Here is a 268,924-nt window from a genome sequence, read left to right on the forward strand (position 1 = left end):
TAATGGTACATATTGGTTGTATCCATTCAGAATGTTTATTTACTATAAAAAGTAACAAAATCTCCGAGTGGCCAGATATATTGCACCACGAGAACCACGTGCGGCTTGCTATAATAATGGTTTGGTTCGGTTTATTTGGGTACGGCAACACGACACCTGGGCGATCTGCCGGGATGCCACCCACGAGGACTTTCCATGGGAAACTGACCCCTATTTAGGTTGTTACAAACTTGAATAGCCCGTACTTAGTGCCACCTACCAGTGGCCGAGTGGATAAAATCATAGTAGATTGATTCACTCTTAAGACGGTGTTAAGACACGTGAAATTGTCCACGTTTCTTCACACGTTTACACACCTGAATGCTAGGTGGTCCTCCTAAACGGCAGATTGCCCTCGTGCGTGTTTCGTTGCCTTGTTCTATCATTCTATAATACTTTTACTTGTACAAACGAATAATGTACAAAATCCAAAGTACAAAGAGAGATTCGTCTCGCATCTGTCGCAAAATCTCTCGAATTTTCGAGTGTCTTTAACTGTCAAATGTATTAATTCCCAAAGTCTGGAATATCGATTGTTTCGGAAATAATCTCGTATTGCATTTTATGATTATGGTGTTGTGTGAAAGCAATTAAGATCGGTGCAGCTTCAAGTTGTTCTTTTATCAACCAATCCATTGTATTTTCGTCCAAGGCATTATTCATTTCTACGGTTTCGTATTTGTCGTTTTCGGAAACATCCGAGGAGGGAAGTTTAGCGTAATTCCGTAACGTAAACGTTACGTAAATCACTCGTAATACACGAGTGATTTACGTAAAGTTGCCTAAGTCCATCAATTCAATCTTCTTAAATAAAATTACCATAGATATAGTTTTCGACGTTATAAACTCGTATTCTTCGCCTTTCCTTTCAATGCTGTTAACTATTGCAGGTGTCAGTGTAATAATAACCTAGTTACGAAACTGAAGAGCCACGATTCTTGGATTTTTTGGTGGTTATTCTAAATCTTCTTGAAGACGACAGTGAAAAAGAAAAGTAACACACAAAAACACCTAACAGACGTAAAGAAAACCCGGAAATCTTCACGTGACCATCCCATTGGCGAGGTGCAAACCCACCATCAATTACAAGTGTCAGTGGTTTCACCGATTTGTCCTCTCTTCGTAGTTTTTCATCTGGGTAAACCTATTTTTAGGTTATTTAACTATATAGTGATCTCACCAGTCCGTCGTAAAGCGAGTCGTTATTTTACCCATAAGCTCTGTCATACATTGGGACTACGTTTCTAAAAAATGCGCAATATTTTGCCAATAAACGTGCCACCTCGTTGTCATTATAGGAAATTTATATGATCGTATAGCGAAGATAATCATTTTTTTTTTTAGAAGAGTTGACGTATTTTTAATACGAGTCGATCAATATTGTTAACGTATATAGCACGCGGAGTGTTCCAAATACACTGACCCTGTCCTTATCACGTTTATTATTGATTATTAGTGATGTAACGAATATTCGGTTACTACCTGGTATTCGGCCTATTTTTCACTATTCGGCCGAATACCTAAAAACAGGAGTAAGAAATAACAAAAACACAGTAAATTAATCATTTTGTTAACTTTTATTAATGCTGAACATTAAACTATAATTATTAAAGTTAATAAGAAATAGCATCTAACTCTAGTATTAAATTATTTCATAATTAAATAATATTATAGCCTTTATCTAGCCCGATATCTTACGGCATAGATGGCGCGTAGGTTAGAATGTATCGGGCATTAATGTTATTGTTTAGTTAATTATGTTATATTCGTATTCGCGTATATTTTTATATTTATACGATATATTTGAACTGTTCCACAACTGGGGAGAAACTACAGACCATAAATGTCCCCACTAAAGTATATCCTTAGGGTACTATTCAGTCTACAAATACGTAGTAAAAACAAAATTTTAGTGTTTAATTAAGGAGTTAAAATGATCGATTGCAAATAAAATAACTTATAACTTACATCTAAATACCAACAACTGCCGAATCGTAGCGGGCTATTTACGGCTATTACATAAATTATAAACCAATTTGGCACTAGAGGTAGACGTTAGGCTCCATTTGATATTAAGTTTAATAATTATAATTTAATTAATTAATTTAAATAATTTAGACCTAATGGAAGAAAAAATCGTAGTGACAGCGGGCCATAGAGAGCACGGTGCGCGATCTTTGCCATAATGCGGTTTGCGCGCCAATTTTCGTACGTGCGTTAATCGAGCCGAATAGTTTGGCCGAATATACTATTCGTTACATCACTATTGATTATATAAGATTCGAAGAACATTTATAGCATAATTTACCCGAATTTTTAGAGCATCCGTCCAATTTAAAAACGATTTTCCTATTGGAGAAAGTTTACTATGTCGCGTGCTTCATTATAAAACAAAAAATGATGAGAGCTTTTTGGGAATCCGAAAATAACCTTTTAAATTAAATTACATAAAATACACTCAATACCGGATGATCGTAATTAACATACCCCGATTTAACGCTGTGTACAAAGATTTAAAACTTCCAAATGAAACCTAATTTGGCATGTGGACATACTGAAGACATTTCCGAAAATGTACTAAAACTCGCCACTATAGTACTTTTGGGTGTTGCAACCCTACCGTGCATATCAAGAATACAGTACATCAACACCAACAATATAGTAGATGGGTGGTGAGGAACAGGGTCAGTCAGTATAACCGGGAAAAAATTATGGTGGTTTCAATTATAATTGTGCATCTCCACTTAATGTATTGGTAGGAGAGTTGCACATTGTACACTATATAAATGGCTGCAATTATGCTCGTTATAGATTGATCAGCACAAGGGCTGGAAAATGATGTCCTAAATTGTACTATCCACCAATTATGAGGGTTTAAATCGAGTTAAAGCCCTCTTTCGTTATACTTTTACTAGTTTGTCAGCAGCAGGCCACTGTTTTACAATTCGTTTTTTATAGTATTTCAACGAGGTTTATTCAGAGTATAGTAAAAGACTTGCTTTTATAGAACAGTATTGTATAAATTTTTGTAAACTTATATGAATTTATTAGGATACTCAACCCATATAAATCCATATTATAAATCCTCAAGCCAGTATCAGGCACACTAAAAACCTAATAAAGGGATGAAAAATAGGTTGAAAAAACAACGGTAAAGTTTTTTGGACATTTCCATCTCTTATGGTGAAATTTGGACTAATACAGGGATTACAAGTGATTTAGTCTAATCCAGCAACTTCAACCTTTAAATTTCCGGTACAAACGACGAAAATTAACAGAAAAAACTAACGTTTTCGAATCTCCATCGAGATCTTCCTCAGGTTCGTTAATGGAATGTCATGAGAATAGAACTCTTTTGAAGTTCAAAAAATCGAACATCTCCAGCGTGCGATGACGATGCAAAACATAAGATTGATATAATAGACCTGAGTCTACTAACGTAACGTCGCAAAATATCAATGCAGGAAATAAAACCATGTCTACCATCGTGGATTGACCTCCGAGATGTATCGCCACGCGTACGATAAAACGTTGCTGTCTTTGTAATTAATGCATTTCCCCGATTTGGTAGCTCTGTAAATCTCCAGGGTCTCCAATGCCCTAATGTGGTCCGTTTTGAACGACTTCTTAATGAGGGTGGCGTTATCGAAGTCCGCTTTTACATCGGGGTCCGTGGCATACGTCGATAACGCCACCCTCATTAAGAAGTCGTTCAAAACGGACCACATTAGGGCATTGGAGACCCTGGAGATTTACAGAGCTACCAAATCGGGGAAATGCATTAATTACAAAGACAGCAACGTTTTATCGTACGCGTGGCGATACATCTCGGAGGTCAATCCACGATGGTAGACATGGTTTTATTTCCTGCATTGATATTTTGCGACGTTACGTTAGTAGACTCAGGTCTATTATATCAATCTTATGTTTTGCATCGTCATCGCACGCTGGAGATGTTCGATTTTTTGAACTTCAAAAGAGTTCTATTCTCATGACATTCCATTAACGAACCTGAGGAAGATCTCGATGGAGATTCGAAAACGTTAGTTTTTTCTGTTAATTTTCGTCGTTTGTACCGGAAATTTAAAGGTTGAAGTTGCTGGATTAGACTTTATATGTACCGGTAGTCACGGGTGAAGTTTGTTTACAAGTGATTATATACTGTAATCATACATAATTTCAGGAACCTTTTAATCTTTTACAATAATCTATTTGATTTATACATAAGTGTCATAGGAGCATCTTATAACTTAACTGTTGGATCCTTGATTGTAATTAGAAATTAATTTTAAGTTTTATGGAGAGTTTTAAGTGATTTAACGATCCTCATCCACTATAATGGAGCAAATCAATCCACAAAGACCAAAATTGAAGCCAGTTATACAGCTTTTATGTTTGTACCTTACAAAAAGAAAAAAAAGAAAATATATTTACTTAAGTCATTTATTAGAGATTTCTACTGTTAAGTCATTCATTTCAAGCATTATGATTCTTAATTTTGTGTTTTATAAAAATCATTTTATATCTACAAAATGCATAAAATTAGAGTAATTTAAAATACTTTAGAATTTCAGACAACTGAATACAATACATATATTAACTCATATATAAAAAGGGTTCTAAAATTTGATTATTATAAATACTAACATAATAATTATAATTATGTTAATACAAAATATTAATGTAGTGAATAAAGACAATACATTTTTTTTTACAATTGAGCAGAAGTCACTATACTACCCAATGCAATCATTATTTGATGGCATTCCTGTAGTTTCTTTTTGTCTCCCAAACATTCGAGTATGCGGGCCGCTTCCGCCAGCATGCTCTCTTTTTCTCCCGGGGTTGACAGGACTAGATCCGGCAAGTGTCGACAGGCCAGTAACAGTGCTTCTGCTTGATCTCTTTCTTGCAGTACCTGATCCTCGATATTTGCACCTTAAGAGAGAATTATGATATTAATAAGAAGTTTGTAGTTTGTAATTTGAATACGTGGGAAGACTGTGCATCGAAGACGCATACGGCTTGCGCTGTATGTTGCTAAATAGGGACGACGGTATGTAACGTGCCCATAAAAAAGGTTTTGACGTATGTTTTCGGACTTTATAGCCATACTGTATATTTAGCAGAGTAAAAACATTATTTTGATGTATATAATGAATGAATATCTTGAGTCTAAGTTTAGATATTGACAAATTAAATCAGGTTTATATTTTATTTGACCTTTTATAAAATAGGAAGTAATTTTAGTCATTTAATTTCTCTTATTTCACTAATTCTCTTTAAGAAACCAGTAAGATCTACAATAAATTTAAACAGTGATGTCTGTTATTGGTGCTTATGTATGTCAAAAGTAATGCATTATCTAAATTATTAAAGAACTAGCTGACGCACTCAGCAATGCTCAATGTTTTTGTAAAAAAAAAAATTTTATCCATGCTTTTAAATTGCATTTGTTCAATAATTATTGCATTGAAGTACTTTGTTCCTTTTAAATATTGGAAGATTTTGGTAAAACTGTGTAAGATTTTTAAAATACTAAATGCATTATTACATTTTACATTGGAAGCAATAAAGTAAATTACTGGTATTTGGGCAAAGACACCAATTCAATGGTAACCACCACCAAAGCCAATTTTAGCCAGTTATGCACCATTAGATCATGTTCTTACAGTAAATTTATAAAACTATTTTATTTCCAGAATGGAAGTAACTGAACATGATATGTTATTGTGTTCTGGTGGAGTATTGATCTCTAGGAAGGAAACTCACAGATTCACTTTAGCATTTGAAAGAAATTTGTGGGCTTTTGTAAGTTTTTTACAAAATGTAGCTGGAACAAGTACATGTACATAGGAAAACATACAAATGGAAAGGATAAGAAAAATTTTTAATGAAAGTAATTTGTCAAAACTAATGTGTGACATATGACTGATTAAATTTTCAAATTAAATTGGTAAACTACAAAAAAATGTTCATAGATTGTCAAAATCAGTTGCACACTATTTCTGTTTTAAAAAAACAATTTCTAAAATTTCCTTTACTGAATTAAGTTTGGTGAGATTTTATTATACAGCAATCTAATCTTAGCAAGCAATTATTTATTGTGACATTAAAAATTGCAGTCCAACAATGTGACCATGTATTTTAAATTAAATAAATTTTAAAAAATATGACTCTCTTCACCTCAAACTAGTACTGTAGTGTCTTGCCCCTGTACATGCTTTCCTTGTTAGCAATAGGAGTCATGCCAATCATCTAACTCCTTTCTGGGGAAAATTTTTGAATTGAAATAATGTGACTTCCAATTTGCATTGGAAGTTTGGATATAGTTAATTGGAGCCTCTTTCTTCCTAATCTTTCAATATCTGATCTTGCTTTTCATCTATCTAACTCTGTTCTCGAGATTAAGGAAGGACAGACAACCGACAGTGAAAATTGAATTGAAAATAATTAACAAAACAGAACATTATACATATTTATGCATGTGATCTACTTTTGATTTTAAGCAATTAATATTTATTGTTTTTGGTTAATGAATTTTATTTTATAAACAAGTATATTATTATTTAATAATGTAGATAAAATCTTATGATTAAGTTTAGTGCCTTTAAAAAACTAAGTAATATGATACTTTATTAATTAACCAAGTATGTAGTTTTTTTTTTTAAACTAAAAACTTACTTTTAGCACAAATTAAGGAAACATTATTATTATTTCTTCTTCTGAAAGTTTTCTCTAACATCATTTGTGTTTTTGTAGGATTAACACCAGCTATTAATCGAATAGTTGCTTCGTACAGGTAGAGCTGAAATTGAAATAAAATCTATAAGTTAATAGTTTTTTTAATGTAAGCAAGTATATAATTCTAATAATTACTTATCTGCTTATCTTAATAAATATATAAAAGCAGTTAAAACATTATTTTCTGAATAATATTACTTTTCATTAATTAAACTTTGTTTCATTTTTATAATTAGTAAATTTAGAGGTTCACATAAAATACTGTAAAATAGTAACAATGTGCATTGACATTTTGTATTTGATTCTTAATCAAAAACCAATGTATTAAAAATGTTCAACAGATAATACATACACATTGCCAAAACGTACAATATATATCAAGATTCTTTAGACTAACTTTTGTAAAATTATAATAATTAAACTTACTATATTTGCCAATGAAGAGAAGTAACTACTAAACAAACGATTACTTAACAAAACAGATGATACTTATCTTCAAAGACATATTTTAGTGACATGGTTACACACACACACACACACTTCTTTACAAAATGCATGGATTAAATTGTTTTCATTTTTACTTTTCTAGAGAGTAGTGGAGTCTTAAAGACTACAGTTACATTCATTAAAAAGTACTTTTAAAAATAAAATTATTATTGTGAAGTCATTACATGTTGGGTTACAATTTTTAATCATATTTTAATTTTTAAAAATCACGTGGCTTCCAGTCCACACCAGATATTCATTACATAGTTAATCGAGACATCCAGCCCATTTACTTTCCTTGTCTGGTCTTGCTTTTCATCTAACTCTGTTCAAGATTAACGAACAGTGAAACACGTTACCTCAGATAATCTGAGTTTATCATATAAATAAAAATACAATGTACAAGATGCATTAAAATGTTAAATTCATTATTAATACCCTGTATGTGCTTTTAGAACAATTTCATTTAATAGACTTTCTCCAATCATTCCATTAAATTGAAGGCTTACTGTATCTGTACTGTGTAAAAGAAGTATATAATTGTATCATTAAGACATTTCTTTGTAATTAAATCTAGTTCAACAAAAATAGTATCACAGGTTGTTCCTAATGTAATCAATTAAATATTTTCATATCTTTCCCTTTAACAAGAAGTAGTCAATTTATCATTTGTACTGTGTGCACAAGCTAATTATTACAGTTCTCTCAATATAAAATATTTAGTTAGAAAGTAGTAAAAGTTCCTTTTGATGTACAAATAATAATTACTAATCAATTATTAAAGATGATTCAGAAGTTTTAATTGAATAAGTTAGTGAATTGTAATTATTAAGTTAATAATTAGATACAAAGTAATTTGTTTAGATGTTGGCAGTTAAGCTGCAATCTTATAATGATGATAAATTAAAAATTAATTCAGAATTTCTGGAAGAAAATCAGTTCAGTGGGACTTGAATGTGGGACGTGGGAAAATCAACTCAGTGGGACGTGATTTTCTTCCAGAATATCAGCCGAGCTGATTTTTTTTCTTCCAGATTTTCTTCAGACAGAGCATAGCTGGCCATGCAAAACAGTTGCATTGCCAGCTATGCTCTGTCCTATATATATAACATATATATGTGTACACAAACACTTGAATGCAAATTTAAACTAATTGGTGAATCTTCTGTCCGTGACTTCTCCTAAGGGAGGTTGGCAGCCAGCAAATACCACTGTTCTTTTTTGTGACTTTTATGAATAATTTCTTCCATATCTAGTCCCGTCCATTCCTTGAGGTCATCCATCCAGCCCTGTCTTTTTCTTCCCCTTGATCTTTTTCCATCAATTTTACCTTCTGATGTGAGTTTGGGATTTCATATTTCCCCCCTCAATGTGTGTCCACATTATGCTAAATAGTGAATACAGTATACAAAAAAAGAAAGTTACTTATATTTCAAATCAATATAAAAACTTCTTACTCTTGAATATGCTGCAGACATATGGTATGTCAATCTTCTTAAGCAATGCAAATCTTGTTGAAATCCACTTAAAATATGAAAATCGATTTCTCCGGTACGATTCATCTTCTGTTTTTCTTCCCATATTGCAGTCCGAGTAGAAAGTAACCAGTCGACAGCTAACAGTTGAAAGAGCTAAAATAAAAACTTTTATATTAATAATTTTCAATTTTATTTTAATATTAAGATAGAATAAGTAAGATGTTTTCTAATCTTTTAATTCCATCTTTCTCCATAAGTGATTATATTATATTACATATATATACACACATGAAGGGTTTGGATGTAAAACGTACTAACGGAGGTGGCACTTACGACACATACTAACAGCTAAACAGCAATGCATTTCAATTTAAATATTATATTATATATGTACTTTTGCTTTTTTTACTTTAATCAGAATAGAAAACTTCTGAGGACATTCAAAATTTTCCATTTTCTCTAAGTAAAGTACTTACCTATCTTTCACACCCAAACCATTCATATAATTACTCTTTCATCAGAAACAGAATTAAATAAATTCAATTTCATATTAAATAGATAATGCATAGGAAGCAATTTTAACTTAATAAATCAGTCATTTTTAATCATTAAAGAATTTATCTAGCCCTGGATTCTTGATCTTTTTTTGTTCCGTAGACCTTTTTCTGGTCAGGTGAAGGTCATAGACTAACTCCTTATCGGAATAATGCCTTTAAATGCATAAAATTAAATTACATAAGAAACCAATTATATAATAATATATGTGCTTCAGTTTTTTTCACATCTTAAATTTTGTGTTAAGTTGATTTTTACCTGGAAGGGTAAAAATCAACTTAAGCCCAGAGACCCCCCAGTTAAGAACTACTGATCAAGCCAAATTACATACTAGTTGACTTTTTATAAATTGTAATTGCTAACATAGTATGCAAATTCTGTTACGAAGACATGTTATTTACCAAAACACTACAATATTTCTTTTCTGAAATGTATTTTTCCTAATCCAAACTAATTATTGCAAGAGATTGTTTGGATTAATAAAATTATATACCAGGGGTGGGCAAGCAAGAGTTCAGTGGGAGCCAAAATGTAGGTTTTGCAAAATGCATGGGAGCCGCAGTTCTGTACTGTCATGGTGAATAGTATGGTAAGGCGCGCGATTTTTATTATATAATATAAAACAAATATTGAATTTTTTTAATAAACATATTTTCACAAAATTATAAATATAAAATTGTAAAAATAATAATAAAAAACAGAAATTAACACTTTCAGCAAGAGCCACATTTGCCCATGTCTATTATATACAGTATATAAAAGAAAAGTTAAGAATGATTACAGACAGTATAAGTAAAAAAGAAATATATGTGCATACATATATTTCTTTTTTACTTATACTAAGTAAAAAAGAAATATATGTATGCACATATATTTCTTTTTAAAATATAAGAAAACATTTGATACATGTGTGCTATACATTTTAACAAAATATAATTTATATTTTTTGAAAACATGACAAACTTATCTGCAATTTTTTTTCGTATTTGCTAGGATGTTTTGAACCAATTTTATTTATAATTAGCGAAAGTTCACAGTTTATCAATAATGCCTTCGATTGTTATGTGCAGAAATATATAAGCAAGCCGGACAAAAAATTAGCCACCAGTCAGAACATACCTAGTAATGGGAGATGCGCCATCTCCCACCTTTGACGATTTTCAATTGACCAAATCACACAACCATTTGTAGATCTTCTGGACAATACACTTCAAAACAACAACAAATTGGGCAGCTTCATTCACTTTGTATCTGTGGGCATAGCCAAACACGATGGCTTCTTTTTTCCAATTGGTAATGTGTTGTACAACCCATATTGCAGACTCAATTCGACACTTATCACTTCGCCAGTTTGCGAGACAGAAATGACCTTGTAGATAACATCTGTACAGTTTATCTCCCAACAACTCTATCATGGCACACACTGTGCAACCAGTAACTACCTATTGTCCTTTATGCTATGGGTGACTAATTTTTAGTCTGGTATGCTTATAACTTTTTATTATGTATAAATTTAAATACTGGCTTTTAAACTAAAATCAGGCAGCATATATTGGTAGAAAATTACAGGTATGATTAAAAACAATATATGCTGCCTGATTTTAGTTTAAAAGCCAGTATTTAAATTATTTTGATAATTGAATTTGTATATAAATTTATAAGCTAAAATAATTGGCTCATGTCATAAATATCAAATTTAACATATAGCAAAAAGAAATCTGTATTTGTACATAATTGAAAGTAAAATATACACAAATAAGTTAAGTTAGGAATTGTACTATGCAATATTTTAAATACATTTAAATAAAGTTGCAAGCATAAACTCTCTCATCAAAAAATAAATGCTTTAAAAACTGACAACAATGGGAATAGTTGCAATGTTCTAAAAGAAAAATCCATAGCACTCATTATCAGAGATGATTACTGTACTATTGTTAATCTGCATAACATTTGTCATCTGTTCTTATGTTTATGCTTCCTGTGATTTGTGAAACAGCACTCAACATGTAATTATTTTGTACCAATTTTAATCTGTATACTGTATATACGTCATTACCTGTACATATGATAGTGCTATCTGCAATTTGTAACATAGCACTCCCAACATGTATTCCTCTGTAAAATTCTTATTATATTTTCTACTGAATTTTCTAAAAAAGCACTGGACACCCATGGATCCCAACCATTTCTTCATCCCTTTTCCATTCTCACCCCCATCCCATCTTCCCCCTTTTAATAACACAGCTAGTACCTAAGAGCAATACCTGTCTTACTACTACCACCACCACCAGAAATGAATCAAAAATCTTTGAATAGACTAGAGATTAATATATTAATAATTCTACTTATAATACTAGAAGAAATCTTGTTTATTATTATTCTAAATGTAATCATTTGATTGAACATTTTTGATCATAAACCAATATCTACCAATGTATTTCGTATGTATGTAATACACCAACAACTACTGAATTATATTGGACTACTATAATGCAATTATTTTTAAATTAATTACTAAATTTTAAATTTGGTAATTAATTTAAAAATAATCATGATATAATCAGGTAACTGTTGGCATATTTGTGGGTGCACCCCAGCTGCTGCCACAACACTTTCCAATTAGAACTTCATCTGCGTAATTCATACTAACATTTGAATAATGAATGGAATTGACCCCACTAATTTATAGTTTAAATATGAATAAAATATTTAATCTTCTACTGTGTTCTTTGTAATCATGTTCAATACACAAACTGACAATGTATAAAAGATCATTTTTGAACTGACATAGAGAGATGGTCTTTGCTTCAACAATTCTACACTGAGCAGCAGAGTTCTAAGTGCTCAATTGAATAATTTGATGCTGATTAGAGAAAAGGACCCAGAAGAAGAAAAATCTTTAATCAGATTAATTGTAATTTTATAAATTTATTATTAGTGCAAATTTTATTGTTGTAGAATTATCATTTTTGTTTTGTAGCCAAAGCCCAGTACTGGCATTTCTAGTTTAATAGTTTTTTGTTTTGGACCTTGCAAAATTTATTGAACATAAGGATTCAACCATTTCGAGTAACAAATGAAGTACAAAACCCTTTAAATCAAGCTATTAAGGGCTAAATAATTGCTACATAATTTGCAGGAGATAACAAGAGATAGTGATTTAACTGTCTAACTTTAATAATTATAAATAAATTTAATTTAGCAAGATATGGCAACCTAGCCACCTAACTCTTGCCAAATTACTTAGTAATTATTTAGCCTTAATAGCCTGATAAATTGGCCATGTTTCTGTCATCACATTCATGAAATTTCACATTATTAAAGATTAACTGTTAATAAATATTTTATTATTAAAATACAGATAAAACTATAGTTTCTTACCATTACAAATTTTTTCCATAATTTTTGTTTTGTTTTAACAGACATATATTCGATAAAAAGTTCCAAAACGTAGAATTATTTGGTGCCGACCCGTATAAAAAACATTATAAACAAAAACCAATAGGAATAATTACCAACTGCACTGTTCAGTCCACCATTGCATAAGCTGCTTTTCGTCATGAAGCAGCACCTCTAACATAACTATGTCATATCTAGGTAGGTTCATTTTATTCATTCTAAACTTCATTTCTCATGCTTTATCTTACTAAGTCAATTTCTCTGTGATGTTATCTGGTGCTTTCATATTATTAAAGTACCAAAATTATTTGTATATTATTTAATGATAGTGGAGACAGTGTTAACACCTTTACATTAGTTTAACTACTCATTGACAAATGATTTTAACAGACTACAGACACTAACAAATGTAACACAGACATCAAAAAATAAATAAATTTTAAAGGAAATTTCCAAACAGAAAAGTCTGTGTATTAAATATATACAATATACTGTATATAGTGTTGTTATATAACTTCAGTTCAAATTTTTAAATAAAACAGTTAATTATATATAACATGTATATTTGTAAATTCAGATAATAATTCTAAATACATAATTAGATTTGTTATCATTTAATCTGAATTCTAAAGTAATTTGATAATTTATTTATTCTGGTTTTTATGGAGTTAATCCTGAAAGATAAATTGTCATCATCAAATTTTAAGTCAATGAGTTTTGTTACAGGATGTTATGATATTACTAGAACATAACAGATCAAACTATGGTCCTCACTCTGAAAAGTTCTCCGGAAATACATCAGATGTTACGTGCTGATGTTTCTAGGTAGTCATGTGACCGAGCGATGTCGAAGTTGGGTCATGTGATACATTAAGTACGTGTCCACCATCCACAGTACTGCTCCACAACGAAAACAAGCTTAAGCAATGGCAAGCGGAATAATGCACAGTTGGTAAGTAGTCCTATCAGTTTTTGTTTGTAGTGTTTTTTTATATGGATTGGCACCAAATAATTCTGTGTTTTGGAAATTATCAAGTATGTGTCTGTTAAAACAAAAATTATTACCATTATGGATTATCATCATAAACTATAGTTTTACCAAAATAAGTGAATAAATATATATACACACCATATATAGTACTATACTATATACTACTATATAATAAATGTATATGTATATATATATATATATATATACACAGTAGTGATATTCAGTGAATTCGCACAGGTTCGGCCGAACCCGTTGGTAAAATTTTCAGTTCCCCTAACCTTGTTAAACACACGTAACATTTCTCGGTGGTTTTGTTTCTTTTAAAAAATATATTAAAATATACGTATTATACTCTGTAACACTACTAAACTAGAGCCTTATACCCTGTTCGCACCGAGCATTTCAATCTAGATTGTGAGCAAGGTCGAGGACTATGCCTTGGTGCGATCTCTCTTGACCGTTTCAATCTCGATCAAAATGAGGTTTAATCGCGATTGATTCAAGAGAGAGTTCTTGAAACTAGATCCAGTCATATGAAAGATCCCACAATCTCACGCGCACGAGATAATACAAGATGGCTGTGGAACACGTGTCAGGCTATAGACAGCGAAATAAAAAGGATATTGTATTTCGAGAGACGATGACATCTGTCTATTATCAGCAGTGCCATTTGGGGTAAAATTTCTCTGCCTAAAAGAAAAAGAAGAAAAAAAAAAGGTCGACAGCACTAATATACTATTGTTATGCGGTCTTCGCCCAGGGCCTCTTACGTTCCAAATATACTGATCATTAGATATACCACAAGAAAAGGTATTGTATTTATTTCTAGCCGAAACTTCCATTGTTTGTTTGTTGGTGATTGTTAGGGAAAAATTTTCTGCTAGTGAACCCTTTGTTAAATATTTCAAATATCACCACTGTATATATATATATATATACACACACTTATATATACACACACACACACCATTATATTATTTAGTTGTGAATTATGTCAAACAATAGATGATGATAATTTTGTATGTATATAATCATCATCTATTGTTTGTGGCATAATTCACAACTAAAAGACATCCTCTGGTGATGATGCCTTATCCATTTTACGTTTTTTTGCACAGGTGCAGTCGTTTCCACAAATAAAAACTGTTTTGTTTTTGGATTGCTGCTGGTGATTGCAAGTGACAGATAAAACAATTTTTGTATCCTCAATATACATATTTTATATTTTAAAAGTAAAAATTAGCTTATGGTATTAAGTTAATATATTTTTTACTAAAGAGTTTAGTTTACATAGATATATATTTAGGATTAGATTGATTTCCTTCACAAGATACCAGACTGCATCATTAGCAAGCCTGACTTGTTTTCTTTAATGCATTAGAATGATGTTACAACATTTAAACAAACCATGAGAATCATGAATCCTGATGAACCTTATTAATATTTAAAAATAAAATTAGTGATAAACCATAGTTTACTGTTTTGCATCTTTACATTTTTTTTTTTAATTCTTGAGTATAAAAATTTTAATTTAAAAAAAGTATATTTCTAACATACAACTGAAATTTATAGTACTTACTATATTTTCACAAATATTAAACTATTTTAATGCATCGATAAATGAAAATTATAATAAATAAAAACAAATGCTGATGCCAGTTTAAAATATCTGCAGATAAATAATGATGCCATGATTGCACTGGAGAAGCACTGCACTTATTAAATGCAGATGCAATGCAACTACAATGCACCATGACAACAATAATTTTCTTAAGAAAAGCAAATAAAATCCATGAAACTACCATAATCCAAGGTGTTAAAAGATTCAATTGTATTAATACTTATTACCATTAATTTCAATACAGACAATTGATGTGTGAATTATGACATTGTCAGCATTTTATTCACAACCAGTTCCCTTTCGAAAATGTATTTCAAGCAAAATTCAAATCTATGTTTAGCAATGGGTAATTACCCAATAAAGATGCTTTAGTTAAGTTGATGGGGGTTGTTTTCAAGATTACTTTCATTTTGAATGACACAGTTCTACTGCCATTTTTATATAAACCAAAATCTTAAATGACGTGGGACTATAGATTGATATTATAGTAAATTATGTCAGAGGCAACCAATAACATCTATTTTTCAGGCTAATACTTTTTCATTCACAGCAACCATTTTAAACTTTATCTTCAGCACATCCAAATTTTGTTGTATTAGTGATCCAGTAACTAAGTTAAAACACAAAGCCACAAAGTTTATCTTTTCAAGAAGTAGATTTACCAAGAAACATATCATCCATCATTATATATTGGGTAACAGGAAAGTGAATGCATAAAAAAAATTAAATAATTGCAATTATAATCAATACTTTTTGTTATAGTAACTGTCACATCATAGTTATTCAACCAAGTACATCTCAAAAAATATTTGATCTGTTTTGCATATAACAGAGATAGACATTAGGTATCATCTCTATCACATCATCCAAGACAATGATGTAGATCAGGGGTGGCCAACAAGTCGATTGCGATCGACCCGGTCGATCGCCAAGCCAATTTTGGTCGATTGCTAGCGATGTCTTGACTTAATGTATTATATTTGTAACCGAACGCAACTGTATGCATGCAGTTATGACTCGACTTATAAGCAGTGAGTGCACTTCATACTGAAACACAGTGTATAAACATAGTATGTATTTCACACTCCCCCTCCCCACTTAGACTATGCCTATGACAACAAGTCGATCGCGACACATTTTTACGATAAAAAGTAGATCTTATGTGCACAAAAGTTGGCCACCCCTGATGTAGATCATCTGTGTTCCCAAGCTTTATGACATTGCAAACTTTTTTTTTTGAGCTAAATTTTTTGAATCAAAAAATTTAGCTCAAAAATATGGTTTGCAATGACAATGATTGGGAAACACTGATGCAGATCAACTTTTGTCTTGGGAGATGTGATAGAAATTGTGCCAAACACCTAGCTCTGGGGTAAATTACTTGACTTTTAATTAATAATTAGCAGCATTATTATAGCCTGAAACCATTTGGCATTCTCACTTATAATTGCAAACCAAAAACCAATTAATAAAAATGTTTGGATAATAAAACTGAAGTAACAACTTAGGAATGAAAATAAAATTAAACTTAAACAACTAAAGTGAGAGCCCTTTCAGTTTGACTTTTTCAGCACCTCATTGAAATTAGTAAGATTGCACATTTGTATTTTCCATTATAAGATTCTCCATTATAACAGCAAAAGATTTTATCTATAGTATTGGTTTATTTGCTTTAGATAATAGAAAATATAAACTATTGTTTCTCAAACACAATGCAGTGCAACTCGACGATCACTTGGCTTCCCTTCATCTTTATTCTAGTTGATACACATGATAGATGGGGCATATTAAGCCCGAAACACGAGATGTATACACTATCAACTAGAATAAAGATGAAGGGAAGCCAAGTGATTGTTGAGTTGCACTGCATTGTGTTTGAGAAACAATAGAAATAGAATATGACATGGTTTCAAGTTATCAAAAATAATAAAAAAATATATAAACTATTTGATTTTATATATATATTAACCATATTCATTAGTTATAATCAACTATGATAAAACTTAATTATAACAAAAACAAAAAGCTTCACATAAAATAGATAATATGTACAAATAATAATGTTAAAAATGTATCATTATGTAGACATTTTAAATCTAAAAATAATTTGGTATAAAATATTTGAAACTTCACCTGTATAATTGTTGGAGGAGTCTGATGTAAAGAGTAATTCATACTGTCTCTTAACAATCCACCAGCCTTATCACAAGCAATTACGCATTCATTTAAAGTCATGGCTTGATGAAGAAAAGCCGATCGTGCTTTATAAGCTGCAGTGAGAGCTTTCGGCAATGGATGCCTACATAAAAAAAAATCCATTTTTAATATAAAATTTTTAGATTAAAAATATAATACAGAATAAATAAAAAAGTCAAAATAAATTTTATATACCGAACACCATTAAGCGAAGAAGGAATATTCTCAACAATTGTGTAGAACTTTTCTGACTTATTCTCTTCATCGAGTAGCCAATTTGTGGCAATGCCAATTAAAGCAGCCCACCACTGAATTACAGAATCTTCACTGTGGAGTCTGATTGTACTAGAACCGATAGCTACTACAATAGTTCGAGGCGTACCTGCTGCTTTACTCGCTTCCATCAAAAGATCTACATAACTTAAAATTTCTGCCCCAAATGAATGTCTCCTAAAATATTTACATTATAATAATTAGAAAACTAAATACCATTTTACATAAATTAATTGTTTTAAGCAATAATTTATACAAATCATTATGCATTTTCTTTTTATACCTTTTATGAATGTTTGCAGATAGAGAATCTTCCACTCCTGGAGTCATTAGTATTGTAGCTGTTTTTTCCAAAAGGTATTCACGAAAACTTCGAGAGACAAAAGAAATAGGATCCACTAAAAGTAACAGAGAAATTACATTTTGTTACTATAAAAATGTATGAAAAAATAATATAAATTTTAAACTATCTTGTAGATATCTGACAGACTTTATTCAATATTAATATACTTACAATAGTATGAAAATTCTAAGTGAATAAGGAATCAATATTTCATTCAATATCCTCAATCATACTGAATATAAATAGTGACTGCCAATATGAAATCTCTCTATATTGATGTATTGTAGCTGTTCTGATGACTACATACTCTATTATATTTATACGAGTCATGTTTTTTAAGTAAGTACCTGCAATTTTTTAAATAATTTTACTGTCACATGATAGCCTGTACCTTAATCTACTTTTCAACATTATTTCCTCAAATATAAAGGCACTTTTCATATTGTACAACCAGCTTCTGAATTCCATCCTCATAGAAACCTGCCACTGGGTTCTTCAAGCCACATGTGGACAGGCATTGTCATGAAGCAAAACAATCCCCTTACTGAGCTTACCATGCTTTTTGTTTTGGATGACAAAATCGTAAAGTGTCTGTTTTCTCAAACTTTTGCAACAACTTTCTGCACCAAGTGAGTGATGAGAGATGGTTGAGCACTACGCTCCTTGTCATGGACATTGGTACGGCTATCTTTAAGTGCTCTAACCCATTTTCTTACCAATCCATCACTCATGTTTTTTCCACACATCTCACTAATCTGCTGATAAATGTCAGCCGCTTTTACATCTTTTGCATTAAAAAAAAACAAATTAACGTGCATACTTCACAATCGGGATTTACAATTGTCTGAGGCATTTTAAACACACACAAACAAACGTAAAACAAATGAATGCTTCTGTAATTGCGTCTATGGCTAGCCAACAAATGTAGGTACTCAGCACACATTCACAGAACACCAAACCGTAGCACTGCAGCAATCCTATTTTTAAATGGTACTTACTTAAAGAACACGCCTCATATATATTCCCACTGGCATCTGGCTGCCTGTCCATCCATCTTGAAAACGATGAAAGTCGAGACCAGATACAGAGAGTTTAGGGGCAGGAAGCCCCGACCGACTATATATGACCTTCTGATTTGGACCGAAAGTCACGTTCTTTCAATTCAATAATTTTCTCCAGAACAAAGTTAATAGATGACTGTATGACTATCATTAACAGGAAAAGTATGATGTGCAGGGGCAAGACACTACTGAAATTAAAGCCTATATTTTAAATTAAATAAATTACAAGTATCATTGAAATGTCCAGCCTGGGATTGTGACAATGTCATAAATAGTTGCATGTTACATATTATATATATTTCATAATACTGGTTAGGATAGATTGAAAGGTATAAACAAATAAATCTTGTGTAAAGATAACTTAATACTTTATACCTGAAAAATGCTTATAAGTTCATATAAAATATTCAGAATTGTTTAAATTTCTAACGAGTTAAATTTTTTTGGTCATTATTATGTTTCTATAATATAAAACTTACAATATTAATCAAGAATCTTCATAAAAACATGAATATGCCATCAAAAACTAAACATTGCAATATTCAAATATAGTTTATTGCAATAAACTTAAATTTTACTACATTACATTAAAACTAAAAAAATGTATAAACATTTTTCCCAATACTGAAAAAAATTTAAATTTTTAAAATGGGAATAATCCCAAACCACTAGACCTTAGGTTACAATAAGTAAAAAAGAAAAAACAAAACAAATTGACTTTTTTAAAAGTGAAAGTTTTGCAATTCATTTAACAAAGCCAATTGAACAGAGTTGCATAAATTAATTTAAAAATTACAGTACAGGTACTCCTCACTTTACGACGAAGTTCCGTTCCGATGACTATGTCATTAAGCAAATTGGTCAATAAGCGAGGTGCTTGTGCCGGGAATATAGGATTGTTGTAAAATTATGCAAATTATGCAACAAACTTCAAATTTATTCATAAAAAGACTATTATAGTACGCTTAGTGCTCATGTCACCATTCGCCACTGACCGACACTCAAGCTGAGAAAGGGGATTCCCTGAATTGCAGGTCAAAACTCATGTGTGAGTGGTCGTTAAGCAGATAGGTCTTAAAGTGAGGAGTACCTATAATAAAGCTATAGTACTTTTAAAGTTTAAATCTTAGATGTTAAAAATGAATCCAAATAAAAAGTTCTGCATCCAACTCTAAGAATTAGCAAGAGGAATATATTTATAAAACATTTTCAATTAATTACATTAAAAATAAAACAGTAAAGTGACAGTTACTTTGCCTCATTTGTTGTTAGTTAACTTACCAAGTTTCATCTAAACTGGCATTGAAAAAGAATAGTTTTCATATACAAAAAAACTTAAACAAACACCTTAATGTTCGCTGAGAAATTTATTAATTTAACTAACGTTTTCGGCTTATTCAATAAGCCATCTTCAGGTTTTTAACTTTCGAACAAAAAACAATATCGTTCTATTAAAAGAATACCATAGTTTGAAAAAATTCAAATCATTAGTAACGGTCAAAAAATAAAACAAAGAGGATGAACATGGTAATAAAAATAAATAAATATACATAAATAAATAAAAATGGTAATATAAATAAATAAGTATACAAAAATATATAAAAACAAAAAAAGAAAAAAAGGAAGAACGTGGTAATATAAATAAATATACAATAAAATCGTAAAAGATACAACAAATGTAAGGTAAAAACGTTTTACTCGTGCCCATATATACTACTATCTATCCTAACCAGAAATACTTCCCCATAGAACTCACGTGTCTCTTATAAATTTTTAACTGCATATTTCCAAGCTGAAGGAAGACCTTCTGCGTCCCTTGCGTTAATACATTTATCTCTTAGTTTGCTTCTGTAAATTTCTATCTTTTCAGCCGCTCTTGCCAAAGTTGGGGAGTGTACCTGCTTTATGATTTTCGCCTCATTCCAATGTACTAAGGATCCCTCCGTCTGCCCCATCTGGGCTAATACCGTCGTGTTGGAACCTTTTCTAATATCATATTTATGTTCCTTGATCCTTATTCCTAGGTTTCTAGTAGTAACCCCTACATAATCTTTATTAATACCTAATAGCTGGTTCTCGTAGGGAATCTTATACACACCCGCCTTATCTTGTTTTTTAACTAACCCTTTATCGTTTCTAAGTATTTTATACAAATTCGGAGCTCTTTTCAAGATCACCCTTGTATCCTTAGTTCTTGCTATTTCTTTCATAATCCCTCCCAGATACTTATTGTATGTAAATTTCGTGTATCTGTAAGGCCCGTGCCTGGTGTTCTTATCATTACTGGCCTCAAATTTTCTAATAATTCCCTCAATGACTTTCCTCCTATAACCTAATGTTCCTGCTATCTGTATAATTCTTTCTATCTCTGTATCCCGGTCTATCACATTTTCACAGTATATAAAGGCCCTTCTAACCAATGCTCTAAATGCTGCTAACTTATATTTATAAGGGTCATTAGAGCTTGCAGGGATATATAGTGGGCTATGTGTAGGTTTAATGAAAACGCCGGTGGATATATGCCCTTTGTTAAATATAACATTAATGTAACGAAGAGGGCCTTAACCTGAAGCTAGAGCAGAAAAGCTCCAGGATAGTACATTTCTTAGACATTAATGTTATATTTAACAAAGGGCATATATCCACCGGCGTTTTCATTAAACCTACACATAGCCCACTATATATCCCTGCAAGCTCTAATGACCCTTATAAATATAAGTTAGCAGCATTTAGAGCATTGGTTAGAAGGGCCTTTATATACTGTGAAAATGTGATAGACCGGGATACAGAGATAGAAAGAATTATACAGATAGCAGGAACATTAGGTTATAGGAGGAAAGTCATTGAGGGAATTATTAGAAAATTTGAGGCCAGTAATGATAAGAACACCAGGCACGGGCCTTACAGATACACGAAATTTACATACAATAAGTATCTGGGAGGGATTATGAAAGAAATAGCAAGAACTAAGGATACAAGGGTGATCTTGAAAAGAGCTCCGAATTTGTATAAAATACTTAGAAACGATAAAGGGTTAGTTAAAAAACAAGATAAGGCGGGTGTGTATAAGATTCCCTACGAGAACCAGCTATTAGGTATTAATAAAGATTATGTAGGGGTTACTACTAGAAACCTAGGAATAAGGATCAAGGAACATAAATATGATATTAGAAAAGGTTCCAACACGACGGTATTAGCCCAGATGGGGCAGACGGAGGGATCCTTAGTACATTGGAATGAGGCGAAAATCATAAAGCAGGTACACTCCCCAACTTTGGCAAGAGCGGCTGAAAAGATAGAAATTTACAGAAGCAAACTAAGAGATAAATGTATTAACGCAAGGGACGCAGAAGGTCTTCCTTCAGCTTGGAAATATGCAGTTAAAAATTTATAAGAGACACGTGAGTTCTATGGGGAAGTATTTCTGGTTAGGATAGATAGTAGTATATATGGGCACGAGTAAAACGTTTTTACCTTACATTTGTTGTATCTTTTACGATTTTATTGTATATTTATTTATATTACCACGTTCTTCCTTTTTTTCTTTTTTTGTTTTTATATATTTTTGTATACTTATTTATTTATATTACCATTTTTATTTATTTATGTATATTTATTTATTTTTATTACCATGTTCATCCTCTTTGTTTTATTTTTTGACCGTTACTAATGATTTGAATTTTTTCAAACTATGGTATTCTTTTAATAGAACGATATTGTTTTTTGTTCGAAAGTTAAAAACCTGAAGATGGCTTATTGAATAAGCCGAAAACGTTAGTTAAATTAATAAATTTCTCAGCGAACATTAAGGTGTTTGTTTAAGTTTTTTGTATATTGAATTCTGCTGGGTACGAGTGTGGTTTAATAGTTTTCATATTTTCAATATCTGTAACCTATTTTTAGTAGTATTAATAACTGATTTAATGTCTGAAATGTAGCATTATTTCAACAAAAAAATTTCTTTTTTAATTCAAGTTTCAATTTCTCTTTATTGTAACATTTGCAAACACGGCTTAAAAATACTTCTAATATTGTTCCATTAAAAAAAAATAATACATTAAACAGATATCTACTAAAATAAAGAGAGATTACAATCAAATAAAAATTCTTACTTGAATTTTCTAAACAGCTGAACAAAGTTTCCTCTTCTTCAAAGTTCCAATTATGTGAGAGAAAAAAGTTCTGACCGATCGGATGAAACAACCACTGAAAACAGGGCGGCGGTTGCTGACCATTAGCAGAGCACGTCTTTTTTGCCAGTCTTAAGAAATACCACTAAAAATAACATGAATTTAAAAAAATTATATATTTATAAAAAAAATAAATCTTAAATCATCAATTATATATATATATATATATATTTTACTTACTGCTAGAAAATGGAATCTTTGAGAAAGATTCTCTTTAATTCTTAATGACATCATGATATAGATTTCTGCTAAAGTATCTTTTGGAATGGCATGCTGTACAGCTTCCGTCAAATTAAGAGCACTTAAGGAAAGCATAAGCCCCTCCATTCCACTATTTGAAACATATCCTTAAAAATAAAAAAAATAGAAAAAATATTTAATTACATCAAATATTACAAATTTTTGTTTGTTGTAAAATATTATTTCAATCTAATTTTAACATTTAGAAATTTTCATTTAATACAAATTAGTAATAAAAATGATGTTAGTAATACAGTAGAGAGTCGTTAATTGGAACCCCGGTAATCAGAATCGCTGGTAATCTGAACGATTTTCAGTCAGACTGTGTCGTGCTGAATCGAACGTTTTTGATACTAGATTTACTTCTAAAGTATAATTTTCATGTTTTTATATTCTTCAATATATTTATTTTGTTTGTACAAAATGAAGAAATAATTTTTAATGATACGATAGCCTCGATTATTATTATAAAAATTTTCGTTAGGCTTAAAATCGACGAAAATTCAACACGAAGTGACATGCAACAGAGAAAAATTTGAACATCAGACCGGTTAATATATTTTTTCGTACATAATCGGTAATCGGAACAAATCACTAATCTGAACAACCCCAGTTCCCAATTGATTCCGATTTTCGACTCTCTACTGTATAACCATGGAGATGGCCATGTTGCTTTGTCAGAGTTAACCATATCCACAACCCAACAAGTGCAACATGCATCAATCACTGCACTAATGACATTGGCAAATATGGAATGCATTTTAGTTCACTGACGTTGGCAAATATGGAATGCATTCTAGTTCACTGACATATTGTTTGATGCAAAATGGAATGTACCTTTTCATTACAGTTTGCTTGTTTATTAATGGAAGAAAAGTGCTTCAGTTTCATTATTTTTTGTTTTTTATTGATAAAAATGTTCTTTTATCAATATACATATCTATTTTTTTTTTGAATAGGTTCATTATATATTCATAATTCAAGAGTAATCAACTTTAATGTTTTTTCAGATAAAATCAAAATATGTAATAAATTTAATATGTTTTTGCAAATAAATATACACAGATACAAAAACTTTGTCAAATAGATTTCATAATGATGATATATTATCATCATTTTAAATCACAATCTCTCTGAATCTATTTAATCTTAAATTGTCCTCAAACTTTTCCATCATAAAATTAATCTGAAATGTGAAAAGTTTTGTGACAATGTTCATTAAATTATAGAATTAACAATACATTTTACATTAATACAATAATAACTGCACATAGTAAATACCTTACATTTAAAAAATTTATTCTCATCTAACTTATTGTTTTATAAAGTTTTGTATTATCCTAACAACTTCATAAATCAAGAAAGCTAATTTATAATACAGATATAAAGCAAACTCATATATCTAGTTTGAATGAAAATTGAATACAGTAGAGCATCAATTATCCAACCCCCAATTAACTGTCACATCGGTTAACCGACCACATTCTAGTCCGCAAATTCAAATGTCCGCTAGTGATGTGGAACTACAATATTTGGCTATATCTTGGCTACATTATTATTATTTTTGTTAAATTTTTGCGTGTTTTAGCTGGTAACATTGCCTCAACCATGAAAGAGAGGCCAGTATTTAAACCAGGCTTAATTTTCTATTTTTTGCTTTATTTTAATATTTATTTTGTGCAAAATAAAGAAATAATTTTTAACGATACAATAGTGATGATTATTATTTTTTTTAAAATTTTGTTATGCTTAACATCGACGAAAATCCAACGTGAAGTAGGTTAATAGCGATATACTAATATACTAATTACATGGGATATACTAGTAACCGAAAAGTATGAAAAAATACATTATCTGTTTTTTCAGTTATCCAACCAGCCCATCCCCAATTGAGTCGGATAATCAATGCTCTACTGTAGTCCCTTTAACTACAATTTTGATATTGGTGCTCAAAAAATAAAGAGAACAACTTGAAAACTAGACAATAAAAAAACTGTTGTTGTTAATGCGCACACATGTATGTATATGTAAAAACAGTAAAAACCTAAATGTAGTTCTAAATGTCAAAAATTCATCAGCTGGAAACCTGTTCAATGCAAAAACAGAAGCTTCATCCACAGTACATAATTTTCTGCTTAATCCAGGTTAAGTTAGGATTCTTCTTGTTGAAAAAGTTAGTGAAGAGATGATTAACGAGGGAATAGTTTAGGGGGAAAAATTAAATTGTTTAATGTTCAATCATCTGGCTCATTGTGTGAACATTAAGCGGTCAAGGTGTGGCAAAAATTGAGCTCCTCGATTTTTCGTGTTTTTGTTGGAATCATCCGTTTTTCGTCTGGTTTTTGTGTTTCAATGGACAGAACTAGTAATTGTGACCCTGCTGACAACAATTTCGGCTACGTGGACCCATTATGTTGGAAGTAATGAAGTCTTAAAGATCATGTTATTTCGGGTCAATTTTCCGGAACTTCTTTCACCGTTAAACTGGAATCGAAGATGACAGGAGAAAGATTATTAATAAGTGAGTACAACCTTCAAAAATTTGTGGATTTTGGCCCAACCGTTCTCCTAATTTCAAACCTTTTGTGCGCGGCACTCGGCGGCCTGCATCGGGCTCTTGATGTGCCATCGGGACTTAATTCCTGGCTTATTGGAGGAAGGAAGTCGTCAGCTTTGCACTGTTAAAGTTTTGGAACTCTACCCTTTTTAGTTTTTAAGTAATGACAATTTTAAAATTTGTACTGGCTTCCTCACTGACCTGTTGCTTTAGTAAATGTCATCGACCTTGTCAGTTGTAACGTTTTCCAACGGCTCTAACGGTCGTTTTGTAATTGTCGTGCTCTTTTATCTTGTTGTTATTAGTTGTAACTTATACTAAGTTATTTTAGTATATTATGGGCTCTAATTTGATAAAAAAATTTCGTGTTGAAGCTCACATTCTAATTGATGAAGTCAAAGGGTATTTTGCCAAAAACTGCCATGCCAAACTGGGCACAAATCAACATTTGCAATGATTTGCACTGATCAAATGAGTAAAATGATTAGCTTAGCTGATGGGCGCTAAAGAATAATAGCCTCCCAGACAGGGTAGAAAATTTTTTACATCGCTGGCCACTTCTGAAGAGATTACCAACATTTTAACTGAACACAATAAGGGAGTACAAGAATCAATAGAGTCTGTATCTGGTACTAGCGGGATTGGAGGTTTAGAGAGAGCAAAGACTGAGGTCAATAGAGTCCCAACTGCCCAATCTGGCCACTCGGGACGACATTGGGAGGGCAGTGGATGCTGCTAATAGCCTGGATGTCGATATTCTTGAGATTAAAGAATAATTAAAAACTGTGTACAAAAATAAACAATGTGAGGACAGTCTTTCCAGTCAAAGAATGGCCTCCTTGGAGTCTCAGCTTTCAGGACTGGCTGCACGGGAAGACATTAGTAGGGCTATTGAGGCCATAAATAAACTAGAAGTGGAGATTGCGGAGGCAAAGGTTTCCAGCAATATACCTCGTAGCGTGGACAATCCGGAGGGACAGGCACCTCTATATAGCGATATACTTAAAAGGAGTCTAGGATCGGGGAAGCATAACAGGAATAGCTACCCTAGCTCGCTTCTGGTTTACCCAAAAGACCACCACATGAGCTCAGAGGATACCAAAAATATTATTAGAGATAACATTGACCCCACACACTTGAAAGTGGGCATTACTGGTTTTAGAAGAATTGGGAGAGAAGGTATTGCTATTGATGCTACCAAAAAGAGTGACCTCCAGGCTCTGGAACATGAAATCAACCAAAAGGCTCCGGACCTCAGAACCATGGTGCCAGATAAAAGAAAACAAAGTATATGTATTAGACAGGTCCCAAATTATTTGGAGAAAGAGGAGATAACAAACTGTATATTTGAGCAAAATGAGGAAATACAGGGACAGTTAAGCAGAGATCAATTCATGGAGGAATTTGGGCTACATTTTGCCTTTGGTGGAGGCAAAAATAACCTTGTAAATTGGGTTGCTGACATCTCACCCGGCCTTCTGAAAATTTTTACCATGCTGAGAAAAGTTAACTTGAAATGGGCCAGATGCATGGTAGAAGAACATTTCTCTATCATACAGTGCTTTAGATGCTGCGGGTTTGGCCATGTCAGTAAATTCTGTTCAGAGCCCATGGTAGAGTAACATTTCTCTATCATACAGTGCTTTAGATGCTGCGGGTTTGGCCATGTCAGTAAATTCTGTTCAGAGGTCTGTAGCCAGTGTGCTGGCAGTCATAGGTTTAGGGACTGCCCAGGCAAAAATAAAATTGCAAAGTGCAACAACTGTCGACTGCAGAAGGAAAAGGATGGCTCACAAAATGCTTTTGATAAATGTTGTCCATCGTTTAAGCGTATCAGAAACTTCTATGACAAGAACAGATTATGGAGAGTGATTATAAAAGTATTAATTTTCTGCAGATAAATCTTCAAAGATCGATTAGTGCCATATCCTCCCTTAGTGTCGACATGGACAACTGGGACATAGTGTTAATTCAAGAGCCCTATTGTATTGGGGGCAAGGTGGCTTGTGTTTCTCACAGGCATTTGGTAATTCAAGACTAGCAGTACTCCTTGGGCTGCAATTGTTGTACCCAATAATAGTGTTGCCATCTTCCATCACCAACAGTATACCACAGAAAACAGGTGTGTATCGAGACCCAGCTTGATGGTCGCAGCCTCATTATCATCTGTCAGTACTTACCGGGGGGGACTGACATATGTCAGGAGCTGCAGGGCATACAAGACATTCTTGATAACTTTAGAAACTGCTCTATTATTTTGGCTGGGGATGTCAATGCCCACTCCCCTGCGTGGGGGGCTAAGCAGTTGGATACCAGAGGAAAGGCAGTGGAGGAGTGCCTAGCTAGCAATAACCTGATCATTGCTAATGATCCCAATTCCCCGCCTACCTTTGTTGGGCCGAACGGATCATCATGGATCGACATCACTTGTCTCTCGGCCAACCTCATTCCGCACCTCCATAGCTGGAGAGTGCTAGAAGAAGATAGCCTCTCAGATCATAATTCCATTGTCTACAAGTTATACTGTGCCTCCGGACACAAGCCCAGGAACTTCAGCAAAATCTACAATTCTAATGGGGTGGATTGGGACTCTTTCTACAAGCATCTGGACGAGAACATTAATGATAATCCCTCCCTGGAGAGTAGGGACTCTGCAGTCAAGTATGTTGACTCAGTAATCAATACCATAAGTATAGCCTGTGACCAGTCAATGCCTCTGTGCAGTCGGGGCACTAGGAAAAGGGGTGTCCCATGGTGGAGCGAGGAGTTAGCGAATATGAGAAAGATCAACAGGCAGAATAGAAGACTTTTACAGAGATGCAGAAGCAAAGATCGGGACTCATTAAAGGCAAGGTATTTAGACTTTCAGGCCACCTATAAGAATGCCATCAAAGAGGCAAAATTGCGATCTTAGAGAGACTTTTGCTTGTCAGCCTCTTCTAACGCCTGGGGGTTGTGAGCAAAAGTTGTGCTACAAAACTGAAGACTCCCACCTGCCTTAGTAGTTTGGGTGCTGGAGATGACGATGGGGAGATAGCAGACATGAAGAACACTATTGAAGCACTATTGGACAATCTATGCCCTAATGACAATTGCTCAGAGGATAGTGCAACTCAGCAATATATTAGGAATCAAGCAACTACTTACATCCCAAGCCCTTGTCCACCTCCCTTCACTGCTGTGGAGGTTAATGAAGCCATTAAGAGGCTTGCTACTAGGAAAGCTTCGGGACTGGATGGCATAAATGAAGTCATCGTTAGGGAATTGTGGAAGTACCGTCCCGGTTTCCTCTTTGGCAATATATAATAATTCTCTCAGGCATTGTTTTCCAGAGGCCTGGAAGAAGGCAAGGTTGGTTTTAATTCCCAAGGATAAAAGTGCCAAAATAACATCTCCCAGCAGGTACAGGAATATCTCCCTCCTGCCCATAATGGGTAAAGTTTTGGAGAGGATGATTTTAAATAGACTATTCTGCTTTCTGGAGAGAGGTGGACATCTTCATGGGCAGCAGTTTGGTTTCCACTCGGGTTCTTGTACAACAGATGCTATTGGCTCTGTGGTGAACAAAATCAAAGAGCTACAAATAACGTTCCCATTAGGGATTGCAATCCAGCAGTGTTTTGAATCCAGCTGGATTTTTGCTGGATTGAAATCATTCCAGCTGGATCCAGCGCGGATACAGCGTGGATGTATTTCTGGTGCAATAAAGTGTTATCTGTCTATCTATCTATCCTGCAATTTATGTTTTTTTTAATGAAATAAAACATTTTAAATAAATACTTAAGAAGCTTTTATTATTTAGACTGGTCACTATAAATCAGTAAAACTTCTTACACATTTAGGTAGTAAAATTAACTTTAAATGTTTAGTTGAATTATAATTATAACGTAATCTCTAAGTTAAATAATAGCAAAGGTAATTCTACTGATACATTATTATAATATATTAATATAAATTAAAGGACGGATAATCAGTGGCTAAGTGGCTATCAGTCTTACCAGTTTTCATATATAGGCTCTACATATTAGTCTGTAGTTATTTATAAGTATATAAAACTATGTACTGGAAGTAGAATAAGTTAAATAAACTACACCTTTATCAATCCAGCAAAATTTAACAAAATAATAACGTTTTCAATTGTTTTTAACGATCTTCCTCGGTTACAAAAAAATAGAACATTAAATATAGAACATAAAACGTGTTCAGAATAAATGTAAAAATTAACGGAAAACGCCCAGACAGACAAAATATAGATAAATAAACAAAATAAATAGCGGAAAAAATATATACAGGGTGTTTTTTTTAAACTGGCGGTACTCAGAAACATCTGTAGAGCAATCTAACAGCCGGACTGTCGCCAAATTTGGGACAGTGACTAAGGACTACATGGAAAATAGATTCCGAAGAAAATAGTAGTACCTAACTTCGCCGGTAGAGGAGGATTTGGCGCTGTTGTAGCGAAAAAGCTGCTAGCACTTCACTAAAGAAAGGATTATCAGTCGCTTTTTTCCACTTGCATGGCCGCCTCGCTCCCCGGATCTAACCCCATGTTACTTTTTCCTGTGGGGTTACTTAAAGTCAAAGGTCTATCTTGGTAGTGTCCCAAACTTGATGACTTTGAAGGACAACATTTCTCGAACTGTGATGAACATTCCTGCGGACGTGTTACGTTCGGCCATAGAGAACACGGTGTTCAGGATGCAATGAGTTGTCCAGCAGGACGGTGATCGCATTGAAGAAGGGAGAAGGTTATTTGCTGATTAATTAAACTTTCGTTATTACACTGAAACCTTTATCTGAAAGTTAAAATCCAGCTGCAATTAACAAACACACGAATGAATATGATTATTCATTCGTGTGTTTGTTAATTGCAGCTGGATTTTATGCAGATTCTTAGCTGTTTTGCTACAACAGCGCCAAATCCACCCCTACCGGCAAATTTGGGTACTACTTTTTTTTCGCGGAATCCCTTTCCCATGTTGTCCTTAGTCACTCTCTCAAATTTGGCTACAGTCCGGCTGTTAGATTGCTCTACAGATGTCTCTGAGTACCATCAGTTTAAAAAAAATACACTGTATATAAGATCCAACGAAACCAGCATTGTCTGTTAATAACATTAATTAATGTAAAAGGATCTCCACATGGTAGACAATGAGTCCACATCTCTATGGTTTATACAACCGGTTGTCATGTGTGCCTTGCAGATTTCCAATCTCTCAAGATATTTGACCGTTTGCCTATTCGTCGTCACTTTTATAATTGCCGCTCGATCCCATTGGACGTTAACATCCTTCTGTCTTGCGTATGATGCCAGCGCAGTGTTGTCAAGGTTCTTACTGATTGTATATTTGTGCTCTTGAGCCTTTATTTTAAACTGCGCATCGTTGCACCCACATAAACAAGCTTGGAATTGAAACGTTGGTCGGGTAGAGGCACCGAATATATACCCGTTGTTAATTCTCTTTCTTTTTATCGTTTCTTAAATGTTTGAAAACAGTGGGATTACGTCGGTATACAATACGAAAATAATCAGACCTGGCAGTACATCTATGTATCTTGTTTAAAAAAATGGGATGTAATCAAGCAGTATTCTTTTTATATTTATTCCAAACACATTTTATGTTCTATAGTTAATGTTGTATTTTTTTGTAACTGAGGAAGATCATTAAAACGTTATATAATAAACGAAGATCGTTAGAACGTTAAATTTAATAAAATAATAACGTGAATACGTTATTATTTTATTAAATTTTGCTGGATTGATTAAAGTATAATTTATTTATAAGTTATACTTATAAATAAATTATTACTTATAAATAATTATTAGTGTTAGTAAAGTAGTGAGTAAGTAATTAGTAGCAGTCTAGTACTTAGCAAAGCGACAACGTAGACTTTTGCGCAATTATTTAGAAAGTTAATTGAGTATTTGCGGATCTGCAGCGCTGGATCCAGCACCAAGTGCTGGATCCAGCAGGCCGAAGAATGCGCTAGATCCAGCTGGATTGCTGGATGAGGGATCCAGCAATTGCAATCCCTAGTTCCCATATGTTTTGGGTCTCAGTCTGGACATAGCCGGAGCATTTAATGCCGCATGGTGGCCAATGATTCTGCATAGGCTCAGGCAATGTGAGTGCCTGGCTTACCTATACAATATGATTAAAAGCTACTTGGATAATCGTTCAGCCATCCTTCAAATTGGCTCTAGGAGCTGGACTAGAAAGATCACTCAAGGGTGCCCACAGGGCTCCGTCTTGGGCCCCATGCTGTGGACCATGCTCTTCAATGACTTTCTATTGGAGGACTTTGATGGAGACTGGGTTGTGGCCTTTGCCGATGATGCTATGGTGTTGGTTGGTTACAGCACACTCGAGGGCAGAGATCGAGTGGAGGGCCAACTGCATCCTGACCAGAATACAGGACTGGGGCACAGTAGAAATAAACTTGGTGTTCAACCCTAGTAAGACTAAGGGGATTGTCTTCTCCAGACCGAGGGCCCCACATCTGTACCGAAGGGTCCCAACCATACATATGAGAAATCACAGTGTACGGGTGGTTACCACTCTAAAGTACCTGGGGGTCATCCTCCACCACAAACTTAGCTGAATCTCACATATAAAGCAAACCTGTGACAAGACCAATCTGCTCTTCAATGCCATGTCGAAAGTGGCTAAATCAAAATGGGGCTTAAGTCCACGTATCATGAGCATCATTTACGATTCGGTTTTCCTTCCTATATGTTATGTTATGCTGCACCAGTCTGGGCCGAGGGGCTGGGGATGACCCACATTGATAGGAAGCTATTGAGTGCCTAGAGGAGGGCTCTTCTCCACATCTGCAGGGCCTACTTGACCACCTCTACTGTTGCCTTGCAGGTGACTGCTGGAAAACGACCGATTAACTTAGAGATTGGTACTGTTGTGCAAAGATGGAACATGAGGAAAGACACCAGCATTGATCTTAACAACAGGGTATTTGACAACATCAAGATGTCTCAGAATGGTACTCCCAGTGTTGACCCCAATGAATGGCCACTTGTATACAGTCAACCTTGGCCAGATCAGACTCTTAATATTTTTATGGACGGATCAAAGAATGATGATGAAGTAGGGTGCGCATTTGTGGCATTTCAGGATAACACGGAAGTCTACTTCTCTGATAGGCTTGGGAGCACCTGCTCAGCTTATCAGGCGGAGCTCTGGGCCATCCTGTCAGCAATCAAATGGTGTAATATCATGTTCAACCTCAACAATATTAATATATTCACGGACTCTTGTTCATCAGTGCAGGCCATCTCAAACTACAACTGACACCACCCACTAGTTAACAGCATACTACTTGAACTACATAAGAGCAACAACAGATTTGCAGTTGTGTGGATTAGAGGACACTCTGAGGTGGTCGGCAACGAGCGGGCGGATGGACTCGCTCGTTTGGCTGCCACTTCCTGTGTCGACCCAACCTACAAGGCAACACCAAGAGCTACATGATACAAGGATTTAATGATGATGCTAGAGACAAGTGGCAACGCAGCTGGAATACCCAAACTAACAGCCTAATGAGGGATTTTTTCCCTTTGGTCTCTACTTCTGTTAAGAGAGAGATTGAGCACTGCCTTACCCAATTCTACACGGGGCATGGCAAGTTTTATCAGTATCTACACAGGTTCAGGTTATCCAATTGGCAAAATTGTACTATGTGCTGTGTTCCTGATGGTGCTCATCACTATCTTTTGGAGTGCCCTATGTTGGATGACATGCGGACACGCGTTACTGCTCTGTTGCCTTGTGACTCTGGCTGGTCGCCCAACCTCAGTGTACTGATTCAGGATGGTAATTTGTTCCAAGCTACCAAGGACCTTATCAAAACATACTTTAGGAGAACTACTGTGACTTAGCCTCATCCTGGTTTTGTGGTTTAACTGTATCTTAGCCACTTCATTGTTTTGTTTTATGTCTTATGTATTAGTACTGTTATCCTAATTGGCTTTATTGTACTGCCCGTGGCAGTTCTAACTGTTAAAATGCTGTCATGGACATTGTCTACAAGGGTTTTCAACCCCCCTTTTCCTCCACTATTGGCAGGTAGCCTTTAGTGTCTGTACATATTGTTCTTTGCTGCTTGTGTTGGTTTGTTAATATGTATATAAGTACATCACATATTTCTTTTTGTAAATCTGTAACATCAAATGTTTATCTTGAATATGTAACCTTTATGTACTATTTTCTTGGCTATGCCTAGCAGTGCCAAGGCATTGATCAATAAAGAGTTTTTAACAAGTGAACAAGTGTAGACAAATAAGTAAAATCTAAGTGAAATGGTCATACTTTCTAACAAACAAGTACAATTTTGAACCTTGTCAGAGAAACTAAGATCACATGACAGAAGGACACAAAAAAACTTTTCAATTATTCTTCTATGTGTGTGTGTGTGTGTGTGTATATATATATATATATATTATTTTTTAACAAAAATCTTTATTGTAATTAACCAGGGGCAGAACAAAACATTTAAGAATCAAATGAGTTTCCAAGAATAGAGTTTCAATGAATGTATTTATTGAAAATAATGATTAAGGTAACATAGTGCTGCCAATTTGTGTTCTATAGAGTAAATATAGTAGTTAGTAACTAAGTAGTACAGCATATTATACTTTGTGTTGTTCACTGTCACAAGCTCATACAGGCAGCATTCAAATTTCTAACACAAGTTCTTGAAACAATGAGAACTTCCCTGATCAAATGTTAGTTCTTGAGGCTGAATACTCTCATCTTCAGTGAAATCATTTTAATTAAGCCTAGAAATAAAATTTTTTCATATATGTAAGAGTGATTTTAATATAAAAAGATGAATATGAGTGGCATTTATCTGATATAATTAAAAGATACAGAAAAATATTAAATTGTTCAAAACAGAAACCTGCAAAAATAAAAAATAATAATTCAGAATTGTCTGATTCTGGTTTACACTGCACACATGAAAGTTCTGATGTAATTTTATTAAAGTTTAAACATAATAACCTGTATTATATATGGAAAAATGTGAAACTTAAAAAGCCCTAAACAAAGATTGTTTAGTGCTTTGAATAAATACATTTTATGTAACATGTACTGTATACAGTAACTTTTAAAATAAAATTCCAGTTTGTACATGTTTAATTATGCAAATTTTCATTATCATTTTAAGACATCATCTTCCGTTTCTCTGATACACACTTGTTAATGTTATCCTGCAAATACTACTGAAAACAACACAGAACATTTCAAACAAAAAGTTTCGAATATTCTAAATTATAGTTTGTAATTTCTGTAATTAGAATGTTTTTTAAAGCATAAATATAAAATTTATGTAAAAAATATAGCATTGTGTACTCAATTATACAAATCTAAACTTTTGACTTGAAATTTCCATATACATATCAGTAACCACAAAAATATCTTAATTGTTTTTTGTTTGATTTACTTTTCAACAATATAAACTGATTTACATAGTAAACTGGACTCAATTCATTCTAAATTGGTGAAACCTATCAGAACATATCTCCAAAAATGTTGAAAATCATAAAATACTCACCTAGCAAATGAAGCTGATTTAATTTGTGATACACTAAGGCTGCATCTTTCATACTTTCGTCACGATATTTCTGTGGAACTTTCAGACCACCTGCTCTAGTTCCGAGAATGTAACCGATCCATAATTTATGAAGAATCTGTCTTATCAAATGCCAAAATATTCCAGAAATCAAGTCAACGTGTCCAGTTGGAAAAGGTCGACCAAGTGCTCTAAGACAGAGTTTCAGTTGACAAACTGCACCATTATGATCACCCTAAAAATGCAAATATTCATTAAAAATTAACAAAACTTCATGTTTAATAAATATAAAATATAAAAAAACTTAAGCAAACACCTTAATGTTCGCTGAGAAATTTATTAATTTAACTAACGTTTTCGGCTTATTCAATAAGCCATCTTCAGGTTTTAACTTTCGAACAAGAAACAATATCGTTCTATTAAAAGAATACAATAGTTTGAAAAAATTCAAATCATTAGTAACGGACAAAAAATAAAACAAAGAGGATGAACATGGTAATAAAAATAAATAAATAAACATAAATAAATAAAAATGGTAATATAAATAAATAAATATACAAAAATATATAAAAACAAAAAAAGAAAAAAAGGAAGAACGTGGTAATATAAATAAATATACAATAAAATCGTAATACACTGTAATTACATCGTTATATACCACGTTCTTCCTTTTTTTCTTTTTTTGTTTTTATATATTTTTGTATATTTATTTATTTATATTACCATTTTTATTTATTTATGTTTATTTATTTATTTTTATTACCATGTTCATCCTCTTTGTTTTATTTTTTGTCCGTTACTAATGATTTGAATTTTTTCAAACTATTGTATTCTTTTAATAGAACGATATTGTTTCTTGTTCGAAAGTTAAAACCTGAAGATGGCTTATTGAATAAGCCGAAAACGTTAGTTAAATTAATAAATTTCTCAGCGAACATTAAGGTGTTTGTTTAAGTTTTTTGTATATTGAATTCTGCTGGGTACGAGTGTGGTTTATATAAAATATAAATACGACTTTACAAAGTTGAAACTTTGTAAAGTTGTATTTATATTTTATATTTATTAAATGTGAATAACGCCGGCCATGTTCTGTATTTAATTTTATTTAAAACTTCATTATTTTAGTGATGGGATGATACCAAAATTTCTCCAGATTTCACCGCAAATTCCCAATTCAGATTCTTTTGAATAGTTTCTAAGTTTCTTATAAAATGTGGAAGTGTTACCACTACAGCTCAAAAGCTGTTAATGTGTACATTACCTAGCTAATCTCCAGATTAACTAAATTAATCCGTTAACGTGCGGAATCAAGAGTTTTCCACACTTTACCTAGGTAATCTGCACATTAACAGCTTCCGTATCGTTAAAGTTCAAAAGTTTGTTTCTCTCATTTCCTTTCCCTACTATTTCCCGAAGAAGACAGAACAAAAACTGATGCACGCCCAATTTTAGCTGTGGTTCTTAGTAAAACAGAGGATGGCTTTTATAAACTTGGTACTAAAATGGGTATTTTAAAACAATTGTATGCAAAATCTGAATTCAGTGTTTGTAAAGAGAGATTTTTAATAAAAGAAGATGTCCCTGCTGTAGAAATATTTTTACATCAAACAGCAATAAAACAATACCTTGGCACTGGGCAGGGTTTCAAAAAATGTGACTGCAAATCTAAAATGTACCACAAACAGGTGTGCTTGTCACAAAAACCAATTGCTATGTAACTCAGTGTCACAAATCTTTAAATTGCACTAATAAGCAAGCACAATTTTATCATATGTTTTGCAAATTCATTTCCCGAATTGTAATAATTTTTAAACCGTTTGATTTTTTGTATTACAGTTTTTTAATTGATGGTTGATTCTATCAACTAATTTGTTGATTGTTTGATTGTATTAACTTGATTCTTTAGATATCGAAAATTAAATAAACAACATTATGTTAATTTAAGCATACAGAAACGTTGCTGTTGTTTAGCAAAAGATCTTATTTTCACTTTACCAAGTGCTTAATAGGTAATGTGCAGATTACCTAGATCATCTGCCCATTAACTAGGTAATTTGAGAAATGTAACAATTTTTGAAACTTTAACAAATCACCCTAGTTAAGCTGGAGATTAGCTAGGTAATGTACACATTAACAGCTTTCAAGCTTTAGTGGTAACAGGAGAATCGTTTTAAGAATTGGAAATTGTGACCAGATTTTCTCAATTCAGATTCCCAGAAAATGTCCAATTTTTCCAATTTTTGATTCCGATTAATCATCCTATCACTAGTATTTATATTCCACAAAAATAGCATTACAAGCAATAACAACAAAATTTTGTTACGAAGAAAAATATTCTAGATATAGCACTAAAGAGGAATCGAGAGTTCATGTCGACCCAAAATGCATATGTAGAATAAAGAATTAAATTGTACGTTTTAACCTTCAAATATTTTACTTGCTGAACAAAATACTATACCTATAAATATAGGATTATTTAGTTAAAAACGCATAAAGAATATAGCAAACCTATAATTAAGAAATAAAATAGAGATCCTTATTTTAGAATTAAGAATTAGGATTTAGGAAATTTTATTAAAAATTTTTTACAATTATCACAGTTTGTTATTAAAATGATTTATAATTAAGAATAAGGTAATCGTAATAAATTTCTTTTTACTCTTTCCAATCTCTGGATAGTAAAAGTGCCTTTTGTAACAAGTCCATCATGGGTTGGTGAAACCCACAATGTTATATAAAAATAGACACTGTAGAGTCTTGATAATCTGCCACTCTCCAGTCCAATACATCAACTAATCTGACACTGCCACGTATGGCACAAATGAAATTTTTTATGTTACTTGATGTATATGACAAAGACTGATGTATGTGTATATTGTCCGTCACTAGTTATTTGTTGCATGTGCAGTCACAATCGTAATTACTCAATATCACAGACTAACCTCTGAAAGGAAGTGCATTTTTACCATACAGTACATACAACATTCAATAATCTGACACTCACCAGTCTGATGTAGGTCTGATTAAATATGTATGTACAGTAGTCTCTGTAAAATTGAAAGAAAAACAGCAAGTTCTTTAATACTATTTCAATTTTAATAAAATCACATTAATTAAACTTGTAAGGGAAATGGAAAGAAGTGAAATAATACTAAATAATTTCAATATAATAAAAGGTTAGTTATAAAACAATTCTATGATTAAAATTACCATTTTGTTATCTTAAATTAATATATAATTATTATATAATGAAAATGAATAATGATGATCATTTGATATTTGTTTTTATGGGTGTGTTATTTCATTGAGAAAGTAATGTAATGTATAACATTAAATGACGATTATAAATAAATAAATAAATATCATACTTTTGCCAAATCTAAGTCTGCTTGTTTTCTGTGCCTCCAAAACATTGTTGAAGAAGTTGAACCAGATTTGATAATTGGCTCACCATAAATGAACAACTTTGTCAGACAGATTAAAACCAATATTGCATTCATGATCCAAGGTAATAAACCAAACATATAATTATGGTACCATCCTATAGGGGAAAGAAATAGTAATAATTAATATAGATTAACTGGTCAAAATTTTAAAAATATAGACTCTGGTTAGCCAAACCTTGTGATTTTCACCTATCAGAAATATGACCCAAAGTGTGTTTGTATAATATATATACAGTAAAACCCTGCTTAACGCTGATTTGATATAACGCAGTCTGCTTGAAGCCTAAAAACAGCTCAAAATTTCATTGATTCATACATAATATGATTATTTATGAACATGAACCAATCTTTATTTTCTTTATTTATTCCCGATACTGCCAGAGCATAATCCGGTTAAATACAGAGATACATCAAAGCATAGGTAAATACATACATAATAACAAACATGAACCAATCAGCAAAAAGGTACTATACTTTCTTTAAATCTATGTTTGTTTGGTGCAATTTTGGAAAAGATATAACATCATGGATGCCATAGGAAATATTGACTTGGCTTGGCAAAAATTAACTGATAAGTGCATGAACAAAGTGTGGAAGAAGTTATGGCTGAAGGTATGCAAGAATTCTCAATGAGAAGAGCCTATTGCTGTATTGATTAGGTTGACAAAATTGTCAACCTAATCGATACAGCATGACTAGGAGATGTGTACGAGCAGGATATTGAGGAGTTACTGCAGGTTTCTGGTGAGAGCCTTACCAACGATGACCTTCAAGAACTTGCAGAACAAGGAACTGGTGTAAAATTGGAAAAGAGATTCTGAAAACAAAGAACCCAAAGAATTTCTCTACAGATTTCCTCAGTAAAGTTTGGTAACGATAACAGAAATTGTTGATCAAATTGTAATGAATGATCCAGATTTTGTAAAAAGTGCAAAAGCAAAACAAGGCATTTTGGATGCAATCTTAAGAATTTCAAAAGAACCAGGACCTTCATCACAAAAAATTAACATATGCACACAGGTAAAGTTCATGTGTTATTTAACATATATTATTATGCAAATTAATATAAAAATAAACAGATTTGACTTTAATTTTAGGTTATTTTTGGTCACATGTTCCCCTATTTCTATTTACTCTGTATTAAAATGACTTCGTTTAACGCTGTTTCAATTAGCACTTTGTTGTCTAGGAATGCATCCCCCACTTTAGGTGGGGTCTTACTGTATGTATATATATATATATCAATAAGGGTCTGTAAGAGCTGTAGTTTGGCCATTGTGGATATATAGACAATATAATCATTAATCATCATCTGATATTTCTATTAAACATGAATAGTCAAATGAATTATTATAAACACATTAGTAACACCTGATTTATGATGTAAATTATAATAGGAATACCTAATTTATCATGGTAAGAACTGTAATACTTAAATTTTCAGAATTTATAATTGCAACATACTGTAGGCAAGATTTTAACAAAACTCAAATTAGGATGAATAATTTACATGTATAAACTTATATATTATATATATATATTTAAAACTTCTTAACTGTAGAACAAGATAAAAACACATCAACATCAATAAAAAACACAATCAAATTATTTATATTTTTGTTTTATGATGTAATTTAAATATACTTAGTTTAATACAAATACAAATTTTAAAAAGACAGATTATACCTTCGCTTTGTTTATTTGAAGATAAAATGACTCGTCCGGTCCTTTGAAGCTCACTGTCTCCAGCAAAATCAATATTACCAGGCAAAAGATAACCAAAAGGATTAAATACCAATACAGCAAATACAAAAATAAATAAAGCCATTCTTGAACGATCCAGCATTCCACTGGTAACAAAACTGTTCTTCTCTTCTTCTTTAACAAAGAAATTAAAATTTTTATCAGAGGTTTGTGTTCCTGGTAAAGTGCTAGTTGACGTATATTGTGGAGAAGATGGTTCGGATCCACAAGAATCACCATTGCTTTCTGCCGGACTACGTTCAGGTGAACTAATATCAGATGTTGGTGGAGTGAAATCCATCAAATTAGTCGTATTTGGTACAGTTTTTTGTTCAAGAAGGTCTTCTAGTTCTGTGAAAATTTTAAAAACATTTTTATTTTAATAATTAAGATTACTTTTAATTTATATAAATTTGACAAAAAGTAATTCTCATTAAAATCAAATTTTTAATCTGTTAACTAACTAAAATAAAATTTAAAACTTTGAAACACTATTATAATATAAAATTGCAGAAATAATGGGTACATTCCAGTAACGCAATAGTCTTGGCCACAACTAATGTGCTTGTGAGCAGTTTAATAAGCTTTTACTGTAACGTCTGGCAACCTAATAGGATGGATGAAATACAGCACTATACTGGCATTTGCACTTATTTTGTCAAGATAACTTTCAGTTAATACAAATAATTAGTAAAAATGTTGTTGTTGATATAATCACGGAAGCAGCCATATTGCTTCAGAGCTCACCACATCCAAAGACTGATGAGCAAATCAGTTGCTGCACCTATGAATTCAATGAATATTGAATATATTTCAGTACATTGTGGTTCACTTATGTGATGTTTGATGCATACTGGAATGTATCCAACATTTTCTCCAAACTTTTGTTTAATGCACACAACAATACAAAGCAGGTGTGTCTAACATAGTCTAACACAAGTGTAACACAAGTCTAACAAAGCAGGTGTGTCTAACACAAATGTGCCCTACATAGAATTAATTATACATCAACTCTTTCAAGAAACATGTCAAGTGAGTTTTATATTAAAAAATTGAGTAATTGCTAAATCCAAATGAAATAATTTATCTTGGATTTTGACTTAATTTATAATGTAAAATTAACATTTATTATTATTAGTTTTGAATTTTATATAAAAAGTTTTAAGTAAGTAAATTTATACTTTACTATGTAATTATTGAACTTTAATAATACAAAGTACTTAAAAAGTGTACTAAAACTTATCTAAAATAAACTTCTGTTAAATCAAGCAGCTTAAGATTTACCACACTTCTAATATTCAATGTTATGATACGATAATATAATGCCATCAACATTTTCTGTTGTAGATGTTATTGTTTTAAAAACCTGAAGAAGTCCATTCAACATTGCCAAAAATATTTGCAACAAATAAATTATATGCTGGTTTTAAAAAATGTTTCAATATATTACACTACATTTTTCAGTTATTTTAAATAGAAAATTGTTTATATTTTAAAATCAATTCAAATACTTACTTTGTTTTTGTGCAGCCATCTTTAAACTCATATTTTCTTGTTTTAATTTGGCATTGGAATTTTGTAGAAATCTAATATAATCAATAGCTTTCCTTAAAACAGCAGATTTGTTTAACTGAAAAAGTTTGCAAGATCTACATTAATATTCAAAAATCTGATTCCTTCATAAACATTGCTTATTTACTAACAACAAATTTCATATTCATTCAGTAGAACCCCAATTACCTGAGGTAGTGTGGACTGTTGATACCTCAAAAAACTAAAAACTTAGAAAAAAACAGATTGCCACAGCTATTTTGGAACTAAAATTATCAATTTAAATGGTTTATACGGTATATCACTTTTAAATCTCTTTATACCTTAGTAAAATTTAATCTTATTTATGAACAAATATTCTTATATCGTTCATTATATGTAAATAGTAAAGTAAAATAGTCTTAACAAAAATGTGTACTATTATTGACCCATTCATCCCACTAGATGGCGGGAATTTTGGTTTTTTGTCGAGAGTTGGCAACACCAAGAAAAAAGTTGTTAAGTTCCAAAAGGCGCGGGAACATAGTGGAATGCTCTTGTAACCGAATTAATGTAAATAGTTGATTTTTGTTTTGTGTGATTAAAATCTAAAGACAGATTTAGTGGACTTTTTGCTTGATTGGACATACGACAGGGAACCTGGCGTACGAACAAGACGGTCAGGTGAGATTTACGAAAGCTAATTAATCATTACACGAGACTAGGATGGGCCTGACGCGACATAATGGCGCCCGAACAGGGACGTCAGGTTCTAACTGATTTTATTTATAAACGTTCTACAATTGTTGTACGAACATTGTTTACGTTTGGAAGTATTTATTTAACTGCAGAAAATGAGTACTGATTGGAGGATTTAGTGGAAATACATCTCTGCATCGAGGTTTTCTCTATGTCTATCTTGTCTGCTTTTGTTCTTTGGGTTAATTAATAAGATTCACTTCATGGAGCCCTCAATCAGATTACGTGGATCCTACCGAGGTGCTTTCACAAAGTTCACCGATAGGGTGCAAGAATTTCTGACGTCGAAGGTTGAAGATTTCGATTCATGTGCTGGATTTTTGGCCCAGTTACAGGAAAAATATTCTAAAATAGAAACCATCGATAAAGAAATATTAGATAAGTTACAAAAGGATGAGAAGTGTTCTCAACAGATGTTGGATGAAGAAATTGAGGGTATTGAGAATTACAATGGTACATTCGTAGACTTGAAAACAAGACTAGAGCGTCGTTTGAATACGTCGGGGCTGGATGAAACACGAAGCGAAGGCGAAACTGGCTATTCCAAGGGAAATTTTAAGTTACCAAAGATTGAATTGCAAAAATTTGATGGCAATTTGAAAAATTATCTTTCCTTTTGGGGACTATTTAAGAAAATACATGAAGATCCCAATATTTCGGATTTGGATAAATTTCAATACCTCATTCAGTCGACTCTGAAGGGCTCAAGGGCCAGGGAAGTAATTGAATCGTTCCCCGTGACAGCCGAGCATTACTCGCAAGCAATTGAGTGTTTAAATTCGCGTTTCGGAAGAGAAGATGTGCTCATCGAGGTTTACGTGAGAGAGCTCCTGAGTCTAGTACTGAATAATGCATTGGGGCAAGAGCACAAATTGCCAATTGTGAAACTTTATGATCGTATCGAGACACAACTACGATCCCTTAAAATGCTTGGTGTTACTACGGATAAGTGTGCTTCAATGCTCTACCCTTTAGTTGAATCTAGCTTACCGACCGACCTCTTGAGAATTTGGGAAAGACACCTAAATTCGATGCTACTCAAGTCTGGAAGAGAGAATTTCAACAAGTTAGAAACTCTGATGCAGTTTTTGCGTAACGAAATTGAAAGCGAGGAGAAAATTTCCTTAGCCACAAGTGGGTTTGGCTTTCAGAACAAAACCAAGAAGGTAGTACAAAGTAAAATTAAGGCTGCTTCTCCCTATAACAAGACTGTTCCAACTGGTATGGAACTTTTGACTTCTGCTCAAGAGAAACCATTCAGGGATCAGCAGTGTGTATTCTGTGAGAAATCCCATGCTAGCGCTGAGTGCAGGAAGGCGGAAAATTTGACTTTAGATCAAAGGAAACAAATCCTTATAAAGCGAGGAGCTTGTTTTAAATGCTTAAAACTGAATCACATATCTTCTTCATGTAGAGCAAAGTGTAGTTGTACAGTTTGTGGCAAACCGCATCACGTTCTTCTCTGTAGGAATAGCCGAAAGGTATCTCCCAACAATGCTTCTGTTGGTGAAGGTGACGGCGCCCCCCCAGTATGTGAGCAGGCATTGGCTAATGTGTCATCAACTCCACGTGTCTTGCTACAGACTTTGGTTGTGATTCTGAGGGGAGAGGAAAGGTGTCTCAAAATCCGTGCAATTATTGATACTGCCTCCCAGAGATCCTATATCTTGAAGAGCACTGCAGAAAGAGTCGGTTACCAACCAATGAGAAAGGAAAATTTGAAACATTCGTTGTTTGGAGGTTCATGTACGGATATTTGTGAACACGATGTGTACAAGGTACACCTCTCGTGCGTAGACGATAAATATCGTTGTAATTTTGATGTCTTGGACCAATCGACCATTTGTCTGACCACGCCCCCAGTTACACAGGAACTGTGTCAGGATGAATTGTCAAATATGGGGATATCCTTGAGCGATTGTCAAGGTCCCATTGAATTGCTCATAGGAGCGGATGTCGCTGGCAAACTAATGACAGGAGGACTCCGGACACTCAAATCAGGTTTAACTGCTATTGAAACGAAACTCGGTTGGACGATCTTAGGACGCACGAAGGAGCATTCCGAGCCAACCGAAAACTTGATTGTCACTTCGATGTTAATTGGAGATTTGCGAATTCCTGATCTTTGGGAATTAGATATTCTTGGAATAAAGGACCCTGCCGAAAAACAATCAAAGAAGGAACTGGAACAAGCGTCTATCGAACATTTTGAAAAGACGCTGAAGAGAGATAGCGATGGTCGGTACATGGTGTCCTTGCCTTGGATAGAAGGTTGTCAAGCTCTGCCTGATAATAGGGTTCTGGCCGAGCGAAGATTAAAATCTACAGTGAAAACTCTACAGAATAAGAACCTGGTCGATGCCTACGAGGGAGTCTTCAAGCAATGGCTTGAAGAACAAATAATCGAAGAAATAAAAGACGTCAAAACGAATGAGATTAACTGCCATTACCTTCCACACAGAGCGGTCATCAAAGAGCATTCCACGACGAAGATTCGTCCAGTCTTCGACGCCTCCGCTAAGGAAAGAGGCAACGTCTCTTTAAACGATTGTTTAGCAAAGGGTCCTAACTACATTGAATTGATACCCAGTATTCTAAATAAATTTCGATTATTTGAATACGGAGTAATAGCTGACATTCGAAAGGCTTTTTTGCAGATAGAAATAAGTGAAGCGGATCGCAACTTTCTCAGATTCTTGTGGTGGGAGGGTGGCGACCCTGGAAAATTAAAGGTTTTCAGACATCGCAGGGTAGTGTTTGGAGTAAACTCGAGTCCATTTCTCCTGGGAGCCACTCTAAATTATCACTTAAACCATGTTCCAGATCATCTGCAAGAAACAGCTTTAAAACTCAAGAAATCGATGTACGTTGATAACTGCGTTACGAGTTGTCAGTCCAAAGAGGAGCTGGTGAATTTTATGAGACAGTCTAGAGAAATCATGCGTTTAGCATGCTTTGATTTAAGAGGTTGGGTATACAATGGTATACAAACAGAAACGTCACCGGTTTGCGACGGCGATGAAAGGACATTGGGAACTTTGGAAATCCAGCCCGATGAAATAGTCAGTGTGCTAGGATTGAATTGGAATATTTCAGAGGACGTTTTATACTGTGATGCAAACCTTAGGGTACCTAACGATGAAATTTTAACAAAAAGAGTGGTTCTGTCATTGGCGAGTCAACTTTTTGATCCAATTGGATTCCTTTCTCCAGTGACGTTAATACCAAAACTTCTGATGCAAGAGTGTTGGAAAAGAAAGTTAGCTTGGGACACCCCATTACCGCACGATTTAGAAAGAAGATTGCTAAAGTGGATAAAAGAATTAAAATTTTTAAAGGAGGTGAAAATTCCTAGAAGGATAGTAAATAGCTACAATACAGCTGTCCCACTCTCATTTTATATATTTTGTGATGCATCACAGTACTCCTATGCCGCTTGTATTTATCTCAGACAGCCAGATACCTGCAACATAAAGTGGCTGTTGATACAGGCTCGTGCGCGTGTTGCACCTTTAGGGTCTGTATCGATCTCAAGGCTTGAACTTCTAGCCTGTTTATTGGGTGTCAGAATGATGAACACTATTAAAGGGGACTTCCCACTTGAACGATTATCAACACTTTATTGGACTGACTCCATGAATGCGTTGTATTGGATCAAGAATCAGGAATGCTGGGCTACATTTGTTATGAATAGAGTAAACGAAATTAGATCTTTAAGTAGTCCAGATGACTGGAATCACGTTCCAGGATACTTAAACCCTGCAGATCTCCCATCTCGGGGTTGTAATGCAAGAACTTTAGCCGAATCTCGCTGGTGGGAGACACTTCAATTTACAAGCTTACCGGTAGAAGAATGGCCTCGGCAGAAGGAAATGCCTGACATGGAGATAGTGAGCTCTGAAAGAAAAAAATCTGTGATTTCTGCGCTGGATGTAGAGAAAGCAGAAAAGTTTTATGAGAATTATTCTACTTACTGGAAAATATTACGAGTAACGGCTTGGATATACCGGTTTACCTCAAATCTCAAAGGACGACCCCTTCGAATGTCTGGGGGGCTCACAGTAAAGGAAATAAAGCACGCTGAATTAGTATTGCTGAAACTGATTCAAAGAGAAGAATTTCCAAAGGGGATAGATAACCGTTTACGAAAATTGCACCCAGTGATAGACAAGGAAGGTCTTTTGAGAGTGAAAACTCTCGTATTCAGAAGTAAAGATAGTGAAGATTTCCGATTACCCATTATCTTGCCTGGGAATCACTATATTGTACAGAAATTAATAGAATGGAAACACAGAGAATTAAACCATGCTGGTGTTCAAATTTTAATGAATCATCTGCGCGAGAAATACTGGATACTGAGGTGCAGAAAATACATTCGGCTTATCACACTGCGATGTTCTAGGTGTCGAAGATTTGTTGTGTCTCCAGCCCACCCTGAATCTCCGCCATTGCCTGTGGATCGCATAAGAGATGCTGCGCCATTCGAGGTTACTGGCGTTGATCTAGCTGGTCCACTGTACTTGAGGGATAAGCAGAAGTGTTGGATTGTCCTGTATACTTGTGCAGTGTACAGGGCTGTACATCTCGAGTTGTTGACGTCTCTTTCAACGAAGGCGTTCCTGCAAACATTCAGACGATTTGTGGCAAGAAGAGGACGCCCTTCTGTCATTTATAGTGATAACGGTACAAATTTTGTCGGTGCTGCCAAAATTTTCTCTGAGGCTGAACTTACGAAGATTAAAGATGAAATTCTTGTTCAGAGCATTATCTGGAAGTTCATTCCCCCAGCTTCGCCTTGGTGGGGTGGCTGGTGGGAAAGGTTGGTAGGGTGTGTAAAGCAGATTATGAGGAGAATTTTGGGACGAGCCTCGTTAACATACGAAGAGCTCTACACAATTATCTGTGAGGTAGAGGGTTTGATGAACTCTCGACCACTTACTACACTCTCAGAAGATACTGAAGATTTAATCCCGTTGACTCCTAATATGTTTCTGCAAGGGATAAAGGAAACTGGACTTCCCGATTTAAACCACTTGGAAAAGGTAAATCTTGGGAAGAGATTCCGTTATTTATGCAAGTTGAGAAAAGATTTACGAAATAGATTTCGAATTGAGTACCTGGGGCAATTGCAAAACCCGAAGGGGGTAGCCAAGGGCGCTAAAGTAATTGCTGTGGGAGATATCGTCTTGGTTGGGCATGACAACCAAAAGCGACTTGATTGGCCTCTGGCGAAAGTTGTCGAGATCTATCCAGGTAAAGATGGATTGGTAAGAGTAGCCAAAATAAAAACACAGGTTGGATTTCTCATCCGTCCTGTTAGGAGACTGTATCCCTTGGAAATCTCTTCGGTGGATGAAAAGTATGTTATGCGAAACGAATTTCGTGGCAAGACTGTAGACTCTACTGAAAACGATTGCGAGAGGACCTATCATCGGTCCCGAATGATCTCTGCCGCTACAGGGAGTGATGTGACCACCTCATCTGAGAATTCTCGAGTCTCAAAAAGGGGCAGACCCTTAAAGGCTCCCAATCGGCTGGATTTGTAGACTGATTCGAACTCATTCAATTAGTACTATATGTGTTTGTTGTATTTAAATTTAATTTAATTTTGATTTTGACTGACAAAATCAAGGGTGGGAGGATGACCCATTCATCCCACTAGATGGCGGGAATTTTGGTTTTTTGTCGAGAGTTGGCAACACCAAGAAAAAAGTTGTTAAGTTCCAAAAGGCGCGGGAACATAGTGGAATGCTCTTGTAACCGAATTAATGTAAATAGTTGATTTTTGTTTTGTGTGAATAAAATCTAAAGACAGATTTAGTGGACTTTTTGCTTGATTGGACATACGACAGGGAACCTGGCGTACGAACAAGACGGTCAGGTGAGATTTACGAAAGCTAATTAATCATTACACGAGACTAGGATGGGCCTGACGCGACAATTATAGTTACTCTGTGATATGACTGATTTGTCTCATTAAAATTAAATAATAAAAAAGGTAATGTATTCCAAAATTATTGGTTTCTATCATCATTTTAAACATTCTTTTATGAATTATAGTTAAAGAAAAGTAGTGTATTTACTTTTACAGGTTGACCTTGGCTAATGCAGAACCTCAGTTAATCAGAGCAGAGATAAAAATCAGAGTTCTACTGAATTTCAGATTTATAAGTTTCTTTTTAAAATATCTATCTAATAACTGAATAGTTTTTATAATGAAATAGGTTTGAATAATTTGATAAAACTATATACTCTTTTTTCCCATTTACTATTCAATAAATCATTCAAAACGATTCTAAACGTTAATGATAATTTGTTTTGTGGGATTTGACCCAAGGTGAAATTGGCAGAAATTTTAGTATGTTATAGTTTTTGATTACAGGGATGGAGAGTTGGAGTCGATTTTAAAAAATATCAACTCAGGAGTAGTGTATTTTTCTGCAGACTCCCCATTCCTGCTTGATTATTCTCAACTAACTAAATAAAAAGTCTTGATGGGAACAAAGTTTGAAAATAGCTAGGATTTTTTGCTAGAGCCATATGGAAAATGCATATATAAAGTGGTAGTTTCTCCAAGAAGAAAGTTTCTCCTTGGCCAATTATTTCAAGAAGTAACAGATCAATCAAATCACTGGAGATGAAAATATGTATTATCTTTTAATGTATTCTGAAATAACCAGTAGGATTCCAGAACAGGCCATAAAATGTGACAGGTAATGCATACTGCATAACACATGGGGTAGACATGGATTACTGCATTACATAATTGCAATGCAAAAAAGGTTAAATGTGCAGTTAACTTAGCAATGATATGAATATGAAAACGATCCAATTTAATAGAAAATATCAAATTGCCATTAAAATAGTACTAATCTAATCATATTACTGCTAATGTAAACCTAACCATATATTCTTACACTTTTGCCCTTTATTTGTTATGATAAGAAAATGCTTTACTGCACATCTGACAGTCTGTTTCTGGAATCCCATTTGATATTTCAGAATGGATTAAAAGATTAGTGTATAATTTTTTATCTCTAGTGACTGACCTATTACTTTTTGAAATAATCGGCCAGAAAGAGACCTGTTATCATCCTGTACATACAACTCACATATATTCAAATGGCACTAACAAAGAACCCTGGTCATTTTTAAGCTTTAAGCCTATTGAGACTTGATCAATTAGTCAAGAACTATAACAAACTTTCAGCCAATTTTACTAAAGGCCAAAACCCATAAGAATTGTGCATATGAACTACTAAAGATCTTTTAAGACAACATTGAATAGAGTTACTACAATTACAACCCAGTATAACATATACAAATATTTAAAATTTAATATTTTATATGCAATAAAATTTTAATTAATAATAAAAAAAAGCATACTTTTGCTTCTGTGCCAACCACCATATTTTTAAGTTCAGTTATTTTGTCATTGATGCTGCTCCGATATCTTCGTTCAATTGCATTATGTGCACATCGTTTTTCACCTTTTGATGCCGGTTTTAAAGTTGTTATCCTGTAATTGCACACAGAAAGAAATTAAAAGAAATAAACATTATTTATTAATGACCCATTAGCAAAATATTTCACATAATGCTTAATTTGAAGAAAAATTCTCCCTTTACTCTGAAAATCTGTAGAGAAAAAGAGAGTATGCAAGAGCAAGAGAGTGAATGTGCGAGAAAGAGAGCAAGCATGTGAAATTAGAGTAAAATTTATTGAAATAAAAATGATTATTTCATCAATTATAAAAATTAATTCTAAAAAACAAGATTCTATTTAACTATTTCACTGCATTTAAAAATGAATTTCTGAGAGAAATGATTTCATGTAACAATAAATGCCCATTTTTCATTTGAAAAATATGATTTACCTAACTAATTATGCAAAATTACTATATTATAGAAAAATATATTTATTTTAAAGACCAACAACTGCCGAATTATCGGGCTAGCAAATGGCTATAGTAATATTAATAATTTAAGTTAATTTGGTACTAGAGTTAGGCGTTAGGCACCATCTCTTGCTAAATTTAATAATTAGAATTTTAATTAAATAATTTAAATAAATTTAGGCTTAACTGGAAGAAAATAATCGGCCCGAAGCGGGATTCGAACCCGCAACTTCTGCTATCCGTGCAGACACATTACCAGTTACGCTACCCGACCTTCGTCCGATCCTCCCCTTCCAGTTGATATAAAATTACCGTACGACCATCGACGGCTATTACAATGCCGGCTGGGGACACATTAATTGCCCTCTAGTACCAAATTAACTTAAATTATTAATATTACTATAGCCATTTGCTAGCCCGATAATTCGGCAGTTGTTGGTCTTTATATATAACGGGTTAGTTGTTGTTTATTTATATATATTTATTTTTTTTAAAAACAAATATATATATTTTAGTTTTTTCTCACTACTTTTATCGTCATTGTTGTTTTTACAGGAAATATTTTAGGCAGAAAAAAACCGAAAAATCTATTTAAAAAATGCAATTATAAATAAATTAAAACACTAAAACATACCTATTTATTGGAAGCTTATCTGCATCCAAAACAATTGGAATTCCTGTAGTTAAAATTGTTCCTCCTGTCTGAGTAGTAACAACTGTCTGAATAGGAGAATTTACAGTGGACACAGGAGAATTTGTAGGAATAGTAGTATTAACAGTTTGCAATGGAGCAGTGTAAGCCACAACTCTTCCTCCAGTTTCTTTCAGTAACTGGGCTTGTAACAGTAACTAATATATAAACAAAATAAAAACAGATTTATCATCAAATACTTTTTCTATTGTTATATATTTTTATAAGAACTTTACTACAAACTCAAATCCTAACTGGTTTCTATTACAGTTAATAATTTCACACCTTAATTCTCCAGCATTTGTTATAAAAAGTAGTGTCAAATGCTGGAGAATTAGTTAGTGTCAAGTTTTGAACAAATAAACTTTAGTGTCTGAAGTTAATAAATTGCTGGAGAATTAAGGTGCGAAATTATTGAATAGAAATTTTTTAATTTTAGTTAAATGGAATATTACAAAGAAATGTTACAATCAAACACTGACTTAGAACCACTATTTGTTCACCTCTAAAAATTGTTAATAAATTAATTATGCTGCCAAACTAAAGTACTTCAAACAATACAAATAGTAACATGATATATACACAAGTTTGAGTTTAGAAGTTTGAATGTCACATAATTTAGTAACAACAATGCCATCTGCAATACAAAATTTTATATTTAGTAATTCACAAATATTAAAGGATTATCTATCTAATATTTATAAGGAAGATCTGTTTGATCAGTAATACACACTCAAAACACCTTGTAAATGTGCAGCCAAATTTATTGCATTCTAACGTTTTTTCAGTCATATTTAATGACCTTTATCAAGAAAAACAGAAAAAAATCGAAAACTTAGCACATTTGCATTAACGAACATGCGTTTTGAAACGTTTTAAAAAAGAGATATTCTAGTGAAACTGTGTGCACTATCTCTACAAATGGCTAATATTAAATAAACATAATAAATAAAATCATATTAGAAAACGATAAAGCATTAAGGCCTGTGGTAGATAAAGGATGCACACCCACATTATTATTAGAAAGGTGGGTAATCAGCTTTGTTCGTAAATATGCATCCAGGAATCAATTTAGCATAAAACAACCCTTAAAGCTTCTAAATAAAATGACAAATATGAATTTGCAAGAAGTTAAATATATGACAGTTTTAGATTTCAAGGCATTGTACCCAAATAAACACTCATCAAACCCGATAATATTAATCCATTACATCATCAACTGCCGTAAGTAAATCGGGCTATAAATGATTAAAGATTATAAATAAATTTGGCACTTGAGGTAGGTGTTAGGCGCCATCTCTTATTATTAATTAATTATTATAATTATTATCTTTAATCGTTTATAGCCCGATTACTTACGGCAGTTGACGATGTAATGGCGTTGTACCCTTCTGTCCAACTGGAACCATGTTTTTGTCATTTAAGGATTTCCTGTTAAACATGATCAAGTCTCCAGAATGAAAAAGAAAGCAGATTTTAGAGCTGGTGCATCTTACTACTTTTTCATCTATATTTAACTTTAAAGGCATTACATACACGCAACAGAAAGGTGTAACTATGGGTAGCCCACTGGCAGGTACTTTATGTGAGATGATTCTAAGAACGCTAGAGAATGCATTTATGCCAAAGTATGAAATGCAGATTCTAACGTATGCACGGTATGTCGACAATGTGGTTATCTTCTGGAAAGTAAAAACCCAACCTACAGCAATTCATAAACAACAACGACAACAAGTTCGGCCTCGAGATCAAACTCGAGCAAGAAAATGATACGCTTATACATTTTTTGGGTTTATCTATACAACTTGACAGCCAAAGATATTTTCGTACTGAGGTCTACAGAAAACCTACTTACAACCCAATATTTATCCCATGGATTTCGCACGCCCCACCACCATATAAACTCGCAGCCTTCTGAGCGCTCGTCAAACGAGCGCACTCACATTGTAGACCCAGGACAGAAATGAAGAGCTGAATTATATCAATAAACTAGCTAAGAAGTATGGGGTCAATATTAAGGCTTTTACTAGCCAGGTTAAGACACACAATAAGGGGCGAAATGTACAAAACACAGAGGAGTTTACAATGATGGAATATAGGGCATTGCTGAGTAACATCTATAAACTTATAGGAACCGCTACAAACAAAAGAATAATATATAAAAGGAACCCAACCATCTACCATTTGCTGAAGGCAGATAAAGATGCTGTGGACAGGAACTCCCTTCCAGGAGTTTATAGAATCCCCGTTACGGACACACGGCGGCAGAATAAGATGGTTTCTATCGGAGCCACCGGAAGATCACTCAAAGAAAGGCTATCGAAACACCAGAAAAATGTAAGAAGCAAACAGCCCTGCACAGCACTGGCAACTTACGTCTTAGCAGACCCCCAAGAAGTCAAAGCTGAATAGGAACATGCAAGATTAATACAAATAGTTTGCAACAAAAAGCACCTCTGATATGCAGAAGCCTGGCATATTTGCAAAGCCAGCCAAAAAGCTCAAGCCATCAACTTCCGAGAAGCAGCCTAGCAATCAAGCGTAGTATAAGCACCAAGTAATGTGGCTAAGAAGAAGCATACTCAAGAGAAGAACCAGTCAGTTTAATGTTTTTAGCCCAACTCCATGCCTTCTTTATGTTTTATGCATTATCTTGTTTGCTTTTAATTTTATTTTTATTGTTTCTCTTTTGCGTCATATTTTCTAATATGATTTTATTTATTATGTTTATTTAATATTAGCCGTTTGTAGAGATGGCGCACGTAGTTTCACTAGAATATCTCTTTTTAAAAAAACATTCCAAAATGCATGTTCGTTAATGCAAATGTGCTAAGTGTTTGATTTTTTTTGTTTTTCTTGATAAAGGTCGTTAAATATGACCGAAAACGTTAAAATGTAATAAATTTGGCTGCACATTTACAAGATGTTTTGAGTGTGTCTTGTTGATAAGCTATGCAGTCTTTGATGAGTTCTGTTTGATCAGTTTACAATTATTCAATAGTGCTTCATAAGGAGAACACTATATCAAGATTTGAATGTATATACGTTTCGCATTATTATAAGATTTTCTTACAAGTACAGCACATTCTTGCTACTGTCGCTTCTAATAATTCAGCCTCTCAATTATCTGGCATACCCTCAAGTGTGACTGCCTATTCACAATCCATTTTTCATGAAAATGTTAGTTGTAGGTTTAATTTCTATGTACAGTACTAAACACCTAATTGCTAATTCCAGCAATAAAATGAACAAATAAACTTTAATGCTCAAATGTTTTTGGCTGTCTTTCAGAGGCCCCCCATCAGGAATGTATGAAACACAAATAGCAGATCTATCTTTTGAAAATTTCTAACTGTCGAATATAGCTTTGTTTTATAGCTTTATTTAAAATAATTAATTTATATGTTGTAAACATAACGATTTTCGTATCAAACATCGTTTAAATATTTAAAAATTGGAACACAGCTATATTCAACAGTTAGAAATTTTCAAAAGATAGAACTGTTTTTTTTGTGTTTCATACATTCCTGATGGGGGGGCCTCTGAAAGACAGCCAAAAACATTTGAGCATTAAAGTTTTTGTTCATTTTATTGTTGGAATTAGCAATTAGGTGTCAAGTTGTTTGCTTAATATTGTTCCAGTTTGTGTGTGTCAATATTTTTGTATGTACAGTACTGTACTGCATGTTAGTAGGCCATATTATTTGCCCACCCACCTCCAAAAAGGATCAATACTGAAGGATGACAGGTCAGGTCATTCATTGCCTTTAGCCCTATACACTCAGTAATCCAGAACTATTGCTAGGGTGGCCCTCTTGAGCAAGGAATGGCTAGATTAGCAAGAGCCTAAGTAAAATAAACTGCAATTTTCTTTAATCTGATAGATTGTAAATGATTTTTAACGTAAAAAAATAGTTGATTAGATTTTTAAAAATATTACAAAAAGATTTTAAATACCTGCTGCATTTTCTGTGGTGGCAACTGACTTAACTGCTGAAGCAATTGTTGTTTCTGTTGTTCTTTAATCACAGCCAAAATATCATTCACTGTTGGAACAGAATTGGACACAACCGACGTAGTAACTGTAGGGGTTTCTGGTTTTGAAGTAACCGTCCTCATAAATGGATGTACGACTACACGTTGTATAGGTGACGACTGTTGAGTTTGAGTTAAAACTGGCTGAGTCTGAGCAGGATTAACAGAAGCCGGCTGGGCTGCACTAGCATTGACCGAAGGAGTTATTGCTGAAATATGAGATAATGTTGGAGATTGTGGCTGTGAAATATGAATAACAGTTGTTGGCTGAGAAGAAGTTATAGGATTTGAAATTTGAGTTCTTTGTGGACTAACGGGAAGTTTTTGTAATGGTGACGTCGGCTGTTGATTTAGTTGCGTATCTGAAGGCATTTGCATCACCATATTATCCATATTATTGAAGAGATCTAAATCTAAATCTTCATCAAAGGAACTCAGAAGATTTGTGTCTGTTGTCGGCATTGAATTAAATAATTCGGTATCGAAAAGCTCTGGATTTCCATTTTCTTGATTATAAACAAGATGCATCATATCTGTAAATAATTTATATATAAAAAAAAAATCAAAATGCTGTAATGAAAACTTACTCCAATTTCAATTTCAATATAAAATATAACTTTGATAATTTGTCAACCAGTAACCAGTAATAGAATTTCATATTATAATTTGATGTGTTAAGTTGATACGATTGCTTAGCTAGTAAAATTTTATTGATTTTACATCTATGTGTACATTTATATATTATATATGTACAATATATTTACTATGTTGTTCTCCATTAAAATGTGTATTTTAAAGAGAACACATACTAAATTCTAGTTTAGCATATCTTGTTTCAGACTTACTTAAAACATAAGGTATCAACAATTCAAAGTATTTCACAAAAAATAAAAACACTTCCACTTCTTCAAAAACAGGTTATATATAATGAAAAACACACCAAATATACCCAAAACCAATAAAACTCCTTAATAACAATACTGTTTTTGTCAACTATACATGATCATCATCAGGGATTTAAATGTGTTTGATTATGTAAAGTTGTTCTGTTTTGTATTCATTTATAGATACCGAATGATGTTTGTAGGTAGCAGACAAAAACATTTGTATTATTAAATAGTGTTGGTTACTGGTTTGAGTAATTTGGTGCATTTTTCTTTGTAGGAAAGTTCATAATTTTAATAAATCACATCATTCTTATATGAAATCTCCTTAATAAAAAAGATTTAATTATTAAAATTTATTTTAGAATGCATAATTCACCCACAATTTATTGATTAATGACATGAACATATTTATCAAAATATCAACTTCAGAAAAACAGTATTATAAAATATAAATAATCTATTAGATTATAAAACATGAATATTATAAGATAAAAATCTACAGTTTACTGAACTTCATATAAAGACCTAATTCTTATATATCCAGCTATACATAGATCAACGTAAGTACTATGGAATAAGGCATTGAATAGAAAAAAAAACATTAAATTACAATATTCATTTCAAGTTAATGTCTATCAACCATTACTTGTAGTTTGGAATAGGTAAAATATATTCACACTTCTACAGCAATTACAAAAATGGATAAAAATTTTCTTTGTACAATATGTTCAAGGTGATAAATCCAATATAACACAATTAAGAAAGGAAAGGAATAAATGAAGTACAATGTTGGAGTAAAAATACAATGATAAATGATACAAAAATTACAAAATGATCAGGGGGACACTTATAAAGTGCAGAAAATTCACTTCAGACAGATCTATATACAGTACCACAAATTTACAGATGGTTTGTCAGTGAACCCAACCCTGCAAAAAGTTTCTTGACTCCCTGTATAAAATGATTGGTTCCAAAGTTATGAACTTTACCTATTTCTCTGGAAGAGATCATCAGAAAAAAAAAACTTATTGTAATTCCACAGACCCGTACTTTTCAACACCTAATTCATTCAAATGCACCAAGAAACCTAGGAGGAATTCAACTAACAAAAATCTCCTTAATGTAATGACATTTATAATCCTCATCTATAAATGTCATTACATTTATAGATGAGGTACACAACAACTGGGCAATAGTGAAGTGGGCAATAGAAACTTAAAAATTTTTGCATGCTTAGCAAGTATACAATTTGGCAGATATTTTTTATTTACAATCAAAGTTCTATATAACAAAGTCACTAAATCTAGGAAAAAAAAAAAAAATCACCTATAAGGAAATTTTATGGGAAATCCTCCTCATTTTTTTTAATGTAACCTATGCACTATATCATTGCATCCTGTGCCTGAACTACATCGGAAATATAGGGTCCTCTGTAAAATTGTTCATAATTTTACAGAAAACCCAGAAGTTTGAAACTGTTAGGAAGTTGTGAATGTGACCTTTACCCTTGAAATCGTAGCACCCTCTCCTCTGCTATGCAAGGGGTGAGTGGAGTTATGTAAACTCTTAAGGGAAAGTGGTATTCCAGTCCTCACTATAGTTTGAATGTGTGTTGTGCTCTGACGTACATTCCTTTTTAGTCCTCTCATTCTTTGTCTTACCTCGACACCACCCTTCATCATATCTACATTCTGACATGGTAGCAGAGCATGGTTGTTTAAGGGTTTAATGATTGAGGTTTACCATATGAAAAGGATCTAATTGGAGATTCAAGTAAGTGATATATGGTAAAAATCTACATACATCAAGGAACACCGGGGATGTAACAACACTTTCTGGAACCTTTTACTGGTGTTAGACGCAAAACGTTAACGGAAATTTTTTCGTTTTGCATCTAACACCGGTAAAAGGTTCCAGAAAGTGTTGTTAAGTGATATATACTTGTTTGCTTACAAAAGGCATAACCCGTTTGAACAATGAACAATGTCATGAATAGTGTGGAGATACAGCATGTAGATAAACTCGATGATGGCAACTACTAATCGTGGAAGTTACAAATGCATAGCATACTTGTTTGCAATGAACTTTGGTCGTATGTAAACGGATCCATAGAAAAACCAGACACCAATCATGGACGAATATATTGCAAACAAAAGATAAAAAAGCTTTAGCATTAATCTTACTAGGCATTAAGCAGAACCAGTTGAGCCACATAGAGGGCAGAAACTTCCAAAGAAGCATGGAATAAATTGGTAAGGATACATAAATTAAAAGGGCCAATTAAAAAGGTAGTACTATACAGACAGCTTTATCAGATGAAAAAGGGAACTGAACAATCAATGTCGAGACATTTAAGTGAATTTATGGAAAAGGCTGAACAATTAGAAGAAGCAGGTATCCTGATTCCAAGTGAGTTACTATCTATAATGTTACTAAATTCGTTGCCCGATGAATATGAGACATTTCGAATTGCCATTGAGTCCAGAGACAGCATACTGAAGCCTAAATTGTTAAAAATAAAATTAATTGAAGAAATAAGACGGCAAGAGAAGCAAGAGTGTTTAGTCGAACAAAGTGCACTGTACATAGGATCGAAACAAAAGAAAAGTTCTTTCCGACAAAACTACCCAAAAGGAAATAATCGTTCTTCTTCACAATTCACAGGAACATGCTACATATATGGTAAACCAGGCCACTGTGCAGCTGATGTAGAAGTAATAACAGATATTTGCAAGGGAACAATACACACAAAAAGAATGATGCTATGGTGGTCACAGTACAAACGGCCCAACCTCTAAACTCAACAGACTGGTGTCTTGATCACGAAGCCACCACACATGTAGCAACTGTACGAAATTTAGAGAGATAAATCAAGATTTCCACAAAGAAAGACAAACTGCAGGAAAAGATGCATTAAGATCCGTTGAAACTGGATCAATTAACATAAGCGTGCTTGTCAACAACACCAAAAATACAATTAAGCTACCAGATGAGATAGCCATTCCAGATTTGAGAAACAACTTGATATCTGTATCTAAAATAACAAAACATGGATATTCTGTCACATTCAAAAGAGAATCTGCAACTGTTACTCGCCAAGATGGTTCCATCGCCTTGATAGCAAAGAAAAGAGATCAGCTGTACATAGTAGAAACTAGATCTAAGGCAGTATTGAATGCGAAAGAAAGTGACAATCTTTTGAGATGGCATCGACGACTTGGTCATCTAAACATCAACGATTTAAAGAAACTAGCAAGCAAAAAAAATGGTAGACGGAATAACATTGAAATAAACCCAAGATAGAATTGATTGTGAAACATGCTACAAAGGAAAGATTCATCAATTACCTTTAAGTCGTCTAACACGAGGGAGAAAAGTATACTAGAATTAGTCCATTCTGACACGTGGTCCAATGAGTATGGAATTCCTAAGCAGCTATAAGTATTTTGTACATTCATTGATGACAAAACATGCTATGTTGAAGTAGCAATGCTCAGACACTGATCTGAAGTACTCAATGCATTTAAACAATACAAGGAAAGAGTTGAAAACGAAACTGGTCAGAGAATCAAAAGGCTCTGTACCAACAATGCAAAAAAATATTTATCAAAAGAATTTACTAATTATCTTAGAGAAAAAGGAATATGGAGGCAGTTGACAGTCAAGCATACTCCTCAACAAAACGGAATAGCTGAATGAGCAAACAGAACTCTCGTTGAGATGGCAAGATGCATGATGATTCAATCCAAGGTACCTCAGAGTCTATGGGCAGAGGCTATCAATGCAGCAGCCTATATAAGAAATCGTTGTCCCACCAAAGCCTTGAAGAACTCCATTTGAACTGTGGACTGGAAATAAACCTTACATTGAATTTGTAAGAATTTTCGGTAGCAAAGCAATTGCTCTGCAAAAGGGACAGAAGAGAAATAAATTGAACCGAAGGGAAAAGGAATACATTCTAGTTGGCTACTCACAAGAGTCAAAGGTATACCGACTGTGGGAGCAAGGCACTAAAACTGTCATAAAGGCTCAAGATGTGCGATTCATTGAAAAATTAAAAACTGAAAACAAACAGGACTTGTTTAGTGCACCTTTAGATTTAACACCAACCATAAAAAACATTGAAGTTGATAAGAGTAATGTTCCTTCCACTGATATGCAAAATGAAAATATTCCTTCACATAATGATGAAACATTAGATCCACGACCAAAACGCAAAGCGGGACGCCCACAATTAATTAAAAGTGGAAAACCTGGGAAGACTAAAGAAGGTGCATAATGAAGTAGCAGATATCGCAAAATGTGATGAGTTGCCAGATCCTACAAGTGTAAAAGAAGCATTAAACCAAAGATAGAGAGGAATGGTCAAATGCCATGGATTCAGAGTACAAGTCCTTAATGGAAAATAATACATGGGAATTAGTCCCAAGCCCAAAGGACAGAAAAGTAATTTCAAATAAATGGGTATATAAAATAAAAAGAAAACAGGATGGCACCATTGATCGCTATAAAGCCAGGTTAGTTGCATGTGGACATGAACAGAGAGAAGGAATTGATTTTGAAGTATTCATTCCAGTAGCAAGATATGAAACAATCCAAGCATTCCTCACTGGGTGCGTAGAAAATGAAATGCATGTACACCAAATGGATGTAATTACGGCTTTCATACAAGATGACTTAACAGAGAAAATATATATGGAGCAACTGGAGCATTTCAAAACAAAAGAAAAAGATAAGGTGTGCCGATTAACTAAACCCCTATATGGATTTAAAAAAAAGGAAGACGCGAATGGTACAAGCGATTAGACAACTACCTCCTAAGCATAGGCATAAAGAGAACAAGTTCTGATCCTTGCGCTTACACCCAAAATGAAGGCAGAGACAACATTGTCATCATAGTTTATGTTGATGACATGCTAATTGCCTCACACAACTTAGAGATGATAAGAAAAATCAAACACATTCTTCAGAAATAGTCCGAAATGAAAGATTTGGGTGTAGCAAGTGAAGTTCTTGGAATACGGATAGAAAGAGAGGAGACTATTGGAAAGATCAAATTTACTCAAGAAAAGTATGCTAAAGATCTCCTAAAAAAATTTAATATGCAAGCATGTAGACCAGTTGCAACACTGATCAAATCAAATCAAAAATTAACAAGAGAGATGGCTCCACAGTCAGACAGCGAAATGAATGGAAACCACACAGAGAACTTATCGGGAGACTCCTTTATCTCGCAAACTCGACACACCCAGATCTGGCATTTGCAGCTAGTGTGTTAAGCCGTTTCTGCTCTAATCCAGATATCATTCACTGAAAATGGCCAAGAGAGTACTCCAATACATTCAAGCAACTGTAAATTACAGTCTAAACTACAAGAAGTGTGATCAGAAGCTGTGTGCACATGTGAACTTAGATTGGGCCAGAGATATTCACGATCGGAAGTCATCAGGAAACATGATAATTCTAGTAAACGAACCCATTAGTTGGGAATCAAGAAAACAAAAATCTGTTGTGTTTTCAACAATGGAAATGGAGTACATGGCCTATCAGACATGACCAAGAAAGTCATTCATATGAGAAGGATGCTAAGAGAAATGGGATTTGAAAGCTATGTGAATACACCAACGATAGTTCACTGCGATAGTCAGAGCACTATTCAGCTGAGCAAAAATACCATTCATCATGGGAGAAGTAAACACATTGATATCTGGTATCACTTCTCCCATGAAGCTCAAGAAAAGGGTGAAATTAAAACAGAATACATCCCTACCACAGAAATGAAAGCAGATATGCTAACGAAGGCTCTCCCGAGAAGCAAACAAAGTGAACGTCAAGCTGTTTGGACTAAACGAAGCCTAGGTAGAACAATCGGTAACTATTTACAATAGTGAAGACAGATAACACGGCGTGTGTGTGTGTGTGTGTGTGTGTGTGTGCGCGCGCGCAGTCGACTCTGCATAAGTTGACACTCCAAGAGGAAGTGAAAATGTGTCGAGTTATCCGATGTGACGACTAAAGTGAAGTTGGAAATAAAATCACAAAACTACAATTGTAGTGCGTTATACAGTAGTATAGGCTTACAATACATTGTTCCTCCATTTACAATTACTCTGTAGATGAAAAACTGAAAAATTTGTTTAGTGTTTGTTTTGAGCACTTAACTGTCTCGACTTTCCTTTTCAACGATCATGAACGCCTTGAAAACATCATCTTCGCAATTGTCAATTGTTGGCAAGTAACGTCTAAGGATTCTTAATGCCTCTAGTGTGAGAAAATGCAAAATTTGATTATGGTGTGACGTTGATGTAGATTGTATATTTTCTTTTTGTTTATTTGTTATTATTTTATACATAAAATGTTTAGGCATTTTTATTAATATGTATATATATTAATAATATTAATGTATTATTATATTATTAAATATATTAATTATATATTAATAAATAAAGCGATTCCCCTCCTAAAAAAAAAAAAATGAGTTTGCACCACACGTGCAGAGTAAATTCATTTTTCAGGAGGGGGTGACGACTTATCAGTGTGTGGGACAGCAAAAGTATGCCAATTTATCCAGTGGTGACAAGTTAAACGGTGTCGAGTAAACCGGAGTTTTTTTAACATTAATGCCTATGTAAGTCGATTGAGACCACAGAAAATGACTACTTAACTGATGGTGTCTAGTTATCCAGGTGACAACTTATGCGGACTCGACTGTATATATATCACAATGAATACGAGAGTGTTTGTAAGGAAAATTATCAAATGATTAGTTTCAGTGTATATGCAGACTCCGGGCACACTGATAGAGAGGGTGTTAGGAAGTTGTGAATGTGACCTTTACCCTTGAAATCGTAGCGCCCTTGAGGAGAGGGCGCTACGATTTCAAGCTATTTCAAGCTCCTCTGCTATACAAGGGGTGAGTGGAGTTATGTGAACTCTGTTAAGAGGAAGTGGTACTCCAGTCCTCACTACAGTTTGAACGTGTGTTGTGCTCTGATATACATTCCTTTTTATTCCTCTCATTCTTTGTCTTACCTCGACACCACTCTTCATCATATCCACATTCTGACAGAAACCATGTAAAAGAAAATTTCAATTTATGTTATATTGGTCTGATTTTTTCAGTGATAAATCTCTTCATAGGTTTTCATTGAAAATGTTGTTTCTGTAACTTCACTCACTTGTCAGTTAGAAGAAAAGTGACATAACATTATGACATGGACCCAATCATATGACACTAATAAACAGAAAAACAAAAAATGCATAAAACAAACTGTTTTGTAGAGTTAACCAATGGAACATTAAGAAAAAAAAGCACATAAATAACTGAGGGAAGGAATGAGAGAAAATGCCTACTTTAAAGTCTTAACTGGCAAAATCCATATGCTCTGACAGATTTAGAGTGGGTTGGTTGTACAGGCAAGTGACCCATTCAGCCTTCCAGAGCATCAGATTTTGCCAGTTAAGACCGAAGACTGCATTTTCTCTCGTCCCCCCCACTATCATTTACATTTTCTGTTTTTAAATGTTCCATCAGTTTAATTTGAATCTACATTCTGTTCTACCGTACAAGTTATTCTAGCAAAAATCAAAAAGACCAATTATCAAAAATGTAAGCATTTTTGATAATTGGTCAGTCTTATGTTTTTGCTTTAACTATATTTAAAAAATTGTTTACATTATATAATTTCAGTTTCAAAATATTAACAAATTAAAAAAAAACAGACAAAAAAAATCTACTGAATAAATGATTGAATGGATATGCAGTTCATACACTAAGACCAAGACACAGACAAGGAAAAAAAAAGTTTTGGCCAAGAGTTACTTTTAAAAACATATGAAACAAATTTGTAACATGTTTAAATTGCTCACAGAATGAACAGAGTATCCAATTACAAAATCATAAAATATATCCCAGTATTATCCTAGCTAGTTCAAACATTTGGCACGTCACTAAAGGATGCGATATAAATACCATGCTAAGCCAAAACATTTTTTGTATGTGGATTTAGTTACATTTTACACACAAAAAAACATTGTTTATACCATTAAAGTAATGTTTAACTATTAATTAACTAAAATTGTTAATTAATAGTTATACGTTACATTAAAAATAACTTTAAAATTATAAATTCTGGAGTATAAATCAAGTGTTCTGCAACCTTTTTTTAATGATGACCCTACTGTTAGATATAAATTTGTTATGATTCCAATTATTTTTTTAGTTCTAATCATCTAATAGTAGTGAGGGTTAATTGGTGATATAAAGATAGAAAAGTGAACCATGTTGTTGAAATGTTCCTAATTGCCAAAAGTCTTCCCAAAATCTCTGAGGTCACAACACAAGTTATATACATTTTTAATTTATATTGGTATGTATCTATCTAAGAAAGAAGCCAAGCTGATATACAAAAAGGTTTTGGCTCAGCATGAGATCTAATTGTACGTATGTTGAAATATATTGATATAACAATACATCTAATTGTATATATTGTATTGATAAACACTATAAAATTTATTTTGTACTTTAAATTAAAAAAAAATCTTTATTTAATTTTAACTAAGAAAATATCTTGCCAACTTGCTTAAAACTTCATAAATAAAATAATCGTGACACTGTATACTTCATATAAATTAAAATTTTGGCACTACATAATTCCATGTTTATTTCTTGATTTTCACATCAGCTGTTTGAATTAGTAATAATACAGAATCCAGATTAATTAGTCAATAATAAAACTATTTAACTGAAACACTATACAAATTCTTTTGCAACTGGAGTGGAATAATGAAATAAAGCAATGCAACACACGAGCAGTCAGTCTGCCAGGAAAGTTTCTTCCAGGAAACTTTATGGAGAAACTGGCACATATTTAGGTGTTAAACACAAGAAGAAACATTTGGAAAACTCAATTGTTTCTTCTCAGGTGAAAACCCACAATTAACTACCAATTTTCAGTGGTTTTATCCAGTTGACCACTAGTGGGATGACTTTTGCATGCGATTTAAATTTAAAACTCATATAAAAGTACTTATATATTTTACCAAGTATTACTAATGTCTTTTATTTAATAAATATTGGTGATACTTTACTACATTTTTACCTATAATCAGTAAATAAATAACAGTTAATTTAGATAAAGTTAATAATTTTGTCAAAAACTGAATCTGTATGTAAAAAAATAAATGTATTTGTTATATTGTGATATATTTTTAAAAGTTTAAATATATCCTGGTTTATTTCTTTAAGGTGTTCACATATATTGAATTTATTTATCAATTTTTGAATAAATTTATTTCTCAAATTCTTATAAATTACAAAAATAAAAAGTTATTGCAGATGCAATTTCATGATTTTTTTTTTTAAAAATTACTTACACAGGTTATTTTGAAATCAGATTTCAATTTTGTCTAAATATCAGATTGTGTATTATAAAGACAGGAACTAGATGTGTTATAAATCACTAGCACATATTAAGCAAATGACATGACAAATTTACTTGTTTGTTAAGTTACAGCAATGCAACACTTGGGCGATCTGCCTAGGGAGGATGCCTTCCGAGAAGTCTTTTAAGGATGACTGGCCCCTATTTAGGCATTACATATGTGGAGAAAACCCTAAAAACCCCGTGACCAGCCCCGTCCTGGCGAGGTGAAAACCCATGACTGACCTCCCAGTGTTCAGGGAATGAAACCACTTAGCCACTGGTGGACATGACAAATTGACTGTCAACAGTAATCTGTATATTCTACATGTGTATATATATATATATTTATTTTATATTTTCTAAATCATTATCATTGGCTTAACTCCTCTAAATATACAGGGTTGTTATAATTATTGGGGAGGAGTTGAAACAATGACAATGATTAAAAAAAATTCTCACTGTCTGATTGTAAGTGGATGAAAAAATAAGGTTTACCTATTGTGTTCAGTGTAGTTACTTCTAATTTTTGTTGTATATGTATTTTTATTTTTGTTATACATCTTGGGAGGTGGAGAGTTCTTCCAGTACAAAAATATCGGGGAATGTCTCTCTTCTGTCACTTATGGATCAACACCCACGAAATTGACCAATACTTAATCAAGTAGAATTTCCAATATATTGATTTAATTATTTTTAAGTATAAATTGATAAAATCAAAACAGATATGTCATACGTATTCAATTTTTTAAAGGAAATTTATGATCATTACACTATTTCTAAACATAATTTACCTTTATTTTATACAAAATTTCATGTCAAGAGATTAAAAATTTGATAAAAACCATCCAAAATAAACTTCTAATGGATCAAAACCCAGTTTAAACACAATTCATTTGAACAGACATTAACAAAATCATTTGTAAAGATTAAATATTTCTACTTAGTTAATGTTTTATTATAAAAATTATTGGGTGTACTATAGATTACTATCTATGGAATTTTGGGACTTTGAGTATATATCTGAACTCGGGACCGGGACAAGTTCAACGATACCCTACTTTTGGACCAGAGACAAAAAATAAGAAAGATATCATATTTACAATTTCTTGCCTTTCACAATGCATTTTACACCATTTTAGAGTTTTCCACTAGGTGGCGTTCAACCGTTTGTGCTCCTGACAGACCTCCTGGAGGGAGGCCGCCGAGTGTTTAACGTCACTACTTATTGATTCACGGTAGTTTTTGAACAAAAGAAAAAAAAAGAAAGTGGCGTTCGACTGTTCGTGCAATTTCTTGCCTTTCAGTGTGCTTTTTTGTAATGACTTGCAGACTTTACTGCAAGATGGCGGAACTAGCAACTACGGTGCTGTCTGCATGATAGCATTAAATAAGTATGATAGCCTAAAAAGTACGATAACTTTCTTATTTTTCGTCTCCAGTCCAAAAGTAGAGTATCATTGAACTCGTCTCGGTCCCCTCAGTTCAGGTATATACTCAAAATCCTGAAATTCCATAGATAGTAATCTATAGTATCCCCAAATTATTATTAGTTTTGTTGAAACCGTGTCTTCTATTTCTTTTTTGTTTGATGTCACAACTTTGTGAATTTAAAGACACTTAAAGTGTCTTTAAATTCGCCAAGTTGTGACATCAAACAAAACAATAAAAATTATTGATACAAATTTTATGGTAAGAGAAAATTAGGTAGAATAATAATATTTACTAAGAGCAAGGATAGCAAACCTTTTTGAATCTGCATGCCTTATAGTAAGCATACATATCTTTAAAAATGTTTGTGTGCGCTAAAGTTTAAGACTTTGAATAATAATATTTAAATAAATGCTTTAATTAGAGTAAATATAAAGAAGCTAATTGATGAAAAAGATGATCAGGTAATAAACCAAAAGGGTAATTAAAATATAGAAAAACAAGTGATAAACCAAAATTGTATATAATAGCCATAGGTTCCAAGGTTATAGCCATATTACAGCCCAAGTATTTAGGCAATCATTGGATTATTATATTAACTCATTAGGCTTTCAGATGTGTTTTATATGTATATATATACCTAGCCAGGGACAGCAATAGCTGGCTGACATAGGGTTGTTTCCAGCCAGCACTGTTAGTAACCATGGAAGGCTATATCAAAATTTAAATACTTCTGGAAGCGAGGGCTGGCTTGGGGTTCAGGTGGTGCAAGTGGTAGCACACCGCACGGCAAGCGGAGGCTGCGAGTTCAAACCCCCCTGGGTCAGTTATTTTATTCCAGAAGGTTCTAAATTATTTATTAAATTATTAAAATTATAATTATTAATTTAGATAAGAGATGGCACCTAACACTTACAAATTTATTTGTATTAATTATTTGATTATAGCCATATTATAGCCAGAGTATTTAGGTGATCATTAGATTATTATATTAACTCATCAGGCTTTGAGATGTATTTTATATGAAACTGTATATGTTACGTGACAGATGATGTCTCTCGGTGTGTCACTTTGGGCATGTAGCCCTACGTTTGCTACCCTTGAATTAGAAAATATATAATAGTAAGAGAAGAGAGTACTTTATAATAAGAGACGATTAAGTAGAAATTATTTTTAGGTTCTTTAGGCGTATATAGACACAAGTGAATGACAGAAAATAGAAATAAATATTTATTTCTATGTTTTATTTAATATATTTTATGCTCCTATGCATGTGACTCGCTACATAAATTTGTAATTTTCAAGTATGCTTCCTGTTCTATTCATTAATTCCTCTATAAAGCATGAAGATGGCCATTCGATATAGTCAAAAACATTCATTAATAAACATTCTACGTTTACTAGATTTAAGGTTTGTTGATATTAATTTTACTTAATACATCCAGTTTTAGAGTATTTTCATTAAGTCCATTTATTTTTAAATCAAAGTATTTAAAAATTTGCATTTGTATCTATTCCAAAATATTGGTAACTGATATATTATTACAGAAGCTCCTCATTACACCGCGCACAAAAACAGACAAACCATAAAGCAGGTGGCACGATATAACCGACATATCGACTATGGCACTTTTGTATTTGGGAAAAACGAAAAGTCACAAACAATATAATGGGGTGCAATATAATGAGGGGCTATATCTCGCAAAAGGTCACTTGTAGAGGCACGGTTCCTTTGACTTCTTTGTTCCTACGAATATGCTGTACAGCAGGGATGGGCAACCTGTGGCCCGTGTTCATATATTTTGCGGCCCGCAACGCATAAAACGTGAATAAATATATCAATTTCCCAGCTTAAGGAAGTATGCAGAAAAAATTCAAATGTTATTTTTACAACTTATGTATGTGAATAGTTTTTCTCACAATGAATTTAGTAAAAATTAAAACAAGAAACCGGCTAACAGACACATCAAAACTAATTTAAAACTAGCAGTAACAAATATTTATCCAAATATTTCCAATATATTATGTTTACATCAGTTCCAGAAGCTAAATTAAGTATACCTATGCTAATTTATAATTATATATGAATAAATAATTCTGATTTACCAACATTTTTTTTCTCTTTCTCTTGTATGCAGCCCGCATCAGTTCAAAGTCTTAAAATGCAGCCCTTAGATAGAAAAAGGTTGCCCATCCCTGCTGTACAGCTCTGTTAAAGTTCCAAATGTATCATTCAGAGTTTGAATTGAGCCAAGATTAAGTAGACGTTACTTTTACGTTATTTACACACATAAGCAAGTGACCTAAAAGTAACTTCTACCACTGATTGTGACTGTCACTTGACATTCCAGTGTTAAATACAATTTATATCACATCTCCTTCGAATTTAATTGTATATTTCATTAAAGAGTATGTTAAAAATTAAGTTTTTTAAGTCTCTGAACGTCAAAATCATTAAGTTTTACTCAAAATTGCGCGGAATTTCAATCACGACGGTTGTTTACATGTAGTCATTTTGATAAAATAAATGAATATATGCCATAAAAATGACTTGTATAAACACATACCATCTAATTCTTCAACTGTTCTGTTGTCATATTCATTGTTGACATTCCCGGGTTTATCTAAACCCATTTTTGAGTCGTTCCTGAAAACCCAACCACCGCTACTGGGATCCATCTTCCTTCAAAACGAAGGTAAGGTGACGTGACTCCACCAATAGGAGCCAAGTGTGACGATCGGGTGATATAGTATGACGTAACCGCAATTGTAACTGGAGTGCACGTGTACTTATGAGGAGCTCTCTAGTGTGAAAAAACGAAGTAAGAAATAGAAAAAAACAAATAATTTTGCCGAATATAAATTAAGAACGATTTTTTCAAGTAAATAGTGTATTAATATCTCAAATATGCTTAAATTGATTACTTGTATAATATAAATAATATTAATGCGTTTTTAATAATTATGTGTTCATTCGAGGTAAGCGATTGGTTAATATGAAAGATTTCAGTTTCCGGCACGGTTATTGGATAATATGGTTGGGTAATCGTTTGGTATGGCCTTTCGTTTTCGTTCTAGAAATAACCGCTTTCCATAGGGTGGCGTTCCGATTGTTCGATAGGCAAAATTAGCAAGGGTTGTGTTAGCGCGTATTCATTTTAAGTGTTCTTGTGTTTGTTTAGTTATTTCAGTTTTCTTTTCTGTGTTTTTTGTAATATACGATTGTTAGATTCGGCTTCCTATCGTCTATCTTTAAATTGTTGCGGCAGAAAATCGTTTGTTTTTACGAAGAGAGGCGCGTGAATTTGAAATTGGTGGATTTCTTGAATAGACACACACATTCATGCCTGTAACCTTACAGAAGAATGAATTGCATCCATCCAGCAGTAATATTTATACTTATATTATTACAGCTCTGTTGTCAGATTCCCACCTAACAGATAACTGAATGGGATGTGAAAGTGTCGGGCACGGAGTTGCTGTAACATCACGATTGAAGATCTTTGCAGTACCCGAATATTGCACTATTTTGCAAGGTGGAGAAACGAGGTGTTCGAGACAAACCAGAACACTAAAGCGGCAAGAAACTTGTCTCGTGTACATTAAATTCGTAACCATGATAAAATTTCGGATACTGTTACGTAAATATTGCTAATAAACTGGACTTTGAACTACAGTAAAATGTGAGGACCCAGACGAGGTCCGAAATCGCAAAAGTGCAGAATTCTGTTGTGAAAAAATAACGATAAATTATATGAGAAAGAGAGAGAGAGAAAAAAAACTCTTGATCAAAACAACGTGACGAAAAATGTAAACAACGAGTCTCGGGACGACGTCAACGCGAGTTAAACGACCTGTTAATGTTCAACCCAAAGGTAGAACTCTGACACGCGCTCATAAATAGGTATAAGTTTGACACAAGTACTCAAAAAAAAAATTCAACTTAGGAAAACAATTTCAGAAAAAGGGAAAACATTGGAGGGATAGAAAAATATCGCGTGATCGTTAGAATTCCAAAATGACATCAATTATAAACAACGGATTAAATTATGAGTGCAGGTGTTGTGGTTCTATCAACAATCTCCGAGCATAGTCGACAAAGGGTGTCAAATAGACACCTCGAATCGAACCTCTCCCGCGACTCGACATGGTCTCGTTTTGCGCTTGGAAACAAAGGGGAGACCAATCGGGAAGCGAGGAAAGGGACGAGGGACCAATCCGAAAAGTGGATAGTACACGAGAAAAACGTACAAAAACTGGGACTTCAAGGTCAAAGGAGGAATCTCTTCCGAATTAAGAACTGTCTCCTATGGATTAAGCCGACGATGTGTATTGTGCCATCGCCCGGAACATCTCTGTGTATCTCCGCTCGTCCCCATCGCTCGAGACATTTCTGGGTATCTCCGATCGTCCCCATCGCCCGACGGTCCTTCTCGTCCGCCCGGGACTGGATTACGATCAACCAACCGAACTCTCACGTTTCGGAAGATCGTCGAGATTTGAAATAGTCTACTCGATGTAAGCATGAGTTCGTCCAAATAAACGGTTTTCGCACGTAAAACACTTGTTATTATTTGCCTCCTTCGCAACCGCCCACATACACGGTTTCCCTTAGGCTCGTTCTGACGCGGGATTAATAGCAAAACCTTCTTTAAAGTCGGCAAATCTTACAAAAACATGTTCAGAACGGAACCTTAACTAGGATATCGCGCGACTTTGTCGTATCGCAATAGAATTGAAGCGGAGCCAAAGAAAAAAGCCGTCTTTGCACTTGTCAGGCACAGAAGAGACGTTTCTTGTAGTTGATTGACGATTGTAAAAAGGCGAACTTTGCAGTTATTGCCACGAAAGACACTATTATTGAAACTACCAGCCACGGGAAAGGCGATTCTCGTATCTACCGGCCAAATAAGAGGCGATCCTTGCACTTTCCGACGCGGAGAGGCGATCCAAGAACAAAGCAATAGATGTCAATTGCTTTGTTCTTGTGTTTTGTTTGTTTTTGTGTCTCTTTTCCGTTAGCGGTACGCAATTCTGTGTTTTATTTGACCCTAAATTTCGTTAGGCGAGCTCAATGGCGTCAGGGTGCAGGGGTATTGTCCATTTTACCCCATTGTAAATCGAAAGTCATAGACCGCTATTTTTTACATTTACGTAGACCCTTATAACAATCTTGGGTTTCTCATTGCAACTGATGGAAAGTGGCAAAGTTTTATCAAAATCGGCCCATCGAATTTTGAGAACGAACTCAATTTTTCAAGTCTGCAGACGACGTGCTAGCCACCTCGAGACATCGAGAAACTTTGTCGCTGCAACCTTGTTTCTCGAAAACGAAGACATGAACCCCTATTTCTTATTACATTTTGGATTCTTCATCGCAATTAAAGAAAATAGAAAGTTTAATCAAAATCGATCGATCAGATTTTGAGATCGAACGCAATTTTGTAAGCCACATACATGCAACTCGACTTCGGCGAAAGAATCTTTCCGGAAAGCAAAGTATTCTAAATCTTAAGATCTCGATTAATTTCCTCCTAATCGATGTAAAATTAACGAGAATAGGAGAGAACGAGAATAACTAATATTTCAAATGAGTCTCGTGCGATTTTTGGAGGTGGACGAAGCGATAAAGACGTAGAATTTAAAAAGAAAATCATCTTTTATCTTTCTACGGCGGACATTGTGCAAGGATTAAATGCAGAAAAAAATTTATTTATTGAATTCCGTACTCAAGAAAATGAGAAAAACAAAATTTAAAAAAATATCAAAAGTCTAAACGATTTTTTAAATTTTTCTTCACATTTTTAAATTTATTTTTATTTTTACGAAATTCAAACATTGTTGCCGCGATTTTTAACTTTTGTTCGAAATTCCCTCAGGAGTGGCACTAAGTCTCGGTTCATATTCATTCTATACATAAGAATTTATTTAATAAAGAGGTTGAGGCTCACGTATTCAGCCCAAAACGTGAACGGCGGACTGACGAGCGCCGCCATTTGGCAATTCTATAGAGCTAGTGGAAGGAACGGCGAAACTAGATTGAGGCGCCTCTAGCGGCGACGCCGGGTAACAGAATCGGGGCTACAAAGGCAGCCCAGTGTTTTTTCACCTAGTACTTTTGTACTAATCTAATACTTTTTTACTTGTTCCAGTACCAAGATACCCAACACCATTTTCCTAGTACTATTTATGAAATCCTAATATCTTTCCTTTCAATTTAGTACCTTTCAAAACATTTGTTTTAATTCTATATTTCTATATTTTTCTACTTTACTTTGGCAGTAAATAGATGTTTTTATTGCTTCCTCATTCGAGTGCAGCAGTTGAACGTATTTTTTTGCAATTAAATTTAATAAAAATTAAACTACAAAATAGAGTTCTTAAAAGCAACAATGATAAAATGTTACACTTGGAAACCATCATATATGTATATGATATATATTCCACGAAACCTATAAAAAAATTGATACATTTTAAAAATTTTTTAATGAAATTTTTCGTCATAAGTGCGAATGGTCGTAACTCGAGAAGTGACTGTAGATCATTGGAACTGAGCAGTATTAATATTCTTATATTTATTATACTCTTAATTTTGTACAATTTAAAGGGTGGTGTGGAAGAAGTAAACTATATATCTATTTCATGGTAAATAATGAAATTTGTAACTAACCATATACAGTCAAACCTGTTTTTATGCGCTCTTTTTATGTGCGATTTTTATTTGTGCGATTTTTTTAATGCGAATTTTTAATTTGTGCAGTATAGTTGGCGACTAGTCTCGTGCGATTCGTCATGTCTCACGTTGACTTATTATAGCTAAATAAACTTATTATAGCATAAATGCACTTATTATAGTAATATTATTGCATGAATATGCGAAAAATGAAATAATTTACTTTTTAAGTCAACAAAACACCACCTGGACAAAAATATGTAAAACAGACCATAGACCAGACGATGCAGTCAAGTGCTGACATCTGTTGTCAATAAATTCTATTTCGTACGGTTTTGAGTTATTTTCTATGTGAGACTTTTTTATGCGGCCCTATTGACCGCATAAAAAAATATTTTTTTAATTGTGTTGCGAAAACTATTTTTTACAGCCAATCGTGAAGTTTCGTGCGATTTTTTTAATGCGTTTTTTTTAATGCGGTCCCTATCCACCGCATAAAAAACAGGTTTGACTGTATATATAAAGGAACTTCAATAAGGACCATAGCAATAGCTAATAGTATTGTATTAATAGGGAAATTCTTATCCTCATTTCCTCAAAATACTAATTTTGCTTCTTACTCCTTTCTTCCACAGATCTCGTAAATTCAAATATCACATCATATGCCAATTAATATCTGTCAGATTAATAAAATAACATAAAAAAGAAAATTACTAAACTTTACATTAGAGAACTAAATTTAAAATAGAGCCAACTAAGGTTAACAGGAGATTGGAGATTGGTTAGAATGCGACACATCATTATGTAATTAACCTCAGGAATTAAATTGCAGTCAGCCATTTCTCTTTCGTCCCAGGGTAGGCCTATTATTCATGCGGGAACGAATAAAACTTTGTACTTGGCGGCTCAGTAATATAGGTAACACAACAGTTATTTTTTGAAGTTTTGTTGGCAGAAAGCTGTTTTTCATTATCACAGGCAGAAAACAAGCACCACGTCTTAGTACGTATCTAACCCAAAGACGCTCGTGTTTTCCCGAAAAAGTTTTCTTTGCCTGCGTACAGGTGGCGCTCAACGCAGTTTCACTAGCTCTATACGGTCGATAATGGCGTTCGCTACGTCTAGAATGGCGAGTAGACGATCGGCTTAAACTTCTTCATTTTTTTGTGTTTGGGGTTAAAATTATGACGTATTTTATTAAAATAATGATTATTTAAGCATTTACGAATAATATTGTAAAGAAACAGACGATTTTAATCCAGAAATTATTTAATTATTCAATTTTTTAGCAAGTGATGCGAAGTGTTGGTGTATATGTGGAAATGTTTTGGATAGAAACCTTATACATATCAAATTATGAATTTTATAGTGGTTAATATCAGTGATAAGTAGGACTAAATCGGATTTTATTCTTGTAATAGTGAAATTTAAAATAAAAGTTTTTCTTTGTCAGGTTTCCACTCGCTGACGAACCCCTTCTTAAGAAATGGCTTAACGAACGTCTAAAGACTGTATTTCAGAAGCCTGTGAAGAAAAAGTTGTGAAGATAGAATATGAAGTATCAGTCTCTCGTGCATAGAAAGCTTTAATGATGTTCATGCAACTGCTGAATTCACATTGAAAGTAAATGATATGTTTGACCCGCTTAATTCTTGTCACCCAATGAGAAGATGGACAAAGAGTCCAGTCACAAACAAATACAAAATCCAATGTTTGAAAATTATTAATAAAGGAATTGATTATTTCATTAAACTGGTTGATTGTAAAACTATCCACTCAAAGGAAGAAGGAAGATTCCAATAATTGATCTAATAATTGATTTAAAAAATATAGAACAAATAGCAAATCAACATGTTTGAAGTGAATTTTTTTATAATTCGTATAAACTATATGTGTCAAATGGAAAGTATTAAGATCAGAGGTGCACAATTAAGACAAAAATGATTATATAGTATTTAAAGGACAGTGATACACCATTATTTTTTAAATGTGATATATAGTACTGTACATGTAATATATTTTGTATTGCACTCTACGGTGAGCATTTTCTTTTTCTCGTTGACGTAATTTAACTTTTTGCTTTCACTCGACTAATTGTAAATTTTCCCTTTTACAGAATAAAGACGTTCGAGTATATCTGGAGGACGAAGTTCCATGTCGCTCTTTGTTTTCGTGTGTCTCTCCGCCTTCCGAAAGTCGGAACTGAGAAGAATCGGAAGAGAGTGCCATCGAGGGACCTTGGTGTCTGCGGTTTCTTTGGCCAGGGAGGCGATCCTCGTCGATTTTCCCCAACTCGTCCTTTCTGCATACGGATGTGGCGTTCTTGCCATATTCGATTACTTTTCACCCGGATGTGACCACAGACTTGTCTCCAGAATGTGACCACCCAGACGCGACATTCGACTGACATTTCTTCCTAAACAGATGTTGTGAGGATTGAGTTTTCGGTTTGGCTAGGTCAGGGCCTTCGCTCCTCTCATAACACTGTTCCTTCTTTCTGATAAAGATAATTATGTTGACGTTAAATAATAAATAAACTTTTCGCTTTTCACTGTCTGAACATTTGGGAGGGAGATCTTTACCACGAGGAGGACGGAGTGACCATTTATCACACAAGTAAATATTTTCCGAAAAGAGCTCTTACAGCTTTCTTTTTATTTTTCTACAAATCTTATTCTCGTATCGTAATTTACCGTTTTTCTTTTCTTAACTTTTTTTTTTATTTTAGACATGCCGACAGATGTTTTAGGAACACTCAGACATGACATCACCGTACACGAAGATATACACCGTTTAACCTTTACTAGACCCTCGCATTCATACAGTCACACTTCAAGCGCCTCACTAATTCAACAAAATGAAACAACCGGAACTTCAACCAGAGTCCTCGTTCCGAGAAGTGGAAACGCCAATTTTAAAGATGAAAAACTTTACATTGGGGGCCAAAGAGGCTCCGATAAGCACAATTTGCACTCATTAAACAGAATTTCAGACATTCGCGTCAATAATCAATTTGTAATGAATTTTTCCCTTTACGGGTAAGAATTATATCTAAAACAGTTTTGGAAATTTAGAATAATAATAAATTACCTGCTATTTTATTATTGTTAACTCTTTGCTGAGATCAATAAAAATCTTCGTGCTTATCGTATATTGCACCACGCTCGGAATATGGCAGCTGGTTTTTTAAAATTTTTTTCGTTTCATGAGTACTTTTACTTGAATTTGAAGTTATTTTTTACCCTTGTTCATTGTAAAACCTAAGCTTAAAATGATGCCAGCAAATTGCCAGAATATGAAAGGGTTGTTCGTTTCGTCAAGAAAGTGTATGTCAATTTGACGTCATTTTAAAAACTTATTCATTATAAAAATGTAGAAATGTCGTTTATATGTACACTCTCAGGAAGAGACCGACATGGCTTAGATCCCAGTTTAGATTTAGATTTTCAGTTAAATTGGCAATGATGACAATGATGGCAATGATGGCAATGATGGCAATGATGACAATTGGCAATGACAATGAATTGACAAGTCAATTCATTGAACTTTAATATCTAACTGGAGTTGCAACGCTCTGTTGCTACAAGAGGCGCACTTGAAGCCGGAAGTGGCTTCACTGTAGATGAAACCGCCATATTGAGAAGGGAAGAAAGTTTGTTTTGCTTTTGAAATGCGAGAAGGTACGGATAAACAATGACATAAAAAAACACGGTAAAAAAAATTGTTAGATGTATTTATCGTGCAGTGCTGCTACATTTTCTACTAATACGTTTGATTCGTGTGTGTCACACTTCTGGGAAACTTCATTTCACTTTTCTAAATAAGATGATAATTTGTAATCATAGATGAGGATGTGGATAAATTAAATGGAAAATGATTTTATTTCGTATTTAATTTATCCACGGTTTTAAACAGAGATCTATTAGTTTTTTTTGAAAGTTTTGTATATAATGTTTTGTTTCTGTATCTGTTTAATAAATAAGTGCATTTACATTTTTGTGTTTTATTTTATTACATATGCATGGCAATGTAATTGGGAAAACTATAGATTACCCTCTGATGCATTTAAACAGCCACAGAAATTTAAACCAGATAAAGGCAAGCTTCATTTTTTCAAATAATTTGTTAGCTTTAATCCAGATCAACCGATTAAGTAAATGGTTGAAACTCGGAATCACGAGATCTACGACGAATTCTATTGGTCAGACGACAAAGGTAAACACGACATCACGTCACAGGAGGAAGAAGTTGATATTTAATCTAACGGCATTGATAACGAAAACAATGAAAGTGGCCTATTAACTTATTAATGATAGGAAATCTCCTATCCATGTTCGGTTCTTGTATATTTTTCTTCCTAATGACTTGGAGAAGGTCGAATAGAAATAATTGGAATTATGAAAACTCACCTCGTCGGGTGTTTCTGAGAACGAAAAAATGCAAAACCATAGAAATTGATTATCTGTTGGGTAAAAATACAATTGATGGATTAATAAAAGAAGAACTGGAAGCACCACACGATCTTAATTGTTTCCAAGTAACACTAGAGTCAGAAAATCCAATACAAGAACATTCTCGAATCCATATTTCAGTCTTTGAAATTATTTTGACAACTCGAGTCTATCGAAAATTCACAAAATTTTGCCACAGATGCAAGACGAAACTAAAGGTACTTTCTCTTCTGGTGACATTTCACTAGAATTGACTCGATTCGATTCGACAAGGATAAACGATTCTGATCCTAAACTGTAATTCAATTACGAAGTTAAGACAATGAAGAAAATATACACATTTCCAAGTCTATGTTTTATCCATTTTCACCAACCGCAGAAGTAACAGCTAAAAACACACGAAGAAAAACTTCACGAAAAGACAAACAATAAGTAGAAAATTCACATAGTTAAAACGATATCAACGTCAGCCTTTCTATGGAGGATCTGACGTTTTTACATTAAAAACAGAAGTATAATCTTCTTACCATATCATCAAGTCCTTAACATATTTATAATTGGTCTGGCCCTTTAATGGTGGTTCCGAGTATTTCAATTTCATTTACATATTGTTACATAACTCAATTCAATTCAATTCAACTCAATATAATTCAATTAATTAAAATTTTCTTTCGTCCTCCATTTCAAAATTATATTTCTAATCAATTTTTTTTCTTGCGTAAATATTTGATTTGAAAATAAAAGTTTAATTAAACAAAAGTTTCCTTATTTCTTCCTAAATGACTTGCAAATGGATTTTATTCTGTTGGAAAACTATCGCGTGTATATAATTATTTAGGTCAGAATTTTTTTCATTAAAAATATGCGAAACCTTCTTTGAAAATATGCGAGATAAAGAAAACATATAAAACAGGTCATTTTGGAAATAAAATTTGTAATAAATTAATAGGAATAAACTTTAGTCGTATGGTTTACTCGACATGGGCACTAGTGACATCCATTTTTCGGAAATAACTCGACGGGGATCCACCAGATTAGTAGTTTGATGATTTTATTACAACGAACATCCAGCAGTTGCTTTTAAGGCTATGATAATTTGAATTTAATTTATATTTTCATAACTTTCGTGTTAATTCGATTCACAATAATGACAAAAATAGATCGGATATGTAGAAAATAACTAGTGTGTCTCATCAAGAAATCTTATCTGATCTATTCCTCATCCGCCCTCGAGAAATTATATCCTTGGGTCATAAGATCGTGGCTAAATAGGTTGCGTAGTACGAGTAAAATTGTTAACAATTAAATAAAAATATCTATTAAAAATTTTAGTGATATCCATAAGTACCATTGAAACTTATTTTATTTTGTACTTGTAAGTTGTTGCCTCCATACAAGTGTCAGTTTATAAATATTTCATTAAACTTCAAAACAAAATTGCATTGTTTAATGGTACAGTTAAGTGATCGCTTCTTAGGACGTAACTGATAGTTGAAATATTATCTATATCCTGATACTAAATATTGTATTTCTTTTATTTGTAATAACTATTGTTCTATTAAAACATAAACAAAAGAAATTGAATCCTAGGAAAGAATAACGATAAAAGTTGGATGGTGTAAAAGTTATATACTTGTACACAAATATATTGTACAGTACATGAAAATTGTGTTCGAATCAATTTATTAGTTTTATTCTTTCCGACGGATCCTATCTTGTGTCTTTCTCTTTCTGATAAACTTTCACGCGGAAGGAAAATAAAAGGGTGTTAGTAGGGTTGCACAATGTTTGAATATGAGAATGCTTAAGCTACTTCACATTTCTCTGAAGTTACAATAAAAAACAAAACGATAAAGTTGAACAAATTGCTTACAAGTAGAAACAAAATGTGTGTTTTAAAATAAAATAAAAAAAAAACATATTTTGTTCCTGAAGCAGATTTTTCTGTGAGTAAACTGAAATGGCTACCTACCTCGCAGGAATTAATAATATTTCTGCAATCGTACAAAGTTATTTTGTTCCACTCATCCTGTACATGTTCCCATAACTGGTGGTTGCTTTCAGGCGGAGCTGCATACATATTCAGACAAGAGACATTTAAGAAGGAACTAGATGCGTTTAATCGGGTTGAGATCAGGCGATTGAGGCGGTCACTCGAGCAGGCTAATATTTTGGTCCCGAAGCCACGACATTGCCCTCTTGGATGTATGTTTTAAATTTTTATCTTGCTGATAAATGAAAGAGCTCTTATCAACGTGGTAATAATCAACAGATTATAATAAATAATTGTCAAGTATCTCAGTGTAAATCAAGCTATCCATTCTATTAGGTATAGAACAGGCCGAAAATAGGTAATACAGTCCCAGACAACAAGACTACCGCCATCAAATTTCAATGTTTTTATACTTCATCGATGTAGTTCATACCCATTTTCGCCCGTTTGATTCAACTCTATTAATTTTGGAGGATTTATCTGACCATACAATTCTCTTCCAATCTTCTAAGGTCCAGTGTTTATAGCGTTTGGCAAAATTAAGACGTTTCTGTTTATGTAATTTGATAAGTTTAGGTTTCTTGGGCTTAATTCTTGCTTTCAAATTGTTACGATTTAAGCATCTGATCAACTAAATAACAGGGAGAAGAAAAGTCAAGTGATCGTCGAAAGCACTATATTGTGTTCGTAGTCAACAAGAATCAACCGCGACACGGTTTCAAGTCATTAATTCATCTGAGGATAGTTGAAGTACTCATTTCTATTCCTAAGCCATGTTTCAATTCCCTCTTTACTTGTGATGATGTATCGCAAGTAAAGAGGGACTCGTTATCAAACGTTTCTGTTTTGGCGCTCAACGTTTTCTTCCTGCCAGCTCTTAAATTTTTGTGATATGGTAGCTCACTATTGTTTATTCTGGATATACTCCAACGTCCAACATCAACTTCTGATGCTGTTTTCTCATCAGAAAAACTTTTCTTCAGCAGGTTTACAATACGAATTTCTTCTCACTGGAAAGCTTCTTTACGATGAAGCGAATCAAGCAGCAACTCGATTGCAAATTTATACGCTAATATCTTGTTAATATGTACGAAATTACGTTGTTTAACGTTGATGTTATGTAAATATTGTAATAATCTTACAGCTGATTTATTTTCTATTCTTTTTATTTTCGCATATCGAATAGTTTTTGCTATTTTTCGAACGTTGGGAGGATTTTGACACTTACTGTATATTGCAGTAGCGTATATTGTATGTATATTCGTGAATATTGTAAGTTTTTAAATAGTTTTACGATACAAAGAATTTACTTTAGCTATGCAATAACTTTTAATAATCTTAACCTTGAAATACCTTCACGAAATGCTTTGTTTACATCATATTATTTTCTATTATTGTTTTGAAGATTGCATCACATTCGGTTCATATCGGTGCTTAGTACTATGCCTAACAAAAGTCCAAGCAAAGCTACCATAAAAGCTGTTATTTTGTTTATGTTCTGCTGGTATATGTATTATTATTAAATTAAAAATGTTTACTTTATAATAATGCCGCGAAAAAAATATTATAATTAAAGACCTTGGGACAAGAACATGTTAACTCAGTTTTTTGTTGAATATATACGAACATGGGACAAATGTATTTTCCAGACTCCTATATTGGCCTCTTAACCTCGAATATCATTAAATTGTTTAATTTGAAAACAATATACTGTACTTGTAATATTAAATGAAGAATAAAAGAAATAAAATGTGAAGTATTTTCCGAATATTAAGTATATTTACGGTAGTACGACACATTTATTATTCTATGCTGTTAATGGAATAACCGACAGACACAGATCCTATTGAATTTTCCTGAAGGACTTGATTTACCATCTTCCAGTCGTCATTTATATCTTTAATAGTTACAATATATAGGATATTATACATGAGAAATACATTATACTCTATAAATATGCATTGTGTACAACATATTATTTAAGGTAGGAAAGTCCTACTTTATATAATTTCTACATATGAAATTTTACATGCCATAGGTATAATCGGAATAATCAAATTTTTATTTAAAAATTTTCATTTATAATAATTTATTTTGATGATTTCTCATAGTTTAATCTCGTTTATAACTTTAAAATATCTAAACTGAGCTAGAATTTCAAATATTTATTTAATTTAAAATTGTTAACTATAGTTATTATGTCATTTATTTCCTTCTCATTTAATTGATAAACATTAAAACACTGCAAAAACAAATAATACAAACTCAGTAAAATTATTTAAATAAAAGGCATACATGCTTCCATATTTTTATGTGAGAAGTTCAGTGAAAACTAGCACAAGTTATAAAAAGTTTAATTTGAGTGTATTGGTTATACATTACAAAATCATATTATTATTATTAAAAAAAATATATATATATTTTGGTATATAGTTGCTTGCATATTATTAACATTTATTATTCATTTAAGTTTGATTTAACTTTTTTTTTAATTCTTTTATTATATAAAAATAAATAAATAAATAAATACATTTTTCTCACTTGTACCACTTTTCCATTGACCTTTCTATTTTCATAATTAACTTCTATTTGTATTACTTTAGGAAAATTAACCTTTGATATCTAATATAGATTGAATTTATAATTAGTTAAAACTATTGAAATGAAAAATAAATAAATAAAGTATATTTTGCTTTATATCTCATTTAATTATATTCATAAATTAAAGCCTTGTTAATCTATCAAATTTTGAATTAATTCTTTTATAATACTTTAATAAGGAGGGGAATGTTTATCTCATTTGCACTAATTTCTCACTGCTTCATATTAAAATTTAATTTCTATTTTCCCCACAATTTGTATTTGTTTTAATTATTTTAAGTAAATCAGGATTTAGCTCTCCTAAAAGTAGATTGAAAACTGAAAAATCTCCGTAAATAATAAGCATGATTTAGTTTTCTGTGCCTGAAAAATGTACTACTACTTTAGAATCTAATATAAAGTAATACACATAATCACAGTGTTAGTATCAATACATTGTGAATATGTTGTAATAAAAAATTAAATAATTTTTTTTATTGATTTTATAAAGGTTTTCTTTAATACAGCTTTATTAATTAAGAAGGGGAAAACACTTGAACTCCTCTATTCACACCCTATAATCACTACATTTGAATTATTTTTAAATCAGTTTTAAGTATTTACGCTTTAAGTAGCGAATTAATACCTAACGTAGGAAAAAATAACGAAATAAAATAAAACGGAAGGAAAAGGAGACGACCTATATACAATGACCGCTAGGCTAAAAAAATAAGTAAGTAAATAAAAGTAAAGACGACGAAATGGACCAATGAGAGAGGACGAGACTGCGCGTTACGTGTATGGTGCGCGCGCAGTGTGTGATCAGTCTCAACATCAAGGAAGAAAACGGTGGGATGTATGTAAAGGTTAATATTTATCCCAAATATAAAAGTGATTTGGGAATCGTTTCGGTAATGTTTTAGAATGTTACAGAACATGAATGGTGGGCAAGTTAGTGGAAAAAAGGGATCGATCTGCCGTTATTTCGCAAGTAGCGGGAGTTGTTATTATGGAAACGAATGTCAGTTTTATCACACAAATCCTACAAATGTAAATTTAAATAATGATCTCCAGCTTAGAGATGGTCAGACATCGATAAGCCGAACGGGAGAAGGTGAGACGTTTATTAATTAAATGTATTATTTACACGTTGTTAATTGACGATATGTTTATAATCTTTTAGGCCTAAGACGTAAGCCTAAAAACAACCAAACAAAAGTGTTGTTGCTAAGCAGATGATGTTGTAAAGCGTCACCTGGATTTTTCACTTTTACACGTTTTTAAGTGTTTTACACAATACTTTATTGTAGCCAACTTGTTTTTGTAAATAGCGTCGATTTATCTTACTTTATTTTCGTATTTCTTAACATTGTGTGTATGTGTGTGTTTGAGTCGTATCTGGGTTAGTAGTAGCGTGTTATCTGCGATGTGTTCGGGTAGAAGTTACTTCTAGTTAATTTGTTTGTGTGTAAGTAAATGGAGAAGTAGAGTAAAAGTAATTCCTGCCTACACTCTGGTTAGTTTTGAGAAATTCAAAATTAAGAAGGATTTTTTTTTTTTTTAAGTGCTTGCTTTTAATAATATAAATTAAAATTATAAACTTTCTTTTACTTAAGTTGGGAAAAGTGTGGCCATCATTCGAAAAATGACTTTCTGAGGTTTTTGCATTTTTGGCTTCGAAACGTCGAGAAATGAAAAAGAAGTCGGGAGTTTTACATCACGTAACAACTAAGAAAGTTGTTATGTGATGGAAGGAAAGTGTTGAAGAATGATCTGGAGATTTTTACACTTTTGTGCTCGGGACCTTGAAATGCAAAAAAATGTTGGGGTTTTAACTCTTCCGGTCGTTATGTAAGGGAGGGAAAGTGTGGCACTCGGTGAAAAAATGATTTCCACGAGGTTTATACATTTTTGGCCTCGGGAACTAGAAATGTTGAAAAATGCAAAAAAAAAAATCTAGGGATTTTACTTTCTTAGTTATGTGATGGAGAGAAAATGTGACGATTGGTCAAAGAACGATCCCCAAGATTTTTACATTTTTGGAATTGGGAGCTTGAAACATTGAGAAATGCAAAAAAGATTGGAGGTTTTTATTCTGTATATTGTGGATGTTAGTGTGTGGACCACAATTTTTTTTCACTCACTTTGAAGCTCAATAACTCCTGTTTCTTTTGTCAAAAATTCCTGAAATTTTGCAGAGAGGTTTGTTTTAAATGGAAAGGCTTCTAGAAAGTTTTAGGAAAATTGGATCATTGATTTGGGAAATATGGTCCCCACTCCTTTAATATCTCCCAAATCAATCTGAAATGTTATGGTAACAATTATTAGGGATGAAAACAAATAAGAATGCCAGGAAAGTCCAGCAACATGTTGCCAACTTTTTTAAATAAATATTTCAAATTAAACATTTATTTAATTAAGTAAAACTTCGTTTTGTTGTTTTTTTCCTGTTCCAATCACTGCTAACAAATTAAAAGTACTTTTTATGTTTTCTAATTAACATATAAATAATAAGAATAAAAAACTTGAAAATTACATTTACTTTTTTCTTTTTTATACATTCTACACACAACTGTATGTTTTAATTAAGTAAGCAATTATTTTATAAGAAACTACACAGATGATATAAAAGTTTACTATGCCATCAAACTTTTCATAATATTTAACTCGTTTAAGCAATGAATAAATGTTTTTTACAGTTAATGTTACATTGTTTTTTTATGTTATGATTTATTACATATTTTTGTAGCATGTAGAACAATATTTTTATTATACAGGGTGGCACAAACCATCTGTACACCTCTTTTAAAATGAAGGGAAGTGAGTTTCATCAAAAATCCTAAAAATGTTGGTAAGCAAATCTGGTACTTTGTAGTGAATGGTGATATATTAAACTTTTGGTATTGGCCAAAAATGAGCTATCCAAGCCAAAAGTCAAATATTTAAAATGGATAATGGTATTTTTTAATTTAGATGTGAATTAAACTAAAAAAAAAAAGACAGTTTTGTGTCATGTTTCCATTGACCATAAAATGATCTTGAAAGTGTGATGAATATTCTTTTTGGCTAGTGTTGCCATCAAGCCAGTTTTCACCCGGACAAGCTGGTTTTTAAATTCATGGTCCGGATTAATTATTAATTTGTCTGGTTTTCATAGATTGTGAAATTATGATGAAGCAAAATAAATTTATGAAAATATTTGTGAGTACAGTCAAACCTGTTTTTATGCGGGGGATAGGGACCGCATTAAAAAAAACGCATAAAAAAAATCTCACGAAACTTCACAAATGGCTGTAAATAATAGTTTTCGCAACACAATTAAAAAATATTTTTTTTATGCGGTCAACAGGGACCGCATAAAAAAAGCCTCACATAGAAAATAACTCAAAACCATACGAAATAGAATTTATTGACAACAGATGTCAGCACTTGACTGCATCGTCTGGTCTATCGTCTGTTTTACATATTTTTGTCCAGGTGGTGTTTTGTTGACTTAAAAAGTAAATTATTTCATTTTTCGCATATTCATGCAATAATATTACTATAATAAGTGCATTTATGCTATAATAAGTTTATTTAGCTATAATAAGTCAACGTAAGACATGACGAATCGCACGAGACTAGTCGCCAACTATACCGCACAAATTAAAAATTCGCATTAAAAAAATCGCACATAAAAAGAGCGCATAAAAACAGGTTTGACTGTATTTTATTTTAACAGTTAGAGACTTTAACTTCACACCCCACCCAAACTTATCCCCATCTTATCCCTAGGCTATGAGTGACAGAAAATGTACTTTTAAAATTCTAATTTGCAAATATCTGTTGCAAATATTAGGTAGTTCCAACACCAGTTCCTAACTGGTTTAAAACTGGCATGTGCATTCGTCATTTCTTGGCTGTAAAGTGACATTACACATACCTTGTATGGTTTCAAATTCAAACCAGTCACGGACTTGTGTTGGAACAAATCTATTGTTCGGGTCAGCAATTTTGAAAAGGTGGCAACACTATTCTTGGCAAAACCTTATATAAGCCAGTTCACCATGATATTTTCAGATGGCTGAATATTTGATGTCAGCAAATGTAAACCCTATTCTTGTGTTTACATTTTCATTTCAAATAAGTTTTCATTTTTAGTAATACACCTATAAAAGATGTCATAATAGTGATCTACATAGCCATGTAGGCTGCAGAGATCACTATATATTTCGTACATGTGTAACTATCAATGGGATTTTAATAAAAATGCTTTGTAACATAAGATATTTTCCTATTTTCACAGTATCATTTTTTCCATGAATCACAACTTCATGATCATTTTATGCTCATTAGAGGCATTTCAGAAAAAATGTTTGAAACAAAATGTCTTATTTTTCCGAGTTCGATCTGAATCTAAATTAAAAGAAGATCATATTTTATTTAAAAATTTTGACTTCTGACCTGGTTAGCCGAACTTCTGGGCAGTACTGGAAGTTGAAAAATCACCATTCAATAGAACATACCCAATTTATTTATAAAAAGTTGTATGATTTTTAATGAAACTCACTCCACTTTATTTTAAAAGGTGTACAGTACATACAGGTGGTTTTTGTCATTCTGTATGTGTGGCTTTCTCTAATCTTTCTTTAGTGTTGTCAGTTAATTAAATTAAGAAAATTGTATATAACAAAATAAATATATTGATAGTTTAAATATAAATATCCAAACCTGATATTTATATATTAAAGCAAAATGATTGCCAAATTCTACTACTACTACTACTACTACTACTACTACTACTACTACTATTATTAATTAAATGCTAAGTATCGAATTACTAGCATTTAATTAATAATAGCAGTAGTAATATAGCCTCATACAATTTGGCAATCATTTGACTTTAATAGTTTAAACTAAATTATAATAAATTTTTTCATTTCTGTTTTTTATTCTTAATATTTAAACATATGATTATTCTACAACAATTATTAAAATAAAATAGTTGTATTTAGAGAATTGAAATATTGTAGGAAAATTAAAACTTCCATTAAACATTTCCACCAGAACAAGCATTTTAGGATAATTTAGTTAGTTATTGTTATATTCCAATTTAATACAGAAACAAACTTTAAAATTACACATTCAATTTAAAAAATGAATTAAACTTATAAACATTGCAAACATTAAATTCATGCACAGTTATAAGTTATTTATGCTTAAGTTATTAAGCATTCTAAACTTAAAACATTATAAAAAATCAGTATAAAAAAAATTATCATTTAAATAAATTAATGACTGATTGAATTAGTCAAAAAACATTTATTCTCTTCTAAAATTTATGCACGATAGTTTAGATTATATTCATCCAGTTATTATTGATAAAGATCATTTTGTGATTATATAGGTATTAATAATTATAAGATATGTAGATGATATTTTCATTCCTTTTTATAACATTGAACTAGATGCTACCTGTTAGAAATAAATAATACTTAAATGATATAACAAATTATTATATAATGTATAATTTTAAAACTTTAACTTCTATAAGCAGTTGGTACGCATTGCCAAAGAAACATAACAGTTAATATTACTTTTTACAGTTTGAACATAAACTCCAAATTAACAATTGTTCTGCTTTGTTGGAGCTCTTAAGGAATTAACATGCATTTTGCACTTTTAATTGTTTTTGATTTTACAACTCATCTTCAAGAATATAATTATTAAATTATAGAACTAGATTCAAAGTTCAAAATATTTGTACTAGAATATAATTTTTTTGGCTATGAAGACAAATTATAAAATTTGAAAGATCTAATGTTGCAAAATGTGTGTTTGTCAGATGTTGTATAATTTTCCTACAGTTGCCATTTGTGGTAGCCACATATAAAGTATAGTCTAACTCCTTATCTGTGTCTGGAATTCTTGTGTAATGAGTGTATGCTCATTGTATTGAGGTTGTGAATGCAGGTAGTTTAAATCAGAATGGATCTGCAGAGATTGACACTGACATGCAAAAACACCCTACATACTTATTCCAGCAATGTTTGTAATTCCTATTAAACATTGCTGGAGTATGTAAAGTGCTTTTTGCCTGTCAGTTTCAGTATATTGGTTAATTAAATCTACAAGAGATGGTTGGTATAAAAAAGCAGATAATATTATGATTTTTAATATATCCTGGTGGTGGTGTGCCCATTCTTAGATGTATTTGCAGACCCAAAGAAGTGTATCATGGCATTACTTTTTCTTTATCTATCAATTTTCCAATAAAACAAAAGCTGTGTTCATTTACAATATTGCTTCTTCAGGAAATATAATATATAATATTCAGTAATGGACCAAAAAAATAGTCTTTTGCCAAACATGTCACACTGGACTGTCAATATAGTGAATCTTCAAAGGTCTGACAAATGAGATAAATTATTATATCAAAGAGTTCACTATACATATAAAGAATAGCAAGAACCTACTAAATTGTTCACTAACTTAAGCATTCACCATACATGATATTCAACATGTTGAGTGAATAATTATTAGAATATTGGAACAATCTTTGTTTCATATTAAAATGTGTGTTAATTCTGTTCCTGATATCTATTATTTATAACAAACGTACTACACCTTTAAAGTATCCAGTAGGAAGTTTTTATTAGCTTATAATGTTTTTAAGCTAATAAAAACTTCCTACTGGATACTTTAAAGGTGTAGTACGTTTGTTTTACATTCCAGTAAACGTTTCTCTTTTATTCCTATTATTTATATTTTATAAACACTAAAATATAGGCCTATATGAAATTTTGTTAAATGAAAGTGATTGAATTATTTATTTTAAGATGCTTCTTTGATTTTGAATTTTATATTTCATTTATAAAGTTGTTTAGTTGCCACTATTGATGATGATATCTTTGTTAAAAATTGCAAATTTAAAAAAACAACTTTTTGTGTTAATATAGAATTGAAAAAAGGTATAAAAACATATATACTAGGTGAAATGTATGATAACTTTCAAACAAATGATGTCATATTATAAACAAATGGTGTCATCAGTATGAATATGCAACAATCTAAGAATAAAGTTCAACAAAAAAAGTAAAAACGAAAACAAAAGTTATTTTATTATATCTAATAATGTAAATTCAAAAGGTAATGTTTGTGTATATGCTAATGTCTTTGTAGTATTTTATAAAGTGTGTTAATCACCTTTTATACATAAATTTGTTCCTATACAAATATGAACATCCAAACTCAATAATTATATGTTAAAGACATACTATTGCCAAATTATATTGGGCTATATTATTACTACTATTAATTAAATGGTGAGTAATATAGCCCAATGTAATTTGGCAATCATTTGGCTTCATTCCTGTAGTTGAGTTTCCACTAGATTACCAAATGTTTGTCTGTATAACTTGTTATAATATATATTCTACAGAAAATGGCTAGAACAAAAATTAAATCTTTACCTAACCCCATCTCACTATAAACCCTGTTTCTATTGGAGTGTCGATTGCTCCATAGGTGGTATGGGTTAGTAATTGCTGTTTAAAATTAGCATAGATCCTTCATAATTACATACATCTTTAATACATGCATGTCCTTCAAATTATCTTTTAAGTACAGATAACCTGCAGTTACATGCACAAAAATATGACATACTGTATTTACTCTAACATAAGATGATCTTGCATATAGGATGAGGTGTGACTTTAAAGATCAAAAATAAAGAAAATTAGATTTATTAAAAAACTTCTAATTTTATTTTGTTTAATTACAAATAAAATATCAAATGCACGTAAATGCACACATTGTCCTGCAAAAATTACTGGCATTTTAAACTTTAAGGAAAAATCTTGTAAAATTAACAACATAATTTGTTCACATAAAAGCTGGACAATAGGGAACCTTTTTTTGCCAATACTTAACAGTCAAATTCACTCTTTGTTGATTACACTTATGATTTTCTTTGAATTCTGATTTCCAAATAATCATATGTTTTCACATGAGAATGAATTAAAACTTATATTAGGCTCTCGGGTAATTTTGGAATTCAATTCAAAATCTTTGCTTTTCCTATTGCTATTCATTTTTACTCCTGACAATACACAAAAACGATTCAAACGACCCAGATAAAATACTATTGTTTTTAAACACCAAAACGTGAGAATCCGGAAAAAATGCAAATACACAGTTTACAAAAATTATACAAAAACGAAATGAATCCTTCACTTACATGTATAGGACGACCTAGGTTTTTGAAGCAGTAAAAAATGGATAAAAACCTTGTCTTATATGCGAGTAAATATAGTATATGGACATTAGGTCCTTAACTTATATTATTAATGGGTAATGTAGTTGAAGACCTAAAGTAAGAATATAATAGTAGTGAAATGATATAACAAATTATTTTATAATGCATAATTTTGAACTCTAACTTCTATAATCAAAATGTATATTTATCGGATGCTCAAAAATAATATGTAAAATAATAATATGTTATATATTATTTTTAAGTGTTAGTTCATGTATTTAAATTGTCACATCATTTACACTGATGTCATTATTTGCTCATTTATTTGATATTTATTCTTCTTTCATTATTTAATTAGAAACAATCACACAGTTTTGTCTAGCAAGTTCTTATATTCTTTTTAATTTGATATATAAAATGATAAATAACCTTTATTAAGGAAATCAGTAAGAAATATTTCTGGTTAATTGATAAATTATCCTCAGCTTTTAGTATTTTACAAAAATTTGTATTGTTGACATTTTTATGATTTGTAACTTTTAAAAATTTTAAATAGAATAAAATTTCCATAGACCATTGATATTACAATATTATTCTTTTTTGTGCATATTAAGTAAATAATTTATGATTGCATTACTTCTGAAAGAATAGAAAATTTTTCTATTTTTTAAACTACGGTAATCTATTTATGCCAATAATTGGTTCCATGAAAACTGTAAATGGAGCCATAGTAAGCTGTTTAAATCAAGGATTTGTATCATATTCTCAAATACAATATTTTACTCTTATTAGGGTATAAAAGTTTCTTAAATGTATGCCTGAGGTTACTGATAATTTAAAAACCACATTTGGATGTAACTAGCATTTATTACTATAAAATGGATCATTTAAAATTTAAATATTTTTCAACTATGTTAAAGTGGATTTGTATAAATGAAGGGGTAACTATATTTTAAATGTAACTAATTAATCTCAACAAAAGTGTTTGTTGTAATATCACATGGAACATTGCCAGAGTAATTTTTGAAACTTTTTACTTTAATAATTGTTATCTATTTGTTTCAAGTAAATTTGTATCTTTATTGTTTATAAGGGTTCTATTCAGTTTGGCCATGTTTTTTTTTTTTTTTTTTTGTTTTGTAAAGAAAAGAATGTGACCAAACCAATTACTGCTTTTAGAAAGAGCTAGAACAATAATAATTTGATTTGTTTAGTTTATGGGTTCAGAAAAGTGTTTACTGTTTGAAACAACATTGAGTTACAATCATTTAATAGGAAAAAAGCTAATGTGTTTTAAGTAGTCTTGTTTGTAATGTAATAAAATAGTTAAGTCTGATAGATCACATAATAATGAACTATAGAGTATCCCAAAACTTATATGTAGGAAATTTAACACTTTAGAAAAATGTGACTTTATTTAATTTATAATTTCTCTTTATGGATTTGCCATTTATTTCTAAATGCACAGATGTATTGCTCTCATTCAAGCTGAACTGTTAATATATCAGATGTTAGGCCAGGAACACACATGCGTAAAATTGTTTGGCAGTAAACTGAATCAGAAATCAGCTTTCAGTTCAATTTCTGTCTTATGCTTTTATGCCAGAACACACATACGTAAAAATTCTCGCCAAATAGGAAACACCACTGCCACTAACAGTGCTAATTTTAATTTTTTCCTCTCATATATCTATCCCTTTGTACCTTCCATTTTTTCTCCGCTTCCTCTGCTATAATATAGAAATTTAAATTAATAGACTTGTATTCTGAATTCAAACAAAAAACGTTTGATTTAAATACTAGGCCTATATATCGATTCTACTAGACCTACCTGTTGTTTGAAATTTTGCACCTATAGCTATCCATAAACGTTGTTTAAATACAGTGTCTTTATACATGACACTGATGTGGTCGAACGGATTCGATAAACCGCTCTATTTCATTTATTTTTCGTTTTTTCGAGATTGTCACAATTATAGCGTTGACCCTCATTGTCGCCATTGTTAGAATAAAAACCACGTGTCTACTTTGACGTCGCAGAAAAGACTTCTCTTTATTGGAGGAATTTTGGCGTAAAAACTAGACACATGCTCTACTCTCTTTTCAGTTCTGTTTCAGCCAAAATTTCAGAAAAATTTTTACGCTTTCTGTTTTATGCTAGATTTTACGCCAATTTTTATGCATGTGTGTTCCTGGCCTTATGCATGTAATTAAACTTTGAATGTGTTTCTTTAGATGATCTGTGTTTTGAATCTTTCCTGGTGCATCAAAGCCTTCAAGTACTGTACCTCTGAAAGTAAAAGCCAAGTGGGCTATGATCTGAGGATCTCAGAAGCCACTTTGTAGGCTCACAATGACCAATCCATGAACATGGAAACTGACAAATTTTTAGGACAACCTATATAAGACTATTAACACAGAATGAAATGTAAAATGAAATTAATATTAAAACTGTAAAAATTTATTTCCTAATAAGACAGCATTAACAATACTTAAAATTCAGATTAAATAAATTAAAAATATGATTAAAAATTGCAACTCAACATTGTGACAATGTCACAATAAGTAATTGATTATTTCATTTTATTTTATTCTAACATCTTTACATTCCTAACATAATGTAATAGAATGTTAAAATTGAGTTTTACATTTGATTTCAATGTTTTGTTTCATTGTGTTATCAATGTATAGGTTGTAAAGCGAAATGAAACAAAAGTACAGTGCATTCTCAATAAGAAATTATAAGAAAAGACAGCTGTTGGTGTTACTTTAACAACAGAAAACTCACTAGTCTTTTCAACAGTATATTAAGGTTGACTTTAGGTTATGCAGTTCAAACATAAACACAGTATCTTTTCTTATTTCTTAGATAATTTTTGATGTATAGTGCTTAAGTTCTTTTTTCACTTCAATAATCTGAACTCTACTTAGTTTTAATAAACGTTATTTGTTTTTCTGCTAAGTGTTCATACCAAAAACAAAAAGAAATTTGTATTTTTTTAAATGCAGCAAATTTTTAAAATTAGCATATATTACATATTTTGACATAAACATAAGTACCTACACAGTATAAAAATGTTTTTAAGTGCAGTGAAGCGTCAAAAATTCGGACTAATTGGACCAGATATCATCTGGATTTTCAAATATACATGTAAATTAGCAAGTATTGTAAACTTTGCTTATTAATAATATAAATGCAGAGTATTGCCATTCAGAATCATACACGTTAAAAATGCTGATTCAAATGTGAAAAGTTGAAAAGAAATTGTATTGTAGCAAATCTATCGATATTAAAATGCACAAGTTATTAACTTTACACAGTAAATTCTTCATTAATTGAATATGTTACTTGAGGCCTGACTGTACAGGTTGAACTTCTGTTCTAAGATTCACTAATCTAGCAACTTCAGTGATTTGGAACACAAGTTTAGGACAGTGATTTGGCATGTCATTCATTTGCATGAAGTTGGACTTCATTCAGTCCTGACTTCTACATCCAGTCAGAGAATTCCCAACATTCGAAATGCCTAGAGTCATAAGAAAAATGTTGCCATCATTTTGAGAACATCAACACCTATTATGCATGAAGATCCTTATTTGAGGTCCTTTTATAATTTTTCTACTGCTTTTACATCGTTAAGCCAATGACCGATCAGATAATGCCTTCACAATATTTAAAAATCAACATTTGAATTTTTGTTCTACTTTCGAACACTGCCGTTAACCTGATGATAATAGCTTAATGCTATCAAAAATGTTTAACATTTTTTCATTCAATTTCTTAGAAATTTTTTCTAGAGTTTTGTTTGTATTTATGTTTCTATGAAATTATCTTGTTCTGAATGTCAAAACATAAAATTATCCACAGCTACATACTACAGGATTTAGAAAAGTTTATTCTGACCTCAAAATAAGAAAAATAACAAATAAAATGACATCTTACCAAGTTTCACATTGTTGTCATAGGTTGTCAGCCTATCTTTGTATATTTTTACTTTTTGTCCACATATAAAATAACCAATTTATGATTTTTAAATACTTATGCTGAAACAAGTTCAGGTTTTTAAAAACATTCAAAATTATCAACTTGTCGTCAAGTTAGAAAAATGTTCAATGCTACTTTAAATTATCGAAATTGGCTAATTATTTGCAAATTAATAACACTGCAACTGTGACACAACCAGTATTATAACCAGCTTATTTACGGTGCTTGATTCTGCTATGATAGAGGTATAGATATTATCATATTGCCATTGTTTATCCTAAGCTTCACTGATTCAGAAAATATGCTGCTCTGACACCTGTTAGGTCCCAAGCTTGCCAGATTAGTGAGTTTCAGCTTATATTTATGTAATGACCAAACAACAATGATCTTAACTGAATTCTTTTCTTACAGTCTAATTTAATATAATTTAAATTAATTATACTTTCATCTTTTTTCAAATAACATAAACTTTTATCCATATTAATGACAAATAAGACATTAAATAATGTCTTAATGGGTATGTTTCTTGATAAAATAGCTTTAATATACTTAGATAAGCAAACCAATGACAGCCCATTTCATTTAAAACAGACTATATATTGGCTTGTTTATCCAGCTATATTAAAGCTGCTTTATCAGGTAACATGTCCAATGTAAACTGTAAACAAGCTTGTTGTTTGCATTTGTCATTTTAAATTTATACAGTGCTCTCTGTAGTTTGTTGCATTAACCATTCATTTATTTTTGAACTGTGTGATGGTAAGAGGGAATACTTACTATTTTTGCTTTGCAAGCATTAATTCTTTATTATCCATTATTACCCATCATCAATGATGAGATTTCCATCCCTCTCATAACACCCTACCCCCTACAACAACTTGCTGATTCATCAGAAATTTGGTAAATAATTATCTTACTTGTCATATATTAATCTTAACTGTATTTGGAGCTCAGATTTTTCTTGACACTTGCTTCTTACAATAACAAGAAATTCAGTTAGCTATATGTGCATAACACTGGGTTATTTCATTTAAAATGAAATTTTCTTTAAATCAAAAATGTATCTATACAATTACATCAAAGAAAAACTGCATTATTCCAAACTTTAGACCTACTATAGATGTTCAATATAGAATTCTGCTTAGCCTGATGCAGGCCACAAAGTAGCTGAAAACATTTGTTTTTAATCAGAGAATGCTGAAAAGTGAGAGAAAGGTGTAAATTTTAATATTTAGAAAATAGTTCCAGCTTTAGAATTAACAAATTGTATCTATAATTATCCATATTTAGTTCAAATTATTTTAACTTAGAAATAGCGGAATATTGGCCAGGTTTCTAACCACAATTATTATGCCACTTTTAAATGCAAATTAAGACTTAATGTTAGTTGCTTTTTTGTTTTTATGTAAATGAAAATTGTTAATTTAAATAACTATTGTTGTAACCTGATACAATTTTAAGGAACAACAATACTGTTTTATTTAATTCACAAAAAATACAGACAAAAAGAATTAGGTTAAGTGGCAAGTAATATGGTGACAGAATGTTTACAAACACAACTTTAAATCACATGATTTTTTCCATGTAAATTTAATTATAGGTTCATGTGTGCTGTGAGATCAAAAAAAGTTGAAAAACACTGCCCTAAACCATGACTGGAAATACGTGATGATGACATGCGTTCCAGGGGCTTCAGATGACCAATATCTATCATTTTGGCAGTTGTGGACTTGCTCCACTGTGAACACTTTCCTATCTCTGAAAAGGATTTTTTTCTATTGTTGACCTGTAAATCAGCATAGAAATGCACTTGTTTGCTTCCATTAGCAAGGACCCTTCTGAAGCTTGTAAGGCTTTAGTTCAAAGTCTTCTTATATTATCTTCTGAATTGATTTAAAGTAACATCAAAATCATTTGTGAAAATTAATTTTTATTGTCTGTTTTTTGTTCAATTTACTGTTTTAACATTTTAAATAATGTTTTACATATTATAGCACATTTGTTATAAACAAAGTGAAACTTTTTTACTTCAATAAGAGACTTTATAATTTTTCTGTTTAGCTCTGTTGGAACAGAACATTTTTGTGAATGTATTGTTTAAAAGTTAGGAACTGCCTATGTATTTTATATCATTTTAACCTATCAATTATATTTTTATAAGCTGATGAGGATGAAATGTTTGGTGAAAACATTTCTTCTAATATTAGTTACTTGAACTGAGCAGTTAGATTGTTAGTTTATTTATTGTATTTAATTCAGTTGAAAATGGTTTTAGGGAATTCAAAAATGTCAATATCATAAATTAATGTTAAGTGGACTCACAAAATTGAATCTGATAAATAGTTAAGAAATTATTGTCATAATTGCTTTTAAATATAAAACCTGTTAATATTATTTGTAAATTTAGTTTCCAGTTTATCTACATAAACCTTACAATTCCAGCAAAATATTTTAATTTGCAAATGTTATCAATGCTCTTTAAACTTCATCTTAAGGCTAGAGAGATTCAAATCATTTAACTTTTACAGAAATTAAAGCTTTTCAAACATTACAACATTCTAATTTTAGAATAGTTTAAAAATTTCACAGTATGAAATTTAAACTAACATTCTTGGGAGAGCCAAATACTATACAATAAACAAATTAATACATATATGTATGTATATATGTATTAATTTGTTTATTGTATAGTATTTGGCTCTTTCAAGAATGTTAGTTATGTATATATGTGTACATATATACATATACAGTATATACACATTCAAAAGGATTTACAATAGGTCTTAAATTAAGTTTGGAATTTTATATTTTGTGTAGACTGTGTATTTTTCAAAATTGTTATCCAGTTAGAAGAACCTTGTTAAAATGTGACATTTGACACATGCATATTTCATGACATACAAAACTTTTAAATGTTTGTTCTTTTAAAAAATGCATTCTATTAGTTCTATGTAGGATAAACCTGAGGATAACTGTTAAAGATAGAGGAAAACAAAAAACGTTTGTTTTTCATTTAATTAAATCTACTTTATGCCGGTTTGTAGGTGTTATGTATTTTTAATGTGTAATAATGATTTTTATAACAAATTAAATATAATTTCTTGCCATTTCTTATAATTATGACATTCTTGAAAGTATCATTTATAGTTTTGTTTTCAGATGACATCACTTACTGATGAAATATATTAATTTATTATATTTCAAATTACATTAGGATATTTTAAATTCAGTATGTTAATAAAGGGCATATGGGCTGTAGTGTTCCTGCCTAAATCTGCAATCAGGTCAAAACTTTCTTGGTGGGTCAGTCCTGGTCTTAAACTATTTCCACACCAAATTTTAGTATTGAACTCTCATGTGCTGCAGCATAAAAATTTAAAAACTTTCTGTAATTATTTCTGCATATCTTGGTAAAACCTTTGTCAAATTTGATCAAATAAAATCTATGTGAAATGACCAAAACAAGAATTGTTTAAATTTTGCATCATGTAGCAGAGCTCATTACAAACTGAAAAATATATTGCCCAGAGTACAATGTCTGATCTATATGTCTGCAAAATTTCATTAATTTATTTTGATGGTAAGATACTGAGAAAAATAAAGACATGATTTGTGTGTTACCAATGAGAGGCCAACCTGGCATATGGAAAATGAGAGGGGGGTGGTCATTAACACACAACCTACTGATAGGTGGGTGTTGAAACTGCTGCCAGGAAATGTTTCTTCAAACCTGAGGTCCTTTTCACAATTTGACAAATGATTTTGTTAGTCAAATGAATAGGTTTATTTGCAAAAAACAGTTTGACTAGTTGTAATGGGAATCCTGCATTTGTAAATTAAAATATTTTGCTAGAATTATAAGGTGTAGTGTATTAGTGAACATAAAACTTCTGTTATTAGTACAGAAACAGTAAATTCAAATTGAATAATCATTATTGGAATAACATGTTTTGCATTTGAATGATTCACAGTTGATAACTTATCATTATTGTGATCTAATTTATTATCTATATTATCTGATAATATTTCAGCAAAATCATCATGCATTTTTATACATTTCTGTTATTACAAATTTGAAGTAAATCTAGCTTTTAATGTTTAAGTTTTTAACTTAGTAGTAGTTATTTGAATTTTCTTGAACCTCATATCAATTTGAATAAAGTTATTTTAGCTTTTACAAAACTGGAATAAACTTAAATATGTAAAATCTCCAAATTTATGAGAAAAAACTAAAAATATATTTAATGTAGAATGAAAAGTTCAAATATCTAGCAATTCTAACAATTTCAAATTTCTGTACATTTCTGGAAAACTAAATTTTTTCTTTGAATTCCTGAAGATGAACAGAAGCTTGAAAGCATTAAAAATTTTGAAGTTATCACTCAAATAAAGCATAGTATTTTTACTTTATAGCAAGGGACAAATTTAGTTTGGAGTGTTCTCTATACTCATATGATTACAGATTAAATTTGAGTCTCACTCTAGGCTGATCTTTTCTTCCACAATATTCTAAATTATGTTTTATTTCCAATGATTAAATTTAACATAAGGTGGTGGCTTAACTACCTATCTCTAGTCCAGATTACTTAGTATCTTAATAATTAATTAGCCATGTTATAACCTAATAAGAATCGAGATGTGTCATTTGACTATAGCTTCTATTTTACTTAAAATTTTGTATTGAAGATTTAGTTTTTTGTTGAAATAGTACAATTTTACATCTGTTAACAATACCTTCCAATGTAATAACCGGTGTTAATGAACACACTCAACGAACCTTTATGTCAGGTAACGTTTAAAATTTGTGAAACGAACGTTTTTGCCTCACTCGAGGTCAGCTTCAGGTTAACCCGAAGCAGACCTCGAGTGAAGCCGAAAATGTTTGTTTTACGAATTTTAAATGTTACCAGACATAAAGGTTCATCGAGAGTGTTTACATCTGTTAATATTTTAAAATATGCTTTCTCTTCAATGTTATGTACAGGGTTCCTACCCACCTGGAAAGTCAGGGAATTTGCCTCCTTGGCTGCATTGTTGATTTTTTTGCTGACAGTATGGTTGACTAAGTGTAGCTGTCTGTGGGCAGCAAGAAGTAATGTGGTGCAATGTAACTTATACAATTCATTGACAATTTGAGTAAAAACATTGTTAATTTTATACATATTCATTTTTGATAAATTACTTAAAATAGTTCTATAATTTAAATCATTATTTATAGAAATTATATTTGAAGTTTGAAATTTTTTTTGATAATTTTTTAAAGCAGTACAGTCTGAGTAGATGAAGAGCAGAGAAATCATTACAATTATACCAATAACAGTTTCTTGAAAAGTCAATAATGTATTATTTATAATTAAAGAGAATTGATTAAGTCTCAGTTCAATTAAAGTACATTTAATAAAGTTGAGTTCGTAGCAATAATATTTGACTGTGTGGGAAAGTTCAAAATATGCAGATACCAAGGGTGATATGATGAATTAAGTATAGCATTTCTGTCATTAGTTATCGAATGCGAAACAGCTGACTCCATCATCATAGTGTAAGCATTTTTCCAATTATCCATCGAATTATCAAATAGTATACTGGATACTCCAAATGATTGTAATACTTTGTTAAATTTATAGTACCATGTTGATTTATTGACAATGTCCTTTTTCATTTGAGTAGTCATAATATGATATAAGAATTTAATATTATCATCTTTAGTGTTTAGTAGATGATAATAAAATTTAATTAATCTTTTCATGAAGAAAGGAAAAAGTTGATATCTATTAGTTTCTGAGCAAATAGCATATCTTGGAACTGTGTGTTCAAGTTTAAATAGTTTATGTAAATATATAATATGGAATTTTTCCAAATCATAGAATAGGCCAATGGCCCAAATCAGATTGGCATAAAAAAACACTGGCATTATTAAACATTTTCATATGAAGTGTTAGGTTGGAGATTTTCAACTTTGCACCCAAATAGAGAGTATTATTAATTAATTGATTAATTTTTATATTGAGATATTTCAGATGCATCTGGAATTTGCCATTCCAGTTAAAAATTGTACCTAAATATTTTATATTATTAATTAATTCTAAAGATTGGCCATTTAAAAAGAAAGATTTCTCTTGGTTTGCTGATTTTGTTATTAACGAAAATTATTATTTTTGATTTACTAAATATTAGTAAATCAAAAATAGGAATATAGAGTTCAAGTAGTTGTTAAGTTTTGTAAGCTTATGTTGTAGAGTTATTTTGGTTGAGGCTAATAAAACTAGATCATCAGCATATAAAATATAATGAAATGTTCTACCTTGTTTGTCTACTATTAATAATTAGATATTAAACAATTTGGTATTAGAGGTAGATGTTAGGTGTCATCTCTTAAGTAAATTAATAATTTATTAAATAATTTAGAATAGTTCAGAAGAAAAGAACTAGCCTGGAGTGGGATTTGAACCTACAATCTGTTTACCATGCAGTGTGCTACTAGTTACACCACCTGGACCTCTGAGCAATTTTTCGCTTCCAGATGCATTTAAATCTAGATATAACCATTCATGGTTATTCATGGCACCAGCTAGAGATGACTCCTTTGCCCACAGCCTAAGTACGCCTCCACTATGGCACTCAGCTAGATATTGTTTTACCCAGCTCTACTCTGAACTATAGTTTTTCCAAGTCTAATAAATATAATTAATTTCATCTTAATGTCTAATCATTGAAAGTACCAAATGGGAGGAGCATGTTTATCTGCAGTATCAGATTATGAAATTATTAAATAATGTAATCAATCTAATTAAATTTATCATTTATCAAATAGCCTTTAATCCCTTTTTTATGATATATAGGACAAATATACTTTTTAACACATACGTAGTAAATTATTTTAATGAAACCCTGTCATTAAAATAACTTACTATATATGTCTTAAAAAGTATATTTGTACTATAAATCTAATTTCATGTCACTCACTACTTACAGTGAAATTAATAATAATAATCTATGTTCCCTTTACAAATATGATAAACAGAAATGAAATGAAACTAATACATAATGAATCTGTTAATGAATCTATTGCTTATAACTTTATAAGTGAATATATGCTGTAAATAGAATATTTTATGTAACAGGCTACATTTAAAATGCTCTCTCTTTAAACACATTTCATAAATAAAGCAAATCTTACGCAGATTATTATGTTGTTAATAATTTTAAAATGTTTTTTACTTGATAAATTTTGTAAACGTGTGAAAAGGCAATACAGAAATTATAAGGAAAAAATTTTTAAATATATTTTTCCCCATTTATTATTTTGTATTTTCTGTTATTTTTGAAAATAAGTTGTTTCTATATAGAAATTCAGGAAAATGAATTTATTAAACTGGAAAAAAGAAAACTATTTAATTTTTACAATTGCAAAAAATTTTATTTTATTAACTCCTAATTTGAAACAGTTTGCATTTTTACTTTATTTAGATTTGACAGTCAGGGGTTAAGGTGCCAGTCTACCACTTTGGGGACCTGAAACAAAACCATTTAGGTCAAAAAATTTCAGAAACATTTTGGGGATGGTCCAACCCTCATTACCTGGCCACTCCATTGCAGTCTGGCTGAACTCACAATAGGCTTCATAAAAAGACCCTGTAAGTGCCCATAGGGTGAATAAGTAAAGAAATACTTCATTTAGATTTATTTTTTGAAGTTCCATACTGAATTCTGATCTTGTTGATATGAAAATAAATATCTTAGGATAGTAACCATAAATTATAAACCTAAACAAAGTAAAAATATAGAGAACTTTAAAAACAGTTTATTATGCTTGCTAGTTTTTTATTGTTGTTGTTAAGTTATAATGAAATGATTTCAAATGCTGATTATAAAACTCATGTTTGGAGAGAAGCGTACATTGGTATTTTAGCATATTAATCATGTCATCCTGATGACTACTAACAATTTGACAACAAAACTAATAAAAACTACATACATACATACAATAAATGGCTACTATATATGTATATTATGGACAAAGTGATTAATTGGGCATTATGAATAATGACTAAAAAGGGTGCGCAGTGTGATAAATATTGATTAATTTATCAAATTAGCTGGTCATTATGAATACTGCTATCACCTGTTCGGGCAAAGTGATGATAATACATTGAAGAGTGATCATCCAATATTCTAGCCAATCGGCACTCTGAGTTGCGTGTGCGGTATCACGTTTAGTACCAAATTTTAAATTCTGCAACATTTTAATTTGATTAAAAAACTCCACTTATTTCATTTTAAAATATTTATTTTTTGTGAATTATTTCAAAGTATTTTAAAAAGAATATATAATCTTTTAAAACTAACATGTAAGTACGAGGGCTATTTTTTAAATAAGGTCCGTTTGTGAATGAAAGTGAGAATAATGCGCAATCACGGCAGTATGCATGCGCTTCTGCTCTGAGCAAGCTTGGCGCACGTTTTGACGCCATTTGCAGCCATATCGTCTGTCTGTATGCTGAGCTGTAGAAGTTTATAATGTTTAAGAAAATTGAGTCTCCCGCCGACTGTGAGATACGATCTGTTATTTGATTCTTGAATGCAAGAAACTTGGCAGCAGCGGAAATTCACCGTCAGATTTGTGAAGTTTACGGTGATAATGCTATGAGTGACAGTAAAGTTCGAAAATGGGTAAGAATGTTCAAGGATGGGCGAGTTAATGTGCATGATGAGCCATGCCCTGGCCGACCTTCTCTGATTTCTGAAGATTTGGTTCATGATGTGGATAACAAAATTCGAGAGGACCGACGATTCACGATTTCAATGTTATCAATTGAATTTCCACAGATTTCAAGATCAGTTTTGTATACCATTGTTTTGGAGAAACTGAATTATCGAAAATTGTTTTCTCGGTGCGTTCCAAGACTGCTTTATCGTTTTGACTCGATATGATCATCCACACAGTCCAGACCTTGCACTCAGTGATTTTCACTTGTTTCAATACTTAAAGGAGTTCCGTTGTGGTCAACAGTTCAACGACGAAGAAGTGAAAACTGCAGTCGTGGATTGGGCTTCTTCACAGGCAGCAGATTTCTTTGAAGTCGGAATTCAAAAAAGTGTTGAGAGGTATGACAAATGTTTAAACAAAATGGAAATTACGTAGAAAAGTAGATAAAAGTATGTAGAATGTGGAAAAAAATATATTTTAATGATATTTACAATATTTTTCTTCTTATTAAAAAACGGACCTTATTTAAAAAATAGCCTTCGTACTATTAACTATATTAATTAAATGGTAAAATTTTACCTATGTGCATCATCATGGCAGCGGTCGTAACTGTTTATGCTCCTGGTGGATTCCTCCAGAAGGGAGCCGCAGGCTGGATGCTGATTGTTTAACATCACTAGATATTAGCGAGATTGAGGTCAAAGTTTTAAATGTGAAAATGTGTGCATCGGACGTTCATACCGCTTTCCTGTAAGCCTAGAAGTTTGACAATGGCATTTGGAATGTCGAGCATGATTCCACTGACTTTGCAAACACCATTGTCAAGCTTCTAGGCTTACAGGAAAGCGGCGCTGAACGTCTGACGTACACATTTTCGTGTTTGAAACTTTGGCCTCAACTTGCTATTGATACATACTAGATATTAATATGTATGTTAAAAACTACCGTATATAAATAACTAGTGACGTTAACAATTGGCGGCTCTCCTCCGGGAGGAATCTGTCGAGAGCACAAACAGTTGTGACCACTGCCAAATTTGGTACTAAACACAATATGCACGTGCAACTCAGATGCAAATGCTGATTGGCTGGTGTATGTTGGATGATCATTCCTCAATGTATTATCATCACTTTGCCCAACTACATGATAGCAGTATTTATAATGACAGGTCAATTTGATAAATTACTGAAATTTATTACAATGCCCAATTTTGTTGGTCATTATTCATAATGTCCGTATTAATCACTTTGTCCATTACATATATATAGTAGTCATTTATTTTTCCAATAAATATTTTTAAAATCTATTTTAACATTAGAATCCAAAGCATTAGCTTTGGATTCTAATGTTAAAATAGTTTGAATTCCAATTTAGTTATTTAATATTTAAATCATCAAGTTACTTGGAGATTTATATATCTAGATTTAGATTTGAAACATTCAAGATACTTGTAAACTGTTCTACAATTAAAATTTGAAGCTGAAGCCAAGAAGTTTTGAAAATATTTATTGGTTAAATAAATGACTTCTATATATGCTGTTTTGCTTGTATTTTCAAATTAGAATGTTAAAATAATACAATATATATATATAGTGTCTATGTAGATAGATTTAGATTTGCAATATTAATTTTTTAAGCAAGATAATATAAAAAATCTATTATTTTATACAATATATAAATTAGATAAAATATATATTTTTCAAGTAAAAATTAATTGAATTTTCACTTGAAAAAATTAGAAGGAAAACTTAAAAAGAACTTTAGAATGTATCAAATTCTTCTATATATATAATCATAAATTTTACTTTGGCATGAAAAGCATTTATATGGGTTTCTTTTGTTTTAAAAAGTATTACCTCATTATTATTGTTTTTACTACTAATAATTTTTTTTAAAATGACATTTGGAAGTTAATGGAGCTTAAAATAGTAAATTAAATAATAATAAATGTGTATTTAATGATTTCTAGAAAACATGTTTGAAGTTAGCTATATTACCTTATAAAATGCCATTATTAAATATATTTCTATTATTAACAAATACACAATTTGTTATATGATAATATATATCATCTAAAAAGACCAAACAAACATTTTACTTGTTTATAAATGTAGATTAATTCTAATATCTGACTACAGAGGATGATGGGAAGGGGAGAGAATGGATGATTGAATAGTTACTATCTGGCAAGGAATGGAGAAAAGAGAGTTCCTACTAACTTTAATGCACAGTTGACAGCCAGCCAGATACTTGTTAAAGATTGGGAAGAACTGTTTATTTACTACTAGGATTCTTTCCAAACTTTAAGAATTGTCTGTCATCTGGATTTTAAAATAATAGGAACTTTCTCTTCTTATGACACTTCCTGTTGACTGGTCATTATTCAAGGAGCTATACTATCCTGCTCTATAGTTATTTTTTGGAAACTATCCATTTTTATTATATAACCACTGAAGATGAACTTTTGTGCTTGAAAGCATTTGAGAAATTTAATTGAAGTTTGTTCCTTTTCATCGATAAAGCATATTTGTTTATTATCTAAGGATTCACTTGAGATCCTCTGCATGCTATCTTTAAAATTACATATTTATTTTTTAAACTAGAATAATAATAATAATTTTCTAAATGTAAGAAAGTTCTGAGATTTTTCTAATTATTTGAAAGAAAATTAAATTAGATGAAATTAGTATAAAAAACTTTATGATGATTTATGAAATATAATTTTTATTCAAATTTTGATATAAGATTCAGATAGACTTGAAAATATATTCTACATATACGAATATTTTTTAAGAAACTCACATTAACAATTACTGTTTCTGAATTACTATTATCATAATCTACTTCAGTTGATATGGCTTTAAAATTTCCATTAATAATTCAAATTTTTTTGTTCTGAACTTGTTTGGAAATCATTATATTGATCAAAGAAACATAACAAAGAAAATAGTAGCTTATTGATAAACTTTTTATTATTCATCCTAAGGCTGTTTTCTGAATATACTGTATATCTAGTAGTTAGTTTAGAAATAATATAATTAATTCTAATTGAAAACACTTTATATTTATAAAAGAAATTGTTATAACTTGGCTATGTTATCAAAAACTGTAATAAATTACTGATCTTTATATAAAGATAGATACAATCAGGGCCGGATCATCGCATAGACAAATGAGACAAATGTCTAGGGCCCGGTCAAACTGTCTGTTTTGAAAATATTTTTAAATAAGATAGTTTACTTTTCTAAATTTTTAGATAAAGTTTATTCATATTTATATACTTACTATTTTAAAACTGTATTGGCTTTTATTTAAATTATCTTTTTCATTATTCAATTTACCTTTCATGGGTAAAATATTATATTATTTAAATATTAACCAAAAAGGTTAAATTAAACAATTAATATTTTAAGGTAATATCGTTATTGTATAACAACTTTTGTTAGACATTTAATAAAATAAATTTCAATAAATATAAATTTCAATGTTTTTAAATTTATAAACAAACTGTTCAAACTTTTCTAGAAAAACTAAAATTTATTGTTGTATATTAAATGCATTTTATTAATAAAAATTTAACATTTGTTTTAGTTTTTCACATTATTTAGTTTTGTTTTATTTATTGTTTTATATTTTGTGTGCACTCTATTTCTTGTAGGAGAGGGAGGGGGCCCGGTAAGAAGAAAATGTCTAGGGCCCCAAAGTGGGTTAATCCGGCCCTGGATACAATGTTAATTGAAATAGCTTGCTTCTGTCAAATTTTTAGACTTTTTTTTAGACAAATAATTTCCTAATAAATTGTTTTGTTTAGAGTTGGTAAAAATAGTTCTACATATAACGATCGAGAAAATTTTGTAGAAGTTGAATAAAATCTGTTTAATTGTTTATATTTATCTAGAAAATAAGTAGATTTAGTAATCTTTGCTTGTAGACTGTTTGAAATTAGAGATCATATGAAATTATTTACATTATAAAAATGTAGAAATGATAATTCATTAATATCAAGAAAAAGTAAGTCTGAAAATAAAAAAATTTGTTCTATAAGTAACAGATATGTATTACATCAATGGTGTGGCTTCTTTATATTGTTTAAAAATCAATTTCTTTAAAAAAGATCCTTCTTTTTAAAAAATAATTGATGAAACTTCACAGTTAAGAATGATAAGTTCAACCATTGTTATTTTATCTGGACTGCATTTCACCAGAGACAAAGACTACTGGGTGTTATCTTTGTTATTCTTTATTTTACTATGCATTTTGGATGCAATGTTTTGGTGTAACTTGCACCTCTGATCAGGTGTTACATTTCTTTTTTTACATTTAGACATCCAGTTATGCGGTGTTGATGTTTTGTCCCTTAAGGCATTTCTTGATGCTTTAGCTTTAGAGGACAAAATATCAACACTGGATGTCTAAATGTGTGTAACTGGATGTCTAAATGTAAAAAAAGAAATGTAACACCTGATCAGGGGTGCAAGTTACACCAAAACATTGCACCCGAAATGCATAGTAAAATAAAGAATAACGAAGATAACACCCAGTAGTCTTTGTCTCTGGTGAAATGCAGTCCAGATAAAATAACAATGGTTGAACTTATCATTCTTAACTGTGAAGTTTCATCAATTATTTTTTAAAAAGAAGGATCTTTTTTAAAGAAATTGATTTTTAAACAAAAAAATTTGTATTTGTAAAAATTTCATTTGTCAGGTAGATCAGGAATTGAAAAAATTTTTTTATAATGTTAGCTCTAAGAAATTGTTTTATTCACAGCTGAATATCAAATGATTATCCGCCAACAAATTAAATTTTGCAAAAAAATGGATTAAATATTTAAACTTTGCACCCTCAAAAACCCCTTAAATATATTTTATGCTCACTGTTAACTTTATATTATGCAATTTTTGGCAATGTGACATGTGAGCAATCTGCCAAAGGAAATGCCTCCTGGGAGGAGTTTTATGGGAAATTGATCTCTATTTAGGTGTTAGTAACTTGAATAAAGCATGGAAAACTCCACGTGGCCAGCCCATTGGCAATGTGTGAACCCACAATCAACTACCAGTGTAACAGTTTTGACTTCACACAGTGAGTCCCATGTGTTACTCATCAAAGTAATCACTATATCATTGTTGTGGTAGTTAAGTCAATAAAATATTTTCGTCTTTAAATTAGCCAAAAAATCCAATAAATATTTAGTGGTGGAATATGCGATGTTATCTAAGTTAGTAGTATGTTAATGGAATGCTGAGTTTTGTAGCAATTTTTGCTGAGTTTTGACCAATGTTAAACAGCCTAGAAGTATATAGCAAACAAACAAACACTTTCATTTATAGACATAGATTGATTATTCATTAACAAATTGTTTTAAAATGGGTATTAATTCTTCATCCTAAACAGTAAGTTTAGTATAAAACTAGTGATTACTGAATTAGGAAGTTTTAATAAATTTTGAGCTAATCTGTAGATATTTTATTAAAAAAATTTATAAAACAAAACTTTCAATATCAAAACTTTGGATTTTTACCATTAGTAGTAAAAGTTCTAATAACTCCTTTGGAAAGAAAAGAATTTTCACAACTTTCTTCCAAGGACTTAAAAAGGAGAATCATTTTGTTAAAAATATAGTGGACACAATAACAACTCAAATAGTTAGTTATTGATTAGTTAGCACTTTATTGAACAGTTAACAAAAGATGACCAAAGATAAGGCTCAATTTGCATGTACAGTACCACTTCAAACCACATGCCAACACAAAACAATGAATGCTTGTGGACAATAATGAATTAATATAGAAACACACAATATTTCAGGCAGACCATTCACTGAAGTCATGTTCAACAACAGTCACAATGCATGGTTGGTATCACTCACAAAATTGTCATAGCTGGTGGTTGAATGCAACTCACACAGTGTGACAAGCTGATCACATGTGCTAGGTGCACATGATGTCTGGTGTGAAAATCGATTACTTAATTACATGCAAAATATATTTGGTGCAAAATGGAGATGGATTCTTTCAACATAGAGTTGTTTATAGCAGAAATTCAGAATTCATCATGTCTTTAGGACTATACAGATGCTGCTTATAGCAACTGAATCAAAAAAGCAAAGATGTGGGAATATCTTTGCTCCAGTATTATGAAAATTTCAAAAGGCAGGTAAAAAAGAGAAGAATGAATGTGTAACTGCAATTTATTTAACACAGCATCTCAGCACTTGTTATACTTCCATTGTAATTTACCTTCAGATGTTAGAAAATAGTCAGCAAATTTATCTCAAACTGTGTTCAATGTCCACTCAGTAATCTGTTATTTTCAAATGGGATAAAAATTCAATGCCATTAAAGGTATTTTTATAGTTTGTACTTTCTCAACTGATGATAAAGTAAATTAAGTTGGCCTTTGTTTTTGCTATATTGTATTAATCAGATGAACCCAAAAAATTCTGTTTTGACAATGCCATTTTCTCTGGCATAATAAGTCATAACAGTGCTTCTTCAAAATTCATTTTGCAATACAACTCGCATTAACCTTTAACCAGTGTGAATATGATTAACACTTGAGCAATGAATGTTTTCATAACCCCATCTGAGTCCTTCTTCAGGCTTTTTTCAATTCTTGTTTTGAATTGCTGGTTCTTAAAATTTGAACATAAAATCGAATGGTAAGACATTTTGAATACTGTATGCACGTGCGTTCCCCGTGAGATGTTTAAATAAGATCGAGCATTAGGATGAGTTCGAATAAAGAGAACTTTATGTGCATGCATTCCCCTTGTCGTCTTTAAATAAGATTGAATATTAAATATCGTTGTCAAGTAAAGCCTGTCATGCCATTGAAAGATGTGATCTCCCTAAAATTAATGCATATGGTTCTATAGCAAGCCTTAAAAACCTTGACTGCCTCCAACCACTTGAGGTGTTCCAGGTGTGGGGTAGTAAGGATGATTTGGGCTCTGGGGAAGTCTGTTGTAATATCAGGGTCTGTCACACACATGGATATTATGGCAGACTTCCCAAGAGCCCAAATCATCCTTACTACCCCACACCTGGAACACCTCAAGTGGTTGGAGGCAGTCAAGATTTTTAAGGCTTGCTATAGAACCATATGCATTAATTTTAGGGAGATCACATCTTTCAATGGCATGGCAGGCTTTACTTGACAACGATATTTAATATTCAATCTTAATTAAAGATGACAAGGGGAATGCATGCACATAATTTCTCTTTGAACATTAGGATGAGATCGAATAATCTTATTTAAACATCTCACGGGGAACGCACATGCATATGGTATTCAAAATCTCTTACCATTCAATTTTATGTTAGAATTTTAAGAACCAGCTTTTGAATTGAAAAAAACCCAAAGAAGGGCCCAGAAGGGGTTACAAAAACATTGCTCAAGTGTTAATCATATTCACACCAGTTGAGTGTGAATATGATTAACACTTGATGTGAGTCATATTTTATATTCATCCTGGTGTGCTGTGCAGTTATAATTCATTTTGGTACTAAATTTTTGTGTTGTCATTCTCTGCTGTTGATATGGACCACTTACAAACCACTGAACTGTGGTCATTTCCTGAAACATTTGACTATAGCAAAACCACAAAATAAATGCAGGAAATGTGTGAGCTGAGCCTAACTTTCCATTATTTATTTGAAAATTTTTTGAAGGATTTGAATTCTTTAAATCCTTGTCTGTTTTCAGATTTGATAAGTTATTTTATGTAATGCAGAGCAGAAGATCAAGAACAATTAAATTCTTAAAACTGAAAACAGTGTATCGATAATAATAGGTATTTTGTGATAAAAGAAGTTTCCATATTTTTGTGTGTGTAAAAAGCTTCTGTTTCAATTTATAAAGTAACTGTTACAGTATATCACCCAATAATCTACACACAACCTTGTACAGCAGCAAAAAAGGTTTATCAAACTATTAAATGAAAAATTTATTTACTAATATTTTCAGAGTTCACTGAGTTTGGCGTTATAAGTGCTTTTTATTGCAAGTACTTTCAACAAATTTATAATCATCATCATCAGACAAATAAATATTTTAAAGAACAAACAGAAATATTCTGAGAACGGAACACATATTTTCAAATTAAAATATTCGGTAAAGCTGTTAAGAACAAGCGACTTATTTTCAAACATGTTCAAAGTTGTTCATGCGATGTGATACAAAAGTTGCAAAGCAGCACATGCATGAATGTGGGCTCACATTAGTAATGTGACGGCAGATGAGGATCGTTGTTTAACCGCTTATACAGTGTGATCAAGAGTGGGAATGTTACATGCATCTGAAGTTGCCATAAGAAGGGACTCCCATATAAAGATGAGTTTTTGTTTTTGCAACACTTGAGCATTGTTGCTTGGGTCCGTAGAGAGTTGTAACCCTGCTCAAGCACCTTTTTTGTAAGCTCTGTGGTGTGCCTTCACTTTGCTACATCATCTTGGTGTTCTGCTAGGCAGCTAGCAAACATTCTAACAGTGGTCTCAATGAACTTAGTATTTATTCCCATGGCAAGATTCTCCAGCGGTATAGCATAGACATGATTTTTCTAAGTTGGAGAATTTATCCCAATCGTTGCAGATGAGCCTGTGTAGACTTGGTGGTGGGGATAGGGGCAGGAGAAGGTTGCGCTGCTTAAAAATTTGGCAAATACTTATAGAAGAGGGTCCAAGGTATGGCAACGATGGTTGAACTACAGAAAATTCCCTTTCATTATACAGCGTGGTACTTGGAAATAAGGATTTTCTACCATGTTGAGCACGTGTGTGAACTTAGCACACAAGAAACCAGCAATATGTACCACCAAACTAATGTTGTATAATTCAATATTAACCAGCGCTTGCGTTGATGATAGTAAGAAGGCCCTTCTAATGAGGGTGGCGATGGTGGCGTTGACATATCATGAAGGCTGGAAAGCATCTGCTGGGATAATATGTGGTGCTGTATTAGATTTGTGGTGAACCGAGGACTGTGGTCTTTCAGAAGATCTACCTATGCACAAATCTAATTACGTTATTGCTGCTTCATTCTCTTTCTCCCATGCGAAGGTTGATGGAAGGATATATGCTTGAGAGTTGTTACATAAAGGTAAAAAATGTCTCTCCTGTATCTTCCCATGCTATGAGGATATCATCGACATAACGCACGTACAGCAGTGGGTAGTGGATGGCGAGCAGGGAATTGAATATTCTGTGCTCTATTTCTCTTATAATGCACTCCACTAAAATAGCAGATAAAGGGGAACCCATGATCCCTCTCTGCTTCTGTAAATAAATTTTCTGATTGAAGTGGAAATAATAATGCTTGGTGATAAAGGTCAGCACATCATGTATATCAAGAACCTGCTGGATATTAAAGCCCTTTTTGAGGAGCAGAGAGGTGGCAAGCATTACGACTTCAAACGTGGGCACCGAAGGGTACAAGGATACTACATCTAGTTTGTAGAAGGTGTAAGTGCTTGCTTGTATCATACCAATGCCTGAAGTGATGGGGGATTTAGTGACTACAGACAATGGAGTAATATAGGGTTTAATTAGAAACATTTTCAGTCTTAGTTTAGGCTATCTTCAAATAAAAGAATACAATAAGTAGAATAGCATTTGTTTACATTTTTTGAATTCCTACAAAGAATTCTATTCCATTTATTGTATTCATTAGCTGAACATGACGTAAATCAAGGTTAAAAACATTTCTAATTAAGTAATTTTGGTAATTTTAAATTTAGTAGTTTGCAGCATTTTTATACAAAGCAAATAAAGTTTTGTGAGCTTCATCCCATAAGTACATAATCATGCCTGTATTTTGAAAGCATTTTATATTCTTCCCAAACTTTATTATGATTGACTTTATAATTTAGCATTTAAATTATCTCATATTTCAGGAAATTTTTCTTATGATTATAATCGGAATGAATTGAATACATTGTGAAGAGAGTGTTCAACATTATTTGCTTGGCAATTTGACACCACCCAGTATAAACTATCTGTTGCAGGAACTAAATCACAGTTTTCAAAATAATTTCCTAAATAATAAATCAAGCTTGATGATTACTTTTGAATATCAGTAATAATGAGTAAAAGCATGTTGTGTCATCTTAGCTTGTTTGTTCTGTAGCTCTGCATCCTATTTGTGAATGTACTGTACTGTCTTTGTTCTGATAGACAGGTTCTTCGGTGTTCATCTTATTCAGCACAAGTGACATCTGTCATCTTCCTCTTAGGAATAACTTTGATTTTTTTTCTTTCTAGAAACCAAACTAGAAACCAGTGTTGTTTACACTGGATCTTTTAGCTCATCATTTTAACTTTGTTTCCTTGTAACACATCATTCAACAACCCGGAACTAAACCTAATGAGATGGCATTACATAAACATCATCAAAAACGAGGATCAGTCAGTTGCCAGGCTTGGACTTTGAAAACGTGCAAAATAACACAAAAAAAATTAGTTCAAAACATGGTTAATGCAACAAAAGTCCTGAATTAATTCTCTATGCATCGAAGAAAAACAAAATTTATTATGAGTGAACAAACTGTTTATAAGAGATTAAAAACCAAAAAATGGTGATAAACTATACAAAAGGGATAAAATTCAGAACTATAATTAATTCAAATTGAAAATGAAACTAAAACAAGTGTTCATAAAACTTTCCCAACAATTGGGAAATTTAACTTTTCACAAAAACCAACAAAGTAAAGCAGAACTTGATTAATAAAAACAAAAGAAAATTTTTACAATATAAACCATCTGTCACACCAAAAAACATCAGGAAATCCTTTTCTTTTACTTTAGAACTCACTTCGCTTGCACTCTTAAACTTTACCTCATCATCTCTATTTATATGCTTTAGTGTCACAATTAGCTATGTCATTCTAACTCATTTGCATACTTATGCACTAACAATTATTATCTTTCTTTGCAGTCTTTTAGTTATACTAGTCTTCTTCTTCTTTCACAATTTAATATGGAGATTATACTAGTCTTTCCAATTTTTTTCAAAAAATTTTCTGATTGTTTTTTTAAATCAGTAACAAAAGGATTGAGAGAGAATTTTTTAATTATATTTGGATATTGATTAATCCGATATGTTTTGTTAGATTAATGATGCCGGCGTTATGAATTCATGCAAATGGTAAGAATTTTGTCCACTGGTATGGAGTTTACAACTTTTAAACGAAATAAAATGCTCCCAAAATAAATAATAACGATAACTAAATAAAAGACACACTTGGATTTAACTCTACACTCTTACTTTCACAATCATAAATATTCCATTTTAGAAGCAATGTTGGATAAGTTGAAATAAACATCCAAATTTTTTTTTGTTTTTTGAGAGTTGGAAGTAACTAAATTGTTTAATTAATTAATTTTTTTACTTTCTATTTGTAATATTTAAAACACAAAAAAAAATATTGAGGGTTGTAAAATATAATTTAGCCAAATTGTTTTTATTCCTGGTTATGGTTATGAACAGTGATATTAAGTTATTTTTATATATAACTTTATATTATATTAGAAAAGATTCATTTTTTTAAATCTTATAATCATTTATATCATTAGCTGATGCTATAAACAAAGTAATTAATGTAATCTATGTAATAAATTTAATTATTTTTTTATTTTAATTGTCTTTTTTTAGAAGACAGTTAATGAATAGTTTAGTAACCTAAATGAATTTAAACTGTTAAATGTAATTTATATTTGAAAGTTGAATTTCACTACAAACAAGCTGTTTGTAACTATTTCTGTAATTTTGTTGATGTTTGTACAGGAAAGTTCAAAAATATTTCTGTTGGAAAAGTTTCTGGCTACGATATTTTAGATTGTTTTCTTCTTTGTAGAATGGTTGATTTTTTTCTGTAAGTGGAAGTCGTTCAATTCATTATAATTTACTACATATTTCTGGAATTAAGTTGATTAAATTTAAACAGTTATTCTAAAAATATCACCTTTTTTATAATAATTTGGATATACTACTTTTTATGATGATTTTTGGAGTAATTTTAATATTTTTAATAATTATTTGTAATATAAAAATTCAGGAAAAATGTCTACAAATAAAAATACTGCATTTTTGTGATATTGATAAGTGTAGTATACAACTGGAGAAGAATGTTGATACAAGTAAAATTCAGATTGCAGCAATAAGTTCATTGGAATAAAAACATTTTCAACCAGTTTGACTAGTCTTCTTCAGTTACATTTGAATATAAAGTTATAATTTAAAAGAATGCAAGATAACAATTTAAATAACTAATGTAAAAGAACATAAGATACAAAGTTTAAAAAATAGAATATATAAAGTTTAAATAAAAAAACATTTATAATATAAATATGATGTATAAAAATAATAAATGATAGATAAATATAAAATAATTATCTAAAACAGTGTTTTTCAACTTGTTTTTTTTTCGTGGACTGGTAAAATTATTCATAATTTTACATGGACCAAGTAATTATATGCAACTATGAAAATTATGTTTATTTATTAAGCTTCTTTAGATTTAACTAGTGTTACTGTACATAACAAAATATATATAGTAACTCCAAATTACTATTTAAGTGTCATCCATAATCAACCTCACTAGCTTCAGTATGGTCAAATATTTTTCTTCAGACCAGTAGAATTTTTTGCAGACCATTGGTTGAAAAACACCAATCTAAAAGATCATAACTAGTTACTTCATAAAGTGACATCCATGCATTGAAAAGCATATCAATATCTCAATGATTGATGCATGAGGTCTTCTTTTTAAACTTATAAATTTTGTAATTTTTCTAGATGGCTAAGAGTGCTGATGTTAGATGTAAGCCTGATGACTTTCATTTGTTCCCAATGCACTTGCATAAGATGCTAACGCCCTGTTAGAGAGGTTTTTATCACTTGTGTATGAGAACCTTGCACAGATTATGCACAGTGGTGCCTATGTTGATAAGCTTTGATGTAAAATGTTTGTCATCTATTGGGATAGAGTAAATCCCACAGGCAGAGTTGTGATCATATACTATCTTATCATTTCTTAAAATTTTGAAGACAGTTGGGTTTTGTGTATTTACCAATGTAAGATTGTTAGAGTTAGCTGTCTTCTTGTGTATCTTTTTATATTTTAAATTTTTCTCATGTTCCTTTATTTAAAACTTATGTATTGTTTTTTTAGACTCTTTATCTTATGTTCTTTTACATCAGTTATTTAAATTATCTTGCATTCTTATACATTATGACTTTATATTCAAATATAACTGAAGAAGATAAACTGGTCACTAGCATTTTTATTCTGATGAACTTATTGCTGTAATCTCTAAGGTTAAATTTTACTTGTTTTCTTGATTCTAATGCACACCTATTTTAGACTTTTATTGTTTCCAAAATTTATTGTGCATTAGAATTGGGCACAAAGTTTTCTCCTTCATTTCTCCTCACTGTTTGTCAATTTGCATGAATTATGTCGTCTGTATAGACATAATACATGTTTATCCCACTATTTCAGTTTTGGTTTTGGAACCCAAATAGTATAAATCATTATTCTTTTTTAAATGTATACTTATATTTTTTTGTTTTTAATTTATAGATTTTAACTGGGTGTTTTTTCATTTCACTTTCCCCACTCTTGTTATATATAACAGAGGGAAAGTATGATAATTGGTCAAACAATGACCCCAAAGATTTTTACAGTTTTTGGACTCTGACCTTGAAACATCAAAAAATGCAAAAGAATTTGAGGGGTTTTTTTCCTGTGTTTTTGTGTGTGGAGGGTACAATTTATTCACTCTCTTTGAAGCTTAATAACTCTTGTGTTTTTTGTCAAATTTTCTGAAATTTTGCAAGAGGTTTGTGTATAACAGGCATTGATGCTATTAAATTTTGATGGTTAAAGGTCAATGGGGTGGAGAGATGCAGGGGGGGTCATGTGTCATATCTCAAGTAGAGTTGGACTTAATGATAGTTTTACTCACTCATTATTAGCATTTACAATTTTTTATAAAACCTATCCTTACCCTCAGAATTAAGCTTTTTGCCATTTTATAATAATTAAAAATATAAAATGTTTTTTAATAAAATATCATAACAGATGGTACCACCCAAATTATAAATGTAGCTGGGGAAGTTAAGCAACTTGTTGCTGGATTTTTTTTAATATGGGGGATTGCTCATTGGACATCATCATGTATCTTTTGTGTAAATATAATTATGAATTCTGATATATAAGAATATTGTATGATTTTATAAAATCATAAATTATTAATAATACTTAAGCAAATTAATAACTTGCTTTTTTCAGTTTTCATTTTTTAGACAATCAAGAATATTTAGATAGAACTATATATTCATATAAACATTTTTGAGTTTACTAATTTTATTTTCTAAGTTTTTAATAAAATTGAATATTGATTATTATAATTTTTTTTTTTAGGATCTCATAGTCCTGCCATGGATCCACTTTTCCAGGCATTTGCTGCACCACCTACTCTTCCTCCTGAATCCAAATTACAAACTTACTTAAACGTAAGTTATTTCCTTAAAATATTCATGTGTGCATATGTGTTTGTACTTTATATAATAATTAGTTTGAAATTACTTAAATTTATATAATTTTGAGATATTTGTATTTTGTAATTGAAATGTAAATTATATAAAATACAAATTAAATACATGCTATAAAAAAATTACTATATTCTAATGATTCTGTGTAAGCACCATATGTGTATGCATGTGCACACACCTATCTACCAACCTTTAAATGATGCTAAGGGTTTTTTCCACAAAACTTAATTTTTTTTATTGGGATAATTGCAATCAAAGTTATACTAAATTCTAGAAATTATATGAAAATTAACTTATTTTGTATAATAATAATGTATTTATCCAATCTTTGTTTTTTATAAAAGAAAATAAAGTGGGAAAACTGTTTATTGTGCTCACTTTCGATCTTGCCTGTACTTTACTGTACTCACTGTACTTTATTGTATGTATTGTATTCATTTTGGGCATTTCTGGTGTTATCATCTCTGTATTTGAAAATGTTAGTTATTAAAAAATGCATAAATTAAAGGTTTATTAACTATAGTTGTTATTATCATCATCATCATTAATTAATAGTAATTTAGCATATAATTTAAAAAAATAAGTGCCAAGAATTTAAACAACCTGTATTATGAGCAAATGACAATTAATATTTAATGTTTAAAACACTTGTTAAAGTGATAACAATTGTACTTGAGGCTCAGAGTGTAAAATGTCAGTTTAAAAATCCGTTTATTTGAAGCTAATGACAATTATAACTGAAATTCTAATGAGCAATTTTTAATCATATTTTTAATTTATTTAATTTTAAAATATATGCTCTCTACCTGAAATTAGTAGTGGCTTGCCCCTGTACATCATACTTTTCTTTTAACAATAGAGTCATGCCAGTCATCTATTAACTACTTTCAGAGGAAAAGTTTTGAATTGAAATAACGTGACTTTTGGTTTGCATCAGAAGTTTGTATATAGTTAATCAGGGCATCCAACCCCTAAAGTTTCCTTATCTAATCTTGTCTTTCATCTATCTAACTCCATTCTTGATATTAAGGAAAGATGGATGGATGGATGACAGTGGAAATTTATAGGTCTACATTTCTTCAAATTGCAGCCAAATTACAATAAATGAAGTTATATAAATATATTCTGAGATGTGCTAATTCTGATAACTTGCGAACTGATGACAATATTTAAGACTACAATAAGTAAATTATACTGTACATATTAATTTGTATAATATGAAATATAATAGTGTTTCTAAATGTAAGTTTTAATTAAAGTCTCAAAAACAACACGTTATTATTGCTAACAATACTGAAATTTTTTTATGTTTAACTTGTTGAGTATGCATTTTCTTATAATACTTTTTTCCAATACTCTAAATTTCAGAAGACTTTGTTCTTTAAATAGAAAATATCTGAATAGATTTAATTAAAACAGCATTAATTTTAAAATTTTAATTCAAAAAATTGTTTTAACTATTGTATATTATATATACAGCAGGACCTCGCCAAACACGATCAATATGTTCCAAGATTCTCTCACGTAAGTGTAAATTTGTGTAAAAATAGCAAGCCTTATTAATTATTAAGTATTTCCTATACTAACATGCCTATAACACACTGTTTTTAGTATAAATACAGCAAATAAATATTATATTAACAATAAATAGCATGATAGCATGATACTATAAATCCTAAAAACAACTTTAAAAATTTTGGAAGCTAACTTTTACTTTTCTCACTAAATCTAAAATTTTAATTTTTTTTCTAAAAATAAGCACTGTATAGCTTTGCTTTGGCTTATCAGAGCTACCAAAATTGCTATACTTGCATTTTGGAGCAAGAATAATTGAGAAGCTACGGGATGTCATGCACCTTAACAAATGGTATTGATTTAGAACACAATTAAGAATTTTTATTTATGTATTTTTCCTTTCTTTTTTGGATTATCAATAGTGTAAAACTATGTAACAAGTCTGTATATGTCAGGGTCCTACTGTATTATATATACAAGTTTATGATAATCCTAAATAATTAGAATTATATTAATTTATATCTTTTTATGATTGAAATATTTGCTTTAATTTTAATTTTTTGTAATTTTTTAAAAATTTTTCTGAAGAATTTTTTATTATAAAATGGAGAAAAATACAATAAAAATGTTTATATTTTGATATTTTACTTTTAAAGCATCAGTCACAAAATATATTGTTTAAATATTTACAACTAAATTGATTAGTATTTATTTTAATTTGTTAACATTTCATATTGAATTCAATTTTGTTTTTCAGAATATATTCCAACTTAGAACTATAAGTTATAAATATTCACAAGTTTTCAGAGAAGGTATTGTAGTGCCATCATTGCACTGCTATTAAGATATTGCATGAACTGTGGAACTGCAGAACTATAGAACTAAATATAATTGATTTTGAAATGACTAATTGAAATTCATTATAACATACACTTTATTACAAATTATAGAGAGAGATTTTCAATCATTTTATACAAATTAAAATTTTTTTAACAAAGTAAAAAGCATGCTACATGTATCATAGAGAAATATCTTTTAAAATTGATAAAAGTTTAAAGTAAAATTAAGAAAACCTAAATCATATTTTTTGTTTCTAGAAAATAATTGGCAAAATTGGCTTCTATAATTTTACTAATATTCCACTGTTTTTATCTATCAGGAAATATATTGCTATATAATTCATAAAGTAGTCCAAAATATTCACAGAATATCAGAATTAAGTCTAATGTAAAATTTTTGAATTGTTGCATAGTCTCTTTTACAAACTTGTATTTTCTAATATATTTTCAGATGGACAGTCATTTTCACTAATTAGTACTATAAAAATCATGGAATAATGATATGAGAGAATGGCCACCTTTGGAATATTTATATATTTGAATACCTTATTAAAAGCAAAGCCTATGATTACCAAAAAATGCTTAATTATAGGAGTCTTGACTCTTATAATTATTTTTCAAGTGGTAAAATAGGTGAAATTTTAATTGTCACAAAACATTTGTATCCTTAAGAGAAATGTAGAGCCATCACAAATCCTATCTTCAAGTAATCATTCTGTATGGACTTGTGTGTCTAATGATAGCAAAGTTATTTATCTAGGTGGATATACAATCATGATTGGTTCCCATTCTCTTAAATTTTCATCATCTGGAATGAATGTAACTGGAATGGCTGAATACATGAACAATCTTGAAGCATCATGTTTTTGTGTGTATTGCATACAGCTTTAAACCACTTATAAAGAACTCTCTGGCTATTATGCAGCCTACCACTGCACAGTATCTACCTGAACTGGTTTTATGACATGTCACCAATGAAAAACTAAGAATCGCAGACCTACAGTAACAACTAGCAGTATCTTAATGGCTGCCAAGACATGTCCTCATGTGACAAAATTCAAAAACACATTCTGGAAAAATTGTGGATACTGAAAGTTTGTTTTACTTCTGACTTTTGGTATATTGTATTTACTTGCATATATGACGATTTCGCATATGGGACGAGGTTTCACTTCAAAGATCAAAATAAAGAAAATTACATTTATTAATACAGTTCTAAGTTTATTTTGTTTAATCATAAATAAAATATTATCAAATGGATGTAAATGCACACATTGTCCCACAAAAATTACTGGCATTTTAAACTTTAAAAAAAAATCTTGTAAAATCGACAACATAATTTGTTCACATAAAGCTGGACAATCGGGAACCATTTTTTGCCAATACTTAACAGTTGAATTCACTCTTCATCGATTACACTTACGAGTTTCTTTGAATTCTGATTTTTGAATAATCATCTGTTTTCACATGGGAATGGATTAAAACTTATATTGTGCTCTTGTGTGATTTTGGAATTTTAATCTGGGAATTCAATTCAAAAGCTTTGCTTTTTCAATTGCTATTCATCTTTTACTTCTGACAATATACAAGAATGATTTGAACAACCCAGATAAAATACTTATGTTTTTAAATACAGGAGGATAAGCATCTGGTAAAAAATGCGAATACACAGTTCACAAAAATTATTTGCAAAAACACAAAGAATCTTTTGTGTATGTGTAAGGATGACCTAGGAATTTGAAGCTGTGATAAATGAATAAAAACTTTGTCTTATATGCGAGTAAATACAGTATTTATAATTTTACTGACTTATATTTTAAACTATAAATTAAGAAACTAGTATTCAACTGATACATTAAATTTGACATAGAGGAGTTTAAATGAATGGTTATTGTTATGTCTTTTTTCTGATATTCAGGGAATCACACATTTCTTTCTCTTGTAACTCCATTTTCACCTTTACTAGCCTATTCTAATAAAATAGATTTTAATCAAATGAGCTTTCATTCAGTTTTAATGCATAAATTATAAGTTTTGCAAATATATCACTAATAATCACTATAATATCACTTTCTGATTGAATCATTTCTAATAATTTAAGTTTAAGTTTTCTTGAACCCTGACTTTTTATCGTGTATTGCATAAATTCTTTTAGTTTAAGATTAGATGAAATGTCGATAAGATTTTTTCTTGAATTGAAATTTTCTTGGATTACAGTCAAACCTGTTTTTATGCGGTCTTTTTTTGTGCGATTTTTTTTATTTGTGCGGTATAGTTGGCAACTAGTCTCATGCGTTTTGTCATGTCTCACGTTGACTTATTATAGCTAAATAAACTTATAGCATAAATGAACGTATTATAGTTATATTATTGCATGAATATGCAAAAAATGAAATAATTTATTGTTTAAGTCAACAAAACACCACCGGGACAAAAATATGTAAAACAGACGACAGACGAGACGATGCAGTCAAGTGCTGACATCTGTTGTCAATAAATTCTATGTCTGTTTTAATTACGTTAATTAAACCTTCAAAGTGCTTTCACATTCCTGGACCATTAAGATAAGATTCATTTTAAAGCGTAAATTGAAGGTAAATGTACTGTATTATTTTTTCTATTTAGATATAAAATTTTAGGATTTTTATTTTGTTTAGATATAATCCCTGAAAATGAATAAGGGCAAAAACAAAGCGAAGAGGAAGGTAATTTCCTTAGAGACTAAGACTACGATTTTAAAACGAGTTATTTTCTATGTGAGACTTTTTTTATGCAGTCCCTATCCACCGCATAAAAACAGGTTTGACTGTACTTTCAACACAGGACAAGTAATCCATCATACTTGGTGTTGTCAGCTTTTATCAATCTTAGATTTTTTTTTTTTTTTTTTTGCTTTCATATTTATTATTGGATGTCTTAACTCCTCGTTACAGTTTTTTTTAAAGAATTATCTGCATTAAAAATGTAAATGATTTCAAAAACTTTTACATTTTTAGTATTTTGCTTTAAACAAAATTTTTGTGATTCTCTCATGTCCTTCACTAACTTCAGAAACTAATAATTCTATCCGTATAGTCCATTTGTTTAACTTTTAATCCAAACAGTTAATAGATAATGGATTATAAATTATCTTCTGTTTCCATCTTATTAATTAACCATTTGTCTTACTTTAAATTATCTTTAAACTTGTTCAGATTTCTTTAATAACTTAGTCTGAAGAATTTGATGTAATTCTCACAGGCTGCATTTTTATTTTCTGTTTTTAATAACTATTTGTATAATTTCGTAGACATGGTTGTTGCTAGCCATTATCTCATCTTTTCCTTATCATTATCTTATTTTTCAAAATTAATCTTGTGAATATTAGCGAGGTTGTGGCCTTTCACATTGAAAACTTTGGCCGCAACCTCGCTATCAATAACAATTTTATTTTATTAAAACTTAGTACATGTATAGAAAACTTTTAATGTTTTTCAAGCACACATGCTCATTTTCAGAAGTTAATTTGAATTAAACATAAGCAAATACTTGTTTATTCAATTCGTATTAATTTAAACTTCTTAAAATGATTGCATCCAGGTATTTGGATAGTTCTGTGATAATTAGATATTAGCTTATTGGATCTATCATACATGGATAAGGGAAATTACCCATGCATGATAGATCTGAAAAGATAATATCTAGTAATTGCAGAACTATGAGCATGTGTGTTTGACATTTATTAGTTTTCGGTTTTTATCCATTTTAATAAAATAAAGCATTATTAATCTTCACTTATATTTCAATGACATTTATTTCATCTAGAATTTATCCCTTTTTTTCTGGGTTTTAGAGCCTACTGCTTATAATTAAAATTGTTAAATTTTTTTTCATATTGTATTATTTAAATATAGAATCAATTAACTCATATTAAGTGACTAAGTCTAATAAGTAATAACAGGAAAAAAAATGAAGATGACTGAATAACATTATGATTTTTGTTCAGTTTCCATAGCATATCTGCTATTTTTCTGACTTAATATGCAATTATTCCTGTATAAACATCTCAAAGCTCAATATTTTATTATAAGCCAAACAATGCGAGAGTAAAAAGTAGCCTGATCTGTTCTGTTTTTCTTTTCTCTCTCTCTTCAGGAATTTTTGTACTTTAGAATTTTATAATTTTTTCTTATTATATAATAGATCAGGAGGGTGTTAACTTTTTCAATTTGGGAGCCAAACTGTCCTTCTGAGCTCAAATTGTGGACTCAAGATGTCTTCTTTTTAAGAGTATTTGGAAAATAAGACATTTTCAGTTTTTAATTAACTAGCAGAGTATAGAATTAGGCTTAAATTTGCAATATAATTATATATTGTTAATAATAAGCCTATCTAAATCAGTACCAGCATATCGTTGATAAGTCACTAGTAACATTTTTGTCAAAGTAAAATATTAATAGGTTTAGTATATAAAAATTTGTAAAAGCATTTTATCAAAAGTGAGAGTTTTGGAACAATTAATTGAAATTCTTTAAAAAACAATGTTGAATTTAGGAACATAACCTATTTTATTCTGTTATTGATGAGTGCAAAAAAAAGAGGTATGAGAAATCACGTTTAGAAAAATGTTGCAATTACCAAATAACAATGACACAAGTCAATTATCTACCAAGATTGTGTTGCCAGTTGGATCACCCTGCTATAGATGATTTGAAACAATATTTTTTTAGTCCATGATGGAGTAATAAAGTTATCCATATTACAACATACCAGTAATTAAACTTTTCTTTTTCACAGGATAAAGAAATAACATATATAAAAAATAAGCAAGGCTCATAGTTTGATTATATTATTTTTGGCTTAATTTTAGCCCGAAAAATCTGTTGGTTGATATGACTAAAGAAATACTGTATAAAAGGATCACTTTATTTGAAAATACATGCAAAAAACAGTATAGTGATGGTATATTTAGCTAGCTCATGTATTTATTTTTTAAACAGTATACATTAATATGAGATATTAATAAGCATTAACTTCTGTTGCTTTTTAGCTTAATTATTTAAGAAATTTTTTGTATGTAATTTAAATTAATGTTGAATGTTTTTATAATTTGCTTTTAATTTTCACTTTTATCATTTTAAAAATTTAATATTTTTCAATTTTGTAAACAGGCCACACCTCAACCAGTCTCTACTTCTGTGGAGAATTCAAAGTTTTTTGTGCCTCGTGTCAGCTTGCCAACAAGTGGAGTAACAAGTGCCATGGGAGCTCTAACAATAGATTCCAACAGAAAGGTTATTAATTTTTATAGTTTTAATTATAATTTATGTATGTTATATGTATTAGAATTAATAAATCTATGTAAAATTTAATCTAATCTAAAACAGTGGATGATGCTTCTATTCTTTTAGATAGAGTTAACAAGTCTCCATAAAATTAATTATTAGTATGTATTTGTGTGTCTATATATATATATATATATATATATCTATATCTATATCTATATCTTGTGTCTGGTTCCAGCAAATAGAACAAAGGAAACAGTGGGGACGCACGTTATAACTTAACCTAACCTATTCTAATAATTTCATTCGTAATAATTATGGTAATTTATTAGAATAGGTTAGGTTAGGTTAGAATGTGCGTCCCCACTGTTTCCTTTCTTCTATTTTCTGGAATCGGAGACGAGCTGCCATTTTGGAACCATAGATAACATTAGCCATAAATTGTATTGTTAATACAAATGAAATACAGTAAAACCTGTCTATGGCGACCACCCACGGTTCCTTCAAAAAGTGGTCTTTTAGACAGGTGGTTGTCCAATACAGGTGGTGCTGTAATATCGCATTTCCATACATATTTTGCACACTGACTCACTCTCGGCCCTCAATCTTATCTATTCTGACAAGCTACATCCACTTGCTGTGAACATAAGGAACAAAATAGACACCTCCCCTAATCGTATTCAGATCAGCTGGGTGCGCTCTCACCAGGGAACGAGGGGAAATGAGCGGGCAGATGCCCTTGCAAAAGAAGCAGCCTTAGACAACACCATCACTATTGAATATAACAGGATCAGCAAGGGTACCCTGAAAAGACTCCTTTGGGAGGAGGCCATCAACAATTGGCAGTTACTCTGGAATGAATTTAATAATCATATCACTTATCAGTTTATACCCGACATCAATCAATTTCTAAAAATCGACTGGTACACCCCTAATCACTTCACATCGCAATTCTTGAGCAACCATGGAAAGTTCGCGAGTTATCTCGCTCAATTCACAGACCGCACCAACGAGAACTGCCCAATCTGTATGGTCAAGGATGACGCAAGCCACTATTTTTACGATTGTCCAATAACCAGCAGTGAAAGGAACGAACTTTGTCTTCTCTTGAGCGAGATAAACATTACTTGGCCATGTGGCCTACATGATATTTGGAAGAACCAGGAAATTTATCGTATTTTCAAAAACATAGCAAAGAAAACTGTAATGACCAACTGCAAACTTCTCCTGGGAGAAGCTAATTGACTTACCTAACAGGCTTTTGGGTACAGGCCAATTGTCCTTCCCCTCCCTTCAATATCTCTGAAGGGGTTTTGGTTAACCCTAGACCTCTCCCTCTCAGGCTGGGATAAGTCTCCCACTTCGGACATAAGCACTGCCCCCTGTTCTCTTGTGTACGTCCTCTCCGGGCATCAAGCTGACGTGTGGATACTGTACTTTCATTTTTCTGTGATTTCCCACTCTGTTGTATCTGTACTCGTCCATGTACAGTACTTATTGTAAACTATTTCAATTGTACGTTTTCTCCCTGGTTGTGCCTCTGGCAGGTACAGTACAGGGAATTGTAAATTATTTTACAGTCAATGAATGAATATTTTGTGCACTTTTTAGCCATTTCCACTAAGCAAAACTCAAAGGGAGCAAAAATAAGCAAATTTTTTTAATGATGGAGCTGTATTGGTATTGTATTTTATTCTTATTGGATAACTCGATTAACAGGAATTGTCATGATTTTATAAGACAGATTTAATACCAATATTTTAAATATTAATACAATACTCACATTTTCTCGATTATAATGCACACTCTTTTCTGACTTAATTCAACTTGATTCTTTTCATTTGCTCCTCAGTTATATGTATTTTGTTATCAATATACAAGCACATCATATCTCTCCATCACTTTGGTTTTGGTTTTCATTAGTTTAATCTTATTTTAACTTTAAAAATACTGTATTTTTTTAATATTTAATATTTTCTTAAGTACAACAAGAAAAATTATTAATTAATAATAAAATGATTTTATTATTTTTTCTCACAATACGATTTCATTACATTCTGCGATTGTCATTGGACAATCGCAGAATCGAAAAAGGAAGGTTGTCTGTAAAACTGATTTTTGCATTAATGTGTGTATTGTTTTTTGAATATTTTGCATGTGAAAATTACTTGGATGTTATTTTTCTAAAAATAAAGTGGAAATAAGGTAGGTTGATTCAGAAACTATTTATCGCACATGTACTGTGTATGAGCTTCAAAATAAATAAATAAAATAAATTTTATCAAATGATGAGATCAGTTGATTAATTGTATCGTGTACAATAATTTATACCCCTAAGGAAAATACTGTAGGTCTATGGTAAAATAAATTTCGTTTTCCCACAGTTTCCTAATTGCTGTTCTGATAAACCATTTTCACTTTCTCTGATAACTTTAACATGATCTTCTAATGACAGCACTTTGCATTTCTTTTGTTTTTTGGACAATTTTGAACAAACTGAAATGAATTTTCTTTGTTGCCAGACTATTTCATTAATACCTGCACCTGACTTCAAGGGTGGGAGAATGGGTTCCAACAAGAGTTCAGACTAATTCATTATATTAGGAGGGAAAAACATTGTTGAGATGGTTTAGACCGGATATATTCATGGAAGTGGTCGCTTATTACAGTTGTTGTATGTTGTTTCAGACCAAAAATCGATGCCCACGGTTGTGTTATACAGGTGGTCGTCTGTCTAATATGGGTAACTTATACAAAGACTCTATGTATAAACTATTTCATGCCAGAAATTTTTGCTTGTTTTGACAGGTTGCCCATCAAATACAGTTGGTCGGCTAAGCAGTTTTCACTGTATCTATATTGGATAATATGTTAACATCATTTTTAATATCAGCATACAATCTTTGACCATAATGTGTACCTGTAATTTTTAGTAATGTATTGAATTTAATATGAAACCTACTGTAAATTTAAATAATGAATAGTTTACTATTAGTTTAAAATTTAAATTAATTAATAAAATGGCCAGGATGATGATAATACATACTATAAATATAAAAATAAAATAAACAATAAATTTCTTTGTAGTATGTCCTTTTTATACACCTCAGGAACAACAGTTTCTACAGCATGTTTTCGTGACATGTTTTCTATTTTTATACTTATGTAAAAATTTAAATTTATTCATTTATATATATATATTTCTGTTGGCTCCAACAACTAAAATCAGGTAACATTTTTGATGTTATTTTCGTTCAAATAAAAAAATGCAGATTCACATAGCTCATACTAATAAGATATAAAATTAAAGTATTCCTATTCAAATCCTCTGTAGACATATACAGTTGTCCCTTGATAATCCAACAGGTATGGGACCAAAGGGGGTGTCGGATTACCAAAAGTGTCCGGATTACCGAAACTGATTACATATTGGCATTGTTTTGCTAGCAGTAGCCTACAATATTCCTATATTTTATGAGTAAAATGCTGCCTAAGTTAATATGGAAATGAAACACCCATTTCGGTTAACTAAAACATGTTTATTAAAAGAAATATGGAAGTCAATAAATGTACATACAGTATGTATAGGCATAAATAATACAGTATGTACAGTAATTTATAAACATTATAACTAAATGCCACAACATAGGTAGATTAATTATGTACATATGCAAATATGTACATACTGTGCTCACACTTTGAAGAAATCTTTGTCTTTTGCTTTTTTGTTTAGACAGTCTGTCATTGCTTGTTCTTGTATCTGCTTTAACATCAAAATTTTCTCAGTCATATGCTCTTTCCTTGCACCAATGCATCAAAGTGTTTGCAGCTAACACAGCATCATTACAGTTGACGGTGAAGATTTTTCCTCCTGTGCTTCCTGGGTCACATCTTCATCAGATTATGTCATTTCCTTAATTATTTCTTCATTTGTTAAGTCAGCATTGAGATTGTCATCTAAAATTCACCTTAGTAAAGTTTCATTTGATTTTGATGAATTAGTCACTTCATTGCAAATTTGAAGGGCAGCATCTAGTACAACTTGTAGAGATTGGTCGTTGGATTCTTTGTCAACTTCTATTGAAAGGAGTGGGTTACCGGGCCAAATATTTTCCCGTAATTTAATCAATGTAGAAGGTTTGACTTGCTGTCAGGCAAATGCAGCATTGATAATCACATCTTTGATGTTAAATCTTTTCAAAATTGATGTGATGTCAGCATTAGGTTGACTGACAATATCCAAGGAGTTGCTTCTTGTAGTGTGCCTTGAGAGTTTTGATTCATGGGCTGAATCAATGCCGTAGTATTTTTTGGTAAGTACATCGCCTCGATATATCCATCGGCAGTTTTGATTTTTAATTTGTCCTTATCAGGATGTCCTGGAGCATTGTCTAACAATAGGAGGGCTTTCACTGGCAGTTTCTTTTTTCTTAGATCATCTTTAACTTACGGAACAAAGCCATTCTAGTACTAATCCAGAAAAACTTCTTTTGTCACCCAGGCACGGCTTTGGCACATGTATGTAACTGGTAGTGTCAATATTTTAACACTTTTGAGGGCACGAAGTTTTTTGGAAGTACCCACAACTAGCAGTTTTAACTTGTGGGTTCCTGATGCATTTGTGCATATCATGAGAGTGATACATTTTTTCTGAAGTTTTCTACCAGAAACTTTTTTTCTTCTGGAGTGACAAATGTCTTTGTTGGAAGTTGCCACCAGTTCAGACCAGTTTCATCAACGTTATAAAGTTGTTCAGGAGTTAGGTCTAATTCAGTGATCTTCTTGCTTAAATTCTGAATAAATTCAGATACCTCAGACTCATCTGCACTCAACTTCTCTCACTCATCTGCAAAAATCATATTTCATACTGTTTTTTGAAGTTTTCGAACCAGCCATGACTAGCACAAAAATCAGTTTTCTTTGTCAATTCCTGATAAAAAAAATTGAGCTATAATTTTTAAAATGTAACCTGAAATAGGAGCATGTCTGCTTTATTGTTGCTTAAACCAGATGTGCAGAGCTTCTTCAACTTCATGGAATTCACTCATTTTAAGGGTTTTTCTGTTCCTAGAATCATCCTCTACAGATTTCATAAATTTTTCGATCTTGTCTTTGTTTTTCATAATGTCATAGACTGTAGCTTGTCCAATATCATAGAATATAGCTATTGCAGTTGGAATTTCACCACACTTGCACTTCTTAATAATGTCCCGTTTATCTTTTAGAGTCAGCGTTTTATGCTTTTGTTTTGAACTTGTGCATGCCATTGAACTGAACTTTCTAAACGAATTAAATAAAAGTTTGGCACTAAAACCCTACGCACAAAACACACACAAAAACCCTACTTTAACTGTTCGAACAGAACTGCTCACGGAAAGACACACGAAATGTGTGTCATCCTGTAAGAATTGGGTGGGGAGAGTCATGTCGTGACATGCTTCTGTGCAAGCAGACACATGACTGGGACTACGGTGACCTTGACGGGTGGTGTGTCGGACTACTGAGCATATTGGATTACAAAATGTTGGACTACCAAGGGACAACTGTAGTTGCTTAAATCCAACCAAAATTCAGAATATGCAATCTGTGAATGACATTTTTGCGGAAAAATAGTTTCAAAACTCATCACATGATATCTGAAGATGCGAGCAGAGAGAAACTGCCAAATGTGCAAAAATATCTTAGAGTGCAATTGTAAAACAAATGAACCAGAAACCTAAATGTGAAGTGTAATGGATAAATTTTATTAGTAGTAAGTAAAGTTTATTGTAATAGGGTATACCTGTTACAAGCGGGAGAATCAGTTGATACCAACATAATTGATTTTGTTTTTTAATAATTATAAAATATTGACATTTTATAATAATATCTAATTTCTGTTATAGTCTCTACTATTTTTGACACCCATGCTGTGGTGTTAAAAATAGTAGAGACTATAACAGAAATTACTTAGTATGTTCTACATTCTAAAATATCAAAAAATATATCCTGTAATAATGTGCTCAATGGCAGAATATAACTGATCTGTAGTTACATTTTTCAAAATATTATTATTTCTTTTGAGATTGGAAAGCCGTGCCAAAACAGCTCTGAAAATCCATGTTTTGAATTGTCTCATATCCAAAAACAAAGAGTATAAAATGAAGTGAATAAGGTTTCTGTACCATTATAAAGAAAAACAGATCTAATAACTATCTTCTGTGAGTGATAGTTTCTATGTAAGCAATTAATCCCAAAAGATTGTCTTTTAGTTATAAGGTATCTTGAAAATAATGAAAATAAAACTAATATCAGACACCAAAAAGTTTTGTGGATGACATTTTAGTTATATGGAAATTTGACTCATTCACTGTCTGAGAATCTGATAAAATAGTATGTTAAATAACATGATAAACAGTAGGGGCTCTCTTTGAAACTAGAACAAATATCAGGCAAGAAGTATAATCCTAGATATATATTGTGAAGAGTACTGATAAAAATGGAATCACAATCTACAGAAAACTGTCTTTTATGCTCCCTATCCATTTCATCCAAGGATCCTGCAAAAACCTCTTTCATACATATATAAACATCCTTCAAAACCTGATTCATTAGTATAAAGCCATACAAACTGCTGTATAAGATCAGGATATTTTTCAGTGACAAATTAATTAGTAATTAACATAATTGCCAAAAAATGGCCCAATCTTATACAACAGTTAGTGTGGCTTTATGCCTCTTTCATAGCTTTGATACGCAATCTTTATCATATACTCCAATCAGGGATTTTTTTAACAAAAATACTTATATTTAGAAGCCAAACTTTCTATATATGGCTTTAGCAGTTACTCCTTTTGAAAATTAGCCTAAAAAGTATAGCTTTTAAGAATCTCCATTCTACCAATTAAGGATTTTACAGTACATTATTTAGAAGTGCTACCTATAAAACATCTTTAGATAGCAACACAGAAACACAATTTTTTAATGATCAGAAGGAATACAATGCTTTTAAGTTACAAGTTATAAAGTTAGAGTATGAAAGAATTATAATAATGAAGTATATAGCATTTAATTTTATTAATCAAAATGGAGTTGACTCTGAATATATTGGAAATTATGCAAAGAAGTATGCAACAAAAAATTAAACAGGAATGACTCTTTCCGAGATCACTCCTGTTTGTCTAATTTTTTGTTGGTGTCTTCTAAAGTGACAACAATGATACATCACATGGTCATGTCTGCATGTGGACAAATCATGTGCAGAGATGCTCTCTCTATCAATGGCTAGTTTTACATATGTCCATTGCTGTGTTCAAATGCCTCCATGGCAAAACAATGTAAAGTATATCTACTAAAATGGATCACACTAACAGTTCATAAAGTGAACAAATTCTGAAACATTGGGAACATTCCAATATGCCAATGTATCGGATCGGTATTGGCTACATCTCTATAGTTCAACCAACGTAGATATTCTTGGTTTGCCAATTCTCTTGGACTTACCTTGAAGAGGCAGTAAGTAGGAAATTGTGCTAAAATGCTCATTTATTGTTATTTGTGAATTTAATATAAGATTTAATGTCTTTCATATTTTTTTTTTATATGCTCTTTTGTTTACCTTGGAGAGTATGTCTCTTAACAAGCCCTTTTGTAGTTAAACAAAGGATTTTACACAACATACAGTTGTGTGAAAGGGAAGCAAAAAATGGCAATTTTATTATTTCTGTTGCTCATTCCACAAATTGTGCATTTCAGATCTGTTGAGTATTATTGTCAACATTAAAAAATATTTGCCAAAAAGCAGTCAGTGAATATAATCCAAATTCATTTTACCCATAAAGCATTTGAAAAAAGAATTTCTGGAAACAATGGCATTATGATGTGATTGGAAGTACAATCCATGGATTCTGTGTTAAGGAGAAGAAAGTCTTGTCAATTCTTAAATTATACTAATTGTTTGAAAAGAAAAGCTTGATTTTCCTTGGAAGAAAGAAATTTACCTCTTCAAAGTACAGTGGAACCTCTACATTTGTCATTAATCTGTTCCTAAGGACCTAATGAATATGGAATATGATGAATGTAGAAACAATTTTTCTCATAATAAATAACTGATATTCAATTAATCCATTCCCATCCTGAAACAAGTAATATAAAAAAAAAATTTTTTTAAAGTCAATTCCTACTAGGGAAATTTTTTCCCCTAGATACTAGACGGCGACAGGGAAATTTATTAATTTGCATAATGCGACAGATAGTACGGGTACGCCCCTAACGTTTAGATCACTCTGTATTCTACTTCGAGATTATCCATTGTTAATCTGCTTCCAGATTATCACTCAATAATATGATTCTAGATTACTGGAAACGCGGCCATCTCGAACATAGGGGGAAAAAATTTTCCCATTGCCGTCTAGTATCTAGGGAAAAAATTCCCCGTCACCATCTTTGATGCCACAAGTAATATTAACCAATAATTAAATTTAATTAATGAATTAATATTTGAAAAAAACTGTATTAACATTAAGTGTCATCCACTACAAGTTTAAAAAAATGTATTTGAACTTGAGTGGATGAATAAAAAGTATTTTATTAATGATTGAAAATTTGAACAAGATATATATATATATATATATATATATAGGGAGAGTGTGAACTAATAGTAGGAATTTAAAAAAGGTACAAGAATAAAAATTATGTTGAAAAATTATGTTTGTAAAACTTTATCTTTATTGTACTAAATAAATACGGTATAGTGGTAGAAGGGAAAGAACAGTATTATTAATATAGTATATTAATAATATAATATTAGTGTTTAGAAGACGACATATCAATTAAAACATTAGGTAATTCCAATTATGATCATGGGGTCTGTTTTGCCGATGATTCAGTAGCATTTGATTTAATAAAGAACTTGTCCAGTGTCGTGTGTTTTTGTCTGCTTTTTAAAACTTTTCTGAAGTAGGCAATTACATTATCTTTGAATGTATTTTTATTTTAGTTGACTATAGCAACATTTGGGTGCCACTTTGGAGCAATTGGAACTTGGTTTGTTGCATTGATTATTTTTCAATAACTCAACAATACACACAACAACTGGACAAAGCAGACTGATTAACTAATCCACTAACCAATCAGCTAGCTAACACGACTAGCTGATTGGCACGGGCATGCAATTGTAGTGCCACTTGCAGTGTTGGGAATGACAACGAATACAGAAAATACTGACAAATGTGGAAAAATAAAAAAGTATCAAAATGTGACGAATATCAAATATAGAGCTTTCACTGTACTTTTCTTCTTCCAAAAAGTCCTTCTACATATAAATATTCCCTTCGGTATCTGAAAAAAATTCCACCCCTATTTTACAAATAGATTGGTTTAGTTTGCGTGTCTTGCATTGAAAGTTGTGGCTAAGTTGACCTGACAATAATTTATTATCAACATTATGAAATTAGAAATAATTTTCTGCAATTTTATAGAAAAATAACTTTAACAATTTGAAATTGAACTTGTTATGCCTTTATAAAGTAGCTGTTAAGCATAACTTCTCATTTATACATAACTTGATCTTGCTATTTATAATTCTTATTCACTAGTTTAATGCATGTTTTCAAGTATAATTTTTAGTAGTAATCTATTAAATTAGAGTTAATTCTATTTCCCAAGTTATGATAAAACTTTTCTTAGAATTTTCTGTCAGATCTTTTAAATTTTAAATAGCTCACTTTAAATAGTTACTGCATTTATCAGATTCAAATATCAAATGGAAATTTATTTTAGTTACCATCATCGAATGCTGCTGGTTCCCAGTTTATGCCAATATCCACAGTTATTGGGCCAAATCGTCTTACACACAGTGCAAGTTCACCTTCATTTACTCAGTTTGGAATTGGACCTACTCAGTCAGTCACTTCGGCATTTAGTCATTTTGGAGCAGTTACAGGTATTTGTTTTGTATTCTATTTATTAAATCTAGTTTAGACATGTGTAAAGTTTGATATTATTTACACTGGGTCTTCCAAAAAAGAACGTTACCATTTAAAATTATTATAATTATGCTAATTATTATCTGAGAATGTTGTAATGTACATTAAAATATTAGAAAACTGTCCATGTGCTCTTAACAGTTTCTCACTGTATGCCCCACATGTCTGATGGCATCCACCTGATACTCAAATTCTTACACTTTCTACAGCATATCTATTGCCACTCCTTCTACAGCAGCCCACAATTCTATGGTTCCTGCAGTTTCTTCAGATTACTCATGATGCACAATGATGAATGATTTTTATTTTGTGAGCTGAGAATACAAAGTTCCTTCTCTGTTGCATAGTCACCATTTTCATTTATGGTACTTCCTAGATCTAGTAGATGAGAAGACATTTGAATGCAGATGGGAGGTGAAACTTGGACAGTTACTTTATCGATTGGTGTACGTTGCATATTTCTTAGAAAATAATTAACATATTACAGTAATTTAAAATGGTAGCATTCATTTTAGAGGATGCTGTATTATAACAATACACAAATGGGAGAAATTGCACTATTCCATCTTATTTCAAAAACCAAATCTAGACTGTATTAATAAACCAAATGAAACAGGTTGTTTACAGTTTACAATGTCAGTTAATCTGGAAAATTTGGCCTAAAGATAGATCAAATTCTTAAGATTAATCAATATTTTCAAAATACATATGTCAGTTAGTTCACTTTGTTTATTATCAGATTGTCATTTGTTACAGAAAACAAGATTTTAAAGAGAAATAAAACAACTAAAACAGTTGTTTTCTCTTTGAAAATCTTGTTTTCCCTAACAAATTTAAAAGAAACAACTTTTAAATTGTCTCAAAAAATATTTTTACTTAAATCTCATCTTTAAATCAAATCTTAAAAATAGTTTTATAACTTTAATTCTTTGAATGTTGTTTAAGTTTATGTATACTTTGTGAAAATGAAAAAGAGAAGAGAAAATAGTTCACTGAATTGGTTTAGTGCACAAAAAGTTTTGTGCATTTCTTTCTCTTGACATAATGCTCGTCTCTCTTGGTTTCTAGGAAAAGTAGAAGAAAGTTCTTCTTTTCTTTATTTTCTATTCCAAAATTTGCACTTTTTATCAAGGATACCAATAAAACAGACATGCTCACTGACACTTTTGTACATTATCTACATATTTCAGGTATAATTCTATGCACGGAAAGCTAGAACTTCTTTAAATAAGTTTTACAAAACCTTTCACTCTTTCTAGCAACCTCTTTAATTGATTAGATAAGAGAACAGATGCTTTTGGCTATTTTGAATGCTTTCTTCAGGTTCTACAACATAAGTACATATTACTTTTTTTTGTTCTTGAATTTATTAAAAGTGTATTTTAACAATAAACATATAACCATTTACTTTGCAATAAAAATTTACTAATTAACATTTTTGGTTTTTTTTTATATTTTTTTGAGAATGAGGTGTACTTTTAATGAAAACTTTGAACTGACAATATGGCAAAACGCAAGCATTTTTTATTATTATTCTTTTGAAATGTGAATGTTTTTAAGAAAAGAGTCGTGAAAAAATAAAACAAGTACTTTCTGTTTTCTTTTTCATTTTAACAAAGTATGAACTGGCTTTCAAAATTAAGCACTGCATGCCATGGGCAATGCAATTTCTAAGAACAGGATAAATTATTGATTGTTATAGTGATCTAATCTGTTGTCTGGAGTGTGTGTCTACATTCCTTATCCTTCACTTTGGGGAGAAGCTATTGTCTTCAAAATTGTGGCAGTGAAAGTATACCTAGTATCCAAGAATAAGTCCAAGAACTTATTTTTGTAGTGGATTATTTACAAAAATATCTGATATAAGATTATTTTATAGAAATTATAATTATATTTAGAATATATACTGGGTACAGAGAAATTAACAAATTTCATTTGAAATAAATTGCATTTTAGAGATAATTTTAAAACCAGTATAACTAGTTTAAATATCTTGTAGGTATTTTCTGTATGTATATCTCAGTTAAAAATCATCACACAAAAAATTAACAGTTAAAAGTAAAATTTTCGTAATGATTTTGTAAACTATGCAGATTAAGTTGTAATATCATTAATTTGTATGTCCTTCATATGTGTTAATTATCTTTTCCCATAAAATTCTTTATTAATTAAATTATAACTTTTTAATTTATTGGATTTGATACAATATACCTATTTAGTGATTGTCAGGTTCATGTGATCTAAGTATGTTTGTCGCATATTAAGAAATTGATTTATCAGCATGACATTATGAATGGAAAAAGTGGTAGAAAGGATAAAAATTATTTCAAAATGCTTGAAGACATTGTAAGAATTTATACTAAGGATATACAAATCAATGTCTAGAAGGATGCATTAAAAGAAGAAAAAGTCATTTTAAATACTTTTCTGTTAACATTTTTAACATAATAAATGCCTAATTTTATGTTGCTTTCAGTGGTGATATTCAGCGGGGTCGCACAGGTTCGTCCGAACCCATTGTTAAAATTTTCAGTTCTCCGAACCTTGTTAAACACGCGGAACATTTCTCAGTGGTTTTGTTTTTTTTTTTTTTTTAATATATTAAAATATACGTATTATACTCTGTAATACTACTAAACTAGAGCCTTATACCCCGTTCGCACCGAGCATTTCAATCTAGATTGTGAGCAAGGTCGGGGACTATGTTTTGGTGCGATCTCTCTCGACCAAAACGAGGTTTAATCGCAATCGATTCAAGAGAGAGTTCTTGAAACTAGATCCAGTCATAAGAGAGATCCCACAATCCCACGCGTGCGAGATAATACAAGATGGCCGTGGAACACGTGTCGGGCTATGGACAGCGAAATAAAAAGGATATTGTATTACAAGAGATGATGACATTTGTTTACTATGAGTAGTGCCATTCAGGATGAAAAATTTCTCTGCCTAAAATAAAAAAACAAAGAAAAGAAAAAAGGTCGACAGCACTAATATACTATTGTTAACTGGTCTTCGCCCAGTGCTCGTTATGTTCCAAATACGCCACTGATTATTAGATATATCGCAAGAAAAGGTATTGTATTTATTTCTAGCCAAAACTTCCATTTCGTTTGTCGGTGATTGTCAGGGAAAAATTTTCTGCTAGCGAACCCTTTGTTAAATATTTCGAATATCATTACTGTTTGCTTTTAAGAATAAACTAAACTGTCTTTTGATGTGACAGTTGTTTACTTGCAAAGTTTTTGATTACAAACAAGTATTTTTGACTTTTCAAAATGTCGTCTTTAGGTTAGTACATTACAATTACAATTTTTTAAAAATTATAATTCGAATAGTATATGCATTTTGAAAAATCAAAAGTGCTTATTTGTAATTAAAAACTTTGCAAGTAAACGACTGTTATGTCAAAAGACAATTTGATTCATTCTTAATCTAACATAAGTTTAGCATTATTAAAGAGCATATTTTTAAATGTTACTTTTCTTTCTTTTTTCTTCTAAAGCAGTTCATATTAACTCACCTTTTTGAGAAATCCAGACTCCTGTATATTATCAATGTCAACAAAAACTGCCACTACAGATTGAATGATTTTTTTTTTTTGGACTATTCTAAATTTTTATTTTTATAATAATTTTGAAGAAACCTTACATTTATGTACTCACATTTATTATGAAATTTGATAACTTGTTAAAAATCAAAAAAGGATTCTTTCATGGAATAAATTTCTTCAGCATCATGAAATGTTGAATGTTGTTTGTTTATTATCAAAAAAACAAGGTAACTATGGCAAAATTATAAGCATGAAAAATGATCTATAATTAATTTTAAAATTAAAAACTGTTTTGTGTAACTAACATCAAATGGTCAAACATTTTAACAAAATTCTTACCAAAACACAAATCTTTTCTTTCTCTGTTGTTTGTTAAAATATACTTTGATTAAACTTAATAAATTTTACTAAATCTGTACAGAAATAATTATGACAAATTATACAGGGTGTCCAAAAAGTTACTGTGTAGTGAGAAATTTCTAATGGCATCAAAGTTAAATATATGGCATTGCACACAGGATGTATAAGTTGTATGTCTTGCATTTCTACTCTGCAGTAGATGCAATTACTACTATTTCACTGATATTTTGGTTTTTGGAAGACTTCTCTGTTGATCATATAATCTTTCATGAAATTTGACCTCAGTCCTCCAGACCATTTCACTCACAGCATTTTAGTATCTCTAGGTTCATTTTCAGCATTTGCTGTAAGAGAAACTGTAATATTGTATGCAAAACTTTACTTAAACTTTTTCCACTGTGCAGTAAGTAACATTTTGGACACCCTGTAGTATTTGACATAATGATACTTTAGTTCCTACTTGAAAATGAAATCAACTAATACAATTTGTCATCAAAATTCTATTTTTTAATTTAAAGTAGATATTGTAGTAATAAACTGTGTGTGAAATAAAAATCAAATCAAAATAACATTATAATTGAACGCGAAAAGAAATCAGAAATGTTTCTTTCACATCAGATATAATATTCTGAATGATAATATATGAATAGAAAAAGCAAATATTTTAAACATAAGATTTTGTTCTACATCTTCCAAAAAATAAAGACACTTTCAGTATAACAATAGTTTATATATCTGCTGTAGAATATAACTGTAAGTGGCCTGTATTTCCAATGTAATGATCTTGCATGCTTATAAAACTGTCAGTTAAAACTTTGGATTTTCAATGGATTAATGTTAATTGGAGTTTCAATGGATTAATAAACTTTGCATGCTCTAATATTGCATTCTGAGACATAAAATTAATAACAGCTATTTTCATTGCCTTAATTTCTGAAATATGGGTATGAACTGTTATAGAACATTCTGTAAATACATGAATATACTTTAGTATGACAAATAAAACAGCTAATCTATTTTAGACTTTATGAAATTATTCTTTATACTATAATGAAAATATATCTTAAATTTCAGATGCAAGTGGGAATAGAATAAGCTCAGGTGTAGGTCACAATTCCAGTTTGTCTCCTCAAGAATCACCATTGTTAAATAGGAGGAGTAGATCTCCTCTTGCTTCAAATTTCTTAAGCGCACATGGCACCACTTCACCTTCTCCAAATCATGATCAGTTTGTTTCAGCAAATACAATGATTCAAGTAAGAAAAATAATGCTATAAGACTTCTCTAAAATTCTCTTTTCATTTAGAATAAAAATTTTTTACAGGAATCAGTTGAGGGAACAACATACTTTTATACTCCAGAGGAAGGTACAACAAATGAAGAAAATCAGCCATTTCTTATGCCTGACTTTCATATATATTCAGGAAATCCTGCTCATATTGAACACTTAAAGCCAAAGGCCAATGCTCCTTCATTTTTCCTTCCAGATGAACTTCGAATGGTAAGGAATATTTTTAAAAAGTGAATTTTTAGTGTAATTATGGAACTAATTTATTTTTTATTTTTTTTTTTTTTTTGCTTTAAAGGATATTCTTCATCGTCACAGTTTAACAATGGCCCAAGCAAATCCGGAACAATATTCTGGTAAGTTGTTATTCCATAAAAGAATTTGCAACAGGCATGGAATAAGAGTAATAGCTATTAGGTTACTTTTTAATAACTATTATTTGTTAGGTAAATAGTGGGTCATTGAAGCAGCTTCAGAACTGTTATATTTCTAATAAATATGACTTTTTTATTGTCATGCTGCCATTAAACATCACAGAAGAAATTCTTTGGGAAATAGAAGAGTGTGATAAAAACCTTTTATCTAGTAAGCGAGCGTTGATTTATATAAAACTTTAATCATATAAGCATCTATTTATTCGTCTGCATTTGTACGTGTGAAGATTCAAAAAATGATAGCATTTAAAAGAGTAAAAGAGAATAAATCCCGATCTCTCGTTACTGTAACGGTTGCAATACTTTGGCATTTCTATTTCAGATTTGCCTGCTGAAGTTGATATTTACCACAATCTCTGTCCTTTGGATTCTCCTTCCAATAATGGTCCAACAAAGTCCAATACATTTGGTTTTGTGACATCTGTGTACAAGGCAACAAATATGAAAACTGGTGTTCATTATTGTTTAAGAAGGATACATGGTAATATATTATTGAAAATTTTTATAGAAAATTATATTTTTTTTCTTTTATAATTTTTTAGTTATGATATAGTCTTTACATTTAGTAGTAATTGAACATAATAATAATTGAATTAATTCATATGCCTTTGTGTCCCTATTATATGTAAATTTATTATATAAATGTCTACTAGGACATATTGTATTATTAGGACTTATTGCACTAGTGTCCGTTTTCTGCAAATTGAGGAAACTTATTCAGAAAAAACAGTCTTTATTGTTCACCTGGTTTTTCACCTGTACATACACTGTTTGTGTTTCAGACCTTAAGGTCCCTCATCAGCAGGTTTACATTAACGAGGTGCTAAAACAAGATTTTATAAAACAATACTCTAAAAACATTTTTTCCCAACAATAATAGAGTATTGTTTTAATTTTATAAAATCTTGTTTTAGCACCTCGTTAATGTAAACCTGCTGATGAGGGACCTTAAGGTCTGAAACACAAACAGTGTATGTACAGGTGAAAAACCAGGTGAACAATAAAGACTGTTTTTTCTGAATAAGTTTCCTCAATTTGCAGAAAATGGACACCAGTACAATAAGTCCTAATAATACAAATATGTCCTAGTAGACATTTATATAATAAATTTACATAATAATTGAATATTTTTGAAAACTGTGGTATCCATCAAAGGATGTAAATAAATTACATCATCAGATTTAAAGTGATAAATTTAATTTATAAATATACAAATAATCAACAATAAAAAATTATTATGACATTGTCACAATGCTGAGCTGCAATTTTTAATTAATTTAATTTAAAATATATGCTCTCCATCTCAAATTAGCCCTGTACCTCATACTTTTCCTGATGACAAGAGTGTCATTCCAGTCATTTACATAATTCTGTTCTGGGGAAAATTTTTGAATTGAAATCACGTTCCTTCTAGTCCAGACTGGAAGTTCATATATAGTCAATTGGGCCTCTTGTCCCTAAGTTTTCCATATCTGATCTTGACTTTTATCTATTTAACACTGTTCTCGAGATTAAGTAAGGACACTCAGACAACAGACACCAGTGGGAATTTATAGGATATGTTTCTTCAAATTGCAGCCCAACAATAAGTTGTATAAAAACATTAAAAACATTACAACTTTATATTAATATTTAACTGTTAGAACGTAAATAATAACCATTTTATATATTATTCTTAGCAACTTTTCTATAAAAAATAAATAAATTACATTTATTATGGCCCAATTTTTTAATTTTTTCTTTGTCACATATCAAATTTATTAATTAAGATAATATTAATATTGATTTATTCAGAATAGCTATAATTAATAAATTGTAGATGTTCTAAATATTTATAATCTATAAAGTATATTTATAGTTATTACTAGGATTAATCATTTTATAGCTGTAAATTTGACACCAGTTATGTTTTTTTCTGCATGATTATTATGTTCAGACATCTAAACTTAATATCATTTTCATGTTGCATAATAATAATACAACTGTTTAGAAGAGAAGATAACTTAACTACAAAAATATTAATATAAATCATAGAGGAAATGGGATAAAACCACACTATGAACAATAAATTGTAATAAATGATAACACATTCCAAAAAAACCTTGAAAATTAAATATACACATAGCTCAGTATGGAATGTATAAAATTATTACCAAAAAAAAAAGAGGAAAGGGAATTATTATTTTAAATTATTTAATTTATGGCTGTAAATTGTAAGATTTTATTTATTTATTTTTAAATCAGTTAATCAAAGAAGCTTATTTTATGTCTGTTTACCTTTTTTTCAGGATTTCGTCTGACAAATACAAAATTTATAGCAGTGGTAGATATGTGGAAAAAACTCCAGCATTCAAATTTAGTTCATTTGAGAGAGGTTTTTACAACTAAAGCTTTTGGAGATCATTGTAAGTATTTAATGTAGGCTTTAATGGTGACTTTTAGTTACGTTCATATTTATTACTTACTTTACGATGGTGGTCTTCCATCTAATCCACCATATTAATGAAGTATATCTTTATTGTCAGTGTTGAAATATAAGTTTTATCTTAAATAAGATACATATAAAAATGTAGTAATGTAAATGCTTTCTAATCTTTTCCAAAAGACTACTATAAACATTTTTTAATATTCACTATGAAATTAATTTAGATATAGATCAAAATATGTTTTTGAATCATAAACTCATAAGAAATCATGTAAATACATAATATAAGTATTTATATACTAATATTAATGTTTATTAAAGTATTATAAATAAAAAATGATTAAAAATAGCATCATAAATGAAGACTTATCAGCCAATAGTTTTTTAGTATATTGCCACAGAATAGCATTTTGCATGTCTGTATCATCCTTGATATGTTTTGATCTTTTTCCAATCCATACAATCAATATTGATACCTCACGCCTCAAGAATTGATTTAAGTGTATATGATACATTTGTTGCTAAAAGCCTAGATTACTGCAAAAATATATATACAGTAGAGCATCGATTATCCGACTTAATTGGGGACTGGGGTTGGTCGGATAACTGAAAAGTCGGATAACCGAAAAGTATGAAAAAATACATTATTAGTATAGTGTATTAGGCCTGGTTTAAATACTAGCCTCCCTTTCATGGTCGAGCCAGTGCTGCCAGCTAAGACATGCAAAAATTTAACAAAAATAATATTAAAGTAGCCAAGACATAACCAAATATTGTAGCGCCACATCACTAGCGGACATTTGAATTTGCCGACTAGAACGCGGTCGGTTAATCAGGGGTCGGATAATCGATGCTCTACTGTAATAATCTTTTAATCATTTAAATGATACACATTATGAATTTCTTAGTTTTAAATTATACTTTCTAGTGAATATAGCAAAATTCAATCATTTAATTTTTTTTTAGATAATTCAGATTTCTTATTGGTGTAGACATAATGATTTTTTAAAAACATTTGTACTTCATAAATAACTGAGACAGTACAAATAATGAATGGCAAACAAACAATTTTCAATTGCATTGCTATTTAAAATTGTTTGCATGTAACAACTACATTTAAATTTATGTAAATGAAAAATATGGTCAGTCATATAAATGTTTTAAACATACTCATTATAGTCAATGGCTGTCTTTGATTTCAATAATGCTTTTATGTCAAAATTTTAAAATACTTTTATTTATTTCATTTACATTATGTAATGAATATTCATATTTGTTTATCACATTTATAAATATCAAGATATATTTAAAAACAAATAAGAATATTATATTTTTCTGTACTTTTCAAATAGAATTCTACCTTATAATCTGGAAAGTATGCATTTTTATTTTATTTTCAATTTGAAATGTCAAGTTTAAAGTATACCTCCCAATTATATAGAAAATTATTATATCCCAGTATTAATCAATAAAATAAATTTTCTAAAAATTATTACTCTAAAATTAAATTTATTTAATGTTTTAGCTTTACCCTGATGATAGCTTATCATTACTATAATCTTTAAATTACCGTCATCATTTGCTTTATCAGTTTATTATTCAATTTTACTAGTAAATTTAAAGAATTTTAATTTTAAGCTGATAAAATAATTTATTTAGAACTAAGATCGATAGTTCCTGAAGGTGGGGTATAAAAAATTTCTGGGGTGTACAGGAAAAGATCAATATTTTTTTAAGCATGAGTTTATAATTTTAAAACAATAATAAATAGTTTAATCAAATAATTTTTTAAATATCTTATTTAGGTATGTGGGCTGCATGTTAATTTTTTTCTTATTAGCAAAGTCGTGTGATCTCAGCTGATTGAAGGGAATCTCACATGATAATGGTTTTAATTTACATAGTGGTATTCATTGTTATTTTAAATCTAAATCTCTAAAATTTTATGATTTCTGTCATATACAGAGCATACTTTTTTTATTTACTAATATAGTGATGTGTGATTAAAGAAATTCTCACTGCTGATTTTAAATCATTTTAAAGTTTCTGTATATCTTTGACTCCTACTGTTTTCTTGATAAATATAATTTGTTTTTATTTAAAAATGGTATTTAAATATTTTATAAATAATATGATCACATTTATTTTATTATAACTATTTGTATTGGTGACTTACTTATCACAATATTAGCCAGTTAAAAGTGAAGCCATTATTGTTTTGTTTATTCCAATTTAAGTAGTAGAAATGTTAAATTATTGAATTGAATTAATTTTTGACTATTTTTTTAAATTTTGCTGCTAACATAATTAAATTAAAATCAGAAGTACTGTACGTTGTATCCTGATAATTTTATATTATTACATTGTTTGGAATGAAAACCAGATGAATTAATTATCTGATTAAAAAAATTGGTCGTTTTTATTCTTTATATTTAATCATCATTGTCATTTGTTTAACAGTTATCATCATTAAAACTTCAAAAATTAATTAATTTTCCTAATTGAAGCTGTTGTTTTGATTTTTCATTCTTAAATTTAGTACTTATATATGCTTAATATTAAAATTTCATTTTATTTATATTTTACAGCAATAGTATTTGTATATGATTACCATCCTGGTGCTGACACATTAATGAATCAGTATTTTAGTCATACATCGCTTTCACCAATTAATGGATTTCTTCCTGGATTATATACAGGAGATGGTCTTAGTAGATCCTATTCACAAACAAAATCAGGTATGTAACTTTCTAATTTAAAAATTATTATGATAATAAAATATAATTTGAATAGAATCTGAAGTTTTCTGAGTTGGAATATTAGGAAATTTTAAATTTACAAAATAAAAAGTATTAAATGTTTTTAACTTACAACAGTACATAGATAATTCTTCCAAAGAGGGTCTTCCAAAATGAATTGTGCCATTTTAAATTATTGTAATTATGTTGTTATCTGAGATGTGTTTGATGTACAGTATGTCAGTCAAAAGTAACTGCCTGAGTTTCATCTTCCATCTGCATTCAGATGTTTTGCTTTCTACTACCTCTATGAATTGCCATAAACAAAAATAGTGATTCCTGTAGCTGAGACAGCAAGGTGCTTTGTGTTCTGCAGTTCTCAAAGTTAGAATCACTCAATAACATGAGTACTCATGTTTATCATGAGTAACTGCAGGAGTTGTAAAATTGTGACTAATGTGAGTGGTGTGATAACAGATATTCCATAGTAAATGTAGGAAAAATTTGAGTATTGGATGGATATGTTGTGTAACAGAAGATGTACACATTGAGAAATTGTAATGGGCAAATGTAAAATTTGGAGTTTTTCCAATATTTAAATGTACTGTACATTATGACATTCTTGGATAATAATTAACAAAATTATAATAATTAAAAATGATAGCATTCTTTTTTATAAGACCATGTACAATCAAACCTGTTTTGGAACATAATTTGTTCCTAAAAGTTGTTTGGAAACCAGTTTTTTTCTAAAACAGAAACAATTTCTATAAGAAACAGTATAAAATACATTAATCTTTCCTGACCTCAAAATACTAAAAATGCAATGTAATATTGTATATAATATAATACTTCATTACTGTATATATAATGAATTTTTGTTATTTAATTTGACTTTAAGCACCTTGCCATTTATATTACATAAATATCAATTAATGCGGTTTTTATTAATTTGATTTAAGTTAAACTGCAGCACGTACCAAAAAATGGATGTAGTAAAAATGGACATTGTTGTACAATGCACTGTGGGAAACATGTGCACTGAAATCTAATTTAAATAGCAATGTTGTCGATGATTTGTGTTGGGAGTCTAATGATGCAAAGCAATCTCAGTGCTACTAGCTTCTGAATTGGTAGTCCTATTGCTGATTGGTTGGGCTGTTATCTTTCTTTAACATAGGAAGTATAGGGAGTTAACAGTTTGTCTCTCTCTAATCTGTGGTTGGCTCTTGCCAAGTAGTTTGAGGTGTTTGAAAACCAAGTTTTGGTTGTATTTAAAATACATGCTGTTAAAATAACTATCGTAAAAACAAATTGGATATAATAATGAGACAAAATCATGTAAATTTATAAATGAAGCGTATTGTACAATAGTTAAATTTTTATAGTTGAATATTTTTATATTCATATAAAGTATGAAACAAGTAATCTTTTTAGAGTATATTGATTTTTTAGATGGATTTATTATATACTATGACATTAATTGAAGCAACTATATGAGAGAAGTGCTTGAATTCAAAGGAAATGTTGGTTTTCATTATTCAAAGTAGACCAATGACAAATATTTATGTTGTTTTTATATTGTCTCATATACTGGATGACCATAATTAAACACCTCTAGAGACTTATTGAGCAATTCAAATGGAATCAAATCTGCTATGATGACATCCCAGGATATGCAGAAAACATTCCATTAAACAAAAAGTTAGTACCAATAGTTGCCACTTTGTATTTTGGCACTATAAACAACTAACATTTTATATGTACAAGACATTTGTGTTATAAAACAGACCTTGGCAATGGAGGGCATACTGTTCAATATGTTCTTCATTCTGAAGGCAGTGAACAGTGTGTTTAATGGCTGATCTTGTGAAATGCATTTCTGGTTTGAGACATTTTTTTGGCAAGATTTAACACTAAATTGTGTTGTTTATAAAATAAATGAAGATTGTATTGAATATGATAACCAAAGGAGATTCAGCACTACCACTTTTGCTGTGAAAGTGCTGCAATAGCTACTGAAGGTCTTTTAACAACACACACAGAGCAACAGTGCTCTTCTAAAATGGCAGATCTCGATGTAGCTGTAGGAATGTTTTGTAAATTATTTAATTCGAAACATTTTAAAAGTACAGTGGGTGATCGGATAACAAACACTTTCATGAAAGATTTTTATGATCGGACAACGAACACTTCACTGAACAAACATAAAAAAGAAGCAACTGAAATAGCAAATACTGATTGATTTTCCCTTGTCTTCAGGTAACAATTCGAAACTTTTCGGAGCATGGGAGACGTCCATGTCGACACTCAACCTGATATATACTGATCAGATAGTATTCCTCAAACTTTGAAATACTCCCTTGTAATTCTAGCCTTTTATTTTTCTGACAGAAACAATTCTTTTATAGTATTCGCAAGACTGTTGGGCTGGCACTCGTTAAGTTTTGTGTCGGTTTTTATTTTCAAAAAGTGAGAGTATAATAGCATAGGTAGACAGTGGGCAGGTGTTGTTTGATGTTGCTGGGCAGACTGGCTCGAACAGGTCTACAGTAGGCCGCAGTTCAATCTTATCTAAGAAAGATACCGTATAATCAAGAAGATTCAAGCAACTAAAGAAGTAACAAAAATCACATCTGTGAAATTAAGAATATTGAAGTGCTCATAATGGAACCTGAAACTGATCTGATGACAGAAGAACACCAAGAAACTTGGCAAGATATGTTTTCTTATGAAAAAGGATTAATGCCGATATCTGCTATTAAAGATGTTTTGAAGAAGTGGGGGATGTCAGAACAACGGTCTTAGAATGACATCCAAACCAGGTTGAGGTTAATAGGCTTGGGGATCTCTACAGTTACAATGCTAATAATTACTTATGAAAAAACCTGAGGAAGAGAGAAAAGCAATCGACATTAGACAGATTCTTTAACCCCCACAAACAAAAAAACAGGATTAATAAAAATGCAAGACTGTGTATATATGTATTATTATTATTACATATAAATAAACTTAGTAAGAAAGTATATATTTTTTATTTTTTGGAGTCTTCAGAACGAATTAATCAAATTTCCATACAAACCTACAGTAAATTGATAATCAGTTAACAAACAGTTCGGGTAGCGAACAAAGTCTTGGAATGGATTATGTTCGTTAACTGATCACCCACTGTAATTCATTTTTCAATGCAATGCCTTGTTTGGAAGGTAAAATTAATGACTTAAATTTATTGTATGCAGCTTCTTCCTGCAACATAAAGTAGATAATAAACATTTTAAATATACAAGTTTTGTCAATCTGATTTTATTTTGATAATGAGTATTTTAAAAGAAAAATTAATACAAACAAAATATTGATTTATGATGATTAAAGCCTTATAACTTTACTGTTACATTATATAAGTGTTCAACCTTTTCACCATGGAGGCAGCCATCTTTGTTGCTGTGAGAAAAGTGACTGAAACAAATGCTGAAGATTTAACCTTGAACCAGTGAGACTGCATGTAGTACTTCAAGAAAATGAGTTTAGCAATGCTTATTCATTGATTGATATGCATTTTGGGTCTCTGGTACCCCTCTTCAGTCAACTTTTTATTCTGTTGTTTATAGTTTCAAATATAGCAGTTAATTTGTATAATATTAAAACACATTTTCTTAAAAAGGGGGATGCATGCATGGTTATTGGCTTTTTCCTCCTCTTCATTTCACTTTTGATAATTTTTTGCAAATATTGTAAAATTGTTAATTTTTTTTTCATTTGATAAATAATTTTAAGTCTGTAATTAAAACAATGTAAAAATGATTAATAAACTATTAACTGTAAACACATTTAAATTAGCTATATGTCGATAATAATCAATTGTTGAAAATTGTTTTGTAAAACTATGTAAAAACAACTGATAAATACTAAAAAACAAGTATTCCTTAATAATTTGTAATTTTAAAAATGTATTATAAATGTATTGTAAAAATCTGGTTATTGTTCAATCCTCTAAATAAAAATGAGAGACCAGTTTGAGATTATGAGATGATGAAGAAGTATGGTTAAAGAACAAAATTGTAAGAGTGTATGCATGACCAATTTTCTTTTAAAAAAAATTATTTTTTAGAAAAAGTGTATTTTGGTAATTTACAAACTTTTAAATATACCTTTTTGTGGTTTGTAGGATGTCTCTCGCAAAGTGATCATATAAATTTAATGTCATGTTATAACTAAATATAATTTGTAAACAGTTGAATGAAAAAGAAGGAAAAGCTGATAACCATGCATGCATCCTCTTTTTAAGAAAATATGTTTTAATATACAAATTAATGATATATTTGAAACTATAAACAACAAAATAAAAAGTTGACTGAAGAGGGGTGCCAGAGACCCGAAACACATATCGACCAATGAATAAGTAAAGAATGTAAAAAAAAACCACCTTGTGTCTAATCAATTGCACTTCATCATGCTGAAGAAACTAAAAAAAAAATTTAGCAATGCTTTCAATAGCATTGCTTATCAACTCTTAGTTTAACAACTTGTTTTGTTAACTTTTGTAATAAGAAAAGAAAGGAAAAGTCAAATGTTTAAAGCAAATATTATACTGAATGTAATGCAAAAAATGAAAACTGGTGAAATAAATTTATTAAAAGAGCTTAAGAGGGACAAAAAATGTTCTTAAGAGGAAAAAAGTGCATTTTCCAAAATAAAGGCTGTTCATTGGAAGGGATTAGTAAAGTGTATATGTATAGATATGTGATCATTCGAGAGTAGCAAATATATTAATAATATAGTCTAAATATCATAGAATTGAAAATTATTTTTTTAAAGATATTTAGCATTGTATTAAGAATATTCATATTATATTGAAAAATGCTTTTAGTCATATATTGGTATATATAATAAATTGTATATTACTTGATGATATGATTTATTTAATAAATATCAAAAATACTTTATTACTTTCATAATTAATAGATATCTCAGCCAAATATTGCAAGTAATTAAACATAGTTATGTATGAAATATTGTTTGTATTATTGTAGAAATTGAAAATAATTTAAATTGGGATAATTTGAATTATTTTAAAAAATACTGAAGTTCTATTCATTAATGTTAATAAATAACCATTTATTTTATTTGTGTGCAATGTTGTTTTTATACGAGGGTGAATCCATAAAAAAGGTTACAAGGGTAATAAAAAATTATTTATTAATAATAGACAGAAAATACAAAAGGGAATTAAGAGGCATATTTGCCAATCACTTTTCCACATAATCACCAAATCTATTTAGGCATTTATCTGAATGCAAGACCAACTTGTATAACCCGGCTGGGTAGAAATTACATCCCTGCCCATTGAGCCAGTTCTTGGCAGCTGTTTTCATATCACTGAAGAGAACCTTGTTCCAGATAAATGTTCCTTCATTTTCAGAAAAAGGAAATAGTCACTGGGTGCCAAATCTGGACTGTATGGGAAGTGGCTCCAGACTTTCCACTTGAACTTTTGCAACAATTCCTGAGTTTTGCAAGCAGTATGGGACCTGGCATTGTCACCATCACTCAACATACCAGGGTGTTTGCATCAGATGCCCATAAGAAATGAATCACAGCTTGCACCTCCAAGCGAGACCACTTTTCTAAACGTCTTGCCATTTCAATCACTCTGATATGTTGGCGAACTTACACTACCTATCTGCACAATTGCTGTAAGATGACTAGTACCATCTGTCTCCACTCTGGAGAAAAAATATTTCCTCCACATTAATTACTTTTCAAATGCTGCTGCTTGTAACATTTTTTTTGGATCTACCTATGTAATTTATTATATTCAATATGATGATAAATTTTATTAACTTAACATTGAAATTATTAACAATCATTTTTTTTTATATATATATATATATAATAGGATTAAATAATTTAAGGCAGCATGCAGGCTTACTACCAGAAAGCTTGATTTGGGCTTATATTGTACAGTTAAGTTCAGTACTTCGTACCATTCATGCAGCGGGATTAGCCTGCAGAGCATTTGAACCGTCAAAAATTTTGATAACTGGAAAATCAAGGTAAATATATTTAATAATTAAGTCAGGAAATATGCACATTTTAACTTGTAGTAAGTCTATTGTTTATTTCATATGTTGCAAATCTTTAATATAATTTATTATTAATTTTTCATTATAATAACAGATTAAGTATTTGGATCAATAGAAATCAGCATACATAAATTAACTCCAAACAATCTGCCAAAATATTGGGCTACATTAATGATTACTTACTAATTAATTTGAATAGAGGTAGATGGTTATATTGCCATCTTATGTTAATTTTAATATGGTAATTATAGTAAATTAATTTATAATTTAGAAATTTCTGGAAGAAAATTGGGCCAGAGAAGGACAAACCTGCAGCTTCTGCTCACTGTGCAGCTGCATTGCCAATTATGCTATCCAGTTCTGAATCTCATCTTCACTTCCAGAACTGTTAATTTAGAATTGTTTAAATTAACCATTTGGGTTAAGTTTGATATAACCCTTATGACTATATCTAAATTAGGAATCTTCGTGGTGACCCATTGAGTCTTTTCTTCTAGAAATTCCTAAATTAAAAATTAATTTATTACAGTTATTAAAATTAGTACATGATGGCAGCATATTTGCCTATCTCTAGTCAAATTAATAACTAATCACTAACATTGCCCAAAAATATTCCAATATTTTAGCAGATTATTTGGAGTTAATTAATTAAATCAAGTTATGAGTTATTGTTTTATAGAAAGAAATATATGCATTGGACACCTATATTATAAATGATAAATTGTAACTTATTGCTTCTTTCTTGATTATATCAATATTGATATAATCAAAAAAGTTAGAGCAAAATTGAGAAATGTTCTATTCTTGGATAGTAGGCTTCCTTGCATACTTCACAAGTATTCTGTAGAGTGTACTGTACTTGCAGTTTTGATTTTCAAAAAAGAAACTGAAACTTTGTGTTTTGTTTTCATTTTTCTAATTTTGTTTTTATAACTGTCTAAAACATTTTTTTATGAAACTTTTTGTATAAAGTCTAAAACATAATATCATATATATAAATTTATATAATTAATCATTAATCAATCAATCAATACTTTATTATACACGTATATACATCATATAGTTTAATACAGTATTAGTTCGTATTAACAATAGAGAACAATTTCTCTGTTTAGGGGGAATTTTACAAATTATTTAAAGGAATAGAACAAAAAATAATAAATTTAAAATTAAAGTTATAAACTACAAGTTAGTTCTTATTTTGTTTAAACATCAATTATATTTACAAATGTGGTAATTCATCTACTTTTCCACGACAACGGATGGTTGTATTAACATTAATTTTGATTTGACAAATAGTATCGTTCTGAAACTTTTACAAAATAATTGTAAATTTTATATAAATCCGTTTTATTAAGATTTTTCAGATTTGATTTAAATTCCAGTTCTGAATTAGTCTGACATATTTGGTTTATTTTATAATAGTTACGTAGTTTTAAAAGTTCTTTACAGCTTTGAATTAAGTGGAGTAGTGAAAATTCTTCAGATTTGCATAAAGGACAGTGATTTCTCGTTAGATCAATATATTTACCATCAATAAACACAGAATATTTATTTAAGCGGAGTTGAATTATTAGACGCTTCACGCTAAAATTTATTGGTTGAAGCATATAGAGTTGCGAGGATGGAATTTGCAATAATTTAATATACCATGAGTGATAACTGCTTTGGTATAATGAATCTTGATCTCTTTTTATTGCTTGTGAAATTGCAGAATCTATCAAGAGGGAGTAGCCAACTTTCCAATCATTAATATTATCGTTGAACAATAATATTGATATACCAAAACTATTTAACATTTGATTTAATTTATATTGCCATAGTTGTTTGCATTTTTGATCTTTACTATGAGTAATATTTTGATGATGAAGATATGTTATTGTATTATCATTTTTAAATTTAATTCTGTAGTAAAATTTAATTATACGTTTTAAAACAAAAGGAAAAAACCAAATTCTATTTACTTCATGTCTCAGAGCGTAACCTGGAATTGTTCTTTCCAGTTGAAATAGTTTGCGTAAATAATAAACGTGAAGAATTTCTAATTTGTATATATAATCTAAACTCCATATTGGGCTTGCATAATAAATTATTGGCACAATTGTTGAATTAAATAGTTTAATATGAATTTTCAAGTTAGTAGTTCTTAACCTAGAACATAGAAATAACAAATTATCAATGGCTTGTTTTGCTTTTATTTTTATTTTGTTAAAATGTGCCTTAAAGGATAAATTCCACTCAAACCTAACTCCCAAATAATCTATTTCGTTTACCGTTTGTAGAAGGATATTTTCATGGTATATTTTAGTGTTGTTTTCAGATATCTTACAGTTGTTGCGAAATATGATTATTTTCGTTTTAGAAGGATTTATTGTTAAATATAATGATTGTAGAAATTTATTAAGTTGATTTATTTTCCTTTGTAGTGAAATTTTTGTTGGCGCTAGGAGCACAAGGTCGTCCGCAAAAAGAATATAATGATAAGTTCTATTTCCTATTGTAATTCCATCGGTTGGTTCAGTAAATAAACGATCAATACCAATAAGATAAAAGTTAAATAGATATGGAGATAAAGGATCACCTTGGAGAACTCCACGAAATAAATGTAAATTTTGAAAGATATTGTTACCTTGTTTTATCCTGATAGTATAATCCAGATACAGTTTTGAAATTACTGAAGTAAATCGAGTACTTGATCGAGTACTGGATTTGAGATTATATATCAATAAGGGCACATATATTGAATCAAATGCTTTTTGGATGTCAATAAAAGCAGCATAGATTTTCCTATGTTTTTTTAAAAGATATAGTTGAATTATCATTAATAAGGTAAAGATTGCAGATTCGGTTCCTTTATTAGTAGTAAATGCATATTGAAATTCCGCTTCCAGTCCCATTGTTCTAGTCCATAGCTTAAATTTATTTGCAAGAAGTGAGGTAAAACATTTTCTTATTACTGGTAGTAATGCTATTGGTCTATAGTTGCTAGGGGAAAACGGATCACCCTTTTTGTATATCATTGTTATAATGGCTGAATTCCAGGATTCAGGAAAATACACAGATTTGTACATACTATTAAACAGATTTAATATTATTATTCTAGAGCTAGTTGATAATATTTTTAGGAAATCAATAGGAATATTATCGCATCCTGGTGTTGTTTTACTTTTTGATTTTCTGATAACGTCCTCTAACTCAGTTATTGTAAAGTCAGAATCCAGGATATCATTATAGACTTCTGTGTTTGTGTTTAGCGGTATTTCCATATTAATTTGTGGAAATCTATTATAGAATTGTTTCCAGGTATTAAAATCTATTTTAGCAGTGTTTCCATTTAAGTTTGATTTAGACCGAAATCTTCGTATTGTGTTCCAGAATATGCTACCATTGTTGTTATTTTTAATTAAGTTTTGTTCTATTTTCCGATAATAATTTAATTTTTTAGTTTTAAGAAGATTATTATACATTCGTTTAGTTTTTTTATAACTGTTAAGATTAAATACTGTTGAGTTTTTCCTGAATTTTTTCAATGCTGCTTGTTTTGTTAATTTCATTTTATAACAATCTGAATCAAACCATCCTTGCTTAGCTCTAGTATTTTTGTTTATACATTTGTATTCGTTTAATATAGTTATTATTAAATTATATATTTTTCCACTATTAGTACTTGTTACTTCTGGAATTGCTTTAAGTCGATTGTCAATCTCCCTCCGATATTTTGAAAATTTATATTTTATCTTTGGAGTATTTATACCTTGCTTATTAGTTCCTTTTGTTGAAGATATTCGAAATTTAGTTATTGTGGGGAAATGATCTGATATATCCATTAATGTTATCGTAAAGTTCGTACAATAATCCAGAAGTAGTTCAGAACATATTGTAAAATCAATTGTTGATTTCCCCAAATGAGTTAAACAAGTATATTCCGCAGGAGAATCGGTTTTAATACGACCATTCAATATATAGAGTTTATTTTCTTTTATGAAGTTTAACAGCTTGTTCCCCAAATTATTAACCTGTTTATCTTTTGATACTCGACTATTACTAATTAAATGATTTGGTCCCTTATATTTGGAATCCATTTCCTCACCAATGCGAGAATTGAAATCGCCCAATATAATAATATATGGAGTTATATAGAACCATGATTCTATAACTTTAAATATTTCATTTAAAGTATTTACATCCCCAGGAGGAATATAAGTTAATAATATCATCATTATTTGGTTATTCTTATTTAATTCTTTGTTTCCAATTATTGTGATGAGAAGTAATATATAGTTCCTTGATTTTTTAACTTGAATTATTTTACAGTATTCTCTTTCCAGCAATAAACATAAGCCGCCACTTGGTCTTCCGGGCCCAACTGGTTTACTTGCAATTGAGGATTCAATTAAAAATTTTTTTGAGAAATTTGTAATATAAAATTTTTCCGTTGTTATCCAAGTTTCCGTTATACCAATAATAGCCGGATCATATCTAGTATACAAAGAATTAATAACTGAAGTTTTATTTTTTAGACCTTGACAATTCCAATTTAATATATCAAAGGAGGAATTTTTATTAGATTTATTCGTACTTTGGGTTTGCCTTTGATTTGTATTATATCAACTTCCCAAAACTATCGTTTTACGGTAAGGTAAAAAAGTATCAACATATACCAAACTTTTCAAGTTAATATTATAAGTAATTTTCTCAGATCCTGATAGTAAGATATCATTATGTAGTTTAGCCTGTGCATTTTGTTTCCGTATTTCATGTAACACTGGAAGTAAATTTTTTCGTCTTATTCTTGTATTTTTATTAAGATCTGGGGATATTTGAGAATCTCTCCAATCTTCTAACTGGTTTTGCATTTTTTTCTGAATAAAAGCAGAAAACATTCGATTACGGAGTTGACTATTTTTAAAAATTATTTTAGTAGTAGTTTTTGGTGGTTTTGTTAACTGAATCACATCTATAATGTCCTCTTGAGTTAAATCACAAATTTCCAATAAGGAAGTAATGAAATTATGGATTTCTTCTTTAGAAACAGATTTCGAATTAGGATAATTATATATTATAATATTACTACGATTATTATCATTAACTAAAGAATCTAATCTAAATTGTGTAAGATCCTTCTCATTTTGCATAGTGTTTATTTGTTGTCGTAAATTCGCTATTTGTTCCTCCAATTCTACTTGTTTTTCCTTAACTTCGTTTAAATTCTCATGCATTAAGTTTAATTCTTCCTTAAAATCTTTTATTTGCTTAAATAACTTATCATTAGATGTTTTTATTAAATTAGATATCTTATTCCATAGAATGGCAGATGAAGTGTCCAATAGCTCGTCCGGGTTATTTGGTAAAGAATCAAGTACATTTGGCTCACCTGAATCATCTTGAGTATTGCGTTGGTCTGATATTTCATTAATTTTCTTAGCTTCCATATTAGTGTCTTGTAAGTTTTTATCCAGTTGTAATTTATAATCAGTAATTAATCGGGAACTTGTTGCAATATCGTCATTACGTTTACCTGCTGATTTGGTTCTGGTGAGCGGTGGTCTTCCACGTTTAACTGGAGAACGTTGCATTGCTATGAATACTAAACTTTTTGTTAATATTATAGTCCTATAATTATTAGTTTCTTTTAAAGTCAAAGTTGATTAAATCAATTATTTAATTTAAAAAATCATCACCGATGAAGTGAGAAAAAATTTCACCAGCAGCGTCAAGAGACAGATACGCCCCCCCCCCATAAATTTATATAATTACAAGAGTCCAGATCTCTGTATCTGATGATAATGAATTTAAAGTGAGAATAATTGCAGCTGTAGTCATAGTTAATGCCTTTCACAATTCCTTGGGAAAAATATGAACAGATCTTTAATGTCATCTTGGTGTGTTACCTGCAACTAACAGCACACTTACTAAATTCATTGAATAGCATGAGGATTGTTTGTACTACTTCCACATGACTTGCTAAATAAATTCATGAAATCAGAACATACTTTTATGATTGCCTCATATTTTAAAATGAAGTCATAAAGTTTTATATGGAATTTTGAATAAACTATTTTTAAATATATATATTTTTTTAATTATTTATTTATTTCTATGCTTTTATTACAAGTTGTTTTATATTTAAATGAAAATTAGGGTTTTTACAAGAACATATTCAAAATATATAAAATTTCAATTATTTTTTAAAATTATATATTAATTACAAAATTTATTTTATTAGATTAAGATTAAATTGTTGTGGTATATGTGATGTTCTTGGATTTGACGCCAATCAACCAAATTCAAAGACACTTTTGCCACATTTTCAGGTAAGTCATTGCACATCTTACAACTGTTTTTTATATTTATAAATTAATGATATAGCCTTTGTTAAACATGCTAACAGTTTATTACAACAAATATTAGTTTTTAAGATAAAAATATTTTTATTATATTTTTCAAAAGTTTCAAAAATTTCTATAAAACAAAATAATACAAACTTGAATATTTTGTTTTTTTTATACTTAACAAATTATTATATGCTATATTTATTTATTTTTTAGAATATAATAATAATATATTAAAACATTAATGTTTTAATTTATATATACATGTATATTATAATGTGAAACATTTTTTGAAAGTTTTAATTTCTAATTATATGAAATATAAGAGATTTTATTTATTGCTGAAATTTGATTTTCATATTTGTTTAGAATTTGTTTTAAATTAAATAATACTTACATCATTACTTCATTCATTATAAACATCTGTCTTTACAACATTAATGATAACCATATTTTGCCATTAACATTGTATTTGACAAAGATATTTGCCATATATATGTGAAAATATCTTTGTTTTTTCATAAGTTGATATTTAATTATCTGATATAAAATAATTCAGTCTATAGTTAAAAGAAGGTCTCTTGTAAACTAATAACAACAATATTTTATGATTTTAATATAAATTTACTTATTGTTAATTAAATAAATTACTACATTACAATCACACAATAGAAATAGTTTTAACTTTTAACACTTTGAAGATTGCCTCTTTCTTATTGATTTATATTTATTGTATGCTTAATTGTATATTTTCATGTAAGCACATGCACACATGCATACAATTAGTTTATATCGATAGAGCAATTATAATAGTTCAAGCACATTAAGAAAAATACTGTGTGTATTCTCTTGTTTTAGAAATTGCATGAAAATTGCAACATAAAAACTGTTATATTAAAATAATAACCTTTTATGGAGATTTTAATCAATTCCTTGAGTTTTGATGTTTGATAATTCAAGTTGATTGAATGTTGCATTAAATTTACATGCAAAAGATTGCTATAAATAAACATATTTTGAATTTCAAAATAATAAACAGTTTAAAATATGGAAATTAGAAAAAAGTAACTTATATCAAAATTCTGTAATAATAATATAATACAACATTTTATAAGTTAAAATATTTTTTATCATAAGTTGAATTTTGAGAGAAATTCTATTATGTTTTTCATAGCAAAAATTAATAATAAACAATATTTGGTGATCCTAATTGATCATTAGCTAAAGTTGGTAAATGATTTCATATAATATAAAACATTAAATATTTCTAGTGTTTTTTTAATCATCTATATAATAATTGGAAGAGTGTTCAATTTGTCCAATTTAGTTTGAGTAAATTGCTGGGGTTAAAAATACAGTTTGGGTATCAAATCAAAGCTCTTATGCTGTAAGTAATGTTGCTGAAGAGATATTTAAGAAAGGTGCAATGGTTCAAGCATGGTGGAGTGACAAGGTACAACGTAATTCTATGGGCAAACATGTCGATTTGTAAAATCCCTTGTGATCCCACAGTTCTCACAATCTACACTTTGGGAACCACAGAATATAAAGGAACAAGTAAATTATCCTAAACAAAAGAGAAAAATCATCACATGACCAACAAACAGAATAGCTAATAATCTCAAACTTGAACAAAAGGAGTTGCTAACAAAGAGTAAATTAACTGTGACTTAGTTATCTGTTTAGAAATGACTGTTCCCTACAAAATAATTTTACTTTGTGGTAATTTTATTTCCATCAAATACAGTAATTAAATCTTGTGATGAAGTTTATGCTAGAATAATTCTCAACATTTAGAAACTAAGTGTATTAAATTTTTTTACACTTAGCATTTATTTTTTTTGCAAAAATTGTTTAATTTGAAAAATTTTGAAATTGTATTTTTCTTATTTATCATTGACTAAGCAAAACTTAATCATGTTTATAAAACAAAATACTTCTTTAGAATCAAATCTGTTGAGAATAGGTATATTCAGACAAATTGAGCATGTGATTATTAGGCTTGTTTTTGAAATGTAAGAATCGAAACATTCTGTTTAGTCATCACAGCTTTTTCTTTGCTTCATTTATTGGTTATTTGTTATAATTAAACACTTTGATAACACATTATTAACACACAATATCTTTTATAAATTTTCTATGTACACAAATATGAATTCTGATTGTTTAATTGTTGGAGTATTTGAATTCTGGGATTTAGAATTTTATAAAAAACAATATAGAAAAATATTTTAATGTTAAAATATAAGGATAAACCTTAGATTTTTATTACTGTAATTAGGAGCTCAATAATTATACTATACTTCAGAGTATTCATTTCTATATTTCTATTTGTATTTATAAATTCAAAAAGAAATATTTTATTCATTGTTGTGGCATTTAATTTTTTATTGATTATTTTTTTTTTAAATTTATGCAGTTAATTAATATACTTTCACATTTTGTAAATTAAAATTTCATTTATGGAACTTTGTACAGAAGGAAAGATTTTGTGAAACTTATCAAAATTATGCATTAAGATTAATTGTGGCTTTTCTGTCTACCTGTAAACATTTTCATTATGTTTTTCAAAATTTATATATAAAACTTGCCTTTGATTTGATGAATATTGTTAATCTACTATTTATTTTTCTGCATGATCCATCATTCAAAATCTTTTATATCTTTTTAAATTTGATTTCCAAATAATTGTTTACATTCTCTGTTTGCTGTACTATAAAAATTTATTTCATTTAAATCTAGTAAATATTAAGTGAACATTTTATATAATTTCTATCTTTATCCACTATATTTTATAATTATCAAGTGTGATAAAATTTTTTTACATTTATCCAATTTAAACTAATACATTTTTACCAAATAAACAGATGCTTCATTCTCCTAAAAATAAAGACTTTTTCTTAATATGCAACTGAGCTGAGTCTTAAAACTTGAAAAAAAATTGATATTTTACATTTATTGAATGCATAATATTAATTACCATATTTGCTGATGTATAAAATGCACCCAATTTTTTTTAAAAGACTTTTAGTACATTTCTAATCTATTTTATTGAAAAATAAAGCACTGTAATTTTCAATTGGTGTCTAAGATGAATATTAAAGACAAACAATAACAACAACAATGCAATTCACTTCCTAAATAAAAAGCTATACACACATATTTGCCAGCATATAAAGTTGCACTCCTTTTCTGACAGTATTTTTTGCAAAGAAATGTGCATCTTATATGCTGGCAAATATAGTATATTTGAATATTTCTATTTCAATATACACTTATATCACTTTAAAGAATTGCTTTATTTCTGAAATATTTTCATCATCAATATTCTCCGAGACTGTCACAAATACTGAAGAGTTTCAAGATATAATTCTTGATAATTTTCTTTTGATAAAAATGATAATTATGCATATTATAACAATATATACTTTACATTTTATACACGTAATGAAATCACTTAAAAATACATACACACATTAAGAAATTCAGATCTATACGAAATAATTAGAACTGTATATTCTATACTGGCATTGATTTATTTATGCTTGTGCCATTTTTCTCCAGTTTTCATGCTGGCTATTATAAATAAAAATTATTATTTATATTTGTCTCAATAAATTTAATTTAAATTTTATTTTAATTCTGCATTTAATCATTTCTGTATTTATTACATATATTGAACCATTAGCAAGAAGATTTAGCTGCATTTGGTAAAGTTGTCCTAGCCTTGGCCTGCAACTCCTTGGCAGCTGTGCAGAGACAGAATCTTCAAACATCAATGGAACTTGTCACCAGGAATTACTCAGCTGATCTCAGAAATCTTATTTTGTTGGTTTGAAGTATCTTCATTGTGCATGCTTATCATGATGATTTCTTTTGCTAGGTCTTCCATTTTTCTCTCTCCCTCTTTCCTACTTTCAAATTTAATCTATTATTGCAAAAAAAAAAAAAAAAAAACATTAAAGAAAACATTTTTTTGCAATTTATATACAATATTAAACATTATCAAAATGAAATTTCTTTAATCAAATTTCATCTTTCTTTGATTTCTGACTGCATTTAATTAACATTTATTATGAGCATGGCTTTAAAATATTGGAATAATGAAAGAGCAATCATGTTTACTTTTTCAAATTTTGTATTTATAAATTCTAACAGCAAGAAATTTATTTATTTGTTTTTGGTTTTTTTTATAGAAACATTTTTGGGGTTTTTATTTGCCATCTTTATTATATTTTAATATAAACTGGTTTATCTCACAGAGAGAACTTTTTAGAAAATTCAAATTCTCTCAGGCATTAAATTCATTATTAGGAATCAACAAGAAAAAGCAAATTTTTTCTTGTCAACTCCTAAATATGAATAAGAAACCTGAAAGTGTTTGAACTTTATAAAATTTTTGCTCTAAGAAAAGCAGCTTGAATTGAATTTACATTTGAGATGCTTCCTTTATAATTATTTAGACATTTCTTTTGTCTATTTGCATTGATTGATTCTGTTTTATATTATTATCCTACAAAAAAATAATTGAATAATCACAATACAAATTTCACAGTCAAGAAGTTCATGCTTAAAAATTTTTTTTTTATTAATTCTATTTATTTTTAAATATCATCTCATAACTTTACAAATTACTCTGATATAATTCTCATTATTTAATTTAAAGCATTTTTTTTCTGATTATTTATATAGTCACTTTCATGTTTTGAAATTTGAGAAGTACAGTTTAAAATTGAAAAGATTTAGATAAGAAAATAAGAATGTTATTAGCATTTTAAAATTGAAATGCTGTATTAACTGAAATGTAATTAAAAGAAAGTTTTAAATAATAATAATATCTAGTATAAAAATATTAACAAAATAATTTAAATCATAATTACTTTCATAGTCTAAAGAATTTTTTAAACTGAAAATGTATTCAGTTCAAATGTATCAGTAGTAAAAAATTAGATTCATTTTAGTATGATTTACAAAATAACAATGAATAATTTAAAACTAGTGAATGACATTTGCTTGTTTTCCATAGTCAGATAAGAAAAATTGATGATAAATATTTTCAGAATATCCTTTGTTCTTGCATCAGATCAGATTTTAGAACATAACTCAATTGTTATTACTAAGATTTACAACTTTGAAAATGTCTAAGACAAAATAAATTATAAAAGTATGTGAAAAATTGCTTTCTTTTAATTCATCAAAGTAGTAGTAATTTTTATTTGAAAATCTATGAATGTGCTTTTATTTGGAATACTTCTTAAATAGATTAATTATTATAGACAATAAGTAAAGAAATTTATCAACTTTACAATTTTTAAGTAAAATATTTATAACATGTATCTTTGTTTTTTAATTAGAACTTCCATAAATCATTGAATTTTGAATTTTTTTAATACCTTTTTCAAATAATAAAATAACAGTAAATTGCATACTATTATTCTAATAGTGGAAACATTTGCAATTTAGATAAACAAAATAAAGATGATTGATGTATGTTCACATAAAAGACAAACACTTATGAAATAATGAATATTCTCTTAACATCATTATGTGTGATTAGTTGATAAATCACAAATATAATAATAATAATAATTGGTAATTACTACCTGTGATAAGCTGCAAATCTTGAAAGTACTTTGAAATTGAGTAAACCACTTTCTAAATTTCTCCATGAGCAGAAACCAATAACTTTAACAATTCAAGAAGTAATTTTTAGTTTCTAAGATTAAAACATATTCTTCTAATCAATTAAATTTGATTACAGTTAAAGTCTTGAAAAAATTTTTATTTTTTGATTGGTAAATTTGCATTAAAAACGATTACGGTACAACCCCCAACTCTTCAATGTAATGTGGAATGATGCTGCAGCCATTTCAAAATAAAAACATTAAAGATTTATATGGACTTTTTTTACTCCTTAGAGACTTTAATCATATGTAAGAAAAAGAATTTTACATCATTTATTATACAGTTAATACATAAAATAGTTTTAACAATGTGTATTATTATACTTGTATTTAGTGCAAATGGTTTGTCTTGCATTGAAATTAAATGATAAGTGACAAACAAATTATTTTGTAATGTGTGTTATCATTTTAAACTTTGTTTTATGAATTACAATATAAGTAGAAGATTCACTGTAATGATCATGACTCTACTGTGTGTCATTTTTCAGATATTGAATTTTATTTGCATATACTTTGATAAAAATAAAAAGTTTAGATATTAATTAAGGATTTATATTGCCTGTTTTTAAAAAAATTTTAATGGCTGAAAACAACTGAAAACATTGATTCACTTGAAAAAATTTCAAGTGAATCAATGACATTAAAAAAGGAAATAATGTAATATAAAGTTATTAATGTCTGGAAAATTATATGATAGTATATTTACAGTGTTGATAGCAGTGGTTTTCAACTTTTCTAAGGCTACAGAAAGCCATTCACATATTTTATTATGCAAAGAATTAGCATTGTATAGTCAAAAGTCACATTTAAGCAATTTCACATTTATTCTTCTCTCAAAACAATGAAGCAATAAAGTAACAAAGTCTATTGTATTGAATAAAATAGTAAACATGAAATTGTCCACATAAATAGGTCGGAATACATAAGGGCAAGTTTGCAGAACATGGGTTACGGTGTATAGGCTGTATATAATTTCGATATTTGCAAGACAGGCCAGATGAGTCTTAAATTGAATATTAACAGATAAAACAGGCATTTGTTAACTGTTTGTATTTTAACTAAAATAAAAAAGGTTAAATTATACTCATAATCTGAATTCATTACTTTTTACAAAGATCTCAATGATTGTTATACATTAAGATATTTTTTTAAGTTTACATGAAAAGATATAAATTATAGTGGAGAATATAAACATTAAATAGCCTGATTCTTGATTAATATCAAACGATGTACCAGATTGTATCGGGCTATATTACGAATACATTACATTTACTTTATATCTAATTAATAAGTCATAATATAGCCTGATACAATCTTGCAGATCGTTCAGCATACAGCAGAGAGTTTTAATGTTACCATGAAAACTCCAAATTAAACTTGCATACTATGCTCTCTGCTATATGAAAAAAATCATGTGTTATATTGCATTTGTTAATTTTTACTAATTTTAAATTATTATTTATTTTATTCTTTGTATTAGTTATCGTGGCATTGGTCTGCATACAATATTCATATTCTTGTTTGATCATCTTTGGGATCAGCCTTTTTATTTGTTCTGATTTACTGAATTGAATTGTTAATCTCCATGCACATTTTTAAATTGCTGAAACTTCTAAACTTGTTTTTTTATTAATATATATGTTACAGTCAAAACCCGTTTTTAGTTAGAACGCGTTTTAGCTAGTTGAAACTAGTTTATACTGGATGTCTTTGTTAAAACCCAGTTTGTCTAGTTAAAACTAGTTTTAACTCAAATTCTAGTTTTAACTAGACAAAACCTGTTTTGTCTAGTTAATTTACTGTTGTACATGTTTTGATTTTAGATAAAACTAGTTTTAACTTTTAACATTAGTTAAAACTAATTTTAGCTACATAAATATGTTTGGGGGAAAATAAATAAAGTTATGTGTAGTGATTCAGGGAAAGAAGCCTAACATTTTGCTTATGAAGGAAATTATAGCGATAGTTTGGGTTTTGGAGGCCTCCAACGAAAATATCATATTTTTGAGCATGTTTTTCAAATAAAACTTTGGAGTATATGAAAAATAATTGTATATTGTGTTTGCAACGACGACTTTTTTACTGTCTGGCACTTTAGGCATCTCACCCTAAGAGTCCAGGTGAGATGCCAAATGCCATTAGGGTAAGATAACAAATATAATTGCATAAAATTAATTTTCGAATATCTTAACCAAATTTAATTTATTGCATATGTAGTACAAAGTACTTCGTAGTAAGTATAACAGTGCAGTATAAGTATTGTTAAGTTTCCGCCCGTTCTAACGTGCTCTATAGCTAGCCGAAAGCTTTTTTTCAGTCCAAAAACCTTTTTGAGAAGTCCCTATATAATTTCTATGCATATCCTGCAATAAAACGAGAAAAGAAAAGTTTATTAAAAATAGGCATATTGGAATTTAATTAACAAAAAATAGGCATGTTACTCAAAGAAAAATGTGGCATCTTTTCCATTTGTCGGGGTAAGATGCCTAGTGGAGTCACGTGTTCTAGCATGTCTGATCGTGATCAGTGATAGCTCACAATGGAAACTTTAGAACCTTAACTACATCACACATTAATTGTTTTTCACAATTTTTAATAAATTCTATTTTAACTTGTAGTTTTAAAATGATTCTAGAAACATTTCTCAACAAAAACTTCATTCTTATCTTGCTTTTATTCTTCTCGGGTGTAGAAAATGAGGTAACGGTAGCCAACTACAGCTTTCCACACTCAATGTTGGCCCAACGATTCATCATACAAACACATGACAATATCTGACGTCACGGTTTGAAAATATCAAAAAGTAGGCATCTTTCCCTGCTTACCATCTTACCCCGAATCACTCTATACGTTGCAGTCAAAACCAGTTTTTAGTTAAGATGCGTTTTAACTAGTTTATACTGGATGTCTTTGTTAAAACCCGTTTTGTCTGGTTAAAACTAGAATTTACTGCTAGTCAAAAATGAATTTGAGTTAAAACTAGTTTTAACTAGACAAAACAGGTTTTAACAAGAAACTAGTTTATACTGGACGTCTAACTAGCTAAAACGTGTTCTAACTAAAAACGGATTTTGACTGTAACATATATATTTAAAATTTTTACAGAAAAAATTATTACAAATAAATTTAGAAATTGGATGGGCTAATGATATTACTGTGAAATGTCTACATTAAAAATTAAGAATGATTTTGTTTATTGTGTAGTGTATTTAATGCATCCATTTGTTTTCAATGTGTTAATTGTCATTATATTATTGAAAAATAATCCAAGAAATAAAATATGAAACACTGTAAAACAGTAAAGAAAAACACTGTGTTGTTGCAGATAATTTTCAGGAAAAAATTTCATTTTGAAACAAATTTCATGCCATTGATACCATGAAAGTTGCATTAAACAATATTTACAATACAGGAAGCAGTTTTTATTTCTTTCCTCTCTGTCTACTTCTAATCTAAGTTGACATTAATTATATATTTTTAATTTACAATTAAACACTACAAGATATAATTCTAATGATTACATTGAAATATTAATTATAATTAAGTAATATTTAATGAGATATATATTCATATTTAGAGTATTTTTTTTTAGTTTGCAGCTTATATTTGTTAGTCTGTTGTGCTTACTGACACTATAGAATACCACTAAACAGTGCAAGACACTAAGGAAGGGAAGGAGTTGATGTTTAATCTGAGATTGAATGTTTTCTGGTATTTTTGTGCCTCGAGATCATATCTTACTCAACCATTTAGATTTGAGGACGAGACTTGTAACCTTCAATAAAGCATTTCATTTTGGATTACATATTGACTACTTTACCTTATTTAGCATATTGGATTGTTTAAAATTATATTTCTATATTGAAAAAACAAGAAAATGAAAACATATCTGACAAAATATAAACTGCTCTCATTATAAATATTCAGAATCTGATTTTATAATTGCAGTATTTTAGTATCAAAAGTACATTAGTTCCTTGTTACGTTGTGTGTATAGGGGGGAGAAACTAAATTAGTGGTGTATTGGCTGTTGTGCTTTTATATTTGGAAGAGAAAAGATAACGAAACAAGCAATATAATGAGGAGCTACTGTATATTAAATTCAAACAACATACAAATAAAACAGCAGTTCTCGTAAAGAGTTTGGTAGAATATACCAGACATATTGACTTCAGATTTATCGATCACAAAGCCGTAATGAATATTGAACAAAAATAAATGCAATATATCTAATACTATAAATAAAAACTGTAATTTAAAAGCTACAAATAAGAAACAATTCCAATATTTTTCAGCCTCATTTTAATTAAATGTTAAATAAATGTAATTCTTTTGGTTATTTTGTTTTTCCTCTGCATGTTTTTAATTATTAATCATATATCTATATGTATTTATATTAATTAATATATATAATAAATTAATAATAAAGGTGATCAAATTATTAAATATTTTAAAACTTTAAAAAAAAAAAAAAAGGTTAAATTGTGTAAATTAAAAACTGCAAAATTAATATAAAAAGCAATTTTAGTTCAATTAATATTAATTTTTTGAATATAAAGAGTAATTAAATTTAGGAACTTAATCTTAATTTTAAAAGTAGAGATCTATGATTGTAAATTTTGTTTGTTTAATTAATCCTTTATCGTACTTTGAAAGTGATAAATTTTAATCAATAGTTATTTAATTGATTATAAATTATAATTTGATCTTTTGTTTGATGTTAAAGCCGAAGCTGGACCGAATACAGCTCCGAAAACATTTCTCAAAATAAAAGTTTGGCTCCTTAAACGAGGTTTGAATTTGTTTCTACAGATTTTAATGACGGTCGTTTTTATTTTATCTTTTTTAACATATTAAGTATGTGACAATGAAACTCTAAGGTGATATTAACTATACTAAATTCATTTGTAAAGATATTAAAGACTTTTTTAAAAATATTTGGCAGTTTTGTTTTGTTTTTTTGTTTTTTATTTTTCATATACTCTGAAACTTTTGTAAATTATTGGTGCCAAATATTTCGTAAATTATATTTTTGAGTAATGACTTAAATTAATTTGAGCAAAATTAACTGGCATGTATTTTTCTATTTAAAATTAGGCAGTGAATATTTTTATCATTTATATTAAATATTAATATTTATGTTTTATTATATTTATCACATTACATGATGATATAATTTTACACATTAGGATTTTTAACATTTGTGTATATTTTTATAGTATTTAGTAATTTTCATTGCAAAATTGCTAAATAAATATTAATAAATAAGAGTTTAAAAGAAACTCGCCATACTGTTGTTATTTTATGCTTTCCTACAGAACCGAATTTTTTTTAATCATTAATCCTCACTTTTATTTTGAATTATTTCAACTACTTTGTGTGGAGTTTGATGTTTTAAGTCAAAACCTGTAACATTTGACCCTTGATCTTTAATAATTTATTTTATTAAAACCTTATTCTGCATCAGACACTGCCTCTTCTATAGGATCAGTCGGTGACCCCATAAGTCATGGAATAAACAGTATATGTTTTGACATAGCAGTTTTTTGCTGCCAACTCTTTCTTTATATCTGTCGGGTTCTGGATGGGATTTATAATAGCACCAGAATTGTTTTTCTCACATCAGACTCTAAAGACTGGACCCTCTGTGTGATTAACTTAATGACAAGAGAATCAGTTTGTTTGGTTTGGGCTATTCGTTGCTTATTAAAACCTTATTAATTTCATTTAAAGCAGATGAATTAACTTTCACTTAATAATGTAGTTTATCAATTAATTTTTGTATTAAATTGAGCTGCAATTTAAAAAATTATAGATCTATAAATTTCCACGGTTGTCTTTGTCAGTCTAGCTTTCCTTAGTCTCAAGATTGATGTTGGATAAATGAAATTCAAGACCCCGATTCACTATATAAGAACTTCCAATGCAAACCGGAAGTCAAATTACTTCAATTCAAAACCTTTTCCCTGAAAGGAGTTAGATAGATGTTAGATGACTGGCATGACTCCATTGCTAACAGGAGAAGTACGATGTACAGGAGCAAGACACTACAGTACTAATTTGATGTAGAGAGCACATATTTTAAATGAAATAAATTTAAAATATAATTAGAAGTTACTGCCCAACATTGTGACGATGTCACAATAAATAATTGTTCATTTTAATTTATCGTGATTTTAGAACCAACATACTATATAACTGCTAGCTCTCCGGTACTAAAATAATATACTGTATACTAGTTTATTCTTGTGATTTTACTGGTCAAGTATTACGTGATGGCACAAGACATAAAATGAAAAAATAAAATTACATTGCTGAAATTTTCAAGGGCTGCGTGTTAGGACCTTGAAGGTCATGGGTTGCATGTGACCGATTTATACAGATAATATTTCTTTTAGTTTCTAAAAATAGATTGTATGTAATTAAATTAAGTGCTTATCAAACTTAAACTTATATTTTATAATATTTACTGCCAGTAAATATTATATGTTACAAGCTTAAAAATATATATATATATTTTTAATTGCATTTTATATTAATAATAGAGTATTTTTTAGTTTGATTTAATAATTAAAATTTAATTAAAAAAATATAATTTGATCCCCTTTATTAATGTAATAAATGTTTTTATTTATGTGAATTTAATAAATGAATTCATATATCTGTAATATTTTATTGAATTTTAGAATAAGTAGCATGACATTATAATGTTTCACTATAATAATATCATCATATCATAATTTTTATTATATATTTGAAACTTATAATGGCAAAAATGTTTTTATTTTTAAATTAATAAATTAACTCTTTGCAATTTACATAAAACTTTTATGCTGAAATGTGGTGGTGATTTTTGATAATTTTTTTTAATAGAAAATTATTATTGCTTTTTCCGATTATTTAATATTTCTTACTTAAAATAATGCTTTTATTTTTAATGTGTAATAAATAGAATTATGGGATTTTATTATTTTAATTTTAACTTCAATTTTTCGTTTTTGCTATGTTGATTTGTAAGCTTAATATTTTTTTTATGTCGTGTTTTACATATTGCCAACTAGAATTAGCTACCCAGATTCTTTCGAAATGAATGCTACCATTTTAAACTACCTTAATTATGTTAATAATTATCCGAGAAGTACACGACGTACACTGATCGATAGAGTAGCTGTTCGAGTTTCGTTTCCCATCTGTTTTCAAGCATCTTGCTGTCTGCCTCTAGGAAGTGCCATTTGTAAAGTCGGAATCACTCGTGTGAGTAATCAACAAGAGCTGAGGAACCATGGAAACATAGCTGCTCTGGGAGGAGCAGCAATGGATATGCCTTAGTGGGTATAGGAAGAATTTGAGTGTCTGGTTGGATGTTGGCCATGTGAATGAAGTGTACATACTGAGAAATTGTAATGAGCAAATGTGAAACTTAGACAGTTTTTTAATGTTTAGTGTATGTTTTAGTGTTATACAATTGTCTCGGATTATTACGATAATTTAAAATGGTGGCCATTTTTTTGGAAGAAGACTCCATATTAACAAGTTTATGTATCCAAAATCCTTAATCTCTACACCTTTCTAGCAGAAGAGTATAGTTGAAAAAATAAGAGGATTCTATAGATTAAAAATTTCATTTATATAGTGTAATATGATCTTAGAATTTGAAATCCCTATAAAAGAAATAGTCAGGTTATTCTTCAGAATGTGAGAAAATAATCAATGTTTTTGATATGATTTACTTTGTTTAATGTTGTTATGTTTAGGTATAAACTTAAATGCATTATAATGGTAATTAAAATTAGATAATACTAAAGTGTTTTCCTATTTATTAAACAATTTTGTTTATTTTTAAAGGGTGCAATGAGAAAAAGATGTATAATTATTAAACCCTGTTTCATTGGAATAAGAGAGATCTTTATAGAAATTCTGCAGGCTAATTAATAGAACAGGACTTCAGAAATTACACTTTTTTTTTTTAATGAATTTTTATTCACTTATATTAAATGTTTTTACATTACTTAATAAATTTCTAACTAGATTTAAGTTTTATTAATATAACATAATGTAAGAGACTAATTTAACTATGCTTATTTTGGAAAATTGATATTATTTTAAAATTTTTGAAGAGTAAAGCACACAAAATACCTTTGTTACATTTTATTTGAATTAGAGTAATTGTAATTAAACAAAATTTAATGTGAAATATGTAATTAAATGTATCTGTTTCTACTGTCTTTTTAACTCTCTACTATTTTAAAGTAACATCAATTGTCTGAATATATGAAATTTTATTAAATTTCTTAATTTTTAGTTAACGAAATGATGAATAAACTAAAATACTTAGTATTTAAGTATTTAGTTCAACTACTGAGAAATGCAATGCTGAATAGTAAGACATTCCAAAAGTATCTTAAAAATTGCATTAACCACTTTAATCTGTAACGTTTTATCCATATTTAACAGATTTTTTTCAGGATAAACTGACAAATGATTGATGATTGCATTTGAATAGAACAAAAAATTTAAAACATTCCAGAAAGGTCAGTTAAATATGACTGAAAACCTTAGATATTAAAGTGGTCAATGCAATTTTTTAGGTATTTTTGGAGTGTTTTACTACTAAGTATACCATTAACTAGACTTTGCATTTCATTTTCAGCCAATTTAAGACAATATATTATACTAGAAGGCAGTGAAATACAAATTCTAGATAACTCTTGTATCACTTTCATTATTTTTTTTTTTTATTTCATTCTATTTATACTCATATATTCAACTTATCTTTTACTAATCTATTCCAAATTCAATTCATAGTTTCACAATATAGAAATTGCAATGGAGCTAGATTATTTAAATTTTTTTTTTTTTTTTTTTTTTTTGTATTTCAGTGTCGCTCAGTATTGTGAATGTTGAAAATTACATAACCATTATTTTCTTGATCAAAATAAGTCTAAAAATTTGGCTTGTTATATTCTTTGTGAATTAAATTTGATTTATCTTGTAGCTTTTAAGAAACGACACTGAAAAAGTAAAAATGAAATAAAATTGGTTTGCTTAATTAGCAAAGAAAGATTTATTCTAACATTTGATACTCTAATAAAATCTTTAGCTTAATCCTATAACTAAATAATAAATTAAAATACTGTTAAAGTTTGTATAACAACTCAAACAGTTTGAGGAGTTTTTATATTAGTTTATTCTTTATTTTAAAAATTTTAAGTAAAATTAATCATATAAGCTAGAAGTTGTAATTAGTATATAATGAATTTATTCAATTATATCTTTATAATTTTTTTTTCTTTTAATTGCAAAGAGTTAAATCCAATCATCCACTAATTTATTTTCAAGTTTTGATTTTGATATTTAATTAAAAATTTAACATGGTTTAACACACACAGAAATTTATATTTTATTTCAAATAAACTACACTTACTCTTAATTACAATGTATTTTTTCTAAAATCTCATTATAAGATACTTAATTAGATATTTAAATTGTATAAATGATAACTTATAAAAGCTATAAATGGTAATTTTTTCATTAGCAGTGACTGGAGCTTGGCTTGCAAGTTATACTGCGCTCCAAAATATAAGTCGTGTGGCTTGAATGAGATGTGCAACTATTCAGAGATTGATTGTAAAGCCTAGATAGCATCACTAAATCCTTTCAGAAATTATAAAAATATTATATTAAATCACATTAAATAAACTTAATCTTGGTGACAATGCAAAAAACATAGCATAATCTAGATTTTTAAAGTTGAAATGAGAAAAATAGACAGTTTAATCTTGAATTATTTATTGGTGGATGATTTACGTATTTATATATGATGATGATGATTGTAAATATGAAGCGTTAAATCTTTCATTTTAAATTTATCTGTTATAAATATAATATGAATAAATTAGAAAAGTACAAAGAAAACTGTACAGAATACGATTAGTTTTGTAAGCTTATATTTAAACTGTGTGGGGATATGTGCATTGGTACAAATTAGTAATATCTTTCTAAGAAAATATTTAATACTTCATGTTTATATAAACTTTAAAATATCAAGAATATTGATTTAAATGTGAAAGTTTAAGGATTATAGAGAATTGTCTGTATTTCATGGTAAAATTTTTTAACAAATCAATAATATATATTGTACCCTTTTTTATGACAAATCTTGGGCAGAAATTAAATAACTGAAAAATAAATATTACAATGTTTGTAACTTATTTTTCGGTTTTTTATAGAAAAACATAAATAATTATTTTTTCTATAAGAAATTCTAGTACTTCTAAAATGAAGAAATCCACAAAAATAATTTTAATTGTAAAATGTTATTTGTATTTATTATTAATTTAAATTCATATATGTATATAATAAAACTTTATTTTTTCGTCAAAAGGTATTTATTGTCGACTCAGACACGTGCTCGGAGTATAAATGACATTATGCCAATGATTGGAGCAAGGTTTTACACACAACTCGACGCCGCACAAATGCGAAGCGACGTAATCGAAAATGAATTAGCAAAGGTGAAATTAACCGAGGGGCACTTTTAGACTTTTTTAAGTTTATTGCTGTTATTAAATTTTAAATTAATATTTAACCATTGAATTCTTATCTCCTTTTCAGGGTTATTTAATTGAATTTGTAGCACTGTTTGAAAGGAAATTTTCAAAATTTAAGATGGCATAACGATGAAAATAATGATAACATAGAATACTTTTGTGTATAAAGTGTAACTCTGATTTATGAATGTACTGCATGTCTGAAAAACTCCCTTTTATGGGAGGTTAATCAAGGGATACCTGTATTCTAATGAACAAATATACAGTGTAAATGAAACAAAGAAAATGGAGACTGGAAACTACAAGCTATGAAATCAGAGTACATGGTAATTTCAACCTCATTGCACTCCCAGTTAGAAATATTTTGTTCTCATAAATATTGGTTAGTCTTTGTTGTATTAAATTATTTGGTGCACCTTTAAGTGTAACCTTTTAAAAAAGCTTTGACCCCTTTATTCTCCTTTCAAGACTAGCACTTGTCTTTAGACTGTCCATGCTCAAGGATGGTCATTAACTGGGTTGAAAGTGTTAGTGCTCCTTTTTTTTTTTTTTTTTAAAGAATACTAATATTAAAAGTGCATTAAGTAATTCAGCCAAGTTATCATAGTGGCTAGTACATTATTTTCATGAATGGAGAAGAGGAATAAAATAAAATGGATCATCACATCAAATTCTTGTATGTGGAGTATTCATAAATCAGGGTAACACTAGAATTTCTTTTATTAGCTTGTAGTATAAATGTTTGATTAACAGAATAATTATATTATTTATGAGTTGAAATGCACAGAATTGTATAATATATTTCCTACTAAAATTGATGAAATCATTTTCATCAATTAAGTAATATAATCTTACATAATTATAACATAATTGATTATTAATTTAATCATATTGTGTGTGTATGTATATTATATATGTTTTTACAGCGGAAATTACATTGTATAAAATAATATACTGTACAATGTTTTGTATTTTTATTATAAATTTATTTTTTAGGAAGTCGAAAATGGAAGACTTTTTCGTCTACTTGTAAAATTGGGAACAATAAATGAACGTTCAGAGTAAATATTAATTAAATACTTACGATATTTATTATTAAAATTATTTAGTTTATTTATTTTGTTAAATATCTTCAAATAACTTTTAGGATGTTTTAATATTACCTTAGCAAATTTTCTTAAGCATTGTCACAATATATTTATTTTAATTATCTAATTAAGCTGATTAAAAAGAAGTTTGTTTATAGTTTTCAGAATTTATTACTGAATAGTTGATACCTCATTTATTTTAATAATAAAATCAGTAATTAATGTCAGGAACTGTAAGTTGAACATAAAAAATAATTCTGATAATGGGATCCATTTCAAAGCCATGCATAAACCTACAATGTATACCGACATTGTAGTTATGCCGGGGCATACCAGGGTAACACCCTGGGTACATTTTTAACAATTAAACATTTATTTCACTAAATCTTATTGTGTGAATACAATCATAAACTAATAAAGTAAGTTTAATTCTACCTTAAGTGCCTATCACAGAGAGAGGGCTTACACAACTTCAATATCTGGCAATCTCCATCTGAGTCTTGGAAGTCGTAGTAATAGAATTCTTAGATACAGGTGGAAGAGTTTGTGGAGTCTGGTCCAAATTGGGACGTAGCCACCTGTCGACAGTGTGATCAGGCTCACCTGAGTGGAGCAAGGAGGAATTAGCAGATAGTTGGGAAACTGAGAAGATTAGCAGTGGTGCAGAACATTATGGTGGAGGGTCACCACCATGATTAACAAATGGACAAACTCTCTGTGTAATACTTTTTCATCTTTCCCTTTATTTGGGGTCTTGCTCCTCTCTATCCATATGCCCAAATTTGGTGAACTTGTGAAGGGAGCTGGGTGATAGTTCCGATCTCCAATTTGAAATTTCCTTTGATGAGTGGGATTTTGCTGCAAAATGTGTCATTTACAAAGGAAATGTTAACAAAAAGAAAATCTTAGGAACTTCCTCTGTTATATTTGTCATCTCAAGCATAAATGATTTTCTGTTTAATATTTGTTCAAATAATTAAATCGCCTAAATTGCCAAGAATGCCTGCCTTGGGTTCTCAACAATGGCAATCCAAATTCAGTGTGTCTGTTAGCACCCTGTCACTTTTTCATTCATAACTACATCCCTGCTATATAATACCACAATACTGTTCTGGTATTTTGAATTTCAAACAAACATTTGATATTTTTTCAGTAAAGATTCATAAAACACATGAATAGTCAACTTTGAATGAATAATGTTCTTTATTTGGTTCACCTGGTGAACCAAATAAAGAACATTATTTTTGATCTGTAAGACTAATTATACTGGAAAATATGGATGCAGATATTAAGTCCTGTTAATATATAGAAAGTACTAGTATACAAAATAAATTTTAAATTAAGCTAAAAAAGGACACAAAGGCATAATAATTAAATATCGCTGATTTTGGTAAATTTAGGGCTTAAAAACTGGCAACATTCATCATACCTGTAATAGATATACTGTAGCTAGTTTTGAAAATCAACTAAGTAATCTGATAGTTTAACCAATGTTAACTTGCTTATAATTAAAATTTAGAAAGCTAGTAAATTTTTTAAAAAATTAATTAAATTACTAAAAAATTAAAATAAATTTGATTAATCTTTTGTGCAAAACAACACCAAAACAATTTTTATAGTTATGTTGCAAAAGAAAGAGATTTGTAGTTACGATTCTATGCGCTGAACTTCTATATTTTATTAATGTATAATTGTAATTTTGTTTGATGTTTATTTCTGTATTTATTGTATTTTATTTAAATTCTATAAGTTTTAAGAATTCCAATTTTCATAATACTATGACGTCATAGGAATACAAGTGTGAGGTTCCAGAATTGTCCCGGAACTCACTAAAATAGAAAAATGTAAAATAATTTAATTATTAGAGAAAAAAAGGAATGAACAAAAGTTTTTTTATAGAAACTTGAGAAATAGTCTAGATAGTGCAGCTCCCAAGATCGAGCATTTGGATTGGAGTCGGATTTTCCATTGTTTGAAAAGACAATGATGACTTTTGCAAACTCCGATTCTTCGATTCACGTAAGTAAATCGGAGAATCCATTGGATCCTCATCATAAAGCATGGGTGAGGGTCCAAAACCAATTCTGTCCCTTGATCATCCTCTTGGGAATGATTGAGAAACAGGAAGGTGATAAAAGCCGGTGTCTCAAGGACACGAGGCTGTCAAAAGTCATCTCTTCCGTAGCCATCGCCACCAATCACCTCCAGTCATTTGCCTTTTCCCTGCACTTTATCTCCGCTATTTTGCTGCCGCTGCTGCCTTTTCCTTCCACAAATTAACAGTTGCCTTTCAAAAGGTGGACTTTTCTAACTCAGGAAAAACACAGGTGATTTACGTTAGTGCTAGACATCGAATGGAAATCAAATGAATTTTCCTTTCCGGATTGTTCACTGAGCATTGCTCTGGATTCCACTAATGCCACTATGAACTTAAGACAAGAAACGAAGACAACTTTAACTATATTGTAAGCATATTTGTACAATAAACAGGTTAAACGGGATGAGTTTTATAAAAAAAAAAAAATTGTAAATGCTAAAAACGAGTAAAATTGTCATTGTCTGATCCAAATCAAAATATGACACACAACCTCCTTTATTGACCTTTAATCACCAAAATTTAATAGCATCGATCTTCTAATAAACAAACCTCCCAGCAAAATTCCAGAAATTTTCAACAAAAAGCACAAGAATTATTAAGCTTCAAAGGTGAACAAAATTGTGCCACAAACATACACACACAAACCCCAAATTTTTTTTGCTGGGAAAGTAAAAATAGGAGTCCATGACTTTGTCACTTTGTTTTTGATATACAGAGGTATTAATGTCCATGCTCTCTGATGTAACTACCTATTTAGGCCTAGGGGTCAAAAATAAAAACAGCATTGTGTGCGGCTAATGGAAAATAGACACAAAAAATGAAAGAAACACAAGAACAAAGTAATGGATGATGATTGCTTTGATCTTAGATCACTTTTCTGTGTTGGCAGGTACAAGGATGGCCTCTTTTGTGGTAGCAAGTGCAAAGTTTGCATGTCTGCAACCATCAGGTACAAGGATTGCTCTTCTGTACTTAACAAGTGCAAGGATTGCTACCTTCTTTTTAGCTCCATCTCCATTCTATCTCAATACAACAAAGATGCACATGTTCTAATTTTAAAGTGATATAATTAATAAATAGTGCAGTTAATTTTAAAGTGCTATAATTTTGAAAGGAAGCATTTTCAAACCTAAGTTTATATGGAATTTTTTTTATTACTACCTAATAACATACTAAAAATTTAAAAACTTGAAACTAAGTTGTCTCTGCAGAATTATGTAAAATAATTGTTAGAAATCCCACCAGCCATTTTAATTAAGATTAAAAACATACTGTTGAAGTTTGAAGAAACCTTTCAAAAATACCCTATATATTTCAGATATACTTGTGATATTCACACATCATTAAATAATAGTTTTCATAATGGAAGAATGGTTATAATTTTATCTTGCTTATAGAGAATGCTCTGGAGAACATTGTAAAAGTTCATTATAATTAACATTTGTGATAACTGAAATCGGACAAAATTGATACTCGTCATTTATTTTATTCAATCTTGCTTTGTTTAAAAAACAAAGACGAGTATCAATTTTGAAGATTTTTTTCTCAATTGAAAACAGGCATACAATTTCTCCTAATAACTATTTACACTATATGATTAAAATCAACATATTGATCCATTATTATAATTTCAAATATTATTTATGGAAATATTAAGTTTAATCTTTATATTTTTAGGTATAGCATGGATCCAACATGGTCCGAAACTGGGGATCGTTATTTGCTTAAACTTTTCAGGGATTACTTATTTCATCAAGTTACAGAAGACGGTCGACCCTGGTTAGACATGTCACACGTAGTACAATGTCTGAATAAGGTTAGTGAGAACAGTTTTTGTATTATAATTTAAAAGATTTATTTTAAAAACAGTTTGGCAAATTAAATATATAGATGTTTTCAATCTTATTCACATTATAGTTTTGGTATTAGTCGTATTGTTAGCATTAACTAGTATCATTATTCTTGTTTATAAAGCAATCTCTGTAATTTATTCATAGTTTCTCATTATTTTATTATTAATTTTATGGAATTGCCTGTACAGTTACAGAAGCATCTCCTCTTCCCTCTTTTTATTTAGAGCAGTGGTTCTCAACCCATGTTATGTGTGGAATGCAGTTGTTCTGCAAACTGTCCCAAGTGTTCCACAAAAAAAATAATTTGAAATAAAATATTATTTATTTTTATTTTAATGTACTATGACATATTACTTTATTTGTAGACAATTCCATGTTTACTGTTTTATTCCATACAATAAAGTTCATTGCTTCATTGTTTTTTGAGAATAGTAAATGTGGGATTGCTTATCAATTTTTAAATATATTGATGCTAATTCTCTGCATAATAAAAAGTATATACGAATGGTGGTCCAGTCTTAGAAAGATTGAGAACCAGTGATTTACAGGAAGATTTAATCTATCATACAGTTTGAGAAGTAATATGCTTTTCCTTCTTGAAAAATTTAATCTTCCATTGCACATAAAACATTATTAAGCACATTACAATCAAAAATGTATGCAACCAGTATAGATTTATTGAGTAGTTTTACAGTAGGACAAATGCTTAGTAATTATGAAAATCTAAAGGAAATTTTTTTAATTGTTTGACAAACAAAATGACTATCTATTAGTTATTTCAATACACTGCAAGAAGCAGGTGGTTTATAAATGTCCTCATGGAGTTAAATACAAATCCAAATGTAGTGGTCAACATCCTAACTACATTGATTGTCTAGCAAAAATCAATGTTTAGTCACCTTCCATGTTACTTCTTTGTTACAGTAATGTCAACTTAAATCATAATTGTACAATTCCATGTAGTCTAATTTTAACTTTTTTGTATGTGGAAATTGCAAAAGATTTGTTTCTGACTAATGCCAAAGATACAATGGTTACAGAAGTATGTGATAAAAAAACTGGAAAGCATTTTGCTCATTAAACAATCCAACATGAAATATTTTCCCAAGAAATACTTAAAGACAAATGATCACTTGAGAAATTTTTGTAGGGTTTGGTGGAGCAAGTTAACAAGTTTCAGATTGAAAATGATTTGGATAGAAATGTTACATGTCTGTATCTTCCTCTGGTATGGTTTTTTTTCTTAAAATAAATTAACTACTGTCCAGGTTGATGCTTCATTCAGTTTTAACATGGGAAAATTACAAGCTTTTAAGCATTTTGCTATTATATCTCAGTAACAGGCAAATCTGAATTAAGTTCAATTGCTTCTCTGATAGATGAATCATTGCACAATATTACAGACTGCATGCTGTAGTTAAAACAGGTTATTTACAATCTAACTCCTAAATACAGTTTGCGGACTGCAGCATGACAGGTCACAACTTGGCTGGCATTTAGTATTGCTGAACAATCAACACACTGAATTTTAACATCAGTTTAACTTATCATGCAATCTTTTAAATTAAATAAAACTTTTATTAACTGGAGTATGAGTTAAGGCAGAGTTATAGTAATGCATTAGTTTTTTAGTCTATGGTACATAAATGTTAGTGTGAGGGGTGCTTGGCATGCTTATGCCCTTGGCATTTGTCCCATGGCCAATGCATACTAGGGAGTGTTTGTTTTACCCCCTTTAAAACTTGGTAAAAAACCTTGACTAATATTTGGACCAATACAGCATTTAAAATCTGTTGTTGTAGATCCAATAGTTTTGAATTTTATTTGATTTGAATCTTTAAATTGGGTAAATTCATTAATAATTTAAATAATAATAATTGAAATTAACTCATTTAATAAATGAGCAATTATTTATTGTGACATCATTACAATGCTGGTCTGAAATTTTTAATTCATTTAATTTAATATTCTCCACCTCAAATGAGTAGTGGTTTGCTTCTGTACATCATACAATAGAGTCATGCTAGTCATGTATTAACTGCTTTCGAATTGAAATAATGTCTTCCTGTTTGCATCGGAAGTTCATATACAGTTAATTGAGGCCTCTTACCTCTAATGTTTCCATATCTGGTCTCAGATTTCATCTATCTAACTCTATTCTTGAGATTAAGGAAAGCCAAATGGACGGACGACAGTGGGGAATTTATAAGTCTACAATTTGAAAATTTTAACCCAATAAGTAAACAGTTTAGATTCAAGTTGACTTTTTTCCATAATCTTTGTTGATCATAAATAATTTGATTATGCACTTTCTTTGCTTTTCAACTTTTGCAAATTTTACATATATATATATAATCACTAATGTTTACATCATACGAAATTATTGTCTGAAGAATGTTGTAGATGAAAATATTTTCAATATCTACAGTTAAGAAGAATAGTAAATGAGTTTTATTCTTGATGATAATTTTTCTAAATATAGATAATCTTTATATTTTAATCTCAAAACTTATTTGACCTTATATATAACTAGCAGGTAGGCCCAGCGTTGCTCGGGCAAAAGTAACGATAGCGAAGATTAAAATTATTACATTATAGTCACAAAAAAAAGAGTAATTTCATCGACAAACTAAGTTTTTCTAAAGAAAGGTCAAATTTGAAAATTGAATGTTCTAATATTGTTCAATTTTCACGACGTGTTCTGATTATATCCTTCGATTTTCATCGAATATCATAAAGAAGAAAGGTCGAGAGAAACCGAACTAATCTGTTTAAATTTGAAAATCGAATATGTTCCAACATATTACTCTTTTTGTTTTTTTCTTTTTTTTTTTCAAGTGCCCGTAAATCTTGCACGTCGCTTTCTCTCGTTCTCCATTGTTACTTAACACTTTAATACTTAAATCTGGTACCCTAAGTGTGTACCAAATTTCAACTTTCAACTCTTAACCATTTTAGCGAATATTAAGATTATTACGTTATAGTCAACCTTACCCGTTTTCACAGAATGCAAGAATTGGGTCCTCCCTGTTTCCAGACTAATTACAGAATTTTTAGATAGGTCTAAAAATATGTTTGATTTCCTGTAAAAACGAAAAAAACTGCATCTGCATCTTGCACGTCGCTTTCTCTTAACACTTCCGTTGTTACATAACACTTCCATTGTTGATTGAAGTGTTAAGACTTAATCCTGTCCCTCTACCCCGTGAGGAGGAATTTCAAAAAATCCCTTCTTAGTGTGCATTCTCGTGATGTACCCTAACTGTGTACCAAATTTCAACTTTCAACTCCTAACCATTTGGGCTCTGCGCTGATTATCATCATCATCATCATCATCATCATTATCGTCTCGATTATATATATAGATTGTTAATTTTAAGTGCTAGATGTTTAGATCTGTTATTACATTATATATGCAACACAGTTTGTTTAAAGATGATTAATAAATTTACAAATATTTTTCAGCTTGATGCAGGTGTACAGGAGAAGATATGTCTCATGTCTAGAGACGAGCAGAATGTTTTGGTCGTTAGTTATGCAGAATTGAAACAATATTTTGAATCTTCCTTTGAGGCTCTTGCATCTACAAGTATATCTAAACAGCACGTCTCTTCCTAGCACAACGGTCGTAACGCTGCGTCGAACGGAACAAAACCAGCCTGGGACCACAATGATTGTGGCACAAACGTTGACTGCCGTTTATGCAAAAGCCTTACTGTAATGTACAGTTTTGCCAAGTTAGTTGTGAATCTTCCTTTGACTCACTTATGTTGGCCAAGACGGAAGTAAAGGACAAATAATAATAAATTAAGTGGTATATATATATTATATATATATGCATATATATATATAATATATACACATACATACAATATATATATATATATGTGTATATATATCTCTCTCCATGTGTATACAATTTGTATATTAATGCAGTTCATATTCTGTTTAAATTATAAAGTTGGACTGTATTATTGCAAAAGTACTTAAATTAGATATGTATGGGAACAATATTTTTATGATGCATCATTCCCTTTGTCCCATATTCCATTCCTTTTGTGCAGTGATAGGAAACATTCAAAATGTTGCCCAAAATTCCCCCAAATAAAACAAAAGAAATCATCAGCAGAAATTTGTTTCATATGAAAGGTATCTGGTGCTTTGGAGTTCCTTAAAATTTTCATTAGTAAAGTGTACAGACTTTTTATGAAGTGTTATACTGCTTTTGATGTGTTATAAAAAAGAACTTTTTTGAATATGTGAAGTGATTTACTAAATATATATTTATGGATGATAAATTTGGTGACGATCTAAATTCGAATAATTAATTGCTAATAATGAATAATGTATATCTCGAGTCTTTTGAGGTATATCCTATTTCTTCCTTTCAATTTCCACAGGAAAAAAAAGGTATTCAGTTATATATTCTTTGCTTAAAATATTGCCATTTTGCTCTAGATGATAGGACAAAAAATATATTTAATTTTAAATAAAAATGCATTGTCAGTAGGAACGAAATTAATTTTCCAAAAAAAATAAAATAAAATAAAAAATAAGTGGTAATATCGTTTTATAGCAGCGCACTAGCTGAATAATTATGTATCCACGAAAGCATGTTTTGCAGAGTTATATCTGCCATTTTAGGTAAGAATTATCTGTACCAAGTGCACATAAACATTTTTACGTATATAATATATATATGTATGTATGTATGTATGTATGTATATATATTATATATGCAGAAACACACAACATAATTAATGTGATTCTATAGATTTGTGTATTTTTGAGCATCATCATTCTGTCCTGATCAACATTCAGCCCAGTACCTACAGTGCATTACTATTTATAAGCGCTAGATATGTAGCTATCATTTTAGCCCAAAATTAGATGATTAAAAAAACGACAGAAAAAATAGGGAAAAAATAAAAATCAGAGTAGTTATTAAACAAAAATAAGCTGCTTGTGCTTAAACTTAAAATGTAGATAATATGTAGCATCCTTATAGAATTGTTAGCAAAGGGAATCTAATCATCAATGTTCTAGTAAATGTAGATTTAAAGAAAAAAAAAGAAAAGAAAAAGATAGTACAAAACTGCATTTGAATTTTACTTATTCCCAAAATTTTGGAGCATAAAGTAATGAGTTTGACGTACAAATTCCTTAGTTTCGTTTACGTTCTTCCATTATGTGAATGATGCAAATATTTCTTTATCATAAAATGATTTAACAAACATCATCCACAATTCATGACAGCATTAAGAAAAAAAAGGGAAAATTTTAAACAATAAGCCTTTAAAATCCAATGTAAAAACAAATAAACAAGAAAGTTTCTTTTAAAAATCACAAATATACAAATTCATTATGATACCGTAATATCATTATAGACATGAATTATGCTCAATTATCGACTATAAGCTACTAGGTGAGAAATAAATCATAAAAAATGAACTAAGCTCATGGTGGTCATGAACATTGTGTAGATTTTTTTATACATAATGGGAGCACAATGTTTTGTACAAATGTTTGAGTGAGAAATATTTTTACTTGAATAAATAAAGTTTCCAGCAAATTTGTTTATTGTCTTTTAATTGTATCTATCCCATTAATATCGTTACGACTTAGTTGCCTTTTGGGTCACCCGTATGCATTATAACTAATGTAAAGATTAACTTGATGTATTATTCGAATGCTTCATTTGCAAAAAATCTCTCAAAATGGTAATTTGTACCGAATATGATCTCAACATTTCGATGCATGCAGGATTTTTTGCATAACCATGGCCGAATTTACTTTTGAATGAAGGTGCCCTTATTTTTTTCGTTTCTCACCATACTGGTTGACACGTGTGGTTAAGCAGTCAAAAAAGTATGCAATTTGGGTCGAACGGCTTACATCTTTGTACTCAGTCTGACAAACAACACCTAATCATATTACTATGGAGGTTTTAAATAATTTACAAATTCCTAAATCCATTTTTATTGTCATAGATTCTTTTCAAAGAGAACAGTTATTGTATACAAACTAATAGTAATTGGGTTTAATGGTAGCTAAAGTTAAAACATAAAATGAATATCTTAACACAATTCTTTGGATGGATACTTAAAACCTTTGTATTAGATCCTGCAATTTAGCAGAATATGAATAACCATTCAACAGTCTTGCTAAGTTTCTTGGAAACAATGGAGAGAAACAAATGGTTCTAGATTCTTTTGGATGATATTTTAGTATTTTAAATAATAATTTTATGGCAGTAGGAAGAGAGTGACTATGTTCACAACTATCAAGTCATTAGTTTCTGAAGTATTTTATCATTACATTTAGTCTTCATTGGCACATCCTGTGGTTCTTCTTGTAAATTTCTTATAAATGGTGGATTTTCTGGGCATCTAGACCTTGCTAAAGCTTTGTATAGTCGGTTATAAGTAATTTTTTTTAATTTTTGTTGACGATTTCTAAGTTATACCAGAAACTTTTGACGATTTCATGTAGGATTCGGTTCCAAAAGTAAGTTTAAAACCTAGACGAATTCGCTCATTCTCCAATTTTTTAAACTTATTTAACATAGATTAGAATCTTTCCCTTTAAAAGACATTGATTTTGGTTTTATCAGAATTTATGCTAAGTTGTCACAAGTCCTAGTTGGAAGGGGAACAGAATGCCACAATTAGCACAGTTTATCATGAGCAAACCATGTTTTTATTGTTTCCAACTTTTAATTATGGTGTTCATATAAATAATAAGGAACAAAAGTGGAGATGGTGAGCATCCTTGCCTTACAACTATATTTATTGTCTTCCACTCTGCAAGAGGAATATCATATTTGACTTGTGAGATTGAATGTTGCAGATGGGTTGAAGATGTAATGCCATCCTTTTGTAAAATGTTAAAATTAATTCCATTAACTGGATTAAATTCAAAATCAATTAAAGCAGTTTAGGTTTCTACGTTAAACTCTGCTTACTTTTCGGTTAGGGTCTTCATTTTGAAATATCCGTCTGTACCAATCTTCCCTTGCTAAATGCTTGTTCTTTATTGATGCAACATCTAAGGAAAAGTGTTTGGCATCTATGGAAATAAGATATTAAGGGCCAGACCTGGAAAAAAAACATGATTATTGGCTATCGGGTCAAGGAGTACCAGCATTTCTAACTGTTCGTACGCTGTAGCGGTTAAGGTGTGCACGAAACTGGATGAATGGAACACTTTTGACTACCTATGCCAATTTTGGGATTGTTGGTTAGAAGTGATTGGTGTGCTACTGTTGATCAGTTGACTATCCAAATAAAAAGTGCAGCCATCAGAAAGGTCCCTATTGTGGAGCAGATGCTGTCATCACCAAGTATCTCCAAAGCTGGACTCTGGCTTTTGCTCCACCAAGTGGAAGGATAGTTACATATTCGGGGTGAAACCTTTAAGAACAGACACCATGAGTACAACCATGTCTGGGAAATGTCATGGTATGCTGATACCTCTGGAGGGCACGCTGAATGCAAGTAGATATTTACCAATTTGACCTTTGACCGTGTTACCTGGGGGCTCTGGTTTCTATCAGCAAGACAATGACTCCCGAACCAATTTGGATTTTAAAGCATCTTTATTTCAATTTTATATAAACTCCAGCAACATGTGGATTTCACATTGAACTCTCACACTAAAATATAAAACTTATCTCTATTGGGAATACTGGAGAATAAAACTAAAATTCAGTAAAATCTGTTCAAAATGGGAAGAATTCTTCGGAATGCAGCGATTTTGTTTAAAAAAATCCTGTCGAACCGGAAAAAATATTCGATAGCATGCAAGTTTGGTTTACACAAGTTTTACTGTTCATATATTGGTGACTCTGTCTACCATTTAATGCTTCTTGCCATTACAATTGAATATGCAAATTGGTTCGGGATCAAGAAGTGATAAAGACGCGGGTTATGTTTTATATTGAATGCGTGTCTGCCCTCAGTGTGAAAGTGTTTTTTTTTTTTTTTTTTTGTAAACGCTACTAGATTTATTGGGCAGTATATAGCTGAATGTCAATTCTAGGATCTAATTAATACTCCTACAAACTTTGGTCCATATCGGTGTAAAAATAAAGATTTGTATAAAGGACAAACCAACAAGCATGGATTTATAGAATATTTGGTTACAAAAGCATAAGCAGGTAACTAAATTTTGCAGTATTGTTTTTTTAATAGACTATTCCTATTATGTTGAACACGTTCGATTTGGGACTTCATTGGAGCTGTAGATCATGCCCACGAGAGTAAAAAGTCAAAGGAACCGATGGTCTACATGTGACGAACACTTTCGCCAAAGATTTTTATGTTCGGACAACGGACAACAAACACACGGAGCGACGTAAAATAATGAATACCGATTGGTCTTCTCTTGTCTTCGTGCAACAATTCGAAACTTTTCGGAGCGCGGGAGACGTCGACATCGATGCTCAACCCGGTATATACTGATCGAATTGTATTCCTACGAATTTTGAAATTTTCCCTTATAAATTCCAGCCTTTTATTTTTCTGACAGGAACAATTCTTTTATAGTATTCGCGAAACTGTCGGGCGGGCCCTCATTAAGTTTTGCGTCGGTTTTTATTTTCGAAAGGTGAGAGTATAATAGCATAGGTAGTAAGAAAGATACTGTATTATCACGTAGATTCAAGCAACTAAAGGAGTAACGGAAATCACATCTGAGAAATAAAGAACATTGAAGACTCATAATGGAAACTGAAACTGATCTGACGACAGAAGAACACCAAGAAACTTGGCAAGATATGTATTCTTATGAAAAAGGATTAATGCCGATATCTGCTATTAAAGATGTTTTGAAGAAGTGGGAGGATGTCAGAACAACGGTCTTAGAATGGCATCCAAACCAGGTTGAGGTTTAATAGGCTCGGGGATCTCTACAGTTACAATGCTATTAATTACTTCTGAAAAATCCTGAGGAAGAGAGAAAAGCAATCGACATTAGACAGATTCCTTATCTCCCATAAACGGAAAAACATGACTAATAAAAATGCAACACTGTGTATATATGTATCATTACTATTACATATAAATAAACGTAGTAAGAAAGTGTGTATTTTTTTATTTTTTGGGGTCTCGAACGAATTAATCAAATTGCCATACAAACCTACGGTAAATCGATAATCGGTTAACGAACAATTCGGATAGTGAACAAAGTCTTGGAGCGGATTATGTTCGTTAACCGATCACCCACAGTATTTTATATATTATAAAGAGGCGAAGACCAGGACTACTCAGAGGTATCGCCTGGGGTGAAAAAAGAGAGTAAGAAGGGGAATGGATACGGTGGGGGTGAAAGTGTGATAGGAAAGATGGTTAAGATGAGTGCGAACATCACAGTAGTTCAAATAGAATAATGCATGTACTGTACAGGTTGCAGAAAGAGCGTATACCAGTGGCGTGCCATCATTGGAAGCGATTACTCTGGATTACTCGATTGTTTTAAACAAACGAATAATCCAGAAACAATTATTTCCAACAGTACCAAAAATCACCGACAGGTGGCGTTGACACGAACAGATGCGCAAACAAAATAAATTTTGATTGTCGTTTGCATGTCAATGCCACCTATCGGTGATTTTTTGAGCTAATCTTCCGGTCGACGAAAATCTGCCGTGCTGACAATACTTACCACGAAAACCGCATTTCATTTCCATAATTTTTTTTTATGGATTCTTTTGTTATCGCTAGACATTTGCTGTTACTTGTATAATAAATAAATCTTCCAGTTTTTTTGTTTTTTTAATGAATCTTTAAAGTTTTTATAGACTTTTTTCCCATCCTGTATTTCCGTAAAGTGAATGTATATTGGTTTGACCTTCGTCCAATGGGATGGCCATGCCGATTTTTTTTAGTCTGGTACTTATTAATGTAAATAAACATATGTAACACCTTATTTTCCACAAAAATCCAGAATTTAATCTTTACACATAGTTAACTGACTTTTGGTCCGTGTCGTGTTAATAAATTTAAATACGAAAGTGAAACGAATGCGAAATTATTTCACAAAAAGGGCGAATGTATTTATTATATTTAAAATTTATTTATCCATTCTAAACATCTGGCTGCCGTTATGCTTTCATACATTGTATTTTGTACATAAATAAATGCATTATTATTTCACGGTACACGACAATAATTAGAAATTTTCATTTCAGCGGAGTATAAGTCATATACATACGACTGCATACATAATAATTGTTGTTATAGACGATTTAGAAAAAATATATATATATGTACAAAAGATAACATCACTAACAATAACCTTGTATAAATAAATCTTTAAATGCCATTAAAATTTCAAAAAAAACAAAAAAAAAGAGTTACGTGGCCCTAATTTGGTAATTTTACTATTTCTTCCGGCAAAAAAGCTCATTTACTGGTATATTTTTATTTAGAATTGCGTAAACGATGGTGATTTTTCTAGTGTGGCCAAAAAGTCGCGTGCCAAATGGTGGTAATCATTGTTCTTATTCTTTAGCTGCAATGGCTTGGTACTGTTCCACATGCACTCTTGCATTGTGTGCAAGTGAGCTGGCAATACTTCGAACAGGAGTGTTGTGGTGTACTGTACAACACTCCATACACTAGTCTTAAATATCATTTACAGTGTAATTTGCAGTACATCCTCTTTCCTCATTTGGGAAGCGACGTTTTGGCCAAACACTACACAGAGATAGAGGGTATTGTGGCATGTTTTATACATAAAAATATGCTGGACCAAACGAAACAACGAGGTTTAAGAGTTGGAAGATACTTTGATTATGAAGGTGGTTTTGCCTGTCGAGGAAGAAACTTTGTGGCATTCTGTCCCTTTGCTGTCTTTTTGCCATTTTTGGGCCGTCCGGATTTCTTGATTCCCACATACCAGTTTCTGTCTGCGTACTTCTTCGAAAGATAATATAAATAGCGGTCGTAATATTGCTCGAGAAATATCGTGTCGTCCGACTGACCGTCGGCCTGAAAATAAATTTATTTTCTGTAAGAATAATTGTGGAATTTTACAATAAAACAATTAAAACAATAAAAAGAAATTCAATTGACAGAAGTGTTAATTTTGAAGAAGGCGGCACAAAACCAAGATATTATCTTTTATATAATTAACTACTATGAGAATAGTATGTGTTCACACAGTATCAAATATTTTTCCAAACGTATCTTGCTGTGGGAGGAAGAACTTTCTAGTTCCGGAAGTAGAGTAGGAGAAGCTCTCTAGAGTTCCGGAAGTAGAAGGGGAGGAGAAGCTCTCTAGTGCAGAAAGTTATAGAAGAATAAATTAGAAAAATCTCTAGTGCTGGAAGAAGAAACTCTTTAATGCTGGAAATGAATACTAACTTAGTTGAAAACAAAGCGGAAGACTTTCAATAGGAGATGATTAACGTCTGTTGTAAGATCACCAATAAAATCATAGCATAAAACTTAAAAATTTCCCGTGCTAAATGCGATAAAAATATAATTTACATTTACCAATTTAAGACAATGTATAGGTTACTCTATACAATGTATAGGCTTAATATAGATTCACAATTCATCGATTAGACTTAACGTCAGTTGTACTGTACTGTACATAGCGTCATTTCATGATTTTAAGTTTATTTTCCAAATTGTTTTCCTTAAAAAAGTAAATAAATAAATCCTTACACTTCCGTAAAGTTCGCCATTTTCGTCCATTGCTAAATAAAGCTGCGATTCAACACCTTTGATCCGGACTTCGGCGGGTCCTGGTGAACTGATTTCCAAAATAGCTGTCAAAATTTAAAAAAAAAAAAAACACTCTTAAATAAAAACCAGCGAAAGTATTTATTTTTAGAATAAAATAATTAATTCTTAACAAATCAAACCGTAAAACGTCACACACCGCTTACGTAAACATTTCTTTTTACATTTGTTTTATTTAATGTTAAATAAATGTTCTTATTGTCAATCATATGACGTCACACGAAGTGTTTTCCGTTTAAAGTACGTATTGTGCTCGATTTCCTGAGTAATTACTAACCAAAGTTCGCTTTAACTTGGATCAAAGTATGGCATCTTCCATTCTCCGAAGTTATTTTAAATACAGGGTGGCCTAAAAGTCAGTTAACCGCCTTTACTTTGTGTTTGTTCTAGGTATGTACAGTACACTAGTGTGAAGAAGGATGGCAGGAAAACGAGTGGCATAAAACATATTTTTGGCACAAGGCCACTTGCTCCATTTTGTCACCTTTATTATTTATAGAAACTCTCGCGCCGTGTACATCTGTTAGTGACGTCACACGTCCGGGTGAGACACTTTGACCCCGGTTTGAACCGTCTTCTCGATTGTCATCAGTTAAACGGGAGCGAGTGGGCGTGTGACGAAGACACATCATTCATTTATCAATTACCGAATCTCCTTCTAACGTCGCTATTTTTATTGACGTCGTCATCGAAAATTTGGAAGCCTTTTTTTTTTTTTTTTTTTTTTTTACGTCACGGCGCTAACTAGAAGAGGAAATTTCGATATAAAATAATGCGCCCGGACACTGATTGAATTTTCCTCCCCGATAAATATCGAGTTTATTTTAATGATGACGTAAGAGATAATTATAACAATGGGCGATTATTTTATTTATATATAATTATAAACACACAGGGTGGACTACAAGTCAGTTAACAGTATAAATTGCATAAATGGTCCTTATTTAGGTGTTAATTCAAGGAGGATGTCCTGGGGAAAAATTTTTATGGAAAACTGGCGCAAACCCATGACCGAACCCAGTGTTTAATCCAGTCGACCACTGCCGACTGGATTAAAAAATTGTATAAGTAACGATTCTAGATGGTATAGAGCAGGGATGGCCAACACGTAGACCGTGGTCGACCGGTCGACCGCAAAGGTTTTGAAAGTAGCCCGCGAAGCTAAAGTTGAACAATTTGCTTTCACTTAATGTTTAAAAATCTTAATTCGATAATTTATTCTTATAATAATGGACTGTCTGTGCAACGTACCCATACTGTTTGTATTTATCCTGATGAACAATGCAAATGAATGTTAACTGTCCGGACAACATTCACGGACTTCTTAGAAGCTACCTCTCGAACAGGAGAGCGTCAATAATCGAGTCAGGTAATACCATCTACAGTACCAATATTGTCAGGGGCTGCCCGCAGGGGTCCAAATCTGGCCCCCTGCTCTGGAATATATTATATAACAGTCTCCTCCACCTCACAGATAAAACATCGTACGAAGGGAACCCCTACGTCCAGGGCTATGCGGACGACACGGTCGTTTTGCTCTCCCACAAGAACCAGGAATTCTTACAGACCCATACTAACAGAATTTTAAGAGACATCTATATTTGGAGCGAAAACAATAAACTCTGCATCAATTACAAAAAATGTAATTTTATCTCTTTCCCCAGGGCCAACCCCCTACAAAAGAAACCAGTCATCATGATAAATGATCATAGAATCTCAGGTGTAGGTTCCATAAAATATCTAGGGGTAATATTTGACGCCAAATTGACCTGGAAGGACCATATCTCCTACGCATATGATAAGGCCATAACAACAGCCCATGCCCTGAGAGGCATTGCACGTAACCTATGGGGACTTGACCATAAGACTTCTCATCTCATCTACAGGGGGGCCATCGAGCCTATCCTCGCCTACGGGTGTGAGGCTTGGGGCTACTCCGTCTTAAAAACTCACATCAGCCGCAAACTTCTTTCGGCACAAAGACAAGCCGCCATTGCCATAACAAAAGCATACAGAACCTCTCCAACGAATGCCCTCCTTGTAATAGCTGGTATCACTCCAATCCATCTTCTTATTCTACAACGCTACATCAAGAATCTACTTCTAAGGACCCATCTACAGGACACCACTACTACACATCTGCAAAAAGTCATCAGCACACTAAAGCTTCCTGACGAAATTCACCATCTCAGCAGTGAAATCATCAAAAACGGCGTTGATCTTACCACCACCCCAGTTTTCATCTACCCAGCTGATATCCCAAACATCACGATTCAATCTACTTTCGATTCTCCCCCGTTTGGTCTCAACTTTTATACAGATGGTTCGAAAACAGAAGCCAACGTTAGAGCTGCTGTCTACTTGGAAGACCCTCTCACAGACACTTTTGGCAGGCGGCCCTTCGTCTTAGTAAACATTGCAGTAATAATCAGGCAGAGTCTTTAGCCATTCTACGTACCCTACTCTACGTCAAAAATAATCTCTCATCTCTCCAAAATAAATGTATTAACATTATTAGCGACAGCAGAGTCGCTTTACAACAAATTAAAAAGACCAACTTCAACCTTCCAATAGTTCAAGACAGTCTACGTATTCTAATCGATTTAAAAAATTCCATTAACATCAACTTTTATTGGGTAAGAGGACACTCAGGGGTTCCAGGGAATGACCGGGCAGATGCTCTGGCAAAAAAGGCATCTGCCATTTCTGATACCTGTTCATACCAAGCCTTACCTGTGTCTACAATTAATGAACAACTACGGAACTTTACTCTAAAAAAATGGCAAGAAGAATGGACTAATAGCACTACTGGGCGTTATACTTATGCTTTTATACCTAATATAAAGCAAAGGCTAAAGAACCACTTCTTTAAGCCTACTCATTCACTAACACAAATCCTAACTGCCCATGGGAATTTCAAAGCCTATTTGCACCGCTTCCTCAACAGGGGCACTGCATTGTGCGACTGCGGTGTCCCTGAAGAGGAAGACCCTCAGCACATCATCTTCAGTTGTGCCAAGTTCATCAACATCCGGACTCCTTTGAGACGCGTCGCAACCGCTGAAGGACTTCACTGGCCGTGTCGCCTTAGTGACTTTCTCTCAAGTGACAAACTGTTTAATGCATTTAAGACTTTTGTCTCCTCACTCAGCCTATCGAACTACGCTACCCTTCCAGCCACTCGTCCACCTAACTCAGGCCTCAAGAAAACATCCAGTTTTCCCCGGAGTATTATGTAAGCACCATCTTTACATCTGTACTTACTTGTATATAAACCCCCCGGTTCTCCACCGGAGGTGGTTCTGTATCTGATATGTGATGTTGCTCTGTAAATTCTAACCGCGCTGTAAATATTAATTTCTCATCTCGCGATATTTTTATTGTAACTTTTAGTTATTCTGTTTTTAAATAAATGGTACTCGGCAAGCGCTCATGTGATCTCTCTTTCCTCTCCTTTCCTCCCCTCCCACCCCTCCCTACCCCCCCTCCTTCTTTCTCACAAGGCAATGCCTTCTTGGTTCGCCTTCTCTCTATTATTTAACTGTTACTTCTTGTTTGTGCACTTGAATTTACTTTCAATTTTAGTTTTTTTTTATTTATTCATATAGCGAACAGAAGCAGGTATGTTAATTTAGTAATTATTGTTTTAAATGTTATTAATATTTAACGCTATTATTTTAGAATAAATAAACCAACTGCAGGCCGGAAAGAATAAAAACTTATCATTATTTATTTATCATTATTAATTATTTATTAAAATATCTATGAAAAATCCTAAAATTGTTTGCCCATATTCATAGTAGCCCGCAGACTATATTTTACCGAAAAAGTAGCCCCTAAGGGATAAAAGTTTGGCCGCACCTGGTATATAACTATATGAGTGACCCTAAAGTCAGTTAACTATACTTGTCGACTTATTCAAATCAGAAAGTACGCTTTACAACAGTTAGCCTAAATGATTTTTGTGTCACCCGTATACTGTATGTGTGTGTGTATATATATACAGTATATGTACTGTAAATGCACACTTTAAACTTAACAACTCCCTGTGTCTTTGTCGAAAATTTCTGAAATTTTGCAGGGAGGTTTGCGCATTAGAGGAATTGGTGCTATTAAATTTTAGTGGTTAAATATCGAGGGGTGAGGAGATAGAGGGTGTCTCGCGTCATATCTGAAGTGGGGGTCGGGTCGGACTTAATGATTTTATTCGTTATTAGCATTTGCAGTTTCCTATAAAGCTCATCTCTACTCTCAAAATTAAGCCATTTTATAATAATTAAAAATATAAAAAGCTTTTAAATAAAATCTCGCGACAGATGGCACCACACGCAATTTTAAATGTTTTTACCGGGAAAGTTACGCAACTCGTTCATGGATTTTGTTTTTTTACGAACAAACGCGCATGAAGCAATTTTAAAACGATTTTAAAAAGTTTGTAATTTGAAATTTCCTCCTCCTCTCTATCTGTAACACCTCTCTAAAGTGGACACGTTATGTTGAACCGCCAGTGTCCACCTTACAGAGGTTTTACTGTAATTTCAAATGAATTAAACCTTTTTATTACCACTCACTCGGTTATTTTAATGCATATTTTAAACACGTAACCATCTTTTGTAGTTACCTACAAATTTTAATTTTAAACGCCCGCTTTATAAGGTCGTCCGCGATAGAGAGATGTCCACCTTAAACAGGATTTACTGTACTTGTAAGCGGAAATAATAGTTTAATGCCATACAACTCTTACTTGATATGGTTACGATTTCCCTCTATTTAACGACCTTGTAGAATTTACTAATTCTATAAAACGAGAAGGAGAAAATAGATTTATGTGTTGTTCTAATTAATTCCGAATAGGCGTGTAGTTAAAACGAAGCACGCCAACTCGTTTAGAGTTCTGAATTCCGTAAGTGGTCCAATTAAGGTCAATTAAAAATGATATTTCTCGAAATTCTTGATTGTATTAATGCCCACATCACACTGTACACGTAGGCAATTCCAAGTACAAGTAGTGTATCTGAATTATTTATATGGGGTGAATTGATTTCGATTGATACGAAAGATAACGTAGGCGATGGAGATAATTGATGGAAAAACCTCTTTAAGACGGACTGGTTAAAACTTAAACTGGTTATCTCGGTCTTTTTAAAGGAGGAGACAAAAAACACAATGGCTGTAAGACTTTGCTGTATGGGAAATATAGCAAATGCTATTTTAAAAAATCCAGCAACGAGTTGCTTAACTTTCCCGGCGACATTTGTTGGCGCCATCTGTTATGATCATTTTAAAAAAAAAAAAAGCTTTTTATATTTCTAAAATTATTATAAAATAGCAAAAAGCTTAAGGTTGAAACCTGCCAAATCGAAAAAGATATTCGGTTTACACAGATTTTATAGCTTTAAATTAGACTTTTGCAAATTCCAGTTTATAAATAACAGATGAAAAGAATCTTGTAAAACTTTTATTGCTTCCTGTTCATCATCAATGTTTGTTGTATCTTTAAATAGAACAGTCTAAATTATACAAAAAACACGTGTAAAACTTACCCCACTTGCTGTAATGTTCTTCAGTCCCTCTAACTGTTCCGTCGGTCTCTATAGACAGGTTGTAACCATTAGCATAGAGCTGCTTGATCGGTCCGTGATGAGGAGGTATCTGATCTTCGTTTTCTATAGGGAAGAGGGGAGGTATGGGTATATCAATCGGTGTCTCGTTAGTTGTACCTTCGTTCCCCTCTAAGTCAGACGACCCTGCCATATCTTTTGGCTAAAAATATTTGATAAAGAGAGAATACAACAATTTTTATATGTAAATTTTACACAATTTATGTTGTAAAATTGATAATTTTAAGAAAATATGTCAGTAATGATCTGAAGACTTCATAAGTCTTCAGATTAGTTCGGGAGTTATTAAGGGGGTGGGGCCATATCTCCCGAACCAATGGCCAAATTTTTCTGAAAATTTCTAGAAACATTATCCTGCAATACACAAACCTACCTGTAAAATTTCAGAAATTTTCAACGAAAGGCACAGGGGTTATTAAGCTCGAAAGTGGGTATATACATACAGGATAACCCCAACTTTTTTGAATTTGTCGACACTTGAAAGTCCCGAGTCCAAAAATGTAAAAATCTCGATGAATTTTTGAACCACTTTCCCTATATTATACGTAAAAACCGGGAAAGTAAAAGAGTTTAGCGCCCCTTTAAAGCAGGACATTGAACCCGTTTGACTTATACTAAAAATTAGGAACAACTTTCTGTGTTAATCTCACTTACATTCGCGCTCTGGTTGATCATTTTTAAGGATAGATGCACGATTAATTAACATCCGAATCGGCATAAAATCGGAAAAAAAGGAACTAAAACCGGAAACAATGCCAAATGGGTTAATTGTGTTACAAAGTATTAATATTTTTAAAAAATAAAAACACACCTGTTAACCCACTTTCGATCGACGACAATTGACCTTAACACTAAAAACTCGCACACGAGAGGGATTTAAATGGCTCCGGAACGCAATTAATGACGTTTAGACGGGTTCTGCTTGTGTGGCCAGCGTGGTTAACACCGGAAACCGCCGAAGATTGTGGGAGTTACGGGCGGTGATGTCATCCGGGTTACGAAACCTTATCCGGTGTTATGCCGAGAAGCGTAACTCGCGTTAATTCGAGGGAACGTAGCGATATAATGGGAGTTATCAAGAAGGATGCTTACCATCTCGAAAATGGGGTGTCTGTCCGTCAGACAGTGGCTATCGATCGTGGCTAAATGACGCCAGAGATATTATATCCGTCTGCCACTTTGTCGGCATCTTCCCGAATAATTCGAGGTTATGTACAAAGTTACGATTTAGTGATAACGTTATCTGTCTGCCCGCTTTGTTTCTATACGAACAATAAAGCTCGTGAGGTATGTGTCCGACGTAACTGCATTTAAAACTTTTAGTTTCTGAAAATAAACACGAGTTAAGGATCTTTCTGCTCGTCCATTTTGAAAGGATGGAGAGATTTTTGAAGTTTTAAATAACGTTTCATCCGATTTTACGTTTTAATCGTGCCCTCTCTTGTATGAAATTCGATACTACGTTCCCGGAAATAACGATTTTTAAAAATCGTTTAATACCTCGTAACAGTGACCAAAATGTAGGCCAAAATCTTAGTGTTCGAAATTCGAAGACGAGAAGAGATCGAACCCGCGCCTTTCGGGAGCGAATGTCGTGAATCGAGAATCAATTTTAGTTTTCATAATTTTTATTTGGGGGATGGAGGATCTTCTACGGGAAATTGACCCCTATTTAGGTGTTTTGCAGTTGCATTATTGTAAATACCCTGTTCAATCCATGCACTAAGACCCTCTCCCAACCCCGAAAAGCCTGTAGCCAGACAATTATAAAAGTAAAATGAAAATAGGAAGCTTGTCTTCACTAATGTAATTCTTTGGTTGAACACATTTGACAGGCCAAGATGTGAATTAGGTCAGGCATCTTTTCTTCTTCATTTCTCTTTCTTTCATCGCACATATGGAGTTTATATTTTCAATATAATTTATTTTATGTTATCGTCTTCTTTCATTAATTCATTTCTAGTTTATTCAAAGTGCTTCTTTGTCACCAATTTTGACAGATGAAGCTCACAAACAAGTGATAAAAGGTACTTATTTTTTACGCCAAACTTATTCTTTAATGCTTTAATGATATGAATTTTATTATTAATTTAGGATTTTATAATATCAAAAATGATAGGAAAACGTTGAATGTTTCTACCATTTTTCTATGGAAATAGGATAAAGGAAAGTATTAAAAATTTTTACCCCTTAAATCTTTTAGAATGACTTAACAGCGGGCAAAAGTATTTCAGATTTATATTCCAAATTAACCCAAACAGCAATTAACTTCTCTATGAAAACCCTTTATTCTCAAGCTCACAGTAGACTCGAATCCACTCGAGGCTCGAACCCACGACCAACTCTACCACTGGTAGAGTTGGTCGTGGGTTCGGTCTTCAAACCTGAAAAACCCCAACGGGTTTTCTTCAAGTTTTTATCATCTAAACAGAGAAGTCCGACCCCACTCAAAATACGATACGTGACTCCTATATCTCCACATCCCCTCGACCTTTAACCACCAAAACTTAATAGCATTAATGTCCCTTATATACGAGTTACAGTGCCAAATTTCGTTACTTAATCTTTACCCCGTCCTGAGATATTAAATGAAATAAACACCTCCACGCAAACAAACACGGCTTTTTTTTCCATTCTTTTAAAATTTATTACAGTGCCCGATTTTGTTTGGCATTATTCATAATGCCCACTCATTATGGGCATTATATGGGATGTTTTCGGGCATTAATAGACATTATTCATAATGCCTGTATTAATGACTTAGTCCATAACATATACATAACAGCAGGAAAAGTAAAACTGTAAACAATTGTGTAATTAATTGATAACTTACTTTTGAAATAACCAGTTCTATAACACAGTATTTAAGAAATAAAAAAAATAATAAGTAAAATCATTTTTTTCTCCCTTTTAGCTACTCCAAATTTAAGATCATCATTTACGAGAGAGTAAATGAGAGAGGGGGTGGAATTTTCAAGTTTCTATTGTAAAAGTGCAGCGATGCGATACAAGGAAACGTTAATCGTGACCTAAAATCCAGTTTGGTTTATCCTTATTTTAAAATATTACAAAATACAAATATTTTTATAGAATTTTATATAAATAGTAGTAGGCTGCACTAAATTACTGTTTGTTGTACACAAGAGCCTCTCAGAAACGAGAGTACACAGATCTAACTTTATGAATACCCAGACTCGTAAAGATAGATGGTCCTGGATACTCTTGATGGAAGCCTCATAAATCTCGCTCTTTGAGAGACTCTGCTGTACAATAAGCAATAATTTAGTACAGACTACTGTTACTTAAATAAAACTCTATTTGTATTTTGTAATATTTTAAAATTACGTTTATTAATAAAATATAATTTAATATCAGTCTAACAATTTTTTCTTGAATTTTTAGACAAGTGCAAGCATTAAGTTCCGATATTCTTAGTAAGTTACAAGTGAGCCCAAGTCAAAAGTATACTATTTAAAGACCGATAGAATGAACTGATAAATACATTCTTTACTTATAAAATTACTATCTAAAGTGCTTCGGACGGAATTTTAATAAAATGAAGAATAAATTTACTGTTAAATATAATTAATTTTGATAATATTTACGTGTACTGTACGTTACTTGAATATTAAAATATGGTTGGGGTGATCCATTTATAACGTCCCTTACAAGACAGATATTTCGTGAAATATAACACTATTGGACTTATAAATAATAGAGTTGCCCCTGTTCTCTTATAGGGAGAGGCCTGTCTAATACGGAAACCTACCTAAACGGGAAAAATTCTTCGATTTTCTACGTTAATAAAACACTGTTCGAAACGGAAACCTTTCAAACCAGAAAAAAAAAATATTCTGTACTGTGCCATTCCGGTTTACACAGGTTTTACTATACATGTAAATTCATTAATCTGGCACGCGATAATCCGGAGTTATACGATAATAATCTGACACGCTAGTGTTCGGCTCTTGTAGCTTTTTAATACTGTATGTACACGCTACACGTGTGCGAAGTAAATATTATATGGACAAAAAGTGTCGAATTTCTACATTAATGTGTTGGTTAACGTTTCCTTCTGGTTTTACAACAAAGTAGTACAATCATGTACTGTACCATCTTCAGACTGATTAAAAAGTATACACAGCTGGTATAAAGTGTACATCAACGTATGCAGCGGGTTCGAATCTCAAGTAACTGACGTAACGAACATTGAGAAAATACAATAACGTTCGGTAATCCGGCACCACTCTACTGTACTTCCATAGGTGCCGAATTAACTAACTTCTACTATATTAACAATTCGTTAATACAACATAAATTACAAAAAGAAAAAATTAATTAAAATATGTGGTAACAATATTCGTCCTATATTCCAACAACAATACAAACACACTGTATTGTTGATATAATCTTTCTCACAATTTAAAAACATTAATAATAAACTCGATACATTTCAAAATATGCATTGTTACTGATAATAATAATAAAATACAATATTCAGTACAATATTTACATTATAATAAATATTTGTTCTGTTCTATTAATTGTTATTTCTTGAATTATAATTTACATCTTACATTACATACATTGATTCGTTCATTTATTTTCACATCTTTATATAGTTAAGCTTGTGTAAACCGGAATCGCAGGGCGCCGATTTTTCTCCCGTTTAGACAGGTTTCCGTCTTAGACAGGTTTTGCTGCATTTATTTACCTTTATACCAGAGCGCGATACGATTTTATCTGGCAATCTTACTCTCTATGGAAACTAGCCCCTATTTAGGTGTTACAAACATAAGAGCCCACGACCAATTATGTTCAGTAGTTTTTATACACTCGCCAATTGTTGGGTATCAATATATTATATAGAAACGATCGAAACGAAATAAAAATAATGTAAATATAATACCATTATTCAAGTTTATTTTGATTTTTTTAATGGGGATGATTAATGCTGAAAAAAACACTAAGTAATGCAAGCTGTTTTCACGCTTCGATTACACTTGTTACTTGTTAGCCGAAGCTGCCAACAAACAATATTAATTATAATTACGATTGAATGCGTGTTTACCATCGAATGTTAGAATTTCATGCAATTGTAAGCATAATCTTTATTCGTTTTTGCTCAAACGATCATTGTAACACACAAAGTAGCACCAAACTTCATTGAGTAGCTACTTGTGTTACAATTGATCTAGAATATACTAATTATTACAATTGTATATGAATTTTATGTGAAAATTTAAGGCGTACAACTGTTTGGGATGTCTGGCTGTACCTAACCTCATCGTATCGAAAGTAAAGCGGTTTTATCAATTGATTAAAGGTATAAACAATACAGAAATATAAGGTTACGTTCGAGACAATGGCGTCCTTAGTTAAAAAAAGGAGTAAAAATGAAACGTTAATATAATGCACCATACTTAAATTAAATACAGTAAATGATGAATGAGGTGTTACTGATCTCACTTAAAAATCTTTTCCATATTGCCGGATGTACAGTACAGTTCCACCCGAAAGACCACAACGAACGGAACAGCTAGCGTTAATGTCTAATCTCAGCACAAATCTATTAACTCCATATTTAGAGTTGAAAATAACGTGGCAACAATATGGTAGGAGCCAGGACTCTAGTCCTCACTGTCTTTAATATCGCTTATAATCGCGATAATAATCTTAATTACCTTTATGCAGGTGTATTAGCTTCTGTTAAATTCAATTAAATGCGCAATTTAATTAATTTATCATATTTTCTGCAGCCCTAACATTGCCATTCTTCATAAATTTGTCTGTTTGTATACGGCAATACGTGTGCGACGTGCCGAGGGAGACCTTTCTAAAGGAAATTTGCACCTATTTAGGTGTTACAAACGTAAAGATAACCGGAAATCTCCACGTGGATAGCCACGTTGGTGAGGTGAGAACCCACGCGCAGTGGTTTTTATCCACTCGGCCATTGGTGGGGTCCGATTTACAGCTGCAATTGATAAAACGAACGGTCATCAGGACTCAATCTAATAGTCTGATGGGTGTTCCTGGATGCGATGGATGCCCAGGACTGTATCGTATTATGAAGTGTAGTAGCAGCAACATAATGATTTGCAGCTTCTTAGGACCATAAGTCGTTTTGGACAGCGCCACGAATGCTGGTTACGGAGTTATGCACGTTACATAATGTGCTCAATGTACATTCTTTGGGTACATTCTATAATCTGTAGCAGGGGTGTTAAGTGACTTTCCTTCCCACCGCATAAATTACATATAAGGAACATCTTCGGCCGTAATTCTTACATAAACGTATTTACTCGAACATTTTTGGGTGTAAATTCATAAAAACGGAAACATTCTTTGCATTCTTCAAATATAATATCAAATTTAAAATGTTTATTTTAACTTCACATATTTCCTGTAAGAGGTAATTAAATACGAAGCTATTTTAAACCGAAAATAGCGTTTTTAACGGGTTTTTACAGTTTGTTTTTATATGCGAGGGATAAATATTAACTGAGACCTTGATCCCGATTTACGAGACATTTTTAGTGGCATCCTTCGATTCTCTAAACTTGACTCGAGACTAATTTTTCACCTTAATAATTCGATTTTATGAAAAATTATTCTTTATTAAACAATTTCTAGCCTTTCTAGCCTTGTTTTTAAGCATACTTCCTTCTAGTTCGATGTAAATTACAATGTCAAGTGGCTTTACCTACCTTTTTCCCGTCCAATTGAAATTCTGAATATGCTAATACAATAAATGAAAACATCGTTTTATTCGCTGTCTACGGGTGTTTTACCAGTGTCCCGAACACATGTATAAACATACAAAGCAGTGACATAAACGGTACGGCTCACTATGCAGCACTTCTGTTACCCGAGGATTGTTTACGTAATGTTTTTGCAAACACTCCCACCCCCTTGTAACGCTTCGTAATGATTACCTACATACCCACCCACCCGCACGTGCGGTAGGTGGGTATGCAGGTAATCGTTACGAGTGCGTTTAAGGCGGTGTATGACTCTTATCGTGTGAGGTAACCGCACGCTAGGAGACATACACTGCCTATCAGAAATAGAGCCGCATCCTCTATTGAAATGTCTATTGGAGAGCCGCATCATCTATTGTATTAGAAAATTAATTCATCATGCAATTGTAAGCAGCAATTTCCTCTAAAAAAGAGACCAAAACAAAATTATAGAAGTAATTTCTCATTGGTTTTATAGAAGAAACTAAAACGCAGTTACTTCTATTATAGAAAACACTAATATATTGTTATTTATCACGTAGAACGAGTATAAATTTCTTCTCTACGTGATACTTTAACATATATTTTCATATTTCTTAATTTCTTTTAATTAGGAGTTTCGATAGACTTGTCTTCTTTGAATATGTGAAACTATACTTAAGAATTATACAGTAAAACCTGTGTAAAGCGGAATCGCATGGATACTGGATAACTTTTTCCGTTTTAGACAGGTTTTACTGTATACACTTTCTTATATTAGCAATTTAAAGTCTGTATGTGTTTTATACAAGTAAAACATACCGTACTTAAACATATGTAAGTATGTAAGTAGGTGCAAGTATGCAGGGACACGTGGTACAGTATATGTATCCACGGTATTATTTAACTGATTAATAACGGTTAGGTCATAAAAATACCGGAATAATTGTAATTATTTGTTATTTTCCTCTACAATCTCATCGTCTAAACGCAATTGTTGACAGTACAATTTTCGTTTTTCATATCTAATAATAGATATATTATCAGACAATTTATGCAGTAACAATGCTTAAATGGCGCCAGCACGTTTCGTGTTTAAAGGTTATAAAAGGCCAATTGTCATTGAAAACAAGAGAATGTTACGTATTGTCACTAACTGATTCGATGTTTGAAATTTTCTAAGTTGCTCGCTGTCAAATTTATTAAAACATATATGTAACTAGCAGTGTTTTCCGTGTTACTCGGGCTTCGGGGGTGGGGTGGGGTTGGGTTGGGAGAAAGTCTTATTAACATTTGTTAACCTGAGTATTTACAATAATAAAGCTGTAAAACGCTTGGGGTGGGTAAAAAATACTATGTGGGGTGGTTGGGGGACCTTCGTAGTATTTTTTCTAAGGTGTCGCAGAATACCAATACCAATTTGATACAGATACGTCGAACTGTATACCAACCTTTACCTAACATACATACATGTATAAGCTAAACACTCGTGCCATTCGGAAATTAAACACGTTCTCCTTTCACCTTTGAGAGATTTATTTACATTTATTTTATGATTCACAACTTTTAAAATAGGACTAAATCGGGAGGCGCCCGTTTATTACATAACTTAATTTTAGGAACTATCTTTAGAATCGATTCCAACGCATAATAAACTGGTTCTCTGAAACAACTAACCCTACGTAAATTAACACTGTATATATCATCTCTATATAAAATTCATTTTCGCCCCCGAAATAATGCATCGTACGGGGATGTAACCGCACTGTAAATTAATGAGATAATTATGTTTTAAATCCTAGAGTGGGAGTAACGAATTAACGAATTAATAGCGTTATATCCGGGGAAAAGTTTTAATGACTTACCTCGTGAGCATCTTTAGTTTTCTCGCCCAAGCAAGGGCAAGGGCAACGACATCCTATGTAATTCCCCATTCCGTAGGCATGCGAGAAGCGTTCATTAAAAATTCAAAAAGTCGCAGCGACTAACACGAAACTTCTCCGCCGGCATTACAACCGGCGGCCAACGTCAACATACTTTTATAAACAAGTGAAATTGTCTCCGATGTAGCGCTAATTCCCATTGAAACTCTCTTTTAACGCTTCGCGACTCCCAACCGTCGATGGCGGCGCGCTCTGGTGTCAAAAAGTGGAAGCTTGAAGTGGTAACGGGAAGCGACTTCGATCGCGTTTTAATCGCTAAAACTCTTAAAATTTATTATTTATAGAAAACATTACTTAAAATTCCAGTTAAAAAAAATCCGTTTATTTCATCGAATTTCAGCGGAATTAAACCGTAAATTCGAATTAATTATCTACGAACGTTGTACGCGACGGGGGCGACGATCGCCGGCGATGCGTAGGAGTCGCACGACTGTTTTTATCGCTATTTTGAGAGTGTGAAAATTCGCATTCGATACGAGCGACGCGATACGCGTTGATAATACGTTCTACAATATTATTTGGTGTGAAAATATTTATGTTTTATATGCGATTTAGTAAATAGACAAGGCATTGATGCCACGCCACGCGACTCGCAAATCTCTTGCGCTACGTCGAGGGTGGTCGATATCGTACTTCTACCTTGAAAATTAAAAACAATTTTATGGAAAATAAATGGTGTTTAAATAACTGGTGTTTAAATTAAACGACATTGTATTAAAACAGATAAAGATAACAGCCATAACAAAGGCCCATTTGATACGTTTCAATAAGGAAGCACTTAGGCAATTAACTGAAGTGTCCCCGTTGGAGCCTTCTATACACATAAAGAAATTGGATTCTGATAAATTCGAGTGTATTCTTTCTTTAATTATCAAAATATATTCTTATATATGTATTTTGTTTTCACTTAATGACGTCAATATCTCAATTGGTTTCTAAAATTAGTAGAGATATTTAAATATTTCTGTCGTATTATCATTGGTGTGACATCATTTAGTACTAATACTGGATCTATACTTCTTACAGTTAAATAACACATGAAAAACTTGGTGCAGCATACCCTATATTGACTTTAGTGTGGGGAAAAAACCTACCATACCACACTAATTGAGAAGTTCGTGTACAAAATGATGACGCAAATTCTGTAAATCCTTTATACTATTAATTTACAGCATAAAATTAAATCGATATTCAATTCTAAATATTAAAAAGGAAAAAAAACAATTATTAAATAACACATAAAAGCGGATGTAGCTGTTTTTATTCATAAAGGTTTTATTTATATTACAATTTATTTTGCACGTAATTGTTATAAAATTAATATCGTCATTTCATAAAAACAATTTTAATTTGTTTACATGAATGTAGCTTGGTGTAATATTAAATTATAACTTATAATATAGGACTTATAATAGTTATAAAGGAATTATAAAAGTCCTACATATAGTTATATAAGAGTTATAATAGTCTATAAGACTATTATAACTCTTATATAATACAATATTATATAATAGAGTTATAATACAATGTTTATATAATATTTTACAATTATTATAACTTCTATCAAGAGACAATAAAGGCTTAAACAAACACTAAACTAAAATTACAAACTTCTCTATTTAAATGATCATATTTTATTTTATTGTTATGAAATTTGATCGAATTTTATAATAATATCTAATTGTTTTTATTATTTATTGTATTATATTTATTATTATTATTATTATTATTTAATTATACCTAATTAAACCCTGATCCACAATTCGTCTGGTTAAAATGCATTGTATTTAACGGCATTACGAGTACATCTTCTAGATCATTTTTACATTGTTTTTGTATATTCTAAGTCATTTATTTGTGAATTAACTTGCTACTTTTATATTATAGATAAGTTATAGAAACAAAATACGCATGCTGAAAAGCAGAAACCTGAATTAACCAGACGAATGAGAAAACAATAAAGTAAAAAATTCTTAAGAATATTTTAAAAATGAGGTAAAGAAAAATATTCAACATCATTTCTAATGACAGTAAAAAGGCAATAGATACACATTTTACGGATATTTTTTCATACAAAATCCCGAAAGTACAGTACCTTTCGGCTGATATGCCTAAATACCTTTTAAATCTCTTCTGCCTAAATAAATCTTTCCGGTTCGTAGGCATATCAGCTGAAAGGTACTTTCAGGTAAGGTATATCAAATCAAAGATACTATTAGATATTCAGGTATATCAGCTCAAAGTACTGTACTTTTGAGCCAATATACCTGAATACCTGAATGTATCTTTGAGCTGATATACAATACCCGAGTACCTGAAAGTACCTGAAAATTGTTTGCTGTCATATACATTCCGATTTACTAATCAGATTAAAGCATAGCATAATTTCTTTTAATTGTTAAAGCATACATAATTTCTTCTAACATAAAACCCAATATTATTAATACACACTAACACTCTAAATAGTTCTAAATGCCTCTGACAGGATCACTTTTCGACGTTTCCGTTATCACATCCATTACCTAACTGGTTTAGGTTAACCAATACACGTTTGGCTTGCATTGTGGTTAATTGCTTTTTTTTAATTTTTTTTTATTTTAATAACACTACAGGCATTATTATTAAAACAATAAAATCAGGAAAATGTTTAACATTGTTATAATTTTATGCCTTCTTCCGTTTTATTGTTGTTACAGTACTTTGTTTTTCTCGTTTCGAGTCCGTAATCGATTATATTAATGTTCGAATTCCGATCGAAAACTACTTTATTAATTGAATCAATCACCAAGCCAAACACCGGTATGGTCCCAAAAGTCAGTTAATAACTGTAAATTATAGATTGCTGTCTTATTTAATAAGTACAGTACATTACCTATAAACGTAAAAGTAGAGTTTAAAAACAAAAAAAAAAAAGATTTAGTTAACCTCAGTTTTAAGAGGTATGCCCGAACACATCAAACACGGTTAACTAACTTCTGGACCACCCTACATTTAAAAAATAGCAATATTATTTTTTTAAGTTAACTTGGAAAACGAGAGAGAGAGAGAGAGACGAGTAGAATCCGGAATTAATCAATTGAAAGATATACAGCTATATTATAATGATGGACTCTTTTAAAAAACTAGACTGTAATTTATTAAAATGTATATCTAATTTTATTTTCATTCCGTATTAATTTTTATTTAAAAGAAGACATCTTAAATCTTTAATATTTAGTAATACAGTATATATTTATATATATGACACACACATCTAGGTGTGTATGTGTGTGTTTGTATAGAGAGGGATAGGTAGATAGAGAGCGATATGTACAGTATGACTTAAACTGTACCCTTTATTTATAATTATCGTTTATTTTAATTTTTTTTTCATAAAGCCTCTGAAGATTCCACATCGCTCCTATAAGTATACAAGTGTATATATATATATATACATAAGAACACACTATGGCATCTAGACTAAAAGTTTAATTCTTAAACTATTTTAAAGTTCAAATTAATTATAAGCGCAGAAAGCAATTGAATAAAGAAACTAGAAGAAGTGGGTAGATTTTCATTTCTTCCCATAATTTCGATTTAAAAATCTACGTAAGAATTTGCTATTCATTTTATAAATAAGGATGATTCTCTACTTTTCGTCTTAATATATTTGCTTATAATCGTGTAACTTTAAATATTAATTTTATTCTTTTTTTATTACTCATTAAATTATTCATCAATTTCTGAAAAAAAACACTGCATTTTTTTCTTTTTTGAAATGCAAAATGATTTCCAAACGGCGGCCATTTTTTATGTCTCCGTTCAAAGGTCTTGATTGTATTTCGTGATAACATAAATCTAATTTATAATAAAATGAATATAATTATCTTGAACACGTGTTAATTAAAAATTTCTAGTGTAACTTTAATAACTGTACGTATACAAGTGACATAAAGTTTTATTGCATCTTACAGCTGTGATAGCGGTTTACCGTCTGTTAAAGGATGTGAAAATAAATTAAATTAATTTTATAAAATCGATAATATTAGTAAATAAAAATTTTAAGTATTAGAGTTTTATATGCAGTTCACCATTCACGTGTACAATTAAAGTTATTAAAATTTAAAAACGCCTTTAAATCGTTTTAAAAAAATTTTAAATACTTGAATAAAGCATTTGGGAAATTGTGCAGAATTAAAATTAATAAATAGAATAAATAAATAACCCAGAATTGAAACTTAAAACCCCGTCTTAACTACACACTTCAATCGACATTTTCAACGAAAAGTTGGAAATACTTTTTAAAAATAAATAAATAAATAAATAATCGAACGTATTTTAAGAAGAAAAAATAAATAAATAAAGTGATAAAGTTTCCAGTTTTGAGTTTTAATCCGAGAAGGGTCAACATAACCGAAAAAAAATTAAAAGGAAAAAAAAAGAAAAAAACGGTGCGTATGTAGAGTTGGTACCAATTAAACAAAGCACAATCTGACTGATAACCATCGATTTTTAAATACAAAACGAATAATAAAGACTAAGATGGCATACACCTGTGTTAGGTGATCTTATTCCTAGAAGTTTTATACCTGCGAGGTATAATTCGGGTTTGTCTGGTACATCGATAATAAAGAGCAGGTGTCCGTTGATTAAACGTGATTTGAATAAGGTCGAGAGATTCGAATTAACTCTTCCAATTAAAAAAATAAAAAATAAAACCAGTCGTCCATTTATCAAAACCGAAAAATGACATCTGCACGTAAGGAAATTTGTTTTATTTGATTAACACAGTTCTACTAACAGTTACAAGATTTTTACAACCTATTTAACTCCGTATCGTAATTTGAGACTTCTCTCAGCTTCTACCGCCATCTGTTGTTAATACAAACAAGTATTATTATTTTTTTTTTATTTCCGGATTTTATTTTTTATTGCCTCTTTAATGCTTACGTGCCTTAATGCCTTAATTACCTTTACCCCTTTTCACGTGACTTTACGGTATTTTTACTTGACGGCTATCTTATCGCAGGTGTTCTACTCGGCTTGGCACACTACTCGCGTCGCATCTTACGTTTTACTTATTTATTTATTTATTTAATAAAATTGCGATGTATTTTTAAGTAATTCACTTATAGAAATCATCGTAATTACTAGCAGCACGCGCGCTTACTGTATATGATATGAGGTATAATTATGTGCACGTGATGATAATGATAAACCAATAAAAATTCTAGTGCGATATTTAAGAAAATTTCGTGAAATTCTATTTTTTCTAAACGCCATTTCAATTGGCTCCTTTATTCTGATATAATTTAAAAAGCGCGTGAATTAAGTTATTGTGACGTCTTTATCGTATTCACGATTAGAATTAAAATTAATATAAATTAAAAATTAATTTTTTTTGAGATAGAATCGAATAAAATAAATTAATTCCACCGAAAAGGTAAATTTATTTTATTTTATTAAAAATAAATAAATAAATAACTTTTCTCACGCCAGATGGTGCACTGTACGAGAGGAGGAGGAAGCCATTTAAATAAGCGTTATAAAACTTTCAACGAGTCTTTACTTTAAGTAAATAATGCAAAATAAATTTAAAAAAAAAATCTCGAGTAAATAAAAATGATGGCATTTACAGCCCGGCGCAAACAAACAAATTTATTCGAAATGCGACGTTATCGTTATCTCGGGGTACGTGCGTTATTTTTATTTTGAATCTCGATTAAGCGGAACAAATTATAATTTTAAATGTAAGCTCTCCCCCCGACATAAGAAGATGCTTTAAAACTTCCAGGTGAGCGAGCGAAATGTCTAGACTGAAAGGGAGGAAGCACCTGTGAAAAGGATTTAACGTTCGTAAACGAGTCTGCCCTCTAGACAGGTTGCGGGTAGTTTCATTTTGTAGTTTAGTTTTTTTTTTTCTTTCCCCCTTCTTCTTCTTTCCTTCTTCTTCTTCTTCTTTTCCCCTCTTTTGCGGCTTCCCCTAGTGTTTCTTCTTTCCCGGTCAAACAGGTGTGTCCAAAGAGGCAATAGATCATAAGTTTAGGATAAAGTGGAAGCTGCTCTTATTCATCAATTCTTTTAAAGTACGTTTAAGAAAAAAAAAAAAAAATAGAAAAGTTAAATCAACTAATTCCCTTTTTTTCCCTAAACATCTCTTTTTTTTTCCTTAACATTCTTTCGATAACGCGTGTTTATCTTATTAAAAAAAATTAAAAATGGAAGTAGGAAAAAAAGTTAAAATCGACCAATTCCCTTTTTTCCCTGAACATTTATTCCCTAAAAATTCCTTTCTCCCCTTCAACATTCTTTAGATAACGCGCGGTTATCTTATTTAAAAAAATTAAAAATGGAAGCGGAAAAAAGGAAAGTTAAATTAACCAATTCCCTTTTTTCCCTACACATTTATTCCCTAAAAATCCCTTTTTTCCTTTACATTCTTTAGACAACGCTCGTTTCTTACTAAAAAAATTAAAAATGGAAGCGGAAAAAAGGAAAGTTAAATCAACCCTAATTCCCTTTTCCCTAAACATTTATTCCCTAAAAATCCATGTTTTCCCTTAACATTCTTTAGATTCCGCACGTTTATCTTATTAATAAAAATTAACAATGGAAGCAAATCTTTAAGGATGGAATGTTTTATTTTGGCATCTCAGAATAAAAACACACGTGTTTATTACTTTTTTATCGTATAAAAATTGCAAAAATACCATTAATTATTACTTTTTTTCCTTCATTTTTAAAGATAATGTATGGTAAAGTTTAAAGCTCGTTTGGTAAAACGTACGGTGACCTAAATACAAAGAATCTTATACTCTGAGACTTATATCAACACGTATGTATACACGTATATTATATATATATATATATATATATATACATGTGCTGTAGGATCTTATGCAGTACAATCGATGAAATATAACCGCGCGTATATTATTAATTAGCAACGACTATAAATCCAGCCACATAAATAGTAAAAATAAATACAAATAACTTACACACTGGATTCGAAGTCAATAATTAAAAAACAAAAAATAATAATAATAAAGGAACAATTCATAAGTTACGAGTCGATTTCAAAGTCCTTTTTCTCGGCTCCTTTTAACAGTTCGGCTCCTCTCAATTATATATATATTTATTTATTTATTTTCAAGAATATTGTGTTGCTTCCTTAATAAATAAATAAATAAATATTTATAGATTTCCCCCTTTGTAAATATTTCGCACACGTCACATACTTCGTTAGAAACTTCCCGTTTTTTTTAAGAGGGGGAAACAAAACATGGAGCCACTTTTTAGAGTCATTTTGTGCACGTTACACACACATTTTTATGCTTTCTTTTTCCTTAGTTTTCTTCTCGTTTTTTTGATTTTCGATGTCTTTTTCTGTTCTTATGCCGTCTCCTGGACGCCCTCTGTCTTCGTATTATATTTTTGTCTATGTTGGGCCAGTTCTTTTTTGGCACGTTATATAATATTATATCTTTGGAAGGTTCGATAAAACGAAAAGAAAAATGTGTTATGTTCTGTTTCGCTTTCTTTCCACGTTTGGCTCTCCCCTTTTTGGTCAGACCTATTAGCCACTTTCGTTTCTTCCTCGTGTATTTGTAAGACGAGTATACGTTGTAGTAACTGCTTAACATCTTCTCTTGAAAGTAGCATTCCATTCCCATTACTTTCTGGAAAATAAAGAAAGAAAAACTGTCAATTAATATACCCGCTGAGAGTTTATTTTAGTAAATTAATAGGATATATATATATATATATTTTAAGATTTAGGAAGAGAAATTAAAGTGAAGTAGACTGGCAGACTTCCGGAGAGTTCTTCAATTTGGAGGAAAATTCAATAAAAGGGAACTAAAAGTCAAGACGAGTTTTTAAATTCGGGTTAATGGCTAGAACCCGAGTTACATGTCTTTCCCTCCTCTTCATGATCAATTTATTGAAAAGCCTGCAGATGTTTTATTTTATTATGAGCTTGATTCAATTCAAAAGTATATATAATATATATATATACTGTATGTATGCACGCGTGTGGTGTACATTCTTCCCAAGCCGTCCATTCCCATTTTGGTTGATGAATGGCCCTTTCGGAAAATGGAAAATTGAATTTTGTCTTACGTTTTCGATATTAAGAAATCCGAATAGAAAAGTTACTTTCCCACGGAATACGATCTTTTATTTACAATTAATTCGAAATTGAACAAAGTCCATAGTGTAAGAATTTGTATCGGAGTGACCGCTTTTCATTAATATTTATAAGAATTAAGGAAGCGACGTGGGCACACACATACACACACCTATCTGAAGTTCGGTTTGTTTGTCAAATGAAACCATTGACAAGTAGGGGCCGGGGTTCAGAGCAATCGACCCAATATCCTGTCTGCGCCGTTGTACTCGCCGCCCACAATCGGGCAAAGGTGTATCAAAATATGTCACTTCGGAGGACTTTTTGAGAAAATCTATTAAGGTAACATAAGATGCAAATGGGAGGGAAGTCAACGTTACAGAATTAAAAATATAATAGCTTTAACAATTGATACTCACAGAACCGTAAAGTTTTCCTTTTCTGCTCATGCACAGATACCTTTCGCTGACAATTCCTCGAATGGCTAAAATGTTCATGGATAGTTTCATCATCTCTAACATAGCTGAAACAGAAAAAAAAAAACATTACGCCATTAGAGAGAAAGAAAAATAAAGGCAAATTGACTAAATTGTCAAGCTTTTCGCCCCTTGTTTATCGTATTTTGTTTTATAAAATAGGGGCGCAATTGTTTATAAGTTTCGAGATGCATACCGGAGACAAATAGGCTAAAAATACTACAGAAATTCTAAACATACAAAACTTCTCTCGTGTCGATAAAGCAGAGAGTCGAATGACAATAATGTTGCCGGGGTTCATTCGATCGCTCGCGGTTTTTACAAACAAAACCGGCGATAATATATATATCATATATAAGCTCTATACCTTCCAATTATTGAAGGAGAGGCCTTATAATAATTTAATTACAAACTTCCTTAAAATAACAGGACAGATATACACGTAGAATTCACAGTTAAATTCATCGACGTTGGCGATATTTTTTGGAATTTTAGGGTTTTTTTCGTGTTAGCGGTTTTAGGATTATTTTATTTTAGGGTTTTTAGGGTTTTATGGTTATTTTAGTCGCCCAGCACAATTTTCTCTCCACGAGTAATCGTGAACACGCGTAGGTACAAGTGAAATAGAAATTTTCCCGGAACGAGCGAATATTCGCAAAAAACAAGCAAAAAAGAAAAAATTTCTCGGTATATTCACAAGTAATCTACTTTATAGCAATATTGCCCGGTTAGAAAGTGCAGCCCGAGGACCCGAGCCTTTTTTTCTTGCGGAGTGCCACCACCTCGTAACTAAACTACTAATAAAAGTGGGGCGCCTCACGGCGGCGGGAAACGGAACTAAAGGGAATTGTCGTGCCGAAACGAAGAGGAGGGCGAGTTAAATAAAGAAGTAGCCGAAAAAACCTGTTAGACAAATATTTTGATTGTGGCCCCCGAGGTATCCCGATCCATCGGAAACGAGTCGGAGACCATCGCGTCCGAGATAGGCAGCCCCGCGGGTTCGAAACCTGAAGGATAGAGCTAATTGTTGCCACATTACCGCCATGCATATTTCCTCTTCTCTATTCCTCCTCTAAGATAATATATTGTGCCGACCCCGGGGCTCGAGCTTTCGGGAAGGACGCATTAGGGCCTAAGATAGACAGAGAGAAACGACCTTCCCGGAACTTAAAACGGTCATCGGACGGAATCGATTGTCAACTGTTGTATCGGTGATTGATCTGGCCAACGTTGGAATTATTGGCCACCGACTTTTGCGCCCCTATTCCCACTTTTAGAAGCCGATCGCACGCGGTACGTTCGCGTGTCTGTCCGTCCGCCCGAACTGAAAACACGCTCGCGCGGAGGGGGGCGTCAAAAGTGTCGCATCCTTCTCGTTTATTTAATTTTCTGCAAAATTTCCGAAAAGTAGTGTTTTGAAGGAAGCGCTTTGCATATAAATTTACTTTCGGAGGAAGTTATTATCGGGGTCGGCCATTTACAAAATGGTATATCGTCTGACATCACAAATATAACCTCGTAAAACAAAAATAGGGGACAGAAGAGGGGGAGAGAAGTATTTAGCCCGCGTGTTAGGAGACACGCGTAGGTAGATTTTAACGACGCCGTAGGTTTAATATTATTAACGTTTCGCTTATTCATTAACTAAGTGCGACGTTGTAACACGAGGTAGTCTTCGAAACAGGTTCGAATCGGCGCTTACTTAAGACAAATTTATAAACTTTAGAAATAATAATTAAAAAAGTTCGTCTAACGGTGATTAGAGTAAATCGCGTGTTTTTTTTCTACGCGCGGCTCGGCGCCGGCGTAAGCGACGGAGCGGCGGAGATCGTCCCTTCTTCTGCGCCCAATTTTTCTGCCGCCGAAAAAAGAAAAAAAAACGAAACCACAACGGGCACGTGCGCGCGCGGGGAGGAAAATCGCTTTTAAAACGAGAGAAAGAGAGAGAGAGAGAGAGAGAGAGAGAGGCGACTCACCGTGTTTGCTGCGGATCTCGCGCGTGCCATTAATTTTCCCGTTATCCAGAATTTGCAAGTGGTATCCGGTCTGGCAGTAGAGCTGTCCGTACCTGGCGTTCCTCTCCTGCGCGCACGCAGTCACGCAGAAGAGGACCACCGTCGCCAATATGTGCATCTCGATTAAGTGACACCGTCAAGTCGGCTATGCCACAAACCGATCGAACGGGGCGAAAAGCGGTCAGCTAGCGGCCAACCAAGACACTAGGATTGGTCGACTGGAGTAAACTCCTCCCGCATTCGTGAGGTGTCTCTGCCGTCGTGTGCCTTTCACGAAACTCTCACTATTAATGGTCGAGTTTCGATCCGGCGGACCGACTTTACCGTTTGCCTCGACCTTATCCCTTAATTTTGATGTATCGCAGAAGCTACGTCGACTGTCTCGTTGCCATGGCTACCGAGAGACGACGGAAGGCCGAACGTCTTCTACGATATGGAAATGCTTCCCTTCTATTGTCATTTCTGCCAGATGACCCCTCGTCTTTCCTTACGCTTTACGGCCGCTTCGACCACTTTTAAAAAGTAATAATTAAATAGTTTGCTGGCTTCCCGCGGTTTTCAGCATCCTCCGGATGGATCCTTTTTATAATTTGATTACAGTCGATGGTGTTCGGAGCGTTTTGCACGGCGCACACTCGTGCATCGGACATCTCGCAAATAATGCTAAAAACGGCGCGTCATGCTACTTGGACTTTTTTCGAACAAAAAACAAAATCCGTTTCTCGGAAAACTAATGGCAAAGTGTTTTCAATTATTTTCTGATGTCCGATTGGTTCTAACTTTACGTATCTCCAATGCATCCCTTAAATCTCTACTGATTCAGGCTACTTCTTTCAACTTATGCAGGTTACTTTCTTCTACCTATACAAACTACTTTCTTATACTAATGCGGGCTATTTCATCTACTTATGCAGACTACATTCTTCTACTAATGCTTCTACTTTTATTCTACTCCTACTAATCTCTGCTTATGCTGGCTCCATTTCCCAATCGTCCCATGGTGTAAGGCGCATTAAACTTGGCACTCGGGACAGCATATTTCCTAATTTTTTACAATCTATTCCGCGTGTTCATTTAATAATCGAATGCTACAAATTCTGCATTAGAAAGGATGCAGAACTTTCTGTTTATACATTTTGTAAATTATTAACCGATGTAAACGAAATTTTCTTTCTTAAAGCTTCGACCATGTGGCTAAAAACAATGGATAATGCTTTCGACCGCCATCTCGTAAAAGACGTTATCGCATTAAAAAATTCTGTATAGCTTATAGAATGTTATAAATTTGCATATTAAGGACTATTTACATAATTTAATTGTGTTTAACTCAATTAAATCGACACATAATTATTTATAATTTAACCTCGTCTATACAAAATATAGTGGAAGAAGAAAGGAAAACCATTGGGAACTTTCTAATCTTCACAATGATTTTTCTTTCTTCCATTACATTTTGTATAGTGGAAGAAAGTGGAAAAAAAGTATATTATTATTATTACTATTTTTAGAAGTCATTAATTAAATATTATTAACTACAACAATATTAATTCGATTATGTCTATTAGTCTAATAAGGTATAAAATTCGCTAATCAATTAAACTGCACCCTAATTGATTAAGTAAGAACGACGCAATTAACTTTAATAATTAATGTTCTCCTCGCGTTAATAACAATTATTTATTCGAAATTAATCTGGGGTTAAAAGGGTGACGTATTCGGGGGGTTATTTAAAAGGGAATTCAATTTAGCAGCCCGGACAATTCGAACGTGTTAACGCATACGGAATTTAACTAAAACACACCACTTAATTGCCGTCGAGCGAATTGATACTTGATTAAGACTTGGAGGAATTCGTTTGGTCGAGCCGATTTTTTTTTCTTGTGTACTCTTTATACCTGTTGTGTTTACTTAGACATAAAAATAAAAAAATAAAAAATAAAGACTAGGAAACAAGTTGTTGAACTTTGTATATTTTATGCGAAGGAGTTAAAGGAAGCATGAAGAGATTTAAGCTCGAAAGTGGGTGTTTGATCAATTGATAAAAGTAAAGACAGTCGTATTTCATTCATAGGAGAAAAACTACAAACGTGAGTCATAGATAAAGTGCAAAAGCTACTTTGCAAGTGTTTTAAAAAGGTAAATATCCTTTCCATTTTTCTTTTTATTTATTTATTTAAAAAAAACAGAGCAAACCAATTAAGAATACGAAGTTCACAATTGTTAACCGTTTAACTCTGGTTTCGTTTGGCAAATTGTTTGAGAAATTTCGATCCCGTTTACAATTGCCGAATCGTACCCACTTTCCAAAGCAATACGGTCACTCGAGACCGCAGGTGTGCGCACTCGTTTGCCGATTTCGTGATGTCGATGCTGGAAGGGGTTAAAGGTCAAACTTCTTTTTCTTCTTCTTCTTCTTTTTCTTCCAGCATCGTAAATGGTTAGAAAAACTCTTTCGTGTTGATCCTTTACCCGAGGCGTCCAGGTACGGACTTGGCCGTTTTTGGCTATTTTTTCTGCTAATTTTTGTGTTTTTTCCGATTTTTTTGCAGGCGCTTTAAACGTTGCCACTATTTACTGGACTATTTAAAGAGCGAGCATTAATTTAACAATGGCATAAATTTCTAGTGGATTTTGGATTCGGCGAAAATCCACTAGAAATATTAAAGATACGGTCTTACAGAACTTTAGCCGAAGGGAAATTACTCTGCATATCAAACGTTTAAAGTTATTGAGTTCATAAAGTTAATTTCTTTTTTTTTTTTTAATAAAAATTTCCACAAGTAGAACCCGAATTAAGTCTTTAAAATCGCATAACCTACGGGATTTATGAGTTCGCACTACGTTACGAGGTGTGTTAGGTGTATCGGTAAGCTCGTAATGTATGCTTAGCATTATGCACGGGCATTAATTAGGAAAAAGATTGGAGACAAATAATTACATCGATCGATTTTTATTTATTTAATTCTACGGGCTTTTTAGAAGTAGAATATAAAATACGATACCGAAGGTTACGTATCTGAATCCTGTTACGATTATATGTAATAATTTGTTAAATTTCTTACTCCATTCCAGGGAGGGGCGAGTGTCCCGTTTCCTCCTCCTCGTGGACGCCCATGCATTATCTATAACTCCGTTAGTATTAAATAATCGTAACTGAGAATGCGTAAAATGCTATTCGGTATCTTGTGTTAGTATAGAACGTTCTGTAACGTTTATAAACACTTCTATAAAAAAAAACAATAACTTGAATTTGCTCTAAACTCTTTTAATGCCGACAGGAGCGTATTTTTAAATTCATTTTTCACGTATTAATTAGTCTTCAATACTCATTTTTGCAGTCGTCAAACCATAGATTACTCTCCGGAATCTGAGTTTTACAGGATCAAACCGTGGATTGCTCATTACAATCAGAGCTTTATGGAATCAAACCATACATTGTATTGATTCTAAAAAGGTATTTGTCTGCAAATATAAATGGTATGGATAAAAATCAGCCGCTTATACTTTATATAATGATTTCTTTGTCACGTGTCCAACAAGAACAAAAAATCGTAAAAAGATGCGCATTGAACTTTCCCATAAGCCGTTTAATGAACACTTAATTGAGCCCGCATATGCGCATTTTAGAATTACGTAAAAAATTTTTTAAATCTGCGCACAAAACCAAAATTACGCGCCATATTTTTTTTTTTTATTATTTTTCATTTTGGAAGAACAGAATAGGAACCGAATGTTGGAGAACGTCCAGTTATGGAAATGGCCCGTGCCCAAGGACACCTTTTCTAATTTTTACGCCGGATCGATCCGATACGGCTCGGGGGCCAACACTATATTTCGGCCAATCAATCTGTCATTTTAATACATCAGTCGGTATGACGTCACGTCGCTCCGTTGCCGCTAGACGGCATCTTTATCGCAATATTTTATCTCGGTCGAGTAGACGAGGTCAACGGAGTTAAAAGGAGTTAATCTTATTAAAGTGGTCTCGTTAGCCGCAATTCGAATTTTAAGGGGAAAAAAATTTTTTTAACATTGGACGTTACGTAACGTGTCTTATAATGGCGTAGGCAATACTGGCGGCAAATTAAATAATTATTTCGTGTCAAAGAACTAATTTAACAATTAAACGTTAACAAAAACGACCCAACGATTTCATCGTGTGTTATTGAAAGAATACTTTTTTTCTCCTGTGTCGTATTAGGGCCCGATTAAGGCTCGGAGTACACACATACTGTATATTTTATACGAGTTATAAACAATAATAAAATTTTATTTCTCGAAATGAATGGCGCCAGCAAATACTTCAATCTTTTCGATCTGTTTCGCACCAAATTTCTGCTGTGCTCCTTTCCTCCACGCTCTAAAGCACCTGTTTATTTTGCCTAATGGTTAATCATTAGGCAAAATAATATTACTTAATATGTAATATTTAAAAGAAAAATTTTGATAAGACACGTCATTTGTATTTATTTAAGAAGCTAAGAAGTTGACGCGTAGAGGCGAGAAGAGCGTTAAGAAAATCGTGTTTTAACATATAAACACGTGTTTTTGAGCACACATTTTGTACGCATCAAAATGTTACATACAGATCTTCTAGTTCTGAGAAACTGCCAGCGATCTGAAGGAAATTTAGCACACATGTTAATGATACATTTACCGAATGATACAGTTTTCCCCCCTTTAATACACGTTCTTAACGAATAGTTAAAATATGTTTTGCTTATTTTCTTACGTGTATTTTCTTTTTTTTTTTAAATTGAATTTTCCATAAAATAATTTCTTTTTATATACACTCAAAACGATCGATTTTAAGGATATACACATTACAAAATAGTAATAACTTAGGGGTAATAATTAGGCAAACTATTCGAAAATTATATTTTCGTTTTCGTTTTTATTTTCTTTAATATTTGATATCATCAATCACGAAACATGTGTTTGTACTTAATTTATGGCGGATAGTTTTTATGCAAACATATTTAAATTGTGTAAATTGTAACGAGTAATAGTAAGGAGACGTGTTATACGCGGGCGCACAATTATTTTCTGGAATTTATTTCGAAAAAAAGGGGTAAATTTTGCAAAAATTATATTAAACAATGGCAATTTTTGCCGCTTCCATGCATACTTATGAGCTTTGGAAATTAAATGTAACCTAATTCGTAATCAAACAGATTCTATCTTTTGAATAAAGGTCGTGACCTTTCTGTCGGTTCAACAATACCGAAACAGAGAATTCCTTAGCAGTTCCATTTCTCTTTTATCTCCGTGTCTGGTTGTTTAACGAGACAATAATTTACGTCGGTAACAATGGACATATGTTTTGCTAATGGTTAATACCGAGCTATTAAGATAGTTTCCTTTTCCATTTATAATGCTGATTTCATTAAGTTGTCCCACATTAAATAGTAATGGGATGCAATGGGTAAAAACAATGATGCATACAATAAAAGGGTGTTTTCTTTTATTATGTCCACTTTGTGATTACTGTAATCCGGTTTCTTTCCTCCTCATAAATAATTTTGATATGGTCCGTTCTGTTAATTATAAATGTTTCAATTTTTAAGGCACGTTTTAAGTAAATTTTCTTTCTTATACGTGTGCTACAACAGGAGCTTTTTAAAAAAAATACACGCAGTTTATATTTAATCTTTAATAAAATCTCTATATGATGCAAATTACAAAAGACACTTCGAGTAGCTTTAGAGTTATTTAACAATAAAGACGGAAAGTGTTGTTTGGGTGATAACAAAATTATAACATTTTGTAGTCTATTGTATCAGATAAATAGCTTAAATTAAGTAAGATTTATGTGTTATATACATAATGTAGGTTATATACATACACACTACCGCAGGATAGACAGTACACAATCGTAAACACGTAGATATAATTTTGCACACTCGAATCACGCATCGATAATTTATCACTTTTAATACTGCAGTAAAATGAGAATTTCCGTAAAATAGACACTACAAAAATATACAAACAGTCATTTTATTACAGTATTAAACTGTACACTTTCAAAAATGTCGAAAAACAGCCTACATATGTACACGATACACGAATACATAGTTTATATACTTATATATATGTATTGCATAGCTTATTTATTTATATAAGTTGTGTGCGTAATATATTAATGGTGTACACATGAATTTCTACATTTAAAAGCGTGATAAACTGTGAGGATCTAGACTATGCTAGTTTACAGGGATTGCTACTAAGAGGAAACAAAAATAAAACAATTGTATAACTAGTTAGACATATTTAATTAATTAACAGTGATATTAAATTAAAGTTGAATCGTGTAAAAAATTACATTCATCATTAATCCCGGCGGAATCTTTACACAACCCGATTAATATCAAATCTAATTTAACCGTATCATGGCAATTATATATAATTCATGTTTATTAATGTTGATCTCGCTGGGGGATCGAAAGTTATAACATATCGTCGGATAAACAAAAAAATCAGACTGTCTGACAGTGACGTCATCATTCAATTCGCAATCGGCTACGAGGTCAAACCAGGTCATACTCTATACATTATACGTATATGCCTTTGGTATAGCGGCGGGCCTACTTTACAGTCCATTCGTTTACGATTTAAAGTAACGGCGAGTATCGCTCTTACCGTTAAAAGCTGTACGATGTTATTATTTTAAAGCTGTTACTGTAAAGCCGTACAAGGTTACTATGTTACTGTAAAGCTGCGCGATGTTACTGCAAAGCTGTACAATGTTACTACGTTACTGTAAAGCTGCGCGATGTTACTGTAAAAATGCTGTTATTGTAAAAGCTGTTACGATCTAACTGTAAAATTGCTGTTAATGTAAAAGCTATGCGATATTATTATAAGAAAGCTGTTAATGCAACGCTGTACGATGTTACTGTAAAGCCGTTACTATAAAATCATTTCAGGAAATTAAAACTGATTGGATAAGACGGAAAAAGAGCGTGAAAACTCATTGTTCCATTAAATTACTCGGCGGTTACATATTTGATCGCATAGATCAAAGTTTAAACAGTCGCAAAATATGGCGGCTAATAACTCGCTAATGTAACTAAGGTTTTGAGTTGGGGTTATTACATGTTCTTTCCAAGATAAATGATCGTTCCGTAATTAGGAAAATAAAGGTTGTAATAACAACACCGAAGGTCAAACGAAGAAAAAAATAATAATTGATCGAAGCAAAGAAATGCCGCGGCTAGACACAAACCGACGACAGAATAACCTAATAAATTTTTAAGTAACGATCCGTTAAGTCTTTCAGCTTTCCTCCATTTTCTATTGCCTAAAATATCATAAGATAAATGGACGGAATCCAATTATTACTCCGTATCGAGAACTGCAAACGATAAAGGTGATGCGAGAATAAATTTTCTCGAGTACCTTTAACTCCTTTTTTGCTGCCGTGTCTATTCCTTCCCCATTTCCTTTTAATTGCATAATTTGATAAACTTATAGAATTCTTATATTCCTTGGTAACTTTGTAGTCAAATTTCTCGTTCGACTTCGTGGAATTTCCCTGTGGTCCTTCAGAATAGATTTCGTAGAAGCTACAACACCCGCTGGGGTTTAGAAAACAGCAACGCTACCAATAAGAATGTTGTAAGTTCTACGAGGAGAGGGACCACCTCCCAAATTTACCCAGTTCCCGCCCAGATGGCAAGAGCCTTCTAATTTGTCGGTATACATAAAAGTTTTAGCTTGAGGTAAATTCAATTCCTTTCAAATAAACAGAGTTCCAACTGTAGATTAACTAGGAGGATACTTACTTTTTTTTCCTCCATACCGGGGATTTAAAACCTCATCGATCGACTTTTAACCGATCCTAATAAAGTATTCGATCGTTTATAGTTTGCTGCTCGGATCCATTATACAGAAATCGATCGAACAGCGAGAGATCGTTTAAACTACGTGTCCATATTTCGCTTCTCGTGCTCGCTCCTTTATGCTCGAGTGTGAATTTCCTGTCTGTCGAGTGGTCTTTTTTTTAAATCCTCTTGACACGGAAACTGCCGCTTCGAATATTTAGACGTTGATCGAGAGGTTTCTTCTCTGCATGACACGTGGGAATTGTCACAGAGTAGACCTATTGTATGGCGAATTACTGACACAATAAAATAGTCACCCCATTTAAGTCGGATCCAAAATATAAACTCTAAAGCTACGTCCCTCCTTGTGCTGAAGTGACCATTTCATTGACGATTTTCACGCATTCTGATTATAAATTCTGCTTTTTTGTGTGTGTGTGTGTGTGTTCGTGTGATAATAAATCATACTCTGATGTTTTCGGGCTTGTAATACGTGAGCCAATTTACATAAAATATATCTGTGTTTTTTTCTTTTATTGCTTAGAAAACGTTACGATAGATAGATGCGAGCTTAGTCCGTTTAACTTTATAAAGTACTTGTAATGATAGAAGCGATATAACTGACAATCTGATTACAGATTTGCAATGATAAGTATTTACACAAATTGCATTTTACTAATACATGCCATTTCCAATTGGTTCTCGTGGACCTTATATGAGTTTTCGGATGATGGATCATTCGTTTCGCCTTGAACTCGAACAATTATCAATTAGTTGAGATGATACGAATCAGTTTAAGTTCTTTTTTTGAATTTTTCGTCTGTAATTTTATTCAAATTATGCCATTCCCAGTAAAATACTTAAGAATTAAAATAAAAGACTTTTTTATACGAGAGATTTAATACACAGAAAGCGATTTTCCTTTTAATTCTTTCCTTTATTTAATCGCAAGCGCCATTTACAGTAGCCAACAATTAAATCGATGCAGATTTCAAAGGAATCGGAATCCTGTTTGCTTTATGATTAAAATTATGGAATGAGAAACTCTAGATTAATTTAATCAATAAAATACATATAAATATTTTATGCTAATTGAAGTGTATGTAGCCTAACACGTAGGCGAGTTTGTTCTGGTGCAGGAGCGATCCTAGTGCAGGGCAAAACTAGGATCGCCCGGATCAAAGTAGAGAAACCCGAAATAATTTTGATTCCGGCTTTGCCCAGCTTGCGGTAGTCAATCTTAGGTTTGCCCAAAGCGTACTGGGAAATCTGCAGGCTGCAGTTTATCCGGAAGATTTCGAGCCAAGTGCAGAGTGCACGGTGATTTATACTGACAGAGGTTTTCGGGTCCTAATATATTCCCCCATCACCGCCAACATCTGATATTTCACTGCTTACTTCTTAACCAATCCCTTAACTTTTTTTTTTGCTTGTCAGTCTTTACAGGATTTTACATTATTAGAAACAAAGTAAGAGTCGTCAATACTCTCTATTCATTTAAGGAATTTTGCGTGCAGCTTTATGGCTCTGTTACGAGAATTAATTCGTATTACAGATAAATTTCGGTTCTGAAAATTTTAGTATCTGTAATAATATCAGAATCACCCCGACAACGCTTTGCAACGTGCCGGTTTTATCTTAATCATCTTGAACTTTTCGTGCCCGAAATCAAGTTCAATCACGCAAATAACATTTTGAAACCATTGAAGATAATTGGCTAAACTAATAAAATCTAAAAGGATAAATAAAAACTGATCTACGTCCGAAGGCCGAGACGTTATTCGCTACTTTGCACTGAAGATCCCAGTTGTGCCCGAACAATCCTCGGATAAATTACAACCTAGAACAATTACAATCGATGAGTGTAATACATTAAATTTAACACAGTTAGCTCGTATTAAGATAAACTACGCCAATATTTGATAAACAATTACCATTAAAATTAACCAGGCCATTTAAACACGAACTTATTATAAATCTACTGGCCTTATTTTATCAATTTTATTTTTTGGTATTTGTAAAATTTGATTGAAAGAATTTTAATTGTTCGGCGGCATATCGGGATTCGATCGTTTTTTAATCTAATCGTCTCGCGATCACCTCTACCACATTAACAATCTTCCGCAAGACGAACAACTTGAACTTTGCCCAACAACTCTGACATCTTTCCCTCAAAACCCCAAATGGGGGATAGAACATCACCTGGAGGTGGGTCGCCGTGAGACAGCAAATGAAGACATCAAATGTCATGGCCCACCCCAGAATGTCCTCCAGGCTTGACAGAAGGACCGGTCTTTTGACGAAGCTTCAGTTTGCGAGTTTGGTTAGGCAGACAGTGTTTGATCTTATCGCCATCTGAAAAGAGAAAAGGAAAAACTTCTGCATAATAATAATAACAAATATAATAACGCTTTAAGTTTGTATATTGAAATGGACGTCCGAATCTTTTTATTTATTCATTTTTTTGCTAAACTCGTTCGGATACACCTTCTTTAGATTTTATGCGGAAGACGGTGGTGGAGACGTGGAAGGATGTCACTTCCGTTATTTTTTGTCATATTTTTTCTGCATGGGAGTGTCGTTCGAACGAGTTAATACATATATATATATATATTTATTTAAATGGTTAAGATTTTCAAATTCCTTCAAATATTTTTCGAATCTTAAAAAACCGACAAGTTGCAGAACTAAGCTAAAATTAGGTCAATAAATAAAGAAAAAAATGCATTTATCACCCTTCCTATTTCGTTAAATATTGATTTAGCAAAATCAGAATGTGTGCCACTTAGTAAAGTATTTCAAATCATCATTACGAGACAAATTTTAAAATATAATTACAGAAAGAGTAGCTTTATATTTTTTAAATTTAATTAATAAAATTCCTAGATACTTTATACATAATATACATATTTACCACATAATACTTAGCTATATATGTATACCTGCATAGATAATTATATAACACAGTGTAAGTAAACCTATATGTGTATAGCCTATGTCACACGTGCAGGTCTGTATGTACTGTACTTTAATACATACACGTGTATGTATAGTTTATGTACATATTTATTTACTATAGACACATATATAATTATATATTAAGTTATTGAAAGTAAGCACGCGATATATATTATTCTGCTGTATAATATTTGTTTGAATGTTGTATAGCAAAGAATACACAACATAGACGGATATTTGGTATGAATATTACGGCCATATTCGTTTTAATTTTCGCTAAACCCGATACAACTTGGCTGGTACATTTTAATTTTCAGCACAAGCACAAGTAACACAAGTAATTCTCGAATGAATTACAGATAATGCTCACTTAATAAGTACTTATAGTCAGTAAGTAAAAATAAATCGCTGCGTTAAACGATAGAATTTATGATAAGAAAACGTGATATTATCTATCCTATAAGCTTATTATTTGGAATAAACCTCCGACATAATCTTACTTCTGTTTACACCAGAAAGGGGAGGGGAAGAACAAATAAAAAAAAACAAATCAAATTTTTGGGAAAAAATTTTAGATGCCGGAAATTTACTTTTATGAATTTTTAATCGGTAATTATTGATAAATATAGTTAAGTCGCCCGGAGGGATTATTTTAAACAAGTTTTCAACGTCTAAACATTTTACATAAATATCAAGAGGTCATTTGTTCTTCGCCGAACAAATTACAGTATATATTCAGGCTATTGGCTTATGCAGATTAAGTATAATAAATTGTTTCCTTGTATAAATAAGCTTTATAATTACTCTGATTTATTAGAAAAATATCGGTCTGTTAGGCCTACCTATTAATAATTAGTTATATCCAATGTGGCATCCCCCGTCTAAGCGAAAACATTTATGTCTTGGAGAGATTCTAAATAATCTTTCTGGAGACGAATCTAATTTGATCCTTGATTCGATTTAGGACATTTCAAATCCTTTTACGGATAAACTAAACGATGTTTGCCGGATAAAAAGCAATCTAAATAGGCTAATTCCTACAGGATTTTGGTTGAAATTTCAGTACAAAACTAAAGTGCAAAACTACTCGATTCATACACGAATTTTCTAAGATGGAAGGATAACTTTTAATAGAACTTTTCTATAAGTAAATTCGAGAGACTGTCGTGTGGTCCTACATTCGATCTACCGGCGATCCACCTGTTTATATGCAAACTCCATCCAACACTTAAAAAAATCCCATAAAAGTCCAATGCTTTTACCACGATTTAAAGGTGACAGATAAGAAACACGACACACGGCAGTCCTTTCTTCATACTAGATGTTAAATTTCTCGTGTTGTTGCATTTATTATTTAATTTCGGGATTAAAAAAAATACAGTTTATAACTTACGTATCAACAAATGAGTAAAGATATTAAATGAATACCACACTAATCACGTGTAAAAATAGTAGATAAAAGTGTATTGGGATTGGAAATAAACAGGAAAATACATTTTTCGTTTTAATTTCACTACACTGAAATTAATCACACGATAAAAACAAACGAAGTTTTACTACATCAATTATTTTCCAAATGTTTAATAAATAAAAATACTCGCCCTGCAAGTAGGGTAAGATGACACCGGTTGGTTATTTTGTCACAAATCTGAAAAACATACGCTATATCACAGTTGAATGAACCCCTCCCCTGTCGCTCGCTTTATCTTCTTTTAAAAGCATCTTTACTTTGTTTATATCTCGCCAACAAACACTTTGTTTCCCTTACAAAATACAATTCGACATGCCATTATCTGTTTTGTTTGAAATTTCCAAGTGAAATTTCAACCGATAATTTTATTTAAAGGCTGAAATTAGCTTCGTCCATTATTATTATTATTTTTTTTTTCAAGCAAACCTTCATTAATTATCGGTTTTTCTTTATATTACACAATTATAAACAACAAATTTAATGCTGATAAACTTATTTATATATATATGAATCTTAAGTATATTCACTTAAAATTTCGTTTGTTACACCTAAAAAATTCAATATTATTTGGCGAAATTAAACAAAATAACACGCGAAATGCGTAAACCCGAAAAAGTTTCTGCAAAACATAGAAATAATCCAATTAAATTTAGTATTAGAATGGCTCAATGACCTCATTCTAGCAGCATCTTTGAGCATTTAGTGCCACCATTAAATGCATGGAGGTCAATGCTTAACTTTTCTTGATACTTTATAGGTGCTTAACTTTAGTAGGACCCGTTGCCATCCTAGTCTGTGACCTCCTTACTCGCATTATGCGCGCACAAACTTCATCTCGTATTCCCTCAAAGCCCAGTATTATCTTAAAAAAAAAACACGTGCAGAAAAAGGTGACGGACACCGAAATATTGGAAGAAGAAGAAACAAAGAAGAATTCGATTTATAAATGATTTCTACGTGTTTCGAATTATCTTACAACACTGAAAATCGAAGTGTTTAAGATGTTTAACCCGATCACATCGTTTATTTTCGCAGAGTTTATTAAATGTCGCCGAGTAAAGTGGAAAGGGGCCTTAAGAAAGAACGATGCAGCAATGAGCAAATAGCCTTAAGGTACTGCAGGTGCATGCCGATGCGCTCCTTGCCCCAGGCTCTGTCCCTTACAGGCTCCTTAAATTATTTTGTTATTGGATGTTACATTGTTTAATGAAAAGTATTATGTCATTCGAATCTTCAGACCTTCACCAGAAATTTTCTTTATTTTATTTGTTTATCGACCGGGTAAACTACTCGAAGTGTAATTAACTAAACACGACGTCGAATTTTACTTATAAACTAAATGGTAAAAGTGAACCTATATGCGTGGGAGTGAGCAAACTGACTCATAACTAACTTTGGGTGAGGTTTGGGCACGGTATTTAATCACAATATAATAAAGGAATGCCTGGAGATAACCCATCATAGTTATATATATGAATAGAAGAATGTACGGAAGTATAGTACTTTATATTTGATGGGTGTGTTTTTAAATTCGTCATAGGTTAGTCGGTCTATAAAATACTCGCATGACTCACGGGAGAAATTAATTTAACATCAATGATTTTTTTAAAATATTTTTTACCTCCCCTCGAGCCATTTTTTTCGAAACAGAAGTAATGAAAATTCGAAAATGTCGCTGGAAATTATGCAAAATTTCCAGCGAATTTGTGGAAAAAAATGGCGCTTTACCTCCCTCTTTTAGAGCAAATATATATTTTCTAAAATGCTACAAAATTACAAATTTGCAAGAAATATTTTACCTCGAAAATAGGGAAAAACTAAAGGTAAATTGGGTTTCCGGCCAATGGCACGTACGTAAATACGCAATAAAGAAAACACTACGCCGAATTTTAGTGACGTCATAATATAGTTTAAAAGCTCTTTATAGTAGAAAACAAAACAACAACAACAAAAAAAAATAAAAAAAAATCCTGCAGATAGTTCAGCCACTCGGCGACGTGGGAGGTAACTAGTGGGTGGACCGGGTTAGAGTAAAGGTCCCTGTATATGGGTGTATATGACGTCATTGAACCTGAACTGCTAGACTGTCTCTTCTCCGAGTACTTACCTGCTTGGCAGATGAGAAGGTCGTTATTATTCGCACGCTTGTTTATCGCCGGTTATACCGATGTCCGTCGCTAGAGGCGCTGCACGTCAGGTCATAGAATAATAAAGAACTTGATAATCATCGATGCTGTGTTCCCACGCTTAAAATAAGTTCTTACGGTACTTGCAGGCTTTTTCTCTTGAGCTTATAAATTGTGCCAAGAAAAATTTGTAATTTTCCAACCATACCTTTCATTTTTAAAACTATTCATTTACAAATACAGGTACTACAGGTCCACATCTGTACTTTTCCTAACCGCCGCTTAAAATTTTAAACCATATTATAACACTTAATTAATTCGAAAACTTGTACTACTTTTAAACAAAATAAGTAGATAAAAGAGCACGAATTTTATCCCGGAAGGCTTACTAAATCGCAATTTAATTCACCTCAAACGAGGGTGATTAAGCCCACTTTGCACTTCCCTAACTCCTCGTTGAAAATATTTGAGTGCGTGCCATACTTTTCGGAGAAACCGTCAAAGTATTGTGTAACAATACAAAGTGTTATACAATCGGTAGAATTGTTGGAGCGATTGCCGCTTTCACACGCCCGAGCACCAAAAGGTGTAAAATATAAACACGAACCGACTGCAAAAAAGTAAAGTGTAAAATGGTTTATGCAAATTGAGTAAAAGAAAAAGAAAACAAGAAAGAAAGGAAGAAAAAAAAAGAAAAGGGGAATTTATTATTCATAGGCAAGCGTCATAAATTACGGCAAGCAAAGTATCTTAAAAATTTATCACGTTTCGCTCACCGAGATACAAAGTTGTGTTTCGGGAAACTGGTTTTTAGTCTAAATTGTTATTAAAATTCTCAACCGAATCCAGTTATAAAATTTTAAAATAAAAATTATATTTAAAAAATAAAAAAAAACAAACGCCATTTTGTTTTTGGTCAGCCGTTTGAATATTCATTTTGTGTTTACCACCGAATATGACTCGTGCATTCGGATTAAAATTTAATTTATAAAAAATAACTAAATTAGCCAAATATTCTAATCCTTTGGCTTTATTTATATCCCGAAAAATGTTAAGCGACAAGAGGAAGAAAGTAAAAAATAAAAATAAAAAAATAAATAAATAAAATGGGTCCGAGACGAAGCAAAGATAACCCAATCGGGGTGTGTTAGATGCAAAAGAGTCTTCTCCACCCACCCAGTTCGCGTTGACAAATGTCTCTAACTGCTGGCATACCAATAGCTTGAGAATTGTCCCACGCTTACCGAGCGAGCACCAACAAATAGGGAGGAGATTGGGGGACGCCCACGGACCATAGACCCTCCAGTATATCTGATGGGACGAAAGTGAGCGGTACACTTTGTACTGTGAGCTGGATTGTTAGGGAAAACTGCAGGGAGGCCCTCCCATCGCCAACCAATCCATCACACGGAGACCTCGGTTCTTCTACGGTTCCTTGTTTGGGGTTTGGCACTTGGGACCCCACATCGCTGGAGGTCGGACCAACCGACCAACGCCCATCTCCTTTCCCCTCTTTTTACCCCCAAACTGTGGACCCCCAGCAGGTTGTGATATTTCTGGTCATAGGCCGATGGTCATTGTATTGAAAGAAGAATGTCACGTCCTGGAAAGAGCAGTCGACTTTATGGGAAAATATCATTCCGGAAGTTTTGCATTTAAGAAAAAAAAACAGTAAATAAATAAAAACAGATTAAAATTCCGAAACACGCCTTACGCATTGTTACGTCACAATACGTTTTTTTTAAAATACATATAGTGGTATAAACACGGATTATTTTTAAAGACGATGCGATTTCTGGCCCGGGGCCTTTTTGTATTTTCTGCGCCATTAATATTCGATGTAACAAATTAAGATACTGGGTTAACGGCGCGTTACGTTTAATGTTTACACTAAAATACAACAAGCGGTTACGAAGAGTAACTCGGTAAACAACTTTCAACGAGACGATCGAGTCCATTGTCAGCTCGGTTTCTAAACCAAGTTCTTCTTTCCCACGCATATCCTACGTGGAGACGTCGCCCAAACCCACTTCGCCTATTTTATTGCCTGTCAAGGCTTTAAATCTGTCATCTACTAATCCAGCCTCTAATTGACTGGATCGGTGCGACAGCAATTGTCTGATGTCTCATTCACTCTTTGTCTCGTAAGAGCTAGGCGACATTCGCTGTTCGTGTCTATTAAGTGGGTGGAGTTGGCCAATGCTAAACGGTGTGTTATCGAATTCTTTCTGCCATTTTTTTTCCTTTCTTTTTTTAAATTTAATTTAAAGATTTGAGTAACTTCATAACTGTATTTTAAATTTACTTTAACAAAACTGATAAAAGTGCAGACAAATTTAAATTGTTAATATATTATCTTATATAACTTATTTTACATAAATTTCATTAAAACTTAGACGATTTTAGCAGAGATTGTGCTCATTTCTTATCGGTTATTCAATTTATGAGTTTATTAATAATAAATTTTAAAAAAGTAGCATCTACATTAAAATATTGTAGAAAGTTATTTATAATTCTGTAATTTATCAATAAATTAAGCAAGAATTTCAAATAAAATTATTCTGTTTAAATTAGTATATACATTTGCTAGGTTTATAAACAAGTTTTAATGCTAAACTTATATATTTATTTAACTTTCAAATGCAATAATTTTATTAATACGGCTAATAGTAATTAAATTATAATGAGTTAATGCGAGGGCTACTGTGAAAGGCACGGTTGCTAGGTGGGAAAGTACCCAACACAGGCTATTTAACGTGCTATATTCAAATAAACGTGGTGAGGTTCCGACACGATTGTTACTTATTAAAGCCTACCTTCGATGTTATCGTGTAAACAGGCTCCAACATAAGAAAACGTTAATAGATTTCTCATTAATTCAGTTGAACTCTCTTCAACCGAACATTGTAATTATCATATAATAATCTACACTCCTCCACGAATGAATATACTAATTTATAAATCATATAAAATGATTTAAATTAAATATTATAAGGCTAATAGACGTACTCCTTTCTTCATATACTCTATTAAAACGAGTTCGTGTGACTCGCTGTAATATATATATATATATTTCTACAGAAAGACCTAAAAAGTCCCTAAAAATTATTGCGATGGCGGGCTGCAATTTTTAATCGTATTTTAATTTTAAAAAATCACGTAACTTCCGGTCGGGACCGGTAGTTTGTGTGTAGTTAAGCTTTCCATATCCGGTCTCGATTTTCATCTATCTAACTACGTTCTCGAGATTAAGGAAGGACAGACTGACATACAGACGGACAGTCCAATAAAGAAATTAAGTATTTCTATCCATATTCCTTGATAAAACATATTTACTTTATAAGATAAACATGTCAGACTAGTTACTTCTTTATCACTATTATTATTATTATTATTACACTTTATTTCTCTCATAAACTATTTAATTGGTAAAAAAATGAAGAGATAAAACGACAGCAAAAACAGAATATAATCGGCAATAAAAGATTTATTTAAAAATTTGAAATACATTACTAAGTTTAGCAATTATTAAGCGTTTTTAATACGTAATTAAACAGTTAGATATTAAATATAATTTAATTACTTAGCATTTAGTAAATTACTAAATAATTAAATAATAATATATAATGTGTAATTAATAAGGACGTATATTAAATTTATTCGATATAGTTTCTTTTATCGTTGTTTCGTCAGACGAGATAAAATAAATATACACGACTTTCTCTATAACGTATTATAAGAATTATTACGTTAATTAATTATACAGCAATAATACTATTTTAATTTTATATATAGAGCAAAATGTAGCATCTCAGATATGTTAGAAGAGTTCACAATTGATAGACGTTATAATAAAACAGAATGCAGCAATAAATTCGTTAGTTTTTTTATACGGGTTGTCCAAAAGTCAGTTAACTTGTCTCGAGTGTATTTTACAATTGTAATAAAGTATTAAAATGAAGTAGTACAATGTATACCCGATTTTTTTTCCGGCTCGGATGTAGAGGCATATTACCTCTTTCTTCTGTAATTTTTGAGGCCCCTGGAAACGACGAGGCCCCGGTGTGCCTATGCCACTAGATAATAAGATTTAATTTTAACAATTCTTCTCAAAAATTAACTTACAATTCGAACCACGGGCTTTTTTCTTTTCCTGAAATTAATACTGTATTTTACAAATGAATAATTCTCACTATATATTAATTTATTAATACAAATAAAGATATATAAAAAGAGAGATAGAGAGTTAAGAGCAGATACATAAATAATTGGCAAATCAAACGTCATAACCCAGCTGCTTTTTAAAGCTGTGATCGGATTAAATATTGTAATGTTTGTAACAAAATAGACACCCAATGACAGTAGATGAGAAACAGCTACATAATAGCTACCTGTCACGCTATTCGTACCCCCATAAAGTGTATCAACATAAGAGGCGAAACATGTTCCACCGGATCTCGGCCGAATCGTCTGATTAAATCTCATAATGGAGGAAAAAAAAGGGAAGAACGATCACTAGAATAAATATACCAAAAAATAATTTGGGTTAGAAATTGATATTTCACGGGAAAAAATCTTTAAAACGCGGAAGAAAAGCCGATTCCCCGTTATAACGAACAATTGCTTTATTTATTTATCTATTTATTTTGAATATTTAATTGAGTCGGGATTTATGTTGACCAAAAAGAAAATGGCGAAAAATATTCGCCAGCGTGCGATTTATTCGAAAGATAATCGGCGATATTTAAAAAAAAAAAAAAATGCACGTGGTTTTATCTTTGTGCAGTTGAAACGTGTTTCGTTATTACGGAACCAAAATGGCGGAGGTGATCAAAGCGTTGTGGGACCATTAGTATTCGTTACACAACCTGATACAGGTGCACAGAGGACGAAGAAAAACATAGACAATATCTGGGCGGTGAATATTTGTCTAGGCCGGTGGGGAAATTAGAGGCTAGACTACTAGGTTACAAAATTGTCCGCGGGACTCGACAATATAATAGTGATTTGCCTTTACTAGCTGCGCATGCTCGGCGCTTGCCCTCTAGCGTTAGAAATACACATCGAGTTATATCGTCATTTATTTTTTAAAAAATAAAAAAAAATAAAAATAATAATAAACTAATCGAATTTTGCCGAAATGTTTTACGGATTCCCCTCTTTTATAACTTGAAAAAAATCTGTAAAACTGTTATAAAAATTTAAATTTGTTTAAAATTATTTATTTTTAAAACAATCGCCATTATTTTTTTCGTTTTTAATTTGAATAAATATGCAATTTTCTTTCTAAAACGAGCGCTGAATTTTTTTTAAAGTTATTTTAATATATATATATATTTAAAAAATATCAATATAATCGCCATTTTTTAAATTATTTACCATTAAATTTAATATCTTTTCCTATGAAAAACCCTTGATAAAGACATCAGAAGTGTTTACATAATTAAATGAAGATGGGGAAGAAGAGGATGGACATATTAAAATAACAAATAATTAGATTAATAAACATTGAAATAAATGGGAAAAAAAATGTATCGTTCTTTATCATTTTGTTTATTAATTCGAATCGCTCAATAACTAACGAATATAGAAGAAAAAATTCCCGATATAATTCATTTTAAACTATAACAAATATTGATATATCAATTAAAATACTCGAGCGCTATAAACACTGTTTATTTGACGACCGTCCTGACATTAAATTCCCAGACAACCGTTGTCAATGTCATGTACAGACCGAGTTATGACATCACACATTTGTCTCGGATGTTCGCGGCCATTCTCTATACATAAAACACAAGACTAACGGGCCGTGGTATGGCGCCTATTTATATTTTTACGTAATTTTCTGTATTTCTAGCATAAAAATAAAGTAATTAATTTCTAAACAAGAATTATTTTTTGTTGCTTTTTTTAAAATATATATAATATATAATCTACGAAATTCACTAGATAATAATTAGTTAAAAGTGCGGAGAGCGGGAATCCGTTTGCAGAAATTGGCACAGCACGCCCGCAACTGTCACGTCAGGTGTGGACACGTTGTTTGATCAGGCTGGAAATCGCTGACAGGATCTTATTTCATGGCAAGGCCTCCCGACCGCGGGCAACAGTGTGGTTCGGTAATTGTTGCCATAGCGCAGAAAGATATATCACCCGCACAACTATCGGCCTGCATATATCAATCGGTTAGTTAGACGTTTGGGAAAAGGCCAAAAATATATACATATATATATATATATATATATTTATATTTATATATATATATATATAGAGAGAGAGAACGGAGACTTAAGAGATAGAAAGAGGAGAAGAAAGAACGGAAGAAAAGGCTATTGGAAAATAATGTGCAAAGCGCAGAACCAAAGTTACATACAATGGGATTAGCGGCTAAGAATGCGTGCTTCTCCTAATCTGTCGTTACTGTGCGCACAACAAGCAGAACCATCTCGAACGGCGGGGGTGCTCACACCCACCTCCAGGGACCGTAAATTGCAGAGTCTCCCCTCTGGAGGGCTGACAGCCGCTCCATCTCGCTAGGCCTAATACTGATGCCGACCGTTAAGTGGTGGCCGGAAGGAGCTACAGGAGGTAGCAGGGAAGATGTCGGTGGGACATCAGCATTGGAGTGTCGGCGGTTCCTTTTTCGTCAGGTGGGAGAAATATATTTGGCGGCATTGTGCGGCTGAATGGCCGTGACAGCTGCCACGCTAAAAGGCTGACAAATGTGACTCGAGAAGTCGTGCGGGGCACCGCCAAGCAGGCGTGAAATAGCTGGCTGGCCCACCCAGGCACTTGCCGGCCGGCCAAGGCGATAAAGACCCAACAATGCTCGGATACGCTCGTAAAGGGTGGAAAGTGATTAAGCGTCTACTTTTCACCATTTACCGGTGAACGTTTTCCCCCTCTCCAATAAGCTGGCAAACTACACCCTCGGTACGTCGTTGACTGGTTCTAATGACGTCCAACGGAACAATTGAATGGCTAATTTCGCTAATGAATCTTGACTCGAGCTCTCGGATCGGCGCGGAAACTCCACTCTTTTAAATCTAAAGTCCATTATTTTCATTAACTCGTAAATAAACAAACGTCTCAAAGTCAAATTTTCTTTCTTCGTTTACTAACTGTCACCCGAGTAGGCTTGACAACAATGGGATTTCCCGAACGTGTACGTCGCACGTCAAGAAACTCGAGATGCATTCCTTCAAACGAACCTTTTAAATATCGTATAACCGCTATTCATTTAACTACTTTCGCATGTTTTGTAATTCTAGTTTATCTGTTTATTTGTTCCCTCCTCGGTCGCGTTTCGTCATCTCGTATTAAGCTGGATGGTCGTAACTTACAGAGGATGACGAAGTGCTGGATGTTTTACAGCGATTTTTATATCCACTTAACTTTCTCCCAGTGACGTTTGTATTAAAAAAAAGGAAGAAGAATAAAAATTTCATTCAATCTCCGACTTTCCTGTTTTCTTACGACGATTATTAGAAACATTTTTTGATATTTTAATACATTTTATCGCATTATTATTTCCTTAAATAATCACATGAAAAGTCCTAAGCAAATATGAATTTCTTAATTAGCAATAACCATCAATCCTTTTATATATTCAGTCTCACAAATTTTGAATTAAATTAATCAACATCGGAAAATATTTGAATTTATCGTCATCATCGTCAAATTTTCATACCCATTTTGGGCGAATTTTTATACCCATTTTGAGCAATTTTCATACCCATTTCGACACATTTTTATACCCATTTTGTACAGTATAATTTTACTAAATTTAAAATGATAATAATAATAATTCCCATTCATTTTAATACAGAATATTTTTATGGCGTATTTTCTTTTTTATTTATTTAATGTTCGAGTAATTATTAAATATTTAATAAATTTGTGTTAGTACTTATTTTTTAATATTAAAAAAACATACTGTGTAAATAGATTCCTTAAATAAAATGAAAGCGCATCCGACCGCCATTTTTAGTCCGAATCTCACGCTTTCACTCATTGTGTATTTTTTGTTGTATCGTTATACCTTTATAGAATGCTCCGCCGTTATGTGAGATTGAATAAAATACATAAATAAAATAAGTATTATAAAACAGGAACTATGAATGCTATGCAGTAAAAGGGATTAAATATGGCGACGACGTAATTGAACACGCCGCACTATACCTCTAGAAATTCTATTTGCTGGCAGATATGAGTGCCATCTGGAGACATTCATAAAAATTATTCCCATATTTCTAACACCGAAATTCTGGACTAAATTCGAAATTCTAAAACAGTTTTATAAACATTATTTAAAATGTAATGTATATAACTTTTTAATTTTAATTTTATTGTAAAATTATATTCTCTCCCGTTTAATTAATAAAATTTAATTTTGAATCCTGAAGTATTCAACATATGTAAAGGAGATGGGGCAGGATCAGTCGTAAATATAGGTTTCATACCTCTCTGAAAGCCTAAAAATAGCCTGAAATTTCTAATAACAAATAAATTTACTTACATTTTATTGAAACCAAATATGGTAACTCACATTTTCAAGTATAAAGAACTGAAGAAAACATGGAACATATTAAACTGTTGTCATTTATTATAGGCTCGCGTGTTGACAAGAAACATGTTGCAGCAGCACGGCCTTGACGAGATGAAATGTTATTAAGTCATAAACATGGCGCATCCATCCCTCTGCCTGTGCAAAAGCCATAAATATAGACGGCCGGATAGTCGAAACGGTTATGGTATAAGCCTAATGCTCTGAAGGACCGGTGGGCCATTTAGAAAATTTTTCGTGGATGGTCTGCCAGTTACTCGACACTCCACCGCGTACTTTGTGGACCTTACATCAACGAGTCTTCTTTCTGAATCTTTTTTACACCCACTTTCCACCCTATAGAAACCAAGGACATTTTTCATTCTCATCATGAACTAGGACACTCCTACAATGGAGAGGTACAAAGTCCGACATATCCGACAAAGATTTCTAACCCGGAACTCAGCAGCAGGTTGATGCCTTTACTACCCCGAATGATCGGTAATACTCGATAATAAAGGCAATAAAGTAATTAATAAATACTTAAAACACCAACGCAGTTGATGTTTAAGTATCATTGGCTGTCAAATTGATTACAGATGTTTAAGGGTGCCAGATAGGGTCTAAATGTACACCATTCTAAATGTTCGTATAATTTGCGTTTTATAGTATTTCTTCCAGCTTTTTAATATTTTTAACGAATAATTATAATATCACAATTATGGTATACACAGCGGCCGTCTGCGTTGCAGAGTTTCATTGTCCATCGCAATATTAGATGTAAAAGAGAACATTAGATTATCCAAAAGGTTGATTTTGAATTGTTCTCTTTTACATCTAATATTGCGGTTGGACAATTCCAGATAACTAGGAACCTTCTCGAGATTCCCGAAAAGGTTTTCGCACAATCCCGAACAGATCAATGTAAACAGAGAAATTATTCAAATTTCGATTATTTTTCTTAAGCATTTTATTTCATAATGACCAATTTTTCTACTTCTAAAAATGGCGGACTCGTTTACTGCCGCTGATTTTGATTTCTTCTATAACAGTCGCATCAAATCACTATAAAACATTGAAAATTAAGCGTCATATTATCCAAATGACTGTAATTTAATTTTATATAATAATAAATTATAAATTATCCGAAGATACAATAATTATTTTTCGAGATAATTTGTCAATGATCCATATTTTAATTAAAACTAGGATTTTTAGTAGCCGCAGCCATTATTGGGAGGAGTGACAAATGTTTGCATTTTTGCTCTCAAAATATTTCTGAAATGGCCGCCGTTTAAAAGTGACCGTTAGTGGAGGTTCGTCTGTAGTTGATAGCAAGCGCTCGTGTTTTTGCGGCGGGGTTGTTCTATCCACGTCGTTGCTGCAACGGCCCTTTTACCGTTTTCAAGCATTTTTTTTTAAATAATTTTTCTACGGTTTTACGAATCAACAGCATGCCCGATAATTACTATTTTAGAAAACTTCTTTAAACTTTAGTCTGAATCTGTGGAGACATGAGAGGTCCTTCTCGGGGCCGCCGTTGAAATACTACTACTTTCATTGTTTCTCTACCGAATTAATGTAATTGGAATCCTTTTATTACAGAAAATTAGCCTGTCACATTTATCTCTAATTCTCGATTTGCCCGTAAATATAACTCAAATTAGTTTAAACTTCCCCTTCTGCCATTGTTTCAGTAACCGCGCCTCCTCTTCGGATGTTCAACAAAACTCAACCCTCCTCAAAATCTTTATAGCTTTGAGTAATAAAATTTAGTGAAATAAAACCATCGATGTCCATTTAAGTTCAACACCTTCTCTCTTAGAGTGGTGGACAGCTGGGAATAATCATTGTATCTGTCGACTGTAATTGGTTGCCGTGCACGAGCGATTTTCAGTATTGGAATCGTGTCCACCTGAACCCAAAGCCAAAAATTACCACGGATATGTATGAGTGTTAACTTCTACTTCGTTTATCTCAGGACGTAAAAATAAAGAAACGAAATTTGGTATGGTACCTTTGTTAATGGGCATCGATGCTATTAATTTTTGGGGGTTAAAGGTCGAGATGGAGGTAGGATCGGATTTAAAATTTCACTCTAACATTTACATTTTCCTTAAGCTTTGCTGAACAGGTAGTTTTTACGAAACCAGTTTTCTCCTGCAAAAACGGTTTTCACGTTAGAGATTACCGTTGTCTGTGCAACACCACAAAATTACAGCCTAAATTATTCCATAAACCCTGTTTCTACCTAGCATAGTTTATGCACTGTGTAATCAAAGAGACTGACCACCCTGTATATTACATTAATATATACTTATATGATGGAAGCTATTCTTTTGGAAAGTATTATTTGATAAGCCTGTCACATGCCAATGTATGAAATAACATGAATGCAAATTACTTATCAATCTTTAATAATTGACGAATTAACAATAATTAGTCAAATAATATTCATAAATATATAAGATTCATTTGTGACGATAAAAAAAATTAAAACTTAAGAGCATTTGTAGAGCAAATGTAATTGAAAATAATGTGTGTGTCACAAAACAAAAGAAAACAAAACAGAATTGAATCCAGGAGTTTATTTTATATATTCATCAGTGACAAAATTTTAAACAGTTTCCTGGACAGGTGGTTCATATCCCTCTGGTCTGTCTATTTTCATTCCTTCTTCGCCTTTGGCGGGAGCTGCTGTGGTGCCACCCTTTCCGGTTCCTTCTCCGTGCAATTCCAGCAATTTTCCCACTAAAAGCATAAAAGAAAATTAGTTGATATAAATGGAAATTGTCTTCATCAATCATTTACAAGTACATAAACAAATATTTATTTATAGCAATAAATTTTTAATTGTTAAATTCATTTTTTCCATCAGCAGTGCTCAGTAAAGCAGAACTCTGTTGCAACAAATGTAGTCTTAATAATTCCATATTTGCATAAGCATCACGTGCAAAACGAAATCGGCTACTATTAATATAATATATATTTGTCCATTAATTTACGACACTAGAGTTTATGGTAACGGTACGGTTTAATTTAGATACACGGGTCACGGCAATCACCCCCTCTAACAAAAAGATTGTGCGCCACACAAACACGCTTAACACATCTACGCCCTAAATTTTTTGACTTTCTTCATCTATACGCCCTAAATTTTTGACTTACTTGAAAAATTGGAAAACTTTCCTTTTCAAAAGCGATTATCCAATTAACAGCGAAAAATTAAAAACAGATACTTACTATTTTCCTTGGGATAATATAAAATATCTAATTTCAACTGTTTCGGTAATATCTATATTGAGACTGGACAACCACCATGTGGTTAGGTTAGTTGAAAAATAAATTAAACACGAATTTTGAATTCACAAACAATTTATTGAACGTTTATTGTTGATTAACATTATTAAAATTATTAATGGGATGGATGGGCTCGATGTTCACTACACAACTTCTCAAATCTCGGAATAAAATTGGATATGGCGACCCTCATTTCTTGTTCAACGTTAATTTTCGAGCGATATTTACTTTTTATTACTGCGACTGCCGAAAACCCAGCTTCGCACAAATAGGATGTTGCAAACGGAATTAATATTCGTAGAGCTTTACCACTAAGCAGTGGATATTCCTCTTTTACTGATATCCAAAAATCAGAAAGTTCCATGCTACCAAATTTTAACTTTAAAGTATTATCGCAAGACAAGTCAATAAAAGATTCTTCTTCTAAAGAAGTAAATTCAGATGGAGTCTTGGCTCTAAATGGGTTTTGAATCCATGTAAATTTATCAATATCTGCTTCAAAGTATTTTTCGAACTTTTTTATAAGCTCTGATCAACTTTGATAAGCTTTCTGATTTATAAGATCAACAAAAATGGATTTTATATTGCAAGACAAATTAATTTCATTGGAGGTTACAAACTGGTGCAACAAGGGAAAACAATCACTGATACACTCTTTATTAATTTTTATTTTCCATAGCTGTAATTTTTTTCTGAAAGCTGAAATCTTTTCTGTTTGCTTTAAAATGTGCATATTGCGTCCTTGTAAGGAGATATTCAACGAATTTAACTTTTCAAAAATATCACATAGATATGCGAGTTTAATCAAAAAGTCTGTTTCCACAAAGTGTTTGGCATACTCATGTTTTTCTTCTTCAAGGAAAGCGTATATTTCTTGCCGTAATTGGAACGTACGAGACAATACACCTCCGCGAGAGAGCCATCGTGAGTGGCAGTAGTACAACAAAGATGTGTATTCGGCTCCCATATCTTCACACATTTTTTTAAAAAATCTTGCTTTCAGTGGCCGAATTTTTATATAGTTTACTATATTTACTACACGTTCTAAAACTATATTTAGTGGAGGACTCATATACTTTGATGCCAGTGCTTCTCTGTGAATGATGCAATGGGTCCAAACTGAATCTGGAGCTTTGTTTCGAATAAGCGCCTGCAATCCTCCATAAGAGCCGGACATTGAACGACCACCGTCAGTACAAACACCAACGCACTTTGTCCATTCTAAATTATTTTCAACCATAAATATATTCAGGATCTCGAACAAATCGTAAGCCTTTGTACTTCCAGTAATACTTTTACAAAAGAGAAGGTCCTCAACGATTGAATTACCATCTAAGAACCGTACGTAACAAATCAAGTGTGCGTCCTTATTATTATCTGTGGCCTCATCGAGTTGTAATCCAAATTCACTTTTTTTTAATTTTTCAATTAATTGTATATTAAGATCCTCCCCATGTGCTGAATTCTGCGACTAATGGTATTGTTAGACAAAGGGACTTTTGAAAGCAGTTTTCCCGCCGTCTCGCCAATCATAATGTTTACTAAATCTACAGCAGCCGGTAGAATGAGTTGCTCTGCGATGGTATGGGACTTTTTACACTTAGCAACTCTATATGCAACTTTGTATGATGCTAGCAAAGCATTATTTGGTATTGACATATGTTTAAAAATGCTGCTTTTTTGTTGTTTTAATTCAATTAACTTTTTGGTAAAAAAGTCGCGAGGTCTACCAACAAAGTTAGAATGGTTGGTTTCTAAATGTCGTTTTAACTTACTTGGAAGCATACATTCTGGTGCCAAAACTTTCATACACAACACACACTGTGGTCTCTCCTTATCATTTTCGTTTATTGATGTAAAGCCAAAATCCAAATAACTGTCACGACGTTTTCGCCTCTCGAAACCCTTGCCACTTGTTTCTGGAACATCCTCTCTAGATTCAGCACTATCTTTATTATTCGAGTTTAATAAGAATTTGTCCATTTTTAGGGTGATCAGAAAAATAACTTTTGAAAATTAACTTAACCACCATACTGTTAAGTTAGTCGTTAGTCCAACAAACAAAAACTAATGCAAACACTAAGATGGTGACAACGAATGAACAGAAATCCAACTTGGTACTGCGTTACCCACGCTTAGCGTCTAGCTCCACACCCAAGCTTTAGTGACTAAACCACTAAAGCATGGGTGGAGAAAGAAAACAATGAAAGACTCGAAAGTTGCTAAATTCTTGGAATTTTGTCAGCATACACGATTGTTGGCGCAAAATTTCGAGAATTGGAAATTCCAAGAAAATTGCCGAATTGTTTAATTGAATATTTCGCGGCGCCCTTATGACGGCATCGTCGGCGCCCCGGGGAGCCGCGGCGCCACACTTTGGGAATCACTGGTTTGACTCGGTCAACGGTACGGTTCAATGTTAGATACACGGGTCACGGCAATCACCCCCTCTAACAAAAAGATTGTGCGCCACACAAACACGCAACAGTTTTGCCCGTCCTCGGCGATCGTACACCCTACTAAAGTCGGCACAATACCCCCAAAAATTATTTGTTCTGGCACACTTGTCACAATATACTAATCAGTAGTATATCAGTTAATCAGGTTTATTGCACTTGTTGCAATAAATAAAAATATGACAACGATTTGGTTCAAATGCAGTTTTCAAGTATTACAGCAGTGATTTTTAACTGGGGTGCCATAACAAAAATAACCTGCTCAACGTTATCAGTTGGTTAAGTATATAAGACTACAATTAGTGGAATTTCTGGTTTATAGTCAGATGTTAAAGCAATTAATTAATTAATAATTTTAAAATGAATTTTTAACAAATAATGATTAAGAAGCAATTTTCATTTGACATATAAAAACAATTTAGTCTCAATACACAAAAAAAAAATCTTTGAAGCTTAAAGAATTTAAACTGACGATGACTTATAACAATCATGCATTATTGACCATCTGTTGCAACTGACGGTGAGAAGACAGCTTAAAAATTAATTTACTTGAAGATAATGACAACTAAAATCCTGATACAAATAAGCAATTTTAAAAGTACATTTTAACTATTGTGTTTTAGGATGAATTCTGATGACATTAAAAAGAACTGATGGCAAAATCTGATTACAACAAGAGATTTCTACTGTATTGTTATACACTTTTTATTAACTTTCTGTCCAAATAAAGTAACTTCACTTTCACCCACTTCCCAATTAAATATTAAACCAAGACAAATTTCAATAATTAAGTGTTCCATATATAAAACTAAAAATTATATATGTGAAACCTCCATTAATGGACACTCCCAAATAGCAAACACTTCTAACTTAATGGACATTTTTACAATCTCCAGATCCTTCAAATAGGATGTGTATAATATTTACCTCTAAATAATGGTCACTGCCATCCATAACCTACTTTATAAAAAACATAAAAGTCCTTAAAAAAATTACACCTACTCTATAACTACAAAGCACACAAATCACTAGTTCAATTTTTATTATTCACTTAGATCAGTGATTCCCAAACTTTTTCAATCCACCGCCCTCTTTGTTCCATAAAGTTATACCCAAGGCCCCTAACCCATTTTCTCTTGTGTGAGGAAGGATTGGAAATAGTCTTAGGAAAACTTTTCTATGAATCTCACAATTTGTGCCCTTACCGTGAATTGTTCTCAACATCTAGAAACCATTAAATGCAATGTTTCCTCTTATCAGTTTAACAGAGGAAAGGGAATGGCTGTCAGTGACTCCAACTTTTGCCTCTGGTCACCGTTCGGTACCCTGCCTCCGGCGCCCCCTAGATTTACTCACCGCCCACAAGGGGGCATTATTGCCCACTTTGAGAAACACTGACTTAGATCATAAATGATGTTATACATGTGAGAATACTAAATACATTTCTTACCCTTCGAAGTTGCTAACAAATCACCATCATAACTCAACATTCAAACTCTCACCATCTACACAGACCTTCGTCCACCCTTCCATTCTTAACAACAGTTTCATTTTTCTTTTTCATTACTTCCACCCAGGTAAATTTTAATGAATTAATAATTAATCAACATTTACATTTTGTCATAATTTTTATGTTATACTTAAAGTATCCTGTTCAATCTGTGTGCTATTTAGAATTCAATTAAAATAGCACACAGATTGAACAGGATACTTTAAGTCAGGGCTGTCCAACTGGCGGCCCGCCAAATTATTTTTATGGCCCGCGAGTACATTTTACTATGAATAAATTTATGTTACTAAATTATTATTAATATTAAAATTATTTTACTACGTGAAAATTATGGCCACAATGTTCTCATTAATATATTACGAATATTTTAAAGTTTTCTTTTTAGTATAAATAAAATATTTTTTTAATTAACATAAACTGACTTTTCATTTATCAACCTTCTTGGCCCCCGAAATGTTTGGTGAAGAAAATATGGCCCGCAGGCTATGATAAGTTGGACAGCGCTGCTTTAAGTATAACATAAAAATTATGAGACTCTATATATATTTTTACAGCTGAAAAGATAATATACTGTATATATATTTTAATTACATATTCTATGTATACTTTTCAATATTTTCACATTCCTAACGTAAATTTGATGCTACATAATTCATCGTATGATGACTGCATTAAAATGCAGTATGACCACCAGCATGTACAGTACCTCCCAATAGTGGACAAACTTTTCGGTCCCAACAGGATCTGCTATTTGGAGGTTATACAGTATATATGTTACAGTCAAAACCCGTTTTTAGTTAGAACGCATTTTAACTAGTTTATACTGGATGTCTCTGTTAAAACCTGTTTTGTCTAGTTAATTTACTGCTGTACATGTTTTGATTTTAGATAAAACTAGTTTTAACTTTTAACATTAGTTAAAACTAATTTTAGCTACATAAATATGTTTGGGGGAAAATAAATAAAGTTATGTGTAGTGATTCGGGGAAAGAAGCCTAACATTTTGCTTATGAAGGAAATTATAGCGATAGTTTGGGTTTTGGAGGCCTCCAACGAAAATATCATATTTTTGAGCATGTTTTTCAAATAAAACTTTGGAGTATATGAAAAATAATTGTATATTGTGTTTGCAACGATGACTTTTTTACTGTCTGGCACTTTAGGCATCTCACCCTAAGAGTCCGGGTGAGATGCCAAATGCCATTAGGGTAAGATAACAAATATAATTGCATAAAATTAATTTTCAAATATCTTAACCAAATTTAATTTATTGCATATGTAGTACAAAGTACTTCATAGTACGTATAACAACGCAGTATAAGTATTGTTAAGTTTCCGCCCGTTCTACGTGCTCTATAACTAGCCGAAAGCTTTTTTCAGTCCAAAAACCTTTTTGAAAAGTCCTTATATAATTTCTATGCATATCCTGCAATAAAATGAGAAAACAAGAATTTATTAAAAATAGGCATATTGGAATTCAATTAACAAAAAATAAGCATGTTACCCCAAGAAAAATGTGGCATCTTTTCCATTTGTCGGGGGTAAAATGCCTAGTGGAGTCACGTGTTCTAGCGTGTCTGATCGCGATCAGTGGTAGCTCACAATGGAAACTTTAGAACCTTAACTACATCACACATTAATTGTTTTCCACAATTTTTAATAAATTCTATTTTAACTTTTAGTTTTAAAATGATTCTAGAAACATTTCACAACAATAACTTCGTTCTTATCTTGCTTTTATTCTTCTCAGATGTAGAAAATGAGGTAACGTAGCAAACTACAGCTTTCCGCACTCAATGTTGGTCCAACGATTCATCATGCAAACACATGACAATATCTGACATCACCATTTGAAAATATCAAAAAGCATGTTCCCCCACTTACCCTGAATCACTCTATATGCAGTCAAAACCAGTTTTTAGATATGATGCATTTTAACTACTTGTAACTAGTTTATACTGGATGTCTTTGTTAAAAACCCGTTTTGTCTAGTTAAAACTAGAATTTACTGCTAGTCAAAAACGAATTTGAATTAAAACTAGTTTTAACTAGACAAAACGGGTTTTAACAATGACATTCAGTATAAACTAGTTTCAACTAGTTAAAACGCGTTCCAACTAAAAACGGGTTTTAACTAACATATACAATATATATAAAAAGAATCTTAAATAATGCTTTTTAATCACATAAATGCACTAAAAAGGTAAGAAAATAGTTTTCTCCAGTTTTCATAGTATTCTTGGTATTATGAGATGAAAAATAACCATGGGGCATTCGTGTTTGGAAATATTCCTAACAATTTTTCCACAAGTACTCAATGCTTTTATTTTTGGTCAGATAATATCAAAAATATTGTAAACTGTACAGTATTTTTGATAATATTATATTATAAGCATTATAGTGTATTTCCTCTTGCATAACATTGTGCACCAAAGAAGGCAATGGGGAACTACTCTGGTTGTAACTTCTCCCAGTAAGGCACAAAGGTGTATACCTTGGCACCTTACTAACCACTTATTAACCTGCACCAGGTGCTCGCCGACGTCAGGATTTCTGATATGGCACACAGTGTGTGTAAAGCTTAAAAAATGTATTTATTACCTGCATTTATGTGAATAAAAAATGTTTCAGATTTTTAAAAATAATTTTTATTATTGATATGCAACTAGCAACTACTTGTTACTTTCATACATGACATTCCAAAGATTAAAAGTATGAATACTTCACTTCTAAAATATGCATCATTTATTACTCTGGGAATCTTAACAAAGTGAAAGTAATGAATAATACCACTATTCTTTACATGCTTAATAAGGCATAACCAATCAAATTGTATGTAAATAATTTATAAGTATCGGTTCGAAAATTCACCCCAATTTCTATCATAGAATATGAAACATACCATTATCAATATTTATTGTAGCAAATGCATAGAACAGATTACTTCACTTGAGTGCACCCAAAAAAGCAGTAATTTTTCTTATTGTTTTTGCTTAGAAAACTGACTGTTGCCATGCCAGCTTCTCCAATCAAGTTAAAAGGAAAGAATGCCAAAAATTTCTTTAAAGTGTGAAGAAAATGAAAACAGAGAAATAAAATAATTTTGACAGAAGACAGTTTCCTGCTTCTATAAGAGTAAACGTGGCCATCCTAAAATGGCACTTCTTAACATAAGGACAAGAAACCTGTTCTAGAGTTTGTATAAAAAAACACACATTTAATCAGTAATTAAAATGCACAAAATGTATGCATTTTATTGCCTAACACAGTTTGAAAAATTTTAAAAGGTGCACACTTTTTTGAAACTAAGAGAGAAATCAATCTAAAATATATCATTATGATTTGTTTTATTTCCAATGAAGTTACTAAATTACTAACTTTTGTTAGTCATCTAGTCACTTCATTGGAAATAAAACAAATCACAATGATACATTTTAGATTGATTTCTCTCTTAGTTTGTTTTGAAAATTATTTAATATTCTTTTTATAATGCCTCTGAAAAGTTATAAACTTTGTACGTTTTAATTAAAATCACAAATTATACTTACATTCAAATTTCGGCTTTTTCAGTACTTTGACTTTACGAATCATCACGTCGTGTAATGGATAAATACCTTGGCAAGCCTTCTCTATGTCTTTACCAATACTATCAGGTATACTGCACAAAACAACAGGAAAAAAAAATTTATTCTACTTGTTCCATAAATGTTATGCTATAATTACATATAAATAAATCTGTAAATTCTCGGCGATGTGTGATAACAACATTTGAGTTTCATGATGCAAATAATACCCATTACCAGAGAAGCCAGCTACTAAGAAAAAAATCAAATTAAAACTAGTGATGTAACGAATATTCGGTTACTACCCGGTATTCAGCCTATTTTTCGCTATTCGGCCGAATACCGAATACCTGGAAACAGGAGTAAGAAATAACAAAAACACAGTAAATTAATCATTTTGGTAACTTTTATTAATGCTGAACATTAAATTATAATTATTAAAGTTAATAAGAAATAGCATCTAACTCTAGTATTAAATTATTTCGTAATTAAATAATATTATAGCCTTTATCTAGCCTCTATATCTTATGGCATTGATGGCGTGTAGGTTAGAATGTATCGGGCATTAATGTTATTGTTTAGTTAATTATGTTATATTCGTATTCGCGTATATTTTAATATTTATACGATATTTTAAAATGAGTTACGAAACGTTTTATTGAAACTTATCGTATTTAATGAAAGAATTATTTATCTATTTCTAGAAGATGAGTAACTAATATATAATTTATTTTATATATAAAGCAAAGAATGAGCATTTTTCATTATATACAAAAGATAACATTTGAAATCATGTTAATTTTAAAAATATTGACAAAAACAATAGCAACAAAATATCACAAAACTTCACAAATAGAAACTCCCCAATAATATATTTGAACTGTTCCACAAATGGGGAGAAACTAGACCATATTATGTCACCACTAAAGTATATCCTTAGGGTACTATTCAGTCTACAAATACGTAGTAAAAACAAAATTTTAGTGTTTAATTAAAGAGTTAAAATGATCGATTGCAAATAAAATAACTTATAAGTTATAACTTACATCTAAATACCAACAACTGCCGAATCATATCGGGCTATTTACGGCTATTACATAAATTATAAACCAATTTGGTACTAGAGGTAGACGTTAGGCTCCATCTCATATTAAGTTTAATAATTATAATTTAATTAATTAATTTAAATAATTTAGACCTAATGGAAGAAAAAATCGTAGTGACAGCGGGCCAATAGAGAGCACGGTGCGCGATCTCTTGCCATAATGCGGTTTGCGCGCCAATTTTCGTACGTGCGTTAATCAAGCCGAACAGTTTGGCCGAATATTCGGCCATTCGGCAACGTTCGTGGCCGAATATTCGGTATTCGGCCACGCTCCTAGCCAAATATTCGGTATTCGGTTGAGGCCGAATATACTATTCGTTACATCACTAATTAAAACACATCATTATGACAACCAAAATGCAAGTCTTTCCCCAGAAGAGTTATCACTACTAGTAAATAAAAGAAATGTTTAGAGAACATCCTTGTTTCAATCCATTTCATATACTCACTACTAATATCAGTCCTTATATTCACTATAGTTCAATAATTTCATTAACAAAATCTATAATGGACAAATGTAAATCAAATAGTACCAGTATTAGAACATTCAAAGAGGAAAAAAAAATCAATAATTATACAGATACAATTAATTTGTATAGTACATTGTATTTCAAATTGCAATTTAGAATGGAGAGAGAAATGTTTTACGTAAATACCAGTAATAAAATAATAATTAATAATATTCATTTCCAATTAAACTATTACATCACTTATGTATTCTCGTATAATCTCAATTTTTTAATGACCGAACAGTCCGACTGGCTTGTGAGCCTAAGAATTCTTTGCCCAGTTAATAGCATAATGCTCACTGAGCAATTGGATCTAAGCAGTCTGTTCAAGAAGTGACCAGCTGAGCAGTTTGGTGAGAACTCAATTTCAAAATATGCTTAATCAAAACCATTCTTAGTTTCTGTTTGCTGTAGAGTTTTTGATTCCACAAAACAGAATTGATATATATTTTAAATTAGCTTATTTTGACTTTTCCTATCGAAACAATTAGTTTTGTATACAGGAATACCTCGATCATCATGGTTTATAATTTGATACCAAAATTCCAATTATTGGGCTCCAAATTTGATTTATCGCGGCCACAAGATGTAGCTCACTATGTATGCAACCAGAATTACGTTTAGTTAGAGTCACTATTCTCCAGGTAGCACTCTTGTGTTTTGTTTTTATCTGATGGCACATTCTCACTACTCACCAGTAACCATCCACCTTTGCCTGAAGTACAGTACAGGTGCAAATTTATATTTATTTCTCTTCTTACTTACCCCTACAATGAATAAAGATTAAAGAATAATCTTGTTTTTTAAAATAAACCTTCATTTTTTACTTAACACATTTAACATGTTTCTTTTTTACCTCACATATCAAATTTAAATAATAGATTTGAAAAAATCCATAGCAATGATCACCCATTTTACATGCACAGGCCTAGGAGTGCTATTTCCCCTTTGAAAAAGTGAGAAAAGTGAGAAAATGACCTGAAAAGTGAGCAAAGTGAGGATACTTCAGAAAAGTGAGTACAAGTGAGAAAAGTGAGCGACTCCGAGGCCTGCATGCATTATCTATCTCAATTATTGCAGTATTTTTTGTAGCAATTATAACCACGATAATCAAGGTGAGATATTCCTGTATTTCTTTTCCAGAAGCAGGAATGGATTTTTACAATCTGATTACTTTGTCACTACAATTCACCACATTAGTTAGTCAAGAGATCAGTACATAAGTCAAACAATTCATCTGCAACATCACTTAAAGAGAACACTAAAAATTAAATGCAACATCAAAATTTTGTAATCTGTTAAAGAAATATATTGATTTTTAAGTTTAAACTATGTTCAGTTAACAGAACACAGTTAAATAGAATTACACAAAAGTATTGTTATGTTTCCCTAATATTTTATTACACATTTCACTGATTTTTACCATTACCACTGGTTATATTTTTAACCTGAAAGTCTCTTTGGTAATCCCTACTGCACACTGTCTATAATCACAAACTTAGGCTAAATTTTGTTTGCCATAAAATAGGTCTTTTTAACAAGTAAAAGTGCAATTTTTAGTGCATTTTAAGCTGCAGTAGGCAGAACGTAATACAATGTTACTGCTCAAATACTACCAATGAATATAGGCAGCAAAATTAGGATAACAGCCAGCACTAATGTTTGATTCTGCCAATCATTGCCTCTATTGTAAGAGACAATTGGTTAAAAACTTGTCATCTGTGTTTTGATTTGTGCATATCAATATTTAATGGTACCAAAGACATTCTTTGTATCAGTAATGTAAAAATATAATGCACACCAGTTCATCAAAAACAAAGATAAAATTACTCTACTTAAACCAAAGTTTTATTTTGAAACAATTTTCAATATTCATCAAGATTACAACTGAACAAGCAAACAAATACTTACAGTTTACCAACAACTTCTTTTAAATCGCTGGAAGATACTTCTCTATTCATACTTTCAACCATTTTCTTCCTAATAGCACGTACCTAAAGCGTATAAACAACAACTTAGCCCAATATTAATTGATTAAGCCAAACAATATTTGCCAAAATTATCTGGCTACTATTCAGAAGCAAAAATTAGACAGAGGTCTGTGTAGAATAACTGGCAACACATCAGCACAGTAAGTGGGAGTTGCAGGTTTAAGTCCTGCTTCAGACCAATTCTGTTCTAGAAATTTTGAAATTATTGTAGAGGGGGCCAAAGCCGAAAGTGCATATACATTAAGAGTGGTAATAAAATATATTGGATGATATTCTTGTCGGCTTAGTTCTTGTCATTTGAAAGCAATGTGATCTTTCACATCAAAAAATTAAAAAATACATTATTTTAGTTTTCTAAATTTAGAAAGTATTTCTGTATTAATTATTAACATAGCCCAATAATTTTGGAAAAGATCATCTGGCTCAGTCATTAACAATGAATTTTAATTGAACAGAATCTTTTGTTTATAATAGACAAAATTAAACTCACCTGTGTATGTTGAGCATAGCAAGTTTTCTTCACTTGATTGGCCCATTTTTTTGTAAATCCTATACAGAACATTCTTAAAAGATAACCATCTGTAGTCCTAACATCAACATTAGCTTCTATCAAAGTCTGCAATACATAATAAAAAACACTAAAATGAAAAATAATTTATTGATTAAATAATGTAGGTACAAAATTCATTAACAACTTCAAAAGAGAAAAAAATATTAGCAATTTTCTTATGACTAGTTAATGATTATTGTTAGAAAAGTCATCAAATGGAGGTATGCTGGAAGATGGTCTATAAAGAGATAGATTTTATAATCTTAACACAGAACAAATTACTATACTAATTTGTTCCCAATGCAGAATATTTATAAAAAGTCTCTAATTCACCAATTTATCAGCACTCAATTTGCATAACTTTCCTGGCAAAAACATTTAAAATTACATGTGGCACCATCTGTTATGAGATTTTATTTTAAAAATTTTTATGTTAATTATTATAAAAAAGCAAAAAGCTTAATTTGAGGATGGAGATGAGTTTTATAAATAAGTCATAATCTAACAAGCAATTATTTATTGTGACATGGGCTGCAATTTTTAATCATATTTTAAATTAATTTCATTTAATATATGCTCTCCACTTCAAATTAGTAGCGGCTTGCTCCTGTACACCATACTTTTCCTTTAACAATATAGTTGTGCCAGACATCTATTAACTGCTTTCAGGGGGAAAAGTTTTGAATTGAAATAGTGTGTCTTCCAGTTTGCATTGGAAGTTCATATACAGTTAATTGAGGCCTCCTGCCCTAAAGGTTTCCACATTTGGTCTTGTCTTCATCTATCTAACTCTGTTCTTGAAATTAAGGAAAGACAAATGGATGGACGATGGCAGGAATTTATAGGTCTACAATTTTTTTTCAAATTGCAGTCCAATCACTACCATTTACAATTACTTTTGATTGTAATTGTGTTCATTTTTCATTACTGTCATAAGATCACTTGCATAAGACAGCAGTTTTCCACCAGTACACCATTTTTGGTGACTTACTAATGATTGCCGTTAGAGGTAATCACAACACCATGGATGTTTGTCAGCTACGCACAACATAACAGCATGGCGGCTACAACTTTGAATGCTTATCGCCATAAGATTGTCGAAGCTCATAGTATCCCAGACTACTTAAATGTTTCAAAGCTTTATTTCGTGCCCTAAAAATACATCAATTCATTTTCTGGTACTTCTGAGAAACACCTCAGCCTTCCTGTCTTTTACTTCCAGCTGAACTTATTTCACATTAGCTTGTGCCATTGCAAAGGACTCCATACAAGAGCCCAGTAAAAACACTTAACAATTAACAATATTGATCAATAGACATGACATAAATACAAATAATTTGGCTTAACGTTGTTAAATTTTCTTTATTAGAAAAAAATATCTGTAAAACTGTAATACTCAGGATTCCTACTCTTTTTCTAATTAACAGACATATTTTTTATAATTTCTGAATTAATATAATAAAACATTTTTTTCTGTTATTTTTCTGTCACAACCATAAATCTACATGGATTTGAAAAAAGAAAACAGTCATTATTATTCATAACACATCCTGTATAATTCATGTATAAAAGTATGATTTATTAAATTTATCCCTGAATAAATTTCCTAATTTTTCTAAAATATTAATAAACTGGAAAATAAAAGCAGAAATTGTTTTGTTATGCAATCAAAATTATTAAAATAAAAAATGATCTTATTTATCATTTTTTGTACTTTGTAAATTTTAGGGTCCTGAAAATATTCTCAATCCTTTTCATAGATTGTATTGGCACCACATTACTTCTTGCTGTCTGCAAGAAGTAATGTGGTGCAATACAATCTATGGAAAAAAAGTCAATAAGACAGCCTAAGAGACAAATTCCCTGACCTTTTCCAAACATTAATGAAAATCCCCAATTTTCCTGACTTTCCGGGTGTATAAGAATCCTGACTACTGCTACTTAAATTAGTAAGACAAAAAGCACTAATTATCAATTTAAGCATCAATTAATTTTACATATGTAATAATATTAAACTGAAAAAATCAAAACATAGTTAACGAGAAAAGTAAAAATCTTCTCAAGTTAGGAAAATTACAGATCCAGATCAATGTAAAAATAATATAGAAAACATTCTTACCTGCCATTTTTTCACCATTGAACGCAACTTGTCTGTTGTTAAATCCATTCCGTGAAAGTTTGTTAGGACGTTGCGACCCTGAACTTCTTCGGCAATTAAACGAAATTTACGAAAGGCAATTTCGTCATTTTGAAGGTCGGCCAAGGAGATTTCGAACACCCGCCCTTTCAAACCCTCGGACGCTATTTCTGTAAATACACGTGGACTATTTGTATCAATATTTTGATAAATTTTGCATTACTTATCAAAAATAAACAATAAAATGATGACAATAAATACAGATCAGCAGTTATCCAGTTAATTACACATTATCTCACTCTAAATAAGTTTGGAAATGTATTAATATAAGCTTATTAACATAAAGCAGTTAATCAGAAATACTCTATTACGATTTTCAAATGAAGCAGCGTAAAAGTCATACGAGGCCAATCAGTGGCCCTCAAGCACAGTCCACAGTGTTTGAGATCTAGGTTTGTAGAGTGCACTGTGTACATGAAACTAAATCATACACAGATACATTTCTTATATTGTAAAAATCATCTGTAATATACTTAACAATAACTAGGGCTTTTAGTCCTGAAAACAACTATTTGAAAATTTTGCCTTAAAATATCACAAAAGTACAAAATGCATACAAAGTTAACATTAATTTGATGTAATGTAAAATAAATCTGTATGCCTAAGATCTGTTTCATGTGATAAGCTCATACTATGATAGTCAGGTATTTATATACTTTAAAACAAAATTTTTGAATACTAAAACTTAGCTTTATTATATGATTAATTATTAAATAATCAGCACTCATTAATGCATAAAAAATATCTAATAGAAAATTAAATTCTGACAAAAAAACACCACTAATTGTCAACAAATGAAATTTTTCTACACTTAAAATTATGCCATAGCTTTGGCTCTATCAAGAATATTCAAAAGAGTAGCATCTTCATTCTGCAAAAGTATATTAATTCCATTCAGAACTCTATCAGCAGTAAAGTATGCTATTGAAAAATCCAAGCAAAGTAACTTATGCATTCCAATAAATAAAAGGCCAATGCTTGTTGCCATTCAAATACATGTTGACTTTCTTGCACAGTTCAGGTTTGCAAATATTTGCTCAAAACAACCATTAAACTTCAGTATGAAAAAGCAGTTGAATGCACTCACTCTCTTTCCATGAAGCTTTAAAAAAAATTTTAGTCTAAACTAATTAAGAATTAAACAGAGCATAAAAAATATTCTTTACTCTAGTTACAGTGAAAAATTGCATTTTAGAGATGAGTCTTTAGCATTTTAGTTTACAAATCATCTGGCATTTGTTCGTGGCAGAACCACTGATATTGATGAAGATGAAGGAAAGATCTGAGATAACTTTTATTAAATATTGATTTTTGGTTCATTTTTAAATTATGTTAAAAACAATATCATTTTCAAATATAGAAAACTTTTTGTTTTGAATGTTTATAATTTACATTGTAAAATACATTTTAGCAGATGTATATTTAATTTAAAGTACAAACAGAAGTAATTGTACTAAAATACACTTACTTGTTCCTTGAGTTCTGTTTACTAGAGTTTTACCAATGTTGCGAACACTGAACATAACAGGCGCTTTGACATCATACCAATCTTTTCGTGTAAATGGATCCACACTAAATGATATAAAGTATTATTATTAGTATTTATCAATCCATTTAAACAATTACATAAACACATTTCTCCCTTATTTCATATAACATTTGACTAATACAATAAATTTTCATTAAATTTAAAACAGAAATATTCAGTTAAAATTTATCCATACACGCAGTATTTGCTGAATATTCATTTGCCTTTGACAAAATGTTTGTCACTTGGCAAGTACACATGTACGCATATACAATTATTTGCTGAGCATTGGTTTGTTGTTAGAAAATGAGCAATTTTGAAACAGTAATTTATGCTGCTGCTTTTATATTTATGAGTAGCTCACATCTGTCAATAAAAAAAAAGTGATGGTGGATGGTATCACTTCAGCAAAGTAGAAAATACAAATGTGAGAAAGGAATTTTTTTTTTTAAAAACAAAACAATAAAACTGTATTGAAACACCAGAGAAAACTACACAAGAAAAAATAAATTACTTTGACTTTTGGGAGAAAAAAAGGTCTCCCATTGCTCACTGTGACCAACAACCATGCTTAAGTTTATTGAGTGAGTACAGTTCTTGTTTAAAACACAAAAATAAAAATGAAGAATAGTTGCTCATGATAGGACACTACATTTAATTTCATTAATTCAATCATATTAACCAATGTACTATAACCACACTATTAAAGAATATCACGATAATGTACTCAAAAATAAATGCTTTCACATACTTAGTGAAAATTTACCAGGTAAGAAATGTCAACCGTATAGCTTGGGCAACCCGTCTCCTCACATACCCAATCAACAACAGGTATTCGTCACTCTGAGACATATCTCCAGGGTGAGAAATCGCCTAGTCCAGGAGTCTGCGTGCCATATTATAAGCATACTTAGCTTCAAAGATGTTAATGCGTGCCAATGTCTTAGACTTCGAATAATGATATTTAAAGAAATTAAATGAATACGCTTTAATTCTAATAAATGTAAAAAATCTGATTGAAAAAGACAGAAATCATGTGATACAATATGTTCCAGATGATTTCTCTTACGTGCCACTTTGGGCACGCGTGCAATAGGTTTGCCATCCCTGGCCTAGTCTGTCAAGGCCTTTACCAACAAGAATCGGTAAATGGCAAATACTAAATGTGTGGACATGCCCTAATATATAAATTTGCTACAAACTAACAAGTAATAAAACCAATCACATTGATTAATTTATACTTTCACACCATTATTTATTCTACCCAGGTAGTTTATTATATCACAATCAATCATCATTTCTTCCACAATTCATAGAAATCAAACTTGTCATAGACAGATTTACAGAATAAATTTGAAAGGATATGCCATAAAAAAATGTCTCAGAGATTTAGCTCTCAAATTGTATAGGCAATACCATTTTCATCATATACAGTAAAACCTGTCAGATAAATGCTTCCAAAACTTTGGAAAATTGATCATCATTGGGGAGATCTTGTTAGAGTGCAATGAAAATATAATGGATACAATGTATATAATATTCTAGTGTAACAGATCATATAGACAATACTGCAAAGGCTATTTAAAACATTCTATGTAATTCTTTTACAGAAAAAACACAGTACTAAGGAGAAATGGGTACTTGTGAATCTTTGTCCCAAATAGTGGCTTTGCCCTGGCGACCAAAATCTCAACTAGTAGCTGTATCCCCTCGAAACAAATTGACTCGACCGACTAGCCTACACGTGTTACCGACTCAGTCTTTTTCGTTATACGAGCTGGAGATAGTAAAGGTTATGTAACAGCTTTGAAACTCACTAGCCATTTCCGCGTGTACCCATTTGGGAAATCCTCTCTGAACCAATTATCAACCGAATACATGCGAGTCAGATCGCATCAAGAGACTGGTAACCTGCTAACCGAAAAGTACCCTTGAAAATGAACGATAATTTAAACTAATTTGTTTGCTAACTTTTTCTGGTAGAATTTTACCTATGTGCACCATTACAGTGGCAATCGCAACCATTCGTGCCCCGACACACTCCTCCTAGGGGAGCCACCGACTGTTTAACATCACTAGTTATCGATTCACGGTAGTTCTCGAACACACACATCAATAACTAGCGACGTTAAACAATTGGCGGACTGCCGGTGGTTCCCCTCCGGGAGAAGTCTGTCGGGAGCACGAAGCCACCACTGCCACTGCGAAGGTGCACAAAGGTAAAATTTCCTCCCCTTTCTTTATTAAAACTTTGCAATAATCTTAACAGCGTCAAAATAACGAAACAGATTGAGTCGATAACACGTGTCTGTTTAATGTAGGTTAGTCAGTCCAATCAATTTATTTAGAGGGGATACAGGTACTAATTGAGATGTTGGTTGCCAGGGTGGAGCCACCATCTGGGACAAAGATTCACAAGTACTGAGAAATATATTCAAGTTATTTTGATAGTAAGAACCAGCAGACAAGTGATTAGTTATCAGTTTAACAGGCTACATCTGTTCTTCCCAATAATTGCAAACAATAGTCTAGATGCAACCCGAACTCTTCAGCAATTTCGTACAAACTGCAGCTCCTCACCAAACATTCATTAGGGTAGATGTACCAGTTTTGGCCAGAAAACAAATTTAACTTAAAAATATAATCACAAATGAAACAAACTTTTATTGTTAACTGTGTGAACAGTTCACAATAAAAGTTTGTTCCATTGGACAGATTTGAATATGTGGTGATTATATTTTTAAGTTAAATTTGTTTTCTGGCCAGAACTGGTACACTGGCCAAAACTGGTACATCTACCCTAGTATTTTAATTCTGTCACTGAATGCAAGTGAAGTTTTTGCAGCATATTCTAAAATAACTTGAATTTGTTCCTCTATTCACTAACATGCTTTACCTGTAAAGAAAGAAAATAAAATTCAATATATCTCTCCATGGTTCCAGACTTACAGAATACCCCATACTAGGCTGATCATAACATTTACAATCCAACCAGGGACAATTTCAGAATCAGCAAAAAAAAAGGGGTCTAAAATTGAATTTTTAAAATTTATTGATCCACAAATTGGCATTATTATATTGACATGCCAATAAAACCAATTTTTAAGCATGTATAAAGGGCACTTTCAAAAGCTTTCCTTGTCTTGAAGAGTTCTTTTGGATGTGTGTGGAGCCGACCTATAATTTATTCCTAACAAGGCATAATGATGTCTGCAGAGATAATCTTTTGTTGTAAAATGTTGATAGATTTAGTCAACTTTTGGACAATTTTCTTATGATCTTCAAATTAGAAATTCCTAATTGATGAATATATTTTATTTTTAAATTAATCGAATGACACGTAATTGACTAATGACGATTATATTCTTATACCAGCTTCGAATAAAGTTAAAAGTTCTTTTTATAACTTCTATAACTCGTCACCTTCCTACTAACTACAAAAATCATATAAAGTGTTTTATAGAATTCTGCCGCCATATTCCATCTGGCAATACCCATTCAAACATATCCAGAGTAATCCGAAATATTTTAGCGCAATACGAAACATAGATATAATAAATTTTTACACAAGAAACGTATTAAATGAATAAACGTTTTAGTTTTACTTACATCTTCTTCTTAACACCCTTTTTACCTCCTTTAGCGAGACCCTTATTCTTTCCGACGGCCATGTCGTCAACTTGGCAAGAGAAATACCACGTGATACTGTTGCCAAATGCCTACGACGTTGCCAGTTGCCAGCTCTTGATGGCAGATGTCAAAATAGCCAAAATAGCCATAAACGCCATTTTTTAAATCGGCGCGGCGATTGAAAAAGCATATATTTATACAGGCAAATATTAAATTATTTAACAAAATACTTTTTTCTTTGTAGAATCCAGTTAATACCTTCGATCTAATAGCTCAATAAAGTAAACGTTAATTATGAATGGATCAAGTTTTCGAATTTCAAGTTAAAAATAATTTAAATCTATTCATATTTTTGTAATTATTTATTTTTTTCATTTAGTGGATCTTTAAAAGTAAGGGGCAACTAAACAATTTTTGTAAATATCTTTGAATTATTTGATTTGTAAACCGAGGCAGCGCATTATACGCTCGACCTTTTGCATTTGAATCGAACCCAGATACAATACTTTTGATGAAAACGTAGTGTGTTCACACCTTTGGGCGTTTAATCCGATTTCTCATGAAAATCCCGAGATGTCGAATCCAGGAGAACAAACCTAAGTTTTCATGAAGTTGGATTTGATTGGATTGATGGGATAAGGCAACGCGACACGTGGGCACTCAGCTAAGGGAGACATGCTTCCCGAGAGTACTTTCTATGGCAAACTGGTCCATATTCAGGGGTTATACACGTGAACAACACCCGAAAAACTCCACACAGCTAGCTTGTTGGTTAGCTGTGCATTGAACTAGTTGGTAGCTCTACCAACTAGTTCAATGTTTGTTCGATGAACCATCTGGCCGCTCCAATTTTGGGCCTGGCCGAATCCACGATGGATATGGAAAAATATCCGCTTAGTATTCACAGGGCGGAAAGACTCAAAATTAAAAGAAAAAGATTTATTTCTCTAAAATATTTGTAAAGTTATCGTTAATCGTCTCCCTTTTATGTTGGCCGAACCCACTTATTTCGTGAATTTAAACTATAAAGAAGTATATACAATATAAAATTAATGTAATTGTATTATTTTGGCAGGAATTGTATCTCTAGAGCTGAATACTCATTCTGAATAGTGGTCTTTAAAGAGCGATGTTCCTCATTCTGAAGGATCAGTTTGTTCGAGTAAACCTACGGAATTTTAATGGTGGAGTAGCTGCATCGGGTATATTGTTAGCAAAACCAAATCCATAATGAATATAGACAAAAATCAGTTTTAGTACCCGAGAGAAAAGGAGGAACCAGTCATCTACAGAGCAAGTAATTGAGAAATTAGGAACAATTTCTGTAAAATTTAAATTAAATTTTCAAAATTGTTCAAGTGCTTTAAGGTAGTTTATACTGTATATCTCGTATTTAATTATTATTTAATGGTGGATAATTGTTTCATTTCTTAAGATTTTTATTTGCTTTATTGTTTGAATCAACAATTAAAAATCTCAAGGAGAAAAAAAATTATCTAAAAATTGAAATTAAGTCGATATTAATTTAATTAGAAATTTTTGGCTACTTTAATTTTCCATTTTAAAAACGGCTGTATTAAATTAAGTAAATTTCTTTATTATAATTTACATTCGAAACTTTTAATGGCCGCTTTAATTTATAAATATTTTATTTACTGTTTTCGCTATCTAGGCGCTAAAATGGTCCTTTCTTCATATCTATCAAGGATTCGGCCCATAAAAATTCGCTGGATTGTTCCCCTAGATATACCTGGTCCCATTTGGCAGTCCCCATTGTAAGCCCGGCCGAATCTCGATGAGTACGATTTAAAAGGTCTATTTAGTGTCCACAGGGCAGAGAGAGTGAAAATGACTGAAAAGCCGAGAATTTGACTCGAACTCGGATCCCAAAAATGTAGTGCTGGTGCCTTTATCACTCGGTTATTTAGCCATCGCATCCCACAGTGGGGCGAAATTTACAGATATCTCTAAAGCTTTATTGTTACAAATTGTTATCATTATCTTTAGTGGTAAAGATGCAACTTCACAAATTGTACTTTTTTCTAAAATGAAATATAGTATTATACTCATCCTTGTTATAATGTCCATTTCGTTTTCTTCAATAACTGTTTCCTCATCCATGTCATTCTCGTCTTGCAGCTCATACATTTCTTCAGATTCGATTTTCTTAAAAATGTAATAGCCTTTCTTACCACTTTCTATGGCTCGTAACCTTCTATAACCATAGGAGATGCAAGCAAATGAAGTACTCTGTGAGAGAACTTTTTAAGCCTTTTGGGAGAGAGCCTTGAGAGAAATATGTACAATATATTTTTATTTTATTTGAAATGACTCAAACTGCTGGCAACCTGTAAACAACTGACTTGCAATTATAGCAGCTATTACATGCCAGACCATCGCGACTGGCGCCATCTAATTTAAGCTTTACTTCGCAAGTTTATCCAGCATCCCACTACTGTTTACGATTGTCGTTGCCATAATATAATTTCCTGTTTATCGCCGTATTACTAAGCATTAGCGAATTTGATAAAAGAAAATTTAAAATTTATTAGCGCATTTTTCTTTATAGAATCCATTATGCATTGTTCATATTCCATTATCTTTAACTCTTCGTGCTTATGATATTAAAAGGGATGTTTTAAATGTTAATTGATAGGGACGGATCCAGGATTTCATTTAGGGGTGCGCTTCATGTCAATATCAATATCCATTGTACTGTGGTTTTACTATAGAACTCTTTACTACTACGAATTTTATGATTTTAGGGTGTGTGTACGCACTCTCCTGGATCCGCCCATGATTTCGGCTTTCGGTTTCGGCTAGGCTTCATATTCACGCAAGACAAAGCACCCATAAATGGACGAATGTTGCTTCAGGAGACACATTATTCGCAATCTTTAATGTTTTCTTCAATTCTCGATTCGTATCCGATTCTTTACAATTTTATGAACAAAATTATTTGATTACAACATAATGCATACATTGTATACAGGGCAATTTAAAATCTACGCCTACGCCATTACACCCATTCTACAATGGGTGCAATGATGTAGAATGGATCCAAGTTTATATTCGATTAATATAATGGTAGTATGAATAATAAGTAACCCGAATTTCGTTTTCGTCACATTGGAAATTTAATTCATATATAATACAACAAGCATGGACTTAGAGGTCAGAGGGAACCCGATCACTTACTATAATAATGTATATTAAATTTTTTAATGGTGTTTTCTTAAGATTAAATTTTGACACGTTTTTAAAATCCCGGTAAATGTAAGGACGTGTCTAGCGGTCTCCCTAAACAGGGCCCGACATCAAAGATTTTATTTATATGTATTTTCTTAGCACAATGTTGCCGTTGAGAACATATCACACAAGAAACATTTTCAGAGGAAAAAAGTTGGTTTAATGGTGTGAACGGATTTGCATTTCGGGCTTAACGCCCCTCTTCAGTCCCGAGATAGTGACAGTTAAATCAACGTGACCCGTAGAACACACAAAACTTTCAGTGCACAGGGAATACTCACTTCTTTTTAACCTCTCATATCTTGTCTATGTTCTCTGTATATCTCATCAGAATTATTTCACACCCTACAGCACATGTTATACTGTTCTAATGTGTATAAGTGTGGAGCCAAAAGAATTTTTAGCTCCATTTTTCCCTCCTTTTTTTCAACTACGTGTATAGCTTCTTACGAGTCATGGTTTAACTGTCACACTAACTGTCTCAGGACAGAAGAGGGGCGTTAAGCCCGAAATGCATATCCGTTCACACCAATAAACTAACCTTTTTCCTTTGAAAGCGTTTCCTGTGTGATATGTTCTCAACGGCAACATTGTGCTAAGAAAATACATATAATAGAGAACAACAAGAAACCAAGATAAAAGTTTTTATTGTCCTGGAAAAAAAAAACTGTATTTGTGGACGTGATGTATCCGAATTCAAATAAAATATGACACAATTTTTTCGATATCCATAGCTTTAGTATTATTAATAATACTGTTTCATAAGCATCAATACTATTACATTCATACATCGCAAATATATTCAACAAACATGGCGACAATTTCAACATATGAAATATTCGAATGTCTAACAAAATAAACTAAACTAATAAAATGTATATACTGTACACAATTAGCCATTTTATGCTCTTATATATATATATATATATATATTATAATTATCATACATACTTATATATTAAACTCATTTACATCTAATATACGTAATGTAGAGCACCTTACAGGCCCTACTTGATGTGAAATCATACGTAAATATATACAGAAATCTTCGGAAAGCCAATTGAATTTTCGAAGACAAACATACTTCATATTCACACAGAAAAAGCACCCAGAAATGGATGAATTTGTTTCATGGGAAGCACATTATCCACATTCTTTAATGTTTTCTTCAATGCACGATTCATCTCTCATTCTTTATACATTTTCTGAAGAAAATTCTTTGATCACAACATAATAATGCATACATTATACAGGACGATTCAAAATTTCCATACAAAACATACAGGTGTGTCGTAAGTGCACCACTTTGCACTTTCGATGGGTGCATCATAGGTGCCACGTTAACAGGCATTTGCCACGAATGGGATGAATGCATTCAGTTAAAACTGCACCACACAGATCATATTGACTTATATTTGCATAATACAGAGAACACACTTCCTACGTATGGAGACTTGAATCATTTCACATTATTTGTAATTAAAGAATTAAATGATTTAAGATAGGATTTTAACATATTAAAGCCATAATCGTTTAAAATTTCTCTAACATAATCCATATTCTTAAAAATTTGTGCGTTTACCTTTAATAATACTGGAACATTGCCGCAAATCAAACCATTTTTTACTAACAAATTTAATCATTAAAAATGTTTTCCTCAATTATAAAACATTATTTTAAGTTGTATTCTTATTCGTTGGTGCAAGAATTATAAAAATGTATAAACCTGTTTAATCCATATTAAATCCAAAAAGAAAAATTCTTTGATTATATTCAGTTTTTCTAGTTTAAATTCTTATCTTTCATCATTTGGTATTAAGATTACATTCAAAATAAATAGATAATCCTTCAGTAATCCTCCATTGTCCAAGCAAGATTAAGATACACGTTTCTAGAACATTAATTAGCATTTTTAATAGTAATTAGTTGCAAAAATCGTTAGAAATACACAGAATTAGGTGAATTCCTAACGATGTCTAAGAATAAAGCAGTCGGGCCACAAAATGACGACAATGAGCGCCAACAAATCATTTTACTCGATCGTAAAGGTCAAAATAGACGATTGGTTAAAGCTCGTTGTCGTTTTTACTTTTGCGACCGTGTTATTGGCTTTATTCTAACCAATTGTCGTTAAGAAATCTACGTTCAAATCAATTTTCATCTGAAGACGTTCGTCATTTATATCTTGCATGTACTACAGAGGACTACCTATGTTTCTAAAATCTGTTTTTACTCCATTATTTCTTCTTTCCAATTTCCAAAATTGTTATTAAATTTAATAAATGTATATCCTGTACGATATGCATAAAAATTTCGCCGGATTCGAATTTTAAATCAGAAATTAATTATATTGAATAAGATATTTCATTCAGTTGGTTGTAACATTTAAAAGGTGAAATTTTTAAACTTACTACAACCAAAATAAATATATTATTCCCAATTAGTTATTACTTTCAACAATAATATATTAATGGATATTAAAAAAACATCAGTAATCCGTTCAGAAATTATGCTACGTACACAGGGTGGCCCAGAAATCAGTTAACCAAACTCTAATTCGGTCAACTGACTTTTGGACCGCACTATATCCTTTATAATTCTAGAGATTTAAAGCGAGATACATTAATAAATAGCATTACTTTCACAATTTTCGTGACAGCACTTCTGGTTCAGTATAATGTAAACTAAATTATATATAAATAAATATATTTATTATAAGTTTAAATACGGGTTTTAAGCGCTTTAAACTTAACATTTATATTGAATTTTCTTAAATTATCTTAAGTAAAAATGCTTTCTGTATAGCTGAAGTGCCGACTCTTAAGCTTGAATTTTTAACGCACGCGGTTAACAAATTTAAAATCTGTTTTGTGTGTGGCACCTGCCAAACGTGCATGCAAAAATGGCGTAAAAAAGCATTACATACG

The 268,924-nt window shown here is 31.5% G+C and overlaps 5 protein-coding genes across 13 annotated transcripts; 1 reads left to right on the forward strand and 4 right to left on the reverse strand.

Moving 5' to 3' along the window:
- Positions 1-4,464: 4,464 nt before the first annotated feature.
- Positions 4,465-70,331, reverse strand: SREBP (Sterol regulatory element binding protein). The gene is made up of 16 exons (XM_067278666.1): positions 70,170-70,331; positions 55,785-56,395; positions 51,771-51,985; positions 50,626-50,758; positions 42,466-42,580; positions 40,894-41,301; positions 39,130-39,302; positions 35,744-35,996; positions 23,557-23,723; positions 23,299-23,461; positions 18,066-18,180; positions 17,705-17,959; positions 17,447-17,612; positions 8,727-8,900; positions 6,724-6,847; positions 4,465-4,977 (listed from the first exon to the last, which is right to left on the reverse strand). Exons 1-16 carry the CDS (start codon positions 70,279-70,281, stop codon positions 4,751-4,753), a joined length of 3,411 nt encoding a protein of 1,136 aa, XP_067134767.1. The 5' UTR covers positions 70,282-70,331; the 3' UTR covers positions 4,465-4,750.
- A 13,730-nt stretch (positions 70,332-84,061) lies between these two features.
- On the forward strand, positions 84,062-186,421 carry PAN3 (Poly(A) specific ribonuclease subunit PAN3). 7 transcript variants are annotated; one of them, XM_067278668.1, is made up of 20 exons: positions 84,062-84,155; positions 84,233-84,413; positions 118,653-118,744; positions 120,263-120,307; positions 126,288-126,410; positions 136,161-136,323; positions 141,351-141,532; positions 141,583-141,777; positions 141,863-141,920; positions 142,102-142,149; positions 142,321-142,479; positions 144,287-144,403; positions 147,012-147,161; positions 153,058-153,214; positions 159,471-159,558; positions 163,265-163,404; positions 175,645-175,774; positions 176,807-176,871; positions 180,674-180,812; positions 184,315-186,421. In XM_067278668.1, exons 1-20 carry the CDS (start codon positions 84,069-84,071, stop codon positions 184,465-184,467), a joined length of 2,472 nt encoding a protein of 823 aa, XP_067134769.1. In that variant the 5' UTR covers positions 84,062-84,068; the 3' UTR covers positions 184,468-186,421. The 7 variants fall into 7 exon arrangements, with proteins under 7 accessions (XP_067134769.1, XP_067134770.1, XP_067134772.1 ...); XM_067278669.1 differs by having other exon boundaries at positions 141,601-141,777; XM_067278671.1 differs by lacking the exon at positions 142,102-142,149.
- A 4,480-nt stretch (positions 186,422-190,901) lies between these two features.
- LOC136982227 (fibroblast growth factor 1-like) lies at positions 190,902-207,038 on the reverse strand. Of its 2 annotated transcripts, none has more exons than XM_067278675.1 (4): positions 206,808-207,038; positions 198,143-198,362; positions 192,522-192,625; positions 190,902-191,840 (listed from the first exon to the last, which is right to left on the reverse strand). In XM_067278675.1, exons 1-4 carry the CDS (start codon positions 206,874-206,876, stop codon positions 191,643-191,645), a joined length of 591 nt encoding a protein of 196 aa, XP_067134776.1. In that variant the 5' UTR covers positions 206,877-207,038; the 3' UTR covers positions 190,902-191,642. The 2 variants fall into 2 exon arrangements, with proteins under 2 accessions (XP_067134776.1, XP_067134777.1); XM_067278676.1 differs by lacking the exon at positions 206,808-207,038 and adding an exon at positions 199,032-199,181.
- A 6,463-nt stretch (positions 207,039-213,501) lies between these two features.
- LOC136982168 (fibroblast growth factor 16-like) lies at positions 213,502-217,906 on the reverse strand. Of its 2 annotated transcripts, XM_067278601.1 has the most exons (3): positions 217,445-217,906; positions 215,412-215,515; positions 213,502-214,543 (listed from the first exon to the last, which is right to left on the reverse strand). In XM_067278601.1, exons 1-3 carry the CDS (start codon positions 217,599-217,601, stop codon positions 214,211-214,213), a joined length of 594 nt encoding a protein of 197 aa, XP_067134702.1. In that variant the 5' UTR covers positions 217,602-217,906; the 3' UTR covers positions 213,502-214,210. The 2 variants fall into 2 exon arrangements, 1 of the variants encoding a protein (XP_067134702.1); XR_010881855.1 differs by lacking the exon at positions 215,412-215,515.
- A 25,076-nt stretch (positions 217,907-242,982) lies between these two features.
- On the reverse strand, positions 242,983-262,873 carry RpS3A (ribosomal protein S3A). Its single transcript, XM_067278678.1, has 7 exons — positions 262,728-262,873; positions 259,059-259,162; positions 257,513-257,700; positions 255,334-255,459; positions 254,764-254,846; positions 251,224-251,333; positions 242,983-243,160 (listed from the first exon to the last, which is right to left on the reverse strand). Exons 1-7 carry the CDS (start codon positions 262,787-262,789, stop codon positions 243,027-243,029), a joined length of 807 nt encoding a protein of 268 aa, XP_067134779.1. The 5' UTR covers positions 262,790-262,873; the 3' UTR covers positions 242,983-243,026.
- Positions 262,874-268,924: the final 6,051 nt, after the last annotated feature.

The sequence above is a fragment of the Centruroides vittatus genome, unplaced genomic scaffold, assembly GCF_030686945.1.
Source record: "Centruroides vittatus isolate TY-2023 unplaced genomic scaffold, ASM3068694v2 contig_817, whole genome shotgun sequence".
Taxonomy (NCBI): Eukaryota; Metazoa; Arthropoda; class Arachnida; order Scorpiones; family Buthidae; genus Centruroides; species Centruroides vittatus.

What these genes read in the sequence shown, in the direction of transcription:
- SREBP (XM_067278666.1), bottom strand. Translation starts at nt 70,281, where the DNA reads ATGGATCCCAGTAGCGGTGGTTGGGTTTTCAGGAACGACTCAAAAATG. An exon ending in AACAGTTGAAGAATTAGATG is followed by an intron (nt 56,396 to 70,169) that starts GTATGTGTTTAT and finishes AATTATTTACAG; the next exon opens with ATATGATGCATCTTGTTTAT. An exon ending in CAGACTTAGATTTGGCAAAA is followed by an intron (nt 35,997 to 39,129) that starts GTATGATATTTA and finishes TTGCATTTTTAG; the next exon opens with GGTGATCATAATGGTGCAGT.
- PAN3 (XM_067278668.1), top strand. Translation starts at nt 84,069, where the DNA reads ATGAGAGAGGACGAGACTGCGCGTTACGTGTATGGTGCGCGCGCAGTG. An exon ending in AAGGAAGAAAACGGTGGGAT is followed by an intron (nt 84,156 to 84,232) that starts GTATGTAAAGGT and finishes AGAATGTTACAG; the next exon opens with AACATGAATGGTGGGCAAGT. An exon ending in TTGATAACTGGAAAATCAAG is followed by an intron (nt 153,215 to 159,470) that starts GTAAATATATTT and finishes TTATTTTATTAG; the next exon opens with ATTAAGATTAAATTGTTGTG.
- LOC136982227 (XM_067278675.1), bottom strand. Translation starts at nt 206,876, where the DNA reads ATGGGGAATTACATAGGATGTCGTTGCCCTTGCCCTTGCTTGGGCGAG. An exon ending in AAACTAAAGATGCTCACGAG is followed by an intron (nt 198,363 to 206,807) that starts GTAAGTCATTAA and finishes AAATATTTTTAG; the next exon opens with CCAAAAGATATGGCAGGGTC. An exon ending in AGAACATTACAGCAAGTGGG is followed by an intron (nt 192,626 to 198,142) that starts GTAAGTTTTACA and finishes AAATTTTGACAG; the next exon opens with CTATTTTGGAAATCAGTTCA.
- LOC136982168 (XM_067278601.1), bottom strand. Translation starts at nt 217,601, where the DNA reads ATGCACATATTGGCGACGGTGGTCCTCTTCTGCGTGACTGCGTGCGCG. An exon ending in CGAGATCCGCAGCAAACACG is followed by an intron (nt 215,516 to 217,444) that starts GTGAGTCGCCTC and finishes TTTCTGTTTCAG; the next exon opens with CTATGTTAGAGATGATGAAA. An exon ending in AAGGAAAACTTTACGGTTCT is followed by an intron (nt 214,544 to 215,411) that starts GTGAGTATCAAT and finishes TTTATTTTCCAG; the next exon opens with AAAGTAATGGGAATGGAATG.
- RpS3A (XM_067278678.1), bottom strand. Translation starts at nt 262,789, where the DNA reads ATGGCCGTCGGAAAGAATAAGGGTCTCGCTAAAGGAGGTAAAAAGGGT. An exon ending in GCTATGCTCAACATACACAG is followed by an intron (nt 254,847 to 255,333) that starts GTGAGTTTAATT and finishes TATACGCTTTAG; the next exon opens with GTACGTGCTATTAGGAAGAA. An exon ending in AAAGAAGTTGTTGGTAAACT is followed by an intron (nt 251,334 to 254,763) that starts GTAAGTATTTGT and finishes TGTTTTGTGCAG; the next exon opens with TATACCTGATAGTATTGGTA.